This window comes from Ruditapes philippinarum, unplaced genomic scaffold, assembly GCF_026571515.1.
Source record: "Ruditapes philippinarum isolate M1 unplaced genomic scaffold, ASM2657151v2 ctg128_1_1_1_1, whole genome shotgun sequence".
NCBI lineage: Eukaryota > Metazoa > Mollusca > Bivalvia > Venerida > Veneridae > Ruditapes > Ruditapes philippinarum.
The window spans coordinates 1-242536 of record NW_026861563.1 but is presented as its reverse complement, the minus strand read 5'-3'; the positions used below and the strand labels follow the sequence as shown (position 1 = coordinate 242536).

General features: G+C 32.2%; 8 protein-coding genes, 1 long non-coding RNA gene and 1 other non-coding gene across 24 annotated transcripts; 5 read left to right on the top strand and 5 right to left on the bottom strand.

The window, feature by feature from the left end:
- Nucleotides 1–6279: 6279 nt before the first annotated feature.
- Nucleotides 6280–49156, bottom strand: LOC132716137 (RNA-binding protein Pasilla-like). Of its 10 annotated transcripts, none has more exons than XM_060699326.1 (7): nt 49079–49129; nt 44868–44941; nt 41625–41693; nt 25585–25728; nt 21747–21907; nt 15888–16041; nt 6280–15157 (listed from the first exon to the last, which is right to left on the bottom strand). In XM_060699326.1, the coding sequence occupies exons 3-7, from the start codon at nt 41659–41661 to the stop codon at nt 14013–14015; spliced, it is 1641 nt and encodes a 546-aa protein (XP_060555309.1). In that variant the 5' UTR covers nt 41662–41693; nt 44868–44941; nt 49079–49129; the 3' UTR covers nt 6280–14012. The 10 variants fall into 10 exon arrangements, with proteins under 10 accessions (XP_060555309.1, XP_060555308.1, XP_060555311.1 ...); XM_060699325.1 differs by having other exon boundaries at nt 48980–49116; XM_060699328.1 differs by having other exon boundaries at nt 49008–49081.
- A 9713-nt stretch (nt 49157–58869) lies between these two features.
- Nucleotides 58870–63044, top strand: LOC132716136 (uncharacterized). The gene is made up of 2 exons (XM_060699318.1): nt 58870–59098; nt 60013–63044. The coding sequence occupies exons 1-2, from the start codon at nt 59078–59080 to the stop codon at nt 61174–61176; spliced, it is 1185 nt and encodes a 394-aa protein (XP_060555301.1). The 5' UTR covers nt 58870–59077; the 3' UTR covers nt 61177–63044.
- A 5709-nt stretch (nt 63045–68753) lies between these two features.
- On the top strand, nt 68754–76549 carry LOC132716168 (WD repeat-containing protein 81-like). The gene is made up of 7 exons (XM_060699376.1): nt 68754–68931; nt 70812–70990; nt 71595–71751; nt 73135–74388; nt 74641–74811; nt 75201–75229; nt 76393–76549. Exons 1-7 carry the CDS (start codon nt 68842–68844, stop codon nt 76547–76549), a joined length of 2037 nt encoding a protein of 678 aa, XP_060555359.1. The 5' UTR covers nt 68754–68841.
- Nucleotides 76392–97405, top strand: LOC132716135 (WD repeat-containing protein 81-like). Of its 2 annotated transcripts, none has more exons than XM_060699317.1 (22): nt 76392–76534; nt 76880–77073; nt 77427–78247; nt 79274–79437; nt 79961–80492; nt 81125–81264; nt 81740–81859; nt 82331–82622; nt 83465–83575; nt 83869–83983; nt 85009–85112; nt 85964–86147; nt 86677–86747; nt 87196–87255; nt 87527–87647; nt 90512–90614; nt 91247–91377; nt 91887–91948; nt 92560–92699; nt 93386–93485; nt 93886–93986; nt 96644–97405. In XM_060699317.1, the coding sequence occupies exons 2-22, from the start codon at nt 76922–76924 to the stop codon at nt 96770–96772; spliced, it is 3753 nt and encodes a 1250-aa protein (XP_060555300.1). In that variant the 5' UTR covers nt 76392–76534; nt 76880–76921; the 3' UTR covers nt 96773–97405. The 2 variants fall into 2 exon arrangements, with proteins under 2 accessions (XP_060555300.1, XP_060555299.1); XM_060699316.1 differs by having other exon boundaries at nt 83396–83575.
- A 6939-nt stretch (nt 97406–104344) lies between these two features.
- LOC132716134 (galectin-3-like) lies at nt 104345–239081 on the bottom strand. Of its 2 annotated transcripts, none has more exons than XM_060699315.1 (4): nt 239078–239081; nt 105719–105801; nt 105145–105364; nt 104345–104683 (listed from the first exon to the last, which is right to left on the bottom strand). In XM_060699315.1, the coding sequence occupies exons 2-4, from the start codon at nt 105778–105780 to the stop codon at nt 104570–104572; spliced, it is 396 nt and encodes a 131-aa protein (XP_060555298.1). In that variant the 5' UTR covers nt 105781–105801; nt 239078–239081; the 3' UTR covers nt 104345–104569. The 2 variants fall into 2 exon arrangements, with proteins under 2 accessions (XP_060555298.1, XP_060555296.1); XM_060699313.1 differs by lacking the exon at nt 239078–239081 and adding an exon at nt 106301–106448.
- LOC132716133 (galectin-3-like) lies at nt 111850–117353 on the bottom strand. The gene is made up of 4 exons (XM_060699312.1): nt 117198–117353; nt 113423–113505; nt 112721–112940; nt 111850–112362 (listed from the first exon to the last, which is right to left on the bottom strand). Exons 1-4 carry the CDS (start codon nt 117219–117221, stop codon nt 112249–112251), a joined length of 441 nt encoding a protein of 146 aa, XP_060555295.1. The 5' UTR covers nt 117222–117353; the 3' UTR covers nt 111850–112248.
- Nucleotides 121719–153674, bottom strand: LOC132716132 (poly [ADP-ribose] polymerase 1-like). The gene is made up of 27 exons (XM_060699311.1): nt 153481–153674; nt 152813–152833; nt 150864–150987; nt 147030–147154; nt 146606–146745; nt 145719–145790; nt 142422–142509; nt 140534–140650; nt 138819–138901; nt 138145–138264; nt 137649–137750; nt 137224–137375; nt 136770–136915; nt 136107–136182; nt 133307–133384; nt 132587–132719; nt 132112–132310; nt 131500–131628; nt 131099–131182; nt 130202–130363; nt 128060–128143; nt 127311–127409; nt 126591–126743; nt 124290–124417; nt 123802–123863; nt 123240–123357; nt 121719–122494 (listed from the first exon to the last, which is right to left on the bottom strand). The coding sequence occupies exons 1-27, from the start codon at nt 153598–153600 to the stop codon at nt 122422–122424; spliced, it is 2988 nt and encodes a 995-aa protein (XP_060555294.1). The 5' UTR covers nt 153601–153674; the 3' UTR covers nt 121719–122421.
- On the bottom strand, nt 135176–135301 carry LOC132716177 (small Cajal body-specific RNA 8). The gene has a single exon (XR_009623778.1). It is a non-coding gene; the product is annotated as a small Cajal body-specific RNA 8 (non-coding RNA).
- Nucleotides 156241–165881, top strand: LOC132716130 (uncharacterized). 3 transcript variants are annotated; one of them, XM_060699309.1, is made up of 3 exons: nt 156241–156258; nt 160072–160189; nt 163533–165881. In XM_060699309.1, the coding sequence occupies exons 2-3, from the start codon at nt 160105–160107 to the stop codon at nt 165119–165121; spliced, it is 1674 nt and encodes a 557-aa protein (XP_060555292.1). In that variant the 5' UTR covers nt 156241–156258; nt 160072–160104; the 3' UTR covers nt 165122–165881. The 3 variants fall into 3 exon arrangements, with proteins under 3 accessions (XP_060555292.1, XP_060555293.1, XP_060555291.1); XM_060699310.1 differs by lacking the exon at nt 156241–156258 and having other exon boundaries at nt 159574–160189; nt 163536–165881; XM_060699308.1 differs by lacking the exon at nt 156241–156258 and having other exon boundaries at nt 159584–160189.
- LOC132716129 (uncharacterized) lies at nt 225198–231228 on the top strand. 2 transcript variants are annotated; one of them, XR_009623774.1, is made up of 5 exons: nt 225198–225310; nt 227426–227502; nt 228922–229165; nt 229821–229976; nt 230484–231228. It is a non-coding gene; the product is annotated as an uncharacterized LOC132716129 (long non-coding RNA). The 2 variants fall into 2 exon arrangements; XR_009623775.1 differs by lacking the exon at nt 227426–227502 and having other exon boundaries at nt 225292–225310.
- Nucleotides 239082–242536: the final 3455 nt, after the last annotated feature.

The following is a 242536-nucleotide window of genomic DNA, read 5'->3' as shown; positions in this document are numbered from 1 at the left end:
ATATTTAACAAGTGCTAAACATGCTCATAAATCTCCATTTGCTTGAACTGTTTTCAATTTTACATTTGAAAATAAAAATTGAATTCCAACCAATTTGTTGTAATTTATTTGAAGTTCAATTGTAAAATTCAAGATGTTATCACATGACCAACAGTATAAGTTACCCCCAACTATAGTACATCTAAAATTGCTATAAGGAATTTAAGTATGGAAGATAATGGATTTATTTAAGTTTTACAATTACCTTGTATTAGAAGTAGTTTTATCTAGGGTAATGTAAAATTGTCAGGACAAAAAGTGTCATTCTCACTTTCAATTCTAGTTTACTTTATTCAAATACTTGCATGTACTAAGTCTTATGATTATAATCAATGTATTTGTCTGCTGTCCGTAGTTAACATTTTTCTGTGTTTTTTTCTTTTTTTTAAATTTAAGCCAAAAATACCTGTATGAGCGATGTCACGATTTTTGACATGGCATGTGCACAAAATCATTGATAAACTCTTAAAACCATATATAAAGTAGCAGCATAATACCTGTATCTAGTTCCTAATATTTTATTGTCTATGCATAAATTTCATGAGTGTTAAAGAACAAACACATTCTAGATAATGGAAACAACATAGTTTTACTGTTTACAAATCCCATGAAATATATTTCATTTGATATACATATAGCTTTATACCATTTAACTGATAAATCTCATATAGAATTATTATAAGCAATATTTCTCTTAAAAGAACATGAACCACCTGAGGGTGGTTTTCCAAAGAAGCAACAATTTACTTCAATCAAATGCAAGTAAGTGTGAATTAACACAAGGCTAAAAAAACAGTTTGTTTAGGTCCTGAACACCCGCCTTATAAAAATGGCTGCTTTGATAAGGCACCTACATATACATGTATTTCTGTCTAACATATCTTGTGAACATCTTTCAATGTAATTTGAGGATGCATCACACTATTATGTATTGTGTAGGTCAGCGAGTATTCATGGAGTTGTGTCCCTTTATTTTAATCTTGCCAATGTTTTGCGTGCTATTTTTATTATTATGCCGGCATATTAAAATTGAACCGTCTGTCAGTCCGTCCGTCCCGCTTTATACATATAGACAGTGGTGGTAGTGTCCGCTCTGAAACTTCAGTATCCTTGAAAGGCTTTTAATTAATCATTCATATATGAAATAACCATAGATGTATGGTGTGTCGTGAACAAGACTCTGGTTTCTACAACTTAGGTCAAGGTCACTGTGTGGGTTTAAACTGATGTAAATATACATATAGGCAGAGATGGTCGTGTCTGCTCTAAAACTAATATGCATTAAAGGATTATATTTTTTATTTCACATATGAAATTATCATAAATGTATGATATGTTGCCCTAAATACCCGTGTTCCTACGCCTTAGTTCAAGGTCACTGCTGAGGTTTAAACTTTTTCAATATTTATGTTATATACATATAAATGGTGGTTGTTGTGTCTGCTCTACATGAAAGTTTCAATTTTTATTTAAAAATATTAAGTCACCATAGATGGACAATGTGTTGTGAACAAGACCCAGGTATCTTTGTCTCACTAAAGGTCACTGCTGGAGTTTGAACTTTGTAAAGTTTTACCACCACACTTTACATGTAATAGGTGGTTTATAACTAGAATCCTTCGGGGGCATTTGTCACGTTCTGTGACAGCTCTTGTATGCAAAATATTATTAAACATGCTAATCAGCTTGTCCAAATAAAATGTGCATGATTTTCATGCTTGCCATTTCCTATTACATTCCATCCTCTAATTCAATATTAAAATTATGCATACCATTTTTTTTGCAAAGCAGCAACCTCTTTTTGGAACCTGATGATATTCAAGATCCAGGAGTTACAGCCCTTTGTTTAATTTTTCACTGAGTTTTAATTTTTCACTTCAGTTTTATCAAGGCTATTTTCATGTCAACACTTGATTCATGTCAACTCTCAATTAATGACTATTTGTATGATGCTTAACAGTGTTCTGTCTGAGATCACTGCAGTCCAGATGAACGCTTAAAACATTTTTTTCTTCCATCTTTATTCCTAGAGATATGCTCCACCCAAACACAAGATGAAAATCAATGCACACCTCAGGCAATTGAGCGATTAAATCAATTACAGCCCTCCAGTAGGTTTTGTTATTTGTTGCAAAGATTTTACAAGAGGTAAATATCAAAGTGTAATTTATAGTTGAGCTTAGTTTGGTAACCAGAAACTGACAAACTAAATTCAATCATAAAATTTGTTAATTAAGCCAATATTTTGGCATTTCACAATGGGTAAAGATTTCTCCTAAAACTACAAACCAAGGATGGCTTGCAAAATACAGATTGCTCTCTCTGTGTTTCAGATTAGCCTAAATACATTAGTGAAAACTTCTTAAATTGAGTACTTCTTAAATTTCCATTGAAGAGCACTTGTGAACATCTAAAACATGATTTTATCCTGTAATTGTGTCTCCTTTTTAGCTTGACTATTCAATAAGAATAAGTAGAGCTATTGTAGTCACCCGAGCGTCTGCGAAACCATTTTGTGTTAGAGATTTTGTAATACCTCAAATATTTTCAAAGTCCATTGACATATGGCTTTGAAACTTTGCACACTTGTTCACCATCATGACCCCAACCTGTAGACAGGAGGAGGTAACTGTATCAAGCATTTTGACAGAATTATGCCCCTATTTCAACTTAGAATTTACGTTCCCACATCATAATAATATGACAAGGCTTATAAATCTAGCATCCATATTTCCAGAATTATCTCCTTAAACTTTGAATTTTTCTTATTCATTCTTTAAACTTTCTTTTACTTTAAATTTAAAATAAACATTCATTATGAACAGCTTCATTACTAATTGTTCTTTGTTACACTCACATCATGTATGATGTCTTGCATCTTTATTTCAAGAGTTATTTCCTCTTTAAGAATTTTGCTTTTAAAAATGTTATATTTTGGTAACGGGGGTGTTTCAAAAATTAACTTTAGAGTGTCCTTCAGTCCGTCCGTCTGTTCATAAAAAACTGTTTCCTGTGATAACTTATAACTTATGGATTGTTTGCAATACTATGATAATTGCTTGTTTATGCTCCCCGAAAAATTTCGGGGGAGCATATAGTCGCCCCCTTGTCCGTCCATCCCCTTTTCTTGTCCAGGACAACTTTGAAACAACAAGAGGTATCAACATGAAACTTTGTAGGTAGATAGATCTCATTGAGTAGGCATGCTGTGCACAAGAACCGTAACTCTGCCTTGCCTAATTTTTGAATCATTCCCCTTTGTTTATTTTTACACTTTGAACTTTGTCCGGGACACAACTAAAAGTATAAGAGGTATCAGCATGAAACTTTGTAGGTAGATAGATCTCATTGAGTAGGTGTGCAGTGCACAAGAACTGTAACTCTGCCTTGCCAAATTTTTTAATTATCCCCCTTTGTTTATTTTACACTTTGAACTTTGTCCAGGACATAACTGTAAAACTATAAGAGGTATCAATATGAAACTTTGTAGGTAGATAGATCTCATTGAGTAGGTGTGCAGTGCACAAGGACCGTAACTCTGCCTTGCCTAATTTTTGAATTATCCCCCTTTGTTTATTTTACACTTGAACTTTGTCCGGGACATAACTCTAAAAGTATAAGAGGTATCAACATGAATCTCTCAAGGTAGATAGATCTCATTGATTAGGTGTGCAGTGCACAAGAACCGTAACTCTGCCTTGCTTAATTTTTGAATTATCCCCCTTTGTTTGTTTTGACACTTTGAACTTTGTCAGGGACATAACTCTAAAACTATAAGTGGTATCAACATGAAATTTTGTAGGTAGAAAGATCTCATTGAGTAGGTGTGCAGTGCACAAGAACCGTAACTCTGCCTTGCCTAATTTTTGAATTATTCCCCTTTGTTTATTTTTACACTTTGAACTTTGTCCAGGACATAACTGTAAAACTATAAGAGGTATCAACATGAAACTTTGTAGGTAGATAGATCTCATTAAGTAGGTTTGCAGTGCACAAGAACTGTAACACTGTCTTGCCTACTTTTGGAGTTATTGCCCTTTGTCCATTTTGACACTTTGAACTTTGTCCGGGACATTACTCTAAAATTATAAGAGATATCAACATGAAACTTTGTAGATAGATAGGTCTCATTGGGTGGAAGTGCAGTGCTTATGAATCATTACTCTGCCTTGCCTCATTTTGAAGTTATTGCCCTTCGTTTATTTTTACTTTTTGACTTTTGTCTGGGACATAACTTTAAAACTATTAGAGATATCAACATGAAACTGTGTAGGTAGCTAGATATAATTGGATAGAACTGCAATGCTTAAATAACCTAAACAAAGCCTGGTCTAATTTTGGAGTTATTGCCCTTTGTTCATTTTTACACTTTGAATTTTACCCGGGACATAACTCTGATATCATCAGGAAACTTTATAGATAGATAGATCTCATTGAATAGAAGTGCAGTGCAAAAAAACATATCTCCGCCTTGCCTAATTTTGAAGTTTTTGCCCTTTGTTCATTTTTTTTATACTTTCCTGTGTGGGAGCATCACCCGGTTCAACCGGTTCTTGTTTTACTAAGAATTTATGTTAAAGTTTTTGTAATACCTCAATATTTTCAAAGTTAATTGACATCTGGTTTTGAAATTTTGCACACTTGTTCACCCTCATGACCCCAGCCTGTAGACAGGAGGAGGTAAATGTATCAAGCATTTTGACAGAATTATGCCCCTTTTTTTACTAAGAATTTATGTAAGTTTTTGTAATACCTCAAATATTTTTAAAGTCCATTGACACATGGCTTTGAAACTTTGCACACTTGTTCACCCTCATGACCCCAGCCTGTAGACAGGAGGAGGTAACTGTATCAAGCATTTTGACAGAATTATGCCCCTTTTTTACTAAGAATTTATGTTAAAAGGTTTTGTAATACCTCAATTTTTTTCAAAGTTAATTGACATCTGGTTTTGACACTTTGCACACTTGTTCACCACCATGTTCATTGACATCTGGTTTTGAAATTTTGCACACTTGTTCACCATCATGACCCCAGCCTCTAGACAGGAGGTGGTAACTGTATCAAGCATTTTGACAGAATTATGCCCCTTTTTTTTACTAAGAATTTATGTTTTTAGTTTTTGTAATACCTTAAATATTTTCAAAGTCCATTGACATAATATATGGCTTTGAAACTTTGCACACGAGTCTTGTTCAACACCATGACCCCACCCTGCAGACAGGAGGAGGTAACTGTATCAAGCATTTTGACAGAATTATGCCCCTTTTTTACTAAGAATTTATGTTAAAGGTTTTGTAATACCTCAATTTTTTTCAAAGTTAATTGACATCTGGTTTTGACACTTTGCACACTTGTTCACCACCATGACCCAAACATATAGACAGGAGGAGGTAACTGTACATTAAAGTTTTTGTAACACCTCAAATATTTTCAAAGTCCAGCACACGAGTCTTGTTCAACACCATGACCCCACCCTGCAGACAGGAGGAGGTAACTGTATCAAGCATTTTGACAGAATTATGCCCCTTTTTTTACTAAGAATTTATGTTAAAGGTTTTGTAATACCTCAAATTTTTTCAAAGTTAATTGACATCTGGTTTTGACACTTTGCACACTTGTTCACCACCATGACCCAAACATATAGACAGGAGGAGGTAACTGTACATTAAAGTTTTTATAACACCTCAAATATTTTCAAAGTCCATTTACATATGGCTTTGAAACTTTGCACACTTGTTAACCATTATGACCCCAACCTGAAGACAGGAGGAGGTAACTCTATGAAGCATTTTGACAGAATAATGCCCTTTTTTCAACTTAGAGAAGTTGCAGCACTTTAAAATCAATTTGATGAGTAAAAAAAACCCGCAAAATAGTGATTTTTGGCAATTTTGAGACGTCCCCCATTGCCATTGTAACAGGAAATTTAAGATGGAGCATGCTGTTACAGAGGCTATGGTCAAGTCAACATTTGTGCCAAGTTTCATCAGTATTGAAGCATTTTTCATAGTTTAATAGCAGTTTGAACTTGTAACAGGAGGCTTTTTAATAAAAACGGCCATTTTTCACAATATGCTCATGAAGTAAAGGTTTAAAATTAGATGGGTCCGATATTTCTATCATTTCAATAACATTGAAAACTAAATGGGTCAGATATTTCTATCATTTCAATAAGATTTAAACTAAATGGGTGCGATATTTCTATCAAATGGCAATTAAAGGACTACTGATTCCATGTTATCTTTCTCAGAGTTTTTATTCAGGTCAGCTTACAATTTGTTTAATACTATAGTGAAATAAATACAACAATAACACAATGAATGTTGGATAAATGAAAACGAAGAAATGTGTTTCTATTCAGCCCAAGTTTTTATTCCCTTTAAGACAATTTGACAGGTGAGCAGTTTGGTATTTGCAGAAATATCTGCATAACCACATTTCCATGACTACCAGGTATAATAACAGTTGCTAAGGCAACCATTTATTATACCATCGAAAAAATGAAATGATGTTTAAAATGACATTTTTTTCATAATATTTTGTTTCCACTCTATTTTGCTATGTGGAAGTAACAATGATTGACTGTCCCTGGCAGACAAGAGATCTGGCTCGAAATTTTGCCATCTAACCTCCCTACGTAATAGTCTATAGAATAGAAGTTTGACTTTTCAAGTCAAGAAATATATGATATTAAATACTGAAAAAATATGATGTAATAAATATGTGATAATAAAAAGACTGTACTTCAAGTTAACACTTTATATGGTAGGTCACTTTCACAGAAAGTTGGAATAACGATGGTTTGATCTAGTCATGCAGTGACAGCCAACCACTTCACAGTAAAATGTATTAACAAATGTGAAACTTATGATGTAACAAACCCAGCACATTACTGAAAGACTTAGTAACTTTGTTTTGTGCGAGAAAAAAAAATGGTTCTCTTTATAAGGAGGGGGGAAAGTTATGAGAAAATCAATGTGTGAGTAGACTAACTACATTTGAGCTGCGTCAAGACAAAACCAACATAGTGCGTTTGCCACCAGCATGGATCCAGACCAGCCTGCGCATCTGCGCAGTCTGATCAGGATCCATGCTGTTCACTTATCAACTCTATTACAAGTAGAGAAACTGATAGCGAACAGCATGGATCCTGATCAGACTGCGCGGATGCGCAGGCTGGTCTGGATCCATGCTGGTCGCAAACCCATTATGTTGGTTTTGTCATGACACGGCTCATTTAATGGTGAGCACACCCTTTTGAACCCAGTCAGAAGGTGTGGGGGAAGTGATTTTGTTACAGATGAAAATTACTTTCCATGCAAAAATTGAAGAGTTTATCACAGTCTTATAAATAAATAAATAAATAGATAATAACAAATGTGAAATTCCCATGATTAGCTAAGTAAAATCTACCTGTGTATTAATGAGGAATGTTATTTGGCACAAACCAACGGTATTCTAACAGATGAAAGTTATGCCATGACTTATCATCCTATGTCCATCATACAGTAGGTTCAGACTAGCAGAGAATTGTTTACTGGAGGACTATTTTTAAAATAAAAAACAAAAACATGGCCACAATAAAAAAAACCTCTGCTAGACAAGATCAAATGATTTTCTCACATATTCAATTTCGAAGTTTTTTGTGTTTTTTCGGTTAAATTAGTTAATTTAGCATGTAGGTTTAATTGGGACAGGTGATAAATCATGGCTGGTGACAACAGTATGTAAAATGATGATTCATTTTCCTATCACATTTGTTAAATACGCAGGGTATTGCGAGGTATTTCACCAACAACACAAGAATATATTCCAACAGTTCGCTTGATGAATTTGAACAATTAGAGCAAACAAAATCAAGCACAACTTTTAGAAAACCTTGTATTTACATAATGCACCCAGCTTTCTAAACCAACCATAACAGTCGAAAGATGTTCATAAAAGTAACATTTTCCAATTTCTTCCATACAATTCAGTTCAATGCATTTTGCATTCACCTTGTCACCAAAAATTTGTCTGTTAAGTTTTTGCCTTTCATTTTTTTGTCTATTATCTGTGTCCAAATAGCTTTAACAGAAAAATTCCGAAAAATTTTAACAATGATTTTTCTTATGTTACTTTTTAGAAACACTGCCTGACTGGCACAACGAAAAAATAAGAGTTTTTATGATCCTCAGATCTATAAATAGTAACAAAACAAGACGTCATGGAGATATAAATGCAAATACCACATACACAAGTCCTTCATAACCAGTCTACTGGTCCAGACCACACTAGAACCAGTCCAGTCACACGATGAATATATGTGCAAACAAACCAGTCTGCAAAAACTGTTTACTTTCAAATTTTAAAAAATAAAAACAAAACTTTTTTTTCAAATTTACATTACAATCTATAAGATTGTCTTAGTTAGAAATTTCAAATTTTCAAAATAAACAGTTACGCAGACTGGGTTGATAAACAGATCTGAGGTCAAAGTGATACATACATTAATGATCATTACTTATAGAGGGATGTTATAATATAAAACAATAAACAACACCAAACAAATCATTTTCAGATTTTCCAGCATTTGATCAAATAGTTATATATAAACATCATAGCATTAATTTTAATCAAATTTCATCTCAACAATAAACTAATGTTATTTCTATAATCATTTATACATGATCGTCAAGTTTAAAACTAGTCACAAGTTTTTAAAACTTTAAAATCTCCAAACGAATCATAATTTTGAAATTAATAATGCTAAAAAATACAAAACAAGGTTGTTAAAGGAAACCTAAAAATCATTTGCTGGTGAAGAAAAACCATCTAATGGATCAACAATAAGAATAAATATAATCATAAAATTGTTCTACAGAACTTGTTAAAATCTGAATCATTATTATGATAAATGATAGGAAAATTATAAATGGTCACATTTCTATATGTCTATAAATGTCTGATCATTGAAAAGTTATCATAATTTCTGTGTTTTCTTTGTATTTACAAATCCATCATATATTTATTATATTTAATGTAAAACATTAACATCAAACTACCTTCTATATTGTTAGAAATTTCCATAAATTTAAGTTAATAATAACACTTGAAGAATTCAAAACACTGCTGGCAATCTTTGACCAGATAAAAAACAAAAACCATAAAAACTGTATTCTTAAATTTGCCTTAAAAACTACTTTTATTGCAGCTTGGTGATTCAACATAGCTAGCTAAGTTTACAAAAAGTAAAACATAGTATATTTCTAAATTAATCTATACACAGCTTTCCTCAATGTAAAATGACTCTGCTTATTTTAAAGCTAAACTAGATGGAACATTTTATGGGAGTCAACAAAAGTTATTAATAATTCCTGAAGATTACCGGACAAGAAAAATAAAGACTTATCTTTAATGAAGCAAAGGTTCTGAAGTAATTGAAAATGGTGGCACAAACTGGTGAAGAAAATAAGCCTGAATTTTTATATAATACCCTGCATTAAAAGTTTAATGATCTTGCTCAGCATCGAATTTGGAATGGTCAATTGCTGGTTAAAGTTTAAAGCAATTTCATTACGGTATTAAAATATAGAAACTGGGCAACCAAAAATAGAACCTGACTAAACTGCCTCTATGTGCAGGTAGGACTGGCGTATATAACTTTCATTATTATGTCTTGTACTCAAATAAGTGTTAATTAAATAGCTTGTAAAATCCCATAAATCATTAATCTTTCTTATTGTATGATAAAAGTATGTTTAAATTTTGTTTAATAAAACTGTTAAAAAAAATGTAACAAATTGTGAGAAAGTTGACAGAATAAAATAACATTCCTTTTTTTAAAATATGATCACATGTAATAAATTAACAAATGTGGTAATACTTATTTTTTTTCTAATATTTTTTTTACGAAAGACCTCATAAGACTGTGTGGTTAAAATTCTGATGCTATGTAATGTTTCAAAAACTTTGTGAAAAATGAAATAACTAGTATAAACTGAATTATTTCTATATGACAATTTCATAATGACTATTTCATAATCAGCCTCCGCTGCTTTAACTATTAAAAAAAAAAGTTGAAAAAAAATGAACCAGGCATTTAAAGTGAGTAAATATTAAGCACTATATATATATTACTATTTCTGAATAGATAATTCATCTTAATTATAATTTAAATACAAGTATCTTGAATAATGTACAGTTAACTATTCATAATGATAACTCTATATTTACAAAACAAAAAAATTAACACCAACACCAATAGACCAAGAAATCCTACTAAAGTAAGCACTTAAAATACTAGCATCTAAACATTTTGCTTTTTGTTTACAAGATATTTCTTGGTCTATTAGGAAATAATAAATAATAACATTAATATAATCCCTGTAATAGTAATGAAACAATAATGTAATCCCACATCTTCTCTCAAATATTCAGGAGTTGCCTCCCTTATACAAAAGTACAGTGCTAGGGGTGGGGCTGTCTCCCTTTTAAAATCATATAGTTATTATAATAATATATCTGCAAAATAGAACTAACTTGCATAGAAAAAATTACAATTTAATGGAAATGAAATTCTAAAAAGATAATGTTTGGGGTCTCTAAAAACTTCATCAGCGAGTTTCCCGTCTATTGAGACAGAACATGAAAACTAAAACAGCTTAAACTGTAAATTTATAAAATCTAAAACCGTGTGTTTATATGAGCCTATGGCACAACCTGTATAGAGGTATGTTGTATTAACATGGACTGCACCAACTAGCACATTTTGTGGATGGTACGTAACTCTCGATGAAACACGATGGAATATTTACATGTGTGTGACCTTATGAAGGCTAAAATATTGATCAATCATAAAGTTATAATCATTTAATAAAATTCAATAAAACATTTAAAATTGTGATTGTTAATGTAAATGAGAAAAGGCAGGCCCATTTCAGGTTCAATGTCTATACTGGTGATATATTAACATTTAATAATGATTATCACAGTTGTTTTAATAGCTTTTAAGCGATGCTATGTATATAATATACCAAGATGGTATCATAATTGTACCCCACCCCTTTCTAGCATCCATGACCAATCAATCATACACAAGTATCACATGCATCAACACATCAAGTGCACAGAAAAAAACATACAATATGTGCATCAAAATGTACATTCTATGTGCACATATATCACATGCAGTTATTGTTTTGCATTTTATATCATATGCACAAACCACATAAATAAGTGCACTGGTAACATGAAACCAGGTGCACTGGTAACATGAAACCAGGTGCTCCGGTAACAAGAAACCAGGTGCATTGGTAACATGAAACCAGGTGCACTGGTAACATGAAACCAGGTGCTCCGGTAACAAGAAACCAGGTGCACCGGTAACATGAAACCAGGTGCACCGGAAACATGAAACCAGGCACACTGACCATATCAACAATTTACACTGATCTTGCACTGACCATATATATATCACATGCACTGACCACATATAATCACGTGCACTGACCATGTTTCCAGGTAAATGATCTGAAAGACCTAGTAGCTGGTGACAACGGACTATGTATTTCTTCTACAGTTCAATAAAGTCTAGGCAGTGTCCTGATTTCACTAAATAATAACTTTTACTTTTTACATGACAGAAAGCTGGTTTAATCTGCAAAACACTACAGTTATGATGTTTTTTCAACTTCATTAAAAAACATGCTCAAAATAACACTCCCACCTTAAAATATATACATGTAGTTATATGAATTTTCATGTCTTTTTTCTTAGTAATTTTGGAAAAAGAAAATTGTAAACATTTCTTTTTATTATCTGAATAACATAACACAAAAAGTAGAAAAATTTCTAATTCGACATTTTAGATAATGTTCAGTACACGTGCCCAGACTTTATCAAACTGTAATATTAATAACACTGGCTTGAATCTTGAGTGATGAATAACAATTTCAATGAGTAGATAATGACATATAAACACATGGGCTGAAGTATCAATATTTTTTTTTAATAAGTTATAACACCAAGTACACCATTCCTCCTCACCAAGTATTTAAATTATCAACAACGTCAGTTTATCATAATTGTATATATGCATGTTATAATTAAAATAATAACAAGAAAAAAAACAAATAAAGTCCTCTCAACAAATTTTTTAACAGATGTTGAATAGTATTAATAATTGGTGAGTAAAACTGGTGTGCATTGTTTTATATGATCTATAATAACAACAGTGTGAAACAAAAGTAGGCAAAAAAAAAAGGAAAAATCCCTAATACTTCAATCAAAATGAGAAATAAAAACAAAATTAACTTGATATTTAAGTCACTAAGCATTCCAATAAAAGCAAAGTTAAAAACTCAAGGACAGGGTAGTTTAGTAAAGGTCATCTTGACCTTTAAAGGCAGAAGTCTAAAAATAACTGTCCCAATTTAAAGGAACTGTTCTATTTTTAGAAAGAAATTGCTGGAAAGTCAGGGGATTGAAGTAAAAGGGAGAAAGAGGGGGCAGGGGGGGGAAGGGAGAACATGTTCCAGTCGGCTCACAAGAAAGTAAACAGAAATAAACAGCTACCCGTTACATGTTTCTAAGAAACAATATATAGTCTCTGATTATAACATTCTCTTCTACCACAGACAAGAATGAGGTTACTTTAGTTGTACAAAAACAAAAATATCCAGCTCCATTAAAAAAAAACTACATAAAAAACCAGTAAATTTTTCATAAATGATCATGATCAAGTGTACTGTGCTCTTTTTACAATTGCAAACCTGATTTGTTTTAATTTTTTCATATATCTATCTATACTTAAAATCGAAATGGGGGGGACGAAAAAAATTTAAAACTTGTGATATCACAAAATATTATTCCGTGATTTCAGATAAAAACCCCTGTCGAAAAAAGAAATTGAGTGCTTCGTTTACTTTCAGTGAAACTACCAGAATGACACAATGCCTTATACTGAGTAAAAGACTGTAGCAATAGCTTAACAATGTGATTTATCACTAATAAAAAAAAAAAAGATAAAAAGAAGACAAAATACTACACAAGAGCCACGCTTGGGCTGGTATTAAATTAATATAGATACCACACACGCAAAAACGCACAAATCGTGATTATACATAAGTTTGTAAAACATTAGCTCTGTAACAAAGTACTTAAATAAGATTTAACAAATTTGACTAAACAATTATATATTAACAAATTATTATATTATCCCATTCAAAGGTATATATAATATGTATATATATCATAATACAATATCTATACTTAGATTGAATAACTACTATAAACAAAAATCTCTAACTACAATGCATACAGTGAATTCATCCCTAGAAATTAATTCAATAACTATAATTTTAAAGTGGAGAAACAAACAAAATTCCACAACAATCATGAATAAAACAGTCACTGTTTTAGGTGCTTATTTATGCAAGATAAAATGCTATGCTATCACTTTATGACAAACTATAAAGCATGGGTGTACTACCCATGACTCCTGAAACAGGTCTCATAATATTTACACATCATAATAATAACTACATCCTCCTTTACCTCAAGTCGAAAAAAATGGAACATTCCATGATAAAAATGGACCAGTCCTCTGTGATGATTATGATGCTCTGTGATGGTTTAAGTACATGTGTACTAAGAAATGGCGAAGAGAGATCTGTACCTATACTCCTATGTATATACATATACACAATAACCGCAAGTCCACTTGAATAATTTATATAGTCCACTATAATAGACGAAAGCATGCAGGTGATACTATTACATCAACATCAAATCAAAAATGGCATGCACAAGTGATTTCAAGTCACCAAGACTATAAAAGAATATCAGAAGAGTCCAGGACGAATCTATCGCCACTGTCACGTGCACTTGACAATGCCTTAAAAGAGTTACACAAAAATGATGAGAAGTTAATGTTAGTTTAAATATTGGTGTAAAATCAGTATTTTAAAGCCTAAGAAATAAAATAAATCCTAGCGGCCTGAAGCTTGTGCCTGTCTAGCCCGTTTAATTTCTTCTTGTTGTATACGTTGTTGTATAAGATACTGTGCTTTTGTGATGTTGTTTGGGGTTCCAGTAATGGTTACAATTCTATTTCTCGTGCCAGGCATATAAACACCCTTCTTCGAGATCTGTATGTTGGTTTGAGTATACTGCTGTAATTCAACTATTCCTTTTCCACCCGGGCCTAAAATAGCCCCTACTATACTTTCTGGAACTTCTAAATCTTGTTTAGCCGTGGCTGATTTGTCCCCTTCCGTAGGACTATACATTCCAGTCCCCAAACCAAATGAATTTTGGTTGATATTTATGCTAGGTGATCGCTCCCCACCTAATTGCTGTGGAGCAAACCCTTGTTGTGCACCTGGATAGCCAGGGGCTGTATATGACTCGTTCAACATTGGACTTCCACCGTATCGCTCTTGCTGCATACTCGGAGAAGAGCTTCCAAACAGACTAGAGTTTGCCGCCGTTGACCCTGAACTCCCCAAGCCTGAAGACCCGCTACCAACTGGTCCAAACAGACTTCCAGAAGATGTGGGGGTACTCATCATATAACCTTGTTGTGGGTTTTGTGATGGAGTACCAGCAGCTGTTGTCATCATGCTCTGACCTTGTGCATTTTGCAAACTCATCTGTTGGGCTTGTTGAACATTTTGTTGCTGTCCACCGACATTTACTCCTACCCCTAAAATACCATATGTCGCAAGCGTATTCATTGCTGAACTAATTTCTTCTGTAGCCTGGTCCGTGTAACCACTACTTCTCAGTGTCATTCGAATATTTTCTAAAGCAGCAGGAGTCATTACCCCGCCAGCTAATAAACTTCCTATATTTGTATTTGGTACTCCTCCCATGTTTCCACCGAATGCATTTGGATTAAATCCGAAACCAAATGTAGCACCACCAGCAAAATTATTATTATTGACACCAGTTAATTCTTGTGTTTGGTTCTGCATGAAGTTTGTGTTGGCAAATGGTGAGCCTGTAGGGTTCGCACTTGCCACCGGTCCGGTATAATCTGCATAGCTTATATTTGGACAACTACCACTTTGTGGATCTTCAACAATTTTCTGTAATATCAGGTCCACTGCTTTTTTATTATTTTCTAAATCACCTGAAATGGATTAAAGGTAAAAAATATCTAAGTAACAATGAAAACTTTACTTTTCTTTTAAACAAAATAACAATCAAAATCTTACTTTTCTTTTAAACAGAATTACTGAGTTTCTTTAAACTTTTGATTTTCCAATTTTTAGTCTATTCTGTGTGTGTAGCTGATTGGGCGGGCACTTTACTGCTATGATGACCAAAATACTGTGTACTTTTTCTTACCATTATTTGCTAAAACAAATAGAAAGTAAAAAATAGAAGAAAAATATTTGGCTTATCAATATCATTTCAAGTAAAATGTATTTAAGTGCATATTTTTCTCATATCTTCCTTATCATTACACATCACTACATTTTAGTGGTTGATAAACATATAAGTTTTGTCAAACTGCCAACACTATTTTGATAAAATATAATTCCAAAGAAAGCCCATAAGTAGGTAAAGGAGTGACACAGTGACAATTTAGTCAGGTATAATATTCTATACACTCTGTCACTTAAATCCAATGCATATCACTAAATGCATAGTAACTTTAATTATCAATCACAGTGACTTAAAAATAATATTGCCAGAAAAGTCTGCATTCAATAATCTCTTTTTAGCATCATAATTTTTCAACTATGGTGGATTTTTTACATAGAAGGTATTCTAACTGTGTAAATCCACTGTACAAATTAGCACATATGCTAAATTTAGCAAACTATAACTTGCAAATGAAGATTGAATGCACTAACCTGCCACTGTGATACATCTTTCAGGTAGATTTGTTTCTTTTGACTTTTGGGAGATTTGAACGTAAGCACCGCTCTCTTCTTTGATCTGTTTGATGTAGTTACCTCCCTTGCCAATGATCATTCCCGCAGTACTGTTTGGAACGAGTATCTTCACCTGTAAACAACACAATGAACATTAAGTGATAGCCTTACATTTAACAGTAACAAGTGCACTCACATGATAAACACTCAACTTTCTATATATAGATCGTAACTAAACAAGTTCACATTGAAAGATGATGGAAATACAGGAATTTCTCATGTTGTTCATGGACTGATGCCTAATTGTTTAGAAATAACTGCCTTGTAGAACATTTCATCTGTAAAGGCCTATTAGGACTAAGTGTTAAAAAAAATAAAACTTTTTCAACAATAAAAATTCCAGCATACAAGAGCAAAGAACTTGACATTTTCCATTTGTCATTGTCACAGTTGAATTTATCCATCTAACAATTGTTTCAGCACAGATCTATTCCTCAAAAGCTACAGGAAAATTCTCACTTAATAAATTTCTTTGATTAATCCTGCATTCTCTTCAATTAATTAATTACATAAAATTAAATTAATTTATAAATAACAGTGTTATAGCAACTCTAAATTGCTACAGGACAATTAATTTAGGTTGTTCAATTAAATAATTTAATAACAATGAAATTATAGAAATTAAATTATGTTTGTATCTTAAATACCGTCATGTAACAATATTAAATCTGAGCATCAATGGAACGGAATATATCACCAAGCCTTGACTAATGTTGGTTTATTAACTGGTTCACAAAAAAACATGTGATTGTTTAAAATGTTCATTACTGTGTGCAGCTTTCAGGCCATTAAAGAGCACTTAATTAAGTGCTTATTATACAGTTGATTACATCTGAAGAAAACAGTTTTCTGTCCTAGACTAAATAAATGTAAACATTTACATTAAGTGGTTTGCAATAAAATGAACAGTAAAGCATTTCCAGTAATTAAAGTTTTTAAGAATTTTTTTTTTTTCTTTTTTTTCAACTTGACAGAAAAGCTACCAATTATGATATTATATGATTAGCTAACGTGGACTACAACAAGCATATATTTGAATGTTAAATTATGTTTATAGTACAAGGAAATTACAGTAAACACTTCCTTATTTTAACATTTCTTAACTCATTTGGTGTAGAGTGGCTAATTATCTGATTCTTTAATGTTAAGACACATGAACATAACAAAGGTCATATGGTCACTGAAGTTTCAATTTACTTTATAATTTTATACTTAAAACATATTTGAGCCGCATCACGACAAAACCAACATAATAGGTTTGCGACCAGCATGGATCCAGACCAGCCTGTGCATCTGCGCAGTCTGATCAGGATCCATGCTGTTCACGATCAGTTTCACTACTTGTTATAGGGTTTGTAAGCCAACAGCATGGATCCTGATCAGACTGCGCGGATGCGCAGGCTGGTCTGGATCCATGCTGGTCGCAAACGCAGTATGTTGGTTTTGTCATGGCGTGGCTCATTTATTTTAACTCAATAATGTTGAAAGCTGAATTAAAGAAGTCTCAAAGTTGGCTTCCTGGAGCTAACCAATACTGTCATACGAGGAAACTCGTCTGTGTCTACAGAATGGCTTTTTTTCGATCCATCGGTTGATGAAAGGCAGACAACTTGAGCACTAGGCCACCATTCTCTTATATTTTATATTATATTTAGAATATCCTTCATTGTAACCTTTCAAACTATATAGTATTATATTTTCCTGAAATAACACAGATTCTGTATCAGCTCTGAAGAAATTAAATATGTGTGATAAATTAATTATAATCTCTGAGGAAAATATCAAAGTATCATACAGAATTAAAAGAAAGTATGATATCTGTTTATGATGATCTTTTATAAACGCGATGTCGGCAGGAGTGACACAGCAAATATGTACATGTATATAATGATCACATGACATGAAAACACTATATTTTAGGAGAGAAAAAATGCGAGATATTCACCGTGTTGCCAAGTCATAAGATCATTTGTCACACATTTCTTACAGAAGATGATTATTATAATGTTTAGATGCAGGGATCATTCTAGGGGGCGATTTCCGCGATTTCTCGCAAAAATATCACCAAAATCTCAGAGAAATTTGTGAAATGAGAGAAAATCTCGCACGGCAATTTGAGCCGGAAAATGTCTAAACACAATCTAAGGAATGCTAAAATTACACAAAAATATGATGAAAAATTCACGATTCCCATCAAGAATTTAATTTTAAATTGTTTATTAATGAAATCGGTGTAAAAAAACTCTAAAAAGTAGTCCAACACTTTGAATTATTAAGCCTAAAATAATTGCCGATCGGAGACCGCAAATTCACCGTACAGAAATAAGGTATGATGGCTAACCTTTATCTATCTGTAAGTCGAGAATTTACACAAAGCACTTTTAATTGATTTTAATAAAAAAAATTAGACACAGACTAACATAAAAATGGACATGTCAAAAATAAATCTACCGGTAAAATTTGTCTTCTAAATGTCACATCAACCACGGTAAATTTTGCCGTAGGCTAAAGAACAAATTTAAAATTTTTGTTTTACGATTCCTGATGAAATAGCCGATAATAAATGTTCTTTTATTGAACAAAAATATTTAATTTTATATAATTGCAATCAGCAACAGCTAGAATTGTGAATGTTTCAGCGGAAAACAGACAAATATTCATTTGTCACATATTTTCGCGATGTCGTGATTAAAAAAAATTCTAAAAGGAAGCCGAGTGTTATTTAAAGGTGTTTTATAACACTAAAAATGATGTTTATGAATAAAAAATACTTTAGTTATTGTTTATATTTGTGGATATGGAGATATTTGTCATTATGTGTTCAGGTATATTTTTTAATGGAGGGAGGTGTGTGAAGAGAATCATAAAGAAAACAAAATGAAAGGTTATAAAAATATTCTTCAAATCTCAACAATTACTTCTGTACAGTACAGTGTTGTCCATTAGGAACATTGACTGCAAAAAATAGTTGTAGTAGATATCCATGTATAATTCTTTTATATTTCTGAATAAAGGTGTTATATTTATTTTTCTTAATTAGAATTTTATTATGTTTAAAAAATCACAAAAGAAAAGGCATAAGATGTGTTAAAAAAGTGAAAACAAAAATCACTGTAATAAACAGAGCTACATCTTCTTATATCCTCATTAGATAAACAATGTTTATATGCACAGTGATTTTTAAAAAGTTAGAAATTTCCATATTTTTAACCTCGCCCATCATGAAAATTAAATCTCTCAAGAAAATCTAATTTCTCTCATCAAAATGTCTCAAATGAGAGAAAATCTCTCACTAAAAATCCTGACCAGGATGATCCCTGAGATGTTGCTACTCCATCTCATTTACCTCGGCATTACTACACCCCTAGGAACTATTTTTCATACATAAAACAATATATCTGAATTTTGTTAGGCGACTTATTTTGGTGTTAACACATACAAAAGGAAGAAACAAAAGTTTATGAGTATCCACTCATCATTTAGACCTAACTTTACAACAATTTACGATACTAATAGTATCTTGGTAGATGAAGACTATTTTATTAAAATGCTATGACTTAGTGAAGCCTAATTACAACCTATCCATATTTTTATATAATTCCAAAAAAAATGTTTCTAATTCATTCTATATTTAGATCTCTATCTAATTAATGATGTAATGATAAAACAATATTCTAATTATAGATTTTATTGTCTCTTCATATTTAAAGATTGACCAATCCCTCTCTTCTTTGACCTTTTACATACATCTGTCTGCAAGAAAGATATAATTTAGCTCCAAGCACCAGCTTGGCCCGTGTCAAGAAATTTCCCATTTTTTTCTTCTATATACATGTATATAATTATAGTGTATTGTATAAAATTACAGTGTTTATACTATATATAGGATATATCAGAAGATAGCGAGACATGATTCTGATGAAAGCTGTCCAGATTCTAGTACCTAATATATCAAAGAATTTCCTACAGGTGTGTAAGTATTTGTTTGTTAAAGAGAACAGTATGCTCGCGGAAGTATTTTAATTCTTGTGATCAAAAAACATTTAATAAGATGTCTGTGTTATAGCAACTTGCCTCTAGATTTGTTACTTTTGATGCATATTCATTAATTGTTCTAATTAGTTAGTAAAAAATATTGTATCACATTTAAAAATTACGTGGATAAACCTAGTCTATTTAACATAACGTAATTTTGTAGTAGGTTTAATATTGTAAATTCAAAGAGAATTCCTGCAGCCACTAATACCTTGCTCTTTACAATCTAATTTTTTGGGTGTTTGTATTTTCTTTTAGTTGTCACAAGTTACACAATGATACTAATCTTGAAATCTTGAGCTGGTTACTGTATACAATATATATTTCACATTGTTCTCTCTGTATATTATAGTTCTCATGCAAAGCTTGAAATATATCTTGTCCAATCAAAATCTACGTCTACAATCTACACTACAACAGCCAAGTTTCTGCAATCTACTCATAACTTTAAACAATCAATAACAAAAATGGTGACAAAATTCTACAGCAGTCATTTTGATACGGCCTGCTATATAACAGTCTAATTTTAACTTTTGACATTTTCTCCGTTATCGATACCAGAACTTCAAAAGCTAGACGTTTCACACATCTCAGTCATTTTCACTTTTGTCTCGTTTTCCTTTAATGTATCTTTAATGTCTTGTTACATTTTCTCATTCAACGGTTCAATATTCCGTCACCATTTTTGCCACATCAGCACTTCCATAACAAAGATGTCAATGAAAATGTTGGCAAAATGAAAATGAACGAGCCTTTGAAATGAAATATGCATGAAAATGAGAAAATGAGTGAAAAGGGAAAATGTATATAACATTTTGTTTGAAAACACAATAAAGATTTTCCCATTTGAATTCTTCATGAATTCATCAAGACTTAAAAAGTGAAAAAGTCTTGAAGAATAATAAGCTAATAATTAAAGACACTAATTTAAAGATATATGATTGCATTTTGCTGGACACTTCTAATATAGGTAACATACTTCTTACCTGGACACTATCATTCACTGTACAGCACTCCTGTACTATAACTTCACCTGTAAGCTGTACAGTCAAAACTACTTTACACTTACAGGCAAAACTTTAAACTCCATGACAAATCATGCGCAATCCCCATGGGAAATTAATACTGATATCAAATTTTTATAGTAATTTGCATACATTTACCAGGGATAAACTTTGTCTGCAATGTATTCGGTCTCATATTACAAGTTTTTCATCCACAGGCATTCAAGTTTAAACACATCCTTTTCAATTCATATAAAAATTGGATGTACCATAAGAAGTATTATCCTCTTTGCGAGAAACAAAGCATGACATTAATTCTTAAGAAATTTATCCAGCATTATTTTAAGAATTTATTACACTAACATATAGAATATACAATGCATTGAGTTTATCAATACAATATTGCATGTTAAAAGCATACAATTGCAGTGCTGTTCACTTACCCATGAAATGATGCTCACAGTTTTTTTACTCCTCCAGTGTATAATATATATGTATTATAACATATAACAACTCATGTAACTTAAATAAGAGACCTACTTACCTCAGACTCTATTTTGTATATACAACCAGATTCTAGGGAATGGTAAACTTGACTAACAGTCCAGCAAAATGCAATCACACACGTTTAAATTTCATGTTTTCAGTATGATCATTATACTGTATATTTATAAAGTGTTGCAGAAACTTAGTCTAGAATGCACATGGAAGATGGTAATGATGAAAACTGATGACTTACATTGAGTAAAGTTACCTGTCTATGTCTCTCAAAATTATTTTTAGAGACCTCTGGTTTTGGATTGGGGTCAGGTTTTTCTCGTATTTTTTCCATAATAAAATTGTGAACTTTTCTGACGGCGTCGGCAGCACCCATTATAAGACAAACACGTTCTGTGGTGCCTGAAATTGTAAAATATTATACAAGATATATATTTGAAATTATGTCATTTGTTTGGACTACAAACAAAAAATTGCAGTCCTGTTTTTTACAAACAATTGCAGGCTTTAACAGTTTTTATGACTGTTACAACCAAAAATAATTTGGTGCATGCATTGCATGTATTTCAATTTACGTGTATCTTAACTTCATTTGAATAAACAGTGTAAATGACAAGACAAGATATAATTTGCTCTCACACTTGCGGACATATTTCACAGATCTTAAGACTGTTCCAGAAAAAAGAGGAGGAAATAAATAGAATGAACTTCAAACATACTGTTAACGTTTTCACTAATTATAATACAATATTCATATGAACTCTCTATTTATTGTGAAAGTTATTTGCCATGTGGTGTTACGGATGTGCAAAGACTATGATTAAGTTGTCAAGGGCATCATGTCCTTTGTCATTAGAGTACATGCGTCCTTCATTGTAGAGACGAAGAATAACAAAACATTCTCTCTACGTAGTATACATAGCTGTTTCTGTATAACATTTCTCATAACCTTATATTTCACATTACACTTGTTTCTTAATTACATATCTGTGTTATAATTTCAATGTTTCACGACAAGTTACATGTCATGCCATCAAGAAAGGTGCACTTACAAGAAAATAAAATTAATCAGCTTAGTTCTCTAGTGTTTTTTTTAATCATATCCTGGTAAGCTTGATGTAAAATTTTGTAATCTTCATTTTTTTCCCCCCATATATAAATATAACATCAGCCTATACTGTGTATTTATTATGAAATTTCTAAAAAAAAAGATTTTTTAAATCATCCGACAGTTTGTGGTAAAATTGCTTTCAAACATCACAAATTCTTGTTATCATATAGTAACATTGTAGACTTCAATGAGACAGTACATATTTTATGTGCAATAAACAGAAATCAGACACACTTTAATGCATATAAAATGCCTGTGTAGACAATCTTAAGCATTTCTTTTTGTCTTCTTTGTAAAGAAAAAAAATATGAAAATGATAACATTTTTTCTGCTGCAATTTTTTTTGTTTCTTCTTTTTTTTTGTGGTTACAAAGTGCTGAATAAAGAAATATTATTCATTCTATAAAGTTTGTAAAACACCTTCAAACAAACCCATTGCAATTTTACATTCATACCATTATATATGTAAGAAATGTGGGAGTTACAATATGAAAAGAATGATTTTCCAGAGCCAATCAATAAAGTCCTTAGAAATGACAGCAAAGGACTTGGGAACATTCTGTGAAATGTGTTAACAATAATGTATGAAGACAAGCAATCTATTTATTGATACATGATGTTAAGTAATACCATATCAATCAACGGTTCTGGTCAGTTTCTCTACAAGCATGTGTATATATGATGAAAAAAAAAGCCCACCACCATAGTTCAGATTATTCTAGACATTTAATTAGTTAGCTGATCCCCTAGGCACAATCAGGTTGTATTATTGTCTCTTCCAGGAAAATTTCCCTCAGAATCACTTCATGGGAGTTTCCATACAAATATAACAAATACACTAAAGTAAATACTTGTTAGAGAGAAAAAAATCAGTGTATGGACATAAGCGTCTCTGAAAACGGAGAGTAAATACAGATTTTAATGCTTCAGATATTATGTCACAATTATTAGTAATCAATTTCAGCTTACAGCTCTTTAACTGAAAACTAGACTTTTGTTTAATAAGAGACTTGGTTGCAGAATTTTACTTCTGCAGATATTGAGGGAGCGCTCAATGACACATTAGCAATTCTAGCAATTTGCTACTAATTTATATTTCAATCTTATTAAAAGTGTACTCTACTTTATAGAGGTGATACTATTCTTTACAAAGCCACAACAAAGATAAGAAATAGGCAGCCTTGTATTACTTAATTCTTGCTGCCAAGTGAACAACATTTTCACCTTTCAACAACATTATCAGTTTTCCCTGGAAACAAGTCCTTAATTATAGACATAGAAGCACTGGAACAAGGAATTTTGTTATTCACTTTGTACTGTACAAGGAAAGAAATTCTGTTCCAAACTCAATCTTCCAGCTTATTTTGGTGTTATTCCTAGGTTATCATTTCAATCAAACAAAGCTATTTGCATCTAAATGAAGCCTGAAATATGCATCAAGGCTGTTTTGATTCTGTAACCATGGCAATATTATAAAACATCTAAAAAGTCAATCATAATAAAAGTTTATATTTTCATAGACAACAATCATATGGGCATATCAGTTTACCTTATAATCTTACCCTTCATAATAATGTGTTTAATTTTTACAATATTTATTTTAGTTTAATTGTGTAGGAAGCTATAAGCTTAAAGACACACTAGAAAATTGTTTCTGAAACTAACCAGTACTTAGCAATGAGTGTAGTTTCTTGCTTAAGAAAACAACCGCTTACCCCAGAGCATATGCACTGACACTAACCAAGCAGCCATGTTTTTATTTTCAAATTGTTACTATCGATTGATACAATTTAATACAAGATAAAAAACTTCCCGAAATTTTTCTTATAAAATAGAGTTTTCTAAAATTTCCTCATCAATAAATGAGATTTTACCATATACCACGAAAAGGTTGCCCACAAATCAAGTAAATGGCATTGTTAATAAATTGTCACAATACAATAAAATTATAAGGAAATGAGTACACTTATAGTCAACACTTAACAGTTAATATTGAATGCCCCATTAGATATTGTTCCCGGAACACGATCAAGTTATATTCCTGATTAAAGGGCTTTAAAACTGTTTCATTTCACATATTAAAATCAGTTGTACTGCAAATTTTCTACATACAAATTAACATAAATATCCCTAAACTGCATGACTTGTCATAAAATGTGTCAAACTTTTCCCTGCATCGTTGTAATTATGCAAATGAACAGGTACTTTCGATAACTGGCGTGAAATTTTGTGGCTATTTTTGCTCGCTTTATTGCTTATCAAAACTGACCTCATTTGGACATATCTAATGGAAGAAAGCCCAAACAAGAAAATTAATACAACATTCATATGTACCTAATGAACAAAGTCCTCTCTCTCTAGGTTAATTCATTAAGCCAGATAGACTGTAATATATGTACATGTAGCAGTAAATTTATATGCTTAAAGCCCAAGGACATTCCTCACAATGTCATACATATGCACCAAAAACTGAAACCTCATGCATGTATTAGGCCTGCACATCTAACATTTACTTTATTTACCTTTTAATTTTTAAGCAAATTTCTGCATATAAATTTTTGTCTTTTTTTTTCATCTTTTTTTTCCATCTTTTTTTTTCTTCTTCTTTTTTTAATAAATAAGTTAACTAATTATCAATTTAATTTCAAACTAACCATTGACCAAGGAGTAGGAGTAAAATATTTTAGACAATGGTCAATATTTTGTACATTATGAAGTATATCCTTGGGCTTTAACTGTTAAAAATTTTTGCTACATAAGAAGATATGGTTACATAGATGTCTAAATGAATTTACCCAGAGGGAAGACTGCTCATTTTAAACCAACATAACCAAGTTATCTAAGTATCTACACACAGAACAAGTTAACTGATCATGAGAAACCAGTAGAAAGTAAGTAGGTCTACAGAGTTCAAACCTAAAGAAATTCACACATATAATCAATCAATCTTGAAACTGAAATAATTTACCTGGATAAAAATCATTAGCTTTGGACATTTTAACACGTGCTCCAGCTTCTTTTTGTACTGCTGCGATTGTCTCCCCTCCCTTGCCAATAATGGCTCCGGCAGCGATACTGGGCACCAGTATTTTGAGATGTACATTATCTGCACCTGAAATATACAACATATCAAAAATTAACAATCAAATGTTTCACCTGCATAATATAGCAATCTGTATACAAGATAACAAACAGAGTTATCCAGATGTGACAAAAAAGTGAATAATTTACATGGTGCAAATGATGCTTCCATCATTTATTTCATTACCAGCGGAATTAAATCTAGTATACAAAGAATTCTTTGCAATATTAACACACCTGGAAATATTAGGGAGAAAGAATGCACCTTAAAATTGCACATGGCAAGACAATCTGTTTTATATGTAAATGATGGCCCACACTTAACAAAGCTCAACCTTTCAGATAGAATCAAGTATGAAAACAGAAAAAAAAAAAACTTTTTTAGTGTCAGTAGAACATTTTTTCAAAATTTCACATCAATATGTGTTCATTAGATTAATTTATCCCAAAATCTTAATCTTGCAAATCTCATGTACAAGCATGTAACGTAGAATCAAAGACAATAGATCATAAAAACCATGTGTAAAGATTATCTCTGCTATGTATATACATGTATCATATTATGGAACATGTATTATATGTTTCAGTGCAATAGAATCAATTAGCCAAGGAAACATTTTCAACATTTGAGCCGTGTCATGACAAAACCAACATAATGGGTTTGCGACCAGCATGGATCCAGACCAGCCTGCGCATCCGCGCAGTCTGATCAGGATCCATGCTGTTCGCTATCAGTTTCTCTTCTTGTAATAGAGTTGGTAAGCGAACAGCATTGATCCTGATCAGACTGCGCGGATGCGCAGGCTGGTCTGGATCCATGCTGGTCGCAAACGCATTATGTTGGTTTTGTCATGACACGGCTCATTTATCAAAGATACAGGTTAAAGGTATGTTGGTACAATACACTATGAACATACACCACAACTGTATGGTTCAAAGATGATCCTCCATCTTATATGCCTACATTTTTTCCAGGTATAGGTAAGTACAAAGTGTACATATAATATTCCTCTTAGAGAACAGAACATCTACTCACATATGGAAATGGTAGAGCCATAATTTCAAATACCAAACTATACTATGATATGAAACTTTATTCAACCTTTATGACAAGCTAGCCAATAATGAATTTTTACAACAAAATCTTCTCCATTAAAAAACAAGATAGTTTTGGAACTTTTAATCTGACATCACAATTTCCATGGCCAGGGTACAGCATTGTCATGGTACGCAAAGTTTAAAATAAAAGTAATATTTTCTATTAATAAGATCAAATATTATGTATATACAAAGTTTTGCAGAATTATCTGCTAACATTATTGAACCTTGTTATGCTTTTAAACATGAACAACTATTTAATGACCAAATTTAATAAATACACTTTTGGCCCCGAAGAAAATCGTACAATATGTACTTATAGCTCTGAATTCACGGGTGATTTATACATTGAAAATCCAGTCATTTACCTCTACATACATTATGAGAGGTTTAAACTATTGTGATTTAAACTTAAACCTAATATATAGCAATCTTGTATTTAAAACAGCCACTAATGGTTTAAAAATACTGCAGCTATTGTAAAAGAATGACTGAACCTTTATTAAATTTAAATATATCAAATTACAGAAATAATTTACGATATCTTTTTTTTTTCAGATATAATATCAAGGGCAAATTTAAAACTATCTTAAACGATAAAATATCATAGACAAATTAAAAACTATCTCGCCCATTATCATACATTTTGTAAAATTTGTAAGTTAAGAACAGACATTTTGTCATAGATATTTCAAAACTACCAGAATGAAAACTTTAGTTTTATGGGTAAATCGTTTTTTTTTTTGTTTTTTTTTGTTTTTGTTGTTGTCTTATTTACATTATTTGTAGTCAATTGAACACAAAAAAAGTTTCTATTTTGAATCATTGAATCACTAAACCTGTTTAGGGGCATCCTTAAATGCACATTTTAATTCAGTTCTAAATTTAGAACAAAACTGAAACTGATATGGAAATTCGTTATAACTCACTAAACTTGAATACCAACTTACAATCTTGTTTTTTCTCAAACTTTCTTTCACACACCTCATTCAAATAACCCTGAATATGATTTTCTACGTCATATTTTAACTCTTCCCACATAATAAAATTTTACAGTTTTTATGTAAGAAATTTCACCTACATGAACTGCAAGCCATAAATTATGAACACATCTCACTTTGTATTAGTTTCTGCATTCTTGTATGTAAAAATAGAGATATCTGAGTATCTAGTACAAAGGTACAATGTCAGACAAGGTCAAATAGCTTACACCAAGTGAATTCAGTGCTACAGCAACTAGCTATATCATACCTTCATGTATATTAGAGTAATACCTTTCTCCTACCTGACTAAACATTTTATTGCTCATTTATGCAATTTTAACTAGATTTAAATTGAAAATGCTAACACTGTATTGAATTTTGTGCTATGTTGGCAGAAACTTATGGCTTTTATTTCAATTATCAAACAAATTCAAAAGGAGGGTTTTTTTCTTTAATTTTAGTGATTACCTTTGCCTTGTTATTGCAAACTCTTCAAACAAAAAAGTGCCGATCATGGGTATTAAGCATATATCTTAGGTGCCAAATCCTTTTATGAATGACAAAAAGGTGATCTAAAATAACTATATAATACTTGTTTGGACCACTAACCTAGAGTTATATATATTTTGTATCTATAGAAGGAAATAAAACTGTAAACCAACTTTGATCAATCAATACTTCTACCAATAAATTTGTATGGCTTTCCTTAAGATCAATAATGTGTTTGGCAATTCCTTGTCAGTCCCGCTAAAACTTGTCACTGCTTATAATGAAAGGCCCTACACTTGCAGAAACTCACTTCCTTAGATATATACAATATATGATTTCAAGGAACAAGACAGAGAAACTAAGCCTATCAATACATGATTATGATATATCATAAATAACAGATACAGTAACTGTTAGTCTTAATATACACTCAAAAAAATCTGCTTTTTTTTTCGATAGTAAAATGCCATACTATCAGTTGGATGAATATGAATCATAACACCAAAATTTCACAGAATGTCAGACATAAAGGAGTAGCTAAATGTGAAAGATTAAAGGCCCATCTCTTGAAGGTAGACAGACGCAGCCACAGTAAGAGTGCAATTATATCTGACTAGTATTTTACACTTCTCAATTATCTTGCAATCCAACAATTCACTACAGAGTTGCTTATTTTCATTTCTTTCCCAATAAAGTCTTATTGAATAAGCTTGTTTGTTTGATCTTCCCATTCAGTCAGTCTGCAACACACTATATATAATATATATATATAATTATATAAAATCAGACCTTGACGTATTAAAATATTGCTATTCAGCATTATTTTTTGCTGTCATTTTAATAAGTACAGGTGTACCTATCTCAGGTTCAATCTGTTACCACACTGGGTTGAAATTTTTATTCAGAAGTCCAATTGGCTTCTACAATCATACAGTAACAATAGGTATTTTAACCAGGAATCTTCCTGGCTAAAATCAAGTTGGTCCATACAAAGTTTCCCTGAGGTAGTGGGCTGCAGTGGCACTTTTTCAATAACTAACCCATCTTCTGCTGAAAATGATAAGTGGATTTGTCCTGCCTTTAATTCATGTCCGTCCATTGTCAGTTCAAGGGATTTCAATGTCAAAAGACCAAAATAAAACAGCCGATAATCAAGAAGTCTTGTCAGACTGTAACAACTGGTAGCGCTTGTCAGGCTTTCCACAACAGGCTGAATTCACACATGCATGATAAACTAAAGCTGTCCAAATTGCCCAGATCTATGCTCCTGTGCCTAGGAAAATCAAATGGCAGAACACTTATAACATAGGTGCCCACATCTAGAGCAGCTATGAAGCAAGCACCCTACTGGAGGAGAAACTCTACAAGAACCTTGAGGCCCTCTGGAAAACTGCACATTTCATCGCTGTGACTGGGGTGACGTAGAAGGGGAACAACAACAAGAAGTCAGACAGTATGGCAACACCGGCTGGTTTGTATTAATACTTAGTGGTTTTGTAGACACTTGTGCATTATGGGTTACATTTCAAAACATTTAAACATTTGAACTTTTTACCTATTTATCTACACTTTATTCTACAGCTATATAACATCAACTAACTGAGTCTGTTTTCACAGCAGCTACATGTAACAACTGTTCCAAAAATATATAAATGAAAAAGAAGTTTATTTTGACCTTGTTGACCTTTATAAACTAAAAGTACTTATTTCATAGGTAAATCATTATTGAAATTAACAGAGATTTTTTTTAAATTTAAACACTAAGAGTTTCAAAGGGTTTATTTTTCTGACTAGTTTCTCCATAGTAAGTTAGATATAGATCTGTGTTTATCACATAAAAAACTTTCCCCTAATCAATAAGCTTATTTACGCGTTTTAAATGTATTGTGTAATAAATAAATAATAAAATTTGCAAGTCAAATCAATTTTACTAACCCGACTTGTATGAGCACATCTGAGTAGATCATACAATAGAAAGGTTGTCTATTCTGCGGTACAAATATTTAATCTTTGTAGTAAAGAAATGAATTTAATAAAGACTTGCCAAGTCTTTAATAAAGTTGATTAGCAAACTAAGCAGGTTTAATCTCCTGTGGTCAATCCAGAAAAATACCCAGCCAACATTTTGACTGACACAGGGTTTTTTCAAGAGATATGCAATTTGTAGACATAAACAGTAAATGTGCTGATACAGCAAATTTTCTCAAATTAAAGCATACCCCTTCATATAATGGATCAGCCCTGTTTGAATTTTGGAACAGTCCATTTGAGGTTTATAAGATTTCAATATCAAAATATTTAAATTAACCCTGTGAGTTTCTTCGCAGGTAGAGCTGCATCAAAGAGCATGCACCTATAAAGTTTGAAATGTACCTTAAGTTTGAAGGGACTTAAAAATTCCCATGTAATAATGGTTAGGGTTCAAGTTTTGTGACAGACACAAATTGTGTGACAGACAGACAGACAAACAAGCAAATGTCATAAGGACTTATTGTTCAGGGGTCATGAAAAAAAACTACCAAGAACTATAGAGCCTAGTCAGACTGGCTCTATTCTAATGGCCATGATTAATCACTATAGGTTCTATCAGGTTAAAGGTTGACGGCATTTTTACAGCCTTTGTTCAAACAAGAATGTGTCGTACATCCTTACATACACAAAAGTTTGCATTAATTAATTATCTGTAACAATTCTGCAGTTTTCAGTATTAATGTGCAAAGAAATGTTACTTATTCAGTAGGCTAAAATTAATAATCTTTTTTTTTTTTTCATACGGCACTATGGTATAAAGTAGAACTTTCAATCTCAATATCAAATATATGTACATGTCCAACAAGCCAAATATCCATTAATTAAATCAAGAATTTAATTAATTATACTAGAGTCTTTACAGTCACACACACACCATCAACTTATTCAACTAATTACTTTGCTTTTTTTCTTATGCTTCCAAAACTGGAACATTTAAGTACAAGTAATTATGAGCCGCGTCAGGACAAAACCAACGTAATGCGTTTGTGACCAGCATCCGCACAGTCTGATCAGGATCCATGCTGTTCGCTATCAGTTTCTCTACTTGCTATAGGGTTTGTAAGCGAAAACAGCATGGATCCTGATCAGACTGCACGGATGCGCAGGCTGGTCTGGATCCATGCTGGTCGCAAACCCATTATGTTGGTTTTGTCGTAGCGCGGCTCATATATTCTCTGAAGGCTAGTCCCTCATTCAGTTAGTTATCCCCAGAAACTACAACAACTTTGCCAGTTCTTTCAAATATTCAATGCATACGGTTTACAATATAATGCTGAATATCTTAAACTGACTTCTAATTTTCAATCTGGACTAAACTATACATCACTTTTAAAGAAAATTTCAAAATATGTAGTGACTGGATGACACTGATATGCCTTATCCAGACTGGCTGCTTTTGGTCTGCACTGGTAGAATCTGTTTTCCCAGGCAGGCTAAGGATTAAAGTAGTATTACGAGTATCATGTAACTTTGAATTGAACAAATATATTCTTTCTCCTTAAATCAATATAAATGGGGAAGCCATCATCACATCAAATAACTTTTAGTTTTTAATCATTTTCTCAAATCTAATTTATAAGCAAGGTAATAATAATATTCCTCATATGATTCATATCTCACAATTGAGACATATCTATTTGTAGAGAGAGAAAAAAAACGCTGCTTCAATGAGAACCATATTAATGATGGAGGTTATATAGATTTGAATACCTGGTGGGGAAAACCACAAATATCTGTATCTATTATGTTCAATTGAGCATGTAAGAGCTATTGAAGGTACAGACAGACCATTGTGGTAATTTCTACGGCACAACCTCCGACTAAATATGGCCATTATATACAGCTGTTTGACACAACTGATGTAGACTTAACTAAGATCAAAAAGGGAGATTTGAGATCCTGGACACTTAACCTGATTGTTAGATACACAATCAAATGTTTTGACAAATTGTGGGAAATATGCAAGATAAATTGTTCGGTGACAGAGAAAACGCCTATACGTTTAATGAGCATAAGGGTCAAGCATGATTGAATCATCCTTAACAGGAAAGAAAATAGATAGTAATCACCTTTTTTGCAAGTGAAAATGTTTAAGATTCAATTAATAGTCAGTAAAATACCCCATAAAATAAATTTGTAGCCGTAGGCCTGTAAAGCAATACTCTCCATCATCTTGAGAATGTGACTGAACACCCATTGTAAAAATGTTAGACTTTTAAAGATCTATAATTATGCTCACACTCTCTTTTGTCTGCATCAACTTCTTTTTTTCATTTCAGACAGAATAGCTGTTAATATAAATAATGGGGTGTTTTTGTCTGTCATATAAATATAGTACTATAGGTTACTTTTACCAAATCTAAAACTATACTGATCTCTGAACATTTAAAAAATATAATCTATCCATTTAATATATTGCCCCCCTCAGTCCCAGCTTTACCTTTTGTGTTGTCCCATTATTCTTTTTGCCCTTTTTCTGTTACTTGCCTTACTGGGTGCCTTTTGGGTTGTTTTTCCAACAATCAAATAAATAGAAAGCTTTGGTAAGCTATGCAATTTTGTATAATCAAACAGTATAGTTTAAAATGAAGGCAAACTATTTTTAAATGTCATTCGGACATTTTGCATGTGACAAAAAGGAAAGAATCCATACTGACCATATCAACAAACCTTGAGAGCATTTATAACTGTCAACACTTAATGACTGGTGGGAGTAATTATTCAACTTGTACAACAATAACAGATATAGAAATATGATATAAGAATGCATTGTGAACAGAGATCGATGGTTTTACAATCAATTTGACAGACTGAGGACACTACATGATGAATATTGTACAGAAAATTGACCCAGGTTTCTGTTATTTACAGGAAAATGTTCATGGCTAGATTCCCAGTAAACGATTATAACAGTAAAATAAACCAAAAAGGAATAAATACAAACTACTTTCAATCTGGACATGGATGAAAATGAAAAGCTAAATTTGCCACCAGTATAGAGCCAGGCCAGCCTGAGTACATTCATACAGTCTCTATCTGACCAGTCTCTATACTTGAAATATACCACAATTTTTGTACTTTGATACTGAAATCCCTAAGGCTTCAACTTTGGACTGTACCATAATTATACAATACTGGGAAAATCCATTCTTTGAAACCATGACTGTGTTATAATAACATGTACATCATTACATTTCATGAAAACTATGACAATGAATACAATAAAATTCCGAACAATAGTCCTTTTACAAGAAATGGAATATATAAAAATATGACACATAGATTAATAATGATCACCAGGGAAAAAATACTTTATCTATGACATCACATTCACTGTCTCCAAGTTTTATTTTGAGAATGTCACCTTGACTTATAAACTCCTGCAGACATTAAAGAGCTTCACAAATCTGGTATGAAAGTGAGCAGAAACTGTAGAACACAATGTAAATCATCAACAGAAACTGTAGAACACAATATTTATAATCAGCAGAAACTGTAGAACACAATGTTAATCATCAGTATAGACTGTAGAACACAATGTTTATCATCAGCAAAGACTGTAGAACACAATGTTAATCATCAGCAAAGACTGTAGAACACAATGTTTATCATCAGCAAAGACTGTAGAACACAATGTTAATCATCAGCAAAGACTGTAGAACACAATGTTTATCATCATATAGACTGTAGAACACAATGTTAATCATCAGCAAAGACTAGAACACAATGTTAATCATCAGCAAAGACTGTAGAACACAATGTTAATCATCAGCAATGACAGTAGAACACAATGTTAATCATCAGCAAAGACTGTAGAACACAATGTTTATCATCAGCAGAAACTGTAGAACATAATGTTCACTGTGAGCAAGGACTTTAGAACAGCAGAACAAAGCTACTATAGTATGGAACCAGGTCAGACAGCACATATGGTCTTCACTATGATGTCATCAATCGATCAGTTTGATTTTCAAAATAAAACTTATTATATTCTACAATGACGGCATAGTAAACTTTAAATCTCTAAATAATACATATAAGACAGTACTGTTTTCATTAGGGCAAGATATCGGTATTAGCGAACCCATTGTCAATGTCTGTCAATGATCTCACAATTAACTATAGAAAACCTATATTTCATCATATTTCATATCGTATATGTCTTCTATATTATAGTGTTCTGTGGGAGACATATTATCTGATAATTTACTTATTCCAAAACAGGAAAACCTAACACATTATTGAATTTCCATTCATTTCATTCAATGACACCACCCTAATGATTGAGAGGTTCTAGTGGGGTCAGTTAATGACTGGATTTTAATCAATCATTCTCCCATGTGACTCCTCAGTCAATGTAATGGATTGACTTTCATGTGCATATCACAGGTCTGCAATACAGTATCATGCACATAACAGTCTTCAAAATCACATTAAACAAGAGAGTTAAAGACAGACAAGGACTAAAGAAGTACAATAATTTTACTCAAACCAAATGTTCACTGCACCTTTTTTTGCTAGTCAAATTCGTTTCTACCTATCTCAGTTTGTTTACAACTTTACATAAACCAGCAGTTAGTTTTGTTTTCTAGTTTTTCTCAAGACACACCTTCGTCTACAATATATAGATTATTTCAGGAAACCTCAATCTTTGTATTACGTACATGTACTTTAATGCATACATATCCTGGAAAAAAAACTTAACTGAAAGGTAGTGGGTTAGGCAGAGATAAAAAAAAAATCTATAAAAAGCTCGATATATATCTTCCTTGGCAAAGCAACATGTTCTTAAATCTAGCTGAATTGTTATTGATAGGCGATAGCCAGCCGAACAGTGAAGCTTGAACCACAGACAGAATTTACACCAAACTTTACAAGGTTCAGTTCAAATAACACCTTAATTTGACAAGAAATAATGCCCTACAGTCCATCTCCCAACAAAATCTGTCACTTTCTGCTGACTTTGTAAATCTGTACATTACACTTGGTTTCCAACTGAAGACATTTGGTATTTTCAGTGTCCTTAAATTTAACCTTGACAATTTTAATGTTGTCAACATACTTTGCAAGCATGGATAAACTGTAAATATACTTGGTAAAGTTACAGTCAATTTACATCATAACTAGAATGTAAAATATTCCAAAACTTAAGCTGCATGGACTCAACAGACTATAAATAATGAGTTAAAATTTCATATATTTTACATCATCAGTTAAAATAACTTTATGAGGAAAAGTCGATCATGAGAACACTTACAAGAACATAAAAGTCATTTTGCATTTATCCTTAATATACTCAAAACCATTGAAGTATGATACATAACTTGGACTTGCTGACGTAACTTCTTTCCATGGTTTATTTTTTTAAGTACAATTTTGAGGTCATGAAATTATGGCAATATCCCAGCCTCAGATGTGATAGAAGACATCAAGACGGTGTTATATTATAAATATTTCAGGTACACGAAAGCGAAAGCCTCGAACAAAACCACTCAATATTCATGAATAAAGTTAACTAGGTAGCTATCTACATGAACAAATTCACCAACCACAGCAGCCAATAGTAGACAAGACGTTCAGCTCTGTCTTTATTCACACAACTGTAAAAGTTGGTTTAATTTGGTTACATGTATACAAAATTTGATATCTATTCCTTTAACTATGAAGTAATCTTCATGTGTTATCAAACAAGTTTATCTGTTTATCTGAAAGTCATATGACTATTTAATTGTTCTTCATTTGAAGTAATTAGAAACTGTATCTTCAATCATTATAGGAGGAAAGAGAAGGGTGGTGACTTTTGAATGTCAACCTCAAGAGTACAACTAGACAGCCAGTAGGCATATCATATGATGATGATGATAGTTACACTCTAAAATGCGTCATAATGATGTGATATGCAAAGGTAAACAATTAAGCACAGAAAAAGTAATAACTGCACACCCTTTCCAGATCATTACTGCACACATATTTGTTATGTCAAGCAAGATTTATATTTAATTACATTGTATACAAAGGTAAAAGCAGTCCTTACTCAACAATTTCTTTTGAGTAAAATCCAACATTGTAACCTTTGATAAATTATGTCCAGTGCATTGTTAGCAATACATGTATTTGTGTTGTATCTCCATGCTAAAAAATCTTTAGTCAGGGTTTCTAAATTTTCTTACATCATTACTAACCCATCTGCACTTTTCCATCTGATTCAGTCAGCAATGCTGGAAAAATAGTCTCAGACATAAGGTCTTCAAAACCATCAGTCAGAAGAACATGTGCCTGTATCACGACTCACTAATTCGATGTCTGTAAACATAATACTCAGTATATGTTAGCTTACCATAGAGACTAAAGTATAATATGGTCAAATACCAGACATGGTTAAACAATATATAGACAAATGTAAAGCAAATTTTGAATTCAGGGGCATCATTTGCATGAACATGACTGTCAAAGACACATTGATTCGTAATGTGAATTTAAAGCATTAGTTCGCAGATATGTTTCCTTATTTCAGTTTAAGTTCACCAAAAACATTCCTCAAAGCTGCGCTAATTTTTCTTGTAAAATTAAACAACAACAAAAAAATGTTGTTCCAGATCTAATCAAATTTGTAAAAAAATTGTTTTCACAAGAGACAGTTGAACCATTTTTCCCCGAGCAGAGCCGATGTTCAATTCCAGCATGTTGTCAGTCATAGACAATAAGACAAGAACACGCATTATTGGGAACCGCAAATCTACTGAGAGATGAAGATTCTTGGAAAATAATCTGCAAGTCATGCACAGAAAGCAAAATTTCCAAGTTTATTTCGTTATGACAGCAAGTGATATCTCTATTACTTGTAACCTTTAGGAATATCCAAATTTGCAAAGTCATACCATAATTTAGGTTCCTTCTTTGAAAATCTTTTCATTTCACCAATTTATAAAACATCATAGAAAATATACTTCTGATGCTGTGCATAGGGATAAAAAAAAAAAAAACAGGCATATTTATTATCTTAAAACATGATAATGTAAAAAAGATCCAAACTATGTAAAAACTTCTAAAGAGACCGAGATGCCATACAGCTAACATATCTGACTTCCTTGAAAACCTGAATCTAACCTGATGTTTCATATTACTAGTTCAGTCTACCTACAGAGTTTGGGTAATAGACTTTCCTGTCATGATTTTGGTTTTATTGTCCAGGATCAGAGATTTTTCACCTTGTATAATAGAGGCCTATAAAAGGCTTCATCCCAATGAAAATTTTCTTTAAAATCATGCAGATTTCCAAAAAATCTGAACTAACACCAGCTTTTTTTTCTACCCAAATCAGCAATTTTAGCAATAGTTCTTCTCCCAACAAAGTGAGAAAACACTTATGATTGTTATATAGTAAAGGGATTTTATATAAAGAACCCAAAGTTTTACAGCTTCCAGGCTGACTTTGCTATACACTGGTAGTAATAATTGAGCAAGCACTTGTCACTATCAGCACTGTCAGTTGTGCCAAACCACTTTAAAAGACATCTGCCTTAAAGTTTTTTAAGTTTTATAAACTGTAACATGAAATTCGTAGCTTTTCCATAATCATTTATCTGAGCCAATAAAGTAGAAGAGTAAAATCTGAATAAATACTTCAGACATGGTATATATTCAATAATTTAATGTTCTATAATAATTAATGGCTATTTTAAAATGTCTGTTTTATAAATACATGTAAATTAGATGATGAAAACAGACAGATCGTTAAGTAAATAGTGAAGAGTTTACAGCCACTTCCTTGGTCTAATTTCCCAAAATTTAACCCTTATGGTAAACCATTAATTTTCCTTATTTATATCCTCCTAACAATAAGAGGGTCACTTCAACCACCCTTTAAATGTTAAAATCCCCTTACCATGGGAATAATCCCATCCAAAAAGTCCTATATCCATATCTTGCCAAGTCATCACAATTTTACTTTCTCGATTTATCATCTATGTCACAAGTTAAAAACCGTCTGCACTAACTAAATGATAATGCAGTCTACAATGAGGACATTGAGATATATCTTCCTATACCATTCAACAATGTGTAATGGACTTTTGTACATGAATAACTTGTTTCATATATATATTACACACACACATACCACATAGGGAGAGCTTATCTGATTATAAATTATAAATTAATTTTCAGTTTAAGTATTTATAACCTACCAGGTTAAACCTGGTCTCATTAATGCTTTTCCATGAGCACTTAATACAATCATGTACATAAATTGATGTTTCCAAATGTAACCAAGTGCTTTTAAACAGAGAAGATAAGTTTAAAGAAAAAAAAGCCACCTTATGCTAATAATAGACTGAAAGCCTGTGATCTTATGTAATTCAATAAAATGATGTATGTTTTGGTGATTACATAGACCAGTTTAAACTTGGATCAATTTTCATGTGCCAAGCTTATGTAACACTACATAGCTGACATATATATACAAAATACCCCGTAAAAATAAATTCACTTTCTATAGTACATATTAAGATAACCTGCCAAACAGTAAGCTGATACTACTACTACTATCAAAATCAAGGGCTGTAACTCTGTAGACTTTAATATAATCACTTAACAGTATTGGACATATGACTGCAAACTTCTTCATGAAACATTGAAGGGCATATAAATTTTGACATGTTACAAATATGCTGCACCCCAAGGAGAAACTAACAGACCATTTTTCAAAGACTAAACATTCTCTCTAACATGCTATTTAGACAAATACATGATGCAGAAAAAAATAACATTTGTTTAAGTCTATACATATACATACATATAACTTAAAGTAAGATACCTATATCACTAATTAATTTCTAATTTCAATAAGATATATCCTGTCAAACGAGCTTAAATAGGTTCAGATAAAAGGACCCAATTAAATGTTCAATTATAAACCCTTTGCTCAAACAGACAACAACAAAGAACATAATTTAAGACTTCGTATTCCCAATTATTATTTGTCAATTACAACCAGTCCCTTCTCCTTACAAGTCCTTTAATAAAGAGGTATATCATGTTAAAAGAGACAGACGCACAACTTGTATATCAAACAGAAGCCCCGTTAATTACACCAATATTAAGAACAACAGGAGTTTATCAGCCAATCATAATGGTATTATCTTATCTCCTGTAATTAGAAACATCATGACTATGTTGTCTTGTCTCACACTAAGTTTCATGATTGTGCCAATGGTGCCAATATGAATCAACACTTTTACCAAGCAAGAACTGCAAGATTATTATATGTACCTGAACATAATATCAGCAAAGATCACACAAACATTCCAGTCCAGTACCATTGTATTTAAGACTTAAACAAGGCTAATTTTAACAGGGGTTTTTCTTGTTTATCTACAAGAATATAAGCTAAGTCTCACTTGCACAGAAAGAAAAGCACTTGCAGAATATCAATTGCTTAAAAATGAAACACATGGCCCTATCATAAAGAAAATGCTGTACTTCTGTAATATTGTAAATTGAACAGAGCTGGACTTTTTATTGTCTGGGAATAAAAATAAAATTTTCAGATGGCAAAATTAAAACTTTTAACAGCTTATTTAAGATAGCAAATATCCTAGGAACAAAGATAAAAACTTTGCCCCACATGAAGATCAGATTCTGTTTTAATCGATTTAAATTTTGTATTTTATAGTCATAGAAACAGACCTACACAAAATTTTATCTCAATTATATACTTCATAATAAACATCAATTACAAATGTTTGTCTCCCACATTTCATTTAATTTGGACAAGTTTGGACAAGCATCTACATTTATATTCAATATTGCCCATCAGAAATGCAATATTTTACTATCAACCATAGTTAAAAGAATGCATGCAGAATTGAGAATTCATATATGGCATGGTTACTCTTCCAGCAGACCTTTGATTTTCTCCTTAACTCTGTACCAACAATACTGAATTCCCTTATCACTTGAAAAGACAGGTTGATATGTATATCTATATTCTAACCAAACTGTGTCCATAGTCTAACCAGACTGTATCCATAGATAGTCTAACCAGATTGTGTCCATGGTCTAACCAGAATGTATCCATAGTCTAACCAGACTGTAAATAATCAAAGTCTAACCCTAGTTCCAGACTGTATCCATAGTCTAACCAGAATGTAATCATAGTCCAACCAGACTGTACTCATAGTCTAACCAGAATGTAACTATAGTCTAACCAGACTGTATCCATAGTCTTACCAGGCTGTCATCATATTCCAACCATAGTCTAACCAGACTTTTCATTGTTGGCAGCTTAATATCAGTATTTTTAGGTATGGATAAATTCAATTTGAAGCCAAATTTAGAGTTTTTTATTGTGTTCTGTATAGGTCACTTTGAAGGGAAAAAAATTAAGCTTAAAAGACTATTCGCTCAGTCTGACTGTGTGGGCGAAGCATTACGTAAGCAGCTACAATCAGTGGACAGTAATATTGTTCAGGCTTAGCTAGTTGAGGTGTGGGAACTGTTTGTATATGGACAGTCACCATGTCACGCTGGCAACTGATCAACATCATGTCACTGAAATGTAACTGTTAACAGAGAAACATGACAATTCAACAACCCGAAAGAACGACGTCTTATCGATTTGATCAAGTTCAAATAATCACTGAATATGCAAAGGGATTGCACTTTTAAATTCACATACACAGAGTAATGGAGGGCAAATAGGCATAATTCTACATGATAATCAAATTATCAAATCTTGTCCAAAATATGAAAACTTCCAGAAGCATAACTCAGGTACAGAAAAACCAAAATCATTTTCCATAGTTACGCCAGTATTATCTTATCAAAGCCTTTGTCATCACAAATCTCTACAAAAGGTTTTGCATGATGAAAAAAAGACGATGAAAAAAATCCTCCTTTTATCTTCAATATCCACTACATCTAAAGCTTGATTAATCGTGGACCAACATTACAACTATCATGCCAAAGTCACTGTTACCATGGCAACTACATCATGTTTTAACTCGTAATTTTTTTTTCCTATATAAAAGTTGAACCATTCCCTGCAGAACATATCTCCAAAGTTAAGAAATGAGCCGTGTCACGACAAAACCAACATAGTGGGTTTGCGACTAGCATGGATCCAGACCAGCCTGCGCATCCGCGCAGTATGATCAGGATCCATGCTGTTTGCTATCAGTTTCTCTATTTGTTATAGGGTTTGTAAGCGAACAGCATGGATCCTGATCAGACTGCACGGATGCGCAGGCTGGTCTGGATCCATGCTGGTCACAAACCCATTATGTTGGTTTTCTCGTGACGCGGCTCAAATACAGAAATATCTTACCTAATTCAGTCATTGTGGTAGATTGTTGGGTGCTCATTTCTTCCCCTTCTGGGTATTCATGGCAGTTGGCTAAAACATACAGCATATATACATGTTTATTATACACATCAAAATAATATCATGAAGTAAAGCTTGTATCACTTGCTGCCATGCCATTTCTTTTTGTCAAACACATCTATTAAGTATGCTTAAAATTGATATATCTTAATTTGCCCTTTTTTCTTTAAAATTAAGTATTGCTTTGATAACTGTAAACTTTGTCTAATGCATTGTACACTTGTATGATGTACGCCTAAAATGCTTAAAACAAATGAAATTTTTTTTTAAGAGTACTATCCTTTTCATTCCCTTCAACGATTTTAAAGAAAAACATGTAAAACATTTATTCTTCAACATGTTAAAACAGTGCATGGCAACAAATGATTGCACTCTTGAGGAATCTAACAGCTCTGGCTCACTCTTAGCAAGAACTTTTAAATTCCATTCTTATTAAGAATCTAAATCCTTGTGCCTACAAGCAACAAAAGGCAAGTTTTACAAGTACACTCAAAATAAATAAATAAATATTCCTAGAAATAACCTAGTTTTTCCTTCCTCCCTTATTTGTATCATCAGACTTTTTTTATTAATCATTTTGAGCATTATTCCAAGCTAGGCAGTTAATGTTCACTATCAATACAAATCATTGCAGCTTTTTTTTATAGAGAAGGTAACTTTTGCCACAAATATCCTTTCGATATTGTAAACTATTATGATAAATATTATTATTGCTTGTAAGCACATTTATGACTAACACTTGTCACTTGTGTGTGTTAGATTTAAACAAGTCTAAAAACAGTATTACATACTTCATATTGCACAATCTTAAGTGCGTTTCAAACAAGTACGAACTTTGTGCTTAAACATGTCTCTTTCAGATGCATTTCAGGTCTGCCATTTAGTTATTAATGTTTTATTTCCTATTTTCAAGAAAAAAAAAATATTGAATACTTTTGGTAAAATTATTTAAGAAATTATGTTTGTTTTCATGTTTGGCAAATCAAACAAAGTTGTCTGTGATTCTTCAGATACTTATCTTTTCACAACTTGCATCTCATTTATTATAAATCTTATTTCTTATTTTAAAACATAAATGTTCCTTGTATTTCCGCAGCACTGACAAAATGAAACTGGAAAATTTTGAGAAAAAAAAATTACCAAAATTGATCTAATTAACACAATTAAGCCAGTTATTATTACCAAATAATTGTGTTTCACTAAGAAAATTTTTTTTGGAAGAGCCCTCTCAATATTAGAAAAGCTTTCCATTTTTACATTTTAAATGTTAGAGATAAAACACAGTTCTTGTTCATTAATGTTTTAAAGTTTTTGGTGTCAATTTTAGCCTTGTATTTCAATGATTATCTCAGACATGCTTTATGCAATGATGTTAACAAAATTAAATAACACCACAACATTAAGTACAATGGTAAACATATAAACATCGGCACAATTTGAGCCACGTCACGACAAAACCAATATAGTGGGTTTGCGACCAGCATGGATCCAGACCAGACCAGCCTGATCAGGATCCACGCTGTTTGCCATCAGTTTCTCTACTTGTATTAGGGTTTGTAAGCGAACAGCATGGATCCTGATCAGACTGCGCGGATGCGCAGGCTGGTCAGGATCCATGCTGGTTGCAAACGCATTACATTGGTTTTGTCATGACGTGGCTCATTTATACCAATAGTTCTGTTCTTTGACCAAATCTTCAGTAGTTTTATTCTGTAAGCCATTTTAATCCTGGTATTACCTACTCAATAACTTTTGGCCGTACATTCAACCATTTTCAACATTTCAGCCATTTATGTCCATGAGAAATATTCTCTTAACCTACCTACAATATAAACCTGATCTCAAGGCTATAGGTAAGTAAACCTGTCACACTAGTGGTTCAGTCTGTTACTTATTATTATCAATTATATTTATAATAACAGTGTTTAACTAAATAGAAATTTTATTAAAATCTTTACAAAATGTACAAGGACCGACGTTTTCTTCTATAATAAAAATTACCAACAGCTTACATGACTCAATGGTCACAACTCATATGATTGCAATAGTTCACTAATTTATGTTCACAATCAACACGTATAATCTTGATAACCCTAAAGTATGCTAGCAGCTACTGATTCTACCCATTCCCGCACCAGTCTGACAAAATAAAATTAAAATTAAAAATGCAGCAGTACAACATAATATCTGTAACTATACATACTGCGTAATTAGAGTAAAATTAAGACAATTTTGCCATAAGTACATGTGCAAACTGCTTGAGGTGTCTAATATCTCATAAACTTTGATAATGACTACATGAACTGTGAAGCTTACCTATTCAACATGGGTATAAAATGTCATCTTACATTTGCCCAGTGAACCTTATATGTGTGTATTTTCAACACTTGAGAACTTTTATCAAATACAGCCTTATAAGACTTGAGGGCTTTGTTGCAAGCTTGCACACTTTTTCTTATTTTCTCTACAGGCTTAGGTTCAGGATACATGTAAGTGATAGGTGACATGAAAGAGTACAGTTGCAACTCTTTGGTCACTGAAAACCACTCGCAAAGTTCCTTCTTGCATTCTATCTTTTAAGTGAAATTGGATTGAATGGACTTTTTCACTACATATTTTACCAATTTTACATTTCAGTGCTTTCCTTAATACGTGTTTATACTTATACATATTGTACATAGCACGTTTTTTTAAAATTAAACATTTAAATTTTTAAATAGCGAAGGCAAAACCGTATTTATTACAATAAAAGAAAAGCACACTATGGTATTGAAAAAGTACATGTAACCGGCATGTTAATTTGTTAACATCAGTACAACCGTTTAGCTATATCGAACAAATGATTAATTATTGACCACAATGTTCAATTTTCAATATCATTCAAAGTAGTCTATGAATAAACTTGCTGAATAATCAGTTTATTATTGAAATACAAGGCTAAGTCTTGAATATTGAACATACATACCATCTAGAATAGCCTGGGATTTTAAATTATAAAAATCAATCTTAATTGATTAGAGATCCATGTATGTAAGTGTCTTGTTTAAATTACCTAAGTTCCTTTTATATTCCATGAATATGACCTTTGTTATAAAGCATTAAACTGTATTAGTGACAATACATGTAAATAATTAGAAAAAAATACAGCGCAGTGAGTACTTTTGAATATACACTTGATACATTTACCTTTGCTTCAAAATAGTGATTCCAAATTGATTTATCGAAATTTCATTGCAGTTAATTTCAATTCAATCCAAAACCTGGAGGAAAAAAAAAATTCTTTTTCATCAGTTTTTAGTCAAAAATAAATGTCAATATTTTTGTCAGGTGTATACTCTTAAAAAGCACAAAGCAGATTAATATTCAACTTTTAGTATTAAAATTCAACACTCCTCCCAACCCCCACAAAAAGTCTTTTCTAGATAATTTTCTGTCTTTTTGTATTAAAAATTTACCCAGGCGCAGGTAGAGCCTAATAGGGGAATAATGGGGTTATGTTTTGAGCATGTCTTGATGGTCAGGTATATAAAGGGGGATGCATGAGTTTTATCGCTAACATGTGATACAATGAAAAATATGAGCATGACTATGAGAGGTATAATATATACAATGTATGAATCATAAAAAAAATACAAACAAAAGTCATGCTGTAAAAGATAAGCTGATGTTTAAGAGGTTAGAGTCTTAGCTAGACTCGCTACCTTCCACTCCATGTAAAAATGTCAGGCAGAAATTTCTAGCTTCAATTTGACGAAATTGTGAGAAAGAAAAAAAATACAAACACACATATACATAGAGAGTTGTATCAATTCCATTCTACTCATCCACATCCTCTATGTTCCTTAGAGCTACATCTACATGTATACTAAACTATATTTACAGCAATTATTTTTGCTAACAGCAGGTCATCATAACTTAAATAATGTTAAAGAAAATCATTACTTTTCTATTTTGTAATAGGAGTTTATTGCATTTCCATTTTAATCTCCTATCGAAACTTCAAGGTTTTTTTTTTAATTGGGAATTTGGAAAAAAAAATATCATTCAGCCATTTAGTAAATTAAATTATTAATCCTATGGCAGTGTACATGTACTTTCAATCTATACTATCACTTAAACATTTAATTTATTTCTTAAATGACAACCATTTCTATTATTTTATTTACTGACACACCCTAAAACCCACACTTTCTACATGTTTTATACCAGCCCAACAACCCCTATATTTATCCAAAGTAATGTCATTATATTCAAATACCAGTAACTGGCAGTTAAGCATAAATGTATCAATTATTAAAAAATCCTTCAAACATAAACTTTAAATATCTCCTTTGAGATAAAAATAATCCATATCTCCAGAATATATTTAGCAAATACTCAATATAATGTATTGCAATAGTACATGTGAAGAAATAAACTTTAAAGCTTTAAATGTCAAAATATGAGCCTAATAAATCATTTATAATGTGATAACTGATACATACTGATATACAACCAGTAAATTATTATCATAAACTCATCTACTTATAAGTTAATATAAAGTTTAAATTTCAGTCCAAAGATCTAAATGTAATACCAACTGATGCCATAATAGACACAAAGTGAATTTTTTATATCAGTAAGCTTCCAAAAAAAACAATTATTTAACATCAAGAAGGTAGACAAAGTTTATGCTTAACTTCAATTTTAAAGCAGCAAACAAAACTAGCAACATAACTTATTCCATATTCTTCCCATAATTAACAGCAGGTTTTAACTACAGGAACAGACCTGTTCTATCCTTAAGAGAAACTAGTTTTCCATAAGGGATTGCAATTCCAATAATTACGAAGGGCTTAGAACATAGGTAAAATATTTCCTACCTATATACTACATGTACATAAGTATGTAAACCAGCTGTCTGGATTATCAGGTAATCATTGATTTTACCTGTGTGCGTGTGCCTGGCATACTCTTTTAACAGCTGTGTATGTTAGAATGGTACAGACACAACTCTCTCTGTTCTAACAGTGTGTGAATCTATATATACATATAAATGTATCAGCTGATTGAGACCAAGTGCATCTAACAGTACATGTTGATCAAAATGAATGATAATTATGCTAATAACAGTAGCAGATCCAGGTGATACCAAGTAAGACTAATTGATAAGGCTTATCAGACAATACAAGATTTGCAAAGGTGTTTCAAAACTGTTTTATATAGAAAATTATCTTTTGGTTTTGTATTGAAATCACTTGTAATCAGTTTTTAATGTTAACATTCTACTTATAAAATGTACCCAGATCTGCCCATGTTATAATCAAGGAATGTATACTGCCAATGTATAAAATACTATCTTTTTCAAACATCAAATTTCAAAAAATTTATATCTAATTCTTTCATTTTTACTATGGTAAGAAAATTTATAAATCATAACACAAAACTGTAATAGCAATAGAATTCCAAGCTAAACTTTTCATTTTTCTCCAAACAGGTGTAGCAGTTATCCATGCAACATATACACCTATGTTTCTTTAACATTTAAACAATTTCTGTTTTTCCATATCCATGGCAATATACATCAATTCCTGCAAAAAATAAAAGCATTCAGGATAAAAATGTTAAATTCAACATGATACGGAATGTGCGTTCCCATAGCAGTCATAGAGTAACTGAAAATCAACAGCATGCACAGAAGTGTTGATATAACATTGTATGAAAAAAAATCAAATAATTCATTTCAATGTAGATAATACAATGAAAAGAATAAGTCATGGAATGAGAAAATTGTGAGAGGCAATCCTATTTCAGAATGCTGTGTCCTATGTCCACGACATCTCGGAGCGATATGCAATGTGGGGGATCAATGAAATGGGAATGAGTAATGAGACCAGACTTGCCGTTATTACAATCAATGTTTTATTTCGTTTTCTTACAATTTGTTTTTTTATAAAGTTATGTTTATGTTAATGATGTGATGCAAAATGACAAATGGACACTCCACAAAATATCATGAAACAACAAACCACCATACCCCACCACACACTACTACATTATGTATTCAGAAAGGTCAAAAAGAACATACTGAAGGACAAACACAAATTCACCAATATCCAATAAATTATCTCAATACCTATTAGAAATAACCTTAATTTTCTATTTAAACTTTTAAAGCAATGATTTCAATTATTTTATACAAACACAGGTTGCTAGGATCAGAGTCACAAAAACAAATCTTCAAGTTTAAAATCAAACATGCAAAATCAATATAATGTTTATAATATTGATTTTATTGCAATCTTATTCATTACCTGAATAAATCATTTCCTTTTGCAAATGAAGAATACAATATTCCTATGAACAACTTTTTATCCAGTCAGCATTTTCAACTAACCGACAAACTATACAGTACATGTATATATGAATACACCATGAATCACATGACTACTTCTACCATAGCCATATGTTACACTTCAATAAAACAACTTAGCAACCAAACTAAAACTGCTTGAACAATTCAAAGAAATAAATGAGGATCAATCAACTGAAGTAAATCCAATGTTATCTTAAACACCACTCTAACAATGCAACGATTATGTTCAATGTCATGAGATGTGGGTGTAAACTGGATGAGGTTTTGACCTGCGCCAAAATTAAATTTCAGGAATGTTAAATTTCTACCCAAAATGAACTAGAACTTGATACAATTATTTAATAGTCAAAGAAAACCAGAAATACCTCTCCATATGCTAAAACTGTTGTAATCTTGAGACTCAATCATATTTCCCTCGACATTAGTAAAACGTGAATGTAGGTCGAGCAGAGTCATCCTTTTCACCAGCTGTCAAAATTACAACTGAGGTTGGGTTATCAGACCCAAATGATCCCCTAGTGTAAATCAGCTGATTCCAGCTAGGAGTTACTCCGAACTGAAGATGTATGTTTAACAGCGCAGAATGTACGACTGCTCTCGATAGGTGGTAACTCAGTTATGTTGGCACATGTTCACGACTGCGTGCCTCCACATGATTATCGATGTCGAGGGAAACACGTCACCACACAAACTGAGATTAAAGTCTAATTTAGGTTTAAATACACGCGAAAAAAATCCATCACAAACTAAAACAATGATTAAAGTAGCAATTCCTTGCCATTTTGCATCACATAACATAAAATTTATTACATTCCAAAAAATTTTGCAACCGAACCGAGATAGAAACCGGCAGCAGGTCTGGTCGCCATATTGAAAAACAGGAAACGTCATTGGCATATTTCCCCCATCGCAAACAAACCAATTTCTCATGATATGGCCTAACCTGCGCCTTGGTTAGATCGTTTAGTGACCCCATTTTCTGATTCTGTATCCAAAGGTCTTTTTCTAGACTCAGAAGTGTCCATATCAGTTCCATTCATACCGTCGTAGTTCATTGCCATGTCTTACTGCGCCCAGATCTCGTGGGGTAACGCAACGTCGCGCGTTGAACGAGAGCTAAATTTGACAGGTCGATTTTCTGGGAGAATTCTACTTTCTTTTGCACGGAAATTGTAAATAAAGAAATATCTTACAAAAAAGTCATGAATGAAACTTCTACTTAATTTTATTACTCTGTCCAATGCAATAATTTGTTGCTGATAACAACGTGTGGTCTATTTATATTTTTCTTTAGATTCAACCTATGCCACGCCCCCTTCCCTGATCCACTATTCATTTTGGCTGTGTTCCACAACATAATATATATAACCTTAAAATGATATTGAAATAAAGGAAACGCAATTTTATCTACGCAATATTCAGTAAGCATGTTTTTGTATAAAATAAAATAGTTGTTATCAATATTTGATTTTATTTGATATTTTTCTTAATTTCTACACTAAACCTCATTGATTAATTTACAAATCATGGGATTCTGACGATTTTTTATGACCGAGTCAATGTTTCTACTTCTAACGGAAATTCTTACTTTACTGGATGTCGGCTGGTCGTTTTGTTTTATTAAGTTAGCGCAACAATGAAGCTACACGTATACCACCGCAAAATCACTAATGTCGTAATGAACACATGTGTATTGATGTATTGATCCGGTGGAATATTCCGCAAAATATCATTTTTTATATATTCAACATAATCTAAAAACTTAACTTATGGTATTGTGTGTTTCTTTCAATCAGTCACTCATTTTGAGTCAACGTGACTGCATCGTTAAACTTCTGTCAGTTAACATGTACTATACTATACCGCATGTAGAATATCAATAAGCTCTAAAGAATTGTCTCCCTTTGTTTTGGACATTGCGGTTGCATATTTGATTATGTCACTAAATATTTTTGCCAAGATTTCACGACATCTAATGTATTTTCAAGTTAGCTTAAGTATTGCATTTATAATGCATTAATTATTAAAAATACTGCTAATCGCTTTCTTACTAACTGAAAAATGTTAATTAACGTAAATAAAATATGTTTATAAATTAGAATAAGTTTCAATAACTGGACAAATGAAAATTAAGCACCCTCGCATTTTCAATGACACAAAGTCACAAATATCAATAATGACTGTTCAGTATTACATATAAAACTATGAAAAGTGTTAATTAAAGCTGTTATATCAGTGTTTTATGTGACAAAGCAGCAAATAATAAATAATCCGATATCTGTTTTAGTGGACAGTCTACAAAAAAATCAATTCTTACATAAACATTATTAACACTCACTATCTGCAGATTCCCACTATATACTGTATGCAGTCAAATTATATACTGTATGCAGTCAAATGATGCTTTATTATGTATAAGTTTTGAACAAAGAAAGCTTTAATAGCGAATAAATCGGTACTATTAGAGATATTACTGATACAAACTTTTGATACATTTGGAATAGAAAAAAAATGCGCGAATAAAAATTGCGTGTTACCTAGAATCATCTATCATATAATTATTATAATAAGGTCTAACACGATTGTCCTATGTTTTGTCCTGCAAAAGTTGTAAATATAGAGTCACACAATTTTATTATCAAAACAAACACAATAGGTTCAGCGCCGTAGCCACACTGAGGCAAACTGAATTTGAGAGGTTATGTAGAAAAATCGGTCTTGAAAAAAAAGAAGAAAAGACTCCAATTTAAGTTAAAGTAGAATGGACTCGAACATCTATGAGGGATGCTAGATTAAATGGTCTAGCTTTGATAATCATAAACAAATGTCACTTGACTATAATGATATTTTAAAGTTATGGGATTTTCCTGGAAACCTTGGTCTTTTCATAAAACTGTGAATCTGAGCTAATAGATAAATTAAATAAAATGTATTTCAAATCTTGTAAAGAACATAAATTTTCTTGTTTGTTTTCCAAAATATAAATGTAAAATTTAATAAAATGGTATAAAGATGATTAGTTTTAGAATGACAAAAAACTTGTCGGTCGTCGAACGTTAACTTTTTAAGCGAGGTGAAACGGTGCGATACGGAATAATGGCTGATTTTAGACTGTAAACACATGTCAGAGTGAATATATTTTACAAAAATGTAAGTCATTGACTATTAAAATAGCAAATTTTGTTTTTCTTTTAAGTGGGGCTCTGACCTACATGTATTTCCGCGAAATCATAGACGTTTAGGTAAAAAAGCAAAAAAGTTATTGACGGTAAATTGGCAGTAACTGATTTTGTGTCCGTGACAAAGTCATAAAAAAATTAAAACCAATATCGTGAATGTTAGTTGCTATTTCTTCTTACAACTTATGTAGATACTCATTTTTGAGCTGCATATCAAATTCTTCTGTGCTAAGATATTCATCTACGTATTGTCGTCAAAATATTTATGTGCACGACGGGTTTGGTGCGATAAGATAACTGTACGCTACAAAAGGTCCCGCTAATATAATAGCTACTTAAACTATATAATTATATATTATAATTATAATTTCTCGCTCATGACTTTCTTTCTTTCTTATATATATAATTTTTTTCCTTTTTTTCCTTGGGGGGGGGGGGGGGGGGTTGATGGTTGGGTTCCAATCATGTCTGATACTAGAACTTTTCTACGTATAAAATGGGTAAAATATTTATCATAAATGCATTTTTATCCTTCTTTACTAAAATGTTTTTACTTTTACAAAGTATTTCAGAATCCATGAACGTGATGTACGACCACCAGGAAAAGGAGAAGTAAAAAGGAAATGTCATTGGGAGTGCAATCTGTTAGAATGCGTTACAAGGTATAAGGACTGATATTGCCTTTGTAAGTTTTAGGACAAACCAAGGGCATGCTACTTAGTTAATCAAAAGAAAGAACTCGAAAGTTTTGACAATTTATTTCAAACAAACATCTCAACAATAGTGAACAAGAATACAAGGGAGATTATGTGTACAATGCAAATCCATTTTAGATAGTTTGCAGTTCGAATGTAAAATTTCGTGATTGTTCTTTAAATCAGAGACATAGATATCTATGTCTCTGTTTAAATGCTATATACATCTATGCTAATTCACTCACTATTTACACTTGATGAATATTGAAATAAATGTAAAACTCTTGTTGGGGTTTCTGTTGTTATAAATCTTTCTTATAAAATAATTATAAAATCTTAATCATGTATATGGTTTTATCTCGACTGGTGGATTTCCGGGTGTTACATAAATTTCCATGTTGAAATTTCTGTGCGTACATGACTATTATTTCAAATAATGAATTTTATTCCGGACGCATTTAACACTGCAAATTAAATACGTGTATGTAAATGGAAGTATTTTTATAAGTTGACGTATTTTTTAAGCTAAACACAGAAAATCGGAAAGTATACTGTAAATAGTTTATATTATAATAATGATCATCTTACGATCGATAGTACAAGTATATTTCGTTGTCTTACCTATATGATAGTATCCGAAATAGTCGGAAACATTAACATGCCACCACTGAACATCAATTTTCTCATGAAAACTTGATAAAAATCAAGAAAAAAAAAAGAACATGAAACAAAATACATTATCATAACAAGAATCTGTTTATAATTAAAACTACGAGTCAAGTATAAAGTTACCAAGTTACATGTTCTTACAATAAGTTTTGCATGAAAAGTTTCGAGAGAAAAAATGCCTATTTTTGCCTTATTTACAACAAATGCATATATTCACAAAGCTATATTTAATATCTGTAATATAAGTAAGTATCTGAAATATTGAGTCAGTTGCGCAACCTTTTTTGATGACGACAACGACGTTGAAGATAAATATTCGTTATTTTTTTATTTTCTATCGCAACGGACGGCGTAAACTCTTTTTATTTGGTAGAATACCACTAAATAATTAAAGTATATTAGCAATAGGTATTTTTTTTTAATTCAATTAAATTATGATCTACGGAACAATAATCAATGAAAAATAAACCATTATCTCATAAGATCATAGAATTGGTCCACCAGTTCAGTCTGTGTCACTTTAACAAAATGACAGCATCAAATGAATATTACATTAAATTCAACATAATCAAACACAAAGTCTGTAGATTTTGACATACATTTCATAATACTTAAGAAACGATTTGGTTATGATCTCCCTGTGATTATGTATGAACAAAATGAATACTATGTGCCATGTCGTATTTTCGCTCCGCAGGGCGCCAGGCGAAAACACGATAATACGAGAAAGTCATCACAAAGTAGCGACTTACTCGTATTTTCCCTCCTCGAGGCGCGTGGCAAAACACGACAAAGTGGTGACTTTGTCGTGCTGCCGTGTTTTCACCTGCCGCCCATTGGGGCGAAAATACGACATTGCACAAATCAGCTACCATAATATTTCATTTTTACGTATTGCGCCTCGCGACAAAGTATTGACTTGTCGTATTATCGAGTTTTCGCATTGCCCCCCCCCCCTCCCCTCTGGAGCGAAAGTACGACAAAATGTTGACTTTGTCGTTTTATCGTATTTTCGCCTGGCGCCCCCCTCGGAGCAAAAGTACGACATGGTTCAAATTAGCCGCCATAGAATACAATAATGGCAGAAATGAAAAAAAACTTAAATTGTGTTTTTGTTCGTCATTCCCTATGCTACTGACTAAACAAACTGAGAACAAATGGACAAACTGAACAAATTTCATCTGACCACAGACTATAGACCTTTTTACAATACGATTCCATTGTAACGAATGTTGCATTTCGCGCATGCGCATTCTGCTTAGGGCAAAACGCAATAATGATGTCTACAGTTTATCATACTTTAAGGCTTAATAGATGCGATTTCATGTGATGCCACCCAAAAAATATTAAATTTTGGATGACTTAAGGCGGTAAGTACTGAAAATGTGAATTTATTTTTAACAGATCTGCGAAAATGTGCGGGACTAATAATTCAATGGTCAAAAAGGGCACTCACATGTGCGTTTGTTTAAGGTATCATTAGACAACTTTTCCATCAGTAATTTAAATTAAAACAGGAGGGTGTTAAAGATAAAAGTTTAGTACCCCTGTATTACATAACATTACACAATTTGTATCGTACACTTCCTTTGAATAACTGGATAGGTCAGGCGGCAAGTGTCAAACAGATTGGCACGCGAACGGTTGTTCATTCAACCGGGAAGTTTAAATACCATGATATACATGTGTAGTTAATCAGTTACGCTTATCAAAATGGTAATTTATGTAACTTTTAAATATACCGATCAATGTTTATGGATTTTGAGGAGAGAAAAATTGTGTGACGCGCATTATTAGAAATAACATGTATTACGAAGAAGCGGATAAAATGTGTGTTTCCAAACAACCCATCTTAACTTCTCAAGATTTTGAAAAAAATAATTGATTATTTAAAATCTATTTTTGTGACCTTAATTTTACTGTTTGCATCACAGGCAAATCGGATAAAGAATATAATCAGGTATATTGTACCTGGGACTTATGTCCCAGATTGTACACTAAAAATGCATTATCACCTGTTCTGATATTTTTCTCAGAATGATAATTAATCTTGATTTCATGTCATAAAATTTCTTTTGTTTTTATATGAACTATTTCAACAGCAAATAAGTTGACTTTCCATTTGCTTTCAGATATATTTCCACATCTTCTTTAAAAAAATGATCTCAGTGTCAGGTCCGCGATTGTAAATTCTTAAACAAGTATCTTTTCCATGCCTTTTTATATATGGCATTCTTCGCCACAAAGCTATAAAGTCATCTTTTCTATATTTGTTAAAAGCTATTTTATATAATTTTCTACCGTTAACCTTGAACTAACTCGGAATTGTCTATGAACGTCTATTATATTTCTATGTAGGGCGATGCAGTTTTTTTGCGCATGCGCCAGAAAATTCTAATTCCGGCCGATTTTACATAGCAACGGACCGCGTCGTAAAAAGGTCTATAGGCATTTACACGGTGCAATAATAAACGATTTCTTGGGACGTATGTAGGGAATGAGGATTAAACTGACCAAATCAGTTTATTCCGAAGCCAATTCCGTGGCTGAAAACAAGCTATTTTTACAGAATACGTGATGGCTGCATTGGGTTTGCTGAGATGAGGGAGGGATATTGAAACTTACACCCACTAGCATCGGCCTTAGTAATAACAATTCATTGTTGAGATTAAAAAACACCTGAAGAAGCGGAAAGACGTGGCTGCTATGAGATGATATATCTGATAAAATGAGATACAAGACTTTCTACTGATGTTCAAGAGCACTTTCTTCTTGTTGTTGTTTTTTGTGGGTTTTGTTTATTTATTTTTTAATCATGTTTTTTCTCTCGATAATTACTTTCTAAACACTGTTATCCGATATACTTAGATAGATATTAGATATATATGTATGTCACAAGATATTTATGAAATACATACCAAATAGTAAAAAATACTTTCAGTGTTTTCTGAAGGCCGTATCGTGTAAACTCATAATGACGCCCTTGGTATATTTTATTCAGGATAATTTACGTGACATAGTATTGGTTCTTATTATAACTTCATTCGCTTTTCTCACATGATTACTTCTACGAGACTCTGTCTGTTTTGTATTATAATCAAAGAGCATTGTATTTCATAGAAACCTACATCTCATTAGATATTGAAGTGCTTAAAGCCAATACATCAAAACAAAATGATATGAAATTAGCGCAGCTTCTAAATCAATCAAATAATTTATCAAGTTTACAGAAACATGGAAATACATTAACTCTATCAACAACCATTCAACAAGGTCACATAGTGTGTCACAGATAATGGACATGACTAGCATTAGTTGTTTTTTACTTTATTTCATAACGTGCACTATTTATCTCCAATCTCCTACGCAGTGATTTCCCCTTATCAGTACAGATTACAATTCTGCCAAGGGAGGTAATCACTGTGAGGAGTTTGTTAGCGTTGTTCAATTGTATTTTACGGTCATATCTAAGCTGAAAATGGAATCAGTTATTGTCTAACATGAATGTATTAAGCATGCGCAGCATGATAAAATGTTGATAGCCAAATAAACGCATAGCATCATACTGGAATGCAGACGAGACAAGGTTATTTATTGTTATGCTGATTAAGCAGAGCAAATGCAGTTCATAACTAATTATTATGTTGTGGCAGGTAAGTTCAGCATAGTATCAACGGATCCATTGTAAAATAAAGGCATCGTCTATGTACCTTAAACAGGACACAATAAAATTGTGAGTAAGGTTATTATGTTAAGTACTTGAAATAGAAAAGGAAGAAGAAGAAAATGGCCTAAAACGGCAATATTGAAAAAAGTAGCAGTCATGATAGCATTACAGTATTAAATGTTTTTAAATATCAACAACATAATTACTTTATAACATGCTATTTCTGTACATGTATTTTGACGAAAGATATCTATATTATACCAATGCACATGCAATGAGACGTAAATAAATTATGTGAACTTTGAACTTGAACAAATAACATCTAACCCAAATGAAATTTACAATATCAATTGTTCATAAATCATAAACCATAAACAAATACCAGACATTTTACTACACAATGAAACCTTTAAACATAATTTTGTACTGTATTAGGTAATTAAATTTTAAATTCCTACGGATATTACGCAACAAAAATTATTTAATTGTTGTTAACGATATAGGTGCTACTATTCTCGATAATTCTAGATAATTGATCGATGTCGAGATAATATATGATATAAGAGACATAATTATGTCCAAGATAATAATTATTATCTTAATATATTTTAATAGTCGCTACGTGTTAAATTTCTGTAATATTTTCAACAATGGTTAATGAGATGTGATACAAGTCTGAAGTATGAAGAGAGAAAACAAATGCGGTTAATACCACAGCTTAATTATTTTACATGAAGCAAATTTTATGCAGAAAAAGTTGGCGCAATTTCCGTCACATTGATTTATTGCCTATTTAAGCACATAGTTCATCTATGCACGATTTTACATATGTCACTGGCACTTGCAATAAATAACTTAAAATTAAGTGATTCTAATATTCGTCTTACATAGCCTTTGTTTGACCTTTATAGATTTCATTACTTTTCATCTTTATTCATGTTAAAAACGTTTAAACGATTTTCATGGTAGGCCATTTTGCACAAAATGATTCCTCTGGAAAAGACGGAATGAGTGAATAATCTGAAATTTTGCACAAAAGTTATTGGAATAAAGTTACAACAAATTGTATAAAAATCTCGAGAAAAAAATTAAGTCACCTCATGTCAAAAATCTCAGTGGAGATACAAGAAACTTTATCGTATAGTAAAAATAATTGTAGTATCTTCTATTGCCAATAATGTGCGACACGATTTCAGAAAACTTTTGGAAATTTTGTTAATAGGATTGACAAAATAAACGTCACCAAGTTGATCTATTTACATGTACAGTATCAGTGTAAGACAGTATCGGGTGGAAATTGTAAAATGTTCGACTCGGGGGTTCAGTCTTACAGTAGTTTAGAGTTTGTAATATGCAAAATTATAGGAAAAACAAAATTATTTTCATGTGGTCATGTTAGAAACAGTTTCATTAGAATGTAGAAATTGGTGAAAGATATTGATTGTGAATACTTAATGAATGAACATATTGGGAATGCAAAGCCTGCAATATCCTTGATTGAGTCCAAATTGTTTGAGTTAGAAAAAGAAAAATGGAAATATATGTTATGTAGGGATCAGTCCATTAGAGGAAATTGTGGTAACAAACTCAGAACATACAGATTGTTTCAGTCAGATTTTGAAACTGAAAAATACTTTTTTAAGAATATACCCTTTCAATATAGATCTGCATATACAAAATTTAGTTGTGGTGTAGCCCCTCTTAGATTAGAGACTGGAAGATATTAAAATTTACCTTTAGATAGAAGATGCTGTTTTAACTGCAAAGGTGTTGTTGAGGATGAAAAACATGTTCTCTTTTATTGCCCTTTATATGATGAAGTCAGGGCTGTTTTAGTCTCAGCTTTAAATGATGTATCAGATGTAATGTATGATAATATGTCAGACAATGATAAACTAATTTTGACTCTTAGTAATGAAAAATTAATGTATGTTGCTGCCAAAACCTGCTATATAACATTTTAAAAGATAGGAAAACATTTTTATATTCTAGGTCATAGCCGCTAAGCAGTTTTACTAATTTTATATAAGCAGTTTTAATTTTATTTTCTTTTAACAAGTCTTATTCTAGGTATATACATGTACATATATGTATCATAGATGTTGAGTGTGTACATTTAAATTGTGAAATATACATTGTAATGCATAAGGTAATTGAACAAATTCTAGTCAATCTTTCTAAAAAAAATTTTAGACATGTGTTAACTAATACATAGACTGTTTAAGGTAATGTACATGTGTTTTATGTCAATATAAATATATAGTCTCTTACAAATCATTAATTAATTGGTCACTTATATGTAAACTGTAGATTAGATATGTAAAATGTATGTGTATATATAATGTGAATGAGACTGAAATAAAATATTCTTATCTTATCTTGTAAAACATGCCATTGATACCAAATCTTAGGTTAATTTACCTTTAATTAAAATAATTAACGACAGATAATATTATTAAACCTTTATTAGACCGTGAACGCGCGAAAATAGTTCGTAGTAAGGATGAATAATTACGCACTTCCTACAGATAAAATACCGGTGACAACCGTTTTATCATTGGCTAATGGGGGTTTATGACAATTCACGTTACGATAAAAATAGGTTAAGAAAATCCCGACAATGTGACTGATTTATAAAGCGTTATTTGTTGACTAATACGCATGTCGCAAGTGTATCAAAGAAATTGACAGAAACTTAATACTTCTTTGTTTAACGTAGAAGGTGCATGTTGTGGGGATACGTTTAGGATATTGTTTTCATCATTAATATTGGACATTAGGGAAACGGTTAAAGTTAAGAAAATTAAGAAAAAGTGACACAATTTAACGTAATGGAATTAAAATTGTTTCTGGTAAGTTTTCTTCTTTTTCTCTTTTGTAATAAATTTGTTGAAAATGATAATAATGTTATAGAAAACCATCAATTATGCTATAGAAAATGATCATTATTGTTATAGAAGAATATATTAAAACTACATATGTTATTGTATGAACTTACTGATAAGGCAGGGCATATACGTTATTAATTACAGTAATAAGTAATTATTATTCTATAATACTGATAGAAAAAACTTGACATTTTATCATATTTCTTGAAAAACAAAAATAACAACAAAAATATTTTAAAAAGTAAATAATTTTGTTCAGTTTGATTGGCGAAATATTAATTTTAGTGACATAATTTTCCATATCATACTTAATTTGTTTAAATAACAATGATGCAACATAATCTACCACAACACCAATTCTATAATACCAGTAAATAGTTAGCCTAGTGTGCCTTTAATTACAGTCTTGACTTGACTTGACAGTCTGGCCAGATTCTGTTCTGTTGTCACCTCGATCAGTTTTAGCTTAAAATCACACTGAACATCCCAAATCTCACAGCGGGATAAATTATACAAATATAAATGCAGCAGTAATAAGGGTTAGCATAAACACTAATAAATATATTATATATTTAAGCGACGGAAGTTTACGTGAAAATAATCTTTATTTACTATCAAATGGATAAAACCATATATATATTTTTTATCGAAATGTAAACAATCGTTATGTATACTTGTTGTGCTTTCACGTAAAAATACTCCTTAAAATTTCAAGAATTTACATAAATTTAAATGGCTGTCAGATTTTTTGTAGTATTTGTCACGAAACCAGTAGGCGAACATGAACTTTATGATTCTTAACAAATAAATAATGGTGTATTTTTTTGCACATTAATTATCCTCTTTCGTATCTTGTATGTTGACGGTTTACTTTTCAGGTCATGGCACTAATTAGTGTCCACGTAAATGCTCAGTTACAAACAGAAAATACAACAATGGCAGGGTTTAATACAACAGATACATTTCAACAAAGTACCATAACAGAAAACCCGACTATGTCAAACGTAACAGAAAACCAGACTAAGTCGAACGAAATAGACCAGACAACAGGGGCTTCATTTAATACTGGTACAGATCAGACTACTCAGCAGTCAATTGTTGCTGTAGAGGGAACAACTGAAGAATCTACATCTGTAAAATATACTTCTACAACAAAGCAAACTTCAGAGGGGGCGTTTGATGTTACAACTTCAACACATGTAGAAAGGAGTACTATATCTGGTAAAGAAGTTGATTCAAAAACAGAATTATCAACAGAAAATACGATGTCTGGGAAAACAGAAATAAGCACCATTACAACTGGTGAACAACAACAAGAAGTTACTACTACTTTATCAACAACTGAGACAACAACAAAGACAACTGATAAATCTACCTCTGTTATGCCGGAGGAAAAGGCTACAACCATGGTTAATGAAAAAGATCATGGCATAATGAGCACCGACTCAGTAGAGAAAACATCAACGGAAAATTCTCCGGAACAATTTTTCAATTGGTTGGACAACATCAAACAGAAGAACCATACTGATACAAACGTGACAGAAAAGGAAGAAAACACTAACAACGACAGAACAAATAACTTGAAGAATTCAATACATGACCATCACCATAACGAGATTAATCCGGAAAAAATGTCACCAAAGGAATTTTTTGAATGGTTAGATAGTATTCACCCAGATTCTAATTCAACCACAGTTAAAAATATAATTGATACAAGCATTATATCAACAGGAAAACTAATTATTGTCATAAGTACAATATGTGGTACTTTTGTATTGTTTGTGGCAATCTTAATAGCTATATCATGTTGTAGAAGGAAAAGAAACTTGAGAAATGACTCAGAAAAAAGCGATTTTTCTATGAATTCAGTCATTTCAGTTCCAGAGAAACGAAACTCTCAAAGTTCTGACATATTTACGCCTGACAAAAATGGATTTAATAACGTATTCATGGGAATCCCAGCTAATAATGATGTGTGGAAAAAATTAGAACAACTTTCCCCTACCGCTTCCGCAGTAATGCCGGAAAGTACTAAAATGTAAATATAAAACGATTTATCGAATTTATTCACATGTTTATTGATTATGTGATTCAGGTTGTTTGTAAAACCCCTCGATAGAGGAAGTGATTTAAATCCGGTTTCGTAACTTATTTTCCGACAATTTGTCAATCCTTTATTACGATTTTGCCTACGTTCGTTATTATTCGCAAAATGTGTTTACGTGTGTTTAACGTTAAAACTACCCTCCTGTTGATGAAAAAGTTTCCGAAACTGATAACTATATATTTAATGACGCATTAAGTTTGTTACTATTTTTAGTTTTATATATAAGCTGATTGACTCTTGATTGTTTACATGTTGCTATTTTTTTTTGTTTTTATTTTTTTCTTCTTCAATGTTTAATTTTTCACTTTTTTTAAATTTCATTTTATGTAGGTAAATCATCATTGATCATTTTGTTTGGGAATTACTCTAAATAATTTTATTTCGCCATCATTATAAACTTGTGTTATATTTTGTTCTTGTTGTGTCAAAATACAGACTCGTGATATTACTGTTATTATTATATCATCAGGATAGACGCATTTACCAAAACATTTATTATAATTATTATATTTTTTTCCTCATTGTTCAAATGTATTGTTTACATATTAGAACTGAATTCCCATGATCTCATTTTCACAGATATGTGTTACATATATTTTACAGAGGTCTAGTCGAGTTTAGAAACACTGTTTATGAATTTATCATCATTAATTAGGTGCTATTTTTAAAATATGACTCTGATTTTTAAAAATATATATGAAACATCGTATATATATTTAGAAGGGAGTGGGGGAGGAGTGAATACGGGTTTTCATTGTAGGTTTAAAATCAAAATGTATAACTATGATAAAAAATAGATTCATTGTAGGTCATAGTTATTCTTGTCATTTAGAATTAGAACAATTAAACCATATCACGCACATATGAAGATATTTTTTCGTCAAACAAACGCACATCAATGACAGTTTTGCGTATTAAAACAGTTACATAATTAATTGTACCTTTTTTCTGGTAAACGACATGTAATGAATGCAGAAATAATGAGTTATTTTCTTAGTTCCCTATAACACCAGTAAATTCAAATTTCCTATACAGAAAAATCGATGATTATAGATGATACATTCTGTATTTTAAGTATTATTTTCTTACTGTTCCCATCTTATTAGAGAATTATGCTTATATCAATTAGTTTCATCGCAAACTTTTTTGTCCGTAGAAGAAAAAAACAATGTTGCGAAATTCTTGGCATGTTTCTTTTGATTTAACTAACTGAAGCACGAGGTTTAAGTAAAGTAGTTTTAACTATTTTGATCATTGATATCTTTACATTCACCTTCAACAAAGGTTTGCGACTCATTAATCACCTAATTGCTATTTTTTCCCATTTATCGGTGTTTCTGTTGTTTTTTTTATTCATTTTTCCCTTTTAAATGAACGTCATGGTTTTTAATGTAAGCTTTAAAGTTGACGAGAAACAGTCATTAATGTCCATCCACGCCACAAAAGTTCACATTGTAAAGAAAGATAGAACGACAAAAACATGTTTATACGTAAATATACTCGTTAACGCATATCCTAATGTTCCGCTTACCTGTCCGCTAATTGATTACACGTCTACGTTATTTAATTGCGTATCTATTCGTGAGTAAGACGTTTTCAATAAATCAAATTGCAGGTATTCATATGTTTATATGCAGCCGAGATATTGTCATACATCGAATATTGATATTTTTATAATTCACAGTCATCAGTTTATCACCTTTTTATATGACTTTTGCTATTTTTACCAATTGTTTATACACATTATATGAATGAGATCGTTTCAGGTTGTCAATAAATTATTACCAAGTGATTACTTACTAATTGTCGTTTATTTGTTATTGATTATATTCTAAGAAGAGTGTCTGCTGACTCCGGGGCATAACAAGGCAATAATTTGTAAATACAAACACAGTGGGCAGAAAACAAAACAAAATGTGGACAGAGTTACCTATTTTGTTTATCAGCTTTAATGAGAACGGCCTAATTCTTGTAAGATCTAAAATGCAATAATCGAATGGTTCAATCTGATTAAAATCAGCTCTAAATAATGCTTCGCTTTTAGATCTGACCGTAACCAAATACGAAGTCATTTATGATGACAGCGAATCATCGGCGAGCTTTCATAATGTTGAAAGCGAAATGGTTTCTAATTTTAATCCTGGGAAAACCAATACTGCTCGAGTAGGTAATTTTAACGATATGGCGTTCAGGTAAACTGGCATAACAATCTTGCCCATTAAAAATTGACTCTATTATTTCAATTTAGTTTGTTAAAAATTACTTAAATTTTTTTTCTAACAAATATCAATAATTTCTTCAAATTCCACAGATAACGGTATTTTGATATTTCTTCTAATGCCTATGTAAAAACCGGTTTGATTGCATGGCTAAAAATAGCTTTCTCGGGAAATCCGAATTATAATGAAGGCGGAACATATACGGTCGTCATCAGATCTACCTAAAAGAAATAAGTAGATCTGAACTTTAGTCAGATCGCGAAAGGGCAGAATTTAATTGACATCCAAAATAGAAACATCAGTATATGCATGAGCTAATCGGTAAAGCTAATTCCCTTGACATTTGAACATTTTATTAGGTTGGAGTTATCATAAATAACATTGTTGCAATCCATTGATTTCAAACCATTCTTTTTCAAATAAGTTAAATATTGCTTGAAACATTTTTTCGTTGGACGTTTCATAATGTTGTGACTAATAAATGTTAACTGTATAGTCACAGGTACAGTCTCAGTAATATGTATGATAAGTAAAACATATGTAACTTATCATTCTGATTGAAAACTTAAAACTTAAGAAAACACTATACAGTAGGGGCCTATGTATCTTAAAAGTATAACAATTTCTCTTCTTAATTCAATCTAAGTCCACCATTGCACATGTTGAAAATCCTTCAAAATTGATATAACACTGAGCGTATAACAATTATTTAGAAGTGGAAAGATCCCTCAAGAGCAATGAAAATAAAGAATAAAGCGAAAATTCGTTTTTGATTGAGTCTACGCATGAGTGATAATAATGCGCAACATCTCTCACGTCCCTCCCCCCTCCAGCACCGGCTTTAGGAGTATTCAAACTTCAACACAATATAGCATTGCAGCCAATGATCCCGAAGAAATAAAACACCACAGAGATGACGTATATGCAAATTATTTACAGCTACCACACAATATTTGACGCCTGTTGATGCGAGTATAACATCTCTCACGCCCACTATTCCGAGATTAATTAGTATTCGTAAAGATGAAAAAATATAACAACAGTGAAGAATTGTACGAGGTAACTTTTTACACCTGCCTATAGAACTTGGCTCCTGCACTTTAAAGAATTACAATTCCGCAAAGTATACATGCAGGTATTTCATTGGTGCAACATTAAAATATAAACAAAGATATATTTTAACAATATATCTATCTTTTCTTACCATGAAGGTCCATAAAGAAAGTAAACATATTATTCTGACGACTCGACATTTAAACATGATGATTTTTAAGGTTAAAAGATCCGGAGATATGTTCATACAATGATCATGAAACATTTTATATTGTTCAGGCTATGTGCCAAATCACGAAAGCAGTGTACAGTCCCCGCTCTAGAAAGCAAAAAAAAAAAACCTAAAAAAAAAAAAAAAAAAAAAAAAAAAAAATATTTTTGGAAAAGGGCAAATGACAAATTTTAAAATAAGGTATTATATACGAACATGTCAAAATAATTAAGACAGCAATATGAAAGCTACATGTATTTAAACGCGCCATAAGTATTTTTAAATGTTGTACTATCGACTATACATGTACTTAACCTATGCAATAAAATTTCTATCGGTTGCAGGGAAACATTAAAGGTTTGAACCTAAGAACATTAAAGTATTTATTTTTTAAAAGCTATTAATTACCTTTTAGTGTCCTGATACAGTTTCCAAAAATAGTTAGTTATAGTGAACTGGTATTTTTATGGAAGTCAATATACTACTTTTACATTTCGCTACCCCTCTCAGAAATGTTTTCACATTCAACGTGGTAAACATTTCACATGTTCTTATTCTATTATTACAATATAATAACACACTTCCTTGCCCATGCCGAAGAAAGAAAAATGTATTTATTTCTTAGGAATAATGCACTTTAAAAGATACTACTACAGACAAACAACATAATTTTAAGGTAACATTGTAAACGAAACTGTTATTCAAGAATCCAAACACTATTCATTATGTGCAAAATAATTCTGCCAGTCAAACAGAAATAATTTAAATCATGTGTCAAACATAAATAATTTGTTTTACGTTGATTTTTGAAATATTTGCAAGTTTGAAAATATAATCAAGCTGTCTATGTATAAACATGTCCTTTGCCCAATGCAACGATATATGCACGAAAATTGGGGAAAGGCTCGACAAGCAGGGATTGTTTTCACAAAGAAAATAACATAATCAGGAATAAGGAGTCCCAATTTTGTTTTAAGTACTTACATTATGAAGCAAAACACTTTGATGTTTTGTGTTGTAGGTCTGGGTTACCCTCGCCACCTAAAATTACCATGGGCAACTAAAAGATAAATCAATGGAATGTTTACTTATAAAATTATGTTTTCATTTCTCTCTAGGCATCTTCCCTTTCTACATTTTTTACTCACAACATCCGTGGCCCTCTATTGTTTAATATATTCATAAATCATGATATATATTTTTGTAAATAAATGCACTTATCGCAGAGGACAACATTTATCTTTTCATACTGAAAATTTTGAAGTACTGACTTGTACTCTAGATCAGGAAAACAATTTCCCTTTAAAATTGGTCTCAATGTGATGAAATGCAAACCCAAAAGAGTTTTTAGCCTTTGCAGTTTGGAAAAAACGTTCAACGTTCATAAAATCAATATTTGTAAAAACTTGGCAGCAAACAGATGAATATCATCAAAAGTATACACGTAGGTCTTAACTTAAATCAAATGAACAGGTTAACATTCTTTCACATTTTTAAACTTTAACTATTTTGTCCAATGCCTTGGCATTTTTGCTCAGAATACAGTGCAAGAAATATAGTAAAAAAAATCACGAATAGGCTCTTAGATTTGTCTACAATGATTTTGTTTCTACATATGAGGTTTTACTTAAAAGTTAATATGTCAATATTAAAAATGAGGAGAATGATGACTATGGCAATTGAAACGTTTAAGATCCTTCATGATATGTCCCCTGTGGTTTTATCTTATTATTAACAAGAGCAATCAGTGATCACATGTGTCGCCTCATGATGGCCAATTTCATGTTGGGACAAGTTTTGTGACAGACGGACAGACAGATGGACAGTGCACAACTTGACTTGGTACTGATCATTCCTGTAAAGTATGGATAAAATTGCACCAGTAGTTTATGAGTAGTAGTCCGGACAGGCTTTTGTGTATCTGGCAACACATAGAAAAAAACACCTTTTTATCAAAGGGCCATAACTCGGCCAAAAATCATTCAACCAAAAAACCCGTGCAATATGCGCAAGGACTTGAGCTACAGATTAACCCTGGAAAGTTTCATTGAAATTGCATTAGTGGTATAAGAGAAGTAGTCCGGACAAACTTTAAAAATAAAAACTATTAAAGGGCCATAACTCTGACAAAAATCATTGGACCGGAAAATGCTGACAATATGCACAACTAGACTTGGTACTGATCATTCCTGTAAAGTTTGGATGAAATTGCACAAGTAGTTTATGAGGAGTAGTCTGGACAAGTTTTGTGAGGGACGGAAAGACGGACGGACAGATGGACAGACGGACAGACAGACGACGGAGAAGTGATCCCTATATGTCGCCACTACTCCGTAGATGCGACACAAAAAAGCATCTGTTATAGCTTTTAAGTATTCAATTTTTTTGCATTTCCCTCAAGTTAGAACTGCCACTACTGGAAATAAAAACTCTTTATGGTATGCTGCACCTGTTTTATGAGTAAGTGCTCAAATTTTGACCAATTTAATATGCTAGTTCATCTTGGAATGGAAAAGAATGTAAATTGAATGCATAGCTTGCGGTTCGATCGTTCGTTCGTTTAGCATTATTTTACCATAATAAAATAATGGTGCTTGTTATATAATATTGTGTCATTTTAACCAATATTTTGCAGCTGTTTTTACCATTGTTGATTTTACTGATCAGCGTCGACATATCAGAGCTGTATCCTATAATGTACTTGTATAAAATCCAAAACAACATTCTCTTTGTTGACCACCAACATCTTACTCAGACAAAAAATCTGAGCAATATCATCAAATGTCGTTCTTTACTAGGAGCATACGTCTTTGGAATAGCCTTCCTCTAACTATTTAGTCTAACCCCAGTTTGAAACATCTTTACTGAGAGGCTTGATCCATTTTACAAATTCCAATTTGCACACATATGTGTTTTAAATTAATAGTCTTGTAGATCTTTTACTCTTTTATCTTTTTAAAATTGCATATAAATAATGTCTGTTATTAACAGTTCCCTGACAACGCGCCTGCTAGCTGGGACTAAAAATGTAAAAAGTGTATCTTTCTGTCCCAGCTGCTAGGCATAATCAGATTGCTAAACAATATCATGTGGACGTTTATGTCGACGTAACTCAGTCGGCAGTTACTTGTATTATAGGTGGGGTAATATATCGACTGACACAGATACAACAAATGCAAATATCTGAAATATCCAAGATATTTATTAAAGAATATATTTACACAATATAAATATAATTATACAACTATAACATGAAATGGTCAAATATGAAGTGCCATTAACAATTATAACATAAGGTTGAGTGTGTGATACAGGTATGTAATAGCTACATGTACAATTAGGTAAGTATTCCAGGTAAGTATTGTAAGTAAACATCTCTATAACTTATCAAAAACCTCTATAAATTATATACCAATAATTAAAGACATTCTGTAATAATTTAATCATTTAAATTATAACACTCAAAGATTACTACAGTAACCTGAAATATCCAAGATATTTATTAAAGAATATATTTACACAATATAAATATAATTATACAACTATAACATGAAATGGTCAAATATGAAGTGCAATGGAGCATCACACAACATACCTGAACATAGCATATTAAGTTTACGGGTGACAGGTTAGTAACAATGAGAGATAGGAATAATAGAAATATAGAGAGATATAACAGTATAGGATCAGGGGTCAAATAACATGTAACGCATTTGGATACAGTTAATATATTTTATTTGAAATGATTAACAAAATATAAGGCAGTGTACATTTAACATAAATTCTTATCCTACGACATTTACTGTACAGTAAATGTTTATGTTGTCGTTTGTTCTCAACCTTCCCGATTTGAAATAAAACTTATCTTATCGTAAACTGTCATTGTGTCAAGTGCCGTGTGGCAACTATAAAAAATACATATTTATTTATTAAAAATTAATAGTCGCAGAATATATTTTAGCGGTGTCACACCTGAACAACCCTCTCCAGTGTACGTAGGGATAGATATTATCTCAAGAGTGATTTCCCTTTAAAGCTCTTTAATAATAATAATTTCCACCCCCAGATTTATTTATGTTTTGAATTGTTTCAACAATATGTCAATAGGATATTAACTATGTCTTTGATTGACACTCTACTCAGAGATCTTCTTTTTATACCTAGTCATCATCAAAGGAACATTTCAAAATCGAGAGCTATATGTTTGGTAAGTTTGCACCTATCCATCACTCAAATTATCAGAGCTACAAATATCCTACAGGACAGGCTATGTTACTGTTTTATTTTATGCCCGCGATGGTGAAAACGGGATGCTTTGATAGCATTAATTAATATGAAACTTTGAAAGTAGGCAAACCCAGTGAATTGTTAAGACAAATTAATTAAATTTGCCCCATTCTTTAATTTCCCTGTAATAATTGTACTGAAAATACAAATTGACCTATACAATGTTGAATTTTGAAATGTCCAAGATATCAATAGTATAAATTGTAATCATACTAATATGAAATTAGGCAAAGCCTATAAACGGGGAAGTCGGTAAAAAATCCTTTCATTTTTCCGTTTTAAAGGTGTCATTCGGTATTATATGTACCCACTTCCGTTTTCAGTCGGAACACTGGAAGATTATTATTAATCAGAAAAGTTGAGATTTGTTTCGTTATCGGAATACACCGCCTTTTATCATTGAGTTACATTGTAAATGGCGGCGCCTAACTAGAACTGACACTGAAATTTTCATTGATAGGTATAGAATTCTATATATTTTTTAATTGTTTTTTATTTGAATTTTCTTTTAAATATACACATGTATTTTATAGCCGGGCCGCGGGCCCGGACTTTGACTTCCCCGTATGATGGTGAAAATGCAATTTATTATTGTGCTTTCCTCATTATACAATTGCACTTCTCTTCTTCTTCCAATATAGTACAGACCCCATCCAACATTTATTCATACTTCATCATTGTTTTATTGATATTTAACCATCATACCATCATAGCAAAGTTTTAGTAAAGGTTGGGCAACACAGTGCTGGGAATCAGGAGTCATCAGTCATCAGTTTTTGGCCATGGGAACCAAGTACAAAGAAATGTTTTGTGAACAGCAATGGCCATAGGGTGAATTGAGTTCCAAGTGATCCTAGTTAATGATAAATGCAACAGATCTAGCATTATTTTAAAGCTGATTATGCATTACCTATGCTAAAAGTTTGCTCCCTTTTTTGCAAGGGTGGACCGTTGCCCCTCATATCTTTGAAAGAAGCATACATTTGTTTCCCCCCCCCCCCCGCCAAAAAAAGAAGAAAATTTGAAGGGCAGACATTTGCCCCCCTGTTTTAAAGATGTTTAAAATATTTAATTGTGTATTACAGAAATTCATCGCCAAAATTTCATAATGCTTAAATACACAAAAACACTTGCGCAAATTTGTTTGTAAAAACAAAATAGCATCCATAAATGAATAGAATATAATGTTTCCATTGTCAATTTTATCATACATAAAATTTACACACAAGATGACCTTGAACAGGTGACAAGTGGCTCTTCAAAAAATTCTGTCAATGTTTGATGTTTACACACATGCAGACCCTTCTGTTTAATCCAATTAATTGACTTCCACTAATTTTTTTATAGGTCAGAAGAACAAAAAAATCTCTTCTTTTGTTCAAGAAACAATTACACTTAACAGTATTATGTTTAATTATTGCTCAAGAGAAAAAAATGTTGGATAATAACATATGACAATACTTTTACTTATTTAATGTTTTGTTCCATGAATTGGGAATTTTCTCCTTTAAATTGGGAATAAACATACTTTTTGGCTTTGGGAATATGACCCAATAATGTTGTGCTAAAAAAACAAGTCCCTTGGTCAATGTCAAGGTCACATGCAGAGGTCCAAGGTCTATTATAAAAATGATTGATTATTTAGTCATCATGAGATTGTAATGTTTTTTTCACTATTATAACACTGATTTTTGATGGGCATATTTTGTGACAAATTGACATTCTTTTTCAGTGTGATTTACAATGTCTGTGTCATTTCTAATATAAAAACAAATTATCAATATTTTTTCTGTTCAACAGGTACATAATGATTGGATACAGTCTGTTAGACAGAAGAATTTACATGATATAAAATGGACTAGAGACATTGGGAGAGATGATGCCGCTCTTCTTCTTGCTCCCTCACACCAGAAATTACCTAGAAACTGGAACAGAGTTTGTATCAAAGTCATAAAGAAATCAGATGCTCATTGTAAAAGGTTTGCTATAAACAGATTAAAAATAATTATATAGAACAGGATATGAAAATAGTTAACGCTACGAAAACAATTTGATTTGTACTTCAGTAATATGAAATTTTAGATAATGCTGTCTGTTAAATTATTAAAAATGATTATTAATAATGATGCTGGAAGTCTAGGTGTCATATTAAAGCATATGAGGCTATATTGAACTGTCTGTAGTCAAGAAACTATTGTTTGAATAACTTTATGAAAATTGTACCAATACTAAAAGAATTATGCTGTAAAATCATTGTTGAATCATTTAAAAAATCATTGTCGGAACCCACAGGCATTGATTTTGCTGAACTACATCATCACAAAGAGTATACATAATGATTATGCACAAGTTGCAGAGAATGTATGAACAAGATACTGTTTGTAAAAGAGATATGTGAGAATATGTGAACAAAGTGATTGTTCATTTTCCAAAAGTAATTTGCCAGTAAAACATGTTACTATATTAGGAATACATTTAATTTCATAACCCGTATTGCATAATGACATGCTTTTTCTTTGTGAATATATCTTAAAGAAATAAAGCTATGGTAATTTTGAACTGATGACTTTCATCATTGTCTAGGTTATTTAATGGACCATTCTATAATGCCACACCCGTATCTACATGCATGGAGCATCTTGTACAGAATGCAAGGGAAAATTTCCGCAATCTGTGGACGTCAGCACATGTTACATACAGTAATGAAGATGTGGACATGTTGCATAGAGCTGAAGATCAGGTACCTGTGATAATATAGTCTGATACTTAATCATTATATAACTGCAAAACTTAAATATGTTTTTCTCTATGATTTAATGATAAACTAAGACAAACGTAGGAGGCAAACCCGACAACACTTTGTCAACATACATTGTACCATACATATGATATAAATTAAAGATGAATATTTAAAGATGTTCTGTTTTAAATATAGAGATAATAGGTACCTCAATTAGCTGTTGTGTGTGTTTCTGATATCTTGTATTGCTGATTCAGTGATATAATTTCATAAATAGTTACGAGTATAATAATATTTATATTATATATCAAGTTCTCAGACAATATCTATGAGTAAATGAATGTTAACCTATGATGTTTCACTTAAATACTTAAATAAATGCTTGACATGTTCTTTTATCATTAATGATTCTTTTTAAGTTGTGTACAGTCGACTCTCGTTATCTCGAAGTCATCGGGACCGTCGAAAAAATATCGAGATAACGAAATGTCGAGATAAACATATTAGGGTTTTATTAACATATTAACAGGTTTTTACAAAAGACATATGCATACCTTATGTCAAATAAACTATGATATCTCCATGTCTTGTTTTCATAGGCCTTGTCAATATTTAATCAAGTAACATAAGCGGATGTTTACCAGCGGAAATACGGGTTTCTGTGATAAAAACACATAGTGAGGTTTACTCAGTAATACACCAATATAGTGAAAACATTGTTTTCAGGGTGGTTGATCCGGATATCCTCCCGGGTTATTTATCGGGTCTTTCTCGATGTTGTTCGACCGCTGATTGATTTGGTGGTGATTGTGAAACAATATTCCAACGATAGCGTTTCTATATTTTCACTATATCATTTACATTTAAGTCATAATGAATTGATACAGTGTTCGAATATTTATAAAGAACGTACAATTCACTCATTTTGGACATTAGTCAATCAACACGCTAAATAGATTAACTTTTATGAAAACAGCTAAACATGTTACAAATATAATCATCATTATGACTCGCGCTATTGAGCAATTATCGTCTAGTTTGTGTTTTTCACACATCTGAAGGGAACAGACAAAGGAAAACTATGAGTCGAGATAAACAAAGGATAATAGTGTGAAAATAACTGTTGGGGCTGAAATTGTACATCGAGATACTGAAAATATCGAAATAAAAATATTGAGATAAACAAATATTTCCAATATAGATAAAGAAGGAAGAAAATCGGGACTTTCAAAACTTCATCGAGATAACGAAATATCGAGAAAAGCGATGTCGAGATAATGATAGTTGACTGTATTAAATATATGTCAAGTAATATGAATTATGATTTATCTTGTCTTTGAAAGTTTAAACTTTGTCTTTGAAGTATTATTATTTTACTTGCAGTTTTCCAATGTTGTGCAGACATACTTACAGAGGATGAATCCCAATATATACATAACCATTCCAGACAATAGAGAAGATCATGTCTTTTCTAAGCAGTTGTCTTGTCTCCATGGTAACAATACCATTCCAATACTAGCTGTGATAGAGACTGTGTCAGTGTTTTTTGTTGTTCAGCCATACATACCATGTTGTTTGAGAGACATTGTGTGTTACAGTCCAGCTATATTTGACACATCACATGCCAAATCATTATTTGTGTTGTACCAGATTCTACAGGCCATGACTGATTACCACAAGTTAGGACTGAGAGCTGGTGTATTAAACCTACAGAATATTCGGGTAGATGATAAACTCTGGGTTCATTGTACCAGTGTCCAGCTGTCGCATTTAATGAACGATACAGTGCGCAATAACATATCTACAAGTAACTCATCAACTTCAGTATTAAACATTGAAGACAACGAGAAACCGTGCACTAGAACACTTACAGATTCTAACTCTAGCCCATTTAAAAGCATATCTGAATGTTCTATTGAGGATAGTTTTAGGCAAACAAGGAGCATTTCAAGATTGAGTGATTGTGAGAATTATCTTGACGATGCTAGTGATGTAATGAATCAGTTCCAATTCCTTGATATACCGCTGGAGAGCTTAGCTAAACTGACAGAAGATTGGGTCCATCATAGGATAAATAACTTTAAATACCTCATGTACCTAAACCATCTAGCCGGTAGAAGACTCGGGGATCCTAACCATCATCCCGTACTTCCTTGGGTCATGGACTTTACAAGCTCTCACTCAGGGTTACGCAATCTTTCTATGTCCAAATTTAGAATCAATAAAGGTGATAGCCAGTTAGATTTTACATTTGAAGCTATGGCTGAATTAGGGGATGACGGTGAACATATTCCACATCATGTGTCGGACGTTTTGTCTGATATTACATACTATGTATATAAATCACGTAAAACACCAAAACATCTACTATGTTCATATGTTAGAACTAAATGGGTGCCAAATGAATATCCACAAAACATTGAAAGATTATATCAGTGGACACCAGATGAATGTATCCCAGAATTCTTCACTGATCCCACCATCTTCTCCTCCATCCATGAAGATCTTCCTGACCTTGAACTTCCAAATTGGTGTACGTCTGCTCCAGAATTTGTAGAAAAACACATGGCAATGTTAGAGAGTGAACAGGTTTCTATCAACTTAAACAACTGGATAGATCTTACATTTGGGTATAAAGTAAGTATTGGTTTCAGTTTCTATTTTTTAAGTAATGTTAATGAGCTTTTTTAACATTAAAAGCTGGACAGATATATATAAACTTAACATAACAAAAAAAAGATGAACTAAAATAAACAGAAATCATGTGATTTTTCATTAAAACATTTATGTAACTTTTAGATGTATTTTACTTATAATGACAATATAGATATAACACTTATTGTTTTTATGAATAATATACCTTTTTATTATTATGGTACTATTTTTCAGCTAAGTGGATCATCAGCGGTGAAGTCTAAGAATGTGTACCTGCAGCTTGTTGATCAGCATAATAACCTGACAAACCATGGAGTCGTACAACTGTTCTCCCATCCCCACCCTCACAGACTTTCATCTGACAAAACTCTTTCCCTCTTACCTGTCAGGGTTAAACAAACAGAGGTATGGTTTAGAAAATTTATTTTTCATCATAATCATCCAAACTCATTAAAGCAAAAATCTTATATTGTTCTTCATTTTTTCATGTCAATTTTGAATTTGCATCATATATGAGGTGGCCTTTTGAATTTGAAACCATCATTTTGATAGTTTCATTTATTTTAAAACAAGACTTTTTATATAAGTAACCACAATTATGTACAATTTGACCATTACAAAATATTAATAAATTTAAATTGTATGTTAAATAAATTATACAATGTATACTAGTTTATGATTACAAATTATTGTTGTGCATACACCAATTTACATCTTACATCTGCCTGTTTAAATTGTAGTTTTCAGTATTTGTAAAAAATACTATATTGTATATCAATTTTCTATCTGTTTAGCTGATGCCAGGTGGACAAACAAGTGAAAGGCAAGTAATGTTTACAGTTGCTATATTTGTGTTAATTAAGTTTGCAGCTGCTGTAATGATCTTGGTTAAAAATCCCTTTCTCTTCCTACTTTATGCCTACACTGTGAAGGGGGTTCATTGGTATGTAAATTCATAAATTTGTATGTATGTCCTCCTATTATTGGATCAATAACTGAGAAGGAGTAAGTCATGGTTTATGTTGCTTGAAAGGGACATTGTCCATGGCCAGTAGGTGACCCCCATTGATTTTGAAAGCCATTATGTCAAGGTCATAGTGATACTTGATGTGAAATCCTTATCATATCAGTAGAGTTCTGTGAGTCATAGGTTTGTGAAATCTATTAGTTTTGATACTATAATAATAAAAATTACTTAATAACATTACACTTGTCATTTATGAAAAAAGAGTAGAATCAAAATAAGTCCCCTGAAAGCCAAATAAAGGTGGGGCAAATGTGTCCCATTGTCACATTTCACAGGGGTGATGATAAATAAATATTTAGTCTAGATGGAAGGAACACTTTGAAAGCTTTTCAATACTCCCTGAAAAATTTCTTGGAGCAGATAGTTGCTACTTAACCCTTCCATAGTTCCTGGACATTTTCCCTACAGTTTCTCCTAGCTACTTCATATTTGCTAAGTACATGTAGATACTTTGGATGGTCCTCTAACTTTAGTGGAGTTTTGAATGACTTTGGTCATGGTCACTGATGCCAAAAGTAGATTTTCACACTTCTGTTAATATAATATTTATTGACAATGTCTTAAGTAGGAACTCACCTTAGGTGGTTGTCTGACTGGTTGGATTTATGGATCTCTAGGGTTGAGATCATCAGTGCTAAAACTATATACATTGATAAAGATGCAAGTTAGTGGAACATCCATTGTCTTTAGGAATATGTCTTATTTTGTTTTTAAAGAGCCAGATTCAATCTGGAATACTTGAACTTACCTATGTCCTTCTTACTTGAGTGCACATATGCCTTTGTCAGTAAGCATATATGTTTATTATATCTTAATTTTTCTCAAGGCAGCATAAAATTCTTCCTTTTTAGCTATTTTCTCTCTTTTTAGCTTCACCTTTAGAAGTAAGAAGTGTATCTATTGTCATGACAAATGTATAATAAGTAAATTTAATTTTAATGGTTCTACTTTTGATATAGAGATGCTGTTCAGACAGAATCCCCTAAGATCAAGCTTCCAGTTGACTTTGATCCCACAGCAGTTCTTGATCATTTTGAAGCTTTACATTCATTTGCAAGTGAAACCACAGAATGTCTTCCACCTTCTACACAAAAAGAAAAGGTAAAACAAACTTAATAATGGGCTTGTTATTAAAAGTGGCATTCCTCCAGATGAGTAAAATAAATCTACACAAATTTAGAAAACTTTGAAAAACTTTAAATGTTCACAATTCAATAGGAACTTTGGATCTATAGTCAAACCTGTGTTAAAGAACACCTCAAAATAAAGATCTTCCTGCAAATAAAGACCACTTTTTGATAATAGAATTTTTTAATAGAGTTACCTCCAAATAATGACCACTTGTTCATAAAGACCATATTTGGTATCACCTTTGTATGACCCTTGTATACATCAAATGAAACTTACAAAATACCATACAGTATGAATCTTTCTTTTTGATTGTAGTTGAAAAAGTCAAAATTCTCTGATACTAATGAGGGTGTAAAGATGGTTTGGGCTGATATGCAACAGTTTGGTTGTTTGATGTGTGAACTATTTCTGGCTCCAAGATTACACACACTTAAACAAGGTACCAGTCTGAGAGAACGCTACAATATGATTGGTCGACTTTGTGCCAACGATAAGGGTAAACTTCCCAGGTATAAGGCATTTTCTAATTGCAAATTAACAAATCTGTATATGAACATTTATCTTTTTTAAAAAAAAAAGTTGAGGAAAGAGTTATAGTTCTCGATTTTGTAACATTTACTGATAAATGTTGTTAGTTTTACAGATCTCTTAATTTTCTCTAAAATTTTGAAAGTTGGAAAAACAGAGGTTTGTATTATGTTGAACTTTGAATATATAGAAATAATAAGCTGGTGAAAAGCAGACATTTTCAATTTGTAATTTTGACTAAGAACAGCTTGTCTATTCTGAAAGAAGGTAGTGTTATGTCTATTGAAAGTACATGTATACTATCTGCAGACCTAGTTATTGTTGCCTTTTTCAGAATTATTCAAACTGCTGCAGAAATTTTGCTCAATTTAGACAGTTTTAAAGAAATCCTAGAACCAGACACATTACAAAACAATGGGACCAGTCTACTGTTTGAATACCCCATAGTTAACTCCCTTGGATCACAACCACCAACGCCAGCATTACTTGTACAACAATTCTCAAACATTATACCATTCCCTCCATATTTTGAAGACATGTATAAAGTTTTAAACCAAATGAAAGACATTGACAAAGAAATAGAAAGAGAAATTAGTGATGTCACAAGATTAAGAGAAAAAAAGAAAATTGAAAAAATCTTGTCAAGAAAGAAAGTTGATGTATTAGAAACCTATTTAAAAGGAAATAGGGGCACTATATCAGAGGAAGGCTATGAACTTCTTTTACCTTACATAAAGGAATTATTTGAGGACCCGAAAACAACTGTACAAGCAGCCTGGTCACTGATAGGTGTTGTAGGGAAGGAATTAGGACCAACAGAGCTTGGGAGGAACATGTTGCCATATTTAACACAAATATTCAACGGTGAAGCAACCACTCCAAAACACATGAAGTTATATCACCGTTCATTCCTAGTCCAACTTATGCTACATCTCGGCCTGGAAAAGTTTCTTACTAACTTCTGTACTTTATTGGTGGAAGCTGTGGCCGGGTACAAGAATTTCCAGATTGGGGATGATCCTCATATGTCACAGGATGATATAAAGGAAGAGGTAGAGGAGGTGTTGACCAATAGTCAGTCTCTACAAGATGATGATACAGCACTATCTACTGTCAATGATCAGACTGTGCAACAAGATTCTCATATAATGGAAGGTAAGTTTTAAAATATTTTCTCATTTTATGATAATATCCTGTTTATCTTTAGAATACAAATTGGGCATCTGTTTTATGAACAATTGATCATTTACTTGTTATGACATCGATTTTAACTGCATCCTTTATGAGTTACTTATTTTGAAAGCATTCCGTTTGCATCCAGTATGTATTGCTGAATTTATTGTTGTCCAGTATTTATTGGTTTTGTCATCATCCAGTTTATATTGCTGGTTTAATGGTCATATAATATGTACTGGTCGGGAACCATCAACCGGACACTTTTTAAACATTTTTCTATACAGATTTCATAATTTCAAAAAACAGAAACCTAAAAACTTGACACAATACAGCTAGGTTCTTCTCCTAACTAACAAACTAATTTGTTTATTTCTGATTGTATTGACACTTATATCTGAGGCTCGTCAAGGAGGGTATCAAAATTACCTAAATTGTCAACACTACAGTACCATGTGTCCGGACAGATATGTACCTGACGTGATTTAATTCAGATGAAAGCTTGGGTGTTTTAATTTTTTATTTTTAACATGATATACAATATTTCAGCGTCAAATGCTGAAGTTTTGGAAATTCTATTGTTTACTCTGCAAATGATTATAGCTGGTCTATATGGTCAGGCATTGCTTTCTTGACGCCCAAATTTCAACGTCAACATTCTTGAAATAGACATAAAAAATTAGCATTTACGATGGTTGCAATAAATTTATTTACTTCATTATAGAAGAAAAATGCAATTATCGTTGATAAAAAAGTAACTGACAACCACTAAACAAAGAAAATACTAAATTAAGCATTTTCGGGGCAGTCCGGGTTTGGTGGTTGTCTGGTTTTGGTGGTCCTCAACCAGTATTGCTGACATTTTGTTCATCTAATATGTATTGCTGACATTGTGTTCATCTAGGTTGTAGTAGTAACTAACAGGTTATTTCAAAGCACAAAAGCAGAAAGAAAAGGGTGAATCAGTTGTTTGTAAAAAGAAGGAATTAAAGCCTGTCTTAATTTCAGATGATGAAGATATACGACCAGACCAGAAAGATGATGATGATGATCTGGCTGCTGATTTTGATGATGATGATGATGTTGATGATGATGAAGATCTAGAAAATGAATTCCCTGATATATCAGGGCATGATCACTCTAGGTCCACAGACTCAATCGGAGGTGACTGGGTATGTATGTTCTAGAAATAACAATTTGTGCTTGAAATTTACAGATTTCAATAGAAACCCTTTTCCATCAACACAAATGATCAGTTATTTATATGTGACTGAATATGGAATAGATTTGAATTGATTGAATACTATACTACAGACTTAGAGTATCTGAAATTTTGAATGCTAGTTGAAAAGAGCATCTGAATATTTGAACAAGAGTTCAGTAGTGTGTTTTAGCATAAACATGTTTGATTTGGCCTTTTGTTTATGTTCTATTATTCTCATGCCATTGTTTAACAGCTTACTCTTTACAACTATACTGTGTAGATTACATATTAAGAAGTAATATCCCATAAGCTTATGAAACATCAGCCCAGGTAAGTCAGCATATTTCTGAAATATTGTATAGGTGGCAATAAGGTCTTCATAAAACCAGTAAAGCTGTAACAGTGCCAACAGGACCTAACAAATGTCAGTTTAACAGACCAAATGAATATATTTTGTATATTTATTAGCAATAATGTTAATGTTTCTACAGCTATCTGAGAAGAGTTCTGAGAGTGATGTAACACATGATGAGGGGTCTGCTAGAGGAAGTTCAGACAGGGCCTCTATTCACAGCATATCACATATCATTGAAATGTCAAATGACAAGGGAGGTCGAGAGATCCAGTCAGGTGACTCTCCAGAAGTGAAAATGAAAACAAGTCATTCAGTACACTTTGAAATAAATGAGAAGTCGGAAATAGAATTAAATTCAATCGTCCAATCAAAAGATGATGATGTGATTCAAACTGACCAATCAAAAGAAGAGAAATTAGAAGAGAACCAATCAAATGATTCAGATTTTAAATCAAGCACCTACATGATACGGAGTGAGACAGATGAGTTTCGGCAGATACATTACAGTCATACAATCAATATTTGTGATATAGCCGCAGAAAGTATTAAATGGTTGTCACACAGACTTGGTCCATTACTTACAGCAAAATATCTGTCTAAGAACTTGGTGAGAATGTTGGCTTTGTGTTATATTGGGGAGGAGCAAGTTACTCTGTTGTCAGACTCTGGTAAGAACATAAACATACTTTTTGTTTACCTTTCCTTTAATTTACATAAATATTTGTTTTTGTCCCCTCATACTGCAGAGAATTGATACATTCATTGGCTGTGCTGCTTGTTTAAATCATTATATTTTGTGGCTAATTTATATTACCTATTCTTATTTTTTGGTAATTTACGTGGATTGAAGGTGCCAATTGAAATGCAGTCAATGAATTTAAGATTTTGAATTTACTATCCCGAATTCCAGTTTTGAATTTATTCTACGTTATATCTAACTAAATGTCCTTAAAATGTTCACTGGCCGAACTAATTTTCACTGGCCATGGGCCACCGGGCCAGTGCTAAATTTGATGACTGGAAATGTGTAGATTACATTCTTTACTTCACAATATTTAACTTCAAGATTTTCAAAATTTTCATGAAGATAAACATGAATCTGGAGGTATACTGTTTTCAGTATGTATTAAATTAACTACTGAACAAGAAACGTTGATTATCTGTTTTATGAATCATACATGTAATTAACAGTCAAATTTATAACCTGCCTCTGAAAAGAGTTTTATTGAAAATCGTATTAAGGGAATGTATAAAGTTTTGTTTGGTGTGTATGTAATATTATGTAACCTTTTGCTTACAGAGAAAGACTTACCAAAATCAACAAAGTTGGTACAAGGTGACAGAAATGCTCACAAGGTTTTGGAATGTCTGAGTTCTGTATCATGTATATATGGAGAGCAAGTGATACTTCTACAATATATACCATGTATAATAGATCTTGTAAGAATTCTAACTAATTAATACATAGAAAAATATGTTCTCCTGCTGTTTTAATAGTGAATAACAGAATAAACAAATACCTTTGAATCACAGTGTATATGTTGAAACTAATGGAATATTTTCTGTTTACATCATATTTGCATGTGAAAAGATATTTTCTACTTACATGTTTTATTTATAAAAAATAACAAAAGAAATAGAAATCTTTGATTTGTTACATGTTGTTTAAACAAGTTCCGGAAAACAAGGGCATTTTTTTCATCTCTGCCCCCTGTGCAATTTGCTAGAATTAGCCAAAATAAATTTTCGCTAAAACAAATAAAAAATTAAGAGTATTTTGCTCATATAACCTAAAGTAAATCAGTATATACATACTGCAACAGACTTTTAGTATTAGAATAACAAGATGTTGAAATTTTGTTTACTGAATACTTTTCTAATGAGAACAATTAAAGAATGTTTGATATCATTACAGATTCATGTGGCTATGAAGAGGTTAACTGTACGAGCGGAAGCAGGTCTTGTGGCAGCTATTGTACTCCTCAGACACATTATACCATTGTTGTCTGACAAAACATTCCTAGATATGTTAAATGTAATTACTTTTATATCAAATAGTAAAATAAATCTGAACCATTTCACAGGATTTACATAGAGGTTATCATATTTGATATGTTTGACTGACAGGCGTTTGAACAGTACAGTGTCAGGTCGAATGGTAAAGGTGTCAAGTTTGATCCACATGTTCCTAGTTTTTGAAGGGTTTTATCTGAGAATAGGCACACTTTGTACATCTTAAGAACATATAAATTTAAATTAGTTAAGCACACTATCTTTCTACATTTTAGTTTGTGCAAAGATTCTTAGAGTCCTCCATTGGCACTTATTTTAAAATGAAAGTCACACAATCTTGTTCATAAAGGATTTACTCTAAAAATAAATAAGTATAAACATTGTTATTTTTGTATGTTTAATCATTTTACCGTTTTTCTCTATTATAAGCATATTTTATATGAAATTTATATCAAATTACAATGTTTTTCAATTTATTTTAATTGCCTTGCAGGAGTCTGTTATATCTGATGCAATAAAGCCAATGCTAAAACTTGTCTCCTCCACAACAACATCATTCCCAAGTGGAGCAGTTGTTCGCAGTATAATCCTCTATAAGATCATAGATGTATTATATGTGATAGGACTACGACTCGGCTTTGAGCTGGCTCGTCGTTACATGACAAATGTTCTACAGCTGTTCTTCAAACCATTTGAAAAAGTTCACTCTATTGGTACATTAGAGGGTATTACACCTACTGGCAGCTCCTCTGATTTGTTGAATGGTGTTATGATTGGTAGTAAAGGTAATAATGCTGGTTTATTTATTTCATATTTATACGATTATTAGTAAGTAAGTTACGACTTTATTTAATGCGGCAACTCAGTTACATTGGGCAAGCACAGTATTACATGTGAGGTGCATTATCACACGGCATTATCATTATGTTGATATGAATGAAAAGAATTTTTACATTCTTAGATGTCAAAATGATTGGAAGCAACAAAAAATAAGGCTATAAATAGTTACTGTATTTTGTCTTATTTTGAGGTTGTTATTACCTCATTGCTTAAGCTGGAGATGGATTTGACCTTGTCTGTCCATCTTGTAAGCTTTCAGCTGTCACACTTTCGGCCAATGGACTGAAAAAACTGTTGAATGAGGGTACATCCGAGTACTGCCGACACATGTCTTACTCTAGTTTTTCGATGATTTTTATCTTTATAAGAATGTTAACCTTTTAAAAGATAAGAGATTAATGATTGGTTATTATTTTAACTTGCACTTTATGTTCAAGGTATAGACAGTACACACATTGAATGCCAGTGCATACAGAATGGAATAGCCACTTTTTAACACTTTTATCATAGTTCAATTTTGAAATTTCATGAAACATTTAAGCATATTTTAACAAAACAAGTATGGTTTATACCTTTTGTCCTTGTATTAAGATTCAGACATCTTTTATTTGAAATATTGTTACATACTGTAAAATCTTTAAATTTCTCCCAATCTGCAAGTACAACATACTGCCATTAAATTATTTACATAGAGAATAAGATATTGATATGGTTGCAGATTCAGGTTCTATAGACGAATCATTCTTAAATATAAAAATGGACTCTCATACCCAGCAATACACCATAGGTTCACCAGTTAGTTTGAGTGTGTCACCAAAACACAGCGATCCTCTGAAGAAATTTAGAGCCACCAAGTCTAGCTATAGCCTGGCAGATATACATTCTGTAGATGATAGAGGTACGTTATGCTGTTCTTTATGTGGAGTTGTGTTGTTTTCTACTAATAAACTTAGGACATGGAATATAATAACAAATGCATCTGTATTGAATGATTAAAGATATTGTTAGTGTTCAAAGATTTTATATACATGTATAGTGTATAACAATTTAATAGAAATTTCATAAAATTCTACATGTATTTGTAAAATAAATGACAAAGTAAGATTTTTTTTATTTTAAAAAATAGATAAAGGCCAAATTATTTAAAAATTCTGCAAAAAGATCATTTAACAATAAAATATCTATATTTAGATGAGATTGACGCAAGGTCAGCTAGTGAGGAAATCCTCCAATCAGAATTCAGACAAACATTCAGCCCTGAATTAGCATTGGCAGCTTATATACCTCTTACATCTGTGTTTGGAAGGTATGGTAGTGTTTGTTATATCATTTATACTTCTCCATATATCAGTCATATACTTGTCATCATGACAGCTCACTGTTACTAAAACTCTCATAGTTTCTTGCACTTCAATTCTAATTTATCTAATTTTATGCAATCATTACTCATAAACAAATATAGAGGATATTTGTTTAGTTCAGTGTAATATCGGAATATATTTCACCGAGTGAGCACCAAAAGGTATATTTCACGAGTGGCGCAGCCATGAGTGAAATATGAACTTTTGGTGTTCACAAGTCCAAAATAATGATACAATGTGACGTCATTTACAACGTCGATTCATTAAGTTGGTTCCTAGGACTGTGCATGCTGGTATTTCACTAAAACAACGTAAGAGGCTTAAATTCAAAACAGTGAAATTATCAAATTGATAATTTCACTGTTTAAAACAGTGAAATTACCAGTTTTATATCACTGATATATTTCTATAAACCACCGAAAAGCATGTAATAAACATGTATATTACATCTGTGCTTGCTTTCATAGGCTAGACTATAAATCATAGGTCATGTATATTTTTTAGTCTTTGGAACTTACTAACATTATGTTATAGTACAGCCATCATTGGCATATACCAGGGACTGGATGGTTGGAAAGCTGTCTTCAAATTACTTGCTTTTCATAGTTGAGAGTTTGAATTCCAACAGAAATGTCAAATTCTTGTATGAGAGGAATCATTCCAACTGGCTTGTGGAATGTCTGAGATCTTAATCAAGTGCCTTCCCATACCTTGTGTGTATGTAGGAAAGTCATGATATGACCTTGACACTGTTGCTATGGCTTAACTCTTAGCCTGCTGGCCGCAATTGAATCCACCCATGGGACAAGTGAAGACCAAGATCTGCACTGTCTGATAGTGGTCTGCACTGTTCATTTTTCATTCAAGTCATATTTTTAGATTTTCTTGTTATTTAAGATATTTAGCATGGTAATGGTTAAAACCATCATAAGAAGACAAATTGTTATATATTGATATTGTTATATTTCAGTCATCATATGGAAGAATGTTTATCTAATGATGATCTTATACGTAAACTGTGTTCCCAGTATGATAAAGCATTGTATACTGAGTATGATGACTTGAATTCTCCTGGTAAATATCTTTACTCTATTTTTGTTTTATATTTTGTCCTTCTTTTCTGTCTGACTGTTTAAGTTATTTGTAGTAAAAGTCATCCAACCATTGTAACATTGGTTTAAACATATTTATTTAATTAAACATGATTGCGAAACAAGTTCTTGAAACTTAAATTAATCACTTTCGAGTCCGCTTCCTGGAACCAACCAGCACTGTTGTCATTTGGAGAAACATAGTGGTGACGTGATCAAGGTTCAAACCCATGATCCCTGGGTTGAGAGGCAGCCACCTTAACCACTAGGCCACTGCTACCCTTTGTTACATAGTTTGTTAATATCAATTTATCAGACATATTTAGCTTTTTTTGCTGCTGATGTTTTGGAAACATACATGTCCACCTTTTGATATGCAGTGGTCATTTGATATTTTAAGGGATTTTAAGAATAAAAATTATAAATTTGTACAGACAATAGTAGAACAGTAAAGAGTCTGTTCAAAGTGGGCTTAAATGCTGACTGACCTGGCTATATATTATTGGCAGAGTAAAGTCATTGATGCAGCTAGCAATTTTGAGTGATGATTTACAACCATAACTCAATGGATTTATAATTTTGATTGATAAGCATATACATAAATATCTTTGGTTAAAAACTGTATTTTGTATAAGATGAACAGTATGTTAACTTAAGAAAGTATTTAATTTTTAGTATATATTCAGCTTCAGATCTACAGACATCTCTTAGAAGTACAAATGGTTTTCAGTTTAACTTTTTACTTTATGCTTAAAAAACATATTGGCTCCACATCTGTGTATTTTAAACAATTAGATATAAGAACTTCACTAAATTGTATTTCATTGTTTCTAGAACATGAGGAAAATGTTCCTGTGAATGAAGGTTCAGATATAGGCAGTAATGTGGCTATTGTTGGTAATCGTATCTGTCTACAAGATGACAACACCACATTACAACCAAGTCCAGAAACATTTCAACTGAGAAAACATTTCCAACATAAAGGCATTCTTAGAATAGATCCAGATGAGACAAAGAGGTAAAATATCTGAGATTTTCTTTTATTTATAATTATTAATGCTTACACTGCTGGGATACAAAGTGACTAGCCTTTTCATGCCAGTTTAGAGCCTGCCTAGTCTACATATCCTTGCAGTCTTATCAGGCTCTAAACTGTTGTGTGACCAACTTTAAATTCCAAAAAAATGAATTTATGACAGTTCCAAATTAAGGAAACTGGAGAAGTCCATTTCTGAAATGAAGCAGGTTAGGGGTTTAGATCTCTGGAAAGCCTTATAATGCCTCACTTTTGTAATAGATGTGCCCAGTTGTGAATTGGAAAAGTTCATAAGTTGTGTAGAAGTGTTCAGTACCGAAAATAATAAATGAGTAGTAAACAGTGTAGAGTCTGGTTACAGTACACAGAAGCTGAAACAATAAAGTGAAGACAACAAGTTAAATTAGACTGAACAGGTGTGTGAATTATATTGTTATGAAATATACCTTTTTACAGACCAGGAAGTAAATAAAAATCTTTACTATAAATTATTGTATTATTATTATTGTAGTGAGGAAATTCCACGGAATACTAACCGACATCTGAAGGGTAACTGGCTAGCTTACTGGGAACATGAACTAGGTAAATATATATCTACATGTATATACACTGATACATGATTGTCTTTTAATAAGAAATTTTGAGAAGCATAAAGCCACAGGGTTGTCTGCCTTTGGTTACACTAACTTACTATTTCTCATAGCAATTTTATTTATTGACATTAATATTCAATATTTGGAATGTAAATTCCTTGCAAAGTAAAAATCAGATCAAGATCATTGAGGCTAGAAAATAGATTTTTCTACTGCCTGCAATGGTGTTATTTCAGCAAATAATGATAACTTTTTTTTAAGTTTCGAAAAAAGTTTCAAAAGAGGCCATTTGATGTATCTTTCTACCTTGGACTTTCAATTTCTGAATAAAAGAATTTAAATTTTTATTTTGTTTAGTTTCATACTGTTACAAAAACAACAGGAGTAAAGTCTTGATTAGGTTAACATTACTTTGTATTAGTTTACATCATTTTCAGGTTTAAATGAAAGAGACACAATGTTCAACTTCAAACAGATCAAATTGCAAGCTTTTATTGGTAAGTTTTGATATATAGTTGTATGGACACATACATTTTGTAATTTGTTCCATGTTAGATATTCCAGGTGAAAACTGTTTTGACAAAATAATTTCTATTTGGCTGGAGATGTATAGAATATGGAAGTTTTAACTGATTGATAATGGCTTTCAATAAATTTAAACTTGTATTTTACTTGATTTTCATCTTGAAATTAAAATTTTGAATTGAAAGTAAAAAATGAAGTATGCATTTATTTCAAGTTATAACATGGAAAATGTTTATTTTACAGGTCATCAGAATAGTATACGTTCTCTAACATGCCTGGATAATGAGAATTCTTTTATCAGTGCCAGCAAAGACAAAACAGTAAAACTTTGGTCACTTAATAGTTTTGGTGATGGGAGTGGCAGGTAATTATTTAAATTATTTTTATTCAAAATGATCAGATTTCAATTACTAGGGATATACTTACATTTATACATACTAGCAAACACTGTAAAACCTGTCAACTTGCTTTTTTGGATCTTGATTATATTGACATAAAGGGAGAGAACTGATTTCAAACATTCACTAGTTCAGAATTTTAAGGGAGATAACTCACTCTTTATACATATTGCTTTTGTTGATAATGAAGATGATAACTCAGTGTTATAATTGTTATCCCCCGCCGATGGAATCGGGAGGGGGATATAGTTTTGGCGATGTCCGTCCGTCCATCCGTCCGTCCGAATTTCGTTTCCGGAGTAGTTCTCTGCAACTACTGGCTGGAATTCAACGAAACTTTATGGGAATCATCAATAGCAAGAGGAGATGCGCATATCGTCAGCTTGTTCTGGTCAGACCCTTTAACTCAGAGTTATGGCCCTTGATTAGTTATGTAGTATGCATATAGACTAAAATTTCGTTTCCAGAGTAGTTCTCTGCAACTACAGGCTGGAATTCAATGAAACTTTATGGGAATCATCAATATCGAGAGGAGATGCGCATATCGTCAGCTTGTTCCGGTCAGACCCTTTGACTCAGAGTTATGGCCCTTGATTAGTTATGTAGTATGCATATAGAGTAAAAATCGTTTCCCCATTACTTCTCTGCAACTACTTGCTGGAATTCAACGAAACTTTATGGGAACCTTCAATACCAAGAGGAGATGCGCATATCGTCAGCTTGTTCCGGTCAGACACTTTAACTCAGAGTTATGGCCCTTGATTAGTTATGCAGTATGCATATGGAGTAAAAATCGTTTCCGCGATAGTTCTCTGCAACTACTGGCTGGAATTCAACGAAACTTCATGTGAATCTTCAATACCAAGAGGAGATGCGCATATCGTTGCCTTGTTGGGGTCGGACACTTTAACTCAGAGTTATGGCCCTTGATTAGTTAGCAGTATCCATATAGAAAAATATTCGTTTTCTCGCTACTTCTTTGCAACTACTGGCTGGAATTCAATGAAACTTTATTGGAACCTTCAATACCAAGAGGAGATGCGCATATCGTTGCCTTGTTCCAGTCAGACACTTTAACTCAGAGTTATGGCCCTTGATTAGTTATGCAGTATGCATATAGAGCAAAAATCTTTACCACGCTACTTCTCTGCAACTACTTTCTGGAATTCAATGAAACTTTATGGGAACCTTCAATACCAAGAGAAGATGCGCATGTCATTGCCTTGTTGGGGTCGGACACTTTAACTCAGAGTTATGGCCCTTGATTAGTTATGCAGTATCCATATAGAAAAATATTCGTTTCCTCGCTTCTTCTTTGCCACTACTATTTGGAATTCAATGAATCTTTATTGGAACCTTCAATACCAAGAGGAGATGTGCATATTGTCGCTTTGTTTGGGTCAGACATTTTAACTTAGAGTTATGACCCTTGATAACTTAGGCAGTATACAACCATAGCAATAATTGTTTCCGTGCTACTTCTCTGTAACTACTGGCTGGAATTCAAAGAAACTTCATGTGAATCTTCAATACCAAGAGGAGATGCGCATATCGTTGCCTTGTTCCGGTCAGACACTTTAACTCAGAGTTATGGTCCTTGATTAGTTATGCAGTATGCATATAGAGAAAAAATTGTTTCCGTGCTACTTCTCTGCAACTACTGGCTGGAATTCAACAGAACTTTATGGGAACCTTCAATACCAAGAGGAGATGCGCATATTGTTGCCTTGTTCCAGTCAGACACTGAAACTCAGAGTTATGGCCCTTGATTAGTTATGTAGTATGCATATAGAGTAAAAATCGTTTCCCCACTACTTCTCTGCAACTACTTGCTGGAATTTAACGAAACTTTATGGGAACCTTCAATACCAAGAGGAGATGCGCATATCGTCAGCTTGTTCCGGTCAGACACTTTAACTCAGAGTTATGGCCCTTGATTAGTTATGCAGTATGCATATGGAGTAAAAATCGTTTCCGCGATAGTTCTCTGCAACTTCTGGCTGGAATTCAACGAAACTTCATGTGAATCTTCAATACCAAGAGGAGATGCGCATATCGTTGCCTTGTTCCGGTCAGACACTTTAACTCAGAGTTATGGTCCTTGATTAGTTATGCAGTATGCATATAGAGAAAAAATTGTTTCCGTGCTACTTCTCTGCAACTACTGGCTGGAATTCAACAAAACTTTATGGGAACCTTCAATACCAAGAGGAGATGCGCATATCGTTGCCTTGTTCCAGTCAGACACTTAAACTCAGAGTTATGGCCCTTGATTAGTTATGCAGTATGCATATAGAGCAAAAATCTTTACCTCGCTACTTCTTTGCAACTACTGGCTGGAATTCAATGAATCTTTATTGGAACCTTCAATACCAAGAGGAGATGCGCATATTGTCGCTTTGTTTGGGTCAGACATTTTAACTTAGAGTTATGACCCTTGATAACTTAGGCAGTATACAACCAGAGCAATAATCGTTTACCGTGCTACTTCTCTGTAACTACTGGCTGGAATTCAACAGAACTTTATGGGATACTAAGAGGAGATGTGCATATAGTCGCCTTGTTCCGGTCAGATACTTATAACTCAGGTTTATGGCCCTTGATTAGTTTTGTAGTATGCATACATCTCATTGGCATTTCCAGATATTACTATTTTACACAAAGTTATGGCTCTGTTATTGCCCTGAATATTTTTCAAGTTCAAAGAATATTACTGTTTATGCCATGATTAATATATAAATAAAGCCTCATGTTTTCAGTTGTTGTGTTAATAAAAACCAGTACTTGGCGGGGGATATAAATTCAACGAATTTGCTTGTTTGTATTATAGATGCAGATGTCAGTGGTCATATGAGCGCCATAAGAAGTCTGTATTTTCTGTGGCATATCTAGAGACATTGAGACTGGTGGCTTCGTGTGACAGTACTGTGCATGTATGTATTGTTCTTTATAACAATAAATTGTTTCTTACTGATTAGGAGAGGGGCGTCCGTGGCCGACTGGTTAAGATCGTTGACTTCAAACCACTTGCCCTCACCGCTGTGGGTTTGAATCCCGACAGGGACTATGGATTCTTTCATGTGAGGAAGCTATCCAGCTAGCTGACGGAACGTCGGTGGTTCTACTCAGGTGCCTGTTTGTGCCTGAAATAATGCACGAAAGGGCACCTGAGGTCTTCCTCCACCAGTAAAGCTAGAACGTTGCGATATGACCTATACTGTGTCGATGTGACGTAAAACCCAAAACAAACAAAACTTACCAATTAGTAATCATGCTAAATTTTTGCTATTCACTGATTGTGAGGAAACATGTTAAAATGAGGATTTTTCAAAATGATAAAATGAGGATTTTTCAAGATGATTAATTAAAGAAAAAACATCATGAATTTTCATTTTGTATTTGTTTTATTTATGAGTTTAGTATATTTTGATTAACTTCAGAATTTTTATTTTTATATCCATATTTCCTGATATTTGGACAAATTTCTCACTATATATAATTAAAATCCAATGTGCTATGATTTTTCTTTTTGAAAATCTTGACATTTCATTCAACATTTCCAAAGGTTTGGGATCCATTTACTGGAGACACAATTCGGCAGCTAGAATCATCAAAGTACAGCCCTGTGATAGCCCTTACACCATTACCTAGTCCTAGTACTGTGGTAATTACAGCTACACAAGATAGTACACTAAGGTGAGTTCTGCTGTAATGTAACAGATACACATGAAAGTACACTAGGGTGAGTTCTGCTGTAGTCTGATAGTGAAACAATTGTACCCTGGATTGACATGTAGCTGTTCTAATTCTTCATCATTTACAGCACATAAATATAGGAAATTGAGATGAAATCTGAAGTAGTTCTTTATTGTATTAACATGTTCTAATGCTGTAGCATAGTACAGCAGCAGAGGATGACTGAAGCAAAAACTGTTGTGGCTATTACAACGTTACCAAGCTGTAATAATGTACATACAGAATAGGATATTGCATTTAATAAATAAAATTTTTATAACTACATTATACTTATTAACGTAATCTGTTTTAATGTTTATCAGTCTTTATATGTAAAAATTATAAGATTAAAAAAGTATTTATAAATTTACTAAAGTATACTTGCCACAATGTGATAAAACAAGAATAGTTTTCTTGGCACATTAATATAAACAATATAGTTATACAATAATTTTCATATATTTCTGCAGGTTTCTGGATATGAGAGCAGCTAGATACGCCCATGAATACAAGTGTGTAACAGGAAATCATGGTGAGACAATGATGTTTCATAACAGATTATTCTTTATGGTTTTTATAAACCATTTTAGTCATTTTTATGATAGCATTTTAAGCTTGTCTGTTTTAGAATAAAAAAATCAAGCTATTATGAATGCTGGGGTGTCATCGTCGTCATTGTTGTTTTCATTGTATAAAATCTAAAATGTAGTTCATTATTCAAACATTTTAAAACGTATCAACATGAATCTTTGAATACTTGCTTATCATGACAAGATGCAATTGTTAGACTAGACAAGGGACACAATTTTGAAATTAATATCTTTTAAGTTATGCCTCTTTTTTATAGATGAGCGTTAACATCATATGCAGGGCTCTTGTTGACTATTGATCTTTGTTTTGCCAGTGTTGATCTACTTTATGCCATAATTTGGCCAGGATGTGATTTGATGCAGTCTAACTCTGAACGATGAGCTACTTGATTTAATATATGGACTAAAAATGTTCTGAAAATAGCATTATTCACTTCAAATTCAAATTTAGGCAAGTTCAGTATAGAAAGAAATTCCTAGTATAATAGATGAAAGTGCAAAAAAATAAATGAGATAAGAACAGACAATATATTTTATGTTATATTATTTTCAGGTGTGATACGGTGTGTGACCTCTAGCCCTGATGGTACATGGGTAGCTGTAGGTTTCTCTAGTGGTGTTATTGCATTATTAGATTTAAATACTGGTGTTCTATTGGGCTCATGGAAGGGACATGACAGTGAAATACTTCAGGTAAATAATACCCTGGAGAATACCATGAGTTGATTTTCTCTTGCTTTTATTCTGTGATGTTTATTAAATATCTTTTCTAATTTTATTGGACATTTTTTGTAATTTGAAGAAATTTAGGATATCTTTTTCAATATTCAGCATCTGTAATATACATCTATATGGTCTTAAGTTGGGATGATATTGTGACTGCTTCATCCTGGGTTTTACGTTGAACTAACAGAAGAGATCATATGGTGACTTTCCAGCTTTACTGATCTAGGAAGATCTCAGGTGCCACTCCTTCCATTATTTCAGGCACAAGCAGGCACCTTAGCAGAACCACCAATGTTTCTGTTAGCTAGCTCGATAATTCCTCCACTTGAAAGAATCCAAAGTCCCTGTCACGATTTAAACCTACATGGGTTAGGGACAAGTGGTTTGAAATCACTCAGTCATGGACTCAGTTCTTATTTTGAGGAGCATCACTCAGCATTGTTGAAATTTATGTTAGAAATACATGAAATATGTTTTTACTGTTACAGATACTGATTTTCTGTATTTAATGAAATTTGTATATTTCATGTCAGTCTGACACATACTAAAGTTAAATGTTTATGTAAAGATAAATCTAGAATTGTATGGATTTTTATCGTTCTATTTTTGAAATGTAAAAACTATAAGAAAAACAACTTTGTTTTTATCTTTAGCTTAGAGCCTTCAACAAAACATCATTTGTATCTACAGCATTTGATTTAAACATGAAACTTTGGAGTGTAGAAACAACTTCAGAGTTGGTCACATTTAAAGGTAAGAAAACTCCTCAAGGCAAAAGTGGAATTAAATGCAAAGTTGTTAAGATCTTTTGAAGGTGATAATTTTGAAGGACATAAAATATTCCACATTCACCCTGATAAACTGAAATTAACATAAAGAAAATGCATGGTAACAATCAGTGTTTGGAACAAAAGTTAGATTGATTTCATTTGTGTTCAACAAATTTAAATCTATGAGATGGTATTTTGGTCTTCAGTTGGATTTATTAGTATTGAGATTCATTTTAATGTGGATATCAAATACAATGTAGTATGATTACAAAATATTTTATATAACATAGCATGGATAATTGCTGATTTACTGATGTGAAGGGTATGTTTAAACTTTGAAGACTTGTGCCAGTTTATAAAATTGATGTTTAAATAACTTGCAGGTCACACAGAACCTATACATTGTGTAAGATTTTATAAGAACCAGATCGTTAGTGCAACAACTAACAATAAAATTGGTGTCCACACCTCTGTAGATGCACATGTAAGTTTTCATATTTAGTTTTCTATAGTTTATACAAATTTATTTTAATTGGAGTTAGTTGGAAGCTATAAGCTTATTGAAACACTCTCGAATCTGTTCCTGGAACCAACCAGTACTTAGTACTGAATAAAAAGTTTCTTACTCAAGGAAACAATGGCTTGCCCGTGACGGGGTTTAAATCCATGTGGCCAACATCTCTTAGATTACTATTCTGATATATTAACCACTTGGCCACGTTGCCACTCTCTGTTTTTCTTTGTCATCCAATAGTTTTTAGGTCACTGTCACTAAAAAGAGAATAACGTTTTCTTGTTATACCTCCGCACAACGAAATTGTAAGGGGGGTATACTGGAATTAGCTTGTCCGTCCAGACGTCCGTCCGTCCGTCCGGACGTCAGTCCGTCGGTTTTTCCTTGTCAGCCCAATAACTTGAGATTCCTTTGGCCCACAATCTTCATATTTGGCATGGAGATTAGTCAGGATTAGCAAATGACCCCTTTTGATTTTGGGGTCACTGGGTCAAAGGTCAAGGTCACAGGGCCCTTATCCATGCCGTCTGTCGGTTTTTCCTTGTCCGCCCAATAACTTGAGATTCCTTTGGCCCACAGTCTTCATATTTGGCATGGAGGTTAGTCATGATTAGTAGATGACCCCTATTGATTTTGGGGTCACTGGGTCAAAGGTCAAGGTCACAGGGGCCTTGACTTTAAAAAGCTTGTCCGCCCAATAACTTGAGATTCCTTTGGCCCACAGTCTTCATATTTGGCATGGAGGTTAGTCATGATTAGTAGATGACCCCTATTGATTTTGAGGTCACTGGGTCAAAGGTCAAGGTCACAGGGGCCTTGACTAAAAAAACCTTGTCCGCCCAATAACTTGAGATTCCTTTGACCCACAGTCTTCATATTTGGCATGGAGGTTAGTCATGATTAGTAGATGACCCCTATTGATTTTGGGGTCACTGGGTCAAAGGTCAAGGTCACAGGGGCCTTGACTTTAAAAAGCTTGTCCGCCCAATAACTTGAGATTCCTTTGACCCACAGTCTTCATATTTGGCATGGAGGTTAGTCATGATTAGTAGATGACCTTATTGATTTAAGGGTCAAAGGTCAAGGTCACAGGGGCCTTGACTTTAAAAAGCTTGTCCGCCCAATAACTTGAGATTCCTTTGGCCCACAGTCTTCATATTTGGCATGGAGGTTAGTCATGATAAGTAGATGACCCCTATTGATTTTGAGGTCACTGGGTCAAAGGTCAAGGTCACAGGGGCCTTGACTAAAAAACCTTGTCCGCCCAATAACTTGAGATTCCTTTGACCCATAGTCTTCATATTCGGCATTGAGGTAAGTCATGATTAGTAGATGACCCCTATTGATTTTAGGTCATTGGGTCAAAGGTCAAGGTCACAGGGGCCTTGACTAAAAAACTTTGTCCGCCCAATAACTTGAGATTCCTTTGACCCACAGTCTTCATATTTGGCATGGAGGTTAGTCATGATTAGTAGATGACTCCTATTGATCTTGAGGCCACTGGGTCAAAGGTCAAGGTCACAGGGGCCTTGACTAAAAAAAAGCTTGTCCGCCCAATAACTTGAGTTTCCTTTGACCCATAGTCGTCATATTTGGCATGGAGGTTAGTCATGATTAGTAGATTACCCCTATTGTTTTTGAGGTCACTGGGTCAAAGTTCAAGATCACAGGGGCCTTACCTTAAAAAAAGCTTGTCTGCCCATTAACTTGAGATTCCTTTGCCTCACAGTCTTCATATTTGGCATGGAGGTTAGTCATGATTAGTAAATGACCCCTATTGATTTTGAGGTCACTGGGTAAAAGGTCAAGGTCACAGGGGCCTTGACTAAAAAAACTTGATTTTTAAATTTTCACATTTGAAGCATGGAGAATACATATCTTAGCAATGCACTGGCTTAGTAACCTCAGATTTGACAGGGTGGTTGTCCTTGAGCTCTAAATGGCCACTGTCTGACAAAGTGGTATGCGGGGGTATTGACGCCATGAGAGTGGCAGTTCTAGTTAATAACTATAGTTACAAATGAGATATTTTTAAACAAAATTGGTAAATAGTAAGCTTATATTTATACATTGCTTGGGTTTGCTTTTTGGCCCTGTACAGTCAAGGTCACCATTACTAAAAATGATTTCAGCTTAGGATTGATATTTTGCCATCAAATCCTGTATATAGCAAGCTTGTGGTGATTTCTTGATTTCTATTGATATTTATTGAAATTAATTTGATTTAATTCCTACTTTGACAAAACAATGTCTTTGACAGATTCAACATGTTCAATAATTTAAGTATAACCTTTACCTAAAAGGATCCTCACTGTTAATTTATATACAGATTTGATTCTTATTTGGAAGAAAAAAAAAAACATTTTTGACAAAAGCAACATTTTAAATTATTGAAGCATGACCTTGATGTTGAAATAACTTTTACCTTCAAGGTCAAATATTTAATTTTGCTTAAATGCCGTTACTTTGTTGTGTTTTAGAATAGCTTTTGTTGAAAACTTGGTTTTGTGGCATTGCCATGTTTCTTCTATTCAATTTATTTGACTAGTTTATGATGTGAGTAATTTAATGTTTATAGGGTCATTACATAAAACATATATCACAATGATAAGGTGTATATTTTACAGGCAAATTTTTCTTCAACCAAGCTGAGATCGGAGGTATTCAAAGGTGTATTAACCAGCATGGAGATTCTACCTCTAAACAGAACACTGCTGCTGGGAGCTGATAATGGTGTTATCAGACTATTATGTTGATATTAAGAGTACATATAATAGTTACATCTTAACATCCATGAAGCATCCAGGATGTTTGTCTGAGATCCATGAGACATCCTGGACATTTTTCTGAGATCCATGAGGCATCCTGGATGTTTGTCTGAGATCCACGAGGCATCCTGGATGTTTGTCTGAGATCAATGAGGCATCCTAAATGTTTGTATGAGATCCATGAGTCACCCTGGATGTTTGTCTGAGATCCATGAGGTATCCTGGATGTTTGTCTGAGATCCATGAGGCATCCTGGATGTTTGTCTGAGATCCATGAGGTTTCCTGGACGTTTGTCTTAGATGTTTAATTATTAGACTAGTTGTTTTCTTAACTTAATAGAGAGTAGTTCTATTTGAATCTTTCCTGTAGTTCTGTATAATAGGGTAATCATTGTCTTTTAAGTTAGGTTCATGTCTAAAGTGAAACTAAGCATTTCTTACATGACTGTGTAATGATAAAGATATGCATGTACTGTCTAATTAGAATAATTTTATACATAAACAAAACATTACTTTTTAAATAGAAACAGGAAAAAAGACAATATATAGTTTTGAGCACTCGTAAGCTTTAAATATTTCTTGCCAGAGAAATTGTTTGACAAATACATCATCAGTAAAAAAAGATGCAGTTTTTAGTGTTACATTGAATTATATAGGAATCTGTCAATAAGTTGTGAAACATAAAGAGTATTTCAGATGCATAAGATTCTGGAGTGTTAAAAACAAATGTCAATTTGATTCATTTTATTTTGCAAGGCCAACTTGGTTAATGTTGTTAGGTGATCAACATGTAATAGACTTCCCTAAATTTGAAATTTCAATGGTTAATAAGTATATAAAGGGATTTCAGTACCAAAATGCTAAAAGTAGATCAGTCAGCTGTATGTACAGATAGCATCTGCTGGTTGGCCTTGTGCTAATCTCGTATACTGAACAACAAATTATCATAGTAAGTAGGCAGACATCTTTACCCCACTTTTTTCATCCAATGAGATTATCTAAACTTGAAAATTAATATGGTTTATTTGACCATACATTTAAATATCAAGTCTGTCAGGGTAAACATTATACATCCTACAAAAAGGACAACAACTAATTGAAGTTGCTTTTAAAAACAAAACTTTTTAAACAGCAATGACAGCACCTATGTCACTCCCTTTGAGCTGTTAAGATTGTTAAAAAAATCTTATTAGTTTCTATTACTCAAATGGAAAAATTTTAATGTCCAACATTTTAATTTTATGATGAATAAAAATGACTAAATAAATGCTCATAGCTATACTTGAATACATTGTATTAATAAATAATCTTATATGCATTGATAAAAGTTTAAGTTTTAGCAATTATATAAGTTTGTATATTGTAAAAATATTAATTTCCTATATGTGCCATAATACAGTGAATGTTAGTTCAAATAATTGTATTAAATCAATTGATAGAGTAGTTTTAAGAAATTGCCAAAATATTATCATGTTTTTTGTTACTGTTATAATTATTATAGGGGTAATTTGCTTTCGACATACAGTATTTATACATTGTTTTAACATGTGTCAGATATAAGATCTAGTACTAGATTTATATAGTAATTTGATATACAACAGTCTGCCAAGTTATAATCAGTTATACCACAGTCTGTCAAGTTTATGATCAGTTATACCACAGTCTGTCAGGTTTATACTGAGTTATACCACAGTCTATAAGGTCTATTATCAGTTATACCACAGTCTGGATTATCATCATTCATACCACAGTCTATCAGGTTTATAATTAGTTATACCACAGTATGTCAGGTTTATAATTAGTTATACCACAGTCTATCAGGTTTATAATTAGTTATGCCACAGTCTATCAGGTTTATAATTATTTATACCACAGTCTGTCAAGTTTATGATTAGTTATACCACAGTATGTCAGGTTTATAATTAGTTATACCACAGTCTATCAGGTTTATAATTAGTTATACCACAGTCTGCTAGGTTTATCATCAGTTATACCACAGTCTATCAGGTTTATAATCAGTTATACCACAGTCTATCAGGTTTATAATTAGTTATACCACAGTCTGCTAGGTTTATCATCAGTTATACCACAGTCTATCAGGTTTATAATCAGTTATACCACATACTGTCAGGTTTATAATCAGTTATACCACATACTGTCAGGTTTATAATCAGTTATACCACATACTGTCAGGTTTATAATCAGTCATACTAGTCCACTAGGTTTATCATCAGTAATACTACCACAGTCTGCTAGGTTTATAATCAGTTATACCATAGTTTGCTTTTTAGATGCACAAAACAGAGGGTTATGTGAAGTACTTGTATGTGTAATATAGTGTCCAGTTCATAAAGTGTCATAATTGTATAACTGTTTAACTGTATGTTACTGGTCTGTTCAGATCTGCAGATTTATTGTTAAATGAATATTAAGATAATTTTGTGTACTTTTAAATGACAATATTTTGATATATATGTTTCAGGGAATTAAAGGTTAATGCATGTAGTAACAAGTTAAATCAAGAGTTTTGTGTAAGCCACTATGTTTGGGATGTTATTTGACCAATGTACATGTACTTATTTTCTTGTCATGAATTTTGAAGGCATTCATATGATACCTCATTAATTGTTTTACTTATTATTGTTTTACTTATTATTACTTATAATATAACAAAGTTATGACTTTATTAACATATCCTAACATCATTCAGTTGTAGAAAGATTTTTCAAGAATAACATGTATCATAAAACAAGCTGTAATAATCTAACAGATGCTCATTTATAGATACCAAATTGGTGAAGGGAAAAGTAGTAAATGGTCAGTTTTCTTTAATTCATTGCTGATGTAACAATTGGTTAGCCACTGAAGTATCAATTAAATACAACATCCATAAGTAAACTACAATTCAAAAATGTTGCAAAGTTGTTATCCAGTTAATTCAGGTAAAAAATATTCTAGCAATTATAAATAATCTTTTATCTGATAGTATATCAACTATTATTTATTAATAAAATAAATGATGCTAGCTAACTTTCACTAGGTTTAACGATAAGCATGTACACTGCAACCCCATTATAATGCTCATGTTGGTCCCAGGTCTCTCAACACAGTGTTATGTATAAGGCTTATTGTGAAATTACCATTACCCCACCCACCACCGATATATATATAACACTTTATTAACACTTTATTTTGTAAAATAATATAATTATGTTTAAAAGAAACAGAAAACCATAAATCACAAATGTAAACACTGTTAGCCATTACAGTTGTAGTAAAAGTTTCCAGCTTTAGTTTTGTATATAGAGTAAGGTCCGTTGATGTTCAAGTCTTATATATATTATGTACAGGGGTCTAAGCAGAATGTTTGTAACTGAAAAGATTTAAACCTCACTTTGTTGAATTTTGTAGTAGACTGGCCATACTATGAATTTGGAGAAGTTCATCCTTTAGCTTTGATATTCTACAGTTCAATAGCCAACAGTGTATTGTCTGCCAAAACCACATACATGTATATGGAAATGAAAGATTTAGTTCACTTTTTTGTACTTTCCTTAGTAAGATGTGATTATTGGAGGTTTATTTTCGTGTCACATTTTCCAGTTCAATGATTTTTGTCAGAGTTATGGCCCTTTGATAATTTTTATTCCAGACTACTAATTTAATTTAAATGAAACTTTACTTGATCAATTGGTACCTCAAGTTCTTGCAAATATTTAACAGGTTACTTCTTGTTAATGATTTTTGGCTGAGTTATGGCCCTTGTATAAAAAATGCATTTTGGCCTGTTAATGATTTTTGTTTCTCCTGCTGCACAGTACATGTAGCTACAACACAGCTGCATCATCAGGCGACACATGTGATCAAAGATCGCTATTGTTCATGGATATGTTTTAAATAAATCTATCTATCTGCAGTTTAGCATGGCTATATACTGGTGGCAAAGGCTGTTATTACTGAAGCTAGTTTACAGAAAATTCAAAAGCTTGTTTTGTGAATTGTTTTGTTAAATGCTTAGTATCATGTCATATGATATACAAATTATGTTATGTGTTATGTCAAATTTGTGCAATATTTTGTAATTTGTGTTCAGTTTGTAACAAGTTTATAACTTGACTTTTGGAAGATTTGTGGGGTAATGCTATTTGTGCTAAAATCTAAGTAACACTTGGTTAAGGTTTTACATACAGCATTTAATAAATATTAATCCCTGAAACTACACCTGCTTCTTTATATCATTATTGTAGGTCTGCATTTAAGACCCATAACTCAAACATGTATTCCCCTCTGTGATTTTTCAAAAAAAATCTGGTAAAGGTTGCTTGCAAGTTCTAGCAGCATCCCTCTGAATGTGAATGTGTATTTGTTTGAAACTATACACTTGTCATTCAGGTAATTAATGTTGGTCAATGGGCAAGACCCATTTATCTAGCATGGATTTTAAGTGAAATATTCCTATTGTGAACTTATAAAATTCCTACATGGCTCTGGTTAAACTATGAAGCTCTGAGAATAGTTGAACATTCTGTCTAACTGACAGACTTGTAGTTTGTTGAGTTAATATGTATATTGTTTAGACATTGAACAAATGCCATGTTAAATTAAGGGCACTCTTCTATCAATATTTTTACATGTATTGTTGAAAATATGTTAGCAGTTAAATATTTTATGTTTTATTGTAAATTTTCTATTTTTGTTTTATGTCTCAAAAATTGTATAAATACTCTTTTGTAAATATCACATTGGATTCTTTGTGCATTTATTGTTAACTGAAGTTATTTTGTAGAGATTAATGTAGCACCAGTGTAAGTAAAGAAATCAAAATATACATGTAATAGTTACCAGTGTACATGTACTAAATATTGGCCATCTTTCATCAAATTATATACTTTCAATTGCATTTATTTCATGAATAGGAAGAGTTGTTATACTCACCTTAGGGTTCAGCATCACTGTCAAACTTTGATCAAGTTTTTGTGTGCAAATTGATATCTGAAAAAAAAAACTACTGAAGAAAAGGGGTTGGGACTTCACACACTGTGCAATTTGATATCTGAAAAAAAACTACTGAAGAAAAGGGGTTGGGACATCACACACTTCAGCTCTGCGATTATCTTACATGATGGGTATAGGTTTTATAACTCTGGGTTACTGTTTTATAAAGTAATGTCTTTAGCACTGAGAATAGTCAAGCTTGTTGTCTTGTATGGACAGCTCTTTTTCTTTTTTTCATTCTTTGAAGATTAATAGGATGAGATAATGAAATTTGAAATTGACTGACGTATAGGGCTGGGGCGAGTATCCGAGTACTCGGATACTAGTAATCACGAATCAAAGTGAAAAATCGAGTTTGAATATTCGTTAGTCCAGAGATCGTGGATCGCAATCTATTTTTTTAATATACATTCACTGTTTCTCACACTCTTTAAAATCAAGAAAAATACGATTTGAGTATAAATTATTGGAGGTTTACCTAAATACAATTTGCCGGTTAAAGACCATGTACCATGATGCTGTGCTAGGAAGTAATTGGTTTCAAAAAACAGAACAAAAATACTCATCCAAAGAATAAAAACATAAACCTAGTATATATTTTATATGTTTAATGTTTAGTATTGTTTTTTTTAAACAAACATGTTTTTAAAACTTATGTACATGTTTTATGGGTGTCTTGATAACAAAAGATTTGTGGTTCGATTTGTGAATCATAAGTGCTGACTCGTGGTTCGGATCGGATTGTCACTTATCCGACGATCCACACCCCTACTGACGTACTAGATATATGTAATATTACACAGTGGAGACAATTCATATACATGTATTTCACCAAATTCGGAAGGCATCAGTCAATACCAGTGACAATAGGACAAATTCTGTTATTTTATAGTTTCATCAAAACATAGACGAAGGTCATGGTAAACGTTACAGCTTTTATATTTCAGTGTCTATGATAGAAAGGTTAAGACAAGAAAGGCATACTGTATTCAGTGTGCTATATGATATGAAACACTTAATTATCATTGATGTATGCTAGATTTTTTTTATATCAGTAGTTATATCTCTTAGTGTGAATGAATGGAGTGTTTGACCGCTGTGTTGGATTTTGACCTTGAATGGTGATGTCCTGTATTGTCCATTTTGATTAAGATTGTACTACTTATGGACCAAATTATATTATTGTGATATGTTAATATTTATTTCAGAATCTTTCTATAGAATATAGGATATAATTAACTAACTGAACAAAACCATAGATACAAAATTTGTTATTAATATGTTATTTATTTTAGCTTGTTTTTAGCATGATTTTTATATATATCTTTTTTTCAATTTTCATATTTTAGTATAATTTTACATTGGTGCATCTATGTTCTTGTTATGTTTGTTTTTGATCAATGTTGCATGAAAGGGACACATATCAAAATTTTCCTTTATTTTCTTGTCCAAATTTTATGTATATTGCCTGTGTTATTATTTCGCTATATTAATTATAAGTATTAAATTATTTATGATATTATGTGTGAACCTTTGACTTCAATGATGTTTCATTGTTGATTCAGGAAACATAATCTTAAATATACTTCAACATTTCACTGGTATGAGTAAGATTTCATTACATACATGTAGTTTAATTTAATTATGAAAACATCCAGGGTTTTCAATTGTGTCTTAAAAACAAGCATGTGAAGATTAATGTTCTCTCACTTAGACCGTTAAAGACATACATGTATCACATTTATACTGTGGTGTAACTTGAAACAAAGTTTGAGTGTTTATGAAATGATCATTGTCAAAATTTAAAATATACATACATCTAGATGTATATACATGTATGATATTTGTCAATTAGATTAAAACTATGGTTTGTTTAAACAGCTGCCATTTTAAATTAAAACTTACTCCAGACAGTAATCAAATCTTTCTCGTATGAACTTGATTTGATCATGTAAATTAATTTTTCATGATAATTTTGTTACCTTAGCAGACCCACCCTTTTACCATTTAGGGTTCAAAATTCTAACTGGATATTGCTTGTTTTTCTACAAAAAAAGCCACACACCTAGTTTTCTAAAGTGATTGTCTACTGTTTAAAAGGGAAGGGCCCCTGGATTTTTTGTACCAGTAAAAGCTGAAGTCACATATCACGTTGGTTTTTGCCAGTGTCACAAAATCAGTGCACTGATTTAGCTATTTCAACTATTTAAGCAATGTAATAGCGTTTGGCAGGCATGTTTTAAAAAACGTCTTGCTATCTGCTTTTTTAAGCGTGTATTATTATTTGAAAACTTTATTTGCTTTATTCGATAATTTGATTACTATAAAGGAAGTGATTAAATTTTATGTTGTTTCTACATGTATCTTGATGTAGATATTTGAATTGTTTCAAGGCTTTATTTATTGATTGGAGATATGAAAGTATGTCAAGTGCTTGAATCATGTCACGTGATATGATAATGTGCAAAGTATATGAGTGTCACAAACATGTCCTGTACCAGTGTTGTTGTATAGTAGTTAATTTGTGCAATAAAAGTGGTCAATGATGAACAAGAAAATAAAATTAATATAGAATGATTTATTTTACTAGTTATTTCTTTCTTAAACAAAATGTTCCAACAGCTTTTGAAAAATAAACCCGTTCATCGTTTATAGCCATCCGAAAAAAAAAACGTGGCCAAATCTCACAATTTATTTTTAAACTGTAACTTATAGAACGCGAGTCATATATATGTTATATATCACGTGGATGTCAGATCACGTATCATGTATTGTCTATAAAATTAGTCTTTATTCCAGTTTGACTTTATCCAGAATGACGTCATTTTCTATTCTAAGACAGTTGATGGATTTCATGCTCAATTTCTGTCCATATTCAAGAAATTCTTCACCGTTTACTTTCACCTGGAATGAATTATCGAAAATACTTAAAACTTCTTAAAATAGACAAACATGCAATGTACTGACATTTTAAACATTCTCCAATCATGAATAAAATATATTTGTTTAAAGTCATCTCTGAAATACTTGCTAAACATTTATTGTTTTCTAATGCAAGTTTGCGTGCGCATGAATATTGCGCATAAGTAACCAATCCAAATAAATGCTGTAACGCTTCGTAGATTATTTGTACCGTACATATTTCTTTGTCATTGAAGAAAAGAAAATACATTTATGGGAATTTACAAAAGATTAACTTTAATAATAACTTGAATACTATATGCGACTTTTATTAGAATGCATATGATATTATCATTGTCCCTATTTTAAATGACGGATAGGGGACTTGATACCGATATTCATTACCAACACTATGTTTGTTTATGATTTGAAATTGTTAAGGAAATTTAAGCTCTACCACATACCCTGAAGTAATCATCTTCGACCACGATTTTTATTTTAAATGGTTCTTCCGGGTAAAATGGGAACGAGCATTCGCCTGCTTCCTCCATTTGCCAGTTACCCTCTATCTTACAATTTGTTACAATCTTTTCACAGCACTCGCCATAGTTAAAGCGGGCATCGAACACAAACGCCACCTCATCGGGCTCGGATTCTGGTCCACGTTGAAGGAAAAGTGTGAATCTGTAAACGACGTGGACATGTTTTAAAGCATGGATAATGCGATTGTATTATTCCATTCAAATTTCATTGTGCTTTTTACTGATGGTTTAAACTTAGAAAGGTTTAATTATTTTCTGGAAAACTGTATAAATCAAGAAACAATATAAATATTATCAAAAATAACAATCAGGCAGCATTCTTGTTCACTTGAAACGTTAAAAATATCATTATTGATCTATTTTAAGCATTCCATTATTAATATAATCAAATGGACTGACATTAAAATATAGCAGCCTTACACATATGTTGGCTGGCATGAGCAAAGGACAACATGATTGTATTTGTAAAACTTGTATTTAAGAATCTGTAATTTACCTGGAAGCTCCACCAGGTGCCCGTCCTTTAATAGTGATTTTCTGTATCCATTCTGTGTCCATGAAACAGACAAACGGAACTTCCTGAAAATACGGCCAAATATCATCTTAGAAAACTCTTTATGCGGACAAAAAATAAATAGTGATTTTAATAGTGATTTTCTGTATCAATACTGTGTCCATGAAACAGACAAAGGGAACTTCCTGAAAATACGGCCAAACATCATCATAGAAAACTCTTTATGCGGACACAAAATAAATGAGCCGCATCATGACAAAACCAACGTAATGCGTTTGCGACCAGCATGGATCCAGACCAGCCTGCGCATCCGCGCAGTCTGATCAGGATCCATGCTGTTCGCTTACCAACTCTTACAAGTAGAGAAACTGATAGCGAACAGCATGGATCATGATCAGACTGCGCGAATGCGCAGGCTGGTCTGGATCCATGCTGGTCGCAAACGCATTACGTTAGTTTTGTCGTGACGTGGCTCAAATGTATCATCCGATAAAGATGACGCAATACCTGTATATATTAATTTATTTAACATAGTTTCGGAAAATGTTTTTTAAAAAAACTTACTGGATTATCAAATGACTTCACCATGATGTATCTCCTGTAATCTGACGCTGAATGTGTACGTGAAAGATCTTGTCGCAAAACTCTTACATGTTATCAAATATTTCACTACGATAAATGAGGCCCGGAAATATGTCACACACATAGTTGACTTGTTCTGATTGTGTTTTGAAGTACTTTCGGGAAAGCTATTGTAATGATAGTATCACATGCTCGCATCATGTGGTTATTTGTTTAAGGGTCTAGTTTCTCGTGCGTTTGAGATATTTGATACACTATCATTTTGTCGTGGTCACATCAGGAACTTAATATAACAAACTTATTTTATAAGAAATTAGATACATTGTATATCTATATTCATTATGTCCTCATCATTGTGATTATGGAGCTATCCTAACCTCTTAAATAGTTAAACATTTATAAACTCCCTATGACAATTTATTTCAATGCCAGATATATTTTAAGAAACCAGGGTCTGTATATATTATAAATAAGCTACATTAAACGTGCGTAATTATTTTCGTTTAACAAATCAATTTGACAAAACTGATTATGACTGTTTTGCCACTATGTCAAGATAATTCATTTTTTTGGCGGATTAGGGAAGTGGGGGTATGTGACATACCCAATGACCATGCTGCAATCTCGTCCATTTTGATTAATAGTTAAAGTTATATAGGGATAAAAGTCTAAGATTTAGAGTCCTGGACGAGGAACAGTTTTTCCATAACAACTATGTTGACCACAACTTGTCTTATGTTTCGTTGAAATGATACTTACAAACAAAATTAATGGAATTATATTTGTTTGCATTTCTATGAACATTTGTCCTGTTATTGACAAAGAATGAGTGGTCTCTTTCATAAATATTTCAACGTTGTTGTTATGTAAGTATTTTGTATGGCTAGGACAGAAGTCTTTATTATATCGTTATTTTCATGCTTTGTTTTTGTTAGATTGAGCGCCAGTTCAACAATATTTCAGTATTATACTTGCAGGTAGTATAGTTACCTTAAATCATACTGTGTCATTTTCTTCAAAACTTCTTTACCTGCGGGGATGGAATAAGACTTTCTTTATATTATTAGATTCTTATTTTCTCTATTTGATCGCCACATCAGCTTTGTTTGTGCCGTTCGGAGGCCGTAAAAAAGTCACCCCGTACATTCAATCAGAGATGTTATTCTTCCGATCCTTAAAGATCGTTCAGCACGACTTTATTGTTGCGTTTGTGGTATTTTAAGTTTTCACTATTCGGCCTTTTCTATTTGGCCTACTTGAATAATGTTGAATCACCCTTAGGATATGTTGGCTGTATTTTAACTTTGACGTCTTATCTGTGATATTCAGGTTCCATAAACATTGACCCCCTTTCAAAAGTCCATTTTGTTTAGTTCCGTCCATTGTTTTCTCGTTTAGGGCACACGTACTATATTAATTGAGGACCATACGCCGCTTTCATTGATGGCACGAAAGTGTCGCATTGAACGTTCCATGATAACCGCCGTATGAACACATATACGGATGTTTTTTTTTTTCTAAATTCAAAATTTCACCATTTTCACGTTTAAATGTTGAATTCTTCTTAAGCAGGTGCTGGGGGGGGGGGGGGGGGGGGGGGCGTTGGTGGTAGTTTGCACTTTACAGTACCGTTCATGAACAGGCTCAATTAAACCGAACCTGCAACATTTTCAATTTTGTTTAGAGATTTTTATTTTCTCTATAAATACATATCATACTCAAAGGAAATGTCGGGGATGAACACGTGTCTTGCTTGCACTCACATATCCAAAGTCTATATACCCCAATTAAGTGAATCTCGCGGGCAGCTTTTTTAGTTTAATTATGTTTAATTGTAACACATACACATAAAGTAAAATACAAATGATAAGCATATAACAAAAGTCAATGAGCTGGACACCATGCAGTTCTTGCAATTTTCCTTTTTTCTTTATATTTTGACAAATGCGATGATTTTAACATTATGTGGAAAATTTTGCAAATTTGACGGATAAATCATTTTTGAAATTACAATTCATATTAGCAAGTGACATTGAAATAATATTTTAAATGTTAAATATAATATATTTTCATGTTCCTTGAAAAACACAAAGTTGCTTTCAAGCCATTATAACCTTATCACGCCCGTTTAACTCACAACGAGTGAAAAATGTCCATCGGTTAAAATGTTGTGAGCAACTTCCGTTCCTCGTTGTGAGCACCCGTCTAGGACGTTTGACACGATAAACAAGGTGAGTTTTTTCATATTTTTGAAGATTACAGACATTTATGTAAAAATATCGGAATGCAGTTAGCTAGCGATGTGTTTTCCGAGTATGCATATGTAAAGATATTGCCTATTGGTCGACAATTTGATGGAAATACCGTGCGACGCAGTCACTCGGGGTCGCTGGAAAACTGGAGACAACTTCTCTTCGAACCAAATTTAACATTGAAAACGTCGATTTTGGTGAAGTTTTGTGCATTCTAACCTTAAACAGATGCCCACAAGTCTTCAGCGTAAATTATTACATGAAAGTCTTCATAGAAACGAAGATATACCCTTATTTGCTTTAATCCTCGTTGTGAGCACCATAACCTCGTTGTGAGCAAGACAAGCGCAGTGCGTGTCTGGTTTTAATATGTTATTCAGATGGTGAAAAAGGGGGCGTCCGTGCCTGAGTGGTTAAAGTCGTTGACTTCAAACCATTTGCCCCTCACCTCTTTGGGTTCGAATCCCGACAGGGACTTTGGATTCTTTCATGTGAGGAAGCTATCCAGCTAGCTTACGGAACGTCGGTGGTTCTACTAAGGTACCCGTTCGTGCCTGAAATAATGCACGGAAGGGCACCTGAGGTCTTCCTCCACCAGTAAAGCTGGAACGTCGCCATATGACCTATACTGTGTCGATGTGACGTAAAACCCAAAACAAACAAAAGATGGTGAAAATATAATTTTCAATCTACCAAAGCAATTAAAACGTTTTTGCACAGCAGCATTTCTTTGCAAGACGTTGTGTATATCCCGAAGGGAGGCATATTAGTTTTGAACTGTCCGTCCGTCAGTCCGTCAATCCGTCCGAAAACTTTAACATTGGCCATAACTTCCTCATTAGTAAACGGATTTGATTCATATTTAAACACAACATCCCTTAGCACAAGACCTTCCTACGGGCCTGTATTTTTTTTCCTTGATCCCTGAATGGCCTTTACCTTGAAGGTCAATTTGTCCAAAAACATTTAAGATTGGCCATAATGTCCTTATTAGTAAATCAATTTAATTCATATTTAGGCACAACACCTCTTTGGACAAGGCCTTCCAACTGCAGTACTATTCTTTTCAGTGATTGGACATGGGGTCGTTCAAGGAGAGACCGAAGCGAGGCATCAAGTATGTACTTGCCCTGGTCTGAAAAAGATTAGAACTACTAGAAAAACTGTCAGTGATGCATAAAAATCAAAAGAAAAGTTTTGGTCATGTCTCTTGCAAAAACATTCTTTTCAGTTAAACACACTGTAAAATTAGCTAACCCAAAATTGTACCAGTGGTGAAACACCTAAGAAGTCAAGAAGATTTCTTAAAATGCCACTATTTCATGATGAAAATGCTATTTAAATGTCAAACACAGACTGTCATGAGCTTTCTAGGAAAGACAGTGCAACTAAAATCATGAAAAATGCTCGTGTACAGAGCAAACAAACGCTGAGAACTATTTGAATCTGTTATTATATGCGACTATCGTTTTTTGCGGAGGATTACTTATTTTGTGTATTGTAACTTTTAACACTTCACTAGTATATTCTTAGCTTAATAGATAATGGTAAACGAATAAAAACTACTTATACCTACAATTTTGCAGAATAGATGTTTTGCTGTTTGTGCAAATGGTGGTGAACTAATAAGGGGAGGTAAATTATGTATTTAATTGCATATACTTCGTGTTGCCAGAGTTAACATAGAGGGCAGTCTGTGTGATATAAACATGCATGTATTTATCCTGAGTTTTATTCATGTTAGACTGGCCAAGTTATGTAGACAAAGACGAACTATTGCAAAGAGAAACTATTGTGCAAAAACGTTTTGATTGCTTTTGGTAGATTGAAAATTCTATTGTCCCCACTTGAATTGTACATATTAAAACCAAACACGCACTGCGCTTGTCTTGCTCACAACGAGGTAATGGTGCTCACAACGAGGATTAAAGCAAAAAAGGGTATATCTTCCTTTCTATGAAGACTTTCATGTAATAATTTACGCTGAAGACTTGTGGGCATCTGTTCTAGGTTAGAATGCACAAAATGTCACCAGAATCGACGTTTTTCAATGTTAAATTTGGTGCGGAGAGAATTTGTCTTCAGTTTTCCAGCTACCCCAAGTGACTGCGTCGCACGGTATTTCCATCAAATTGTCGACCAACAGGCAATATCTTGACATGTGCATACTCGGAAAACACATCGCTAGCTAACTGCATTCCGATATTTTTACATAAATGTCTGTAATCTTCAAAAATTATGAAAAACTCACCTTGTTTATCGTGACACACGTCCTAGATGGGTGCTCACAACGAGGAACGGAAGTTGCTCACAACATTTTTACCGATGGACATTTTTCACTCGTTGTGAGTTAAACGGGCGTGCTTATAAAACTAGTTCCAACGGTAATACTGACAAAAGGGCGGACATTTTTAACTTATGTAGATATATCCATTAGATATTTTAAAGTGACACAGGAGAGCCTCTGATACCATCTTCGTAAAATGAATTATGTCAAGGTATATCATATCAGTATTAAATGATAATAAATTTAGATAAGCTATCCTCCATAACCAAACCAACACCCACTTATATAGCAATCGGCCGTCTCCGTCAAGCAACGGATTAGGGTGGGTTATCGACGAGAAGTACCAAAATTTATTATCCTATCCAATTTTGATATTCAACTGGCCAGAGGTATTTCCTGCAATTTGTCTGGACAAGTAGAAGTTAATTACAAGATTCTATTTTTAGGAAAAATGAACGGATTGGGAAAGGACAGCTTTTATCCGCATTAAAAAGGACCTTTTTGTAATAAATTATTTCTTTTGAATATGATCATAGAACTAAGATTTTTAAAGTTGAAATTCATTCGGAACCAAACCTAGACAGACATACTTTGCTTTTTATTGTTATAAGATGTAATGAAAATAAATGTCAGCATAAATAAAGAATCCCTAAATAACGCACAAAATGACAAAATCGAATATGTTGCAGGCTCGGTTTGATCGCGCCTGTTTATGGACGGTAATGAAAATGCAAGTTACCGCCCTTACCCCCTAGCACAGGCTTAATCCGAATTCAACATTGTATCATGGCAATGGTGAAATTTTGATTTTAGAAACATGAAAATACACAGCTATCTTGTTAATGAAGGTGAGCAAGAGATGAGTGCTTATGTGAAAAACACAGAGGAACTTCTTTACCATCAATCATAGCACATAAATTTCATTTTAGTAAGGACAAAGGAACAACAGGGTAATTAACTGTATAAACATATAGAAACAACAACAACACATAAATAGTTTACTTTTATTTTGTAACCAGATCGAGTAATAACAATTAACAGATCTTGTCCCAATTGGTCTTAATTTTTTTATGCAAAATATTCTATATTTTTACTTTGATGTAACTTGACTATTTTGAATATGTATCTCACACGTAGAAATATTGTTCACACTTGCCTTGTTGATGTTTAGAAATAACGAGTTTGAAAGTATTGCATATGTACTTATATTAACAGCTGCCTTTATGTGATAGAAATAAACGTGATATAAAGACCCGGAACTGTTTATTTTAAACAGGTAAATTCTTTAAAAAGAGCACGTCTGTTCTTCAATTAAAACGGTACATTCTATCCCTATATTTATCTATGAATATATATACAGGTATATATAAGTTATTGTTCATAGAAACAGTTTATTGCAATTTCACTTTATCAAGAATGACATCATTTTCTATTCTCAGACAGTTGATTGTCTTCATGCTGAGTTTTTGTTCATATTCCAGAAAATCTTCATTGTTTACCTTCACCTGTGAAACAAGAAAGAAAAAAAAAATTCAAAATTGAGGAGACTAAAATGTGAACATTGAATTGTATGTTAAAGAGAAAGTTAAAGTTTTGATAACAAAATTTTCACTCAAGATGTTTGTTAATTATTAAAAGACATTAGACATAGTTTTGTATGAAAAGAATCACATTTGTGAATAATAATCGCATGTAAATACATACTGAATTAATAATAATAATAATAATAATAATAATAACTTTATTTTGAGAAGGTGACATATTAAGAGTACATAATAAACAAACAACTTATTTCAAATATGGCCTTCTATCTATACATATATAAACAGAAAACAGAAATAACAATTGTTATCATAATACTACCTTGAAAGAATCATCCTCAACAATGATTTTGATTTTAAATGGCTCCTCCTCATTAAAAGGGAATGGACAGTTTCCATCTTCTTCTGTTTGCCATGCCCCCTCAATCTTACAGTTTGTTACAATTTTGTTATTGCATTCTCCGTAGTTAAAACGGGCATCGAATACAAACGCTACCTCATCAGGCTCGGATTCTGGTCCACGTTGAAGGAAAAGTGTGAATCTGTGAATTTGACAATGTTCATTTCATTATTATAGACGATGTATCAAAAAGCATTTTGTTGGACAACGAATAGCTTATGCTGCGTTATACAAAATTGAGCCGCGTCACGACAAAACCAATATAGCGCGTTTGCGACCAGCATGGATCCAGACCAGCCTGCGCAGTCTGATCAGGATCCATGCTGTTCGCTGTCAGTTTCTCTACTTGTAATAGGGTTGGTAAACGAACAGCATGGATCCTGATCAGACTGCGCGGATGCGCAGGCTGGTCTGGATCCATGCTGGTCGCAAACCCATTGTGTTGGTTTTGTCATGGCGCGGCTCAAATTATCTCCTAACAAGACCATTTTCCATTTATCTTAGTATTCATTCTTTCTAATGTTCATTTGATAATATCAGATATATAGAATGATTATGGTAGAACAGAATTAATATCGGAAGTTACCAGGAATTGTAAGGCAGAAATATTATTTAACACGTTACCTGGAAGCTCCAGCTGGTGCTCGGCCCTTGATTGAAATTTTCTGTATCCAATCTGTGTCCATGAAAGACACAAATGGAACTTCCTGAAATTTAAATAAGACAGTTGTTAAAACTTAAAAAGTTTCTTGCAGGTTAGATAATTACCGTTCTCAGTCGTTAACAACATTGTAACTCAAGGGGAATTATATGGTGATGACATATTGATTAAATCCTGGTATACCCAGAACAATGGTAAGATTTTATTTTAATTTATAATTAATCATCATCAGTCATGGTAACTGTCTCGTATTTTTTAAGAAAGTTTTGTTTCTCTGAGTGGACCCATTAGTTTGGTATATTGGCATAAATTTCAATAATTTTATTCGGTTTGACATAGTTCTATTAAATTTACGTTACCACGTGTATAATTTCTGGATATTTGGAGTTCTAGATAAAGTAATATACGTGTTTATACCATTTAAAACTACGGTAGGTCATGGTAATATCAAATCATCAAATCAGTATAAGTGCGTTGGCGTATAGGATTACTGCCAACACTGATGATTATTACAATTTTTGATCTGCCCAGATTTTTGTGACAAGTGTTTACTTTATGATAAGACTTCAAATTGTAGCTTGAATATTTGTCAAAACTTGTTTCAAAATAATTGACAAATTTTTATACAACATGCTTTAAAAAATGAGATGTTACAGGCAGAAATTCCTTTCTTTATCCCCTATAATACACGACAAGCAAACTTTTACATCTCTCAATTAACGGACAATATATAACTGTTTTACAAGGAAGATACTGTTTTAAGTTGTACAACATGCACTTAAAAACCGGGCTCCCGCGTTTGTGTTTTGATCTTGGTTTCAAAAAATGAAACCGGTCACGGGCAAAACCCAAATAGTGCGTTCGCAGTCTGATCGGGTCCTTTCTGTTCGCTAAACAGTTAAATCTACTTGTAATAGTAACATGTAAGCGAACAGCATGGATCCTGATCAGACTAGGCGGATGCGCAGGCTGGTCTGGATCCATGCTGGTCGCAAACCCATTATATGTTGGTTTTGTCATGACGCGGCTCTAATAATTTTAGAGTATCATGATGCTAGTTTGTTTGTTTATGTCTCAAGTGGTTGTCAAGTAAATAAAATTATGCCGTGTTTGTTATAAAGAACTGAAAATGATTGACGATGTTGTTGATAAGGGCTTGACCCAGACACCTTATTGATAGTGAAGGAATTTATCGTACGTATCTTCGTCCGCATTTGCACATACCCTATGACAATAAATTTAAATATCTTCAATGCTTCCCACGTATGTTACAAGACTTTCAAATTTATTTATATGGGAACTGTACGAAGTTTAGAAATATCAAAAGAATATTTGCATTCAATCGATAGAAGCATAAAAGCGTTGGCCAAGCTAATCCAAGTTTTGTGATAAGAAACAAACTGGACAAATAAGTGGACACTCGCCTTTTTGTTTGATTTCAAACAGCTATGGCATTTTTCCAAGTGTATTTTATCAAAATTTTCCATGTTTGTATCTAGTGACCAAATATATTTGGAACTATATCAAATTTTAAGCGACCCACTCATGGAAAAAATGCAAAGACTTTTTGCGCAACCAATACTTTAATCATGACTCTTGATAAAACCATGCTACATTTAGAATCACCAATAATTAGTTAGTTTTGATAAATCAAGTAACACTTGATAATTGCTGTTTTAAAACGATTTCATTTTTAAAAGACTTTACTAATATTTTAGTATCGTTTTTATATCGGATTTCTACGAGTTTGATAGGGAAAATATCCTAGATCAGGCACGTCTGTGATGACACATTGTAAATATATTTAAGATAAAAAGAGGGATAAAGGTCGTGATTTATTATCAATGCCATATCAGCTTTTCTGTCCTAAAAAGGTATTTCATTTTACAAACAAGCTTTACAATGTGGGTCACAGAGATAACGCGGATCTTTTCATTCATTAAACGTGTTGAAGCGTTGTCCTTAAATTATACTGGCGCCAAAAATATTTATCATCCCGGCCTTCAGTAAAAATTACTATAGTATAGTAAAGTTTCATCATCGGTAGCACTGTAGTAGATTAAAATTATCACAAACATTGAAAATCAAAAGACTAAAAAAAACCCCCAAAAAACAGCTTAGATACATCTTATCTAGACATTAGATTGAAACCCAGATTAAAACAACAACGTCAACAACAACAACACTGGTTTGGAAGACTTAGACCAAAAAAAAAACATTGGTTTGGAAGAAGTATATAACCTTAAAGTCATCATTTGATTCAACCAATCCAATTCGCTGTATCGGATGACGTAGAAATTAAAGTTGTTTTCGTCAAGTAATAACATTTCTGGCAAACTCCGAATATGGCACAAGTATCACAGAACAAGATACAGATGTCATATGTCTAATAGCTTTAACTAAAACATGTACTTAAAGCTATTTCATTAACATCGCTAGCCAGGGTTACCATGTGGGTCTGAAATATGGGGATTTGGCTATATTACAAAAGAAGTTATAGATCTAGTTTAAATACTAATATTATTCATCGTTGTCTTGTTAATCTCACAAATTGCTTCAAATTTGCAAGCAGTACACGTTGCCTAAATAATCACTTTAATAATGTATTAAGATGAAATAAGCAAAAATTAACACGTTTTTATGAATGTGCTTGTTAAAAAGCAAGGTATGTGACGCTATCTAGCAAATTATGTTTATACAGACAAAGCCACAGGTACTTGGAGTGTGGAGCTCCAAACGCCTTAAAATCCAATAGATGTTGAAATATGTTTTTTTTTCAAAACAGCTTATATTAAGATTTTTTTTATATATATGATAATTATATGTGTTGGGATTGACAAATATACATTTTATTTGGATTAAAGCTTCACAACCCAAGTGTAGAAAAAGCAATACAATGTAACTATATTTGGTGCAAAAGGGTGACTGCATACTCTGATTACAGTGTTTTAATAATTAATTATTACAGAAGTCATTTCAATATTTCCAGTTTACATTTGTAAAATATGTTACTATGGTAACAGAAGACATGACATCAGTACTGATCAATGCAGACGGCGGTTTCCAGGATTATAACAGATGAGCTAATACTTTTATCGTCATGTCGGTGACCAGTTCGATAATTCTAGTGGTCAGTTAATTACTTTATTTGGTTCAATGTTTAAATTAGACTGCTTTTTTTCTTCCCTTTCCCCTTTTCCATTTGCGCTACATACATTAATTGGTGCAAATGACAAAATATCGGATATCAAATGAAACTTCTTGAAATACATGTAAAACTATATAAAATAAAAAATACAGATATATTACAGAAAAATGTATGTCATTTTAATTTTTTGACACAATAACCCGATTTATCAAGCATCTATAAACAAACGTCTTAAGACATTTTTTGTAAAAAAATATTACCCTTAATGTAACGTATACATACTCGAAATTTTACAGGGAACCTTTGCAACTAGAATTTTTACACACATTTATTTCAAAGCCTATTTCACGTAATATATAAAGTTTTCTCCAACTTCAAACTTCACTTGTTTTAAATTTATTTTGACCCACTCTCCTGATTAGAGAAATTTAATTATTTTCAGCATATCTAATTACTTGAAATATCAAAATAAACAACACTACGTACAAACAACTTAAAGTAACAATAAACACTTAAAAAATAATCAACATTATTTAGCACAAACAACTTAAAATAAAACACAAAAATAGTAAAAAATAAATATAACTTACTGGGTTTTCCAATGTTCGCACCATTTTGAAGTCTGTGATGAAGGAAAGTGTTAAGGTGTGTGCGGACTAGACTTATAATTTTATAAAATCGGAGAGACACTCCAATCCAGTGATAAATGAAGATAAGAGAGGCCCGAATTTCATAGAATATTCCCTAACAACATATACGGTAAATTTTAAATCTGTGAGTCATACTCTGCACGTATATTTCCTTAACCACGACAATGTGGTTTAAACATTGCGGATTTTGTTGATGTTTTTTCATTAATACATGTAGTTAATTAATCCACACACTTGTCGCAAAAGTTTATCTATGATTAATGTTCCCAAAGAATTAAAAGGAAGATTTTTGTTAAAACCTTAATCTGTATTTTAATGTCGTAATGAATATACTAGTAGTACTCGTCTATATTTAAAACAATACACGTTTACCTATATGACAATGTAACAGTGTAATGCACGTCTTATTTACAACGTTAACCATAATTAACAGGTAAACGTTATCTACGTATATGTAGTGCTTTATAACGTTATAGCTATTAATGAGTATATATAAATATTCTACGTTATCATTATATGAACACAAGCGACGTTTGTCTATCAAGGGATGTCAGTCTGTTTTTATTCCGTTTCTTATAGAGGATTAACGAGATGAATAGAATTATATTGTCAAAAATGTAAAAAGCATAGTGCGTTAGAAATTTGAAATTGGTTACATATTGTTCACGGTATAAGACCATCAATATTTCTAAATTAATTTTTTAATAAACAATTCATTTGAATGAAGTTAATGCAGTGCATTTCCGAACATTGCACAGTCTTTTATAAACAATTCTTTATAACAAAGTTCTGAAATCAAGCGACGGGCCTTAGAATTTTCAATATAAGATCTAGAGTGGGCAGTAAATTTTTGCGGGATAAGAGATAAAAGTAACCGTGTCGCATTATTCCGTTATTAATGTGGTATCGAACACACCCGCTATCTGGACAAACATACCGAGGTCAACAAGATAGCTTCACCAAGTGATGACGACAAGCCCTTAAATTGTGAATTAAACCACGTGACCACCACGTGACAATCGTAGTAACCTCGTATACAAGTCATTCATCATCATATAACAGTAATACTTTTTCAGTAATCTAGATATGGGCGTATGCATCGTAACATCACCGTATATTCAACAAGTTGACAAGGTCTAGCTTTCAGTTAATTTCTTGTTCTTATCTGTTTACAACTCTTAAGTAAATATCATAATTCCAATTGGTATGAATGTTGTCGATACATTTAAGCAAAGTTATAAAACTGGGTGGATAAATCTATATTGGAGTACTTCATAAATATAGCCTAATTTATTCTAAACGGACAGAAGTTATGTCTTTTATCCAAACATTCATAGAAATTCATATTTGTATTAACCCATTACTTCATGAGCATTTTGTGAAAAATGGCTGTTTTCATTGAAAAGTCTCCCGTTACAAGTTCAAATTGCTATAATACTATAAAAACTGCTTCAACACTAATCAAACTTGGCACAAATGTTGACTGGACCATTGCACTTGCAACAACATGCTCAGGCTTAAATTTTCTGTTACCATGGCAACGAGGGGACATCTCAAAATTGCCAAAAATCACTATTTTGCGTTGATTTTTTCCATCAAAATTGATTTCAAAGTGCTGCACTTTCTCAATGGATTGAGATAGAGTCAAATGCTTTTCAGCGTTGGTTACACGTTACCTTATGATCAATCTGGGGTCATTTACAGCCTCTCACAAGTCCAAAATTTTTCTTGGCGATGAGGGGGACTCCGCCCCCCTTCAAACCCCCCAAACAGAAGGGGGCACATCCCCCTTCTGGCAACCCCCTGATGTGTCTTTTGGTTGGGGGGCCGCGCCGAAAAAGAGGTCACTTTTTTTAACAACATTTCTCAAACAAAAACAAGTGTTTTGGGCCTAAATAAGGCATTTTTTCATCATTTGAGACAACAAAAAGGGGGGGGGGGTGAAAAAGGCGTTAAAAGGCGTGTATATGAAGTAATGGGTTAAGATAGTAGTACGGTGGCAAATATTGAAGAAAACAACATTTTCTAATGAATCTTAAAATATATTGACTGTTTTTGCTGAATCTAGTTTTTCAAAGTTAGCTAATTTTTGCCATGACTATTTTCTGTCTAAGGAGTACATTTAAATTACCATGTTTGATACACCTTTATAATAGCATCACAATGCTATAATCGTGTATCCGTTGTCAAGCCAACCAAGTAAAAAATGTAAATGTTCAAATTAAGGATTAATATAAAGATGATAAAATTTCATTATCAGTATATTGTAATCGGTTAAATAACCGACCATGCCTTTAGCCGGAGTGACACAGGAATTCTGCCCTTTTGGTGCGGGAGTAAATCAAATGTTGACTGTCAAAATATAACAACTACTATATTATATTACGCATTCCCCCAATGTTCACTAAGGTATGAACTTTTAGGCTAATTGCTCAAAGGCAAAATGTCAAGTCCGACTGGAAATCGCCAGTTCTATCTATAAAGAGTGGGGCAGTCTTTTTATATTTTAGGCAGTTTTTATCCAAAGTATTTGTAATTATCAACTAGACCTATCAATGAAGGCGATTAATACCCCAACCAGCAACTTAAGACTTTTTGAACAAGCAATTACCATAGTATTGCAAGCAATCCATAAGTCCCCTACCGGTTAGAACCCCAGCAACATTCTGATTTCAATTTTACCAGTGAATAAATGACACGAATGAACTTAAATCTTTTGAGTTCTAAGTTTGTCTATTTCTCAGTAATGTGTTAAGTTTCCCTGCCTAGTAAGGAAATTATGTTTATACAACCGTGTCATATTATTACTATGTGGGATTTTAAAGTAAATCCTACAAGGAATGAAGAAGTTGGAGTAAAAAATACCAATTTGTCGAAAAAAATTTAAGTTCAAGGGGGACATAATTCTGGAAATAGTCTTGCTAGAGTATTTAACCTTCTCAAAAATGTTGAGTGATAATAAGAAACATATATATGAAGTTCGAAGTAGATACATTAGGAAATAAAGAAGTTATTTAAAAAAGACGTTTTTTTTCATAAAAAATCTAAGTTCAAGGGAGGTAATTCTGATAATTTTTGTGCTAGAGTTGTAAACCTTGTCACATATGATGTGGTTGATGACCAAAAACTTATATTTAAAGTTTGAAGTAAACACCTTAAGAAATAAAGAACTTATAGTGAAAAAGCTGAAAAATTTAAATCAGAAATCTTGAAATTCAGGCTATTTGTTGCCATAGCATCCAGAATTTTTAACATAGGAAGAAAAGAAAAAGATGTGCATAATCTGCAGACTGCCATCTATCCATATTTCAAGTTTCATAAAAATATTTTCTGTACTTTTTGAGTTATCACTGGATCCAGTTTATGTGTTAAATTTGCCATATTTTCAGACTATTTGTTGCCATAGCAACCAGAATTTTCAACATAGGAAGAAAAGAAAAAGACGTGCATAATCTCCATCCTGCCATCAAACCATATATCAAGTTTCATAAAAATATTTTCAGTACTTTTTGCGTTATCGCGGGATCCAGTTTTGTGAACTGACGGACTGACAGACAGACGGACGGAGGGTAAACCTAAAGTCCCCTCCGGTTAAACCGGTAGGGGACAAAAATAAGTGGTCTGAAGAAACATTTGAACACAACCTATAGAAAATGAACAAAGAATTATTTCAGTTAATTGTAATCCCAACCGGGGTCTTCATATAAGCTTGTTATACACCAGATTTGATTACAATATGTCATTCCTAACTCTAATTATTGTCCGGAAACCATTTTTTCTATTTTAAGTAACGGTGACCTTGACCCCAGGGGTCCAATTGCAATACCAACCCGGGTCTTCATTACAGCTTGCTATACACAAAGTTTGATTACAATATCTCATTCTTAACTCTAGTTATTGTCCGGAAACCATTTTTTAGTAACGGTTACCTTGATCCCAGGGGGTCCAAATGCAATACCAACCAGGGTCTTCATATAAGCTTGCTACATGTATACACTAAGTTTGATTATAATATCTCATTCCTAACTCTAGCTACTGTCCGGAAACCATTTTTCTATTTTTGGGGGTCCAAATACAATACCAACTGGGGTCTCCACATAAGGTTGCTTTATACCAAGTTTGATTATTTATAATACCTCATTCAAAACTCAAGTCGTTTCCGGAAACCAAGATGTGGACAAACCAACGGACTGACCCACAAGCCGACTCCTATGTACCCCCCCCCCCCCGAGCTTTGTTTGTTGGGATACAATTATTGTTCAATCACTATTAAAACTGTCAATTTTCTGAAATATATACCTAATTTACCCCAACTTGACAGTAAAAAAATTAGCATAATGTCACTTTAAAAGTATGACCTTCTGGTGACTAATCATTTTATAAAATACAAACTTGTAGTATTTTTGAAACTTTATTTACATACGCTCACTAATGACACAAGAAAGAAAAAGTATCTTAACAACCTCTAAATAAACAAAAATCATTCTTACTGCATGCCATGCATTCATGAGAAAAATAAACAAAAAAAATACAGTAATAATACAATGTTTATGACAATAATAATAGCTGCAAGTATCTAAATGTGTTTTTATATGGAAAAATAAAATGGCGGTGAAGAGAAAAGATGACAAAACAACTTTTTTTTGTATTAAAATTAATAGTAAAGACTGACTACATGTAAATGTTTACTATAATGTTAAACAAAACATGAATAAGTAAACAAGTATGTGCATATTACTGTCACAATGACCACAATAAACAGGTAAATACTAATATATATACTATACATGAAGCTTTATATGTTCTAGAAATGCCTGCATTTACTTACACAAACACCAATGCTTAACACACATTTACTAAAAACAACCTTATGAAGAAATAAAAATAGATATGAAGTCAACATGCCATTATTACAGCCCATCAAAAATCTTTCACCGGTCAAGTTGTCAACAATGTTCTTATCTTCAATTTTCCAATACATGTCTTTTGGCCTTTCTACTTTTACAACAACAAAATCTATATAAGTAACAATTGAAAAACGTCAGTTCTAATGAAAACTTCTACACTAGTATATGGTTTTATAGTCAGTTTTTTTTTGTTCAGCTGTCAGTTTTTATTTACATCACATGCTCTATGTGAAGCTGCCAGCAACACGTTGCCATGGTTACCACTTGTACTTGAAATCCATCTTCAGTAAGTACTTCATGTTAATCTGTGCAACATCATATACAATAAATCTGACAATAAGTTAAGACTGATAATAAAATATGGTAAACAACCAAACAACTATCTAAATATGGCATTTGATAATAGTTATATACAAAACAAGAGGTATCTGTAAGGCACAGCACTCTGATACTAGTATTCTCAGTGCTTGACTGTTATTGAACCTCTGCCTATTATATAAGGTAATTAAAAAGAACAAGTGAGTGACATTTCAATCCAGTCCCTTCAGTAGTTTTGCATGCAAAATCTTAACCCAAGTTTGAGAGGGGAAGCCACTGAGTACAATAGCTCTCCCTATTCTTTAAATAATCAAGCTAACAAAATGACCACGGTTTCATCTGACTTGTATCCTGTCCTACATTTGATGTACAAATAATTGTGGAATAAAACTCGATTATTTTTGCTTTATTGTTTGCATGTTTTATATTTCCTAGGTCAGCAAGTATATCAGACTGTGTTTTACACCGACATGATTTCAGGAACACTATTCATAAATAGATATAGGAACAAATGTAGTCAAACTAAAATGCACTTGTACTTACAATAATATCAGCAAAATAAACAAACAAGTTTTCCATCTTACAAGGAAATTAATGATTTCCCAAAATAAACTGTAAAAAGTTTTACAACTTGCAACTTATTCATAATTTCCCAAAAATAAACTGTAAAAGACATTTATTGTAAAAGAATATTTTAATAAAAACAAATAGTTTAGGATAGTAAAATAGAATTTGTTGTTTTATTTTCAAAGGATACTCGTTATATAATAAACTGGAATATCCAACAGGTGCTTTTGTTGACTGACCCAAAGGAATTTCTACACCATCTGGGGTCATGTAAGACTCTTTAGGGTCAGGCATAGTCATTCCAAGACCTGCAAAATAAAACCAGTACATTTTATCTTAGAATAATATAATATCAATTCAGTTAAGAATAATGAAAAGGGTATGTTAAATATTGAAGAAAATTACTCAAAACATAAACAATATAGAATAATAATGTCCCTGAAGTTTACTCAATTCTGACAGTTAGTGGTCATAATGGCCAACCTTTGTTACCAGTATATACCAGATAAGATGGTATGTGTGAGTATTCTGACTAAATTCTTTATTGTCTAATTATATTGTTGTATAAGAAGTACTATTGATAGGTTATAAGAATTTCTAACTGTAATAATAGAAACAAACTTATAAAATAATCATTTTTAAGGGTTTTTTGTACAATAAACATTACATAATATACAATATGATTTTGTGATTATAATATAATTAGTATATACATATTTAAGTGAGAAAAAAAAATGACAGTAAAGTCGTACCTTTACAGCTGTGTTTTCCTTTAGGTAATTTGTTGACATACTCGGCACGTGTACACTCATGCCTGCAATCATAACAAAATATCATGATACATAAAGCACTGTTATAACACATCATTATACCTTTACCCATTATTACAGAATGTTACATTGTCTCATTTGTGCAACAAGTGCGTATTTTATATGAAACCATGACAACTAAAGTTCAAAACATGACAATTAAAATGCACACAATTTTGCCACTAATATGTGCTGTTTTCTTGTCAGGCAAAGTTCTACTAAATGCCATATATTCCTAAAACTTTTGGGATTATTCTAGGCATTATCACTGTCACAAAGTTTGATCAACAAAATATTGAATCCTAGTAGTTTTCTATCATAGGTGTTACTAAGAAATCCTGGGGAAAGTTTAGAAAAATTATTTTGTGAAGAAGTGGAAAAAACAGAAAAAATATTTTAATGAAAAAAGGGACAATAAATATGAAACTTACATGTTACCAAGGGCAACCTCACACAACATCATTAAACCTTTAGGATCCTGCTTGGATGTTCTACAATAATTGGCACTCTTGGAAACCATATCAGCAAAATAAACACCTTTACCAAACATGTATCCAGTCTGAAAAACAAAACATGGGTTTTAAAGTCTCAAGACTTTTTTTATATGAAACATTACATGATTAAGGAAGCCAAAAGATTGTTTGTTTGTTTGTTTGATTGGGTTTTACGTCACATTAACACAGTATAGGTCTAATCGTGACGTTCCAGCTTTACTGGTGGAAGAGGACTTCAGGTGCCCTTCCATGCATTATTTCAGGCACGAGCGGGCACCTGAGTAGAACCACCGACTTTCTGTAAGCTAGCTGGACAGCTTCTTCACATGAAAGAATCCAAAGTCCCTGTCGGGATTCGAACCCACAGGGGTGAGGGGCAAGTGGTTTGAAGTCAATGACCTTAACCACTCGGCCACGGACGCCCCAAAGCCAAAAGATAATCTCATACATCTATATTGGTATGATTCTTAACAAGGAATCTGGTGCTCTATGTCTACAACACTTATAATTTCTCTGACTATTGAATCGTCAGAATTAAAGAAATAATACCTTAAAACTGGATAGGCTAAATTAACAAGTTAAATCAATGATTACATATTTCCCTAAATTTCATAAATAATTTGTCAAGAGGCAGAATACATACAGACATTTATTAATGATAAAACTCTTCATTTAATGCTAATTTCAATGAGCAACTTGTTGAATTTATAACCAAGCCCAAATACTGGTTAATACTAACAACAACAAGAGCTGTCCGTAAGACAGCGCGCTCGACTTTTTTATTGCTTGCCAATAAAAAAAGTTTTTGCAGTAAAAGGCAATACAAGAATCTCTGTATTTTTAAAGTGAACAATGGCCATGAGCATTAAGATATTTAGTGAAGAATTATTTTACTGAATTGTGTGATACCCTTGAACACTGCAGCAAAGTTTGAAATGTTTAAGTCAAAAGAGGGCTGGTAAGAAAGAAAAAAAAACTGAGTTGAGCCTTAAATAAATTTAATAGTATTAAACCCACTTTGAGAGAATAAGGTATTTTTACGTCACTCAGAACACCTTGGTAAATGACATAATAACATAATTTTTCAAGAAATCTATGCCAAGGAAGCAGTATATTTTTGTACAATCAGCATAATAGGGCCATAATTCAAATAAAATCTTTGACAGAATTACCTTCTCCTGGACATGTTTGGGAATCATGATTGTAAACAAGTATTCCAACTTTCAAATTAATATCTCAAACAGTTCAGTCAAAAAGTGGACTGGTACTAAAAACTTAACCAAGATTCTAAGTCGATAAAAGGCCTTAATTTTTAAAACAAATCCTTGACAGAGTTACCTTCTCTTGCGTACAGATGGGGTAATGATGTGAAATAGCATTAAAAGTTTCAAAGCAATATCTCAAAGGGTTAAGGCAATAAGTGGATTTTACCCATATTCAATGTATTTTCTAAGTCAAAAAGGGGCATAATTCTGTCAAAAACCTTGACAGAGTTATGTCCTCTTGTCTGTTGATGAAGGTCGTGATGGTAAACAAGTATGGTCAGTTTCAAAGCAATACCTCCAATGGTTTTGAAATAAAGTGAGGTGGTACAAAAAACTTAACCAAGCTCAATACACTTTCTAAGTCAAAAAAGGGCCATAATTCTGTCAAAAACCTTGACAGAGTTATGTACTCTTGTCTGTAGATGGAGGTTATGATGGTGAACAAGTATGGTAAGTTTCAAAGCCATACTTGTAATACTTCTGAAATAAAGTGGGGTGGTACGAAAAACTTAACCAAGGTGTGACGCCAACGCCGACGCCGGGGCGAGTAGGATAGCTCCCCTTTTCATAGAAAAGTCGAGCTAAAAATGCACAAATGTTTATGCACAAGTTCATACTACAATTAAATGTAACTCAACATATTTGATTTTTCTTTTAAGTACTGTTTTGTCCAAGTATAAATCAAATCTATTAATAACACATTTACTGTAATTTTAACAAAATTCAATAAATTGACCTTAATTGTCAAGGTCATTTCAGGGCCAAAATTATGAATTATTCCAGTATAAATGGTTCTCATAAAGTTCATTGAAATCCAGTAAGTAGTTGCCAAAAAATAGTGCTAAAAATGTTAATCTGTATGCATTCTGTAAAACTAATCAGGGGCCATATCTATGAGAATGTTCCTACCAGGGTATACAGAAGATATTCTATTGGCAGGGGATAAATTGACAGGTTATAGAACTGTTCTTACCACTGGAGCTTCTGGTGGAGCTATCCTTAAACCTTGAGACAATATACCACCAAAATTGGTTACTCTGGAGCCGTGCCACAATAGTTTACGGTTGTGTAGATCTCTGAATGGTTTATACCTGCTGTATTCTCCTTCTCTCTTAATCTTCCAGATCTGTAATCATATACCAGTACAACATACTTTATAACTAATTTAATTATATAAAACTGCATGTCACAGATTAGAACTGGTTCACTGATAAGTGGAGAAACAATGTGTAAGTGGCTGGATAGCTAAGTTGGCAGAGTTGTGGAACAGTATTCTAAGGATTACAGGTTAATGTTTGCGTAAGCCTGCACATTTTTCTCTGATACCCTTTGACATTTGGTGCCAAATGTGTGACACCTTGCTACAGCTGTCCAAATCTATCAACTAATTATCTTTGATATAGGTGAAAGCTTCAAAGCCACTTAAACCATGCAAGTTTGTAATATAACATAACCAGTCTTTAGTGTATAACTTCCTTTCATTTAATGAATCAACAGTGTAAGCAGAAGTTTTAACTAGGTTTGTTGTAATATTGTATTTCCAACAATTTGTATGTTGAATCAAAATGATACTATTTCAAACTTTTATTATTGGAAGAATGTGAAAGATGTCTATCTTAGCTAAAATACCAGCATAAAGTGGCACCTTCATTATAAGACACATGTTACCTTAAATATGAGACAGAGTACTCACCTCTTCAACTTCCAGTTCATACATGTTGTGTGTGGCTGCATGTGTGTTTCTCACATACTGTACCAATCTTTTAAATTCCTCATCTTCCTTTGGTAGAGGCTATCAACAGTAATCAACATGTTATTATACAATATGCTCACAGTAATAAACATGTTATTATACAACATGCTCACAGTAATCAACATGTTATTATACAACATGCTCACAGTAATCAACATGTTATTATACAATATGCTCACAGTAATCAGCATGTTATTATACAATATGCTCACAGTAATCAGCATGTTATTATACAATATGCTCACAGTAATCAACATGTTATTATACAATATGCTCACAGTAATCAACATGTTATTATACAATATGCTCACAGTAATCAACATGTTATTATACAATATGCTCACAGTAATCAACATGTTATTATACAATATGCTCACAGTAATCAACATGTTATTATACAATATACTGTCTTCATATTATAGCCTATACATATAGGTAATGAAACAAAATTTCAACAAAAACTTTAACAAAATTTTCAAGTTGATCACATTTTACTTGTTATATTTGAGATTCATTTGATCACAGTTTTAAAAGTATTTTACAAAAACAAGTATATTACCTATCTAAAGAAGAAGTAAAGTTTTTAATTTTATTAACTTGATAATCCCACTTTTATTCCTGTTTCTTGTAAAAATTACATAATATAAGAGCACTACATATGAAACAAACAAGCTAGAAATACTACTTACAACAATTTCAGTTTTAAGCTGTTTATAGTGGGCATCTATTGGATCTTCTCCCTGATCACCTCCCTTTAACATACTGTATGCTACCTGTAATAATTATACAGTATGTCAATAATCAAATAATACTGCTGTCAGAACTGGTCATATTCAACTATACTGAATGAAAAGGAATAACGTTGAAAAGTAATATAAAGTACATTTGCTAACATAACAAGTTTGAACTAGAAATGTGTCATCATGCCACGGATGCCCCCGCATGCAGCCAAAATTTCAGATGTTATAATATTTAGTTCCAAATTTGTTTGCACAAATTATTGTTTTCATTTTAAGTTCAAAGCCCTTAAAACTTTTCAACGTTTACACAAACCATTTTCATACAATGTTCAAGGCACTGAAATTATTCAGTCTTAACCTTTTGAAAATAGCATATTTCATATTTGTAGCCAAAATAATGGCTACATACATTTCCACAAAAGTATGAGTGCTGAAACTGAAAGTTCAAATTTTTTCCAATATTCAAGAAAGATAAGTTTGTCCAAAATCATTGAACCACAACCAAATTCATACTTAAACTGCTTATTCCTAAGATGTATCTATATTATTTTCAAAGTGAAAGGGACATAACTCTGCCAAAAAATCATCAAACCATGACCAAATTCAAACTTGACCTGCCCATTCCTTTGACATATCCATATGTCAAATTTGAGTTGAATATGTAACACTGTTGGGTAGATAATGAACAGAAACTGTAAATTTCATATTATTTTCAAAGTGAAAGGGACATAACTCTGCCAAAAAATCATCAAACCATGACCAAATTCCAACTTGACCTGCCCATTCCTTTGACATATCCATATGTCAAATTTGAGTTGAATATGTAACACTGTTGGGTAGATAATGAACAGAAACTGTAAATTTCATATTATTTTCAAAGTGAAAGGGGCATAACTCTGCCAAAAATCATTGAACCATGACCAAACTCAAACTTGGCCTGGGCATTCCAAAAACATATCCATATGTGAAATTTGAGTTGAATGTGTTGTACTGTTGGGGAGATAATAAACAGAAACTGAAAATTTCATATTATTTTCAAAGTAAAAGGAGCATAACTCTGCCAAAAATCATCGAACCATGACCAAATTCAAACTTGACCTGTATTTTCTCATGACATATCCATATGTCAAATTTGAGTTGAATGTGTTGTACCGTTGGGGAGATAATGAACGGAAACTGAAAATTTCATATTATTTTCAAAGTAAAAGGGGCATAACTCTGCCAAAAATCATCGAACCATGACCAAATTCAAACTTGACCTGTATTTTCTCATGACATATCCATATGTCAAATTTGATTTGAATGTGTTGTACCGTTGGGGAGATAATGAACGGAAACTGAAAATTTCATATTATTTTCAAAGTAAAAGGGGCATAACTCTGCCAAAAATCATCAAACCATGACCAAATTCAAACTTGACCTGTATTTTCTCATGACATATCCATATGTCAAATTTGATTTGAATGTGTTGTACTGTTGGGGAGATAATGAACGGAAACTGAAAATTTCATATTATTTTCAAAGTAAAAGGGGCATAACTCTGCCAAAAATCATCCAACCATGACCAAATTCGAACTTGACCTGTATTTTCTCATGACATATCCATATGTCAAATTTGATTTGAATGTGTTGTACCGTTGGGGAGATAATGAACGGAAACTGAAAATTTCATATTATTTTCAAAGTAAAAGGGGCATAACTCTGCCAAAAATCATCGAACCATGACCAAATTCGAACTTGACCTGTATTTTCTCATGACATATCCATATGCCAAATTTGAGTTGAATATGTGCAACCGTTACTAAGATAATGAACGGAAACTGATGATGACGGAATGACAGAATGACGGAATGACGGAAGGACGGAATGACGGAACAGGGTAACACTATATGCCCCGGCCATTACATGGCGGGGGCATAAAAATAAACAATATAGTTAAAATTTCATTTAATGTACATTTTATGGGATACCAACACATTGTCACTAAATAGTACACGTCAAACTTCATGAATGTCAGAGTAATATTTAATATTTTGCCTTTTAAAATTTTAACCTGAACTAAATATTTTATAATATACAACAAAAAGTTACCTCTATTTCTAGTAGATTGTCCAACATTTCTGTTTTAGATTTAATGATCTCTTTTGTATCTAACATTGGAGGTTTCTTCATACCAAAGTCATGAGGTATCAATGTGTAAAACCTGTTGCTAGCATCCAGTATCTGTGTAGCTGAACCTCCTTTCTCTGTCAACTGTTTTAGTTTAAACAATATTTATTTATAAACATTTCATTTATATGATAATTGACAAATAATAAATTGTACGGATTATGTAGGACACTTGAAAAGCTTTTTAAGAAACTCTCTCCATAAAAGAGTTTCAACTGTTTTAATCTAATCATTGTTAACTTTATTGTTTAATACACGGTTGTGAACTGGATTGTTTAAACTTATACCTGTCCACTATTAAATATAACAGAAAGAAAATTCCGATCAGATAATGCCAACAACTATTGCAGGCCGAGGCTTACAGTATAAAGCTGTAACAACCTGTATAGTCATAAACTGGTAGCGGATGAAAGTTTGAAACTTTAACATATTACTTACAAAAACATAAGTGCATGTATTATAATATAAAAAAAATAAACTTCAATACAAAAATAATCTACCGGTATATGTTTTCAACTACATATTTCATTTATGATAGTACTCTTCTGACATGACTGGTAATAATAAAGATAATCCATCTCTGCTTTGGAATGAAAATAAAAGCTTCTATTAAAGAAGCAGCCAAGTTGTTCAGGTTTCTGCCACTTAAAACCAGAGTTTTAAACTTTACTAAGAGTAAATTCTAATTTCTTCATGTGGCATCAGTACTTGTTAGACACAAAAGTAATAATAATCTATCAGTATCTTTTGATAAAACAACTAATCTAATTTATGTTTGTACATTAACAAAGTTATATTTTATGTAAGGCGAGATCTTACATTAAGAAGTTCTGTTAAGACCGAGTAGGCAGTCTGGATCTGTTTCTTTGACAGTTTACCTAGTGGCATCTTCTTTAAATCTATCTGTAAACAAAATAATAAATGAATATTTATATGTTACTAATATTTGCTGTAAATGTCCACACTTTGTTTGAATAGAAATGAAGAAGTCAATTTCACATGACATGAAAATTTTATTAAAGAACATTTTTCATAAACTCAAATAACATATAAATTAGATTTATACATGAAGAAAAAAATGTATATAATTCTCGATCTAAATTCGAAATAAACATTAAATGTAATCGAGATTAAAATAAGTAAGAAAAAGAATATTAATCATAGTTTCATATAGAAAAGCATAATGAAATCAGTAAAGTACAAATTTTATTAAATTTTACCTCAAATTCTAACATGGCTTTTTTCATACTTTCAACATCAAATATCATACAAACAAGATCTTTCACCGACTTGGGAAGCTTCGATTTAGAATCTTTGGAGCTGATCTGTTTTATATCCCCTTCACTATCCTATAATATACAAACATATAACTAGAAACTTTTATTTCAGATTACTGTAGCTTTTGGCATTCTTTTGCCACATTTATTATAAAGTGTTTTAATTATATATGGCAAATAAGAGATTTTATCCAAATATTATAATATATACAAATAATTTTGTAAATCAATGATAAAACATTTATAATTAATATTGATTATTTCAAAATGACGCATAATTTTTTTTTTATATTACTTTAATTAAAATTCAATTAAAATCTTTGCCTTATCATCTTGAAATAAACTGGCAGAGGATGAAAGTTTGAACCCTTTATTAATACCTAAGCAATCTTTAGTATTACCATAAATAATAGAAATTATTATATTACTTAAGTACTTCATTACCAATCTATGCCTTATCATCTTGAAATAGAATTGACAATATGGCTACTACACTCACTTAGACTACAAACTCCCTCTGCACTGCACTTCTGCTTTTAAAACAGTAAATCTTACTTGGCCATAGTCGATGTCCAATGGATAAAACTTGTTTGGAAACTTCTTGAAATTGGCCCTATCTTCCCATGCATTGTTTGTTTTCTCCAGGTAGAAAGCTTTAAAGCTAGAAATGGCAGAATTTCTGGAACCACATCTCTCTACCTTGTTGCCTCCCACAGTGGTACCCACTCTCCCCCATGCCCGAAATACCCACCATCTGTAATAAAAGTGATACAAATTTTTTTCATTTTAAAGGTTTGCCACATTAAATTCTTATTATTAAACCTCTAAAGTATTAAAACAAAACACCAACATTTAATTTCTTAAATGCAGGTTAAACACAATTATAAGCAGCAAACATTTATTTAAAGCAAAGGATTCAGTTGAAATGGAGTACAATATTCAATCTCAACCAATATAAAACAATCATACAATATCATGCACTGTCTCTATTTGCTATGTTTAAATAAAGTAGTGTAATATGAATCATTACGTGTTTTTGCCATCTCCTTCCAATGCTTGTAACTTATAGTAAGAGTTAGTTCCCCTGACGACATCAACCAATCCTAATACAGCATTATAGATGGAACCTTTCTCCTCAACTACATGTGCTGTGCTCTCTAGACCTGTCAAATTTTATAACACAGTTTATAATTTATAACACAATTTTATATTTCAAATTACATATTTTCTCTTCCATTTTGTATAGAGACTTAATAAATCAAATATCTTGATAAAGAATAATGCAAAAGATGTGTTGCAGGGTTTGAATAAAAAGACATTTGTGACTTCAATAATCAAATTGGACACACCTTAATTTTTTTTCAACAAAGTTCCTTATACAAATTGAAATCAAATATAGAAACATTTTAATTCTACTTAATGGCATTGAGTAGAGATATAAGAGTTGTTTAAAGTCATCTAGGTGGTTTTGTATTATCATCTCTCACAGAGCAAATCAATTATATATGAGCCGCGTCACGACAAAACCAACATAATGCGTTTGCGACCAGCATGGATCAAGACCAGCCTGCGCAGTCTGATCAGGATCCATGCTGTTCGCTATCAGTTTCTCTACTTGTAATAGAGTTGGTAAGTGAACAGCATGGATCCTGATCAGACTGCGCGGGCTGGTCTGGATCCATGCTTGTCGCAAACGCATTATGTTGGTTTTGTTGTGACGCAGCTCAATTATCTGTAAATAATATGTTACCAGAGTCAGGATCAACAGCAGCGCCACCTTTCACAGTCATCTTTAACTTGTCTGGCAGATTCTTTGTAAAATGAGCCTCTGTAATATTTAATATACAAAAACTAGAAATGTGTCATCATGCCACAGATGCCCCCGCATGCAGCCAAAATTTCAGATGGTGCATTAATTTTTTTTTCATTTTAAGTTCAAAGCCCTTAAAACTTTTCAATGTTAACACAAACCATTTTCATACACTGTTCAAGGCACTGAAATTATTCAGTCTTAACTTTTTAAAAATAGCATATTGCATATTTGTAGCCAAAATAATGGCTAAAAGTATGAGTGCTGAAACTGAAAGTTCAAAATTTTTCCTACATTCAGGAAAGATAAGTTTGTCTAAAATCATTGAACCACAACCAAATTCAAACTTAACTGCTTATTCCTAAGATGTATCTATATTATTTTCAAAGTGAAAGGGACATAACTCTGCCAAAAAATCATCAAACCATGACCAAATTCCAACTTGACCTGCCCATTCCTTTGACATATCTATATGTCAAATTTAAATTGAATATCTTACACTGTTGGGTAGATAATGAACAGAAACTGTAAATTTCATATTATTTTCAAAGTGAAAGGGGCATTAGTCTACCAAAAATCATTGAACCATGACAAAATTCGAACTTGGCCTGGGCATTCCAAAAACATATCCATATGTCAAATTTGAGTTGAATGTGTTGTACTATTGGGGAGATAATAAACGGAAACTAAAAATTTCATAGTACTTTCAAAGTGAAAGGGGCATAACTCTGCCAAAAATCATTGAACCATGACCAAATTTGAACTTGACCTGCGCATTCCTTTGAAGCATCCGTATGTCAAGTTTGAGTTGAATGTGTTGTACCGTTGGGGAGATAATGAACGGAAACTGAAAATTTCATATTATTTTCAAAGTAAAAGGGGCATAACTCTGCCAAAAATCATCGAACCATGACCAAATTCGAACTTGACCTGTATTTTCTCATGACATATCCATATGTCAAGTTTGAGTTAAATGTGTTGTACCGTTGGGGAGATAATGAACGGAAACTGAAAATTTCATATTATTTTCAAAGTAAAAGGGGCATAACTCTGCCAAAAATCATCGAACCATGACCAAATTCGAACTTGACCTGTATTTTCTCATGACATAGCCATATGTCAAGTTTGAGTTGAATGTGTTGTACAGTTGGGGAGATAATGAACGGAAACTGATATTTCATATTATTTTCAAAGTAAAAGGGGCATAACTCTGCCAAAAATCATCCAACCATGACCAAATTCGAACTTGACCTGTATTTTCTCATGATATATCCATATGTCAAATTTGAGTTGAATGTGTGCAACCGTTCTTAAGATAATGAACGGAAACTGATGATGACGGAATGACAGAATGACGGAAGGACGGAAAGGACGGAAGGACGGAAGGATGGAAGGACGGAAGGACGGAATGACGGAACAGGGTAACACTATATGCCCCGGCCATTACATGGCGGGGGCATAATTAAATATCTACAAAAGTTATTTTATATCATACATTAAAAGAGTATTAATTTTATACCTTATTATAAGCTTTCAACATCTGCTGGAGAAAATTAATTTACCTTGACATTTTATTTTTTATCACAACAAGAAATATATCCTAATAACAACAAGTCTATCAATCTCCTATAATATTGTTAAAGGAATACCTGAACAAGACAGTAACTACTTGATTCATTAGAAAAGACAAACCGCATTTCTAGAGGTTGTAAAGATCAGCATAAAAAGGACCTCTAAGAAAGAATAATTAGAACCACATCATGTTTTCAATTATAATATGACAATGTTATGTTGTATATTTTTAAGAAATATTGTCCACCCCGTATCTGTCCGTAGGAAAAGCTTGAGAACCTGCGGTCATCAGAAGGTGTTTTACTGTAGGAAGTGTTTGTGACAAACTGTACCATCTTTGTATAGTTTGTGTATCTACTTCCATTATACTAGGTACTGATTTTTAGTGCCTTACCAATGATCATACATATCCCTTAAATGTTTGCTTTGGTTTTTTATTCTAACCTTAACAAACATTTTGCTCATATATCAGTGGTCTGTACACCTAACCGGCTTTCCTTGATAGCTAACCAATAATAACCAAATTCTTCGCTAATCACACATGATTTCCGCATCAGGAGTGACAGACAAATGATTGAATGTTTAAGATCACAGACAAGTTTCACCTTGCCCTAGGATCAAACATGCTTTACCAGTCATAATGTGTTTGTTTGTTTGATTGGGTTTTACTTCACACCGACACAGAGTAGGTCATATAGCAATGTTCGAGCTTTACTGGTTGAGGAAGACCACATGTGCCCTTCCGTGCATTATTGCAGGCACGAACAGGCACACGAGTAGAACCACCGGCATTCCGTAAGCTAGCTGGATAGCTTCCTCACATGAAAGAATCCAAAGACCCTGTCGGGTTTTGAACCCACAGCGGTAAGGGGCAAGTTGTTTGAAGTTGATGGTAACCACTCGGCCACGGACGCCCCCTCCAATCATGGCCTATATATACCAACAGCCTAATAAAAGCATTGTATAATTTTTACAGCAAATTGTGAACTTGAACTTGATAGGTAAGCCTGCAAATCCTGTCTAGTTTAGTTCTACATAAAACCCTAAAATGCAACCATGGACAGCAGCAAAGCCAATTTTACAGGACAACATACTTAATAAGGTTGGTATTAAATCCATTCAAAAATATTTTAAACTTATTAACAATGATTACAATAAACTAACTGACCATCTCTCTTGGAAAATTTGCCCACACTTTTCCCTACACTCTTGGAAACTGAACCTTGTGATATCCTCTTTTCTGCCTGAAAATGTTGAATTTCATATCATGATGTATTATATATTTTACATAAAATTTCTTATAAAATATACACTGAAAACATGATACTGAAGCATAACACCTCAAAACATGGGAAAAGTAAATTCATTATGTTAGAACTCTTGACAAGAACAGTATACCAGAACAAATCATTTTCAAGAGATTCAAATTGAAGATGACATTTGCTAAGAACAAAGATATCCAAGAAATCTTTTAACATTTACTTCAAAAACATTATTCAAATGTTTCTGACTGTTCATTTTCTTCAGAAATTTTTATGAGAATAATCTGCAAACAGATATAAAAATTGCCATCATTTTAAAAAGGAAGTACTGTATGGTTAAAGGACAGTGTCAAGTTAACATAGTCACTTTACTTATGGAACACTTGATCGGTCTCTGAGCACTATTTCTAGCATTACTAGAACCACAGATTTCGATAATCTACCTAGAATGCTTCATCAATGATTCTAACAAAAATCAAACCATAGTGATGATTGCCAAATCACAAGCATTAGCTATTTAGCAAACTGTCTGTTTCTCTAACAAAACCAACATATAAATGTATTCATACATCAGATCCCCAGGGTGCGATACTGTGTGAGGTGATCAACAAGGCTGCGCCCCCTTTCTCCACCTTGGTGAGAAAATCTTCATCTACAACATGTACATCAGCCTTCTCTGCTTCCTTTATTGATTTGGTCTTTTTATGCACCTCATCTGTAATCAGTTACCATAGAAACTAGATTATATGTTGTTTGTTTTAAACCCAAAGAATTTTTTTTGGAACTAAATGTAAAATTAACCTGATTAAAAAGTCATGAAGCTAACTTTCTGTCTTGAAAAACATAAATAAGGTTTCAAAATGACAGGTCTTAAAAGAAATTTTTCATATGTCAGTAGAAATGATTTCTAAAATATAATATCAAAAATATTCTATAGAATCTAAACCCCTAACCTTCATATTACAAAAAACTTGCTAGTTTACAGCATTACAACAAAGTCAACTGTAAGAAATAAATCTATACCTGTAGTACTTATGACAGCTGCAACTTTGTCATCACATCTGGTTACAACAGTGCCTCCAAGTTTGGTTACAGTCTTGCTTACTTCTGCTTTTGTCTTGGTAAACTTGCCTGACACTACAAACTTCATCCCTTCCAATGGATGAAAATTCACCCTACAATCATATAAAAATACAAATATACTGAATTATTCAAAATTTTACGAAATACTTTACAATTTTAACCTGAATAGTTACAATGGTTCTCATTTGATGTTGAGTTGATGAGATAGATGGAATGGCTTATTTTTGACAGGTGTAACATGTAACAAATTATAGCAGAAAAATGACTAATGTTACATGATGCCCTCACCTACCTATATGCACAGTCAGTAAAAATAAAGAGAGAGAAAAGTGTTATTCCTCTGTAACACCGTACAAGGCACTTACGCTCCATCTGCACTATCCATTGATGAACTAACAGGTCCTTCAGTTGTTCTCACAGTGACCGCAGGAAATACTCTCTCGCGTTTTACATACTTGTATGTTTTCCTGAATAAATACAAGTAAAATTAAACATAAATTCAAGTCCCTATATAAAACATGTCTAATTTTCAAACATTTCCCACTATGACAATCACAATATTGTTTCTGACCAGTTCATATTTTCCCAACACTTCTTCCTCTCCTCAAACATAACTCTGATTTACTTTAAACTGGACAATAATAAGCAAGAAATTGTCACAAGTGCTGAATACCACCCAGACACACGCTTGTCAGAAAATGTGCTTTTTAGTTAGTAATTTTGCACATAAATATTAAGGAGAATGCATTTTTTATAGATTTTGTTTTCAAATGTTTTTGAATTATTTGTCCTCCAAAATTAGAGTAGGGAGGGTTATGGTTAAGGCAGAGTAAACGTTTGTCAGGCTTATATGGGACTTACAAACACTCCACATCATGATATTCTTTAGGAACTTTGAAAGCCTTCCTCTTTGGTGTTTTAGTTTTGTACATACACTTTGTCCACTCTGTCATGTTACCTGTACAATGATAGCCGTCAGCCCTGAAACATATAACTACAAATTTTTTTCTCACATTTTGCTTTTAAAACATGTGCTACATATTTACGGTTTAGGCAAATGTTGTGTGGAATTGTGTGTTGGCACACTTAAATTTTCCTCCATATTAGGACTAGTACTTTCTACATTCACATCTTTAAATATTTCTACCTTTAACTTCATAATAACATGATTCTTGGTGAACTGTTAACTAGACAAATTCATTTGAATTCTTAAAATCAAAAGCTAGGTTTTCATAATTTACCTTTCAGTCTGCTTCCTTAGGCAACAAATGCCTTTTTAGTTTATTATTTAAGTAAGGCTAGGTCCATGACAGGGTTTACAACTCCTGGACTAGAAGGTAAGTTTAGTATGCCCCTATGTATTTAATTTTAGGCAAAAGCCAGGGCACAATCTACTTCTGATATCAAATACAGAAAATGTAGTTGTGATTGAATGAGACAAAATTCCTGTTAATGTCTCTTTGTTTTAACTAGCCTAGCCATAATTTCAGAGAATATCTTAAAATACTTTTTAACATGTCAGTAACAGCACTTACGAGTAAACAAGCTGGCCATCTTTACATTCTGGACATTTTTCTAATGCACCAAATACCATACAATCAGCCACTCTGTCCAACAACTGAAAAACATGGTAAACATATATCAGGTCTTTGAACAACTGAAAAAACATGGTAAACATATATCAGGTCTGTGAACAACTGAAAAAACATGGTAAACATATATCAGTCTTTTATTGACAAGTTCGGGAGTAACAAAATGCATATACAATACATGTATAACCAATGTTAACCCTTTCCCCCATGAGCATATTGTGAAAAATGGCCGTTTTCACTGAAAAGCCTCCTGTTGCAAGTTCAAACTGCTATGAAACTATGAAAAATGCTTCAATACTAATCAAACTTGGCACAAATGTTGACTGGACAATTGCCTTTGTAACGACATGCTCAGTCTTAAATTTCCTGTAACCATGGCAACGACGGGACATCTCAAAATTGCCAAAAATCACTATTTTGCCTCGATTTTTTCCATCAAAATTTATTTCAAAGTGCTGCAACTTCTCAAGGGATTAAGATAGAGTCAAAGGCTTTTCAGCGTTGGTTAAACGTTACATTATGATCGACCTGGGGTCATTTTTAGCCTCTCACAAGTCCAAAATTTTCTTGGCGATGAGGGGGACTCTGCCCCCCTTCAAACCCCCCTAACAGAAGGGGCACATCCCCCTTCTGGTCAACCCCCTGATGTATCTTTTGGATGGGGGGTGGGGGGGGGGGGGGGCGGCGCCGAAAAGTGCTCAATTTTTTTTTAGCAACATTTCTCAAACGAAAACTTATGTTTGGGGCCCAAATAGGACATTTTTTTCACTATTTGAGACCTAAAAAAAAAAGGGGGGGGGGGGGGGTCAAAAGTGCGTTGTTTCGCTTATATATGTGGTAAAGGGTTAACATAGCTAAACTTGTATTTTTGAGAAAAGCTGGAAGTTGTATGGTTCACTTTATGTAACAAGACAGGATTGCTTCCAATGCTTACTTTCATGGTAGTTGCCATTTTGAATGATACCTAATATTTAACGGTACATGATTTATCTTTAGTTTAAATTTTAGATATTTCTCAAGCTGAAAGTTTTTTATTTGTTTTTGTTTCATTTGTAAAAATTGTTCTTTTATTTTTAAAAATTATCAAAATTTATCGGTTCATCATTATAACAAAATTAATCTTTATCTAAATACTTTGCCCAATCTTATTACAATTAAGTTGTAAGTTAATGATAACCTAACTGAGACATTCAATAAAAGAAAACTGTATAAATACAATTTTCAATGACAACCTAATAAAACCCACACATATATGCAAGACCATAATCGCTGCTCCAAGTGTTATAAAAGGGGAATGTTGACAAGTTAAGAGTAACCAGTTAGAACAGCAGAGCTTTCTGTGTATTGCTCACAAGTATAAGTATGTTCTTACAATAGATTTCTGATTATGACAGGATAGCATTATAAGTTGATAAACTGATGATTTACTGTAAGCAATTAAATACAAAGTTAAATATAAATATGAGCCGTGTCATGACAAAACCAACATAGTGCGTTTGCGACCAGCATGGATCCAGACCAGCCTGCGCATCCGCGCAGTCTGATCAGGATCCATGCTGGTCGCAAACCCATTATGTTGGTTTTGTCGTGACACGGCTCATATGTCTTTCTTGACAGAATTAAAACTATCCAATAATATACAGAACTATTTCCTTTACCTTGCTTTCTCCAGCAGGAATAGCCTGACCATTCAGTTCCAGCAGCAATTTCATGGCACTGTTTTCTACATCTTTCTTTAGATCATCTCTGAATTTCCATAGTAACTGACTTTGTTCCTATAACATCAGAAACAAGCATTTGATAGTATTGCGGGCAATACAGTAGTCCCCTACCGGTCCCTCAAAAAGTTCTTTAATTGTCATACACTCCTGTGTATTGCCATTTATAATGAATTTGAGGATTGAAGTCATGTATTTGAAAATATCAACCACAAAACATAATAAAATAAGTTTGTCTATATCACAGTAATGTGTTAAGTTTCCATGCTTAGTAAGGAAATTATGTTTATACAACCTTGTCATATTATTACGATGTGGGATTTTAAAGTAAATCCTATAAGGAATGAAGAAGTTGGAGTGAAAATACCAGTTTCTCGAAAAAAATCTAAGTTCAAGGGGGACATAATTCTGGAAATAGTCTTGCTAGAGTATTTAACCTTCTCAAAAATGTCGAGTGATAATAAGAAACATATATATGAAGTTTGAAGTAGATACATTAGGAAATAAAGAAGTTATTTAAAAAGACAACATTTTTTCCCCTAAAAAAATCTAAGTTCAAGGGAGGTAATACTGATATTTTTTTGTGCTAGAGTTATAAACCTTGTCACATATGATGTGGTTGATGACCAGAAACTTATATTTTAAAGTTTGAAGTAAACACCTTAAGAAATAAAGAACATATAGTGAAAAAAGCTGAAAAATTTAAATCAGAAATCTTGAAATTCAGGCTATTTGTTGCCATAGCAACCAGAGTTTTCAACATAGGAAGAAAAGAAAAAGATGTGCATAATCTCCAGACTGCCATCTACCCATATTTCAAGTTTCATAAAAATATTTTCAGTACTTTTTGAGTTATCACTGGATCCAGTTTATGTGTGTTAAATTTGCCATTATTTTCAGACTATTTGTTGCCATAGCAACCAGAATTTTCAACATAGGAAGAAAAAAAAAAGACGTGCATAATCTCCATACTGCCATCTATCCATATATCAAGTTTCATAAAAATATTTTCAGTACTTTTTGCGTTATCGCGGGATCCAGTTTTGTGGACGGACGGACTGACAGACAGACGGACAGACAGACAGACGGACGGAGGGTAAACCTAAAATCCCCTCCGGTTAAACCGGTAGGGGACTAATAATATGTCTGTTTCATTGATAATATTAATTACATCAACTGGTATTAGTACTTAAGGTCAAATAATGACTTTCCAGCGATCATTTATAGTCCTTCTATACACCAGCTCATAGGAAAGATTATGATATTTACAGCAGACAAGGAATAAGGGATTATACATTTGTACTTTGTGCACTGCCATTCAGCATCCACAAAGAAATTTTTAAAAGCTTTTGGTAAACACATTATTTTAGTTGTTTGAGTCAGCAATGTATTTTGCAGAATAATTTTCATTGGGCTTTTTTTTTTTTTAAAGTCATTTTAGCCAAATTTGTCACAAGCATTCATAATGTTTAAAAACTTCTACAAGATCATGAAACCCGGAAAATATTGAGCATACTGACTGATTTGCCTTCTGAAATGCTTAATTCCTATTTTCCCTGTCTATTTGCAATTTTACAGAATACTTGAATGACTAACACATAATGCAAATCACACTGAACACAATATCCAGTGTCTTAATTAAACAATAGAAGAAGTTTAAGTAGTGGAACATAAATCAATTACAGCAAGGTCAAGAGGATAAATTTGTTGGCAAAGCCTACAAAGGGTTGAATTTTAGGGGACTAATATTTAAATACTGCAGTATTCTCACTATCAGGGACACTAAAAACAACCCTTATGTATTATTTGAGTAGAAGTTAACACATACCCTAAGTGCCTTTTCTTCCTCGGTTTCTTCCTGTTTCTTCTTCTTACCACCTGCACCTTTACTCGTGTCACCCTTCCTTTTCTTACCACTGAAATTATATCTTAACAGCTTGACTTTAACATATTTTATTGATCTTTTTGTACACAATTATAACAGTATATCATCATAATATTTAAACATAAGTAGCAAAAGGGTTGAACCACGAGTTGTTACAACATCAGCAAGCAGTTCTTCCCTTCTTAACAGCTATCAATCTTAAATCATAAGTAGCAAGCACAACTTCAAATAGCTATGATAAATGTATAGAAGACTTAACATGCCTTTCTTAATGATTCATGTTTTTTTTTGGACCAGAAATAGAACTTTGTTAAATATTACAAACACTTGTTCAAAAGATAGATATATTATTAATACACAGATACATATATGTAAACAAGATATGTTTGTAAAACATGTATGCCCCCTATCGGCAGCCAATTAGTCATGTGATCAGGTTTTTATACATGACTTCTGACCCAGTGAACAAACAATTAATAAGGGTTATCTTGTATCTACTGGTCATGGCTAGTCACAAGGTAATAATTATTGTGACCCCATAGGTTGTGTGCAGCAATTTAAGTTATTACAAATCTTACCAAATAATATATGCATAAATTCTATGAATCATGTAGGCCTCATTAATGACAGCCAAGTTGTTATTTTACATAAGACCTTCAAATGTGTATACCAAAAGCATTTTTAGTTTCATATAAAAATATCAACCAAGGCAACTTGAGTTGTTAAGTTATTTGTCAGAATGAAGTTTGAAGTTCCTAGGCCTAAGTGTTCTTTAGTTATTGATCGGAAACCGTTTTTACCTACAAGGTCAATGTGACCTTGACCTTTGACCACTTGATCCCAAAATCAATAGGGGTCATCTGCTGATCATGACCAATCACCATACCAAGTTTTAAGTTCCTAGGCTCAAGGGTTCTTTACTTATTGATCGGAAACCATTTTTACCTACAAGGTCAATTTGACCTTGACCTTTGACCCCTTGACCCCAAAATCAATAGGCGTCATCTGCTGGTCATGACCAATCACCATACCAAGTTTGAAGTTCCTAGGCCTAAGGGTTCTTTAGTTATTGATCGGAAACCATTTTTACCTACAAGGTCAAAGTTCCTAGGCCTATGGGTTCTTTAGTTACCACTCGGAAACCATTTGGTCGACGGACCGACAAATGCAAAGCAATATACCCCCTCTTCTTCGAAGTGGGGGCATAATTAAGAAAACTTGGTGCTAGCTGCTGTTTTCTACCATATTTGGGGGACAAGTGTTTCTAAAATATTCTATAACTAACTCTTCAGCGAGAATGATAACTTAACTAGAACTGTGTCCAAAGGACACGGATGCCCCCACTGACAATATATACAGTGGAACCTGTCTAATCCGAACTCGTCCGGACCAGAAGAAAAGTTCGGATTAGAAAGGTTTCCGGATTGGAAAGGTTTCCGAATTAGAAGGGTTTTTTTAACATGTTTTTTTCATGTTATTTGCAAAATAGTTTAAGGAAATAAAACGGGAATGCATTTGAAATTGCAATTTAGATATTTTATTTTTGCAGTCTCTTATCGTTCATCTTAACACATGTGAATACAAAAATAAAGAAATAAAAATAAATGAATAAGCAAAAATATTATGTCCTCAAGGGTAAGTTAACCTACGATGTTAAACAGGAGGCCGAGACATGATTAGATATTCGTACCAGCATTTGTCAATTGTTGTTTACTCTTATCCGATTCAGCGACTATCCGAATTCACTGACAGTTTCCATTAATTTTCATTACTTAATCACGTATCATTGAATCCAATACAAAGGATTAAAAGATATTTCTATTGCATTATATCAAAATATCTATAAAGAAGCTGATGAAAAATAATCAATTAAGCAATTATAGAAGATATCAAAGCAAGCTAAGTGTATCGTTAATTTTCACACCTTCGCAGATCATACGTGTCACCCATTAATCAAGTGAATTAACACTCTTCAGTTTGGTGTATGTTTACACCTGCAAGATGTTCGATTATTTGTTATTTTGAATGAAGGTGTGACATTTGGCAAAATCTGTTCGGATCCGAGAGGTAAATTTTAGAGTAAAATAAGAACAAAAATTGAAAAAATCGTCCGGAATTCGGAGTAGACAGGTTCCGGATCCGAAAGGTTTTTTACTATTGAAAATAGAACGAATAAAATCGGGACCGGACACTTCGTTCGGATAAAAAAGGATTCCGGATTAGAAGGGTTCGGATTAGCAAGGCTCCACTGTATATGGTATATAGTGAAAAAATCAACAAAGGGCCATAATTCTGTTAAATTTGGTCGCAGCAAAAATTCCTTCCTTTACTACCATCTACATATTAAGGTTGTTCATCCCTGAAAGTTTAAGCAAAATCTGCCATCCCTTGTAAGAGGAGTTGCGTTCACAAGATTTTGGGACGTACGGACAGACGGATGGACAAGTGCAATGCTATATGCTCTGTGGGAGCATAAAAATTTACGTTAAACTTGAATAATTAAATTTTTTGACCACGATAAATAAAATATGATTAAAATTTATCGCTAAAATTAAAGTTACATTTAATAAATTTCATAAAAACTAAATAGCGACATTTCATTAATAAATTGGGTTTTATATCGACTCCAGGTCTTATTTTGGTGTCCGAACAACCAAAATGAGTTTAATTAGCATAAAAATAGGTAACCTCATTGTGGCGAAATGGGAAGTACAATTTCTGTTTGCATGAGAAACTCCGCCTTCGGATCATCCGTACATCAATATTAAATCAACAAACATGACTATAAGTGGCAGTCCTAATTTAACGGTATATTTCCGCATTGTAACAGATGTTTTCATACAAATTTAATCTTTTTACGAGATGATTACTTTTACTGAACCCCTGGTTTAGTGCACCGTGAAGCTTAAACGGTAAAAGTGTGTTTGCACAAGAAAATATCACATTTGCTGTGTTCTGGATAGCAACTATAAAACTGTGACGTAGCGCATACACGAGCTCATTATAGTCTTCATTTGCATGTTAAAATTCATATACGAATTTTAGTTAAAATTCGTATACGAATTTTAGTGTTACTGTGGGGTTTCCCGTTTAAAATCCTAATTTATGAACAATATTTGATGAGATTTACAACAATACTATTAAACAGGTTAATGAAACTATAGAATGTTTGATTTTGAGGCCGACGGCAAAATATTTTTACATATTTATTTAATGTAACTTTAACTAATTCTTTCCTACCTGCTTCCTTTCCCTAGTTTTTCTATCAGCAATTCTTGGTCTTCTTTCTTCAAGTTTGAAAAGCCCTTTATTCTGTAATAGGGATACATATTCTATATTAAAATACCTTATAACAGGTTACTTTGTAACAGAGCTATATTAGGTAACTACAAACAATCATAAAATGTTTGTTTGTTTTGGGTATTAGGGCACATTGACACAGTATAGGTCATATCGCGACGTTCCAGCTTTACTGGTGGAGGAAGACCTCAGGTGCCCTTCCGTGTATTATTTCAGGCACGAAGGGCACCTGAGTAGAACCACCGACGTTCCGTCAGCTAGCTGGATAGCTTCCTCACATGAAAGAATCCAAAGTCCCTGTCAGGATTCGAACCCACAGCGGTGAGGGACAAGTGGTTTGAAGTCAACTACCTTAACCACTCGGCCACGGATGCCCCGGTTCCACATTTCTCAACAATCCATGACTTTAAAACTGGAAAATTTTAATACTAAAGGTTCACATAAACTACATTTTGGGAAAAGCTAATTTTCAACATTAAATGATTTTTGTCAATTCGTAAAAAAACTTATATTTGACCTCTATTTTATGCAAAAAAATAAATAAAAAAAAATACTATCATTTTTTTTTTTGACTGATTTTTTTGCAGATTTCAACACATTTTTGGTCACTTCACCTAGCAAGCTTTTCTAGATGACTAACCAGTAATCACCTGTCAATAAGAAAAATTTCAACTACGCCAAAATCATACCAGCAACCCCTGGGTTTAAAATCCAATGCACACCCTAATGAACTTATTGGGCTGACATTACTGTTTCTATTTGCTTCAGTCTGAGGGTTGACGCAAGAAAATTTACACCCATATTATTTGGATATGGAGTTAACTTACTTATCAGGATTCATGTCAGTCCCAAAGTCTAATTCATCTCTTTTCTCTATAAAACAGTCAACATGGTGCCAAAGGTCACAGGGTCCATACATCTTGGCTCGCACACTTTCATAATCTTTTCTTGAAATGCGAAGTTCACCCTATATAATAATATACATATACAAATTTTGAACTATTACTCTATGCAGTAACATATCATTTAGTATCACCTAGTTTTATTATTATGAAAATCATCAAGGAGAATCAACTCTCATCTAGACAATTGTCTTTCTTTCTTTCATAGAATCACACTTTCAGATTTCTTATCTTAGCAGTATTATATACAATCTGAAAGAGACAGACTAGTAGTTTGGCAGTCAGTACAACTTCTGAGGCATTCAGGCTCCTTTCAATCTTTAAAATTATAAATAAACCAATATCATACCTTTTTAATTTTATCCTCACATCCCCTGCATACAGACTGGCTAGATTTTGCATAATCAGTATTAAAGTCTTGACTGGCTGAAGATGATGAACCTTCCCCAGCGTCCCCATCACCTCCTCCTGACCCTGATGTACAATACCATTTATATGTATTATGTATAAAAAAACAAGCTTTCATTTACTTTTTTCCAATATGAAGGCAGCATTAAAAACTAGAAATGTGTCATCATGCCACGGATGCCCCCGCATGCAGCCAAAATTTCAGATGGTGCATTAATTTTTTTTTTTCATTTTAAGTTCAAAGCCCTTAAAACTTTTCAATGTTAACACAAACCATTTCCATACAACGTTCAAGGCACTGAAATTATTTAGTCTTAACCTTTAGAAAAAGCATATTGCATATTTGTAGCCAAATAATGGCCAAAGAATGAGTGCTGAAACTGAAAGTTCAAAATTTTTCCAAACATTCAGGAAAGATAAGTTTGTCTAAAATCATTGAACCATGACCAAATTCAAACTTAAACTGCTTATTCCTAAGATGTATCTATATTATTTTCAAAGTGAAAGGGACATAACTCTGCCAAAAAACCATCAAACCATGACCAAATTCCAACTTGACCTGCCCATTCCTTTGACATATCCATATGTCAAATTAAAATTGAATATGTAACACTGTTAGGTAGATAATGAACAGAAAACTGTAAATTTCATATTATTTTCAAAGTGAAAGGGGCATTACTCTGCCAAAATCATTGAACCATGACCAAATATGAACTTGACCTGGGCATTTCCAAAAAAATATCCATATGTCAAATTTGAGTTGAATGTGTTGTACCATTGGGGAGATAATAAACAGAAACTGAAAATTCATATTATACTTTCAAAGTGAAAGGGGCATAACTCTGCCAAAAATCATTGAACCATGACAAATTTGAATTTGACCTGCGCATTCCATTGACGCATCCATATGTCACGTTTGAGTTGAATGTGTTGTACTTTGAGGGAGATAATGAACGGAAACTGAAAATTTCATATTATTTTCAAAGTAAAAGGGCATAACTCTGCCAAAAATCATCGAACCACGACCAAATTTGAACTTGACCTGCGCATTCCTTTGACGCATCAATATGTCACGTTTGAGTTGAATGTGTTGTACCTTGAGGGAGATAATGAACGGAAACTGAAAATTTAATATTATTTTCAAAGTGAAAGGGGCATAACTCTGCCAAAAATCATCGAACCATGACCAATTCAAACTTGACCTGTATTTCTCATGACATATCCATATGTCAAGTTTGAGTTGATTGTGTTGTACTGTTGGGTGAGATAATGAACAGAAACTGAAAATTTCATATTATTTTCAAAGTAAAAGGGCATAACTCTGCCAAAAATCATCGAACCATAACCAAATTCGAACTTGACCTGTATTTTCTCATAACATATCCATATGTCAAGTTTGAGTTGAATGTGTCCAACCGTTCTTGAGATAATGAACGGAAACTGAAATTTCATATTATTTTCAAAGTAAAAGGGCATAACTCTGCCAAAAATCATCGAACCATGACCAAATTCGAACTTGACCTGTATTTTCTCATGACATAACCATATGTTAAATTTGAGTTGAATGTGCCCAACCGTTCTTAAGATAATGAACGGAAACTGATGATGACGGAATGACAGAATGACGGAAGGACGGAAGGACGGAAGGATGGAAGGACGGAAGGACGGAAGGACGGAATGACGGAACAGGGTAACACTATATGCCCCGGCCATTACATGGCGGGGGCATAAAAATTCTATTTCCCATAATGTTTTCGACAGGTAAATTTTCTTCAGTGTGTGTGTCAGAAAAAAGGTCAACAATGAAGCCAGTTTAAGTTAGATGTAACTAAGAAAAAATACAGTTTTTAACACCTACAGTACTGTTGGTCACTGCTTTAAATTGGTAAAAAATATTTCATATTAGTGGCTAACTATTACTTAAACTTATTATTTCTTTTAGCAACCAGAATTCTGCATGGAATCAAATTCTTAATCTTTGAACAACTTTTGAAGTCCTTCATCCAAGGCAGGGCGTTTCCCTCCTTCTATAGCAGGGACAGCTTCAGAGCTACTTTCCCTGAGGAAGAGTCTTTAAAATCAAGCAATTTAGCCTAAAAATTCAATTAATATCTAGTTTTTTCTTCCCTTTTGGCAAATACTCTGTATTTTTGCCAATATTCAAGAAAAGTGCCCATTCCCCTAACTAATTATTTTTGCCAATATTTAAGAAAAGTACCCATTCCCCTAACTAGAGTATTTTCGCCAATATTTAAGAAAAGTGTCCATTCCCCTAACTAGAGTATTTTCGCCAATATTTAAGAAAAGTGCCCAATCCCCTAACTAATTATTTTCGCCAATATTTAAGAAAAGTGCCCATTCCCCTAACTAATTATTTTCGCCAATATTTAAGAAAAGTACCCATTCCCCTAACTAGAGTATTTTCGCCAATATTTAAGAAAAGTGTCCATTCCCCTAACTAGAGTATTTTCGCCAATATTTAAGAAAAGTGCCCAATCCCCTAACTAGAGTATTTTTGCCAATATTTAAGAAAAGTGCCCAATCCCCTAACTAGATTATTTTCGCCAATATTTAAGAAAAGTGCCCATTCCCCTAACTATGAAAAAGAATCTCTGTCAAGAATACTTTCAAGTTAGGTAGAAATAAGACATATGACTCTGAGAAGATTTTTCAAGTTAAACAAAATCAGGTAAATAATGCACACATGCATCAACTGCTATATGCCACCACGTCACAGATGCTGCTGTAGCATCTAAATCTTCTAAGAGATTCTAAATTTCAAAACGTTTAGACCTGCCACCGTTTAGAGCTGCCACAGGAATGAGGAATAGCACAATTTCTATGACACAGGATTATATGTTGGTCCACATTTGATCTTAGTTTAAAGAAATTTTAAATTTTATACTGCAGACACAAAGAATGACTTTGAGCCAGCACAGCAGCATCATGAATTCTGCACATCACCATGTTGAGGTGAACATTTGAGCCAAGTTTGAAGAAAATCCTTCCAAAGGAATAGCATTTATAGAGCAGACACAAAATTGTCTATCATCAATTTCATAGGAAATAACTAAAATATTTCATGACAGCAGCTTATTGTTTATGTTCATAAATTTGTTAACTGAATCTTGTTTTCGTTTGTTTTTGATATATTTTCTTCCGTTGAAATTCTCTCTTGAATGAAAAATATTTGAAAATAATGTAAAATTCCCCGCGTGCATGGACCCTTACCTCAGTCTCAAAATGCTTACGAGAGCCCTGTCACTTTGTTGAGATACAATGTAAACATTTGAACCAATTTTGTGCCCCTTTTATAGTAAACGACCACAACTCAAAAAATTCTAGGTGGATCTTGAGTGTAAATACATTAATTCCTACTAGGTTTCATGGATGGACAGACAATGCCATTTAATTTTCCTAATTCAAATTTATTGGTGGGTCATAATAATTATTGATTTATTCTATATTTACTAACATGTAAAAGAAAATCTATTCAAACTTTAAGGCAGATATGCACATTTAAGAAAATAGAAGAGGTCATAGCATTCAATACCTGTAAGTGGTGGCATGGTTGAATAGTTAATATGTCCGCCTAGTAATCCAAGGACTGCTGGCAGTGTGAGTTCAAACCACATCAGGGGCAAGCTGTTGTTTCCATGAGCAAGAAACTTTACACTTAAGCTTAGTACTTGCTAGTTCCAGGAATCTTATTGTGTTGAAAAGCTTATAGGTTCCAACAAAATGAAACTAAAACAAATTTGTATAAAACTAATACCTGCAACTTTTTCTTTAATCTTTTGCTGGTCTTCCCATCTTAGGCTGTCAAAACCATATATGTCTTCAGTTGTTACCTTTCTGGCCCTTTTCCAGAAACATGCATAGTGAAACCAGTTAGGGATCTTTAAAAGATAAGAGGTGTATCATCAAATTCAAATGAACAAAAAAAAAAAACAATTATAACTATTCACAGCAGTAGACATCTGAATATGAGTAACATATATTGTCAGAGATAAATAAAAGGCAAAAATTACAAGCATGCTGCAAATTGCTAGCACCACTTCCTCTTAAAAATCCTGTATGTTGTAATTGAGGTTGTATACCACACTTAAGTGAAATTATATATATGTATATAATTATACTTATAAAACAGTTTTCAAACATCGAAGAATATGTAAAATATGTATTGCAAATATTTGTACATATTATATGTAATCATTAAAATATATGCATTCTTTTCTTATTGAAAAATTTGACTTAATACTTTATAGAAGATTTATTTTTAATACCTCCCTTTATTTACATGAAATGTTAAATTCGGTAATATCTTTATAAATAATGCTTTTTGGAAAATTGATAGATCTTAATTTGAGCATCACATTTATGATATAAAACCATAAAAAAATTGTGTTACAGGATCTTTAAGCTTAAATTGATTTCTGACAGTAAATATTTACGTCATAACGAAGACCTATAGATGTGCAAGATCTTACCCTCTCAGATACAAACAGCTCTCTGTTAAACTATCATTATGTTAGTTTTGACACCTTTTACATTTTCTACAGTCGTATGAGGCATTACAGTAATAAAAAAAAGTTAAAATCTACAGTAATAACAAGGAAGCAATAAAGCTGACTGTCTAGAATTCTTAGCTTTCCTTTTATAAATACCTTAATAGATTAATCAGAATATACTGCATGGCATGACAGCCCTAATACTGCTGTTTTTTTTCCAGGTGTTTGGGAACATGACCCATACCCATGGAATTGGGAATTTTACTCAATTTTTTTCATTTTGTAACTTCAATTGGGAATTTTTCCAGTGGATTGGGAAAATAATTAACTTTTTCAATGGATATATGACTATATATTGGCTATTAAAGAATAAGCAAAAACACAACGCCTGTTACATCAACAGGCCTGGGACAGAGGCCATAGAGGAAATATGTAAAAATAAAGGGGGAACTTTTATGTTAGATATACTTTATAAGTTTAGATTGGTGTGTCTTATTTCGAGTCTGTTGTGCTAATTGGCAGCTGCTCTAACCCCATCCCAGTATCCTCAGGTGTCCCCCAAGGCTCTGTTCTAGGAGCCCTCCTGTTGCTTGCCTATATAAATGACCTTATGCTTCGAAAACTGAAACTCAGACATATCTATGCTAGGTTATCCCTTTTCTATAAGATTCACCATGGCCTGGTTGCTATCCCCATAGAAGAATATTTGACACCCCTCCCCCAAACATTACGTCATGGCCATCCCTTATGTTATAGGTTATTCACAGCAACTTCAGACTTAGTATTATAAATTCTCGTTCTTTCCTAGGACGGTATACTACTAGAAGTAAGAACCGCCTACCCCCTGCAGTTGCACTACTCCCTACCCCAGAGCATAGCTTGCATCGAACATGTCTCACACTAGTTTTCAAGCCCCTTTTTTAAACAATTTTAATATTCTTTTATTCACTTTTAAACAACCCTTTTTAACTTTCTTGATTTTTGACGCCCAGACATGCCTACATCCGTTTTACATTAACGGATTCAGAAGATATAGATAGATAGGTTTCCTACTTTTGGCAAATAAAATTTATTTCATGGCCTTTTTTGGTGCAGAAATTGGAAAGAGGTGTTAAGTTTTCCATTTTGGGAAATTTACACATGATATTTAATCAAATTGGTCAGATAATTGACATGTATACGACAAAAGAAAGATAAAATAAAAACAACTTACTTTTCCATCAAACATTGGGGACTGAAATAGAAATTCAACAGTTAATTAAATATTTTACAGAGATTTTGAATTATCAATGATGAAGACATGATCAGAAAGAAAACATATACTAGGTTTGCTTTTGTCCTGGGTTTTACAATATTAATGATATGAAGTGAAGTTCAGATCTATTCTAAAGTTTTTTACTTACTTCGTATGTGTTGTCTGTATCGTGTGCAGACATCGCCGAGGTGTGATTGTGAATTTTGTGCTCCATAATGACGGTGGGCTAAAAATGTGTCCCCGGATTGTGCCGTGGGCACCAGGTTTCGATGTTTAATGTGATGGTTACCATGTAGCAAAGTAGTCATACACAATACTTTTATGTTTCTCAATTATAATTTCTAGAGACTTTTTCTTAACAATCAAACTGTCAAATATGTCATAATAGACAAGATTCGCATGCTGTACAATATAGTCCATCCGAGTACTACTGCACATGTTGAATTAAATATAGCTAGTTTGAAAACTAACTTATTCATTTATTGGTCTTACTGAGAGCATGTTTATATTATGATAATAGTTAATTCTTCATGGATCTTTGATGACACTTTTGGAAATACTGAAAAGTCGTGTTTTGATATACCACGTAATCGAGGGGGTCGCGAAATCAAGTTACTTTCGCTTACCTGAACCATAATGGCAAGCCTTAGAGAATCCTGTGTTATATTTCCCTTACATCCCTTACAAGATGCTCGACTACTTTTAGCGTACTCCGCTTTGTATCCAAGATCGTGATGATCACCCATTTTCTAACAATGTTGGTATGTAAACAGTTTTTTGCTGACCGTGGAAAATTATGGCGGGAATTTTGATATTAACTAAGGTCTGATAACACTATTGATTTTCATTACGTCATGGCGAATCTTCGCTAAATTCGCACAATATTTTTCAAATGGAATCTAATACTATTTGAGTAGAATCAGCTTCAATTGAAATGAAATGCAGCGCACTACCTGTCAGCAAGCAGTGCTTGTCGATGAAATGCGACGTTCACCATGTCGTCCTGTTAGAAAAATCAATTACACTTTGACATTGGATTTGTTCTTCGAATTTTTGAATGATTAAACAAAGAGATTCATACCTAAATAAATTTGAGAAAAAATGGATGCAATGAAGATTTTAAAACTTCTAGTGAAATCAGAAATTATATATAAAAACAAATCAGAAAAGCTAAATCTGAATATTTTTCTAATAAAATTGAAGAAAACAAATTTTATTCCAAAAAGATTTGGCAGAATTTTAAATCCCTTGGATACAAAAATCAGATACAAAAAATGTTTTAAATATTAACGGTGAAAATTCACACGAGTCAGTCTCTGTTGCAAATCATTTTAACGATTTTTTTACAACTGTTGCAGCCACAGATATATAAACATTTATTTAGCTCCATATGTTGCAGCCAAACTTGTAGAAAACTGCCAACTGGCAAGAATTTATTTACTGTTGATTCCACTATTATTAAACAGTTTTACATCAATTCTAAACATTCTTTTGAAAAACTGTGTCTGAAAATTTTGTATTTAAAGAACTTTGTAGTTTAAATGTTTGTAAAAGTACAGGTCTGGATGGAATACCTGCAAGATTTTTAAAAGATGGAGCTACATGTAGCTTTCTTAAATTACCTGTTGCTTTCATAATAAACATGCCTATTGCTTTCATAATAAACATGTCTATCAGAGAAAACTTTGTCCCGGATGATTTAAAACTTGCCAGGGTGAAACCATTATATAAGAAAATAGTACACTTGAAGTGGGCAATTATAGAGTCTGTTAGTATATTAAGTATTATCTCTAAGATTTTAGAAAGAACTGTATAAAATCAATTAGAATCATATCTTGTTAAAAATAATTTATTGTATGAACACCAATCTGGTTTCAGAAGTTCACATTCAACTGCATGATACTTGTCTCATACATTTGTTAGATCATATCAGACTGAATAACTCCAATAGCTTATTTACTGGAATGATAATGATCGATTTGCAAAAGGCATTCGATACTGTTGATCATAATATTCTTTGTGGAAAACTTCACCTTATGGGAATTACCGATACAGACTGGTTTAGATCTTATCTTAATAACAGAAAACAATTAGTACATATTTGAGAGGTTTCTTCATCTCCATCAATAGTAAATTGTGGTGTTCCTCAGGGAAGTATTTTAGGTCCGTTGCTCTTTTTATGCTATGTAAATGATATGATCACCAGTATCGATTCTGAGTGTAAGCTCATTTTATATGCTGATGACAGCACTATATACTTTTTTTCTCATCATGATTCTGATTTCATTTCACAAAAATTAGGTAAAGCTCTAGAATCTTGTTCAGATTGGCTGGTTGATAATAAACTGTCTCTCCACTTAGGAAAAACTGAATGTATGATTTTTGGTCCAAAGAAAAAACTTAAGAAGATTAATAAGTTCAATATTATTTGTAATGGCCACACTATTGAATATCAACTAAGACAGTCAAATATCTTGGTTTGAAAATTGAAAATGTTCTGTCTGCAGAAGAAATTGTTAATAGAACTATATCTAAAGTAAACATTAAGCTTAAATTTTTGTACAGAAACATTAAGTGTATATCTTTTAACTGTAGAAATTAGCTGCTTTGTTCTGCTTTAATCCAATGTCATTTTGACTATTCTTGTTCGTCTTGATACGAAAGTTTAAATAAAAGTCTGAAAAGGAAACTGCAAGTAGCTCAAAACAAAGTCATAAGGTTTATAAAAGATTACCATCCAAAAACTAGTTTAACTCCTTCTGATTTTACAGATGTTAACATGTTAAATATTGAAAATGGAGTAAAACAACTAAAACTTAATTATATGCATAAGCTTTTTATAATTTATAAGTGTCCAACTTATATGAAAACAAACTTTGTTCGGATGACCGATATACACAGTTACAACACTAGATCAAATACGTTAATTTTTTTCAATTCCTCATTGTAATAAGACATGTAATGGCACTTTTTTCTAAATGGTATTAATGATGATAGTTTGCAGATGATGTAAAAATGTATTTCAATCCAACTTTTTACATAAACTTCTGTTAAAGCCATTAGGGGGTGTGGGTGATGTTGCACTTATCATTTCCTATGTATCATCAAACAGGTCTGCTTCTTATGTAATGTTTGTTGTGTTATTGCTTCCGAGGATTCACTCTTGTTTACATGTTTTTTTTCATTAGTTATATAGTTTGTTTGTCTTTCATGTTTTGTATATTGTATTATGACACTATCCACTTATTTAGAGTTCGGTAGGCAACTTTATGATAGAACTTTATAGTTAATTTGGGCCGATGTGTAAAGGGCTTTTGATGGGGTGGATGTCTTTGGTACGAATGACTAGAATTTTTTAGGGTGCCATCCTTTGCAACGATTGCAAAAGATCTCATTATTTTGATGTAGGTGACGTTTTAATTAGATAACATCATAATTTACGTATTTCCCAAAATAATATGCGTGATCGCAGCATATCAGAGACTGAATGTCTTAATCAAATGTCAAATCAGATAGTTAGGCAACATTGTGTTGTGTACGTTATTTCGGCTAGATGCGTTTTCGGAGAGCTCGTCAGCAAACTTGAATATTTTTTTATTTTAAATACCACCGAACGTGCCGATAAAAATGGCTCTAGTACAACTCGATCGCGCTCAAACTAAAAAATTGAGAAATTCATTTTTAGAACGGACTTTTGTGCAATCGAGATGGGTATCTTTAATGAGCTTATGGCAATGATGGCCTTAGCAGTCCTTGCAGTTGTTTGTGGACCGTGAATTGTCGAAGACTGGAACAATAAGCTCATGGACGGTAAACTATGCTATTACCTTCGCAGGAAGAGACAGTTCAAGATTGCTATTGATTAAAACGAACAGGAATTGAGAAATGATGTGAACATCAGTTAACATTTGCAATATCGGTCCAATTTGCGGAATTAGCTGGAGACAAGTGCCAAGTTTTCGGATAGCTTTTTTCAAATTTATGTAGAGTCAGACCTACCTTCCTACTCAAACCCCTCGTGGGTTGACTCCAATAGCTTTTGTAATGGTATGTCAGTCCATCTCTTTCGCTAGATTAAAATACATCGCAATATTTATTTCGCAGATTTGATGGACACCTGCAACGTTTTTAATTTATCAGCGTTTTATTAGTTACAACTGGATCGTCTTAGCATATTTGGCGATGACAGGCAACGTCAATAATGTGTTAGTTTACTGCTCTATAGTGACAACATGAGCACAAGTAAATTTCCGACAATACTTTATACATTTCGATAGGTGGCATTGTAGTTAAAGTCGATGGCGCTTTTGTGTTTGTTGATAGCAGCATATAACAATTAACGTGTCAGTATTTCATTAAATTGACATTAGACCCGTATTAATGCAAAGATGAGAATGTGATAATCGTGTTTCGCTTTTTTGTATTGCTTTGTGTACTTTTCTCAACAGCATTAATAAATTCTATAGAAAAAAAACCCAAAAAACAAAAAAAAAGACTGTCTGATAGACCTCTGTATCACTATTGATCCATTTTGATTCATGTACCAGCTTTATTTATAACATAAATATTTGTTTCTACATGCTGTCATATTTTTGTCGCTAAACACCATAACTTTTTTCGCGTGTTCCATTATGACGTCGCTTCCAGTTATTATACCCCCAAAAACGAAGTTTGGGGGGGGGTATATAGGAGTCACCCGGTGGTCGGTCGGTCCAGCGGTCCTTTGCATTTTCCTTGTCCGGAGCATAACTTGAAGACTAATGGTTGGAATTCAATATAACTTCATACAATGGTCAAGCACATTGAGAGGAAGTGCAGTGCACAAGAACCATTACTCCATCTTGACTAATTACAGAGTTATTGCCCTTTGTTACTTTTCCTTGTCCGGAGCATAACTTGAAAAGTACTGGTTGAAACTCTAAACAACTTCATACAATTGTCAAGCACAATAAGGGGAAGTGCAGTGCACAAGAACCATAACTCTATCTAAAGTAATTACAGAGTTATTGCCCTTTGTTATTTTTCCATTGCTTTCTTTTGTCCGGACTACAACTTGAAGATAAATGGTGGGAATTCAATATAACTTCATACAATGGTCAAGCACATTGAGAGGAAGTGCAGTGCACAAGAACCATAACTCCATTTTGACTAATTACAGAGTTACTGCCCTTTGTTACTTTTCCTTGTCCGGAGCATAACTTGAAAACTACTGGTTGGAATTCAAAACAACTTCATACAATGGTCAAGCACAATAAGGGGAAGTGCCATGTACAAGAACCATAACTCCATCTTGACTAATTACAGAGTTATTGCCCTTTGTTACTTTTCCATTGCTTTTTTTGTCCGGAGCATAACTTGAAGACTAATGGTTGGAATTCAATATAACTTCATACAATGGTCAAGCACATTGAGAGGAAGTGCAGTGCACAAGAACCATAACTCCATTTTGGCTTATTACAGAGTTATTGCCCTTTGTTACTTTTCCTTGTCCAGAGCATAACTTGAAAACTACTTGTTAGAATTCAATACAACTTCATGCAGTTGTCAAGCACATTAAGAGGAAATGCAGTGCACAAGAATTATAACTCCATTTTGACTAATTACAGAGTTACTGCCCTTTGTTACTTTTCCTTGTCCGGAGCATAACTTGATAACTACTGGTTGGAATTCAAAACAACTTCATACAATGGTCAAGCACAAGAACTATAACTCTGTCCAGAGTAATTATAGTGTTATTGCCCTTTGTTACTTTTCCATTGCTTTTTTCTTGTCCAGAGCATAAACTTGAAAACTACTAGTTGGAATTCAAAACTATTTCATACAATGGTCAAGTATATTGAGAGGAAGTGCAGTGCACAGAAACCGTAACTCTTTTTTGACTAATTTTTTTTGCCCTTTGTTACTTTTTATTGTCCAGTGCATAACTTGAAAATTAATGGTTGGAATTCAATGAAACTTTATACAATGGTCAAGGGCAGTGAGATTAAGTGCAGTGCACAAGAACAATAACTCTATTTGGACTAATTACAGTTATTGCCTTTGTTACTTTTTATGTCCAGTCAGTGCATAACTTGAAAACTAGTAGTTGGAATTCAATACAACTTCATACAATGGTCAAGCGCAATGAGAGGAAGTGCAGTGCACAATAACCATAACTCAATCTTCAGTATTTATAAAGTTATTGTCCATTGTTCCTTTTCCTTGTCTTTCTGGACTTATTACAGAGTAATCCAATTAAACTTCATCAATGGACAACCACATTGAAAGGAAATGCAACATACAAGAACCACAACCATCTTTAATTGCCCAGAACCATAACTCTATTTCAATTCTTTACAAGGTATTCTATTACTAGTAACATCCTCATTCTGAAGCAGTCTTGCGGGGGTTTTAATCACATTTAGTGATAGTTCTAGTTTTATTATGTTTTGCACTGATGAAGGCATATAGCCGAAACATATGCAACAAATTATTACTGAATGTTCGTGTTTGTGTGGCTTGTCTGTTTATAGAAAAATAATAATATAATAATAAAATAAAAACAAAAAAAACATTTACAGAATTTAAAGAAATGGAAAATAATTCTTGGTTTTATTTGATTGAAAAGACAGACCATCTGATGTTCATCTTTTACTTTTGGCCTTATATCTAAAGTAATTCATCATGCAATATAATACTTATTTCATAAAAAAAGATATAATTACAAAACAAAAAAAATGCATTTGTATCAAATACAAAAAAATCTGCATTTGTATTAAATACAAAAAATCTGCATTTGTATTACTGTTATGTAAATCTGTCATTTGTTATACATGTGTATAATTTAAATATTAATATTACTTGATAAATAGATAAAACATCTTTTTATAGATCAAATCAATGTGCCTAGCACCTTTTCACTTTTCCTTATGTCTTCAAACTTCTCCTTGATAGGAGCTGAGGAACAAGTCACTTCTCCCTAACATTTTGGTACTGCTAGAGCTCTGATAAGGCATAATCTAACTTGATCCAGCAGGCTGCTCTTCTTTGGACATTTTCAATTTGATCAATTTGTATTTTTGTGTGGGGAGACCATGCTTTGTACCATATTCTAGCTGGGGTCTGACTAACGTTTGGTGTGCTATCTTGGATGGCATTCATGTTTATTTTTGTAGCCAACATTTACCATTGAAGACATGTCTTGTGGCATTGAAATGATTATTTTACTTTCATTTCAGATCAAGCTTTATTATTGACATCTGGTATTTAGAATGCCTTTTGGCAAGAGAGGAAAACTTGAGCGAAGAAAGGGATACCATAAGAAAAGGGTTAGAAAAGCACAAGAAAAACCACAAGGTGTGATTTGTTCAATATGTTCATTTAAAAATCTTTAGTTTTAGAGGAGTAGCATAGCCATTTCACACATCTTTGATCAATAGTAATATGAATTATATCTGATAAATAAGTGGTACACTGTTGTACTTCTGAAGGCTTCAGTTGTCCTGTTTATTTTTATGCCCCCGCCATATAATGGCTGGGGCATAATTATAGTGTTTACCCTGTTTCATCATTCCGTCCTTTCATCATTCTGTCATCATCAGTTTCCGTTCATTATCTTAGTAACAGTTGCACAAATTCAACTCAAATTTGACATATGGATATGTCATGAGAAAATACAGGTCAAGTTCGAATTTGGTCATGGTTCCATGATTTTTTGGCAAAGTTATGCCCCTTTTACTTTAAAAATAATATGAAATTTTCAGTTTCCCTTCATTAATAATCTCTCTAACGGTATTACACATTCAATTCAAACTTGGCATATGGATATGTTATGAGAAAGTACAGGTTAATTTCGAATTTGGTCATGGTTCGATGAGTTTTGGCAGAGTTATGCCCCTTTTACTTTGAAAATAATATGAAATTTTCAGTTTCTGTTCATTATCTCCCCAACGGTATTACACATTCAACTCAAATTTGACATATGGATATGTCTTGAGAAAATACAGGTCAAGTTCGAATTTGGTCATGGTTCGATGATTTTTGGCAGAGTTATGCCCCTTTCACTTTGAAAATAATATGAAATTTTCAGTTTCCATTCATTATCTCCCCAACGGTACAACACATTCAACTCAAACTTGACATATGGATACATCAAAGGAATGCGCAGGTCAAGTTCAAATTTGGTCTTGGTTCAATGATTTTTGGCAGAGTTATGCCCCTTTCACTTTGAAAATAATATGACATTTTCAGTTTCTGTTTATTATCTCCCCAACATTACAACACATTCAACTCAAATTAGACATATGGATATGTTTTTGGAATGCCCAGGCCAAGTTCGAATTTGGTCATGGTTCAATGATCTTTGGCAGAGTAATGCCCCTTTTACTTTGAAAATAATATGAAATTTACAGTTTCTGTTCATTATCTACCCAACAGTGTTACATATTCAACTCAAATTTGACATATGGATATGTCAAAGGAATGGGCAGGTCAAGTTGGAATTTGGTCATGGTTTGATGACTTTTTGGCAGAGTTATGTCCCTTTCACTTTGAAAATAATATAGATACATCTTAGGAATAAGCAGTTTAAGTTTGAATTTGGTCGTGGTTCAATGATTTTGGACAAACTTATCTTTCTTGAATGTTGGAAAAATTTTGAACTTTCAGTTTCAGCACTCATACTTTTGTGGAAATGTATGTAGCCATTATTTTGGCTACAAATATGAAATATGCTATTTTCAAAAGGTTAAGACTGAATAATTTCAGTGCTTTGAACATTGTATGAAAATGGTTTGTGTTAACATTGAAAAGTTTTAAGGGCTTTGAACTGCAAATGAAAAAAATAATTTGTGCAAACAAATTTGGAACTAAATATTATAACATCTGAAATTTTGGCTGCATGCGGGGGCATCCGTGGCATGATGACACATTTCTAGTTCATTTATAATTCATTAGCTTCAATCTATTTTTCAGTTCAACTGCTTACCTATATAAATTACCAATCATGTTTGTCCACAGTTTGTGTTTCAGTGAAATATTCAGAAAATAAAATACTGTTTTGCTCGACTATCCAATGAAAAGTACTGTAGTGCTATCCTACTTATCTGGCCATTGGTGTCATTGTTGGCATACATGTAACTCTTGCATATGAGATAGTAATGGAACATTGAAAATTTTCTATCAAATCAAGTTTTTTTTTCTATATAAAAGGGTAAAATGACAATATAATATAGAAATATCACTAATGATGTTGTGGACTTCATTTGGTGTCGTAATTTCCCACAGCTAAATCTGTGACGTACCGGAAACTGGTGATTAGCTAGGTCTTCGCGCTGTCACATTTATTTAGCTACCTACATCTTGGAAAATCAATAAATATGTAGGATTTATGTATTAAACATATGTGTTTGAATAAATCACAAGTTACACATGTAGTAATTTTTTGGTCTAATAGAAACTAACGCAGACCTTTAAGTATTTTTTACCAATGTGTTAGAAATAAAGATTGAATAGCGGGATTTTATGTATTAAACTTAACTAGCCAATTCAGCCTTACAAATATTGCAGAGGGCCTTCTTATCATTTACTTTTGAGAAAATTCCACACTTTTGACTTTCCAGCTGACATTATTATTAAATACAATATTTTTAATGTAAAGTGACATCATGTTTATAAGTAACACATTTATGAGGTTGTCTCCCTTTGTATCGGTACAACTGAAACCCGATAACTGTACCGTTTTGAAAAACGGAAAGTCAATACATACCAATTTACTGGTATATTGATCCAGCCCTAATAATTTTTCAAAACTATTGAAGATATTCACTTTAAACTTAATACACGTTTTCTTTGAAAAAACTTTGAAAATTCTTGCTTAATGTGTTGCATGCTACATTATTCTTCAAAATAGCTAAAGACATTCACTTTAAAAATTAACACATTTTTTGCAGGATCATAATTGTAGGTCACTATTCAAGGCCTATAACTCTCTCATTGATTTTACTGAATTGTGGCTTTTTTTTAAACTTAGAAAATTCTTAGTTCATTTTTTTTTGTGCAGTCATCATAACTATTGAATGTATTCACATGAAATTTGATACAAGTCTTTGGGTCACTAACCAAGGTCCATAACAATGACATTGATTTTGACTAAATTATAGCCCTTTGTGAATTTAGAAACTTTTTGGTTAAAGTTATGATTGCAACATTTCCAAGGCCCATAATTCTGGAATGGATTTTGAATGAAATAAGGCCCTTGTGTACTTAATAAAATTCTTTTGTCAATATCCAAGACTTATAACTACATGTGTACAATGTATGTCATTTACATTATTTGTATTTTTGTGAATAAAATCTTCCTGTTTGTTAGTTCTTACTTTATCCAGGCTATTATTGTACTACCAACCACTGAGAATAGTCTAACACGCTGTCTTTACAACAGCTGTTGTTATTGTATTTGTAATAATTCTCCAGTAATTAAAATTTTTGTAAATAGCAGTGTTTTGTCATTGAAGATTTTAGCATGAACAGTCTTACTAAAATATGATAAACAAGATCAACAAGGAAAGGCGGCGCTCAACGAACGCAACTAAGCCTGCATTATTTTCTAGTTTGCCATGTTTAGTTCTAGTTACATAGTTTTTTTTCTTTTATTATAACTTGGTATATTGATTTAACAGCATTTATTTTTATATTTTAGAAGTTAATGAAGAGCCAAATGATGATTACTTTGATATTTTAAAAGTTCAAGTAGAGCCAAGTGTGGATAACTTCGTTATTTTAGAAGTTAAAGAAGAACCAAGTGATGATTACTTTGATATTTTAGAAGTTAAAGAAGAGCCAAGTGCTGATTACTTTTATATTACAAAAGTTAATGAAGAACCAAGTGATGATAACCTTGATAGTTTAGAAGTTAAAGTAGAGCTAAGTGATGATAACTTTGATGTTTCAGAAGTTAAAGAAGAGTCTAGTGATGATTTCTTCAGAAGTTGTTTTGATTCAGGTTTTGGAAATCTCAATGGAGATCCATTTGAATTCATTTCTGATAAACAAGTAGATAATGACAATTTAAAGGCGGATGAATATTTTTTGATACTTGATAAACCTTATCAGTACTATGAACAAGATGACATTGACGCTCTTATTGCAACTGAAACAGCACGTGTTTTTGATAAATTGAAGGAGGAAGCAAAATATTCTAAAAACAATACCAGTTTCATATGTAATAGACATAGCAATTTTATAAGATTTGTCAGTCTCTATGATGAAGACATTGTGAAACTGAAAGTAGTATTTACTGTGTCTCATGATTTTACAATTTCAATTCAAGTACATGAAAAGAAACTACCCTCAAGTCATGAAATTTGGACAGTTATACCTTCAGTTTGTTACACTTTTAGAGTTCTTGAAAGAATTCTGAAAATTGTTGGATCATATACGACATGCAATGGAAATCCTGATCCTAGTTTTCAGGAGTTTATTCCTTATGGTTCATATCTTGATGCAAATGATGCACCAAAGAAACAAGGCTACAGAGACAACTATACTGGAAAATCTTCTATATACTCAACTTCTTGTCATCTACTTACTAAAGGAACGCGGTGTAAAAACTGTAATGTCTACAGAGGAACTTTAAGATCTTTGCTAGGTAGAAAACAAAAGAATGATGGTGTTAAAACAACTGAAATAGACTGGCTTCACTGCCGCACTGCAAACAGCAAGTTGACAGAGAATCAAAAAATTCTTAAGTTGCAACAGCTTAAGGAGTATTCATTGAGTTTAGAGAAGGAATTAAATGTACTTCGAAAAAAAGTATCTAGTGAAATTGACAACAAAGGGGTGGTTCCACCAGAGAATGAAAATAGGGACTTTTTTCATGTTGTTAAAGGATTTAGCACAAATGAAAATTTGAACGAATGTGAGAAAGATGAACAAAAATATAAGATGCTATTTTGGGAGGAACAGCTCAAGTATAGCAAATTGAAAGATAAGCGTCAAATGAGATGGCATCCCATGCTTATCAAATGGTGTATTATGCTTAGAAGTAAGTCTGGAAGTTTGTATGATTTGTTAAGAAAGTCCAAATTTATAAGCTTGCCAAGTGAAAGACTATTGTATGACTATACACACGTAGAAAAAAATGCAACAGAATTTCAGCCTGAAACTACAGAAGTGCTTGACAGTGAGATCTGTGGAGATACTGGTAAAGAAGAAAATGCAAAACGAAAACATAGTCTAGCACCTATAGACGCTACTCCATTACCAAAGCGCAAACGAATTTCACTTTAATGAATGGCTGTTTACAAACGCTAAATTGAAATGGAATTATGCTATGATGTCATTGATGTGTTCTAAAACTGGTGTTAACAGTGAATGAGTGCAGTTTGTGTTATTCTTTTGACTTCCATGTTTATCTCTTCCACAGAATTGCATTCATTATTATATTAATACAAAAAAAAATCACAAATGACATGTTAAAACTAACAATTTGATGAATGCTATCTTTATATTTAAAATGATACAGATTGAAAATAAATATCCTATTTCTTAAGCATATTTCAAAACGATACCCTATTTATTGCCTGTTTTGTCTTTTTCATTATTTAATAGCATTAAGAACATTTTACTGACTGACCCCAAAGGTAATTTTGTCATAAAAGTGCATTGATGTATTTGTATGGTCAATAATTCTGTAATTTGTGGATGTCCTAAAAATGACTTGTCAGAGATTTGTTTAACATGAGGTCTGTGTGTCATGCTCAAGAATTAGATTTTTAGCTCAAAAGGTCATGATCACACTAAAAAATGAGCATCAAATGTTGTAATAGAAATTTTATATAAAAGTGCACTGATGGTCATGGCTGGTTAATTATTCTGTCATTTCTGAATGGAATTTGAATAAAATAACAGAAATGGTTTTGACATGATGAGATGTGTCACATGATTTATTATTGTGCCTTGAAGATAAATGTACATGTATATATGACTTCATATGTTTGTATGTACAATGCATGCTCAGTAACTTGTGATATTAAAAGTATAGAAAGTTTCCATTGTAATTATTTCTTGTTGTTGCCAGTGGTTAATTCGTCAGACTAGTTATTTTAATAAAGGTTGCTCAATGCTGGCTGCCTTTGTTTAAACCCCATCAGGGGCAAGTTGTTATTGCCTTGAGCATGAAACTTTACATTCATTGCTTAGTAGTAATGGTTTGTGTCAGGAACTTAATTGTGACTGAGTCTATAAGCTTATAGCGTCCAACACATACTAAATTGAATTCTGTATAAATTAAAGGTCAAGGCACTAGAAAACGAGTTGGTCTCCTATAATACATAGATTAGGTGTGGTGGTTGGTCATGAGTAAAAAAAATGACCACTGGATTATTTTGTCCAAGTTTACTGTGACCTTGACAACGTAAACTTTTTTTCTGAACCAAAAGTAGAGAATGTATACATTCTTGGCATTCATTAAATTTATACAATTTGGTGCTTGAGTTGAGTCAGTCAAATGTCAAGGCTACTATGGCATTGACCATCAAACGTAGACCAAAAATTAATAGGAATGCTTTACAGGCTTATGCTTTGGTGTATGGGTTAGTCATGATTATAAGATTACCCCCGTTGATAGTGTTGTCAGTTGGTCAATAGATACTGTGACCTTTACCTTTCAAGCTTGTCGGGTCAATTACTAGAAAGTGATTTGGCCCCCTACAATCCTTAAATTTAGTGTGAAGGTTGCTAATGGGTAGAAGATGGATGGCCCTATAAAAAGGTTGTAAATAAGAAAACTATATATATGAACCATAACTAATTGGTTTTCAAAGGGGGTACATATATATTTCTCAAACACCCTTGTTTGTCCTTTTGTATAGAATATGACCATTGTATACAATGTAGAATATGACATTTGTGTATACACGTGTATCAAAATACATAATAAGTTAATCAAACATACTGCATGCAATGTTTTACAAATATAAAGACTTTAAAAGTGAATGCATAAGATTTTTATAATAATATGAATGCTACATATATGTTATGTACAATGTATATTTGAATCCCATAAACAGTTAATTTTGAAATGTTTATTTGTCTAAAATTTACGTACATGCTTCCTTTATTGTTACCGAAATAGAAACTGTACTGCAGACAAGTGAAAGCCTTATTTGCATATCCAATATTTCACCCCTACAAGTGCTATATGTTGCCTTTCAAATCGCCTTTCACTTTGAAATTCAAAGGGCTATTTTTATAGTACAACAACTGAGGTGCGTTTGATCTTTATTTTTATGCTACGATTTGCATCTTCGTGTACTTGTAAAGCGCTAGTTAATGAAAAAAAGTCTTCTGCAATTGCGACATTTTTAGCTCCGCTTTTTCATTGAAAAAAGTAAATTATATCAACTGATATAGGTAAAAATCAAATCTGCCACGTTTGTGTGCGATATGTTATTTTGACATTATATAAAAATTAAAAAGGAAATTTACTTTTAATTACTGTTAAATAAAATGATTTGATGAAGCGTAATGTACTTATAATTATCCACAGAAATTATCAATAATATGTCAAAATAGCCAGAAATAGCCGTTACTCCGTTAGTAACGAGATGAAAATATTGTGATTAACATATATATATAGTAATTCATATAGATATTTTTCCTATTACTTTGAAATTGTCGCTCATATTGTCAATACTTATGCATTTCTTTCGTTAAAAATTAACAAAATGGTTTGATAACTTTTCTTAAATAACAATTGTTATATTCTTAAATAACAATTGTTATATACCGCTATATTTTATTTAAGAAATAATATATCCCAAACTGTGATTTTATTGCTCAATAACATCACTGTTTGGAGTTCGGATGCGGGGAATTATATCACGAGGGCGTAGCCCGAGTGATATAATGATGCGCATCCGAACGACAAACAGTGATGTTATCAAACAATAAAATCACCGATTTGGATATATTATTTCGATTCTAACACGACATCAACAAATAAATGCTGCCGTACATTATAATTAGCTTAATTGCGCCTGATTTGTTTCCGTACTTATTGTCAGCGCGTCACATTTTTAGTGGTTACGTCACGTGTATAATGATTACGTCACATGTCTAAATATAGAACGTCAAACAGTGATTTTATAGCATAATAACACACACTTTCGGTTCTTCTATGTTCAATAGGGAAAAATGCGGGTCGTGTTAGAATAAACAATCATTCTTCTGTTCATTCACAGTATTCTTATTCGCGATAAAAATATATTAATATACATGTGTTTCATTTGAATTAATTAAAAAAAAAGAAAAAATCTTTAGCATATAAATTACGCCCTTAATATGACCAATTTTGAAGAAGCAATTTTAAGAATTCTAATACTAGTACATTAATTAATTAATTCTAATAAATTTTACACTATATATTAGTAATTTAACATCAAAGCTATTTTGATCTGTAAACGAAGATGAAATTTTATGAACTCGCAAACCCAAAAAATTAGCCTGGCATAAGAATACATATCAGAACTAATTATTTTAAATTTGCATACATAGCTTTCATATTGTCTTAAAGGCTAATTATGCCTCAGAAGTTCCGAAATTCAAGTTCAGATATGTTTTTAATAATGTGTTAGTAATGGATTTAGAACATGTCAGATGTTAAACAACTTAGAAAGTAATGCGGTAAAAATGTGCAGTAATGTGCCGTAGAGTAGTACTGCGATCACTATAATTATACCAATTATCAAGGAGCAAAAGAAGTAAAAGATATTTTATCTATAGCATTTGGAGACTGTAAAAAGATGCCAAACATTTTGATGGCATTTCGGGACATAATTGGCAATTCCACCCGATGTACCTTTGTTGAGTGTATATGTATACATATAATTATAATCTGGAGCGCTTGTCAATCAACTATCATACCATACGTGTTAAAATTACCATGATATAAAACAAAGTGATGCGATGATGGTTTCGTTAACTGACGAAAATGAAAATGAAAGAGTCTATAAATATTTTATGAGTTACTTCAGAACAACTTTTTCTTTCGTTGGATTTTAACATATCGCTTATACTTTATGAGCTTAAATTAATGGATTTAAACAGATCTATACAATGGTCCCGATTCTTGATATAAAAATAATGAAGTAAATAGGTAATTCAGTTAAGTGATGACACAATATCTCTAAAGTTTCGGAGATTATAGAAGAATAAGTTGATATCAAATCAATAATACTTTAAAAAATTAAGAAACTATGTCGAACTATTTTGGTAGATCTTGTATTTATTTTCAACGTGAAAATGCTCTTAATTTGATGAACGACTTTTATTATTCTGTTTAATGAAATAAACAGTGAGTTGGAAAAGTCATTTTGCATTTCTAGCTTAGAAATGATTCAATTGTTAACTTATTATTCCAACATTCAAATACGATATATTGGCCTTGAATTCCCCGAGCAGTAGGAGATAGTGCTTCTATGAATATTTCATAAACATTCGCCGAGATAAATATCATTTTTGTTTCGTATAACACTTTTGTTCAGTTAAGAATTACAGTTTAAATGATACAATGAAAATAGAAATTGGTTTTTAGGCATTATAATTTAGTTAGAATAATGTTTGCATGTGCTTCATCACTGAAACCAAAACATAGAAACAAAATCGAATACAGAATGGATTTTGATATGTTTTATTTGTAATTAAAGCTTACTGAATTTGTTTATAAAAATTCATTAATATATAATATGAAATAGATCATAGAAGAGAAGTTATTTTTATCATTTATTTTGTCGTTGTTGTCTCATTCCACACAACAAATTGATATAATGGCCGACACTTCAGTTGATGCCTCAATAATTTGGAATTATTTAAATATACTCTGTATATTAGAGAAGGAAATAACTATGTTTCATGTAGTTTAATCATTATCGTACCTTACAGAGATCCTTTCGATAAGAGCACAAAGAGGTGCACTATTTGTAGTTGTTGCCATGTAGAGGATCATTTTTGATCTCGAGAGCTCTATTCGATGATGCACACGCTTTTCGCCGTATAGTGCACCAATACATCTGCACCAATATATATGGTGTGCAGTTCACACAATAAAGCTCAACTTTGATACTCTTTTCGAAAAGAGAGGACCACATGAGTGCAATGCACACAAAAGTAAGTAGAATGAGATTTAAGTGAAAGTTTTCCATCCTAAACACTGAAATTATTGGAATCAGTGAGCCCGAAGGAGATGACAACACTTTAAACCTATATACCTATTGATATATGATTGTTCCATGTGTAGGGTTTTTTCCTTTGGATAACCTTTTGATCTAATTTTAATATCTCATATTAAGTCCTTGCAAGTAATTCATTTTACGTAACGATCTCTATTTGGATGACTTCTTTCTATTAACAAATACCACATGACATATCTTTATGGTTTGTTTTAATTTTGTAATAATTTCTTATTTATGTTTTGACTGTTAACGAAGAAAAAAAAGCATTATAAAAACTCGCAGCACAATCTTTGCAATACATTGTTACATTAAAAATCTTACATTTCGAATTAAGAAGATGTATATACATGTGTCTTTTAAAACACACAATGTATCACCAGCAGTGTATTATTATTTTATCCAGTATATTCTCCTTTTTGAATACAAAAATTTCCAGTTGAATTCTTTTTCATATCTAAAGACGTAGGAAACAATACACTTCCGTGATAGCTAGAAAGATATCAGTATCTTTTAATAATACATAATTCAAGATATATTTGTATAGTTCTTAAGTAGTCCTTTAAGCTACATGCCTCCAGATGGATCAAAATTTTTCAATAAAATCAAACTTAAGAAAAAGTCACTCAAATTTTAGGAAAATAAACAGATTCAAGATTCAAGTAATATTTTACATGTTCTGTGCGATTAATGACTGATTTTTCAGTATTAACAACTATATTTCTACTTCGTTACTAACGCAGTAAGGGCTATTTATGCATATTTTGGCCACATTTTTGGTAATTTACGGGTGTTGTAAGTACCATTGATAATGTGTAAATTGCTTCCTTTTGGTTACTTCACAATATTCAACATTCAGATACATTTTCAAAGTTTTCATGAAAATTAGAATGAATCTGAAGGCGTGCTGCTTTAATGTTTGGTTCTTCTTTAACATGTATATTGAAATTTGTCTGGCTGAATCTAATTTGATATATTCAGCTCTTGACCTCAAAACGTTTTAAATCTTATTTGATTAGTCTGGATTCAAATTTATTGTGACTTTGCAAATATATACTCCATGAGATTAGATAATAATTTAAATTTGCAAATTGTGTTTGCAATGCGACATCAAGTTAAAGGCATAGACAGGAAATTGATTATTGAGGCAGACAAATAATACAATAAAACCACCAGTCTGGAGATTTATCTGTGAATTCAAGAAACTGCCATTTGGGAATATTGTGTCACTATTGCAAGAGCTTTATTAGGTTTCCCTTAAAATATCAGTATTTGCCTTTATTCCTAAATAAAGCGTACACTTTATCTTTTTTAATAAATGTGTAATAGAAAACAGTAATTTTTCACTTCGTCCTACCACTAATAAAATCACGGAAAATGATTAATACATTTAAAATGATATACTATTTCTTCTTATTTGACGGCCAACCTTTTCCCGATACTTATTTATGTTTCGTTTGTTGAATCATAACCTTGCAGAATAAGATATCACTTTGCACTACTGTCAAAGGCTAATTAACTGTAAAGGTAAGACCAAACGACATTAAGAGAACCATATCACACAAACGACATGTCTTAGACTGTCTGAATTTTTAAGACCTTTCATTTGATTAAAATGCAAATAGGGGGAAATGATAAACTCAATTAATTACACAACTTAAACTTAAATCTTGTTATGCCAAACAAATTAAAAAGCACCATGGTAAGGCAATATAACATGCAGGCGGTCATAAATAGAACTTAAATAGCATACAAAAAATATATCTTCTTTATAAAAACTGGAAATAAGAAAATATATTTGTACCCTTAGAATAAAATTGCAAGTTTCATTGTAAAATTCTAATGTTTTATATATGTTGCGTAAAGTGTACATTGAATTTACAATTGTCTCTTTCATACAAACTTGTATTAATTTGTACGTCTTGGAATTTAAAGTTAAAACGAAAGGTAAAACATGTATAATTCAAGTTCTTCCATTGTAAAACGATTGTTGTATCTTATTGATGGACATTTTTCATACATTTTTGTGTTTTCGTCAAATGGCGTTCCTGGATGCATTTTCATTGAGCTTTGCCTCTTATTTACTATCAGTAACTTTTGAACAGCGTTTTGCTTTCAAAACGTTTGAAATTGACATCAACTTAAATCCCATTGTTGTTATACTGATGACAGACATAGATAAATGATACAACACAGTAATTTTCTGAAATGTAGCAAATAACTTTTGTATGATTGTGCCCTGTGCAGCTACTTAATGTACTTTTTGACATAATGAATAAATATTTCAGTTTAGATTTTGTTACATTTATTTTAACATCTTTAATGTCTGATATTTTGTGTTGTTTGTATAAATTATTTACGTTTTTTAGCGCGTACCACAAAGAACATTATTACATAATATATTAGTTTGAAAACTTTCAAATAATTTACAATATTTCGTTTACAAAATCTTTCTCTTTTCTATTTTTTTGTCGCATAAACATATTTCATTTTAACAGAAAGCATTCGCTTTGTTTTTGTTCTGACTTTAAAAGGTTTTGCTTGATATCTTAAATTAATACACATTGATTTACAAAATGTAGTTTTCTTTGATTTTGTCAACAAAAAGCATTTACTTATGACATATTATTTCCAATAGTTCCTTTTCTAGAGGTAAAAAATTGACAGTTAACATGTCTGCAATGGCAGACTTAACAAAAACGCAACACCCACGGCATTTTGAGATGTTTTATCTTAAGGACATAATTGTCTAGACTATCTATTCTTTTAACAAAATTAATACAGTCGAGTAAATTTCTATGATTTATTTAATTCTGCTCGGACATATATGTTCCGTATCTTGCAAATTTGTTTCAATTTTGTTGCTCCAAGAGAATTTTAATCATGCATTTTTTATTCAAAACTTTGAAAGATAATACCTTTGTGTCTTAGATTATTCTTATTTCCAATTTCAACAGAATCAGCCCTTTGGAAAAATATCGTTAAGTCTATATCATTTTTATACGTCTGAAAAAATTTCGGCACATATTGTTATGTACCTGCCAGTCCGTCTGTTAGCAATTTTGTGTCCGCTCAGGTCAAGGCCACACTAAGTGAAATTTCGTGTCCGCTCTGTTTATTTTGAACTGACGGAAGATCTGTAGAAATGTCACTTGTATTGACATGATAAGTAAGAATCTGTCAATACCTAAGCATTAATGATTTCCATAACAATATTTATTTTTGTGATAATACATGTATTAATATGCTTCGCCAGGACACACTGAGATAATTACTGGCAATGATATAAGTAAGTTCTATAGCTTAAAAGCCGTGCATGCAAGTATACAATAACGGAGAATAAAACATGCATATTCGGATAAAATGATGGTTTCGTTTACTTATTTTTTGTAATGAATATGAAAGTGTCTATAAATATTTTATGAGTTACTTCAGAACAACTTTTTTATTCGTTGAATTTTAACATCGCTTATACTTTATGGATTAAAACAGATATGTTGTTGTTGTTTTGTTTTGCTGTAAAAAATCTATTCAACGGCCTCGATTCTTGGAATAGAAATAATGAAGCAAATGGGTAATTCATTTAATGACAACTAGTATTAAGGTAAATTTGTGTCTCTTTGCATACTGCAAGCTAATGAATAAGTGATGCCACAATAAATCTAGTGTTTCGGAGATTATAGAAGAATAAGTTGATATAAAATCAATAATACTTTAAAAAATTAAGAAACTACTAGTATGTCGAACTATTTTGGTAGATCCTGTATTTATTTTCAACGTGAAAATGCTCTTAATTTGATGAACGACTTTTATTATTCTGTTTAATGAAATAAACAGTGAGTTGGAAAAGTCATTTTGCATTTCTAGCTTAGAAATGATTCAATTGTTAACTTATTATTCCAACATTCAAATACAATATATTGGCCTTGTATTCCCCGAGCAGTAGGAGATAGTGCTTCTATGAATATTTCATAAACATTCGCCGAGATAAATATCATTTTTTGTTTCGTAGAACACTTTTGTTCAGTTAAGAATTACAGTTTAAATGATACAATGAAAATACAAATTAGTTTTTTATGCATTATAATTTAGTTAGAATAATGATTGCATGTGCTTCATCACTGAGACCAAAACATAGAAACAAAATCGAATACAGAATGGATTTTGATATGTTTTATTTGTAATTAAAGCTTACGGAATTTGTTAATAAAATTTCATTAATATATAATATAAAAATAGACCATAACTAAACGTTTGAGAAGTAATTTTTATCATTTATTTTGTCGTTGTTGTCTCATTCCACACAACAAATTGATATAATGGCCGACACTTCAGTTGATGCCTCAATAATTTGGAATTATTTAAATATACTCTGTATATTAGAGAAGGAAATAACTATGTTTCATGTAGTTAAATCATTATCGTACCTTACAGAGATCCTTTCGATAAGAGCATACAAAGGTGCACTATTAATAGTTGTTACCGTGTAAAGTCATTCTTGATCTCGAGAGCTTTATTCGATGATGCACACGCTTTTCGCCGTATACTGCACCAATATATCTGCACCAATATATATGGTGTGCAGTTCACAGAATAAAGCTCCACTTTGATACTCTATAAAAGAGAGGACCACATGAGTGCAATGCACACAAAAGTATGCAGAAAGAAACTGCAATTTGATTGACTGTTAATGAGATTTAATTGAAAGTTTTCCATCCTAAACACTGAAATTATTGGAATCAGTGAGCCCGAAGGAGATGACAACACTTTAAACCTATATACCTATTGATATATGATTGTTCCATGTGTAGGGTTCTTTCCTTTGGATAACCTTTTGATCTAATTTTAATATCTTATATTAAGTGCTTGCAAGTAATTCATTTTACGTAACGATCTCTATTTGGATGACTTTTTTCTATTAACAAATACCACATGACATATCTTTATGGTTTGTTTGAATTTTGTAATAATTTCTTATTTATGTTTTGACTGTTAACGTAGCAACAAAAAAGCATTATAAAAACTCGCAGCACAATCTTTGCAATACATTGTTACATTAAAAATCTTACATTTCGAATTAAGAAGATGTATATACATGTGTCTTTTAAAACACACAATGTATCACCAGCAGTGTGTTATTATTTTATCCAGTATATTCTCCCTTTTTTCATATCTAAAGACGTAGGAAACAATACACTTCCGTGATAGCTAGAAAGGTTTCAGTTTCTTTTAATAATACATAATTCAAGATATAACTGTATAGTTCTTAAGTAGTCCTTTAAGCTACATGCCTCCAGATGGGTCAAAATTTTTCAATAAAATCAAAGAAATATTTACTAAAATTTTAGGAAAGTAAAAAGATTCAAGTAATATTGTTACATTTTCTGTGTGATTAATGACTGATTTTTCAGTATTAACAACTATATTTCTACTTCGTAACTAACGCAGTAAGGGATATTTATGCATATTTTGACCACATTTTTGGTAATTTACGGGTGTTGTAAGTACCATTGATAATGTGTAAATTGCTTCCTTTTGGTTACTTCACAATATTAAACATTCAGATTCATTTTCAAAATTTTCATGAAAATTAGAATGAATCTGGAGGCGTGCTGCTTTAATGTTTGGTTCTTCTTTAACATGTATATTGAAATTTGTCTGGCTGAATCTTATTTGATATATTCAGCTCTTGACCTCAAAACGTTTTAAATCTTATTTGATTAGTCTGGATTCAAATTTATTGTGACTTTGCAAATATATACTCCATGAGATTAGATAATAATTTAAATTTGGAAATTGTGTTTGCAATGCGACATCAAGTTAAAGGCATGGACAGGAAATTGATTATTGAGGCAGACAAATAATACAATAAAACCACCAGTCTGGAGATTTATCTGTGAATTCAAGAAACTGCCATTTGGGAATATTGTGTCACTATTGCAAGAGCTTTATTAGGTTTCCCTTAAATTGTCAGTATTTGCCTTTATTCCTAAATAAAGCGTACACTTTATCTTTTTTAATAAATGTGTAATAGAAAACAGTAATTTTTCACTTCGTCCTACCACTAATAAAATCACGGAAAATGATTAATACATTTAAAAATGATATACTATTTCTTCTTATAGGATGACCAACCTTTTCCCGATACTCATTCGTTGAATCATAACCTTGCAGAATAAGATATCACTTTGCACTACTGCCAAAGGCTAAAAAGCTGTAAAGGTAAGACCAAACGACATTTAGAGAACCATATCACACAAACGTCATGTCTTAGTCTGTCTTAATTTTCAAGACCTTTTATTTGATTAAAATGCAAATGGGGGAAATGATAAACTCAATTAATTACACAACTTAAACTTATAATCTTATGCCAAACAAATTAAAGAGCACAATGATAAGGCAATATAAATAAGTAGTAAATAAATAGAACTTAAAAAGCATATACAAAAATATATCTTCTCTATGAAAACAGGAAATAAGAAAATATATTTGTAACCTAGAATATTGTAAAATTCGACTGTTTTATTGATGTTGCATACAGTGTACATTGAATTAACAATTGCCCCTTTCATACAAACTTGTATTAATTTGTACGTCTTGGAATTTAAAGTTAAAACGAAAGGGAAAACTACGGAGCCCCTAAGTTGACATTTTCCACATTTTCCCCCGGGATTTACTTCGTTTATACGAAATATTATTTCGAAATTACGAAATATTAATTCGATTTTACGAAATAATAATTCGTAATTTCGAAATATTAATTCGTTTTTACGAAATATTGATTACTTTTTACGAAATAGTAATTCCTTTTTACGAAATTTTTATTCGTAATTACGAAATATTATTTCGTAATTACGAAATATTAATTCGTTTTTACAAAATATTAATTCGTTTTTACGAAGCATTATTTCGAAATTAAGAAATATTAATTCGTTTTTACATAATCTTATTAAAGATCATTGTGAGCTTGACAAAGAACATATTAATCTCACAAAGGGGTCAATTACAAGCCTGGATCAACCTTCGATTATAAGCCGAATGATTCTCAAGTTATTATATTTGAGAGAACAGGGTTTTTGACTGAGAAGTCATTCTCTATCCAAAATTTTCTCTTTTTCCCCACTGTCAAATACATGTTCCTATCAGTAATGTTTTAATTTTTGAGGCAATTAATCTTTTACGACATGTTTCTTTAAAAAGAAACATGCTATATTATTACTTTCTGTCATCATATACATTAGTAAAACTTAAGGAGCGGGAGGGGGAGGGGTTGGGGCTTCAGATTTTCACTAATCTAATCAATTTGAAAAAGTATATTTCCTTACAATTTATGTATGGGCACCGTGCGATCATAAAAACATAATATTTTGTCTCAAAACTTAATAATATCGACAAAACGAAACAGAATAAAAGAATTTACATGCCTTAATATTTAGTCAGGAACTTAGTTTTGAGGCCTTGTTCATAAATATTACCAAAACTATTTGAAACCCTTGAAAAATTTTAATTCTTTTTTACGTAATTACGAATAAATTTGTCGTAATTACGAATTTTTATTTTTTAAAAACGAATTAATATTTCGTAATTACGAATTATTATTCCGTTATTACGAATTATTATTTCGTAAAAACGAATTAAGTTCAGGGGAAAAAAGTGTGGAAAATGTCACATTAGGGACTCCGTATTAAACAAATATATTTCCATTTTTTTAATTTGTAAAACGATAATTTATCTTATTGATGTACATTGTTCATACTTATGTTCTGTTAGAAGCGCTATGTGTCGTTCCTGGATGCATTTGCATGGAGCATTTTGGCCTTATTTACCAACAGCTTTTTGTTTCCAAAACGTTTGAAATTGACATCAACTCAAATTCCATTGCTGGTTTACTGATAATTGACATAGATACATAATACAACAAAGTAATTTTCTGAAATGTAGAAAAATAACTTTTGTATGATTGTTCCCTGGGGCACCTTTTGACATAATGAATAAATATTTCAGTTAAGATTTTGTTACATTTTTTAAACATCTTTAATGTCTGACATATTGTGTTTTCGCAATAACGTATTATCGTTTTTTAGCGTGTACCACAGGAACATTATAACATAGTATATTAATCGGAAAACAGTTAACTCGCAAATAATTTACAATATTTTGTTTACAAAATTTTTTCTCTTAATTATTTGTCGCATTAACATATTTCTTTTTTACAGAAAGCATTGGCTTTGTTTTCGTTCTGACTTTAAACGGTTTTGATTTATATCTTAAATTTATATATATTGATTTACAAATTGTAGTTTTCTTTGATGCATTTACTTATGACATATGTCCAATTATTGTTTTTTCTATAGAGTTAATAAATTGTCCGTTAACATCTCTGAAATGGCAAACTTAACAGAAACGCAACACCCAAGGCATTTTGAGGGACATAATGGTCTAGATTATCTATTCTTTTACCAAAATTGGTCGGTAAATTTCTTTTTTGATTTATTTAATACTGCTCGGAGATATGTATCTATGACGTATCTTGCAAAACAGTTACAACAGAATTTCAATCATGCATTTTTTATCAAAACTTTGAAAGATGATAACTATATGTCTAAGATTAATCTTATTCCAAATTTCAATAGAATCAGTCTTTTTGAAAAAAATACTTTTAAGTCTATATCATTTTTAACGCCTGAAAAAAAAAATCGGCACATATTGTTATGTACCTGCCAGTCCGTCTGTTAACAATTTCGTGACCGCTCAGGTCAAGGTCACACTTAGTAATTATGTATTAATTTAAAAATTTCGTGTCCGCTCTGTTTATTTTGAACCGACGGAAGGTTGGCAGAAATGTAACTTATACTATTGACGATTGGCTTTCTCATTCAAAATTAGCCCTGCCCAGGCGTCTTTTATTTATGTATATGTGAGTATGCTGGCTGATTTCTGCCATTTCGTTATTTCGCCCCTCAAAAGTCAAAGGCGAAGACTCGAAGACACGATGATATGCTTTTCTTCGCCTTCGAATTTTGAGGGCGGTAACACGAAGAAACGATCTATTTTAGGCGAAATAACGATGTTTTAATATGCGAAGGCTCGAGATTATCTTCTGCAGAATTATCCTGTTGGCAGGTAGAAATCTTCGTATTGGCGTTCTATTTTTGTCGTTTCGGTGTGTCTTCGCCTCAAAATGCAGAAAGACGAAGACACGATAATTTGCCTATTTATCGAGTGTTCCTCTCGCATTTTAAGGCGAAGACAATGACGACACGACAAATATATGGCGCCAATACGAAGATTTCTACCCGCCGACAAATAATTCTGCAGAAAAAGATCTCGTGTCTTCGCCTATCAAAATAGCGTTACTTCGTCTATTTTCGTGTCGGCGCCTCAAAAGTCGAAGGCGAAGACATACACAATAAGTGATCATATCGACTTTTTAGGGGCGAAGAAACTAATTGACACAATTCAGTCACCATATTTAAGTCTTATTCTTTGAAACTGCAATGCCAAGAGCTAAAATATTCGCCCACAAGCATTGCATTGACGATCTCAAAACCGATACACATCTATCCCTTGCGCCAATATTTGCCGCGCCCTTGGCATCACTAATTGATAAAGACCTCCATAGGAAAACACTATTAAGTCTATTATGTGAAACTTCATTGCACAGAGCTTAGATATATGTAGCATGTAACATTGCTTAATTGATCTCTTCAAAAGTTACATAAATCATGATCCTAGGGGTACAAGTTGCCGGTCCCTCAGTTTAGGTAGACTTAAGAATATCTTGAAATTATTTATTTCTAATTATCACATATGTTTACTTGTAAAATTTCATGTTTAATTGAAAGTCTCTATGAATTATTTGCAAACACCTCCAGAAAATTAATGATATTAGTATTGCAGTAAATTCAAATACGGCTCAATCAATTCATTGAAAAAAGGAAAGCACGTTTTTGTTCATATTTATTTTTATAAATCTGCAAGTATTTCATGGTAACATCTTAACAATTGTGAAAGTTTCGTGAGAATTTTATTACAATATTAATGGAAATTCTATGTTAAATCTTGTAACACTGATTTATCTGAATGTAATATGGCGTTTTTATAGTGATATTGAAAATTTTTTTCCATCTGTGCCGATAAAATGCTAGTTTGTATAGTTTCTACCTTACGTACTGTATTTCTTGCTTATGACACATGTTATAAATTTCGCCTATTGCTGCAGTATGGTTGCTTTGTTATAAAATAGTATTTTGTGTTGGAATATGTAAAACATAAAGATATGAAGTCTCTAATGGCTTCTAGTTATATAGCATATACGTGTAGATAAATAAACAGTGCCTGCTACGATTAGATAAAAGTAAACACTTTTGAAAGCAAAATACAATTTTGTTGTCCTTAGTTCTTTTTTCCATTACGATGATCAGTATAGAAGTTATGTTAGGAAGTCATGACTCAAAACGCCTAGCATGCCTGTTTTGTTTATAATAAGGCAAACAAGGGCAATCATTGAACAAGTTCTTTAAGACATAAATACACACACCAGAGGGCAACTTCCTAATGAAATACCTTCTCCCCATATTTTCTATGTTAAAAGTATTATTATTTTCTGAATACGTTTAGACTACCATTGTTTGACATAAACAACCTGTTTGTTAGACTTCTAATTATTTATGAATACCAGTTATAAAAAAACGGTATTAATGCAATTTTAAAAAAGAGTAAGTGACATTTGAACTATTGTTATTCCTTGAATTGGATGAATGGTAAATTTCTATTCAGCTAAAATACATGTTTAATGGCAAGGCCACCAAAACAATTTTTATTTCTCCTTTAATGATGATTTCCTAAAAAATATTTATTTTTGTGAAATGAGAATCCCCAAAAAAAGCACAACACGGCAAAATTGAAAATGTTGCATACTCGGTTTGAATAAGCCTGTTCATGGACGGTACTGGCAAGTGCAAACTACCATCCACGCCTCCTAGCACCGGCTTAATCAGCATTCAAAATTTAACATAAACTGGAAAAATTTGGATTCTGAAACGTCCGCAGATGTGGTTCATGTGGCGGTTATCACGGAACCTTCAATGTGACACATTAGTGCCATTCCAGGAAAAGCGATATATGATCCCCAAGTAAAAAGTAAAAAAATGCGTGTGTCCTAAACGAGAAAACAATGGGCGGAACTAAACAAAATGGAATTTTGAAAGGGGATCAGAGGTCATGAAGCCTGCATATAACAGAAATGACGTCAAAGACAAATTTAAAAAGCAGGCCACATATCCTAAGGGTGATTCAACAGTATAATGGAACCAACCAGCAAAAAATAATTAGCCGATTAGAATGAACTAAAATACTACAAGCACAACAATTATGTCATGCTGAACGATCTTTAAGGATCGGAAATATAACATCCCTGAAAACCAGATGTAGGACACACATTATTAAGATAAGTTTATAGCATAAAAGCTGCGATGCAGGTAAACATTAACGGAGAATAAAACATGCATAAAGTGCACATTTTAATACGCGTGACTCAGTGCGCCATGCAAAGATATCTCACTACAGTGGCTTTATTAGTTATTCCATTTATCTCTTTTTTTGAAATAATGTATTAACATTTTTAGTTAAGCTTGAAAAATAATCTTATTTGATCTGTTAAATGTTAGGCATGTATAATTTTCATAGTGTGTACAACAGTGAACATTATAAAATATCAGTTGAAAACAGTCAAATAGTCGTTCCTTAAATAATTTTCAATATTGCGTTAATTGATAAACTAAAAGTTGATTTCATTGATTTTCCAATAGATTGCATTTACTTATGTCCAATTATTGCTTTTCTAGAGGTAATAAAGTGACAGTTAACATCTCTGCAATGGCAAACTTAACATAAACGCAGCACCCACGGCATTTTGAGATGTTTTATCTTTAGGACATAATGGTCTAGACTATCTTTTTTCTCCAACATTGACAAAGTTGAGTAAATTTCTTCTATGATTTGTTTAAAACGCCCAAACGTTCATATCTTGCATAACATTTTCAATTGTGCTGTACCAAGAGAATTTCAGTCATGTTTTTGTTTATTAAAAAAACTAAAAAAGAATCTTATAGTCATTCAGATAACATTTTAAAAAGATCATCTCAAATGACTGGATTTCTATGACTGAATGTCTATTTCTTTTTTTCAATACTTAAAGAGTGCTGTTGCAATATGTAAAGTACTTTCTCTGTTGACTTGACAATGTTTTACTTTTAAATACATTTTACAATTTTTCATGAAAATAAGCATGAACTAGGAGACATGCTACTTTGAATATGCTTTGCTTATTCTTCTGTTTGAATTGTCCCAATTTATCTTGGCTTTTGCACATCATGGGAGCTCGAAAGAATAACTCCGGGTCAGAACCATTTATATTTCCCATTGACAGTTAGATCTATAATATCTTCTAAACATTCTATTAAGTAAGACTTGTTATTAATAAGTGTAATGAATTTGTTATGACACAGACCAGTAAGTCTAAAAAATGAGAACACCGTCGAAGGCAATGTTAAATAGAGGATATTGAATGAGTGTAAGTTCAATGCTGAATTTATTGCACGAGTTGAATAAAATTATATTATGCGAGCCTCTGGCGAGCATAATATTATTTTATTCAACGAGTGCAATAAATTCAGTAATGAACTTACACGAATTCAATATTCTATTTATCACATACCCAAAATAAAGACCGTTTACAGTGAACTTAGAGTCATTTTTCATTGACGCGCCTATAGTATAACGCTAACATTTAGCGCGTCTTTACACTATGTTTGTATAACGCTAACGACGTCACGTCAAAATATATGCACGGCCGTGCAAAACCATATTTACGGAGTCGCAAAATCGGCACGGGTGTGTGATAAAAATATATACGCAACGACGTCATGTTCAAAAACAGGCTTTGATGGTCAACTTTGACGTCGTGTGTACAAAAAATTGCTGAAACTCTTGGAATAAAATCAACGGAATCTAATCTTATATGGTCAACTTACTGCATGCAAATTTTCAAGACGCCACCCCAAAGTTCGCAAAGTGTCGCGTTTTACCTTAAGTCTTTAATCATAAGAAATAATTAAAAGTGGGACATCCTGAACTACACTAGCACAAGCCTAAGTCATATGTAACATACCATACTGCTGACATAAAAACCTAAAGAAAAAAGCTATAATGCCCTTGAACTAAAATTGCTTCCTTTGATTTTAATGTTATAAAAAGAATGATATTAGAAAAACGGAGCTTAAATCGAGTAGAATTGACGATGACATGATGGTATATATGTATATAGACAGTACATTAAGTCCATTTTAATTTTGTTAAGCTCTGAAATCAACTGAAAGTCTCTCTGAACAATTTGTTAAAATGTCCTGGTCCAGGAAATATATGCTTTTATTACTGTAATAAAATAAATTATCGCTTAATTATTTATTGGAATAGGAAAAACCATTTTATTGAATCCGTTGCATGGAAACCTTATATTTTCATATGTATTTTTAAAACCCCGAAAGTGTTTCATGGTTACATCTTTACGTTTGTGAAAGCTTTATGAGACTGTATTTCAGTATGAATAGAATGTTAAATCTTAAATGACTTGCAACTTTGATTAAAATTTTGTGTAGGAAAATATGTAAATATTGTTTCAAAAATAAACATAAAGATACGAAGTTTCTAAGACTTCCTTCTAACTGAAAAAGAAAAAAGGACATGCAAAATACAAGTTCTTTAAGACACAAAGGCATATATCAAAAGACATATTTTCAATATCATATATTTTCTATGTTTTCTGTGTTTGATGAATAAAAACAGTAAAAATAATTTAACTTATGAATAAGTGTAGACTACCATTGTTTACAACAACCATTACTGATGCAAGGTCGGTAGTTATATATTAATAAATCTGGTATCTGCTATTTTGATCAATTTCATACGTTTTTACAGTTGAGGATATATATTTTTAATCGTTTAATATCAATAAAATAAAAATTGCACTTTAACGCAAACAACATAATTAAAGAACAATGTATTCTAGATTTCGTGCATGCATTTTATACCCAAACACCCTACCGTACATTTTAAAGCAAATCAGGATAAGCATGACATTTTCAGTTTATATTTTCGGGCATTATGGAAAGTAAAATATAGAATATAAATCTAGAATGTATAATCTGTTATAAAATTGAAAAGTCTAAACAGTTTAATTTGACAAATGTGCAATTAATAAACACGCGATTCATTACATTACAATTCATTTATAATATTATGTATATGGATATGTTCATTACTAAATATACAAAAAAAAAATGAAAAAAACATACATATTTTACACAACAACCCATAGATCAAACTCTTCCTAGTAAACCTTATTCATGTGTAGTATTCCTTTTGGACTAATAATGAAAAGTGCTTGCCAACAAAACTTCTGTTTGTCTCGACAACGGTTATACGTCATGAAACTTCATGCACGCTTTTAACTGCAGTGCCATATAAAAACGAATGCTAAATTGAAATTGTTCTTTTTCGGTTAGCCGTTGTTTTAGATTATTTAAGGGTTTTGCTGGTTTTATTCAACAATATAAAAATGTAAAAAAAACACCAAAAGAAATATCTACAAATATATTATATAAACCTAGACATGGTTTATTGATCTGGTTATATTTCCGGGATAACCATACAACTAACACTAAAGAAACTTATATGTAATTCTAAAATAAAAAAAATATGGTGAGGATTGAGTTTGAAAAAAATAGTTTCATATGTCAATCTTAAAGTCACAATTTACTTCATATTTTGTATGTATATAATATATCGTCGTGTTAGTTTTATTACAACTGGAACACTTTAATACTTAATATTACTCAATAGAAAAGAGAAAAAACAGAAGTAGAGGAACAATAATCATATACTTGTGTAGAGTCCTTAGATAATTTTGGAACTATTTTGTAATATTGTATTTTTCACTCTAAAATATATTATTTTAGTTTTAGTTTTCTCCACTAAAATGCTTTCGGTATATTATTATTATCATCATCATCATCTCTTTAATGCATATCAAACTTGATGCCAAATAATTACGTGTGTTTTAGATTCAAATAGTTGAAACTTTATTCATAAGTAATACAGCCAACATTGGAAATTCAATTATCAATTTTGTTTCTACAGAAAAAATAATTCTACCATATGTAGTCATCTTTTCATTTTTTTGTTTAATTAATCTCTACTTTTCAAAAAATGACATGTTTGTCGCAAGATCCAACCAATTATTTTCTTGTTTGTGGAGAAATAACAGAAATAGAACAACACTTACGGCATTTCAAGAAGTATGTCCGAATGATATGTCTAGACTGTCTAGTATGTTTGGATATACTTTTCCACATTTTGTCTGAAGTTTAAGCAGATGTTTGTATGTGTTTTATTACGCACTTCTCTTACGAATCACATTTTAGAAATAAAACAACAATAAATAAATTAACCCCACCTCCTAAAAAAAAAACACACAAAAAACAACAAAAAACAACAACAACAAAAGAAAAAAAGAAAGAAAAACATACGACATTTTTTTAAATTTTAATATTTGACCACTTAAGGATATGTTATGTATTAGAATTAATCTTTATTTTAAGCAGAATCATTATTTTGTTAAAGACCACTAAAACGGGCAATTGTACACGTATAAAGTTAGCAATTGATACGGGACTATCGAATACTTACATAATTGTAACAGGTTAACTTTCAGTATTCACCTTTACAAATGTTCTAATCTATGTTAACAATAAAGCATTACGCAGGAGCCTAACAAAAGCAAAACAGACTAAGTCATTTGCTCATTGGAATAAATTCTATAGGTTAAAGGGACTGCATTAAGATTTTTGATATGACTGTACTAAAAATAATATTTTGAGATTGATGTTCTGTAGGTCTAGACCAATATCTTGTGTGCAAACTTTCAGATCATTTGTTCAATTTTCGTTTTTTCTGATTAATTATTTTTATTGTCAAACTAGATAAAGTTAAATACATTAATTACATTTCAAACAAATTGAAAGCCTCTGTTCTTTCATTATATATCGAGGATTTATTTCCGAAAAAATGCAACTTTATCTACACTCTGCGACGGTGTTGTACATGAACTTGTCTATGAAGACACAAAATGGAAACATATTGAAGTCAATCATCCATTGGTTTTTGTCCCCTTCTTATCGTCATATTTTCGAGTCTTTGCAAGAAGATGAATTGAATGTTAAAAATAGAAAGGTTCCAGACTGGAATTTTAATTGAATCACTTGAACATGTTATATATACCTCTTTGTGAGTTGTTTAGTTTATATTTACAAAAAAATAATGTTCCATCTTCTTGGAAAATTGCAAATACACGTGCCGTTTATAAAAAAGAAACATTCGTTTGGTTCTTACCAGTTTATATGAGCTGCGTCACAACAAAACCAAAACATTACAAGTAGAGAAACTAATAGCGAACAGCATGAATCCTGATCAGACTTCGCGGATGCACAGGCTGGTCTGGATCCATGCCGGTTGCAAATGCACTATGTTGGTTTTGTCGTGGCAAGGCTCATATGTTCTTAACAATAGAAAAATCTTTGAGCTAATTCAATCCTAATGAGCCTGAGTCAATAGTAAAATAAACTTAACCAACCTCCACTTAGTATGCCCAATGTAAATATTCCTGTGGTATAGTCTCACAAACATCTTGGTTGTTTTCCAGATGATGCATCAAATATTGTTTTATTTAAACCTGTTTAACTTTTAAATTTAATTAGTCTTACACATGACTGTACTTATTTCTAAAATAACACGATGACAACACTTATATATAGATATATTTCTGTAACTTGACTTCATCTTTGTGTCAATTTTGTAAAGAACTCTGCATGATTTGATATATTTAGTCACAGTGTATATAGCCCATTGAATGCTATATCATGTATTGTGTATGTTCTGGAAAACTAATAAATGATGTGTATCATAATTTTGATCACGAAATTGAATTAATAAAAAAGGGCCGTTTATATTATATGGCATCTTCATTCCGGAACCCAGAGTATGTTTCCAATAAAACCATAACCAATGTGACCACTTCTTTGCTCTGTTTATATTCAGGAATAAATAAATATGTACGTTTATTTAGTAATGGTTTTATCATTTAAATGAAAGGTGTCCTTTGATTTTAAAAATTCCACAATAAATGAAAACATATGGTTAGTCTTATAATCAATATACATACATGGAGCATTGTCTTATTAATTTCATTTTCAGATTGTTATTTCTTTTATACGGCATTTTGAATGATTTGCTTTGGTAAATCTCTTTATCTTATTTACCGAAGAATTTGAGTTTTATTTCGTGCTTTATTTGGTTTTTCTCTGACTTAAATGAAAACATAAATATGTTTGCAATAGTTTGAAATGTGTCAAAATAATTAAATAATTGTTCTGCTAGCTGTAAAGGATGGTTAGTCTGTATGTCTGCAATGATTAAATACCAGTAGCAGACATGCAACACTACTACAGCATTTTGAGAAATAAGCTATATTAAACATATGTCTAGACTACATCAGTTGTTAAACAAAGTAAACTCCTTTAATTAAATATAAAGTTACCAGATTTTAAACACCTAATATGATCTGTTGTTGCATCTGTTTCATGTTATAATAACACGCTTGTTATGTACATATACAGCTCAATGTATCAAAAGGATAACAAACACGCAATCTTTAAAACATTAAAAAAACAGGGAACGTTTTGAGATTCGTTTAAAGTTTTAATATATCAAGTTCGTTACCATAACAACTTGCTTGAAAAGTGCACACCAAGAAAAGACTAACGATCTCTGAAAAATTCTAAAGAACAAAACATAACAACACTTTATTACTGACTTTAGTCACATTCAAGCAACACAAGAGTTTACTTTACAAAATATATCTACACACATTCTGTGACATTTCTACTGGAAAAGGTCTACATTTTATCAATATTTGTAATGTCACGAAATTAGTAATTCAAAGAAGCAGGACAGTGATACATACTATAGACTATAATAGTTATTATATATCTTTTCATTAAAATATTAAACATATATAACTAAGCTTTACAATATATTGAATGGAAAACAAACACCTGATATGTATTTATGTCATTAATCGCACTTCCAAAGCTTTATGACTTTACACGTAATATTTATTTTGTAACTATATCATTATGAATTAATGTCAATTTTAATTGGCAACCCTGCTAAAAAGTCTTTTTTGCTGACTTAAATGTTTTGATATATAGCGCAATATACTTTTAGTTATACACGTTGCTGACAGGATAGACGGGAGAAAAATAGCCTGAATGAGATAAATATGATCTCTTCACACGGTATACACGTCAAAGTGTAAAAGCCAATCAGAATTCGTGAACTTTATTTGCATTATTATAAATTTCTTTTTACCATACATGTATTTGTATACAAACATGAAGCATAAATCGATAATAATCGAATTACAAATACACAATGTAGTTATAATGTAATCTCATACATCCCGAGATAAATATTTTCACTAATACATATCTAAATTCGGAGAGATACCGACATAAAACGCAAACCAATACATTTTAGACTCATTTTCTCATTTTAGTTCACTCTATATTTTGTTTATCAGTAAACTTTCTCGTAATCATTTCTATATTGAATAATCTCACCATCAAATTACATTTACAAAATTTGTAAACTTTGACATGTTTTTTTTTCTTCCTAAATTCATAAAATATTCATAGAAATTTATTTTTCATGATCGAGTGGAATTTCAAGATATAAATTGTATGTGCGCATTAATAGTTAAAAAGTTTTCATAGAAACTACTAAAATAACAACATTAAAACGTGATTTGTTGAAAAAAGGGAAGAAAAATGCAAACATACATATTCATCTGTTATTTAAAACATATATCAAAGGAGCTTATTAGATAATACAAATTCATAACTTTAACGTTTTAAGTGAGCAATTGAATATCCAAGGGCAAGGCATGACCAGGCGTTTGACCAAGCCGGGCTCACTTGGCCACCCGTCTGCCCTTAAGCAAAGGCCAAAAACAGCGTGTTGAGAGTACTGGAGAACCTTTGGTATTCCTCAACTACCAGGATCCTCCTTTCCAGGTTAAATGTCGCTGCCCACTGCAAACAGGTAGTCAGGGTTTAGGCCATATGCCCGTCATGCAAGCACTTATGAATATAAAGTATTGAGAAATATAGATGAAACAAAATGCGCATTTTCATAATTATTACGTATTTTCGCTGTAACATATATTTTTCATTGCATTGAAACATATTTACCGTATTTTTCACTGGTGTCTTAGCGAATACACAGAATTTAAGGGGAAGTCTTTCACATTGTCAAAAAGGAAAAATATATATGTACATATTAAAAACAGAAAATTCAAGGTTTTTCTATCAGTTCAGAATTATTTGCATCTTGTGGTATGAAAATCACTATATTTCTCTCGTGTCTACTGTCACTCATGAAATATTTATTTTCATACCAGTAGATGAAAATTAAATCCTGTATTTATAGAAAACACTTGAATTTCCTCTATTCATAATAAGTTATATAAAATAGTTTCAAAATGTGTCACTTTCTTTGCAGTTTAATCTTCAAATTTACAAGGATAACATTATTGTTATTTCAATTCTCTTTAGATTAACTCAGTTTCCAAGAAATTAAGATTGCACATGTTAATGGCTTTAAGTATTTTGATACGTTCTTAGTAATACGATAATTATCCAATGTTTTTCATTTTCGTGCAACCTTTTGTCTCCTTAGCGGGTTATTTACATTACTTCTCCGAGATTTCTCATATTTAAGTTTTTGGGTGATTTTGAACTGTTAAACAAAAGTGTTCAAATATAATTGTCACAGCAGTTTTACTTCAATATTTGATAGAAATCTAACAAATCTTTGATAACTACTCTAGTTGATTTTGTATCATCTATTCTCATTCAGCACTGAACTAAAGTAATACAAAATAACATAATAGCAATCATAGAGCCATCAATAATGCATTCTTACAATATCTGGCGGTTATGATTTCAAATAAGACAACATTCTTGTCCTGAATGCAGTATTGAGCCAGATGTAGAAAATAGGAGTGGTACAGCTGTTCATTAAATAAAGTCTTGTAGTGAAAAACAGAATAATTCCGCCGTGGATGGTCTTTCTAAACTCAGATACTGCTAAAACAATTGCAGCGATGCTTGGTATTACCGACAATGCAATGAATACAACTGTGACAATAAATAACAACTTTGTCGTTCTTATTGTCCTGCAGTAACGTTGTTGAAGTCCTGTCGAAACAACTGCGCCATCGTTGTTGCTATTTGCGGACGTTACACCTGACCACATCTTGTTTCTAGTTCTAAGGTACGTCAGAATACGGATGTATGACACTACTATAACACAGACAGATATCAGAATTACCAAAACAAGTACAGCGTATGTAACAAATTGAAGTAGCTTTCTTGAATCATCTCTTACACATTGTCCTTTGTAGTTATTATGTCTCGTGAAGGCGACAGCAATAGAGAAAACAAATGTACCTCCGCATATAGCTATACAGCTATATAAAGCCCTCGCCGGCGTAAATATCTGGTACACAGACTTTGACTTCCACACCCTATCCACTGCAATCATTGCAGTTATTATTGTTGGTGCTATAAATGTCCAATGTATCACACAGTGATGCAGTCTACACCCAAATGTTGACCCTATAGTTGGCCACAATTCCAGCATCACTGAAGAATAAATCGGCACGCTTACACATAATGTCAAAATATCAGATGACGCAAGAAATGTCATGAACCAATCTGTTGTCGTTTTCTTTTCTGTTTTGACCTGAGCGAAAATAACCAATGCGTTTCCGGGTAATCCAATTATGAATACAGTACACATGTAAACGAGAAGTACAGTTCGGCACCATTCTGGAACTAATGACGCTAAAGAGTTTCTTTCAAATATATCTGTCACATTGTGTCCGTCTATAGAATTATTTTCCATTTTTTAAGTTGACTTTTTTCGACATCTTATAATTCTCAACAACTATCATCATTATTTTAAGATAATTTCACATCTTTCTTGGTGTATCTCTCATCATTGCGTGTGTAAGATTACAAATGACTTAAGGCGTACGCGTGTCATTTATGTATGGATAGAAAATTTATACTCTAATGGTATTATGCATACTTATCTGTATATATCTTTTGTTATAAAGGATATTGACTTCATTATTAATTATGTCGGCTGTATAATCCTTCAGATATGAAAACATAGCAACATAATAACCATGCAAGGACAATCCTATGAATGTAAGTTTCATTCGGTTGTTTTAAAAATGAGAGAGAGCGTGGCGGGTAAAATTTTCAAATTATATCACTTTGGAATGGTTGTTAATTTACCAGGATGTTCCTTTGTATCTTTCTAATAGTCCGTTTGCTTAATTGGTCTTTAAGCATAGATGTAAAGAAATAAATGATAAGAAACGATAATAGATGGTTAAAAACGAGAAACAGGAAAATCTTCCATAACATTGACAACGATATATTTCGTAATTAGTAGCACTCATCTCGACAAAAATCACCGATTACAACTATAAACAATTTAAAGGTAGAATTCAATGATAAACTGTTTGCTTGTTTTGTTTAAATTGATCAAACAATAAGATTTAATTGACCAACCTGTATGATATCATACGTAGGATAATATATTATTGCTACTCTGGCATAACCTACTGTCAATTATATCTACGAAGTAATTTCTCAATGCTTGATTGGCCAAAGGTTCCAAAGAAACACAAGTTAACTCACGTCATTTAACGCCAACGTGAAAGTAGTAAAAATCAAATTGTTGCTGGAGTCGAAGTATTGATTATAAAGTTACGCCAGTTACAGTAACGTAAATCTATCACAAACATGAATCTAGTACAAATATTTCTCCATTGTTTTCCGTTTTGAATGCCTGCTAATGTCGAAATTATATGATAACATAGCTATATCTTAAAAGTGAGTAAAATTTGGACATGTCGTGTGGAATATAAAATAAAAAAAAATTATAATAAACTCCTACACTATCCAGCGTTCCTGTTAACTAAAACATCTTTGCGGAATACGAACCACTGACCCCTTAATGCTACATGTTTGAATCCTAGCAGAGACGTTAAATTTTATAATTTCGCGCAAAGAAATGATACTGCTAGTGTACCGAAGGTAGGTAGTTCTACTCCGCTGCCCGCCCATACCTGAAACAATGCACGACGGGTAGGAGGTCATTAGGTCATCTCATTTCAATGAATTCATATGACTTTAACAGTGCCTGTGTAACTTAAACCCTAATCAAAATATATAACATTTTATTTGAATATATAAATATACTTAAATGACACAAAAAAGCTAATAAAACCTAAATGTATGCCGCCCCACCGCGAGAAACACAGGACATATCCGCCCGTTCCCTCGGCTGATATCTCTGCATGATTGTATACATGTATAATCAGATTTAATGGGGATTTAATTAGTAAATAATCCTAACATAATTAATTACAATTATTATCAATCCCACGTGACTTATTTATTGATTAAATAATAATTCGTTGGTTTTTACAGATTGGTTTTTGCTCGGGCTCTTATTGCATGGTGCGTTGATTAGTTTTTGATGTTCCAACTGCACTCACTTACTGAAAGCTTGCACATAACTGTGACGACAGCATTAGCTGGTATTGATTCATTTTTTAGGGGTTTACATTTGGAAGAAAAGGGAAGAGCACAAGAAAAAGAAAGCACTGAACATATTAAATTCTGTTTGCTATTTTTTTTTTTGAAAATTATGAAATTGCAATAAAACAGTTCTAATATAATAGGTGAAACTCGTTATTTACGGGAGTTTAACGGCCTCGGAAACATCCCTTTGTTGTCGCCACAGCCAATATTATATTCTCGTAATTAACATTTTTCATATACATGTACTATAATTATTACTTAAAAATAATATGAGCCGTGTCACAACAAAACCAACATAATGGCTTTGCGACCAGCATGGATCCAGACCAGCCTGCGCATCCGCGCAGTCTGATCAGGATCTATGCTGTTCGCTTACAAACCCTATTACAAGTAGAGAAACTGATAGCGAACAGCATGGATCCTGATCAGACTGCGCGGATGCGCAGGCTGGTCTGGATCCATGCTGGTCGCAAACGCATAACGTTGGTTTTGTCGTGACGCGGCTCATATATCATTCTGGCACGCTTCACACGACACTGGTCCCCATATTAAAAAGAAGGGACAGTAGAAAGTATTATGACATTATGTATGCACGGGATAAAATAGAAAAGAAATGCGCGCATTTCATAGACGTAAACAGAAAAAATGACGTCAGGAAAATAACTTCATTTCACATAGTACATAATAATATGAAATCATATCATACTTTGTTTTTAGTGAATGTTTTCTGTAACTTAATTTTTTAAGTATGTTATAGTTTTTTCAAATCTTTCATAAATAAAAAAAAGTAGAAAGTTGAAAGTAAAATAAAAGAGGGAAGGTATGAAAAGAGAGATCATACCAATGTATCGTAAAAAACGCATATTTAAAGTTTGTCGTTAAATCTTATTAAAAGTTCAATGTTTTTAATGTATGAAGTAAAGAGTACGGCTATAATTTTAAAAAGGACCATTTCTTAAGATTGGTATTCAACCTTATTTTGAATAATTGCAATTTATTTTTCTAAAGTAATTCTGAAGTTTTAGATATGACAGGAAATGTTTGAAAAAGGTACCTTTTGTCTATTTTTTCTGTTGAAAAATATTAAGATTTCATTAGATAGATTATGAAATTTATTTACATAAACTTTTCCAACTGTTTGAAAAATACATGTACCAAAACTTATGTTTTTTTAAAGCAAAAAGAAAGGAAACCCGTTTTTTTTAAAAAAGTTTTAAAGTCTACTTTGTATTTTTTTAAAATTTGAAACTGAAAAAACCCAAAAATGGGATGTTCCCACATTTCCGGTGCATTTCCCCAAAAAATCACACAAAATTTGGACTTGATTTTTTTCATTTTTAAAGATATTTTATTTTTTGGGGAAAATTATTCCGCATTAAATATTTTTTACTGAAAAGTTTTTTTATTTTGGTATCAATAGTAATTTAAAAAAAATTTAGCTATATACTAAATTTTTTTTTTCCCATTAAAATTTTTTCCAAAATTTTTTCCCCCATTTATTTAAATTTTGTTTTTTGCTTTTTTTTTAATCGCCCAATTTTCTTTGTAATAAGAAAATTTTTTTGAGTTTTTACTATCTCTGATCTAAATTAACTAAGGCAAAAGGGGAGTTATATAAGTTTTCTTTCTTAAAAGATTTTTATACTTTTGCAAGATTTTTCCCGTTATGCCGTTCTGAAAAATAGTTCCTACCAATAATTGCCAAATCCGTCTAGCTCCAAATCCGAATTAATGCTTCAGATTTTTTATTTTGTATATATGACTCTGTAAAAATGTGCAGCCTCGCCGTTATTGGAACCCGGAACCCTCGGGCTATCGTTCCGCAGCTGTACTACACCCGACCAGTTTCACATTTTCTTACAAGATAACAGTTCTATATTATTACCCCTGTGTCAAATTGGAACATGCAGACGATTGAAGCATGCAACAAAGGATTATTTAACAATTTTAACCAGTGAAACGTTACGGATAGAGTTGATGGACAGACACCTGTAGGATATCATCGTTATTTTGTAAATGCACTTTGTGAAAAACCATGCGAAGAATATTCTGGATACAGAAGGATCAGATTTCACAGTTCATAACCTTATAAATGGGTTAGTGTTTTTTTTTTCTAAATAAAACACAGCTTATTGTATGTTTATGACTGGTAGATATCATCACTTGCCCTTAAAGAATAAAAGAAAAACCAGCTTCTCAAGTAGGCCTACAGTAGAATCTACACCTGGAAAACGTTGCAAGGTAAGGACAGTTAAGTTACTGGCTTACTCCTTGGTTTATTTTTTATATGCCCCGAAAGAATTTCGACATTTATGTTATACCCCTGGCGTCCGTCCGTCCGTCCGTCTGTCCGTCCGTCCGTTAGCAATTTGGTTTCCGGAGCATAACTTAAGTTCCATTTGGCCCACAATATTCAAAACTTCAAATAGGATGATTGTCCATATTGGGTAGAAGATCCCTATTGATTTGGGGGTCATAAGGTCAAAGGTCAAGGTCACTATGACCTTAAAACTGAAAACCGTTAGCAATTTGGTTTCCGGAGCATAACTTTAAGTTCCATTTGGCCCACAATATTCAAACTTCATAGGAATGATTGTCCATATTGGGGGGTAGAAGACCCCTATTGATTTTGGGTCATAAGGTCAAAGGTCAAGGTCACTATGACCTTAAAACTGAAAAAACAGTTTCAGAGCATAACTTAAGTTCCATTTGGCCCACAGTGTTCAAACTTCATAGGATGATTGTCCATATTTGGGTAGAAGACCCCTTTAGATTTTGGGGTCACAGGTCAAGGTCACTATGACCTTAAAACTGAAAAACAGTTTCCGGAGCATAACTTAAGTTCCATTTGGCACACAGTGTTCAAACTTCATAGGATTGATTGACGATATTGGGTAGAAGACCCCTATTGATTTTGGGGTCACAAGGTCAAAGGTCAAGGTCACTATTACCTTAGAACTGAAAACAGTTTCCGGAGCATAACTTAAGTTCTATTTTGGCCCACAGTGTTCAAACTTCATAGGATGATTGTCCATATTGGGTAGAAGACCCCTATTGATTTGGGGTCACAAGGTCAAAGGTCAAGGTCACTATTACTTAGAAATTGAAAACAGTTTCTTGAGCATAACTTTAGTTCCATAGCCCACAATTATTCAAACTTTCATAGGATAATTGTCCATATTGGGTAGAAGACCCCTATTGATTTTGGGGTCACAAGGTCAAGGTCACTATGACCTTAAAAACTGAAAACAGTTTTCGGAATATAACTTAAGTATCATTTGGCCTACTGTGTTTAAACTTCATAGTATGATTGTCCATATTGGGGGTAAAAGACCCCTAATGATTTTGGGTCACAAGGTCAAAGGTCAAGGTCACTTTTACCTTAGAATTGAAAAACAGTTTTCTGGACATAACTTAAAAGTTCCATTTGGACCACAATATTGAAACTTCAAAGGAGGATTGTTATTTGAAGGAGGTAATACTTTATTTTAATCCCATGTCTAACAAATGCTTCATCTTTACTAAAAAAAAACCACACTTTCGGGCATATAATGCTCCGCCTAGCGGTGCTCTTGTTTATTTTTGTTACGGTTAGATTTAGTTTACAAATTCAGATCATCACAGTATTTGTTCGGGGTAATAAAATAAATAACACATGGGTTTGTGGGTAACAGGAAAAATATCATCCCTCGTAAAAATACTGTTACCCTCGGCTACGCCTCGGGGAACAGTATTTCACTCGGGATAATATTTTTACTGGCACCCACAAACCAATGTGTTATTTATATACTGTTACATACTCCCCAAAAATGTCGCTCCGACACAGATTCCATGACGTGTAAAATTAACATTTTATTCTTGTATTTATTTTTTTTAAATGTCACATTTTCTTTACAAAAATGAATACAAGTGCACTTCTTAGTAGGTCTTATCAATAATAAATTAAACTGACTAACCAAAAGAACAAAATAACCAATAATGTATCTTTGACACAACACGTGCTAATCCATCATGATCGATGCCATCAGATCAAGTTGTGATCCATACCTTAAAACTAAAATGCCTACAAATATGATGAGGACTTGAGTCCGAAGGAAAACAAGATATACTTAGTGCGATGAATTTAATGTTACATGTTGTATAAATTGAAAATATTTTGAAAGTAAAAAAAATAATTCAAATATCCTCTTTAATGTAATTTTATTGCATTTAGTAAATAATTTTAGCTAGAGGATGTCACTAAAGACACGATTTAAACATTGTGTATTTTATTTCTTTATTGAATTTTCATTTCCTTTATGACTGCTGAGACTTACATGGAATATTGGGTAACCAAATGTGGAGCCTCAGTAAATAAATACTTTAATTACTTACTTACTTTATCTACATTTCATACTTCATGTTTGTCATGCATTGATATATACGTATAGGTTTATGTTTCTATCGCACTTTTTTGTTGTTTTGTCTTTATATAACAATGATCTCATCAAACTTGGAAGGAAAATGATATTATACGTGATTTTGAAAATGATCGTTTAGCCCATTAAACAATTAAATGCAGGGTGAATTATATACAATTATGTAATAATAAAATCTATTCCAAAAGATATAGACTTATGATTAATGTTACCTGAGGTAATAGCATACACATAAACAGTATATCAATACCTTTGAAGGTCTTGTAACAATATTTAAAATTTCTTATTGACAGCACTCAATCTTCAATGGCCAAACTATTCTTTTCAATGAAAGATACAAATATGTCGGTGAACAATCTGTATAAATAATTTATACATGTTTTGATTAAATTGATGAACTAACCCGACCATAATGAAAATAACGGCTATATACCGTGATATATTTATAGAAAAATATAAAATGGCCAGTCAAGCGTTTTTAAAATAAAACCTTTTTGAAAGAATTTTACAACAACAAGTTTCTGTTCAAAAATCCAAACTTTAGAAATGGATAATATTTAAAAAGAAATATGCTCGTGTTTATGAAAATGACGAATTTACTACTTTTTTTGTGGTATTTCTTTCCAAGATAAATACTTAAGTAAAGACGAATGTAAAAAAAAGAAAAAAAAAACAACAAAACATTTATCCCGCATACACTTTAAGAAGACTTTCAAAAAAAATTCCTAAACAAGGGATTAAAAACAAAAGAAAAATATGGGTTTCTGGTAAAAAAAAAACCCCCAAAAACCCTTTCCTATCATTTTAAAACAATTTTCAATGAGTTCATTTCCCTTTTTCTTGATGCGAAATTTAAAAATTTTTGCAAACAAAAATATAAAAACATCATAATTTAATAAACCTGCTAAAAATTTTTGATTTGAAAAAAGGGCAAAAAAAACCCCACGACAAAAATATTTCAATATTTAAAGACATAACCAATAAAAAAACTTTTGAATTTTTTTAAATTTTACTACTACCATTTTCCCTTTTTTTCCCTTTGATTTAAGGGTTTATTTTTTAATGTTCAACATCAAACAAACCCCGGGTTGTTTAAAAGGGATGAGTCATTTGTCCCTGAGTAAAAAAACCCTTTTCATATCAAAAAGCTTTCCCCTTTCCCCAAAACATGTCCCAAAAACATTAGAAGTTTTTCCATTTAAAGGGTTTAATTTGATATACCCAAAATTTCAAATTTCCCTCGATTTGTTTGTTTGTCCAAAAAAAAAAACTATAACACGCATCGAAAAAATGTCGGGCCCAAAACTTCTTCGGAAAATTATGGGAATAATATTTCCTTGTTATAGCAATACAAAAAAACCCTTTTGGGGAAAAGGGAAAAGACATAAATCTAAAGCTCCCTTATACAATACACGGGACACAACTCGTTTTTGTTTAACCAAAGGTATCTAAACAAAACCTTTTTCAAAATTAAACTGGAGCTGAAGATATTTATAACCCCCAATCAATCTAGAAAAAAAATTTTCCCTTTTTTAAAAAAATGAAGCAAACAAAGCCCATTTTTTCAAGGGACTTAAAAAATTTTTGCATTTTCCACATTTTTTTTCGTAAGGGGTTATTTTTTTCCAAACGTATAGCCCATTTAGACCCCAGAAACTAATGAAAAATCTCTTTTCCCCAATTAACATTTTTGAACTCTTGAGAAATTCTAAACCTAAAACCTAAAAGAAAAAAAGGGAATAAATTTTCCCAACGAGGGAATCCCAATCAAACAAAAAGTTTCCCAGGTTTTTTTCCCCTTCCGCCGGCTTCCTTTAGTTTACCCAACCTCCATTTTAATACAAACTGTGTTTTGCATTGCCTTCCACTAATCTAAAAAAAGGGAAATTTTTAAGAAATATTTTTAATGAAAGTACAAAGGGATTTATTGCCCTAATTTTCAAGAGTTTAAAAATTTTTAAAAAAAACCCCTTTCCATTTTTTTTAAATATTTATTGTCTTTTGTTAACTAGTCTAAATTGGATATTGATTCTTTACGAAAGAAAAGGGAAACTTACATCATTAGGGACTGTGGAGTCGCTTTACTTTGAACTGTAAAAATAATAAGTACATAAATGCAGTATAATGATTAATACATTTGTAAAATCATGTCAAAATATGAGATACTGAAATAGAATGAATTTAAAAGAAACTCTGATAATATTAACTACCCTTTCTCAGTTATACTAGTTGACTATCTTTCTTGACTTTTTTGTCTATGGAAAAAACCATTTTACATCACACAGAAAACGTTACTTTGAGGGAACAACGTGTTATTCGTGGCAATATTTGTTTGTGAGAAGAAGGCATATCCATATACCATATTTATACTATACTTAATCATACAACTTTCAACAGATGTACGTAGTATTATGATCTTTTAAAAAGTATACCTGTTTCTAGACGTATCATGTGTTCCAAAAGTGGATGACCCTGTGAAACCCGAACAACACTGAGAAAATCTAGTTTCTTTAACAGTAATAATAAATTTAGTTGTCGTTCCTTAACAGCAGCAAGCAAAATGTGAACTTCCGGAACCCCACTTTTTCAATGCGAGACCGGTCAAAGAAATGTTTTCCCGTAAAATCTTCTATCACTACAACACACGTTTCATTAAGTCTAATATACTCAACATCTTCCGGTTCTGTCAGTATCAAACAGTGACATTCTTCATAAGCCTCCAATAAAGACATTGCCAATGATGTTTTCCCACATTTTTGTTTACCGGTAATAACCAGTGATTTATTGGTTTTAAAAATTCTTTTTGCTTTTCGTAATATTGATTGTTGGGGACAAACCATACTGTCTTTTTTAAATTTCATATAGCATTTTGTCTGTGCTGAAAAACAACAAAAATATCTTATCCCTTCTACATCTTGTCTTAATGAAATCAACATTCTGATCTAAAATACCACTAATTTCATTACAACAATTAACATTTGATAACAAACCGACTATGTAGTTAGAATATAAAAATCAGTTATAAACTGAAATATTTTGAAAAATTGAGAACAAAGACGATAATTGCAGAGCATTGCCAAATCATGAAGAGCAATTGTTTAAACCTAAGCCAAACAAAGACACACAGATACACAGTACGTGAACGGAGCACAACAGAAAAGGCTTGCTAAGAGACTTCTTTAAATATTTACCATAAAATTTTTTTAGAAGATTTATTTACCTAAGAATTTTGAATTTGATTTTTTTTATAGAACTTTTGAAACATGTTTTTGGTGTATTTTCCGGGAAAAGGGAAGGGTTAAGTAATCATATTTTCTCTGGGCTTTTTGGGGGTTTCTTAATTTTTCCAAACATTACCAACGTATAATACTCGATAACACAACAAATGACCTTTTAACCTGTCTATGGATTTAAAAGGTTTATAGGTTACTAATAACACTTATAAAATCAATACCAAGTTGAAAATATTAAATGGGTTCATATGTGTTTCAATTTGGTAAAGGAACAGACTTTCAGTTAAATTACAATCGGAAGACAGGATATAATATTCCATTTAATAAATTTCATAAGAAATTGAAGAAAGATGCCCGTTAAAAGCGATAGTGCGTTATAAACCAATGTCGCATAATAAATGTATAATTAAAATTATTCTTATATCGTATGCCCACCCTGACTGTACATTACAACCTGGCAGCATTGTCGCATGGATTTGGCCCATGTTTTTAATAATAATATGGTTTGTGGCACTGCATCAAAACTTCTTATGAGGCGGTTCATATCACCCAGTATAGATTCTATCAAATTTAAGTCTGGAGGTTTTGGTGTTTATAAATGTTCAGAAAGATTGTTGGCGTGTGCTTGTAAAACCTCCTGTAGAAGTTGCAATCATATGTTTTTCTTTAGACATTGATAAAACAAAAGCTTGAAGCTTATCGTAGTGGTTATGATCGGCACTGAGATAACCTTACCATTATAGAACACACATTGTTAGTGACAACAGTCTTTCTGAACTTCCCTGTGGAGTGCAACAGACTATCGCGTAATAACGAGCCCATATTTGTTCCGAAATTAAATGTACAACGATAAATCAAACTGACACGTTGATAATAAAGTCAAAGTAGGCACACGTTGATTTAGAATAGAGATTTCAGATGTTAAAATTGATAAATACAGAATCCCTAAAGAAAGCCCAACACGGCAAAATTGAAAATGTTGCAGGCTCGGTTTGATTGAGCCTGTTCATGGACGATATTGGAAAGTGCAAGTTACCGTCCACGCCCCCTAGCACCGGCTTAAGCAGAATTCAAATTTTGCGACATTTACTTTTCACGCAACATCACATTTACTGGGCATGATTATTAAATTTTTGTGTTTAATAAATTAAATAAATGGAATGTCATACCATGTCTCTATACTGTATTTATTGAAATTTTCAGCATGATAGGGTGTCAATATTGACTCTCATTATAAGATATTTATACATGGACACTTTAAAGATGTGTTAAGTCTACACATAAAGAAAAACCATGATCCCGAGGCAGGGTCAATATTCACTCCGTGGCCGTAATTAAAAGAAAACTTGGTAGCTGTCCACAATAAATTGTTTACGCTAGAAAGCTGACCTGTTGTATTTGCGGAATCAATTTTTTTTAACTATATACGTGATTTAAGGAAAACCCATGAACCCCTTCCCTTTTTCCAGGTTGTATTTGGACACCTTTTGGTAAATGTACACAAAGCCCACTTTTCATCCCAAACATAGCTTTTTTTCCAATATTTTTGGATAAAGCGTTTTTATTTCGTTCATTAACTTATCCGAGAGCACTATATAGATTTATTTTCGTTAAATTCTCACCATTCGCTCTTTTTTACAGGTGAATTAAACTCTTTAAATTAACTCCCATTATGTAAGAAAACATTTATTTTCACGTTGACAAAGTCGTTTGAGTTTTTTTCTCTTTCTTCAATTCAATTGGCGTTCTCTGGAGGGCGTTTGTGGTTTTCAGTTGCACTATGAGATGGTAAATTTGTGTCTACCTACATTTTCGTTTTGTGGTAGGAAGGACACCAAATATTTTATTAAGTGTTTTCAAAGCCATTATTAGATTATTTTTTATGTTTTATAGTTACAATTCAACAAATTATTTTTACTTTCACAGAAATGCATTTAATTCGTTTAATATCGCATAATTATATTTGTCCTCAGAATAAATCGTATGAAATGGTATTGCTGTTGATTTTATACTGTGTACAACGTCATTAAGTATATTTATAAAATACGGCTTTTATTCAAATAAACAAGTTTCAAATTATGTCTAAACAGTTTGTATTGATACAAATAAACTATTTGAGAAAGGTATAATTATTCCTGATATAAATTCTTATTATTGTGACTGAATAACAGCGTATAACATAATTACTGTTTTATAGTCTTGTGGTCCATATAAAGTTTAATAAGTGTGATTGTTGTTATAATGTCTTACATATACTATTGCGTTATAATTTCTGACATTTCAGATGAATGTATTCTTCACATCTACTCTGAATTGAATCACGGGTTTATTAAAAGACTTTTACAATGTATAGTAAACAATTTAAAATGTTTCTAGTTCAAACATTATCAAATATTAACTTTGCAACATATCAAATGCATAATAAACTTAGATGAATGCAGATGTAATATTTGTTATTTGAAAATTCAAGAAACACACGCATTTTAAGTGGAATGCATAAAAGATTTCTAAAAAGTTATTTTGTATCATTTCTTCAAATTAAAATTGTTCATAATGAAATTAGATGTAATACAAAAAATAAATTGACAAAAATAAACATACTTAATGGTAACTAAAACTATCACTAAATGTGATTAATACCCCCGCAAGACTGCTTCGGAAATGAGGAAGTTACAAGTAACAGAATACCTTGTAAAAGAATTGAAATTTAAAAGTTATGGTTGTGGGCAATTAAAGATAGTTGTGGTTTTTGTATGTTGCATTTCCTTACAATATGGTTTACCATCGATGAAGTTTTATTGAATTACTCTGTAATAAATCCAGAAAGAATAACGCTTCTTGAGCACTGCACTTACTCTCATTGCGCTTGACCATTGTATGAAGTTGCATTAAATTCTAAACATTAGTTTTAAGTTATGCACCTGACAAGGAAAAGCAATTAAGGGCAATAACTCTACAAATACTGAAGATGGAGTAATGGTTATTTTACACGGCACTTCCTCTCATTTCGCTTGACCATTGTATGAAGTTGTATTGAATTCCAACTACTAGTTTTCAAGTTATGCACTGGACAAAAAAGTAACAAAGGGCAATAACTGTAATGAGTCAAAATAGAGTTATGCTTTTTCTGCACTGCACTTCATCTCACTGCCCTTGACCATTGTATGAAGTTTCATTGAATCCCAAACATTAATTTACAAGTTATGGCCCCAGACAAGGAAAAGTAACAAAGGGCAATAACTCTGTAATTAGTCAAGATGGAGTTATGATTCTTGTGCACTGCACTTCCTCTCAATGTGCTTGATCATTGTATTAAGTTGTATTGAATTCCAACCATTAGTCTTCCAATTATGCTCCAGACAAAAATAAGCAATGGGAAAGTAACAAAGGGAAATAACTCTGTAATTACTAGGAAATAACTCTGTAATTACTTTAGATAGAGTTATGGTTCTTGTGTTATGCACTTCCTCTTACTGTGCTTGACCATTGTATGAAGTTGTTTTGAATTCCAACCAGTAGTTTTCAAGTTATGATCCGGACAAGGAAAAGTAACAAAGGGCAATAACTCTATATTGAGTCATGATGGAGTTATAGTTCTTGTGCACCGCACTTCCTTTCAATGTGTTTGACCATTGTATGAAGTTACATTGAATTCCAACCATTAGTCTTCAAGTGATTGTCCGGACAAAAGAAAGCAATGGAAAAGTAACATAGGGCAAGAACTCTGAAATTACTTTAGATAGAGTTATGATTCTTATGCACTGCAATTTCCCTTATTGTGCTTGACCATTGGGTGAAGTTGTTTTGAATTTCAACCAGTAGTTTTCAAGTTATGCTTCGGACAAGGAAAAGTAACAAAGGACAATAACTCTATATTGAGTCATGATGGAGTTATGGTTCTTGTGCACTGCACTTCCTCTTAATGTGTTTGACCATTGTATGAATTTATATTGAATTCCAACCATTAGTCTTCAAGTTATGGTCTGGACAAACGAAAGCAATGGAAAAGTAACAAAGGGCAAGAACTCTGAAATTACCTTAGATAGAGTTATGATTATTGTGCACTGCACTTCCCCTTATTGTGCTTGACCATTGTATGAAGTTGTTTTGAATTCCAACCAGTAGTTTTCAAGTTATGCTTCGGACAAGGAAAAGTAACAAAGGGCAATAACTCTGTAATTAGTGAAGATAGAGTTATGGTTCTTGTGCACTGCACTTCCTTTCAATGTGCTTGACCATTGTATGAAGTTGTTGTGAATTCCAACCATTAGTCTTCAAGTTATGCTCCGGACAAGGAAAATGCAACGGATGTCTGGACCGACCGACCGACCAACCAACCGACCACCGGTAGACTCCTATATACCCCCCCCCCAACTTAATTTTTGGGGGTATAAAATGATTGCAAAAATATGGAAGTGACTGGCTACTATGTAAGTCACTTGTTACCATCGTAAGTCAATGGTTATAGGTTTAAAATATACATGTAAGGAATAACCATTAGTTCAAGCCGTGATTTAATGAAACTCTGCATACCTTACTTTGTATCGTAGATATGATCACAATTGAAGAATTTATGAGTAAAATAACATTAAGTGATGTATTTATTGTTTGCACATTCTCCGTTGTTGTTTCTATTTCTCACATATATTCGTGAATGAAAGTTCGATTGATACACCATGTTGTTATAGTTTGTAAATATTTTTGTATTGAAAAGACGGCATTCGAAAAGCATGAAGTCCGGTTATTTTTTAATTTTAGGGATCGATTCCAACTACATATCCATTAATATATTTATATATTATATATTGGATGAATCTGGTCAAACTTAGAGATTCTTTTGATACCATTCTTGACTACTAGATGTCATATGTTGTAAATTAAGATTTACGTTACACCTGTTCAGATTATCCGATTGTGTGCTATCTAATCGCTCAACTAAGTTAACTATGAAGCAGGCAACATTGTTTGTTTGTTTGCTTGGGTTTTACGTCACACTGACGCAGTATAGGTCATTAGGCGACGTTCCAGCTTTACTGGTGGAGGAAGACCTCAGGTGCCCTTCCGTGAATTATCTGGCACGAACAGGCACCTGCACGGTGCATATCCATATCGGTACCCTCTTTGCGAAATCTGCTGAAACGGTACCCTCTTTGCACATGCACAGACCACTCTCTGCTAAAAACAAATCTGCGATGGATAACCATACAGTAAAATTTCAATAAAATAAGGAAATAAGGAATGACACGTAGAAAAGATGTATACCACGGAACACTAGAATGTTTTATATATGTACTGATTTGTCATGTGCCTGTTTTTCATGTACTACAAATTCACAATAAGCTACAAAAAATCGACATGTCTTGCTTCGCCAATCACCTCGACATATTTTTTGGGCTGAAATGAACATGTGGCTTGATTATATATGAATCATACATATTCAATATGTTCATTTACAAATCATCTTCGGACAAATGGCAGTACATTGTCAAAAATAAATGTAAAATTCATAAAAACACCCTACTTTCGGTTTTGCAGCGGCACGGGCTACCTCTCTTCATTTGAATTTTTATATCACAGGTATCCTCTCATTTTTAAACACACATAGGTACCCTCAAGGCACGACATATGCTTTTATTTCCGTTAATCGTTAAGTATGAAATATTTCTTACTTTTATGTAAATATTACATACTTAACGATTAACGCAAATAAAAGCATATGTCGTGCATTGAGTGTACCTATGTGTGTTTAAAAATGAGAGGGTACCTGTGATATAAAAATTCAAATAAAGAGAGGTAGCCCATGCCGCTGCAAAACCGAAAGTAGGGTGTTTTTATGAATTTTACATGTATTTTTGACAATGTACTGCCATTTGTCCGAAGATGATATGTAAATAAACATATTGAATAAGTATGATGCATACATAATCAAGCCACATGTTCATTTCAGCCCGAAAAGTATGTCGAGGTGATGGGCGAGGTAAGACATGTCGATTTTTTGTAGCTTATTGTGAAGTTGCAGTACATGAAAAACGGGCACATGGCAAATCAGCACATAGATAAAACATTCTAGTGTTCCGTGGTATACATCTTTTCAACGTGTCATACCTCCTTTCCTTATTACAATGAATTTTTACTGGCTTGTTATCCATCGCTGGTTTGTTTTGAGCAGAGAGTGGCCTGTGCATGTACAAAGAGGGTGCCGTTTCAGCAGATTTCGCAAAGAGGGTACCGATATGGATATGCACCGTGACCGGAGTAGAACCACCGGCGTTTCGTAAGCTAACTGGATAGCTACCTCACATGAAAGAATCCAAAGTCTATGTCGGGATTCGAACCCACAGCAGTGAGGGGCAGGCAACATTGTTATGTAGAGAAAATAAGAATCCCAAAAGAAATTTCAATTTCAATAAAATCTATTTCAAAATCACATAGTACATACTCACATGTTGAATTTTAATCATCATAATATAACCATCATAATGATTAATCATCAAGTCTTCAAAAAGTAGAAAGTAAAAAAATATATCATTGCATTGTAATACATGTGTGTATGATAGAAGATAGTCATAAAGTCATATAACATCGTTGAAGAAGGTGTGACCAGTCGTTCGTATGTACTATCACATGATTAACAACATCCATTTCCACACGCAGTAAGAACATTGATGGTTTCTCTCACCAGTATGCACTCGAACATGTAATCATATTAAAAATTGTCTTCCACAGAAAGTGCAATTTGCAATTATCCTTCATCTGAATATATAAAGACAAAATGTTAATGACATTAACATGTCACAATATGTTGCAAACAATGAACATCGGGGTTCGACTTCCTTATGGATGACTACTGTACTGTACGTTGAGTTAGTTTCAGTACCGGAAGCCAGTAGTTGATTATTTTGCTTGCATATTACAAATCAATTATTTTCAGAACAGAAATTACAAAAAACTCACATTCTCATTACGCACTTTTTTCTTACAGTAGCGTATGAACTTACAACTTCGTTCCTAACGGTAGAATGATGTCATCCTAAGAACGCAATTTATTCATAAAAGGCCCGCGACAACGACGTCATTTTAAGGACGCGACTTGTCTTACATGGGGTATAAGACAGGTTTTTCTAGCACCAGTGTAACCGGTAGATAATCCGGTCTGATATGCTAGAATAAGAGTTGACTAAATGGGTTCAAGATATTGAGAATTTATGCATCTCTTACCTCCAGCAGGTGAGATGGTTTTTATCCCTGGTGCTGTTTTAAGTTTGTAACACTAGAGTTTAGCCAATATTATGTTTTCTGTTTTGGCGCCATATTACCTAAATTGTGTTGGTGTGCCGTAAGGCTAAACAAAACAAAGCCAGTAAAACGTTTTTAAAAAGTATTTTACACACGATTGTAACAATTGCACAAAGTTTTTCTTGGCATTTTGCCGCTGGGTGATTTAAAATTGAATATTTGCAATTATTCTTGTACAATTGGTAAGTGTTTTTATATTTGTTTTTGATTTTGCTTTTTGTTCTAAAGAAGTAAAGGAAATAAAAAATATAGGAACTTAAATTTTCCACCTCCTTTACGTACTGCTTTACTATCAGGTTAGTTTATTTACGAAATGAAATGAACAATTTGTTTCAAATTTGATTTTGAAGAGTAAATAGTACTTACCTAGCATTACACTATCCACCATGACTGGCGAGGTTTGGTTTCCTTTAGAGATTTTTATTGAAATTCCGAGCGATACCTGTGACTTTTGCTTAAGAATTGCTGCAATTTTGAACTTACTGCACTGCCTGGACTTGCGCTAGTATTTGGACTTACTGTAGAACCTTGTATTGCCGTGCTCTTTCGATTTGCTGTTCAACTTAAAACTTGCTATATTATTGTACTTGCTGCAGTATTTAACTTGATGTACTACTACTGCACTATTTAGACTAGCTGCCCAACCTCGATTTGATGCATTATTAGACTAGACTTGCTGCACAACATAGATTTACTGCGCTCCTTTGCATTGCTGCGCAAACTAGACTTCCCGCAGTATGAGATTTGCAGCGCAACCTAGAATGGCTTCAGTGTTTGACTTGCTGCACAACGTAAACTTGCTGCCTCCTTGGACTTGCTGCGCTACTTAAAAGGCATACCTCCTATGAAGCTGACATCACTATGTCTGGATTCTTTCCTGTGAAGCGGATTTCTTAGACTTGCTTATTTCCTGGGAAGCGAACCGTTGCTAAGGCTCAACTTTCACCAGAAAGCAGACCGTTACGTTATTTCATATAAATACTCAACGCGCGAACGGGATAACGCAGCAATTATGACGTCTCGTAAAAATGGCGGACAATTGTGTTTCTTTTTCTTAAAAAAGGCCATTTATCACTAACCTCTCCCTCTCTGTTTAAATCTCAGGGTTATTTGGTCGCCTCATTTGAAAATGTTTCCTTATATACGAGCGGGAAGTAAGGTGAGTTATTTACAGTTTTTCTTGCTGTGTAAAAATGAGAGAAAATTTGGAAAAGAAATACATATAGTCCTGTCGGTTAAGTATCATTTATAATTGAAACTGAATTAAAAAAAAAAATAACAGTGTTTTTGTTTAACAGTTTCACTAAATGTGTTTAGGGAAACACATGACGACCCAGTGCCAAGACAATCTTGATAGAGGTCCACTCGACAATGTTTGTCAAAGATCTAAGATATAGCCCTTGTAATTTTGGAGCAGAATTTTTTTATTTTTATTTAAATTTTACTAAACATATATTGCCCCTCACCGCTGTCGGTTCGAGTTCCGACAGGGACTTTGTATTCTTTCGTGAGAGGAACATATTCAGCTAGCTTACGGAACTTCGGTGGTTCTACTCAAGTGTCCGTTCGGGCCTGAAATAATTCACGGAAATGCATCCGAGGTCTTCCTCCATCAGTAAAGCTGGAACGTCGCCATTTGACCTAAACTGTGTCGGTGTAATGAAAAACCCAAACAAACAAACTAAACATATACATGTATAGGGAAAGCCTATAATTCCCTGAGGTAAGGTCCATTTTGACCTCCGATACATAATTTAAACAATCTAAGGAGATGTCCACCAGACACAGCTTTATGACAAATTACTTTGTCTTTTTAGTCTTGGAGGAGACGATTTTAGAATGTTTCATTGATAGTGAAGACCTATAACACCCGGGACGGCGGAAATTTTGACCCAAAATGCTATAATTTTAATAGTTGTGGTAGCGGTCTTCTAGACAGTAGCTCATGCTAAATATCTAAGCTCTAGCCCTTAAATCTTTTGAGGAGAAACATTCTAAAATCGTTCTATATCATTACAGAGAAAATCCATGATCCAGCCTCGTCGGGCAAATTTTGTCCAAAGAGAAATAATTTTAACAATCTTGGTGGTGGTCAACTAGACAATGTCTTTTGCCAAATACCTATATATAAACTCTAGCCTTTGAAGTTTTGAAGAAGATTAAAAAATTACAATATACATAAAAGCAAGACATGTACATATGACCCCAAGGCGTAGCCAATGTTGATCCCATGGATATAATTTGAACTATCTTATTAATGGTGTACAAGACAATTCCGTGTACAAACTATGTATTCTTTAGGCTTTTTCGTTCTAGAGAAAAGATTTGTTTTTTAAAGTTTCTGTAAATTATTCCTTTTAGTGGCCATTGAAATATGATTTCTGCATTGAATCAAATTCTTCGTATACTTTTGGAAGGCCTTCACCCTAAGAACAATCCTTTGTTCGGATACGGATTTGTGTTTTTTAAGTAGAAATTTTTAAAAAAATTATTCTATTAACTATATAACAAACGCACGCGCACACACCCACACACACACATGTACGCACGCATATACACATATACTGCGGTGGCAGAAAGTGTGACTGCAAGTAAAATGTTATATCAAACCTTTTGTCAGATCTACTGGAGAATTTTCTGTAGTTTCAGAAAAAACCATTATAGGATCAGCTACAATTGCATGGGCGAAATAACTTTTGTACTCATTCAATATAGCATGATCTGTCAATATAATAATATTGACCAAGTGGCATGTATCTTTCGAAAGAACTGAATGCATTATGCTGTCTTGTAAATCCGACATCAACTTCGCTTTTTCCATGTCAAAATGATACTTTCCAAATGGATGTGTGAAAACAATAAGATCGATATCCATACGAACAACATATCGCCAGTCTGATGGATTGTCTATTTTCAAGCATCTATCTGGCGGCAAATCCATTTTGGTTATGGCATTGAATGCTACTTTGGTATATGTATCCGAACAATGACCTGACACCACAACGCAATGTTTCTCTTTTAGCTGAGCGAGCACCTTGTCTGCTTTATCCGTCAGACAGGATGCTTCTACATGGTCTTCATTGTAGGTCGTGATCGTTGTATGAAATGTTTCTTATTTATGAAAAATATAAATTATTCTTCACATTTAAATTCTTTGTACATTTTTATACAAATCTTAATTTAATTAAATACCAAATATTATTATTACAAATCTTTAGATAACTTTCTTTAAAATGGCAAAAGTGTAATCAATATACCCATAAATTGCATTGAAAAAAGAAGAAGATAATACCATTGGTAGATGATAATCGAATACCAATATAAAGTGCATTTTGTAGGTTTGATATACCATGGTCATGAAATGAAATAGTAACGTGTGTAGCGTTCTTGTTTCGAGTTAAGCCCTTGTGCTATTTCAAAATGTGTTAACGTTAAAGTGGATTGGTCTATGATTTCCATAAATATTTCAAATATTGAAAAAGAAAACGAAAACAATATAAATGTATCATTTATATACCATTATGAAATATTTAAAATTTGATTATGATTCTAAAGTTTTAGTATGCACGTTCATGTGATGAATAATAATATTTTGTATTTTGTTCTAGAACAATTTATTATATACTATATATTTAGATCAAAATTATTGTTTATGGTATAATTAACCTTTCAGTACGGTCAATTTTGTTTTAATGGCTAATTTTATTCATTCAAAAACGGGGAAAATACGTTTTTCGTATCAATTTTTACATGGAAACAAGTCATCATAGAATACAAACATTATTATTTAACACGTGTAGTTGTTGCATAGAACTGCAAAGGTAGTGTTAGAATTCGGAGACATGCAGCAAGATAATTGATAAGATGAAAATGGTAATAGTATGCTTTCCCGGCCATTTTTTGGATAAAATTTCTCACATTAACTGTCTTTTTATGTTATAATAGGGTATCAAATTTATATAATAAAACTACAAATAGGTAAAGTTATGTTTTCTTTCTCTTATGGCCGAATCTTGAATGTTTTGTAACACAAAATGCTTGTGAGATTTGACTGATATATAGAGTGGCCATCCCACGTGACGTGACTTGTGATATTAGAAATGATACGGAGTTGAAAGGCGACACACATAAACACGGCGATACAAACTCATATTTTTTAATCTAGTTCTCTTATTTCAAAACTAATTTAAAAAAGGAATTAAAGAAGTGCAAAGCGCAAGATTTTCTCTGTCCTCAGACCTATAGTTTTAATCTCAAAATGACATATTTATTTCAAACATTACAACTGAGGTTTTGTAGCGATGCAAACTTTCAGCTGAAATGGTGAATTGGTGTGAAGCATTATCGATGTATGTCATTTTATTGCTTTAATTGACCATCTTTTGGCATGTTTGGTATTTATTTAGGAGGTACAAGACTTGCACATATTGCCCTAAACTAAAATTACGTTCACAACACACAAATTAGATTAGCAATTTTCATTTTATGTCGAACGTAGTTCAAAAAGTATTTGACCAAGAATCATAAAAATTTACAGCAATGTTTGTCAGCACGTGTAGTGGTGCAAATGGGCTTTTGCTTGTGGATTTTTTTATTATTTGTAGAATTACTGCCCCTGACTTAGCAAAAAAAGTATATAACCTGAATTCATGAAATTTAACAGAAATGTTGATCAGCATGTGAAGTTATGCAATTTTTAATATCAGCGACCATGCCTTGACCGTAACCTTTGGCCCCGAAAATCATTTCCAATCAATATTTTTACAGAAGCTCGCAGCGCACCAAGTTTCATTGAAATATCTCATGTGTCAATAAATGTCAAAAGTAAGCGATTATGACATATATGTATTACAAATGTTACATAGATGTTATATGCATGTAATTTCGCAATTTTCAAGTAACAAATGATAAGCGTTTTAATAAATTGCGCATAATTTGTGCCCTATTTTCAACCAGATGGCCATGATGGCCCTAGATCGCTCACCTAACTCATCGAACTCATCCGAGCAATTACACAGACAAGCATTCTGACCAAGTTTCACGACAGGTGAGTCAAAAATGTGACCACTAGCTATAGATTAATAACAAGGATTATCCATATTTGAGCAGTGTGACCTAGTTTTTGACCCCTGATGACCCATATTCGAACTTAGAAATTAGCATAGAAATCATCAAACAAACTTTCAGATTTTTCTATTTTTATCTCCTGTGACCTAGTTTTTCATCTGAGATGACCAATGTTCGAACTCATTCGAGCAATTACCTAGACAAGCATCCTGACCAAGTTTGATGACAATTGAGTAAAAAATGTGACCACTAGCGTTTTAACAAGGCTTTTATATTTTAGCTCCTGTGGCTTAGTTTTATCCGAGATGACCCATGATCGAACTCATCTAAGCAATGACCTAGACAAGAATCCTGACAAAATTGGATGATGATTGAGACAAAAAAGTGACCACTAGAGGGTAAACAAGGTTATTCTTTTTTTAGTTCCTGTGACCTAGGTTTTCATCCGAGATGACCCATATTCGAACTCATCCGAGCAATTACCTAAACAAGCATCCTTACAAAGTTTGATGATGATTGAATATTTTAGCTCCTGTGACCTAGTTTTTAATTCGAGATGACCAATGATCGAACTCATCTAAGCAATGACCTAGACAAGAATCCTGACAAAATTGGATGATGATTGAGACAAAAAAGTGACCACTAGAGTGTTAACAAGGTTTTTCTATTTTTATCTCCTGTGAGTTTTTCAGCCGAGATGACCCATGTTCGACTCATTCAAGCAATTACATAAACAAGCATCCTGACCAAATTTGATGACAATTAAGTAAAAAATGTGACCATTAGAGTGTTAAAAAGGTTTTTCTATCTTTAGCTCCTGTGACCTAGTTTTTAATCCGAGATGACCCATATTCAAACTCATCTGAGCAATTACCTAGACAAGCATCATGACCAAGTTTGATGATGATTGAGTCAAAATTGTGACCACTAGAGGGTAAACAAGGTTATTATTTTTTTAGTTCCTGTGACCTAAGTTTTCATCCGAGATGACCCATATTCGAACTCATCCGAGCAATTACCTAGACAAGCATCCTGACAAAGTTTGATGATGATTGAGGCAAAAATGTTACCACTAGAGTGTTAACAAGGTTTTTCTATTTTTAGCTCTGGTGACCTAGTCTTTCATCTGAGATGACCCATGTTCGAACTCATTTGAGCTGTCACCTAAACAAGCATCCTGACAAAGTTTGGTGATGATTGAGGCGAAAATGTGACCGCTAGAGTGTTAACGAACAAGTGTGGACGGACGACGGACAACAGACGACGGACATTCAACGATCCTAAAAGCTCACCCAGAGCTAGCTCAGGTGTGCTAATAAAAAACTAACTGCAGTATAAACATAACAAGAGTAAAATATATAGGTTTACCTTGCATATGTTGTACCCTTGGATTTACACTATTCCATCTCATTGAAATATCTCCTATAATGTTTGAAAATTGTATTAATATATATATAAGTAAAAGCAAATTTATATAATGTACAGCGAAAACCTTTCATTAAATTCATTTGATCCATTTTGTTAACAGCACTGACATAAACACGGTGGAGTTTTCCCCCAAGATTATTAAGAAATTGATTTACATACCTGTTGTTCGAGTGTGTTTTTTCCAGGAAGTTGATTTTAAAATTTTGTTTGCCTCCTCCGTTCCAACTGAAACATCCAACATTTTATTAAGTAAAACTTTGACATCATTTTCCAGGCACATAATTTTGTCACTATACCATTTTCGCAACGCGTCTCCCAAGTTTGGCATATTACTGACCGACGTTTTTTCAATTTTATCTTTCATTTCGTTCTTATATGCTTCATCAACTGCACTTTTCGCAATTTCTAGTGTTGAATCGCGAAGGTCATTCCAAATATCATTATATTGTTTGAAATCTATTTTTTCTGTACTTCGAAAATGATGCAAGGTATTTCTATGTTCCTTGATCAGTTTCAAATGTCCTAGCAATGGTCTGGTATTAGATTCAAACAATTCTGTTAGCAACAACACTAGAAGAGAAGAATCCCAGTCACCAATATCTATTGGTCTAACATGGAACAGCCGATTCTTTTGATCTCGAGTCAGTGATTTTATCTGCAAAAGATCTTGATGGCGAACCGCTATGTATGCTTGGATGGTGAATGGTTTTTGTGTTGTGAAATCCGCCCTTGCATATTTGAGAAATAACTGTCTGAGTGGCTGTGGACAGACATCGACAATTAATGTGACAAGTCGGTAATACATATCAGCCATCACGATACGCTTCAGAATATACTGTTAAAGATTAAAAGCTTATAAATAACAGACAGGTATACTTTTTCATTTCTTATTTTATTTGTATGAAATAACAAATTAAAGTCTTAGATTTTAAAAAAAGTAATGGCTATCGATATTTTGAGCACAACCTTAAAACACTTGATTTAAAACTCTCTAAAAGGCAAAATAACTTGCTCACTCAAGCGGTGTCTTCGTTTTAAATCCTTCATTTTAATTGAGCAATTATAAGTAATAGTTAAAGTATATGAATCAAGTTAGTTACGAGGATATAACACTGGCTAGTAAGACATCAAGGGATGTTTCTGCAAAAAAAAGCCAGTGTCCTACCCTCGTAACTAACGAGTTTCATATATTATAACTGATTTATCGCAATTTCATAAATTTGTGTTGTAATAGAAATCAGCAAAAATAATTAGAAAAAGGCAGTTGTTTGAAGATGTTTTCGCTGCCGCAAAAAAAGAAAGTAAAAAAGAATAAAACAAGATATGCAACTCTTGAAAAATTTAAGACGAAAGTGGAAAAGTAATCCCTGTGATACGTCATAACTATGTATAAATAGGTTTTTCTGCATTAAGAGAAAACTCATTAATTATCCAATAAGTAAACGATTTCCCTTTATAATTGTTTTTATCGCAAAATTTCCAACTTTTTCTCTGTTCTTACTAACCCATTATACTAAGTACACTTTCAATGAGCATTTAAAAACTGTATTGATATATAGCAGTGCAGTTTTCATTGATTCCTATAGGAAAAAAACTCAATTGATATATTATAGTTGAGTTTATTTTTTAAATCTGCTATATATCGATTGAGTTTTTTCACAGAAGTTCCATGGGGCATCGGTTACGAACATTCCGAAAAATACAAACAAAGATAATCAATGACAAAAAAATATTATCTAAAATCAAAAGGTACATCCCCTGAATGAATTATTTCCACTTGAAAAGTCCTTAAATCTTGACTACACAAGATTTCAGTTTACAATCCGTCTCTAACAGTTGGTGTCAAATTCGCAGTTAATTAATCGAAAACCAATATATAGTGTTTAAAAGTAGTTATTTCATCAAAGATGTGTCGAAATCAATGTCTGTAAACCAAACATTTCTACAAAATAATAGTAAAAAAAAGAAAGAAAAATGAGGTCATCAAGGAAGGGTGGCGTTCAATGAACAAAAACAAGACACGACCCAACAACACAGTACCACCGGCAAGGAGCCCAGCAGGACACCAAACAAAATATGACCGGGTACAATGCAAAGCTTGGATATGTTGTTTACTTTAATTATAATAATATGAAACAATAGAAATCGACACGGAAATGAAAGAAGATATTAAATAATAGGCCTACAAAAGTAAAGGGGTGTAGGGAAAGGGCACTTGAGATTCGGGGAACGGGCGGGGGCTAGGTGAGGCGGGGCTATAAATAAAGAAAAACTAGGGGCAGAGGGAAGATACTTACCGTGCACGAGAAAACAGCAAGAAGGGACTCAAAAGTGCCACCATAATAGTATGAAACAACAAGACATACATCTGAAGAACACAGACGGCACTGCCTTGGAAAGATCAGCAAAAAAGGCAATTGTGGGGAGTTTAAACCGGTTATTAGTTCACCAAACCTCACCTTTAGCCCTCCCATGATCCTGTTTAACGAGACAGTGTAAATAAAATGAATTCCCGCCAAATGAAATTTTAACAGTTGTTATGGTTACAAAAGGTGAAATAAGTAAAACACAGATGTGATAATAAAGATTCATATAAAAGTAAACCAAATGACCATAACACAAGTATTATACGTCTTTAAGAAAGACAGAGCGGCAGAGAAATTATCAAAAAAGTGCCCAACAAAGCAAGGCAGAAGACGAAAATTAAGACAATGGAATTCTGAAGGCTTTAAGAACTGTCCATCATAGTGCCCAGTTGTAAAAGGGTTGAACACTAAGCATGCGGTATGTTTTAAAATGGTATGATCATAACCTCTTTTAATAAACTTTTAATAATTTTAGTAAAATAGAGAAAATAAGAATCCCAAAAAGAAAGTCTAAAATGGCAAAATTGAAAATGTTGCAGGCTCGGTTTGATATAGCCTGTTCATGGACAGTACTGTCAAGTACAAACTACCGTCCACGACCCTAACACCTGCTTAAGCAGAATAGCAGAATTCAACATTTAAGCATGAAATGTTAAAATTTTGAATTAAGAAGCATATGCAGACAACAGAACCATGATCCATGATGTTATAAATTTTGTAAATCACATCCACATAAAAATCAGGCTTGCTCATCCCTTCTTGCAGAGGAGTTTTTAAATCACTATTGCATTTTGAAATTAAGTTGAAATAACGATTATAAAATTTAGTAAAATATTTTTCGCATTTATTTATGATAGCGTTAGGCCTGTTTTAGAAGCTTGCTAGTAATTAAAATATTCCATGTGTTTTCATGACGAAAAAGGAAGAGTTTCATGAAGAAAAAGGAAGAGTTTAAAATGAGTGGGATTGACATGTATTAACTTTAACGCATACTTTGAAAAAAAATAGACATCATGTATTCGTTTTATTTTGTTTGTTTTGTTTTTTTTTGACAAAAAAGTTAAAAATGTGACCTCAAGAGAGTTAACAAGGTTTTTCAATATTTGGGCAGTGTGGCCTAGTTTTTTACGCCAGGTGACCAATATTAGATTTTGACCTAGAAATCATCAAAACAAATTTGCAGACCAATTTCCAGCATATTTGGATCGAAACAGTAGCCACTAGAGTGTTAACAAGAGTTTTCTATTTTAAGCGCATATGACCTACTTTTTGACCTGAGATGACCAATATTCGAACTTGACCCAAACAAATCATCAAAACAAGCTTCCTGATCAATTATCAGAATATTTGGATCAAAACTACAGCAGCTAGATTGTTAACAAGATTTTTTCTTTTTTTATCTCCTGTGACCTAGTTTTTGACCCGAGATGACCAGTATTCAAACTTGACCCAGAAATAATTATAATAACTTACCAGACCAATTTCCAGAATATTTAGATTAAAACTGCAGTCACTAGAGTGTTAACAAGATTTTTCTATTTTTAGCTCCTGTGACCTAGTTTTTCACCGGAGATTATCCATATTCAAACTTGACCCAGAAATTTTCAAAACAATCTTTCTGATCAATTTCAAAGATATTTGGATCAAAACTGCAACGATTAGAGTGTAAACCAGATTTTTCTATTTTTAGATCATGTGACCTAGTTTTAGACCCGAGACGACCCATATTCAAACTTGGCTTACAAATCATCAAAACAACCTTCCTGACCAATTTTCAAAATATTGGGGTCAAATCTGCAGCCACAAGTGTGTTAACAAGATTTTTCTATTTATAGCTCCTGCGACTTTGTTTTTGACCGGAGATGACCCATATTCAAACTTGACCCAGTAAACATCAAAGCCATCTTTCTGACAAATTTCCAGGATATTTAGAATAAAACTGTAGCCACTAGAGTGTTAACAAGATTTTTCTATTTTTAGCGCCTGTTACCTAGTTTTTGACCGGAGATGACCCATATTCGAACTTGACTTAGAAGTCATCAAAACAACCTCCTGACCAATTTCCAGAATATTGGGATCAAAAATCCAGCCACTAGAGTGTTATCAAGATTTTTTTCTATTTTTAGCTCATGTGACCTAGTTTTTAACCGGAGATGAACCATATTCGAACTTGACTTAGAAATCATCAAAACTACCTTCCTCTTCAATTTCCAGGATTGGAAACATCCAGAAACCAATTTCGTGGTCAGGTGAGCTTAAAAAAACTGTTAAAATCTTCCGCGTGTTAGCTTATATTTCTCTTATATGCACCTTTTCTCCTAATACCCTTTTACAACGATCAACAGGATAAAAGCCTGCACCTGGCTTAACGGACAGATAAGAAAGCGCTGATTAATTCCGACTGCTTGTTCAGTCCGTGTCGCAAATGTAACCCAATGAACTCTAAATCTTTGATGTTACATTATATACAAGAATTTTTAAATATTTTCGTTTAATCTGTTTAAGTATTTCCTTGTGATAAATGAATATTGTAAACAAAAAGGTCGAAGAATGTTTAAAAAAGATGTCTAAATATTTAAGGAGACAGCGGTGTCAAAATTCTAAAATATTTTATTTTATCTGACTTCCAGAATCGTGAAAACTAATGACAAACAGAAATAATGAAATATTTCAAATATAATAGCTTTAAGGGGACAAGGCAATGTTTAAATATTAAACATTTTTATGTTTATAATACCCTAATATGTATATAAGAACCGTAACTCTGCCTTGCCTCATACTTGAATTATTGCCCTTTGTTCATTTTTACACTTTGAACTTTGTCCGGGACATAACTCTAAAATTTTAAGAGGTATCAACATGAAACTTTGTATGTAGATCGACCTAATTAAGTAGGTGTGCAGTGCACAAGAACCGTAACTCTGTCGTGCCTAATTTTTGAATTTTTGCCCTTTGTTTATTTTTACACATTGAACTTTGTCCGGGACATAACTCTAAAAGTATAAGAGATATCAACATGGAACTTGTAAGTAGATAGATCTCACTGGATAGAACTGCAATGCTTAAAAACCTAAATACAGCCTTGTCTAATTTTGGAGTTATTGCCCTTTGTTCATTTTTTACATTTTGAATTTAACCCGGGACATAACTCTGAAACTATAAGAGATATCATCACGAAACTTTATAGATAGATATATCTCATTGAATAGAAGTGCAGAGCAAAAAAAAAACACAACTCTGCCTTGCCCGATTTTGGAGTTTTTGCCCTTTGTTCATTTTATTATACTTTCCTGTGTCCAAAACCTTCTTGGTGAGCATCACCCGGTTCAACCGGTTCTTCTTTAAATTTAGGTGACCAAATTGCAGAACTGTACTCAAGATGAGGTCTTACAAGAGATTTGTAGAGTTGAAGAAATATTCAACCGGTTCTTGTTGTGGCTTCGTTTTAACATTTTAATTTGTTCACGTTTGTAACGTTGCTTTTTATTGTATAATCGTTTTTATACACTTTATACACAGCTGCTTTTAAATAATGATTTTTTTTCTCTAATAAAGGGAACCGGTGTATTTTTATAAATGTGTTATAAAATTCTTAATTGTATTTGCATTATCATACGCATGTATATACGTATTTTCACTGACCATTTACATTGGAAAACAGTGCTTTTCTTTAAATCTTATTTGCTTGAAATATTTTGAAATATTCTTCAAAATATGTATTTTTATTTTAAAAAGTCACAAGTGTAAGTTCATAAATAGGGAACCTGTTTTAATTTTATTCATCGACAATTATATAAATAAATACTAGTTCTACTGAATATACATATGCTGTGTTAAAATAAAATAAAACCGAATTTGCTATTTTTCAATTTTAAAAGTTAAGTATCTATATACATGTAATAATTTAATTGTAATATAACACGAGTATAACATACCTTTTCATAATTTGATCAATCCATATAAACGTTAGTGACACAACACAACAACGCTCACTGTATTTGTACAAATATATACGTATCTTATCAATTGCGGAATCCGGAAGTAAAGATCTATTTTATACAATCGTCCTTTCCGTCATATAAAAATAGTAAGAATACACAGAATGGTTACGGTATTTCTGTCAAACCTTCGCTAAGAAGCAAAATATGTAAACAAACTGTATTTCAATTCTAGGAGATGATGTCTAAATTCGTATTTCCACATCGAGTAATAGTCCAACATCAATCAAGTAAAAGTACAGATATGGGCACACGAGTAGAACCATAAGTTCCGTTACCTAGCTGGATAGCTTCATCACATGAAAGAATTCAAAGTCACTTTCGAGGGATTCGAACTCACAGCGGTGAGAGGAAAGTGAAGATAAGTCAACGACCTTAACCACTCGGCCACGGACGCCCCAGGTTATTTTTGATAATAGCCTGGATGTTCCGATTGATATTTGATAATAATGTAATGTTTTAAACCTTTTACAGACATGTAAATAACCATTCCACACGTTTCAATGGAATTATGATGAACAGTTATTTACTATTAATTTGAAATATAAGATAAAATGTTCAAGAATACGAAAATATATTATAACTGATGCGATCTATCAAAACAGAAAAAACAAGCACTAAACGTTAAATACTCCTTGAAAGTAAACAATAAAACAATATAAAATCGGTTAAAGAGGACAAAATAGAAACGTATGTAAAACCATCGAAGTTCTGCTAAAATAAGTTTAGTAATTGAAGTTTTGAAGGTTATAACAATTTTGATTGAATAGTGTTAGTAGTAAATGAACTTCTTATGATGATAATGACTATTTAAGTTTATCATATTCCGTCACCAGTTAAGATAAAATATACAAATTTATCAGGGTAAAAAGTAAGAAGTAAATAATTTTGCTAGAGAACTGATAATTCCCCTATTGTTCTATCTTTTAAGATTGAAGGTTCCATGATGACCGCCGTATGAACACATCTGTCAAAAAAGTTGTTTGGTTGATTTCTAGCTCAAGTTCGAACACGGGTTATTTGAGGTTTTAACAGAAACTAGGTCACACAGCACAAATATAGAAATAACTTGGGTAAGACTCAAGAATTAATGTTTTCAGCCCAAATGTCCTGGAGGACATTGACACTGTCCTGCTGTGTGGAGACTGTAAAAAGTCACATTCAATCAGGGATGTTATATTTTCGATCCTTAAAGATCGTTCAGCATGACATAATTGTTGTGTTTGTGGTACTTTTAGTTTTTACTGTTTGGCATTTTCTAGTTGGGTGGTTCCAACATTCCTATTTGAATAATGTTGAATCACCCTTAGGATATGTTGCCTGCTTTTCAAAATTGTCTTTTGACATCATATCTGTGATATGCAGGCTTCATAACCTCTGATCCCCTTTCAAAATTCCATTTTATTTAGTTCCGCCCATTGTTTTCTCGTTTAGGGCACACGCATTCTTTTACTTGGGGACCATACGCCGCTTTTCATGGAATGGCACGAAAGTGTCACATTGAAGGTTCCATGATAACCGCCGTATGAACACATCTGCGGATGTTTCTAAATTCAAAATTTCACCATTACCATGATTAAATGTTGAATTCTGCTTAAGCCGGTGCTAGGGGGCGTGGACGGTAACTTGCACTTTCCATTACCGTCCATGAACAGGCTCAATCAAACCGAGCCTGCAACATTTTCAATTTTGTCTTGTTGGGCTTTCTTTAGGGATTCTTTATTTCTCTCTATTCAGTAAGATAATCGGTATGTGAACAAGGTTGGACAAATAAAAATCAAAATTTGATGTCTAATCAAAATTTTATTTCTATATATCACGCGATAAAACAGTTATAGTTATATCGAGATATTTAAGATAAACAAAACATATTGGATTCCCGAGAAATTTGTTACAATTCATCTTCATCTTTAAAACTCTTGTTGGTGAAAAGTAAGGACACTACTAATACACTGAAGTGTTTTATTTTACTTTTAGACAAAATGAAAAACAGCCATACATCTTTAAGATGGAAAACATTATAAGATATTTGTGCCAGGCTTATTATGTCATATTACACCATTCTTATAAAGCTGCTAGTAAATTAGTGTCCAATCTAGGCATGAGTATATAGTATTCTGTAACTTGATAATGTTTTCAAGAGTGTTGGTTATGACCGCCTGTAGGTCAGTTAGATCCGTTAGTCTAAATTTGACAAAAACAAATAAACCTGCAGAAAACCCATAATATCTATATTGTCTTAATATATTAATGTTTAAACGGCGTATTTCAATAGGCTTAAAGCAAAAAGCCTAGCGCATTTCAATAGTAAGGAGAGAAAATGAGAAAAGTTGCTGCCGTCATTATAGTTTATCGGCAAATCATTAACTGTAATTTATTATAAATCATTTCTAATAGAAATATGCCAAATAATTAGGTATAGCTAGATTACTAGGTCATATCGCCAGGGATCCAGCAGCATAAAGGAGGAAATATAATTAAAAATTGTCTGTGCCTTAACTGAAAATAAATGTGTTTGTAACTGTAATTACAAAATACATTGCATTTATTGTAATAACACTTGTGGTCCAAGTTTGTGCAAGATGTAAGCACTTAGAGACGTTTTCGGTAGCTTTTTTGTGCGCATCGTAATGCGCTTCCTTCAAAAAAGAAAATAGTTGAATAGTACTCGGCTACAAACAAATACGGAGTAATAAATACCGAATAAATGTTTCTAAATGTTCAGGAGGAGATCGGTTCAAAAGATTAAGAGGGTCGTTTAGACAACATCGGCTAAAAGATTTCTACTAGCATTAGTACGACAACATTGATGATGATTCTGCTCGCGTTACCCCAACCACTTGTGATAGTGACGAAAGTGCGCGCCACTTGATTACTGGCAGACAAGAGGGCAAAGAATTTTAAAATGATATTTTTTTAATGTTAAAAAAACAAAAATATTATCTAAGATATGTTCCAAATTTCATTTTAATTTCTAAATACTTGCTTACTGTTCTCGTATGTTAGTCGAGTGAAGAAATAATAAGGCCTTAAATAACTTGTTTTAAAACAAAGTTAGTATCATTTACTTTATATAACATAAAAAAATAGAAATTTATATTTCAAAATGTTTTTGTTGTATATATAACAATGCATTTAGTATAATACTGATATTTCTTAAGAAAGCGTGGTGATTTTGACAGTTGGCATATGCGGTAACCATGGAAACTTCCCGTTTACAAAAAACATTCACGTCAACATAAATTTTATTTCTATTTTTTGAATTCACCGTAAAATTTTACTTTTAATTTCAAAAATGTAGAAAATAATATGAATTTTTTTTTCGATATGTTTAATTAATAACAGAATTCATATTCATTTTTCTCATTTTTTGTTTAGTTAAGAAGGGTGAAAAACTCTATTTTAAAGAAATATGTTGAAAAAGATGATTCTTGAAGACCCAACAAAAATAATCAAAACATTCAGAAAAAGACAAAACAAAATGGTCAGTAAACGAATTCCTCCGGTCAGAGTTATATTTGTCAAAGGAGCGTAGAGACCAAAAGTTGTTCACATAAAAAAAAACTTTTGCTATAGTATAAAATGAGAAAAACAAATGTATCAAATTTTCGGAAAATTTGTAGGAAAATTAAATTTCCTTTCAAGCTTTTGATATATTTAAACACCATTAAAGATGACAAAATAATATTGGCGGCTGCTTAGTATACTGCCTTACGAGTAGAAACAGTCCAACAATACATGCCTATGATAGCTGCTGCCTATCAGGAAATGCCACATATTACGGCAAAATAACCATAAATCATGCTTAATTACTGACAGCTGTTTTTAAACAATCATTTAAGGAAGAGATGATTAAATAACATTTCAATATGAAGGACGTAATTAAAAGCGATATGTTTATTATGGATAACCGAAACAGACGTCAAATCAAAAAAGATCATGGTGCTTTATAACACGTGTTAGGTTGAGTGAAATATTTTTATTCCCAGTCTATTAGGTCTATTAGGTCTAATGATAAGTTGCTTTATTGTCAATAGTCGAAGAAAAAATGAATGATTTCAAATTATATCATCAAGTAATAAATTTTGAAGTTCAGAAATAGTTTTCTGCCAGCCTAGAGCATTAGAATTATATCACTATTTAATCTGTCTAGACTTATATTAATACGCAGATATTGCTGTCTGCAATTAGCAATTGATTCGGTCTAAAAAGGTTTTTCTTTAAGGATACAAATTTCATGAACTTTGTCAAGAGAATATATTTACTGAAAAAATGGGGTTTTTTTTGGGTTAAACATGATTTTTGGGTCGCTGCGCTTGCGCAAAGCGAGCCAAAGTTATAAGCTACATCTCAGGCTTACTGCGAACCGAATTTCGGCTGAATTATACATGCACGTAGTAAATAGTTCCATATTGTCGGTAACAAGTTAGAAAATCCGTACCTTAATTCATTACAGGAGGGTTATCATACATTTTGAAATGTATTATGATAACGAAAATTACAGTAAATTTGTGCTGTGTACAGAAAAAATATCAATGCGCGATTGAATCACGTGACAGGTCACTGAGGTCAGCCTTGCTTCTTCCACAGCTTGATTCGACTTTCGTTATTTGATACAGACATCCAGGATATTTTGAAGAAATTGTAAGTTCTTGAGTAATTTTGACAGTTTACCTCGATTAAATAAGAAAGATTTTATGAAACTGAACCACCCGTGAGATTAATTTTTGAAGATTAATTTGTTTATAAATAAAAATTGTCGGTAACAGGGTAACGATTCGCCACAGTGACGATTCGTCCGAATTTAGTGACGATTCGCCCCACCTAAAATTAACAAAATTTTTTAAAATACATTTGGACTGAAAAATATTTATGGTTTGGGTATTTTTGGAATTTGTTTGGTATATCCTTTATATTTAATAGATAACAGATAAAGGTTTAACAGAACTAACAGTATAATAATAAATTATTGAATTAATCTGGATTCTCATTTGTATCAATAATATATTATGATATTTAATATAACTTTCAGAGTTTTAATAAATAAACTAGATAATAGATTGATGTAATAGATAAGTATGATAATATATTGATTTTATTTACTCATAGATATTCGTTTCTACAAGCAGATTGTCATACATTGTATTTTCTATAGTTCTATTGGCCATGGTATTTGTCGCATGACATTATATAATGGCAGATTGGTGAATCAAAAATTATTGTTTATGTTTACAATGCATATCATAGAGGAAAAATAGAATCCCTTAAGAACACCCAAAATGACACAATTGAAAATGTTGCAGGTTCGGTTTGTTTGAGGCTAAACAGTACTGGAAAATGAAAGTTACTGTCCTTGCCCCCCTAGCACATACTGGCTTTAAGGCCCATTATGCCCCAGAAATGATTTTAATTTATTTCTCAAAAGCCTGTTATTGGTGGCCTGTTATAACTTCCAAAAAGTTACTCAATGGGCAATTATCTGAACCAACTTTTGCCTCAGCTGTTGCTTTTTAGCAATCAGTATAGTTAAAGTGATTTAGTATTTTGTATGGAAGTCAAAAAACTACTTTGTTTACATGCAAACAGTAAGGCCTTACATGTTGTAAGTCTGTCCTAGAGGAGGTGTCTGATTATTCTTTAAGGCTTAGGTTCTCACACTGACACTAACTGAGTTCAAATATTTTGCCAAATTCAGTTTTTATAGTCTAAGTATTGAAACAATCTAAACCAAAGTTTTTGAAAAAAGCAGAAAAAATACACAGAATCTTGAAGAACAGTATCCTTTTTGTTCAGTTCCCCCATTCGTTTTTTCATTAAGGGAACACACATTGTATTCTTTGGGAATCATACGCCACTTTTCATGGAATGGCACTAACATGTCACATTGGAGGTTCCATGATCACTGCCATAAAAATACACCTGCTAATGTTTCTAATTTAAAAAATTTACCATTACATGTTTAAATGTTGAATACTGCTTAACCTAATGCTATTGGGTGTGAACAGTAGCATGCACTTTCCAGTACTATCCATAAACTGGCTCAATCAAACTGAGTCTGCAGCATTTTCAATATTGCTATTTTGGACTTTTTTTTAGAATTTCTGTTTCTCTTTATGTACATAATTACCTAGTATTAAGCTTTAAATGAGCGAATAAAGAGACCACTTAGGACAAACACACATGCAAACAACTGGATTTTATTTATTTTGCTCAAGCCCTGTCACTCAGTCATATTTACCTGTATTTAAAGAAAGATTCTACAACTAGATTTTTTAGAAGGTAATTCCTGATCCAGAAGTGTTCTCCCACAAACAAGTGCGTGGTTCCCCATTCTGCTCTATGCTAGTGCATACAAAAACGGACGATAGTACTTAGACTGTGTATCATATAACACTTTATTTACATGATGATTAGGGGATTTTCTAATAATATGAAAAAATTGTTGATATAAGAAAAATATATATATATGAAATTAAATTGATAACGTCATGGGATTTGACTGATTAATTTCACAAATAATCATTGTATATTATAAACATGAATGATATTGTCTGAATGGTTAAGGTCAACATTTTACTTGCTTCTGATTTGTCCCAATAGTTTGATGCATTGACCTGTTTTGAGTTGGTATATATACATGTACATGATGTAGCTGATTTGACTATTAAGCCAAATGATTTAGATAACTTTAAGTTGGGAATGCTTTATTGTTGATATGAAAATCATATGAATGTTAAATAAGAAATGCATTTATTTCAGGTGTGTGATATAATAAACTGTTGTGTGAGGTTTTAAATGTGACATGGTCAAGACATACTATGATAGGATTGTTCAGTGTAAGTTCTCTTTAAATGTTTGTTTATAAGAAAAAACCCACATTTATTTTATTGAGCTCTGGAAAATTTGAAACACATATTTGACTTAGTAGTCAAATTTAAGAACAACACTACTGTCATGGAAGTATTTCCTGTACAAAAGCAGTATACCAGCTTTTTTGCAATAAATGCTGTTGTTTTTTCCTTGTGTCCAGAATGATATGCACATACTATTAAGAAATATATTCAGAAATACATTGAAAATTGTATATTTGTGCTATTCTAATTCTATTCTTCCCAATACATGTATGAATCAAAAGCACTGTTCATTTTTGGGACATTTTACACTATTCAAGTAATCATTCTGGGAAAACAGAGCGAGTGCATGATCTGAAATTTTTGCATATAGGTTTTTTGCCAAGATCTACATCAAATAGAATATCAAATTATCAATCTTGAAATATTATTTCCATTCTGGTCATGTCAAAAGCCTCAGTGGAGTCCCTTTAAGTAATTCATATATGACATTTACCTTTAGATGACTGACCATCATGGTCAAATACTGAATTTAACTTATTGTCATATTGTTAATATTTATTTGTTTTGTGTTCGCATATTAATTTATAAGAAGAATTCCTTGAAAAATATTTACCTCATTTTGACTGGAAAAGTACATATATTATAACAACCTTAGCTAAAGGTAGTAATAAGAGTATGAGTCTGAAGTTTACAATATTTATGATTTCTCTTTGGTTACAGAGAGAAACAGTTTTTCTTTTTGTATCTTATTATATTGAAAAATGTATAATTTGCTGTCAAGTTGTGTGTTACTAAATGTGTAGTACATTTTACATTATCTTCTGTTCTTAGTAATTAATCTATAGAGTAAGTGTATAGGTAAAAGAATCTCTGGTAAAAAATATTGAAAATCTTAAAAGCACATATAATGTGTCAAAGATAAATAATTTTGTAATTCTTTAGAAAGGTCAAATATGTGTTCAATTATGTTTTAATGATGTATTTAGAGCATTTTAAATGTTTAACAACTGAAAAGAGTAACACTGAACAAACAGTCATGTGTTGTAAAGGTAGCAAAATGTGAGCAAAGTATTATTTTGACTTACATACAAAATACTGAATTAATGTAATTATACCAATTGCCAGATAACTTATCTACATGTACATGGTCAATGAGTACATGTAACTATTTGAGAACTGCAACAAGATATGTAAAAGGAAAGTTTGAAAAATAAAAATGTTATCTTTTCTAAGGCTTAATGGACCTTTAAAAAGTTATTATTTAATATATATTTAATGCAGATATCATATGTGCCGAAAAAATTGTGGTAAAATGATATAACTTGCTTGTTTAATACTGATTACTTGTGCATGATCTTTAATATATTATAAGACATTAAATTTTGTTTTGCTTTTTTTTAGGTGACTTCTGTCATGTTACTGTTTGATAACAGTGAAGGTACAGTACATGTAGGTTCAGACAAGTTATATACATGTATACAGGACAAGATAGCTCAAACTGGTAGTTTGTTATAGCAAAAAGTGATGAAGTTTCAGCCATGAAGTCTTCATCGTGATGATGATCATCATGATCCTATTTATAGATTCTTTGCAATTATCTGTAAGGAAGAGGTTTCTGCTGCAGAGAAGAAAAAAATTCATACAGGTTTGTCATTTTTTCAATAATAAATTTAGGTCTGTTGTTGATTGCATGTACATTAAAGGTCTTTCCTTATCATAAGGTTCTAAGGTTTGTCATCTTGTGGTAATTACTGATCCCTTAGTAATTAATTACAGTCATCAAACTTTTTAAACATGTTTACTGTAATCACTTGTTGCATGGTGCATATGCCTGAAGCCTAGGATTTTGTGACAAATATCATCATGTTTTACTATTAGATTATGTGGAAAAATGATTAATAAATGAATTATAGTTTAAGGGTTTTTCCAAATTTTCAACTTGCACCGATGTTGTTGTATATCAGGGTTTTACTTTCTAATGTTTGACTGATATCATTGCAGACCTTTACTAATTCAAAATCATGACAAAGTATTTAAAATTAAAATTTTCCTTTCCAGAATTACATTAATTCATTGTAGGACTAGTAATCATACAAAAAAATATATATTACTGTAAACATGTTACACTAGAAAATTAAAAAATTGAAATGTATGCTCATAGTGAAATGATCCATTCAAAAGTTAAATTTTCAATTATTTTTCTGAAAAACAATAACAGATTATGCCCTGCTTCTAGTTTCTTGTATTTGAACAAATTATGCTGTTTAATTGTTTTACTAAACCTTGCTCCCACTTTGCAGTAAGAAGTTGCCCACTCTGTTCAAATGAAGCTGTCTGAAGTACCAAGTAGAACAATGTATTATTTCTGGAACAACTTAATTGAAGTGAAGCTTACTATGTGAAGGAGTTATTTCTGTATTCAAAAGGAAACTTCAGCATACAGAATACCAATTTAGGTATAGTACACTTTAAATTTTTACTGTTATCCATCTAAAGAAAGCATGAGATACAAAAATAAGCGATAATAATTATTTTCCTGACACCAGAATACACTATGGTTCTGCTTGCAGTTAGAAGTGATGTTCTATTCTTGTACAGCAGCATTAATTGAAACCAATATTTGTCCTATCATTTAATTGAAAGTAATTGACAATATTCTTGTTTGTTTTTCAGCAGCATTTGTAAAGTTAATTAAGTCTGTATATCACACCATCCATTGCTTTTGATTTTCTTGTGACCAGAAACTAGCATTTTACATAGTGGTGTAAGCTTACTATGATAATTCATGCAAAGATATGATAAAGATATATATATATATATATAATATATATAAGAAATATGTCTTCGATTTTACTGGTAAATTGTTATGTATGGAGCACATTGTCTTTATGATGTTGAATATATTCAGTGCCAGATAAACAATTAAATGTACTTGCAACATGACAAATATATTTTATTTTCAGATATTTGTAGCTTCAGTTATGGGAGTACACAAGATTAATTGAACTGGAATCCCTTCAGACGTTGACATAGCTAAATTTCGCAGTTTCAACTATAAATGGACATTAAATTAATATACATTGGTTTTATTTTATACATGTATTTGTTAATATTTTTGTTTTCCATTATTTCCCAATATTGTTAATTTTGGATAATATAATGCCACAGAAAACTTGTCGGTCTTGGAGTATGGCTGTTTAACAAAAACACTACAGAGTGTTCGTCAGAACAATGAAATTACAGTTTTGCTTGTTAATGAACTAATTTACATAAATATATAATTTTTGTAAGTATGAAGAAATTTGGAACATATCATATAATGGGTATTTGTTTCTTTTGCATGCAAGATCCAAATATATTTCATAGAGTGAACAGCAGATTTAATATTTTCATGAATGGCATTGAAAAAACATATACAATGTATAACTTTGGCACAATGTTGGTAAATGGAGGCTGCTATTTTACTGTGACTGAAAGTAGTTCAGATATGACACCTTATTATGTCCGAGGTCTATAGCCCATCATACAAGCCAAAGAGAGCAGATTTTTTTTTTCTGTGTAGAATCATTAATTTTCAATGTTCAGATTTGAAAGTGATTCTGTCATATTTCCTGAATTTGTTTAATTTCCTTCATGATTTGCAAATATTAATTATCTACTTTTTTATTTATCACATTTTTCTGAGAAATAAATGTATTTCCCACAAAATTTCTGTTTGTTTATAGGCTTTTCATCCTCATTCAAATAAGGGTCTGGCTACTTTTGAAATTATACTTTATTGTGAAATAATCTAAAAGTAATGTCATTTTTTACTGAAAGCATGTTATAAGTTATGGTGTTCAATTGATTTCTGCAGGACAACTTATGAAGGAAATGAAGTGAGTTGACATTTGCCATGTTAGTATCAAAAGGCAGATTTAGTTTCAATAAATTATTTTTGATGCTGTTATGCCCCTTTTTAGCTCGACTTTTTCTTTTTAAAAAATAGAGGTATTGTTACAGTCATGGCATTGCCGAGGTCATCCACAAACTTATACTTTGATCATTACTTTTTAGCTCACCTGAGCACAACGTGCTCATGGTGAACTATTGTGATCCCCCACCATCAGTTGTCGTGGGTCGTCAAAAATTTCTTTAAACAAATCTCCTCCGAAACCAAAGACTGCACAGTAATAAAACTTTGCAGGAATGACCCTACAGTTAGTGCCCTTAATTACTTTTGTCCAGTGCATAACTTGAAAACTAGTACATGTAGTTTGAATTCAATACAAATTCATACAATGGTCAAGCGAAATGAGAGAAAGTGCAGTGTACAATAACCATTACTCAATCTGCAGTATTTATAGAGTTATTGATCTTTTTCCTTGTCTTTCTGGACTTATTATAGAGTAATTCAATAAAACTTCATCAATGGTCAACCACATTGAAAGGAAATGCAACATACAAGAACCACAACTTACTATCTTTAATTGCCCACAAACATAACTCTATTTCAATTCTTTTACAAGGTATTCTGTTACATCCTAATGTCCAAAGCAGTCTTGTGGGGGTATTAATCACATTTAGTGATAGTTCTAGTTTTAACTAATCATACTTTACTTATTGTTTTGTGAGAATTTCATGAATCTCTCTGGATGAAATTGTGACTTTGATAAGTCATGTATTCACAATCACTGAAAGTTTATCCCTGATGGAACACTTATTACTAGTATGCATAGAAACAAAGATTTTTCAACCATTTTCTTTTCGAGTTGTTTGAACACTATCCAGTCTATATGCACATGGGTTGATGATAACTTGAATATCAGATTGATAATAACTATAATCCCCAAGAATGAGCATGTTTTTCATATGCCTTATAAGTAGATGAAATTATCAATGCTTAGTCATTGTTAATAGAGGACTTGGTTATCTACTTCCAGCTTCTGCTTCTGTCAGTAGTGTACTCTTAAAATTTATCCAATTTAAAGTATTATTTTGAGGATATAAAGCAATTTGGTTTTTCGATCTCAACTGAACCACTTGAGAAAAAGTACTGGTTTTTAGTACTTTTGATAAACCGTGTTGTAATTGTTGGATGTCAATGATAAATCTCCCTGAATAAAATCATATGGCAAAATATTGCACTTTCCTTTGTACTCAGTCATTTCCACTTGAATATGACTTGACCCTTTAAAAAAAGTTGCAAAAGGACAGGAAATTTGGCCTTTCAAGTGATCACCAGCAATATAATGTCATATAAATTTGTCAGCGCAAGCGACCCTCCAGTGCTTTCAGTGCTTTGATTGTTAAATATTACCGTTGCCTGAACCAACTTTACTTACACAATTAAAATTTGAAGCTTTTATGCACGTTACGTCTGTGTACTGTGGTTCAATTACATGTATATACTTTTGGCATAACATTTCTATTTTTAGCGACAATACCGGGTATATTCTAAATTGTTTAATGTCTTCTCAATGAGATGTTATGTCCAATGGTTTCGTAAAACAAGGAACAATATTGATAGGGTATTTCAAATGATTCTTTAAGTATTACTTTAAAATTGGCTTTTTATTCATTGTGTGTAACGAAAATATTTATTTTATGAGATTAATTTTTATCAATATGAGACATGATGAGTTAAAATTCAGCATAAATTATTGACGGTCTGCTTTTATATAATAACATATTTTATTACTATCATCACAATGAGAAATTTTGTCACAAAAAGAGTCTTGACTGATGTGTTTTCTCTCGGCATGATTTGTCTTATCACATACCCCGCCGCGTATTGTTCTTCATCATGTCTATCTTGATTATCATATATATTCTCGTGCAAACACTTAATTTATTTGTAAATGGAAAATGCTTGAAATATATTATGAAAACATGAAATTGAAGCGTCACGATTTGAAGTTCTTTCAATGATAATGTGAAATGTTCACGAATTTTCCGATTAACTTTAAAAAATGCAACAGTTTATTCTCAGTAAAAACAAAAGAATATGATTATTATATAGTAAAGTAAATTTATTGCAAAGAAGTTGATTAAAAAGCCAGATTGATTCGTTTACCCAATTTTTTATCTAAATTGATATTTAGTATTTAATATCAATGAAACAAAGTTTTGCAATAACACCCAAATTAAAGCTATCATGTTATCAACATTGTACCAATACAAAATTGATAAAATATTAGTGTTTCATATTAAAAGATATATGAAATAAATGTTTTCTGAATTTAATTATAGTCATGCCAATTATGTGGACAAAAACAAAACTTAAACATCATCATCCCCCAATTATGATCTAAAATTAAGAGTTGCTTGATACTATGTTTAAAAGATACATTTATGACATCACACTTTCGAGTATTTATTAATGATCGAAACTTGTTAAAGAGATGTTTCCCTGAAATCGTCTGGAGAGTGATTTAATAGTTCGTCAGCCGTATACCGAAAAGATATCTTTTCATTTCTATCTGTTCATTAGAAAGGTACATCAACAGTTAGTTCATTTGTCAGACCATTATTTCAGGTTAAGAAAATTAAATTGAAGAAACAGATTCCCTTTTAATACCCCGGAGACGTTATATTATAAAAAAGCGTATATTTCTTAGGCTATTGTTCTTAACCTTTTTACTTTTATTGAAAAAAAAAGACGATTTACCAAATTGATTGATCATAGTTACCCTCGAAAACATCATGTATGATACTTGAAGCTCTTTCCTGATTTAAAAAAACTTACTTTTCTGGTTAATGATTTATTGGTAAAATGTCAATTAATTGGACATTGAAGTTTGACATACCACCAAAGAAGTAAAGTGCGAGTCTGTTAACCCTATTAAGATGTTTACCCATTCTTTTCAGCACATTCAGTTGATAAGAGGCCCTAAAATACTTGATACATGTGGCTCAAATTTTAACATAAAGTCTAGTAACACTAAGCATTTTTTCTGCCGCCCTACATATATCTAAAATGTTTAGTAACTTTTCAGCAATTATCTTAAATTGATAACATCAGTATTCCTACTTTAAAACATTTGAACATTCACATATGAAACTTTCAAACAAGAAATTTTTAGGTCATACGCTTTTCCTTGAATGACACTAACGTGTGGTGGTTCTGTGATAACCGCCTCATGAACACATCTGTGATTGCTTCTAAATTCAATATTATACCAATTCATGTTAAATCTTAAATTTCGCCAAAGCCGGTGCTAGAGGGCATGGACTTGCCAGTACCGTCCACGAACATGCTCAGTCAAACCGAGTCTGCAATATTTTCAGTTTGGGCGTTCTACAGGAATATTCTTTTTCTCTATTTCATACAAAAATGTCTATTGTCTTAGCTGTGCGCTTTATGTTTTACGCTTAAGTTTATGTCAGTTAAGTATTTAGAAACTTCGTAAGAATATAAGTGCACATAAATCATTTTCAGCTTCATCTGCAAACAATTGATAAGTTATATTTGGAATCCGCTCAAGTACAGACTTAATGACATTTCTAATGCAACACATTTTTAATTTGGTTTTCAAAAATATGGTTCAATATATTTCCCTTAACCGAATTTGTTTTTGCGCTCTCTGCACATGCTTTACATGTTTGCACAAATTTCTTAGATACTACTTATACATTATAAATATTTTTCATAGGTAAATATGGTCGGGGATCCATCCACTATTAAAAGTTTTTATAACAGAACGATTCCAGAATAAATAAGGCAATGTCTCTTTTTCTATTTTGCAAAAAAGTGCATTTGTCAGATGGTGTCGATTTCATTTTTAACATTAAATAGTTAGTACCTAGAATTCTATGGGTAATTTTAGTTTGAAGCCATAGGAGTTAACTATCATTAGTTTCAGTGTGAACCCATTCAAACGGTAATTTCACTCTGTATCATCAATGTTTAAATAAGTAATCAATTTTGATTTACATGTAGGTATTTGACAAATATCAATAAATGCATTATATATAAAAGAGGTTCCACCTCTACTTAAAAGTAATTGTTTTATATAAATGGGAATTGATGACAATAATACATTGGTATTAAAATATCATTTTGTAAAATACTTTATGTACTTTCTAATAGCATATTTCAAATCCTTATAAATAAATATTATAAGTATCGTGATTTAATTTTAAAAATCCATTCTAAGTAAGTACTACAGATATGAACTTAAAATTTTGAATATTATAGGTGTTGAGATAAACTTCGCTTAAGATATAATTCCGTTTACTGGTTTTAAAAAATCAAAATCCAGAAATAAAGACTTTATGATTTTTTTATTAAAAATGTTTCACAAAACATGTTAATTTGACATTTATTTCGAATGAAATTAAACTCGACTATGGTCATCTTTGAGTAAAATTGCAAACTAGGAAATTCTTGCTGAACATTTTGAATGAAGTTGAATTACAGAATGCAAAAACTATGTTTGGGAAGCTGCATTCCCTACAACTGGTCTTGTTAATGTGGTCCTTTCTTAAAAAAGCTAGTTTTTTTAAATGACACAAAATGTATAGAGTTAAAAACATAACATATCTTCTCAGTATGAACTCAAAAGATATTTATTTATTTATTTTGAAAAAGAAAGGCAACTGTATAGCAATTTAAATTTTAGCATACTATATCTTTAAGACATTTAAAAAATTAAAAAATATTGACATTTCAATGTTATAATAACAAAATAGTCTTCTTTTGATTTTTTTCATGCGACTTAAGACAAAAATAAAAGCCAGTTCCACATTGCCATGTTGTTCGAATGAATAAAATATAATCAAAAGATGGATTTTGCTAATAGCCATATAAAAAATCATGCTATCTTTTCGCACATTTCTAATTACCTTCACTTTTTCAAGGCAAAGGTGTATATAAATCATTAATAAACAGAAATATTAATTATTAATGATTTTGAATGTAAAATAACAATGACTATCTTGAAAAGGAAGTCATAACTTGCAAATTAATTAAAAGAATTAAAAACAAATACGTGTAATTTCAAATCTCTTTGAGATTAAAATTTTACAAAATGCAATAACGGAACAAATAAATCACTCCTCATTTCTGCATATCAAAGAATCATGTTCAAAATGTCATTTTGGTAAAAATCTAGAAACAAAGTGATCCTTCGGAAGCATTAATCACAACAAAATTACATAAGAATTGCAGCCTCGGTTTGATTGAGTCTGTACATGAGGGATAATGAATAAGTGCAACATCCAGCCGCGCTGGTAAAGACTTACAAATAAATCTGACATAAATACAAATAGGCCAATCATGTAATATATCTAACAAATTTTGTAAATTTCAGTAAAACTATGCAGCAGATTAAATTTTCATGTATACACTCGGATAGTTATAATGCCCTGCCATAATTCGATGTATCAGTACATGAAGCATTGTGTGATTGCTGTTACCAATTATAATAAATCTACAAGTTGAAGATATATCGCCTGTCTCCTTTCAACAATTTTAAATGCATGTGGATACATATGACAAATGGGAATAATACAGCTGTTCTAACGTGAAGTACAGCTGTTCTAACATGAAGTAAATTAACGATGACAGTGTATCTATTGTTCTTGTTTTGTCTATTATAATTTTGTTTCAGTTTTCAGCAAATCTAAATACAGCTTAGGTTTGGGCTATTAGATGTGAGAGATGTTGTAAATTTCAATATCTCTCAAGAGCAAACTTAATAGATCAGTTGGTGAAAAAATACGGCTTCTTTAAGTTGCTAAGTTTTACAGTAGTTTCTAGGAAGTCTCATTGATAATTAAAGTCTGCAACGTCTTTAAACGCTTAAGTGACATTGTTGCTACCCAAGGGTATGTCATGGGTTAACAGGTGAAGGTCAAAATATATTTGCATTTTGCCCTAATTCCATTAGTGTCTATAATTTACTTCGCATGCACGGTAAATCACCCGGGTGGCCCAAGGAAATTTTTTGTAAATATTGATAGGAATATACCTGTAATGTTTGACTGATAAAAAGAAAGGGGCAGTCTTTTTATAATTTAGGCAGATTTATCCTTTACATTTTCACATTTTCTCAGTATTAGCTGTTGGTCAATCACCTTTATAACAGTCAATCTTTTAAAATATATACTAGTATTCAGTACAGTTCAGGTTGACAATGACAACAAAATGACAATATTGTTACTTAAAATGTTTTTTAATAATGCCAGATTTGTTCAATTTATTGAGAATAGCAGATATACATGTATACTGATTGTTCAAATTTGAAGAACTATAACAGAAGTTTCAAACAATAAGTACTTTTATGTTTAATTTTGAATTCCTATTTCATTCTTGTAATGCAAATGGAAAAAATGTTATGTCTATAATCTTGTCTGCTGTTTTAAGTGAGTTGATTTTTTTTGGCATATGCTAAAATCAATTCATAGTGATGAAACTGTGGTTTATGATATCAATATTATTTCATTACAACCAAAACTAGACAATACTAGTGTGATAATCAACTATTCAAGACTTAAATAACATTCAATCAAACATTGCATTGCTATTTTCAATTTAATCTTTAAAGCAAATACTGGCATACATATGTAAATGTTTCAACGGGAAATGATAATATTATCAATGCGATATAGTGAAATTAAATTAACTATTCTTAAACATTGAGATGAGTTTAAAACAGATTGTTGCGTTCATTGAATGCCGCCTTTCCTTGTTGATCTTGTTTATCATATTTTTTGGCTTTATACAATAACACACAACAAAACAACAATTTTTCCTTTCTTTTTTAAAGCACAAAAATAGCAGGGAAATAACTCATAAGTCGAGAAAGTAAAGTTTTATTCTCCTTATCAGTTTCAATAACCATCTTTCAGCGAAGTTAGATATATTGGCTTAACACGACAGGCGTGCAGACTTGTAATACACTTGCTGTTTTCAAATACATGATTGTTGTATCTTTCTTAGAAAGAGGTCTGCTGTTATTTGAATATTCCGTTAAAATGGTCCATTCTTTCTTCGTACAAACTGGAATATGCATGCATATAAACATATTTAAAACTTTGTGAAAGTAGGAAAAGAAAATTTGAACTTAACACAATACGCACATATATCTTTATTGAAACCCAAATGTTAATTTTCGATTTCAAAGACCATTTGAAACAATGTCGTACGCTTTTTGTATAAATTACTATTTTTTCTTAGCCTTTAAACCTTTGAATTTATATTATTTAACCGTGAAATGAATTATTTTGACGATATATTTATGTTTTAAAGTGTTATGTTTTGCTTAACAATTCCAACAAACGACATAAACTTTATAGCAACAATACGATTTTATTCCCACGATGTTCCTCTGATGTGCATGCACCAAGGAAAATAAACGGTTATCTAAAACGAATATATTTCTGTAGTAATTCCATTTCGTACGATTAATCATCAGGCAATCATGCATTGACATTGCCGAAAATCTTTGAACATTGCAAAGATAAGCAACTGATATATTTGACGCATATGAAATAAATTTAATACACAATACGCATGTAACTCTTCCTCCTCCGCTACCAATAAAATTAACAGTTGATATTGTGAAACTGTACATGGATTATTAGTTTAGTGTTGAAATGATATTTTTTACATTAACCGTTCAATATTATGAGCTTAATAGATCTCGACGCATCACTCCTGTCTGTCATCGCTCTTGGTTCGAATTCCGGCAGTGAAATTTGAATCTTTCAAGTGAGGAAGCCATCCAGCTAGCTTACATGTGAGGTGTCCGCTCGCACATAAGGTTTACCTCATTTATGGAATATAGAAAATTGGTATTATAGATAGTGCCGGCGTGACAAAATACCGGTTCTTCTAGGCGATGATAATATAATTTTATAAAACTAAAATTAAACACATGTATTCGCATGAGAATAGCAGAGAACTAATTTTACATAATCCTTTTGCAATTTATATGTATACCAAAGCAGCGATTTGCTAAAACCTGATCTTGATCTTCATACGATTAATCATCATGCAATCATGCATTGACATTGCCGAAAATTTCTGAACTTGCAAAGATAAGCAACTGATATATTTGATGATCTATGATCTTGTTTATCATATTTCATGCTCACAATTGTGTTGTTTGTGCTGTGTGGCGGCTGTAAAAAGTCTCGCCGTACATGCAATCAATGTTGTTATATCTTTATCCTTAAGGGATTATTCGGTGTTCAGTGTTGGTGTCTTCCTCCCATGGGTCATATGGGGGTTGCGTTCATTGAACGCAACCTTTCCTTGTTGATCTTGTTTATCATATTTTGTAACATGTTGAGAACGTTTACGACCGCTTAAGCTCTCAAAATTATATCATTTTTACTTCTCAAAACCTTTCCCTTTTTTTTGGTGTTCAGTAACAGTTTCTAAAAGGAATCTTAAAGGTTCCTCATTGAAAATCAAGGATAAATATGTTAAGCTTCCTTTGAATTTTGGTAAACCATATAGTTATTTGATTTTGTATTTAAAGTAAAATTCCTCTTTGTTTAACGTTTATGACAGATTCAGTGCGACGAGCATCTTACAATCTTACATTATCTAAAATAATTGTTTAAACATTACTAAAAACATGACTGCCCTTTGTAAAGAAGATATAAATTCATTACGGCGGCACATTGTGTCCACAGGAAATCATTACATTTATCTTTCTAGGGCATTTCTCGACAGCGGAAATAAATTATGAAAACGTTAAATCTAAATCTCACCAAAATTTAGACTACTTCAAGAATTATTTAAAAAATATGTGTACACCTCTTTTCTTTTAACTAAAATTAATAACTCTATAACATATTTAAAACAATCAGACAACTTTGTTTGAAATTTAAAAGGAAATATAAGAAACACTAATCCAGACAAACATTTAGGAATCATTTCAAAAATGTCAATAAAGTGTGTGACCTCAGCTTAAAAGTACATAATATAATGATCTTTTTTCATATTTAGCAGTGCAAGTCAATTGTAAATGCTTCCGGTATAAACATTGTATTTCAGGCTAAATTGTGCTAAAGATGCACTCTCGTATATTCTAGAGTTATTAAATGTTAGTTATGAAACCCAAGTTATACTAGTAATAAACAAATCCTTAAAATTCCATCCATTCTTACAGAATCTCGCCTAACCTATCCTTAAGCGCCCCTATTTTGGTAATATAATATTTATACCATGCAATTATAAAGCTTATAAATATTTGTTATTCACAAAGAAAACCTATAGTTTTATTATCTTTGAATGCAAATGTCTGAAAGGCAGCCTACGCACCATTAAAGCCACCTGTTCTCATTGCATATTTATTCAACGATAGACAAGAAACAACTGAAATTTTGTCTATTATAGATTTTATGTTATCAGGACGTTTTATCGGCAGATAATTAAAGCATGCAGAAGAGATGATTAGAATTAAGTAAAAATATTTATTTTCAGCTATTAACATGTATTTAAAATAGTAAACGCAGCATTTATGCAACTTAATATTGAGGGTTTTTTTAATCTTTGTCTTTAGTTTAAACATATTTTATTTTATCAATTTTTACAAGCATGTAACATTTTTACATCACAATATATATGAATCTTTGTCTTTACTGAACAGGTATATGATTTCAATTAATAATGATATCTTTACTAGAATATTGGTTTCATTAAATTTAAAGTTATCTTTTTTTAATGCGTATTAGAAGAGTAAGGATGTCATGCCATAAACGGCTATGACTTTTAAATTTTAATTGAACAAAATCACCAATCCTACAATTTAAGAAATCACAGTAAGAACACTCAGTTCTTACTTGTACAAGGACAAGTTTGAACATTTAAACGAAATGAGTTTTCTACACATCTTCACGAAATTATAATTTCAGCTTGAAGAAATCACGATTCCTACATATTGAATTCACGACTTCGACTTAACAAATACACGACTTAAACTCCATGAACTCACTATTTCAGCTCAGATATTTGCGCATAATTTACAAGATTGCGCGAGTTGTTTTAATACTACTTATACAATTCAAATATTGTAAAAAGTATAAATTTTATACAATATCTTTTAAAATGTAATACTATTTTCATTTTAAATTACGTCTATGGTACGAGCTGAATATGCGCGTGGGCAAAACAGGTGCAACGGCGGCATGTTTGAAGACCAGAGCAGACGGAATTCAACATTGTATATGGGACAGATATGTTTTTTCTTCTTTCTTTTACAGTCATGGATGCTTTCAATTAGATTGTGAGCTTTTAATTCATTGTCTATAATATTTTTTCCAGAAACATATACGAGGCTAATTGTAACGATAGCGGTAATCTTATAGCTAGTATACATTGATAACGTCGTAGGTGTTGTGTTATAAATGTTGCTATGTAACAATTGTCAGATTTAACATTTTTTGTACGATCATAGTAGCAATAATTATATACAATTGACTATCTATACTCCCACGATTTTTACTCCCACGATTTTCTGGGCTAAACTCCTACGAATTTCCTCTGTTGTTAATGTAAAATTATATTAAACTGTTATCTTAAACTACTATATTTTCATATTAATTCTGTTTTATATAGTGATAAAGTAGAAATAATCAATGCCCGGAAATAGATGCTAGAAAAATATTGATAATGTCCGTAATGAATGTATATACAAACATGAAAAGTAATTTTGCTGAGAATGAATTTAATCTTTAGATGAATCAAAATAAAAAATGAACACTAATGAAATGTGTTTTTTTACATTCATGAGTTGAGGTCAATGAAAGAATCCAAAGTCCCTGTCGGGATTCGAACCCACAGGGGTGAGGGGCAAGTGGTATGAAATAAAATAACTTACTTTCTAAACATTTAGAGAAGAGATATAAACAGACATTGTTTAGTACATTAAACGTTCATTTTAAGTGATCCATAAGTCAAGAAAGTAAAGTTTTATTCTCATTATCTGTTTCAGTAACTATCTTTAGCTAAGTTTGATTTATACTGGCTAACCACGACATGCGTGCAACCTTTGTAATACACTGTTTGATTGCAAAGAAA

Coding starts and splice junctions, on each gene's coding strand:
- LOC132716137 (XM_060699319.1), bottom strand. CDS start 49,097: ATGGCAATGAACTACGACGGTATGAATGGAACTGATATGGACACTTCT. Junction 25,729..41,624: donor TACCACAATGACTGAATTAG/GTAAGATATTTC, acceptor TGTATATTTCAG/GTGCAGATAATGTACATCTC. Junction 16,042..21,746: donor GACAGGTAACTTTACTCAAT/GTAAGTCATCAG, acceptor TGTTGTTTACAG/GTGAAGATACTCGTTCCAAA.
- LOC132716136 (XM_060699318.1), top strand. CDS start 59,078: ATGGAATTAAAATTGTTTCTG. Junction 59,099..60,012: donor TGGAATTAAAATTGTTTCTG/GTAAGTTTTCTT, acceptor TTTACTTTTCAG/GTCATGGCACTAATTAGTGT.
- LOC132716168 (XM_060699376.1), top strand. CDS start 68,842: ATGTCTTTGATTGACACTCTACTCAGAGATCTTCTTTTTATACCTAGT. Junction 68,932..70,811: donor AATCGAGAGCTATATGTTTG/GTAAGTTTGCAC, acceptor TCTGTTCAACAG/GTACATAATGATTGGATACA. Junction 75,230..76,392: donor GGTGGACAAACAAGTGAAAG/GCAAGTAATGTT, acceptor CTTTTGATATAG/AGATGCTGTTCAGACAGAAT.
- LOC132716135 (XM_060699316.1), top strand. CDS start 76,922: ATGGTTTGGGCTGATATGCAACAGTTTGGTTGTTTGATGTGTGAACTA. Junction 90,615..91,246: donor CGTGTGACAGTACTGTGCAT/GTATGTATTGTT, acceptor ACATTTCCAAAG/GTTTGGGATCCATTTACTGG. Junction 93,486..93,885: donor AGAGTTGGTCACATTTAAAG/GTAAGAAAACTC, acceptor AATAACTTGCAG/GTCACACAGAACCTATACAT.
- LOC132716134 (XM_060699313.1), bottom strand. CDS start 106,324: ATGGTGAAGTCATTTGATAATCCA. Junction 105,802..106,300: donor TGAAGTCATTTGATAATCCA/GTAAGTTTTTTT, acceptor CCGTATTTTCAG/GAAGTTCCGTTTGTCTGTTT. Junction 104,684..105,144: donor TCGAAGATGATTACTTCAGG/GTATGTGGTAGA, acceptor AATTCATTCCAG/GTGAAAGTAAACGGTGAAGA.
- LOC132716133 (XM_060699312.1), bottom strand. CDS start 117,221: ATGGTGCGAACATTGGAAAACCCA. Junction 113,506..117,197: donor TGCGAACATTGGAAAACCCA/GTAAGTTATATT, acceptor TTTAAATTTCAG/GAAGTTCCATTTGTGTCTTT. Junction 112,363..112,720: donor TTGAGGATGATTCTTTCAAG/GTAGTATTATGA, acceptor CTTGTTTCACAG/GTGAAGGTAAACAATGAAGA.
- LOC132716132 (XM_060699311.1), bottom strand. CDS start 153,600: ATGGGTGATCATCACGATCTTGGATACAAAGCGGAGTACGCTAAAAGT. Junction 132,720..133,306: donor TGCTGTTGATCCTGACTCTG/GTAACATATTAT, acceptor AAAATTTGACAG/GTCTAGAGAGCACAGCACAT. Junction 131,183..131,499: donor AAGCCATGTTAGAATTTGAG/GTAAAATTTAAT, acceptor TTTTGTTTACAG/ATAGATTTAAAGAAGATGCC.
- LOC132716130 (XM_060699309.1), top strand. CDS start 160,105: ATGCCTTTTGGCAAGAGAGGAAAACTTGAGCGAAGAAAGGGATACCAT. Junction 160,190..163,532: donor AGCACAAGAAAAACCACAAG/GTGTGATTTGTT, acceptor TTTATATTTTAG/AAGTTAATGAAGAGCCAAAT.